At 43.8% G+C, this 249,798-nt stretch overlaps 3 protein-coding genes and 1 pseudogene across 3 annotated transcripts; 2 read left to right on the forward strand and 2 right to left on the reverse strand.

Annotated features, from left to right (window-relative positions):
- Nucleotides 1-117,615: 117,615 nt before the first annotated feature.
- Nucleotides 117,616-128,176, reverse strand: Mis18a (MIS18 kinetochore protein A). The gene is made up of 5 exons (XM_047564498.1): nt 127,813-128,176; nt 125,349-125,415; nt 121,281-121,403; nt 119,059-119,155; nt 117,616-118,482 (listed from the first exon to the last, which is right to left on the reverse strand). Exons 1-5 carry the CDS (start codon nt 128,159-128,161, stop codon nt 118,402-118,404), a joined length of 717 nt encoding a protein of 238 aa, XP_047420454.1. The 5' UTR covers nt 128,162-128,176; the 3' UTR covers nt 117,616-118,401.
- Nucleotides 128,177-146,329: 18,153 nt separating this feature from the next.
- Mrap (melanocortin 2 receptor accessory protein) lies at nt 146,330-162,364 on the forward strand. Its single transcript, XM_053743444.1, is given in 4 exon segments — nt 146,330-146,635; nt 159,729-159,828; nt 161,827-161,981; nt 161,984-162,364. Coding segments are annotated over 4 exon segments (588 nt in total). The 5' UTR covers nt 146,330-146,427; the 3' UTR covers nt 162,109-162,364.
- Nucleotides 162,365-164,241: 1,877 nt separating this feature from the next.
- Nucleotides 164,242-230,671, reverse strand: Urb1 (URB1 ribosome biogenesis homolog). The gene is given in 40 exon segments (XM_047564933.1): nt 164,242-165,055; nt 166,003-166,605; nt 167,267-167,508; nt 168,381-168,578; nt 169,425-169,534; nt 170,649-170,792; nt 171,311-171,417; nt 173,003-173,114; nt 173,670-173,830; nt 180,875-180,980; nt 181,342-181,513; nt 183,253-183,316; nt 183,399-183,509; nt 184,904-185,097; nt 187,088-187,146; nt 190,575-190,761; nt 191,353-191,554; nt 192,498-193,353; nt 194,076-194,255; nt 194,906-195,124; nt 196,736-196,929; nt 198,048-198,218; nt 198,972-199,110; nt 199,590-199,706; nt 201,152-201,271; nt 203,183-203,295; nt 204,404-204,520; nt 205,159-205,288; nt 206,055-206,228; nt 208,454-208,591; nt 210,148-210,343; nt 214,395-214,519; nt 215,612-215,671; nt 215,673-215,747; nt 217,005-217,090; nt 219,117-219,213; nt 224,235-224,367; nt 225,684-225,835; nt 226,518-226,657; nt 230,441-230,671. Coding segments are annotated over 40 exon segments (6,819 nt in total). The 5' UTR covers nt 230,583-230,671; the 3' UTR covers nt 164,242-164,882.
- Nucleotides 230,581-236,232, forward strand: LOC124993759 (adaptin ear-binding coat-associated protein 1-like; annotated as a pseudogene).
- The last annotated feature ends 13,566 nt before the right edge of the window (nt 236,233-249,798 follow it).

Raw genomic sequence — 249,798 nt, forward strand, 5'->3', positions numbered from 1 at the left:
GGCCTCTTTAAAGTTCCGCCTCCAATACCGTTACAACGGAGTAAGTTTCAGCACTAGCTTTTGCAGGGGCCATTCAAAACATACCAGAATATTTGTCTCCGTGGAGGAGAAATTCAGTGGGGGTAGGAGGAGATCAGAGGACTGCTGTTTTGATAGAAGCATTTTCCATTCGGTCCACATATTTCTTTAATAGACTAAGAATTTTTGGACTGCATTATGGTAACGACGTGGCCTGCTGAGCCAGCTCCTAGAAACCACCCAGTGGCTCCTGATGGCCTTCCTTTCCATAAGAAAGGCTGCTTGCTGTCAAGTCCCATTTCTCAAAGATGTGACCTTTTCTTCAACCCTGAGGAAATGGAGCCACTAAATACAAGTCAAATCCAGTCACAGTCAAAATCCAAGTGATGTGTAACCAAAATATTTGTGAGCCCCAGGTAATGGCCTAGTTATCCCAGCATTATTTGTTGTAGCAGCATCTTGGAACACTAAGAGATTTATAGTCCTTGCTCCCACCCTGGGCTCCTCCGTCATCCTGCTGTCCTCATCTAAGGGCAGTTTGTCACCGGTTTATTGTACTTTCTTGTTGGGGTTTTTAAAGCATTTGTTTAATGGTCTGTTTTTGTGAAGACAAAAACATAACTTATTGATTTTCTCATTTCTCGTCACTAACAGTGACTAATAGAGAGACGGCATGAAGGAGATGTTTGAATGAATAAAAATAGAAGGAGGGATTGAACAAATGTTCCACAGTAATAATAATAATAATCACGGCACCAAAGTGAACTGCACTGGCGTCTTAGAGTGCGGAGGACCAACGCGACAGGCTGTCACATGGCAGGGGGACTCAGTCCTGGGGTGTCCAGGATGCTCGGTACTGCTCCAGGAGAAACCCGTATATTGGTTCAATCACTCCTCACAATACCCCTGAGGCAGGTTATTATTTTTCCCATTTTACAAAGAAGTAAGTAACTGGCCCCAAGTCACCCAGTTAGTCAGTGAGAGAGGAGCCATGTTTAGGGGCCAGGTCACCAAGCTCCAGAGTCTGGTCATACACGTCCATGGCCATGGAAGGAAACCCTTAGAGACACATGCACAAGGGATATGTCCCCAGGTGGGGACATTCGGCCAGCTTGGACTTGTTACTAAAGCTCAAGGGCAGAGGGGTCTTCCGTAAAGAAGAGAGTCTGTAAGATGGAGAGTACCTGGAACCTCGCCCGGCCCCGGGGCTCTCCGCTGCCCAGGAGGAGGGCTACCCGTGTCCTCTCAGATGTCGGGGTGTGTAGGGAAAGGGCCGGGTGAGGAGAGAACCCCCAGGCACAGATGGGCGTGGACCAGAGGGCAGGACTGCGCTGGGTGCTCTTGGGGGAACACGGGGACTGCCCAAGGTCCTGGGCCCTCTCCTCTGGGGAGAGAGGCAGGGACACCGAGCAAGTGGACATCAAAGCTGGTTCATGAGAATTCTGCAGAAAGGAGAGGACTTGAGGAAGCTCTAGCCAGAGGAAAGTCTAGGACCAGTGCTGTGGATGCGTGTGTCCTCCCCAAATTCACGAGCTGACACCTAACACCCCGCGTGATGGTCTTGGAGGGCCTTGGGGGTTAGTGAGGTTAGGAGGACAGAAGCCTTATGGAAAGGACTAGTGCCCCCTAAGGAGACCCCGCAGGGATTCCTTGCCTCTTCCTCACGATGAGAGGACAGCTGTCTGTGAACCGGGAAGCGGGTCCTCACCAGGCACTGGATCTGCGACACCTGGATCTTGGACATCCCATCCTGTAGAGGCGAAAGATATAAATTTCTGTTGTTTATCAACCATCCATTCTCTGTTGTTTTGTTATAGCAACTCAAATGGACAAGAGAGCCAGGAAGTGCAATTCACAAGGAGACATTTTCCACGGGGTTGTGAGGCCCTAGGGTGACAAGACAGAATCTCCTGGGTACCCCCGTGGCCTCCTTCAGACTGGGAGAGAGGCTGGGGTAGATTGATTTTTTAAAGGTCTGCAATTCTTCACTTTTCTTTGTTTCTGGTTCTTTCAATATCTCTTTATAGCTCTGATCTCCAGATACATGAGAGATCCCAGCAAAGGTCGGCAGAACCGTGTCCCTGTCCCCCAAATGACCTCAGATAGACAGGTAAGCCCGGGTAAGACTATAGGTGGTTTCTGACTTACCTGTGGACGGGGGAGCAGCCAAAGTGCTTGACTGGGTCACGGTCTCCAGTGCGGGTGCAGAATGAAGTCAAACAAGAGCTCGGTTCTCTGAGTCATGCTCAGAGAACACTTCCTCACCCTAATAACAAACCGTGGCCCTCCCTACACTCCAAACCCCGGCTGCCATTTAAGTCTTCCAGTCAAGATGTTCCCTTTATACCTGAGCCTCAAAACGCTTTGCACCCCTGGGGCTATGTTTGCATGTGTACCCCAAAGTTCATGTGTTACAAATTTAATTCCAGCACAAATGTTGAGAAGTAGGACCTTAAGAATGATTAACGGATGAATGTCAGTATCGTAAGAGAAGGCTTTTATAAAAGTAAATTTGTCCCTCTATTGCACGTGCTCACACAGGCCCCCTCTCTTTAACACATGTGCTGTTGTGCCCTTCGCCTTCCACAATGGCACAGCAACAAGAAGGCCCTCACTATACACAGTCCATGATTTTGGGCTTCCCAGCCTCCAGAACTAAATAAATGTCTTTTCTTTATAAACCACCAATCCTCAGGTATTCTGTTATAGCAACACAAAATGTACTATCTACCTGGATTGGTATTCCCAGTACCACAATGTACACCTTATTCTAATCCCTGGCACCCAACACTCTTCAAGATGACCCCGAGGTGTGCATGTTGGATGGAATATCCTTCCAAAAAGGATCCCTGCCTAACCATCTATGTAACTTGCACCTCCTGCAATGCTAGTGGCTTTAGGCAGATACTGGGGCCACTGAGAGTCTGGCAGTGGACCTAGCTTCGCCCAGGGCACCTCAGTTCATCCTGTGGGGCTTCTCGTCTTTCAGCAGGTGAGACCAGCTTCCTTACATGGCGTCAAGACCGTGTCCTGGTTTGGGAAGTCGGACAGTGTCACCGTCACCACACCCAACTATTTAAAGAAAGTCACAAGTCCAGCACAGCTTCAAAGGGTGCAGAAAAAGACTCCCACCGTTTGAGCTTCAAAGAGCTCAGGGTCTTATTTCATCTGCCATGGGCCTATTTGGAGTTAATCTTTGTTGCTGACTGTTATTTACATGAAGAGTACGTCTAGTCACTTCAAGAGAGACGCCGCGTCAATCACTCCATGAGACCCAACGGAAGATACCAAGGTCTGTGCAGGCACAGATTTGGGGTGAGTCTCAGAGGGACATTGAGGCTGCTTGGGGGGCAGGTATCCACCAGCTGATTGACATGTGTCATGCCAGCCCCCCTAACCCGTTCCATCACACTGCGCCAGGAACAGTGCTCATCACTGCATGCGGAATAACTCAGGATCAGTGACAACCCCAAGATAGGGACCATGGTTTACCCCATTTCACAGATAAGAGACAACTAAGAGCCAGAGAGATTAAGTAACTCGCCCAGGATAGATGTGGTGCCACAGGCCTGTAACCCAGCAACTGGGGAGGCTGAGGCAGGAGGATCACAAGTTTGAGGCTAGCCTCAGCAACTTAGAGAGGCCCTGTCTCAAAATTTAAAAAAATTAAATAAAGGGCTGGGGATGTAGCTTGGTGGTAAAGTTTCAATCCTTTGTAAACTTGCCCAAGGTCACGCAGCTAGTAACCTGTGAAATTAGTTTCAAGCATTATACAGATAAGAGAACAGAGGCTATCAAGAGGAGGAGGATTCGAGACTCTTCCAGGAAGAGAGGACTGGTTGCCAAGGGGAGACAGAGCAAGGCACTCAGACCTTCTTACTGAAGCCATTAACATGAAGCTAACAGCGGGCATTTGTTTAAAAAAAGCTAAGAACAGGCTGTGTGAGCGGCTGGGCTAATAACACGAGCGGAGACATGAGCCGTGGGCCCGGGACTTATATCTGTATTCTTTTCTTTCCATTTGGGTGTTTAATTTCTTGTCAGTGAAGGCAATGAACCGCTTCCTGTCTTAAACAAACGTGGACGTCTTTATGGGAGCTGTGTAAACACAGGTGGGTTTCCCGGGCAGGGGGTGGAGGCTTTGCAGCCAGCTGGGCAGTCTGGTCTGAAAACAGGCAGAGGAGAGGGCCAGGCCCAGCCACCCACCCAGGGCTGCAGCCAGGGGGCTTCCCCTGATCCTGGATCCCTTCGACGAGGTTTCCAGAAAGCAGGGGAGGAGGAATCTCACCGGGGAGCGTCCACTCTGGCAGGTGCCATTGGGAAGGCGGCCAGAACCTTCTCAGCCCCGGGCTCTGCCCGAGGAGAAAAGGAAGGCAGACTGGCCCCAGATCTTCTGGTCTGCTCCGCGTGGAACACCTGGGCTTTGTCCATCTACCCTGGAACATTCTGGAAAACACTATATGAGCCTGAGGAACGAAACCATTCTGGGACAGAACTGAACATCACAAAGTGACCCTGGGGATAAGGGGCGGGGCATCTCACGGGTGCAGAGCCAGCCTCCCTGGAAGGCTAGCTGGTGTCCCCTCTCGGACTGGTCCTCTGACTTACCCGTGTCAAAGGTGGAAGCTCCGGCTGGGAACTCTTCTCCATGAGACTTTTTTTTTTTTTCCTTGTCTTTTTCAGTGAGCGTGGGTGCTCCTGGAGATGGCAGAGGAGACCAGGGTGGAGGAGAACCGGGCTGCGGAGCCGCGTCAGGCCTGGGGGACCCCCCGTGGCAGGAGGGCTCCTTCGGAACAGTATCAGATGGCGATTGGGGGGGATGGGGTTTCCCTGAGCGACTCCCTGTGACCCCCTTCCCACCTGCCTCGGGGCCCCCAGTACAGGCCCCGGCACTGAGCCCCAGCCCCCCGCAGGTCCTCCTCCTCCCACCCCAGCCCCCTTGAGCGGGCATTTCTGTATGGTGCCGGGTTCCGTCTGCACGGGCCCTTCTGCTCTCCCCAGCCTCCCTCTCCTCTTTGCCCCTCTCACTTTTTTCAACCCTTTCTTGTCACCCTGTCCTCCCTTGTGGGACTGAATAGGCTGCGGGCCACATCTTCCCCTCCCTCCCCCAAGCACAACCCTGCAAGTGTCAAAGGTTCCAGCCCAGAGGGAGGGAGGAGGCCAGGACATGCCCCCAGAGGCCCCGCCCTCCCTCCCGGCTCCGTTCAGCCGGCTCACTTGTTTCCTTTTCCCAGTGTCCAGGGGTTCCCCACCCTCACAAATTCTCTGGACTGCTCTAGCAGATGGGAGCTTTGTCACCACTGCGACCTCAAGGACACCAAACACTCCCAGAGTCACCCCCAGGGGATGGAGTGGCTTTGAGCTCAAACTTGAAGGGTCCCTGGAGGAAAGGGGGTCAGCTTAACTAACTCAGATCAATCTAACTTCTCCAGAATCGCTCCAAACACCCCAGAAAGGGCCACCCAGAGGGAGCGAGGGACCCTGGTGTCCCCGATGGCCGACATCACTGCTCTGTTTGAACCTGATGCTCAGTAACCAGTTTGCTGCTGGATTTGTGATTTTCCAAACAGCTGGGAGTGACTCGTCACTGGAAGCAAGCTCGTGCCATGTGCACCATCGCACGCGGGTCTCTGCAGGACCCTGGTGTTTGCCCGAGTCCACCAGCGTTCCCGGCACAGCAGGGGCTCACAAGAAGGCCTCTCAGGAGGCTACCGCCATCCCGCAGCCCACAGGATCGGGATCTGGAAACTTCCCACCGAGGAAAAGCTGTCTGATGGTCATCTTCGGTTTGCTTTCCCTAAATCCTTACAGTGGATACTGACTGTGTTCACTGTTATATTTTACTGAGAAAAATGTCCGTCACCTCCCTCCCAGAAAATCAAACGCTGCTTTCCAGGCTGGAAGGAGGAACAGCCGCATCTAAAATCCCCACGGAGAAGAGCCAGGCTGAGTGTGCACACTGAATTCACAGGCAGGACTGACATAGGCTACGCTCATGTGCCCAGGGTCGGCCGCGTGGCCCAGCTGGATCCAGAGAGCCGCCCACTCAGAAGAAAAGTTCTTGTTTTTGCTCTTTGTCAAAAACAGAAACTCACACCAATTCTCCCTCCTAAACAGCACAGCCGGCAGGCCTTGCATTTGGGAAGGCTGCTCAGAGGCGCAAGATGCTCAGTTGAAGTTAGACCACAGGACACCTGGGGTTTATAGAAATGGAATCGGACTCATTACCTAAAACTAAAGGAAGCCAGCTTCTAAAACTACAGTAGCATCTTTTTCTGGTCAGGCCTCTGTGTTTGCATACTTCTTCTTTTTTTTTTTTTTTCCTTTTCCTTTCTTTTTTTTAAGAAACTTGATCTGTTTAAAAGGTGTGCTACAGCCCCACAAAGGACTGATTTCCAAGTGTCACTCAGGATAGCTGATGTCCTCTGGAACAGTCCAAGGGAAAGCTGGAGCAGGATGCCACTTGAGGGTCACAGACACAGGTGCACCCGGATGGGGGGGTGGGCTATTAGGTTGAAAGGCGGCTGCACACGGGCAACCACAGGAAGGGGTCTTGAGATAAGAGCCTCGCAAGGCGCTTACCTGGCAAATACGATGATGCTTTAAAGCCACGCTGTTGTCCCAAGGCACATGGAAAATGACAAGAAAAGCATTGTGATTACTTCCGTGGAAAGAGAGAACTCTGTTGCATCTCTCTCTCTCTCTCTCTCTTTCTCTCTCTCTCTCTCTCTCTCTCTCTCTCTCTCTCTCTCTCTCTCTCGATTTTTATTTGGGGAAGCTGAGGCTAACTTAATGAAGCTTTTTGCCCAACACTGGGGCAAATGTGAGTTCTGGTTCTGGCTCTTTCCCCTGACTTGTCAGGCACAGGTTGCATAGTTGGGTAGGAACTGGCTGTCACCCGTGCCCTGCCGGGGAGAGATCTCTGTGTGTGAGCCGAGGGCCAGAGTCGGAGGGGCAGCAATGGCTTCTGGTCAGATCCCCACAGAAGTTTCCCAGGGCTGTGCCTCCCTCACGATCACTCCCTGCCGAGCTGGACTCTGTTCTCTCTCATCGTGCAGAAGTCCTCATCCTGAATTTCTCCAAACAGACCTTTCTCCAGTGGGGGCCTAGTCTCGTAGGTTCCAATGACCACCTCCCACCCCCAGAGATGTGTCCACAGCCGAATCCCTGCATGCTGTGAATGAGCTCTTACTTGGAAACGGGCTCTCTGCAGATGTTCAGGCTAAGGATTTGGAGATGAGATGATTCAGCGGTAGGCCCTACATGTCCTTGCCAGTGTCCTCCCATGGCAAGGGAGATTTGACACCAAAGAGGAGGAGGAGGTGAGAGGAAGGTGGAGGTAGAGATGGGCCGGTGCAGCCAGGGCCGAGGCAAGCCAGCAGCCACCGGAAGCCGAAAGAGGCAGGAACCCGGGTCCTCCCTGGAGTCCGCAGGCAGCGCCGACACTGTGACTTCAGATGTCTGGCCTCCAGGACTCTGAGATAATCAATTTCTGTTGCGTAAGCTCCCCAATAGATGGCAACTGTTACAGCAGCCGTAGGAGACTATTGCAGTTCCTGTCCTGTCTGGAATTCTCTGACACTTTCCTAAGGGCTATAACCCCTCAAAATCAGTGAACAGGGTCCACTAGCCACCTCCCTGGTCAACCCTACAGAAAGGAAGGGTCAGACTCTCAGTTCAACTGTGTTTCCAGTTGGGTCTCTCTGTGTGGATGATCTGCTGTCTCAGAGGCAACCTGAGACACAGCATGGCCCTGTGACTGTGGCCTGCAGCTACCCTGCCTCCTGCTGTTGGCTGTGAGGCTTGGAATGTTGGTGGGGTGAATGGAGGCTGGGGAGTGCAGTAGGGACAAGATGCAGTCAGGGGCAAGGCCTTGAAGTCCTTGGAGACTGCAGGAAGGAGGTGGGAGCTAAGCTGGCTCTCACGTCTGTATGGCTTCAGAAGCCCGTCCTCAGAAGCCCACCAGCAGAAGATGGTTCATTTACCCAGTTCTTGGTTATTGACCATTGAAGCTCATTTCCAAGTTTCTCCAGTTTAAAAAAAAAAAAAAGTTACAAAGAACATCCTTCTAGCTAGTTCTGGGAGCACATCCTTACTAATTACCCCAGTGCTACACTGTTGTTGTTGTTATTAGAAAATAAAGACTTTCAAAGAAGAAGAAGGAAAAAAATCACATTTATCCCACTCAGAGATAATTATTTATTAAGAGTTCGGCATATATCTTTCCAGACACAAAAGTGAGGTCATAAGGTCCATGCTGTTTTGGAGCCTACTTTTGGCATTTAAAAGATAACGAATATCCTTCCGGTTACTTACTTCTTTATAAAATGGGAAAAATAATAACCTGCCTCAGAGGTATTGTGAGGAGTAATTGAACCAATATATGGGTTTCTCCTGGAGGGGTACCAGGCATCCGGTACACCCCGGGACTGAGTCCCACTGCCGTGTGACACCCTCTCTCGTTGGTCCTCTGCACTCTAAGATGCCAGAGCAGTTCACTTACCCTTCTTGGTGCCATAATCATTATTATTACTGTGGAACATTCATTCAATCCCTCCTTCTATTTTTATTTATTCAAACATCTTGATTCCTTCTCTCTATTAGTCACTGCTAGCTACAAGGAATAGCCTTCCTTGTTCCAGAGCATAACATACATGGTGACTTTTATTAGTGACATGGTTCATTTACCCAGTTCTTGGTTATCGGCCATTGAAGCTCATTTCCAAGTTTCACCAGTTTAAAAAAAAAAAAAAAAAGTTACAAAGAACATCCTTCTAGCTAGTTCTGGGAGCACATCCTTAGTTATTTACTTAAGCTGAATTCCAGCAAGACAAGCGTGACTATGGAAGACTAGAAAAAGATCACACATTCACATCCTCACATCCTCCGAAGGGCGCTTGATCTGAGCAGGGCAGGTGTGGGTGTGTGCTTAGACGTTCAGTCCCAGCAATCTCAAGACAGTGGCCCTTGGCCGTCGGAAGAATCCGCTCTGTCCCAAGAGATCACAACAGCGATCCCTTCCCACACCCCACCGCCCATCTCCCCTGGGAGAAGGGGGCCCCTCAGCATTCAGTGGAGATGCTGACAGAGTGGAGAGGTGGAGACCAGCTGAGTCCTAGCTATTTGGAAGAGATGAGCAGAGAACACCCAAGTACTGACTCCCCCCTGCATTGAGAGTAGTGGTGTATCTCCAGATTCCCTCCACTTTTCCTGTGTATTTTAAACTCAGCCCTTAGAACTTGTTGGGGTTTCTTAGGGGCTGGAAAGGACTGTTTTGAATGTCCTCTCAGCTATTCAGAATTCATAGGAGCAGGGGACAGTGGAGAGGGATGGAAACCTGGCTCTCGGCTTAAACAGGAGGAGTGGGACCGAGGGTTTCCTTCTAGACTGCCCAGCCTAATTTGGCAGGTCAGGAAAGGGCTAGACTCAGGCAGAAGCCATCATGGGAAGGAGGACTGTGCCTTTCCTTCTGTCAACCTTATTCTGTCAGAATCCAGGGGAGCCGTGGGTGGCCCAGCCCTCAGAGCAGAGCAGAGGGCTCCTGGGAAAGGACCAGCTCTGCACTCTCACCCCAGGGTCCTGCCCCATCCGAGCTGTGTCTTCAGAGGTTCTCAGCCCCACTGTGTATTGAAGACAGATGATTAAACCCCAGAGGTTCCGACTTCACAGGCCGAGGGTACAGCCCCAGTCTTGGTAAGATTTTAACAGGGTCCAAAAACACTGAGTAATCTCTTCAGAGGGTGAGGCGTGGTGTCACGGGAAGACGGCGGGCTTTGGAATTGACTGATTGATGCAAAGGGCTGCATACTGAGAGCAAAAATGGACAACCGCGTCTACCTCTACCAGGCAGCTCCACACAGTAGGTACCCAACGATTGGCACGCAGCAGGTTGAGGATGAATTATTTGCATGACTGTAGGAGGAAAATATAAAAGGGGATGGAAGAACAGGCAGCAGGGACAGGTCAGTTCACATGGCTTGTCAAGACTGACCTAAGTCTTAACATCCAACAAGAACGGAAGTACAGGGGTCCTTCACTACTGGCCAGGATGGGTTCCAGAACATACTACGGACCCCAGAATCCATGAATGGTCAAGCCTCTTATACAAAATGGTGTGGTATTTGTACATAATGTACACACATCTTCCAGGGTTCTTTAAATCAACTCTAGATCACTTACGACACCTCATGCAATGTGAACACTACATGAATAGTTGTCACGCTGTATTGTTCAGGAATAATGACAGAACATAGAAGACTGTACAGTATAGAGGCAATTTTTAGAAACATTTTCCATCCAAGGCTGGTGGCATCCACAGTTGGGGAAACCACAGACAAGGGGGGAGGTGGGGTGGGTGACAGTGTGAGTTTTCCAGTGGACAAAAGATAAGGGGCTAGTCTTAAATTGCGGCTCTGGGATCCAAAATTCCTGTTGGCATCCAGTGCTGTGCAAACTCTGATGGCTGAGTGGCCGTTTAGCTTTATCTCTCCTTCCTGGCCTGCTGTTCGACTGGGGCCCAGGATCTGCTTTGTGTTAAAGATTATCTCCCCGGAGGGAATGTAATCTGCTATTATTATGTCTTGTTGGTGGAGGTCAACTGCTTTCCCACAGTCTAAATCCGCCTTCCCCACCATTCCATTGTGATTGGCCAAGGGGAAGAAGGAAGGATCCTCCAGGTTTAGAGCTGCCAGTCTAAACTGAATAGGTGTACCCTCCTTCAGGGTTAGAATGATTTGTTTAACTTACCAAGGAGGCTGATCCCATTCCAAGCAAGGCTGCACACCATGGCTTTCAGGGTCTCCTGAAAAGCGGAGTTTGTACCACGAAATCCCGGGTCCTTCAAGCATTCTTTCTCCCTAAGATACTTTATGCTTCCAGATTCTGGTCTCTTGACTTTTTAATTGATCTTCACTTGGCACTTCACTCTTGGAACGCTTCTTTGTCCCCTTCCTCAGAAATTAATGATGTGTGGGGAAACTTTTAGGTGCACCAAGGGAACTCCAATTAAAAGGCCTGCTCTGAGACCTTCTGCAAAACAAACATCCCTTGACTACGTGGCTGCTCACCCCGCCCAAATCTGTCTGCTTTGTAAGTTTAAGTTTCATGTATTAGAGTTTCTTAAAATAGGACTAACCGCTGAAGCTCATTGCGCTCTGAGATAAAGCCTTTAGCCAGGTCTGCAGGGAGCAGCGTGATCCAGCCAGCTGCGGTGGTGACGGCCACAGCCTCACGCTGGGCTCTAAATCACGGCTAAAACCCCAGAGCTAAAAGCATCACCCCTCTCTAGCACTTTCAATTTAAAAGCCACGCTATATTTTTGTTTCCAATTATAGAAGGAGAAAAATAAAAGCATCTGGAACTCATTACTGTCCCTTTCTTCCACGCCGTAACTTTCAGAAAGCAAAATAAGCTGTCTCTAAATGCACAGCAAAAAAGAGAGGAAGCAGTGACTCTGGAGCTAAGCCCTCACACCCCAGCCCTGCTCCCATGTGCATCTCGGTGGCCATATTGCAAACACATGGAGCGTGGGGTTTGTGACGGAAAGCTTGACAGCTCGTCAGCTCCTGCAGGGAGGTCGCCCCAGGGAGTCTACGCGTCACTGGCGGCTCGGGCCACTGGCTTCCTCCGTCTGGCCATTCCTAATGTGCAGGATTTGACCCCCAGCCCAAGAACCCCAGTCCATCATGGTCAGGCCTGCTCCCCAAACATCTGCATGAATGGCACGGATCCTGGTTGCAGAAACCCAAGATGCCAGTGCGTGTGATGAAGAAACCAGCCTGCCGGGAAGGCAAGAGGGTATCGCCTTTCACGCCACACAGAAGGAGGTTGATGTGTGACTCCCTGTGGCCTCAGGACCCAAACCCCAACTCCTTGGCAGGCCACACAGGCCCTTTCTGGTCTGCTCTCTGTCACTGCCTTGGATTCATTACTGTAAATCCTCCCGAGCACGCAGTCTTCTGCCAGATGATAGTGTGTTTCTCTAAACACACCGTGAACATTCGTGTCCCTGCGCTGGCCTCTCCTTCCATCTTCAAAGCCTCTTTGTGACCCATTTCTGTGCAGAGCTCTACCCACGCTTGACGATGCAGTGCATATGGTGCCTTCATTCAAAATGCACTCAGAATGCGCCACGCCAAGTGGGACGGTCGCGTGGGGCCCAGAACTCACCGCCCTAAAATTCGGCACCTGGGAAATTGAGAAGACAGCAGAGAATGCCATTCTCTGACACTCCCCCACGTTTCAGTGTGAGACTGGCCATGAAGGAGTTCTCTGGCCACCTCCCCTGAAAGCAGGTCCTAGGACCCTCCTGGGCTCCATGTCTTGCTGTGTACCCAGAGGGAAGGAATGCGACACAGAGGACGCTGACCGGTCGGGCCGTGCTGTACCCCCTCAGCACACAATCATGATTAGCTCAGTCTCTCCTTTTTGTCCAATTGTACTTCTACCCAGCTGCTCATTCTTCATAGATCCTAAGCACAAAAATGCCCTTTTCCCTGGCTCTCTGGGTCTTCATGTCCGAAGACTTCCATGTCGCATAAAAGTTCAGTTAAATAAATTTGTTATGCTTTTCTCTTGTTCGTCTGCAGTTAACCTGTGAGGAAAAGATCACTTTTTCTATTCTGCAGTAAATACCAGGTCTACCACAGAGGAAATGTTGAGGTCCTTGTCCACATTCAGTTGGATTCATTCTCAGCCAGTCTACGATATACCTGGCACCATAAACATTTATTAATTTCCTGTGACTGCTGTGACAAGTTATCACAAAGCTAGTGGTTTAGAACCACAATAATTTATTATTATTATTAATAGTAGTAGTGGTACTATTAGTAGTAGTGGCAGTATTTTTGCTGTGCTGGGAATGGAACCCAGGACCCTGAGCATGCTAGGCAGGCACTCAAACACTGAGTGAAACCCTGGCCCAACCACACCGATCACCTTATAGTCCTGTAGTCTCACACAAGTCCAACTGGGCTAACATCAAGGTGTCAGCAGTTCTGCGTGGTTTCCTGGAAGTTCTGGGAGAATCCAGCTTCCGGAAGCCAAGGCCCCGACTTGGGTCCTCATCCTACGTCTTAAAGCCAGCAACAGTGTTCACATCCTCACACCATTCATACCATTACTCTGTTCTACTTTTAAGGACCCTTGTGATTACAGTGAGTCCACCCAGATAACCCAGCAAAATCTTGTCTTAAAGCCAGCTGATTGGCAACTTTAATTCCACCTGCAGCCTTAACTCCTCTTTGCCTTGTCATATGACATAGTCCTTCAGGAAGTGAACCTCTTTGAGGGAGGAGGACATCATCCTAACTATCATGCAGGGCTCAGTGGTAAAGGAAACCCTGTCACTCCCATCAAAGAGACATTTCTGCAGAGCCTTTCTTATAAACACAGGCAGGATTAATAACTCCTTTCATATTTCCATTGTTTCTCTTGCTCTTTATAAAATGCCTCTTTTGCAACATTTAAGATGCTTAAAACTGTTTGTCAGAGTGTGGGACATGTAATACTTGATATTTTGCCTTTTAATAATTATGCATTTATTTTCATGTGAATTTGAAAAATTATGTAGCAAATCCAATCTGTGATATAAACTCTTTTTTTAAAATTAAATGGATTTCAGCTTTTGGAGAGTGAGACTTGAGTTAAATATGAACCAGCAGCACGTGTTATATAGACTGAAGCAAAAAGAAAAGAAAAACGAGAGGGTGATTCTTGAATGATTGTGACGTAGACCAGGCTCTCCTGGAACTAATGTTTTGCAGAGAAACTCTGTGCTTCCTAAGGGCAGGGATTTGTCCTTCTTATTACTGTGTCCCTGGGTCCCAGCAAAGTTCCCAACACAAAATCACTGTTCAATAAATATTTGTTAAATCTACAAATAAGTGTTTACATGACTAACGTCTCCATTTTCCTCCTTCCTTGAGGGCAGGAATTTTGCTGATTAAGCTGTACATTTCTGGAATCTAGAACTTGCGACAGCAGAGGTGCTCAAATGTATAGTGAGTGAGTGATGGAGTCGGCTTGTGCTTTGGACTTGAACTGTGATTCAGATTTAGGCCTTTTGAATTAATTCCACATTATGGGAATTCGGTTAAAGTAACAGACAATCACTATCTGCTATTTAATCTCTTTCATTATAATGGAATTTTGCCATAATGGATACTCTGTAGAAAATAATATATGAAGGAAAAAATATTAAAGATGAAGCGTAGCTGAGGCCCAGATGTCTGGTAGTGGATTAACAAGTGAAAATTATTCTAAAGCATAGGAATACAGAAGTTGACAAATATACAGGACTCCCATATTTTCCCTCCTGGATGATTGTAGTAAAAGAGTTCTGGTTGAGTGGATGTTTTCTGAATTACCTGGTCCTGAATTGCAGCTCATTCATGCCTTCAGCACTGTGACAGGTCTACTGTGTGCCAGTACTCAGCTATACATAGAGACCTAGCTACTACTTTGAGAAGCTTACGGTTCAGTGGGGGAAGGACCCCACTTAAGTCTCTTACTACCATGCAATTTTTTTAAAAGAGATATTCCAGGAATGAAAATAGACCTTGGGAGTGTTCAAGCTGAGTTTATAATTTGAATGAAACCAAATTAGTTAGATGAGAAACAAATAATATAGAACATTTCTCTGTGAAAGCAAATAACAGAATCCAAAATTCCACAACATAAACTTCATAATATTGAGGATACAGCAAAAACAAACAAAACACTACTCAATATAAGAAGAGTCAATGAAATGTCACCCAGTCTCAAAAGAAGAGACAATCAATGGAGAGCAAACCTAGATGGTAAAATTAGCAGATTTGTATTCTAAAGCAGCTCTTGTACTACATTCATTGACTTAAAGGAAAATATGTTTGCAATGAATGAAAGCATAGGAAATCTCAGCAGAGAAATGGAAATTATAAAAAAGAGCCAAATAGAAATTCTGAATCTAAAAACACAATACATGAAATTAAAAATTCACTGAATATGCTTAAGAGCAGAATGGAAATGATGCAGAAAAGAGTTAATGAACTTAAGACAGATTCACAGCAGTTATTCAATTGAAAAAAACACAAAGAGACAGAGAGATAAAAGAATTGAATAATTATCAGTCTCAGAATCAGTTTAAAATGGTTTAAGATACATAAAATTGGAGTCTCGGACGGTGAGATGAGAGAAATTAGGATATAAATAATATTTTAATAAATAATGGGTGAAACTTTCTCAAATTTTGTGAAAAATGTAAATTTAAAAAATTGATTAAAACACCAGGCACAGTGGCACAAGCCTGTGATCCCAGCTCTCAGGAGGCTGAGGCAGGAGAATTGCAAGTTCAAAGCCAAGTGTCAGCAACAGTAAGGTGCTCAGCAACTCAGTGAGATCCTGTCTCTGAATAAAATACAAAAAAGAGCTGAGGATATGGCTCAGTGGTTGAGTGCCTCTCAGTTCAATTCCCAGAACCAAAAACTAAAACAATAACAAAAACAAAAAACCAAACCAAAAAAAAATTGAAAAAACTCAGTATATCCTAAGCAGGATAAATATGGATAAAAAATTTAAAAATCATGTCTGAACACCTCATAGCTAAATGCTGACAATGAAAGCAAAGGGAAAATCTTAAAAACAGTCAGATTAAAATGATATATTACACACAAGGGAGAAAGATTGAATGATTCCTGATTTCTCATCAGTCACTCTGGAGGTAGACCAGAAAACAGTGGAACAACATCTTTAAAGTGCTAAGAAAAAAATTTGCCAACCTGAAATTCTCCATCCAGTGGACATATTCTTAAAAAATACAAATGAAAAAATAATATTTTCAGATAAAAGATAACAACAGAATGTTAGCAGAACTGCACTGCCAGAAATATTAACTGCAAGTCTTTAGGTTTGAGGGACAAGTAAAGATGGAAACTCAGATCCTTAAGAAAGAAGGAATGGTAAATGTCTTTGTTAATGTCATCAATTTGTTAAGCAGAGACTACATTCCTCCTTTGCTATAAGAGTCCATATATATGATGAAATATTACTCAGCTTTAAAGAAGAATGAAATTCTGGCATTTTCTGTTACAATTGATGGAGTTAGAGAATATCATGCTAAGTGAAATAAGCCAAACCCAAAAAATCAAAGGCCAGATGTTTTCTCTGATATGTGGAAAATAATTCACCATTGGCAGCAGTGGTGGAGGGGATAGGAAAGAATAGAGGGGAATGAAGGGAGAGGAAGGGGTGTGGGGGAAGGAATGATAGCAGAGTGAAGCAGACATTATTACCTCATGTACATGCATGACTGAATGACCGATGTGATCCTGCAACATGTATAATCAGAGAAATGAGAGACCACACTATTTGTGTATGATCTAACAAAATGTTTAAATGACTTCTACTGCCATGTACAACTAATTAGAACAAATAAAATTTTACAAAAAGAACAATGGAGAAAAAAATTAAATTCATACACACGCAAAAGTTAAGCAATAGTGGAAGATCAACAATATTTCTGACATAGAAGAAAAGCAGCAACCATTACCCTCTGAAGGGCTTTTTAGAGTCATCATGGTGATGGAGGAAGAAGAGTTTCAGGCTTGGTTACAGATGGCTCTGCATGGCATACTGTAATCACAAGAAGATAGCTATAGCATTACATTACCACTGAAGAACAAAGGCGAATGGAAATTCTCCGCCTGGCAAAAATTCAAGCAACAGACCTGACTGCTCCTCTTGCCTAGCAGAAGAAATGGCCAGAGATACTATCTATTCTGACTTATGGGCATTGGTGAATGATTTGGTCAAATGATCAGGGAGTTGAAAAAAAAACACACAATTGGAAAAAATTAGAAACCAAAAGGAGGACCTCTCTGAATGGACACAGAGGACACATATATTGTATGCAAGACAGGAAACTTAACTAAGAAGATATAAATAGGCAAGAGGGCTCATTTTGTGGGTGTCAGTCAGCCCCTTGACCACCCTCCCTAGTCCTGCCCAATGGACTTGTGAGCAAAGTGGACATTGACTCATCAGAATAGACATCTCATCTATATGCAGATTTGTCACTCTTGCCTGCAATGCTTCTGCTAAAACAACCATTTCTAGACTGACAGAGTGCTTTATTTAGTGCTATAGTATTCCACATAGCTGTGTGTGTGTGTGTGTGTGTGTGTGTGTGTGTGTGTGTTGCTGAACATGGAACCCAGGGCCTCATGCATGCTAGGCATAGGCTCTACACTGAGCTACATCCCTAGCCCACAGCCTGGCTTCTGACAGAAGAGCTCATTTTTAGCATATGAAGTGCAACAATGGACTATTTCTCACTGGACACCCTAGTCTAGCAATCATCAAAAAGCAGCTGACCTCATACAAGGACAACACAGCCTTTGAAGACTCAGTTGCAATGCCAGCTGATGGTAACATTAATGGGACTCCAGAGGGTGATACTGCTCTAACGCTCTCTATATTACCATTTCTCTCAGGACGCAGATGCAAAAACCCTCTCAGAACTCAGGACTCAGATGTAGAAACCCTTCTACTTTCCAATTCATTATATTAGCTTCGCCATAGTTGTGACAAATTCCAGACGCTGTTATAGGTACTTAATATATGTTGTCTTTAATACTCTCATTGATACTTCAAGGAATATACTATTATCCTATTTTCCTGACACTTGAAGCTACCTGGGGACTTCTCCATGGCAGCTCAGTGATCAAGAGTCCTCAGGTGGGATCAACTGCAACTTCCAGTGGTCATCTAGTGACCACTGTAGTGACTTCAGAGATGACCAAGTGATTCTCCGTGCTTATAACTCTCCAGAGCCTATCTTTGCACTGCTGGTGAGATTTTGCCTGCCTCATGCACCCTCACCTCCCCACCTTCCTACCTGCCTCTCATCTGTTATGCATGGTGAGTACCTGAAAGTCCTCCAGAAGGATTATGTGCTGTTGTCATGCTTATAACACCTCTCCTCTCCAAACTTTTCCCCTCTGTTAGACAGAGAAAATCTTATTTATATTTCATCTATTCATTTCAACTCCTAACTCTGTGACCCAAGCCTTCTCTGATCCATCCAAACAGACTTTATCCTCCCCATTCTGTAACCATTGTGCATAAGACATGCCTCCATGATCATGCCAGTCATACTACGATGATATTAATTTCTAGCTCCAGCTTTCTAACAAGACATGGACTCCTCTGGGTCAGGATCCTTTATCACTCATCTTTATATCTTCCATACCTAGTATAGGGCTTGCCACATCTCTAGTTCTCAATAATGAATGAATGAACATGGAAGAGTATATAATAATCTTCCACACAGAGACACAAAGTTCCTGAAAATAGCTGAACTCTATAGCCTCACTCCTTTCTCTAAAGTCAGAAAACATGGACCATCTCTTCAAGAGTTTTCTATCTTGCTATTAAATGCATCTTGTTAAATCCATGGACGAATAACGTCAGGGACCTGGGAGTGAAGGATTGGCTTAATCTCAGTGTCTAAGGGAGTTAATGGGCCAGAAATCTAGCTGAGCCTCTTCTGTCATTTTGCAAAGGAAATACAGGAAAAGTCTGATCATAAACTACCTTACAGGCCAAATACCTATTCCACAAAGATATTTTCATCAGCTCTGTTGAAAAGAATCAGATGCATGGTTTAATCCCCTTCCCTTTTACTGTCCCCAAGCAATTCAAAATGGAATGGAAACCTGGCCGTTAACCAATTAACTTGATTGGAATAAACAACCAAATTAGATAATTAATGATCATGTTTGCCAGATTTCCACTTCACTGTTTTGCTGGGTAGTTACAGCCCTGAGGCTACAGATACATTTACAAGCAAATTACCCAATTCTCCTGTTGAGTCCTCCTGTATCTTGAATCTCACATCTTCCATTACCCCTCCTGGTTTTTCCATCACTTTAGAAAACAAGTAGGGAAGGAGAATGCTCATGGTGCTGGGAGACTGACCCTCCCACCTGGTTCTAAGAGGGGTCTGGAGACTGTAGCTTGGCAGGTCCACCTAGTCCACAGTTAGGATTTTGCATGTGCTTTCTGTTTTGGCATCCAAAGAGTGACTGCTTTGTCTACTCTTTGTCACAGGAACCAAGAGGAGGAGAGGTTGCCTCCTTTAGGTCACATACTGAATGTGACTTGTTGAAGAATTGACATCCTTTCTCTCTGGATGTTTTCTTCCCCCCATTTTGCATGATCGGGAGAAGCTACGTCTATTGCCTGACCAAGGTTCCTTTTGGTCACTATAGAATATGTGGAAAGTTAGGTGGTAGAGAATTTCTAGATGAAAATACATGTCTAGATTAAATCCTGGAGGTTCAACAGACAGTAATTTTTAATGGTAATAACACAGTGGGCAAAAGACAGAGTATAAAGATTTTACACAGATTTTAATCAAATGTTGGGAGGCTGGAAGATGGGGACTAGAGAGAATTGCAGTACTGGTATTAGCACAGTCCACACTCAGCAGCCATTACTGGTGTTAGAATCACATTTTCAAAAGCACTGGGTCTTTGCCGGAACTTTCTGCATCAAAAAGACTCTCTTTTTAATAAGCACCTACTTCATGCTAAGTACTACTTTACAAGTACAATGATGAGCCAGACAAACAACTAACAATCTATTTAACAGTCATGATTACCTGCTCATTCCTGCAAAACTGACATTGAAACACCATCTCCATCATTGCTCAACACTCCAAGATCTGCAACCAGGTGGAGATGCCAGGGTTAGAACTAGATGCAGAAAACACATCTATGATATCCAGCAGTAAAGAGCAGGGTGGTCAACTCCAAAAGAGGTGCACCAGGCAATTTTTAGGTGATTTTGGTACTCTGTATGGTACTATGAAGATGGATATATGATTCTATGCATTTCTGAGACTCCATAGAACTGTCTTTCACAAAGAGTGAACATTAATGTATGCAAATTTTTAAAAAGTCAACCAGAAAATCAGGGAATCCAAGGAGGGAATGCAGACTATGATGAAAGACTCCAACTGTGTTGCAAGTCTATAACAACCTTTGCTGCAGTAAGCATGCCTGCATTCAGAGATTGGTTTCTAAATTATCTACCAAAGGAAACCAGAGCTTTGGAGAAATAGTAGATTCTAGAGCTGGGACAGGAAAAAAACAAGATGAACATGATGTGTGTAATAGTATCAAGAAAGTAAGAATATGCTAGAAAAACAAAAGGGTAGAGTTGTGTCCAAAGGATGTAGAAGTGAAACTGAAAGAGCTTCCATGACTGTAGATGGATCAATTTGAGCAACAAATAAATAAATAATATAATACTGAATTGTAATTAAAAGTAAAAATATTATACAAGAGTCCATCCTGGGAGTTTCAGGACAAGGCCCAAACCCCCCCAGGCCCCATGTGGACTCACACTGTAACTCCCCATCTACCTTGGCTTTTGGAAATCTCTGCCACCATCTTGGATTATTCCCAAAGTCTAAGCTGCCATCTTTAGGTGGAGCAGCTCCCATCCTGAGAGACCTGTTGGACAGTAGAAGCTCATTATCAGGTACCTCTCATGCATCAGGTTACTGAAGACTGAGAGGTTTGAATAGTATATCACAGTTAGATTATGGATTGTTTTAATTTTAATTTTTAATTTAAAAAATTTTTCTCACTATTTTTCTTTTACTTGTTTCTGTGGAGTCTCTTTCTCCCTTTTCTCATGCTAACAACCAACTTCTTTTGATTCCACTTTGACTCTTCCTATGATCTAGTGCCTCTACATACTCACTTCTTATCCCATTAACATTACATCCTACACCCCTCCCCATCCTTTTTGTCCATCATTAGAAATTGTACACCTCATTGCAAACCTATTGGTTATACTAATAATATTATCAGTATACTAATATACTGATAATAATTGAACTCATCCTCTCTGTTAACAATACCGTTAACGTCTTAATAGGGGCTACTTGGTTTAAGGCTGCATATTGTTTGTATTGGGTGCTGCTAATATTGATCCTGCCTTAAAGGTGAGGTGTTGGAGACCTGCAGGGACACTATAAACCTATGGGGGGAAATTATAATACCTCAGATCTGCACCACTAGAGGGGAAGATACATGAACGACATGACAAAACAAGGGAAGAAAGCACCACAAACAAATCAAGATGCTATGTTAATAGAATCCATTGACAGCATGGTAGAAAAAAATGTCAGAAAAGGAGTTCAGAATATACATAGTTAAAATGACCCATGAAGTAAAGGTTGATATAAGAAAGCAAATGCAGGCAATGAATGATCACTTCAATAAACAGTTAAAAGAGCAAATGCAGGAAGCAAAGGATCATTTCAATAAAGAGATAGAAATTTTGATTTAAAAAAACCACAGAAATCCTTGAAATGAAGAAAACAATAAACCAAATTAAAAACTCAATAGAAAGCATCACCAACAGACTAGATCACTTAGAAGACAGAACCACAGACAATGAAGACAAAATATTTAATCTTGAAAATAAAGTTGATCACACAGAGAAGATGTTAAGAAATCATGAACATAGCCTCCAGGAACTTATGGGATAACATGAAAAGACCAAATTTAAGAATTATTGGAACTGAGGAAGGCACAGAGAGACAAACCAAAGGAATGAACAATCCATTCAATGAAATAATATCAGAAAATTACCCAAACCTGAAGAATGAAATGGAAAACCAAATACAAGAGACATACAGGACACTGAATGTACAAAATTACAACAGAGCCATACCAAGGCACATTATAATGAAAATGCCCAACATATAAAATAAAGATAGAATTTTAAAGACTGTTAGAGAAAAGTATCAGATTACACATAGGGGGAAACCAATATGGATATCAGCAGATTTCTCAACCCAAATTCTAAAAGCTAGAAGGGCCTGTAACAACGTATTTCAAGCTCTGAAAGAACATGGATGCCAACCAAGAATCTTATACCCAGCAAAATTAACCTTCAGATTTGATGACAAAATAAAATCCTTCCATGATAAACAAAAGTTAGAAGAATTTACAAATAGAAAACCTACACTACAGAACATTCTCAGCAAAACATTCCATGAGGAGGAAATGAAAAACAACAATGTAAGTCAGCAAAGTGAGGAACTACTCTAAAGAAAAAGCCAATCAAAGGAGAAACCAAGTCAAGTTAAAAACCAAAAAATAAGCCAGAATGATCAGGAATTCAATCATATCTCAATAATGACCCTGAATGTTAATGGCCTAAACTCATTAATCAAAAGACATAGACTGGCAGATTGGATTTTAAAAAATACCCAACAATATGCTGCCTCCAAGAGACTCATCTCATAGAAAAAGACATCCATACACTAAAGGGGAAAGGATGGGAAAAAATATACCACACATACAGAATCAGTAAAAAAACAGGGATTTCCATCCTTATATCAGATAAAGTGAACTTTAAGCCAAAGTTAGTCAGAAGGGATAAGGAATGACATTTCATACTACTTAAGGGAAACAAATCAACAAGACATAGCAATCATAAATATTTATGCCCCAAACAATGGAGCATCCATGTATGCCAAACAAATCCTTCTCAATTTCAGGAATCAAATAGACCACAACACAATAATACTGGGTGACTTTAATATACCTCTCTCACCACTGAATAGAACTTCCAAACAAACCGAACAAAGAAACCATAGAACTCAATAATACAATCAATAATTTAGACTTAATAGACATATACAGAATAGTCCATCCATCAGTGAGCGAAAACACTTTTTTTCTCAATAGCACACGGATCCTTCTCTAAAACAGACCATATGTTATGCCACAAAGCAACTTTTAGTAAATACAAAAAATAGAGATACTATCTTGTATTCTATCGGAGTATAATGGAATGAAATTAGAAATCAATGATAAAATAAAAACAGAAACTACTCCAACACATGGAGACTAAATAATATGCTATTGAATGATGTATGGATAGTAGAAGACATCAGGGAGGAGATAAAAAAATTCTTAGAGGTAAACAAGAACAATTACACGACATATCAAAATCTCTGGGACACTGTGAAAGCAGTACTAAGAGGAAAATTCATTGTATGGAGCACATTCACTAAAAGAATACAAAGTCAACAAATAAATGACCTAACATTACATCTCAAAGTCCTAGAAAAAGAAGAACAGATCAAGACCAAAAGTAGTAGAAGACAGGAAATAATTAAAATCAGAGCTGAAATCGATAAAATTGAAACAAAAGAAACAATTCAAAAAATTGACAAAACAAAAAGTTGGTTCTTTGAAAAAATAAACAACATTGATAAACCCTTAGCAACACTAAAAATAAAGGAGAGAGAAAACTCAAATTACTGAATTTCATGATGAAAAAGAAAATATGACAGACACTATTGAAATACAAAATGTAATTAGAGGCCATTTTAAAAATCTATACTCCAAAAAAATAGAAAATCTCAAAGACATTAAAAAATTTGTAGAGACATATGATCCTCCCAAACTGAATCAGGAACATTCACTATTTAAATAGATCTATTTCAAGCACCAAAATAGAAGAAGTCATCAAAAGCCTACTAACCAAGAAAAGCCCAGGACCAGATGGATTCTCAGCTGAGTTCTACAAGACCTTCAAAGAAGTAATACCAATACTCCTCAAAGTATTCCATGAAATAGAAAAGGAGGAAACCCTTCCAAACTCATTCTATGAAGCTAGTATCACCCTGATACCAAAACCAGACAAAGACACATCAAGGAAAGAAAACTTCAGATCAATATCCCTAATGAAGATAGATACAAAAATTCTTAACAAAATTTTAACAAATCACATACAAAAACATATTAAAGCAATAGTGCACCATGCAAGTGGGGTGTATCTGAGGAATGCAAGGTTGGTTCAACATCTGGAAATCACATCAACAAAGTTCAGAATCATGATTATTTCAATAGATGCATAAAAAGCATTTGATAAAACACAGCACTCCTTCATACTCAAAACACTAGAAAAAATAGGGATAGTAGGAACATACCTCAACATTGTAAAGGCCATCTACGCTAAGCCCACAGCCAACATCATTCTAAATGGAGAAAAACTGAAAGCATTCCCTCTAAAAACTGGAACAAGACAGGGATGTCCTCTTTCACCACTTCTATTCAACATTGTCCTTGAAATACTGACCAGAGCAATTAAAGAGATCAAAGAAGTTAAAAGGATACAAAGAGGAAAAGAAGAACTCAAACTGTCACTATTTGTTGGTCACATGGTTCTATATTTAGAGGACCCAAAACACTCCACCAGAAAACTTCTAGAACTAATAAATGAGTTCAGCAAAGTAGCAGGATATAAAACCAACACTCATAAATCGAATGCATTTCTATTCATAAGTGATGCATCCTCTGAAAGAGAAATTAGGAAAACTACTCCATTCACAATAGCCTCAAAAAAATAAAATACTTGGGAATCAATCTAACAAAAGAGATGAAAGACTTCTACAATGAAAACTACAGAACACTAAGGAAAGAAATTAAGGAAAATTTTAGAAGATGGAAAGATCGCCCATGTTCTTGGATAGGCAGAATTAATATTGTCAAAATGACCATTCTACCAAAGGGGCTATACAGATTCGATGCAATTCCAATTAAAATCTCAGTGATGTACCTCATAGAAATAGAGAAAGCAATCATGAAATTCATTTTAAAGAATAAGAGATCCAAAATAGCCAAAACAATTCTTAGCAGGAAGAGTGATGCAGGAGGTATCACAATAGCAGACCTTAAGCTATACTACAGAGCAATAGTAACAAAAACAGCATGGTATTGGCACCAAAACAGACAGGTAGACCAATGGTACAGAATAAAGGACACAGAGACAAACCCACAAAAATACAATTATATCGTACTAGACAAAGTTGCCAAAAACATATAATGGAGAAAAGATAGCCTCTTCAACAAATGGTGCTGGGAAAACTGAAAATTCATATGCAGCAAAATGAAACTAAACCCCTATCTCTCACCCTGCACAAAACTCAACTCAAAATGGATCAAGGACCTTGAAATTAGATGAGAGATTCTGTGACTACTAGAAGAAAAAGTAGGCCCAAATCTTTATCATATTGACTTAGGACCAGATTTCCTTAACATGACTCCCAATACACAAGAAATGAAAGCAGGAATCAATAAATGGGATGAATTCCAACTAAAAAGATTTTTCTCAGCCAAGGAAACAATAATGTGAAAAGAGAGTCTGCAGAGTGGGAGAAAATCTTTTCCACATACACTTCAGATAGAGCACTAATCTCCAAAATTTATAAAGAACTTACAAAACCTTACACCAAAAATATAAAGAACCCAATCAATAAATGGACTAAGGAACAAAGCAGATACTTCACAGATGTACAAACGATCACCAAATATATGAAAAAAATGTTTAACATCTCTAGTCATTAGATAAATAAAAATCAAAACCACCCTAAGATTTCATCTCACTCCAATCAGAATGTCTATTGCCAAGAATACAAGCAACAATAGGTGTTGGTGAAGATGTGGGTTAAAAGGCACACTTATACATTGCTAATGGAATTGCAAATTGGTACAGACATTCTGGAAAGCAGTATGGAGATTCCTCAGAAAACTTAGAATGGAACCACCATTTGAGCCAATTATCCCACTCCTCAGTCTATACCCAAAAGACTTAAAATCAGCATACTACACTAATGCAGCCACATCAATGTTTATAGCAGCTCAATTCACAATAGCTAGATTGTGGAACCAAACTAGATGCCCTTCAACAGATGAATGGATAAAGAAACTGTGGTATATATACACAATGGAATATTACTCAACCATAAAGAAGAATAAAATTATGGCATTTGCAGGTAAATGGATGGAGTTAGAGAATATCAGGCTCAGTGAAATAAGCAAATTCCAAAAAACCAAAGACTGAATGTTTTCTCTGATAAATGGAAGCTGATACATAATGGGGGTGGGCAGGTAAGGGAAAAATGGAGAAACATTAGATTGTGTAGAGAGAAATGAGGGGAGGGGGAACAGGGGAAGGAAAGGTAGTGGACTGAGACAGACATTATTACCCTATGTACATGTATGATTACACAAATGGTGTGACTATATAGTGTACAACCATAGAAATAAAAGTTGTACCCCATTTGTGAACAATGAATCAAAATACATTTTGTAAAAATAAGAGTCCATCCTAATATAAATATGTGATTAAAAACATAATAGGAAAGAAGAGATAAATCTTTCTTAAAAAAGAATTCTAGGCTAAGGGTATAGCTCAGTGGTAGAGCACTTGCTGAGCAGGTGCAAGGTCCTGGGTTCCATCCTCAGCATCTCAAAAAAATCCAAATAACTGTATATATTTCTTTATTTTAGTACAAGGGGTACTTTACTACTGAGCCATATACCAAGCCCTTTTTTAATATTTTATTTAGAGAGAAGTTCTCACTGAGTTGTGCTAAGTTGCTGAGGGCTTTGAACTCTCCATCCTCTTGTCTCAGCCTCCTGAATTGCTAGGATTACATTGTGCCCAGCAATTATGCCAATTTATATGGATAAGCCCTTCCAAGAGGTGGAGCTTAGTTTCAGCTCCCTCTGCTTGAATATGGGTTGGACTTTATAACTTGTTTCCAAAAAAGAAAACATGGAAGCAGGGCAGAATAACTTAGCAGAGACTCCTTTCAAATACTACATTGGCTGAGAGATCACGGCTGATGTTGCCATTTGGAAGACATTGTGATAACATGTAGTCCCTGATACAACGTGATTAGAAAGCTGTTTTGCCTTTATGGTGCTTTTTTTAAAAAATAAAAATCCACAATCCAGTAGGACCACTTGAAAAACATCAGATAATACCAAATTGAAGGTCATTTCACAAAACAGCAATTTAATAATCCTCAAAACTCAGTATCCTGAAATAAAGGAAACTGATTCAGATCAAGGGAGCCAAATGAGACACAACAGCTAAATGCAATGTGGGATCCTGGACTGGATCCTAAAACAAATAAAGAACATTAATGACAAAAATCAGCGAAATCCAAATAAAGTCTGGGGTTCACTTAATAGTAACATGCCCATGTTGTTTCTTCCAGTTTTTCCAAATGGACCATGGTAACATGAGATGCTGACGTTCAGAGAGGCTGGATGGAGAGTAGACAGGAACTTTCGGGACTATCTGCAAATTTCACATCAGTCTAAATTTTTTCCAAAAGAAGTTTATTTTAAGATAAAGGCAATTTGTCAAAGGCCTTGGAATGCACAGCACTGAAAGTGAGCCCTGCTGTAAGCGGTGGGTTTGGGGTGATGACGTGTTAATGCAGATTCATCGATGGTCACAAATGCTCCCTGAGAGTGTGGCACAGGGCCTAACTGGGAACTCCTGTTTGTTTCTGCTCAGTTTTGCTGTGACCCTAAAACTTCTTAAAAATTAAAGTCCATTAAAAATAAACACATGCAGCCTTTTACTTCCAGTTATGATGGAGTCTCTTCTTAGCAGGTCAGTACTCCCATAACAACAACAGCAGCAGCAGCAGCAACAGCAACAAGAAGAGTTGAATTAAAAGGGGAAAACGCAATCTGCCTGAAGGTGTGAAAGAGTCTAAAGGTTGCCAGGACTTGAGAGAGCTGATCCCAGGGAGGAGGAGCGTGCACTGAAGAAGCTTAGTGTTTTTTTTTTGTTTGTTTGTTTGTTTTGTTTTGTTTTTAATTTATTTTTATTGTACACAAATGGGATACATATTGTTTCTCTGTACATGAAGTAGAGGCATACCATTTGTGTAGTCATACATTTACATAGGGTAATAGTGTTTGATTCATTCCGTTATTTTTTTGCCTTCCCCCCACCCCTCCCACCCCTCTTTTCCCTCTATACAGTCCCTCCTTCCTCCATTCTTGCCCCCCTCCCACCCCCACTGTGTATCATCATCCACTTATCAGTGAGATCATTTGTCCTTTGGTTTTTTGAGATTGACTTATCTCACTTAGCATGTTATTGTCCAATCTCATCCATTTGCCTGCAAATGCCATAATTTTATCATTCTTTATGGCTGAGTAATATTCTATTGTATATATATATATATATATACCACAGTTTCTTTATCCATTCATCAATTGAAGAGCATCTAGGCCCACTCCTCGGTTTATACCCAAAGGACTTAAAATCAACATACTGCAGAGATGCAGCCACATCGATGTTCATTGCTGCTCAATTCACAATAGCCAGATTGTGGAAGGAACCAACCTAGAAGCTCAGCTTTTTACATGAGGTTTTTCCCCTGGGAGTGTTGGCCAGTTTTGTATGGGGCTGAAAAAGCCAGCAGAGGTTTATAAAAATTCTCATGTGTGAGAGACAAAAACCAGAGCATGTGGATTGCAGAGCAGCCAGGTGTTGAGGGGAGAGGAAGAAAGCAGAGAGTTGACCCTGGCGTTCAGCACCAGGCTTTCTCTCTAGGTGCATTATCTTAGCAGGCAAGATGCTAGAAAGCCAAGAAGAAAGAGCTGGAAAATACAGCAATTTGTCAATGGTTCTAGTGCTGAGAAATTAAAAATTTGACTTCAAATCTCACCAAGAAGGAGACACAAGAAACATCCTTATTCTAGACTGAGCCGGTGTGAGACACGAGCTGGGCTTGAGTTTTCTCAGATCTTATTAGATTGCATGTTCTTCTCTTCTGTCGTCTGCAGAGTAGAGGGTGAGTCCTATCTGGAGTCAGACAATATCACCCAGAGCTTTATAATTTATTGGTACAATTCATAATAGACAACATCCATCTATAATTATCAAGCAAACCATAAAACAAAACAAAAAGAACAATTAATGAGTGAGTAATCCAGCAGGTACTCAAATATTAAAATGACCTGACACAGAATTTTGACATATTCCAAAACTAGATTACATGATGAAGCTTTCTCCCAAAGAATGGGAATATATTTTTTAAAGGACAAAATTATAAAATTAAAAATTATAATAACTGAAATTAAAAACATACTCTGAGTCAAATGGTAGATGGAACCCCACTAGAATAAGGATAGGTCAGCAGAACATAGCCTTATTATGGAACAAGAGCAAAAAGGGATGATAAGTCGAAATAAAATAAAAGACACATAACCTGAGGTGAACATTCTAACATACATATAATTTGAGCATCATATGTAGGGATGATGGCTAAAGATTTTTCAAGGTGAATTGAAGACCTCAAATCACAGATTCAAGGATGACAAACTCTAAACAGAACAAGCAAGAAGAAAATAATACCTTGGTACATTACAGTAAATTGCTAAAAGCCAAAGACAAGGGGAAAAATCTACTTTAAAGTGCCTGAGAATAAATATATTGCTTTGTAAGTAGCATATAAGACTGTCATCTCAACAAAAAGGCCAAACACAAGAGGATGTTGCTCTGAACTGAATTTTGAATCTTCCCATTTCATGGGTTAAACTCCAGTGCCCAGTGCTATGATATTGGGAGGTGGGGGATTTGGGAGGTAATTACATCACTACAATGGAGTCCTCACGGATAAGCTCAGTGACCTTTCGGGGTAAGAGAGATCAGCTCTGTTCTGCGATGTGAGGATGCAGCAAGAAGGTGGTTGCCTGGAAGCCAGAAAGCCGCATGGGATGATACTGTGCTCCTGGTCATGTTGACCTTCAGGATCGTGGGAATCAGTGATGGTTGTTAAAGTCCTCACCCACATCCGGCTTGTGATATTCTGCTATAGCAGCTGAGCAGACTAAGACATATGTCAACTTTATGGTGCTAACAGAAAATAAATGTCAACATAGAAATCTATACTCAGAAAAAAATATCCTGTAGAAGTGAGAATGAAATAAAAGAATTTTTTGAATGTCTGCTAGCATACTTACATGAAGAAAATACCAAAGGGATTTCTTCAGACAGATGGAAATGTACAAAGAAATGAAGGACCACAGAAATGATAAATATATAAAACTGAATGTAATATGTACTGATTGGATAAAACAATAAGAATGTGTCCAATGGTCTCCTATGCAGTAAAATATATATGCATTGTAAAAGGAGGGAAGGAGAGAAATTGAGTCAAAATGTTTTCAGGTCCTCGTGTTATCTGGGAAGTGAAAAACTAATTAGTAGTAGTTTTTTAAAATGACCATTGAAGTATTTGAAATTATTACTAAGAGAATTATTGTATATACATAAAATTATATATAAATTGCCTGGTGAGGTGATGCACGCCTGTAATTCCAGTGTCTCAGGAGGCTGAGGCAGGAGGATCATGAGTTCAAAGCCAGCCTCAGCAAAAGCAGGGTGTGAAGCAACTCAGTGAGACCCTGTCTCTAAATAAAATACAAAATAAGACTGGGGATGTGGCTCAGTGACCCAGTGTCCCTGAGTTCAATCCCTGATACCCTCCCAAAATTATATATAAATTAACAAATATATGTGGTTATAGTTGAAATATTAGGTATCCCCCAAAAGCTCATGGATGAGATAATGCAAAAAAAGTTTAGAAGTGAAATGCTTGAGTTATGAGAGTCTTAACCTAATCAGTGCATTAATCCCTGTTAGGGATTAACTGGGTGATAACTATAGGCAGGTAGGGTGTGGCTGAAGGAGGTGGGTCCCTGGGCAAGTGCATTTGGGGTATATGTTTTGTCCCTGGTCAGGAACTTTCTCTCTCTCTGCTTCCTGGTATGATGTCCTGTGCCACTTTCCTCCACCACATCCTGCCACCATAATGTTCTGCCTCACTTCAGGCCTCAAGGAATGAAGTCAGCGGTCTATGGACTGAGACCTCTGAATCCATGAGCTGCAAATAAACTTCTCCTCCTCTAAGATTGTTCTTGTCAGGTCTTTTGGTTACAGTTGCAAAAAAGTTGACTAAAATAATATGTATACGTGTGTGTGCACGCGCACGCATGTAGCTAGCAGAGGGGACATTAGCAAAACACAATCTTAAAATGTGTAAAGAGAGAGAAAATAAGATATATGCAACAAATAGAATATAAATAGTAGGATGGTGGATGTTTACCCAAATATATCGGTAATATGCCTAATGTAAATAACCTAAATATTCCCATTAAAAATCAGAGATTAGGCAGCATTTCTGGATTGATGGAGTAAAGTCCTCCAAAATTCCATTCCTTCATAAAAGCACAGAGAACAATAAGGGGAAAAAGCACAGGATACAAAAGAGGCAAAATTTGTCATGATCAGCTTTTGCAGAACTCTGGAAATTAACCAAGTATAATGAGCATCTATTTGAGAAAAGCAGTTGGAACAGGGTAAGGGTCATGAGTTTTGTGGTTTTCCACTGGCCCTAGCCCCACTCTTGCTTCTTTCCAGCTCCAAGGAAGCCGTAAGTCTAGCAGCTCCCAGCCACAGTAGCTGTGAGAACCAGTAGCCTCACTTTCACTGGGAGGCTACAGAACAGATCTGTAGCCTTCCACCTCTTCAGGAAAAAAAAATTTCCCAGAGAACCCTTGCTGTCTTTCCCTTCAGAAGCTCCTTGGAAGAGACCCAGGCATAAGTCTCCTCTTTATTTGACCTGACTCAGACCCAGCTCTAGTGCGCATTTATCAAAAACCATAAAGGCTAATTAATTAACATCAGAACTGCCTTTGGTAGTAAGACTAGTTGGGCCCCAACAAGAAGCTAGCAAAAAACTCATAAAGAAAATGTGGAGAACGAGTTGTCCATGGAAGACTTTGAACACCTCCGGTATATGCCTTGAATTTAGAAGGCCATGCTCATGGCTGGGGCTGATGTATTTCTAAGAAACAGCTGAGAAAGCCCTAATTTCTTGCCTCTGGATGCTCTTGTGCAAGCAGGAAATGAAGACAAAGGCAGAATTATAAACAACTGAACACTGAATATATAAAACACATACGGAGAGCCCTGCAGCAAAAGGGGAGAGAGTTACTGATTCAAGGCATTTTGGAAAACCTCTAATACTCAGATGAACATTAAACTAACTAAGCAGAAGTTTTGATGGCCACAAAAAGTTTTATATGCCACAGCTAAGTGGGATTTATTCCAGGAATGCAAGGTTGGTTTAACATCCCAAAATCAATCAACGTAATACAGAGTATTCTTGGAATAAAGAGAAGAATGTGTCATGGAGAAAACACACTTGACAAAACCCAACACTCTCTCATGTTAAAACATTTAAACAAACTTAGAAAGGAACTTCTTCAACCTGAAAAATGGCATCTAAAGTCAGTAGCTACATCATACTTAATGGAGAAAGATAAAGCACTTTCCCTTAAGATCAGAAACAAGACATATTAATCATGTCACTCTATCCAACCACTGTACTGGAAAGTTGAACCAGGACTACTTGGCAAGAAAATGAATTAAAATACATCCAGACTGGAAAATAAGAAATAAATCATCCTTATTGTGAGGTAACATGACCTTGTGTATGAAGAACCCTAATGAATTCACAAAGAGAAACTATAAACTAGTAAATGAATTCAGCAAAGTTATAAGTCACAAGATCAATACACAAAAAAAACTGTATTTCTCTACACTATCCAGTGAACAATTGGAAAATGATACTAAAAAAGCAATTCCTCTTAAAATAGCATCAAAGATAATAAAATACTTGGGGAAAAATTTTACAAAGTAAGTACAAGTTTCGTAAACTGAGAAATAACAAAACATTTTGATAGAAATAAAAGAAGACCTAAAAATATACAAAGACATGCGTGTCCGTGGATCAAAAGACTTCACGCTGTTAAAAGGGTCATGTTTCCCCAAACTACCATAGAACTCAACAGCCAAAACAAAAAATGAAAAACAACAACAAAAACAATCAAACAAACAAAAACAATTAAACATGAATAGATATTTCTCGAAGAACCTAAAAATAGCAAAGAGGTATAAAAGGCACTTGACATCACAAATCATCAGGGAAATACAAATTAAAACCACAATGAGATATCACCTCATACCTGTTAGGGTGACTGTTAACAAAAAGACAAGAGAGAAAGTGTTGGTGCTGGTGTGGAGAAAAGAGGACCCTTATGCGCTGGGACTGAGAGTGCGAGTAGGTACAGTCATCATGGAAACAGTATAGAGGTTCCTCCAAGACGTCAGAATGGACCTGTCTCATGACTAGCAATCCTTCTCCTGGGTATACACCCAAAGGAATGAAATTCAGCACTTCAGCTGTGCCCTGTGCAAACACTTGTAGTCTTAGCAACTCAAGAGGCAGAGGTGGAAGGATCACCACCTTACCACTTACCAGGCTGGTTCAAGACCAGCCTGGGCAATACAATGAGATCTGGTCTCAAATAGAACAAAGTAGCACCCCAGAGAGCTCTCCATACTCCGAGGATTATTCACACTATGGCATGTGGCCTTATTCACAATAGCCAAGATAGGGAAACAACATATGTTTGTTGATGGATGAATGGGTAAAGAAATTGTCATATCTAAACATGACGTAAGATCATCTAGCCCTTAAAAAGAAGCAGAGCTTGCCATTTGCAAAAACATGGATGATCCTGAAAGACATTTAGACATTAAGTGAAATAAGCCAGACACAGAAAGAAAAAAACTGCATGATCTCATTCATATGTGGAATCCAAAAGAATAAAATTGAATACATAGAAATAGAAACTAAAATAGTATTTTGTGGTGGGGAGGAAATGAGAGATGTAGATCAAAGGGTACAAAGTAGCAGATATGTAGCAGATAAGTAAATGACTACATTTAGAGACCTAATGCACAACATGAAGACTATAGTTGTTGTATACTAACAAATTGCTGAGAGTGTATTTTAGGTGCTGTTAACACAGATATGCACACAAAGGGTAACAATGTGAGATGATGGATATGTTATTAATTTACTTTACTATAGTAACCATTTCACTATGTTTAAGTATATTAAAACATCATGTTGTACACCTTAAATATATATAATAAAAATTGGTCTGTAGATTCAATGCAGTCTCTGTCAAAATACCAGCTGCCTTATTGTCTTCTTCATTTAACAGAAACTGACAAATGATACTAAAATCCACAGGAAAATAGAAAGGACTGAGAATAGGCAAAATAATCTTGAAAAGAACAAAGTTGGGAGACCCACCCTTCCCAGCTTCAAAACTTACAACAGAACCATGTGGCACTGGTGTGTGGATAGACAAATGTATCCATGGAATGGAACTAAGAGTTCAAAATAAAACACGCACATCTAGGATCGATTTATTTTTAACAAGAGTCCAAGACAATTGAATGGGAAAATTAAAAATTGTCCTTTCATCCAATGGTTCTGGGACAACAGGATACCCCTGGAAGACTGGACACCCAGTGAAGTTAGCCTCTGACTCACATCAAAGCCAAATTTGACTCAAAAGGATAAGCCACTGAGATGTAGTAGCTAAAACTGTAAAAGTGCTAAGAGAAAACAATGGGGCAAGTCTTCATGACCTTGATGTACACAGTGCTTCCTTAGATTTGACATCGAAAGGATAACAAAAGGGAGAAATAGATACATGGGACTTGACCAAAATTAAAACTCTGTGCTTCAAAGAGCACAGCTCACAGAACGAATGCTTGCCATTGTTAGTCATTAGGGAAACGCAAATCAAAACCTCAATAAAAGGCCACGTCACACCCATGAGGTGGCTAGACTCAAGCTAGGCCATGACAAGGGTGGGCCAGGAGGTGGAGGAACCAGAATTCTCATGCACTGCCGACAGGATCATCAGATGGTAACATCACTTTGGAAAACCATTTGGCGGTTCCTTAAATGTGAAACACAGTGTTGCCATATGACCCAGCAGTTCTACTCCTACCTGTCTCCCGAGAGAAATGAAAACATGTGTTCACAAAAACTTGTATGTGAGTGTTCCCAGCAGCATTTTTCATAATCACCCAAAATTAGAAAACAACCCAAATGTCTCCCAATGGATGAGTGAATAAGCATAAGGTGGAGTATCCATACTCTGGAATATTATTTGGCAATAAATAAATATGAAGTACTGATGATGAACCTTGAAAATGTAAAAAGAAAGTCACAGAAGACCACATATTATATGGTTCCATTTATATGAAATATCCAGAATAGGCAAATCCATAGAGATAGGTAGATTCGCCTTTGCTGGGGGTGAGGGGAATAAAGAGTAAACTCAAATAGATATGAGATTTCTTTGGGGAGCAAGGGATATTATCAAAAATATGGTATCTTTGATGGTGGTAAAACTGGATAAGTCACTGAATTTTATATTTTAAAGTGTTATTTAAAATAGCAAAGATTGTCAGACAAAATTTTAAAAATCTACAGGCTGCTTATAAGATACCCTAAATGTAAGAGAGCAGAAGGTAACTGGATGGAAGACACACCACACAAACACCCTGGAGAGCTATCCAAGAGACAGAGGGACATCTCCCAGTGAATGATAACACAAAACGAAAATGACAGGCTCTTAATGACAAAGCTTCGAATATCTAAAACAAATATTGAAAGGGCTAAAAGAAGGCATGGACAAATCCACAATCATAGTAAGAGTCATTAACATGCCGATCTTAGTACCTAAGAAGACAGGCAGAGAGAGTTACCATATTGGACCAACATCATTAACCAACTTGATCTAGGTGACATGTAGAGAGCATGACAATGAGACAATTTTGCATCCTGTTGTCAAGGGCATGAAAACATTGATTAAAATAGACCACACTGTGAGCATAATTCTCAACAAGTGTAATAGGACTGAAATTATTCAGAGTAAATTCATAAATCCTCTGAACATGGTGAGGTTAAGCTAGAAATATATAGGTAGAAATAACCAGGAAATCTTCAAATGCTTGCAAACTAAGGAGTTTGTTTTAAAAATCCATTTTGAAAGGAATGATAATGCTCATATTCTATATCATAGCTTGTGGTTTGCAACTATGTTAGTCAGCTGTTCATCACAGGGAACAATAAATACCTGACAAGAACAACTTAGAAGTGGAAAAGTTTATTTGGGTTCACAGTCTCAGAGGTTCAGTTTGTGGTCAGCTGATTCCATTGCTTCTGGGTCTTATGTGAGGCAGAACCACATGGTGGAAGGACCCAGTGGACGAAAGCTAGTCAGCTCATGGTCGCTGAGAATCAGAGAGGGCCCATGCCAGGGACAAAATATAATCCCCAAAGGCATGCCCACAGGGACCTCCTTCCTCCAGCCACACTCTACCTGCTGACAGCCGTCACCTAATACACTAGTCCTTTCAAATTATTTTCCCACCAAATGGATTAATCCACTGATTAGGTTACAGCTCTCCTAACCTAATCATAAGCTCTCAGGAGACACCTCATCTCCAAAACAGGCCAACAACTAAGGAGTAAAGTTTATAGCCTTGCATTTGTAAGAAAGACTGAAAAATCAATTATTGAAATATCCAGCTTAAGAAGTTAGAAAATGACAAGAAAATAAAATCAAAGAAAGTCAAAGTAAAAAAAAAAAAAAAGAAAAGAAAAGAACAAAAAATTTGGACACAGAAAACAAATATATAACAATTGAATATGAAGGCAAAACTCCATTCTTTGAAAATGCCAATAAGATTAAAAGAAGAAATAGCACCGATCTTACACAAAACTTTCCCAGAGACTAGAAAAAGAGGGGACCTGTGCAAAATCATTTCATGAGCATGAAATGATGTAGAATCCAAAACTCAATAAGGAAATTTGAAGAAGAGAAAATTACCGGCATATCTCTCCCATGAAGACAGATGCAGGATCTGCAACAAAACATTATCAAGTCAGACCCAGGGTTAAACCCTCATGATGGAGTGGGTTTATTCCAGCTATGCTGGTTTAACATTTAAAATTCAATTAATGAATTCACTATATAAACAGAATGAACAAGGTAAATTACATGACCATCTTAATAGATGCAGAAAGTTTCTAATAAAAGTCCACTTCAATTTATAATACAAAATTAAGCAAACTAGGAATAGAAGACAACTTTCTTAATCCAATAAAAATGCTTTTAAAAAAATCCTACATCACATACAAGATTGATGATGAATTATTGAAAACTTTCCATCTGATATCAGGAATAAAACAAAAATTCCTGCTTTCATTCTGACTGTTTATAATGTACTAGAGACCATAGCTATTGCCAAATGGCAAGAAAAAACTGTAAAAATTTGAAAAGAAGGAATGTAACTATCATTCCCACAACTGATCACAACATGAATGCAAGTGTAAACTCCAAAAACCTTGCAGACTATTGAATAACTTTAACAATATCATTTGTCTTAAGATCAATGTAGAAAAATTAATAGTATTCCTTATTAATAATTAGAAAATGAAAACATTTAAACAGCATTTACCAAAAAAAAAGTGTAAGAATAATCCCAAAGAAGAATTTCTACACAGAAACATTGTTGCTAATATTGTATTCTTAATCTGGAATTATTAATAAGTAAGGAAAGAGATCATGCTCATGGATGGAAAAAAATCAATGTTATAAAGATGTCAATTATCTCCAAACTGATCTATACATTTAATCTAATACCAATAAAAATCCTAGTAACATTTTTATTTCTAGAAATCAAAGAATCATTCTAAAATTTATATAGAAATACAGTGGGAAAAAAAGTCGTGACTGTTTTGTAAAAGAAATTAGACAATTATTATTGTTTTTATATAGTCATTCTTTCCTTAGGTTTATTTACATGTTTAAATTTTTGCTTTATTCTAAGTTCATTTCTTCTCTTCCTGAATTACCATCTTTAAAATAACTGGTAAATGTCTACCTAGTAAACTATCTGAAGCTAGTTCTATAATTCTACGTTGACGATTCTTTCAGTATTTTGAAGCTATCTTAATGTTGTCTTTCTTTGGTTTTGAAAAATCAGCTGAAAATCTCACTTTATTCCCATAAAGGTAAACTATTGTTTTTCAGATCTTCTTTTTGTCTTGGTGTTATGGTTTAGATATGAGATGTCCCCCAAAAGCACATATGTGAGACAATACAAGAATCTTTCAATGGTGACAAGATTTGATTACGAGAGCTTTAACCTAATGGGTGGACTAATCCATTGACATGGATTAACTGGGTGGTAACTGTAGTCAGGTCGGGGGTGGCTAGTGGAGGTAGGTCACCAGAGGTGAGCCTTTGGGGTTTATATAATGTCCCTGGTGAGCAGAGCACTCTCTCTGCTTCCAGAGCTGCTTCCCTCCGCCTCACCCTTCTGCCATGACATTCTACATCACCTAAGACTCTCAGCAATGAAGTCAGTCGTCTATGGACTGAGACCTCTGAAACTCTGAGCCAAAAATAAACCCTTCCTCTTCTACATTGTTCTCCTTGGGTCTTTTGGTCACAGCTATGAAAATGCTGACTAAAACACTTGGAGTCCAAATATAAGATATTTTTTTCTTCATCCTGCCTGGAATACATTGAGCTTGCTGAATCTGATAAGTCGCATCTTTCATGGTTTGCAGAAAATAATTGCCTCTGTCAATCTCTCTAGTCTCTCCTTTTGATTAAACCCATGTAAAGCCTTCTCAACCTTTCCTCTGAATCTTTTAATTCATCCTTCTTTTTTATTTCATCCTTTTTTCCTTCTGCAATGCTCTCGGTAATTTTTCATTATCTGTTCCTGCTGCCTATTTAACCCAACCATTTGAGTTCCTAATTCCAATTCTTACATTTTTTATATCCAGATTTATTCTTTCTGGTCCTTTGTGATAGAGTCTTTTTCCTTAGTTTTATTTTCTATTCTCTTTCTTATTTCATTAAATATCTAAAATACATATTTTATTTTCCTCCTTACTGAATCCAGCATCTGGAATATATATATCCCAGTGTGGTCACACTGGATCCCGATTCCAGACCCATATTAAGAGCAGACTTGAAATTAGAAATTGAGAGTTTCTTTTCCTCTCTAGTCAGAGTTGAGGTTAAGACAGCTAAGACTTTCTGCAGGCTGCAGTCAGAGTCAAAGTTGAGTCAGCTAATTCTTCATGTGTTACCTCTCTCCGTGAGACAGGCTTTCTTCTTGGTTGTCTGCTGCTGGAGATCTTGACTTTCTTTGGGGAAGGTCCCAGGTTTAGAGGGGGTAGGTTACCTCTGATCGTCCTCACACCTCAGGACACCGTTGACTGCAGCACCGATCTGCCCTTCCAGATCCACATCTGACCCTGAAGAGTTCCCATCATTTCCTGCCAGGTCACCCGTCCATTTGTTTCTCTCCAATTTTTTCATTGTTTTAAAGGAAAGATTTTCTCTAGACAACAAGATCATCAATTTTCTGAATAAAGATGTCGAGGCTCATGGGTTTCTACTTGATAAACAAGGATGTGCCATTGTTGAGTTGAATGAATTTCTTAAGGTCAGACAATGTGACTTGCCAAGAAGTGGGTAATAAATAAATCCAAGGGGGCACGTAAGTGGGTGGGGGCCTTCCTGTGAAACTGGGTTTACACAGTCCTGGTCATGGAGTTAGGAATGAAATCCTGATGTCTAAGGATGTTCCTTAGTCTAGGCTTCCTGACAGTCCTGTCTTCAGAGACCGGAAGTAGAATACTGTCACGAGAGAAATCAACAATAGAGCCATCACAACCAGTAGCCTGTTGAACAGGGAGGTGCTCAGAAAGACCCAGAACCGGGTTAGGTAAAGAATTCTCAAATCTCTGCATTCAGCAGAACAGTAAAATGTATGTAGAAGAGTAATCAGACGCATATCCTCTTCCAGGGATTGCATTGCCAGACTCACTTACGTTGATTCTTTGCTTCCAGACAGGTGGACCTACAGTGAAGCACTGTGTGGACTTCTTTGGTTCAATTTCAGAAATAAAGCCAGGTGGCACTCAGCTTCTACGAGGCCTGAGCTCTCCCGACATGCAGAGCAAGGCAGAAGCCAGCTCCTGCGGCCTCTGCTGCCAGACCCCGACTTGCCACCCTGACTTCCCAGCGTTTCCCTCTGCCTCACCGGCTGCTCTCCATCCAGAGCTGGCCTCCCGTTCTTCCCTTTCTCCCCCTCAAACCATCCCTCAGAGATTCCCTCTCATAGCCCTCCTCTCCATGGTCTTGTGAATGCACTGCTTGTGTCTAATTTTTCCCTGTTGTAAATTGCCGTGAACGTTCCTATGCACAAGTGCAAGTTTCTCCAGGAAACGAGCCGGATCATAGTGGAACTGGCGGATCATAGGTTTGCATAGTGTTGATTTTCCTAGATGTCTCCAAAGTAGCTTAGCAACGGACCACCAACTGCAAGGTGTGAGGGATTCCTGGTGTTCCACCTCCTTGCCAAAACGTGGTATCATCAGATTTTAATTCTTAAAGACCTCTGTACAAGCCAATCCAGTGAACTCCTCCCTCTGACCTGCTGATTTGTTTGTTCTGGGTTCTTCTGGATATTGGAGTTTAGAGCATTCTTGGAGAATGAGTTGAGATCCATTAATTTCTCCCAGCTGCTGATTGGTAGAAAAGAACATGGTGACTAATTTTATGTGCCCACTTGACTGTAGCCTGAGATGCCGAGATAGCTGGCTAATGATTATTTTTGAGTATGTCTATGAGGATCTTTTCAGTAGTAATTTAGTATTTAAGTTGGTAGATCAAGTAAAGTAGATGGCCCTCCCCAATTTGAATGGACATCATCCAACCTTATGATGGCCTGGTTAGAAGAAAAGGACAGAAATGTTGAGTTAACCCTTCTTGATTGTTTGAGCTGAAATGTCAATCATCTGCCCTCTGTGCCCCTGATTCTCATGCCTTTAGACTCAGGCTGGAATCTATACCTTTGTCCAGTCCTTAGGCTTTTGAGCTGCACTACCAGCTTTTCTGTGTCTCCAACTTGCAGATAGCTGCTCAACCTCCATTAAAATGTGAGTCAATGCTTTATAATAAATGTATTTCTAGATACAGAATAGATAAGTGACAGAAATTGATGATTGATACAAGAAGATATAGATAAATGACAGAGATGATAGATATAGATGATAGAGAAAAATGATGATGATGATGATGATAGATAGATAGATAGATAGATAGACAGACAGTAGAGATATATACACCCTGTTGGTTCCGTTTCTCTGAAGAACCCTAACACAGGGGGTTTAACTCTATCTTACTTTGAGTAAAAGTCAGGGGGTCAGTAACCAGCCACCCACACTGCCCACCTGTGTGAGTCTTAGAGGAGAGGTTGCCCATGGCCCTGACCCTTGAGCCAGTGAAACCAGCCTCTTGCTGCCACTAGTATGTGTTCTAAAAAACTAATGCCAGGATAAGGGGAATCCAAAGTCCTGGGGTCAAACACGGAGAGTCATCTAACCTCTTGATGACAGCTGTCAGTCCTGAGGGGGCATGGAGGCAGGACCGATGGCAGAGAATGTCCCGGGAGAACTCTGTGTCTAAAGGTGGCCCAGGCGGCAAAGTGACCAATGTGACCCCAGAAGGTAGCTAAGCTGGGTTCACAGTCCATGATCTTAGGCAGACTACTTAACCTCTCTGTGCCTCAGTTTCTTAATCTGCAAAGTGAAAATATTCATATACATTTGAAAAGTTGTCATGAAAATGAGATGATACCAGTCAAGGGTCTGATGAATAGTGAGGCCTCAGTAAACTGTAGTTGTTGTTCTTCTAACTATTGCTAGTGCAATTTCAAATCATAGCTTCTGACCAGCTCCATTGGCACCCTGCACATCCATTGTGATTGATTGATTAGCTGATTGATTGATAGTGGCTGCTCATTCAGAAGAATTCCAAGATCAACCTTGTGCTCATCCGAGGGAGCAGTGAACTGTGCTCATTTGGCAATGTCTACCCTGGCTCCAGAGGGGAAGGGGTAGCAGACACACCACACACTTCTCTGCCTGTGGTCTGCATTTCACAACTTATCCAGTAGGAAATGCCGATTGGGAGATCTTCCCACTTCAAGTTTCTGTGAAAGCACCTATAAACAGACCCCCTCAAAGGTCTGTTTTTAAAATGAGGCCAGCTGCACATGACTCCTTTTAAAATATATTGAAAGCAGGTACTGCTTCCTTTTTTGTTGTGAGAATTTCCATTTCCTCATTCCTCGCTGCTCCAATGCATGGATGCTTGCAATGGCAGCCAGTCCTCAGATGAATTCCTCATAAGCAGAGCCTTTCCATGACTGGCAATGCTAGAGCAAGGGTCCTGTGGTGCAAAGAGATTCACACATTTGCATGGAAAAAGCCCGGGAATCCACTGACTTGGACTCCCAAAGCAGGGGAGTAGATGGGAAGGTGACTTCTCAGAGACTTAGTTTTCCTCTCTTTAAAGAATAGGCATATGGAAAAATGTTCAACATCTCTAGTAATAAGAGAAATGCAAATCAAAACCACCCTAAGATTCCATCTCACCCCAATTAGAATGGCGATTATCAAGAATACAAGCAACAACATGTGTTGGCGAGGATGTGGGGAGAAAGGTACACTCTTACATTGCTGGTGGGGCTGCAAATTAGTGCAGCCACTCTGGAAAGCAGTGTGGAGATTCCTTAGAAAACTTGGAATGGAACCACCATTTGACCCAGCTATCCCACTCCTTGGCCTACACCCAAAGGACTTAAAATCAGCATATTACAGAGATACAGCCACATCAATGTTCATAGCTGCTCAATTCACAATAGCCAGATTGTGGAACCAACCTAGATGTCCTTCAATTGATGAATGGATAAAGAAAATGGGGTATATATACACAATGGAATATTACTCAGCCATAAAGAATGATAAAATTATGGCATTTGCAGGCAAATGGATGAAACTGGAGAATATCATGCTAAGTGAGATAAGCCAATCTCAAAAAACCAAAGGAAGAATGATATCGCTAATAAGTGGATGATGACACATAATGGGGGGTGGGAAGGGTTAGTGTTGGGGTTGGAGTTGGGTTTAGGGAGGGGGGCAGGAATGGAGGAAGGAAGGACTGTATAGATGGAGGGGAGGGGTGGGAGGGGTGGGGGAGAAGGGAAAAAATGGCAGAATGAATCAAACAACATTACCCTATGTAAATTTATGATTACACAAATGGTATGCCTTTACGCCATGTACAGACAGAGAAACAACATGTATCCCATTTGTTTACAATTAAAAAAAATAAATTAATTAATTAATTAATTTAAAAAAAAATAAAGAATAGGCAACTTATCTGCTAGATCCCACCCAGTTTTACTATTTTATTCTAGGAAAGGGAAAGCATCTCTTATCATTACTGTATTTTTGAAGGAGGGAGAAATTTGCAAAGATGTACATTTTAGTTGGCCCTTGACCTTCTCAAAGGATTTGCTGGCAAACTTTCCTAGATTTTCAAATGGTGAAATCACACTCCATTAGGATTTCTCCTGGGGGTGAGTTTTTCACAATGGGAATAAAAATGGTTTATTAGTACAAAAGATGATATTGTGTGAAAGTAATGATTAGGGAACAAGTTTATCTTGAAAAGTGGATTTGGTGGGGAGGATCTGCTTCAGCCACTAAGACCCTGTCCCCTCCCACCCTGCCACACATGCATAAGCTCACGTGTGCCAGCTTCTCGGCTCACTGAACCAAAGTCAGACTTCAGCATCATTATAAATTAATACATGCTGTGGGCCTCTGATAATGAAACTACAGCTGTTAAATTCACCTCCGTGAAGGGTCACCAAATACAATATATGAAGTACCCAGACAACTACTGCTAGTGTGTTTGAGTAATATGGCACCAAGAAAAATTAAATAATACAATGTGCAGATTCTTTTGCCAACAGCAAAATAGTGAAAGCATCAACATGATAATTCCCCAAGACTACAATTAATTTTACACCTGTTTTTTTCTCATATGCAATAACTATGGTATATAATAACGTGTTAGTAGAAACTCATGAAAGTGACTTTTAAAAATTTTTTATTTATTCTTTTTAGTTATACATGACAGTAGAATGTATTTGGATATATCATACATACATGGAGTATAACTTCCCATTTTGTGGTTGTACATGATATGGAGTTATACTGGTTGTGGTTCCTATATTCATATAGGAACATAGGAATGTTATGTCCCATTCATTCTACTGTCTTTCCTATTCCCATTTCCCCTCCCTTCCCCTTACTCACTACTGTCTGATGTGGTGAACCTCCACTCCTCCCTCTCCACACCCCTACCTGTTGTAGGTTAGCATCCACATATCAGAGAGAACATTCAACTTTTGGTATTGTGGGATTGAATTACTTTGCTTAGCATGATAGTCTCCAGCTCCATTCATTTACCAGCAAATGCCATAATTTTGTTCTTCTTTATGGCTGAGTAATGTTCCATCATATATATGTATCACATTTTCTTTATCCATTCATCTGTTGAAGGGCACCTACGTTGGTTCCATAGCTTAGCTATTGTGAATTGAGCTGCTATAAACACTGATGTGGCCACATCACTATAGTATGCTGATTTTAATTCTTTTAGATATCTGTCAAGGAGTGGGATAACTGGGCCAAATGGTGGTTCCATTCCAAGTTTTCTGGGGAATCTCCATATTGCTTTTTATTGTGGTCACACCAATTTGCAGTCCCACCAGCAATGTATGGGTGTACCTTTTTCCCCAAATCCTTGCCAACATTTATCATTACTTATATTCTTAATAATTGCCATTTTGAATGGAGTGAGAAGAAATCTCAATGTAGTTTCAATTCGCATTTTTCTAGTTACTAGTGATATTAAACATTTTTTCATATATGGTTGACCAGTTGTATTTTTTCATCTGTGAAGTGTCTGTTCAGTTCCTTTGCCCATTTGTTGATTGGGTTATTTGTGGGGTTCTTTTTGGTGTTAAGTGTTTCGAGTTCTTTATATATCCTGGAGATTAATGCTCTATCTGAGGTGCAAGTGGCAAAGATTTTCTCCCATTCTGTAGGCTCTCTTCATGTTCTTGACTTTTTAGTTTGATACCATCCCTTTTATTGATTCTTGATTTTACTTCTTGTGCTTTAGGAGTCTTGTTCAGGAATTCAATTCCTAAACCAACTGTTGGAGAGTTGGGCCTACTTTTTCTTTAGTAGGCACAGGGTCTCGGGTCCAATGACCGGGTCCTTAATCCACATTGAGCTGAGTTTTATGCAGGGTGAGAAATAGGGATCTAATTTCATTTTGTTACATATGGGTTTCCAGTTTTCACAGCATCATATGTTGAAGAACCTATCTTTTCTCCGACGTATGTTTATGGAAACTCTGTCTAGTATGAGATATCTGTATTTATGTGGGTTTGTCTTTGTGTCTTCTATTCTGTACCATTGGTCTCTGTAGGGGTTCTTCCACGTCCAGCATGGGTGAGGGAGAGGGTTTCTGTCGGAGGAAGGTGCCAGCTGTAGATTAATCACTAAGAAACTTATTTAATAATATAAACACAGGAGACAATTATCTTTTTAAATCAAAGGGGGCATGATGGATTAAGCCATGCTAAGATCTGGCCTCTAATAATATGAAGGAGCCCACCTTCCCTTTATTTATAGTCGTACAGGTAAAGGGCGACCAGGAGGAGCTGCTTCAGTGAGGAACAGGTTGGGGTGGAGTTAAGGAAGCCACTTGCTTTAGCGGGTCATCCCAGTAGCATTAGCATTTCCTCAGGTGGTGAGACTCTCTGCACAGATGTCACCTGTCCCAGGTTCTCTTTAACAGTCTGTCACGACTGCCAGTTCCTGGAGGTCAGACTTCCGAGTCCCATGGCTCAGCCAAGCCTGATTCTGCTAGTCATGGATGGCTTCCCATACCTCCTCCCTTTTTCTTCTAAATGTAAATGCTGAGCAGCTACTTTGAGGTACTGGATCTTGGTTCTGAGGGTATGACCACCTATTATCATGACATAAAAAAGAATTAGTAGCAAATATGTCATTCCAATAATATACCATTCAATTTAAGAAGTATTTGATCAGCTAAAGATGCAGGGTCCATGAGATCAATTTGCTTTTTGAATACCCTGGATGTGGTGATGTAATTTCATAAGATCCAGGCTATTATCATTGCTATGTCAAATGTCCATTAGATAATTCTGAATGATCTCCTGGTCCCACTGGGAAGTATGATATTTAGTTACAGTAACACAGGCATGCTTACAGTCATTATGGCATTTAAGCCTTTGTTTAAATTGGAGAGCAAAAAGCTCATTACTGACATTTGTAATAGTAGCTGTTAAAGCATTAATTTGTTCTCAATCATTTTATTAATACTTAACTTTCAGAGGCCATAGCATCTTGGCAGAATGAATTATTCCCCTAGATATAGCGAATGTGGGAACAGATAGAAACCTAAAAGAATACATTAAAATATATAGGACCCAAGTGATCATCGAATAAGAAAAGATCATTAGAACGTAAATGTGAATTACTCATCTTTCTAGTGTACTATCAATCAGTTTGTTGGACTCTAATTTGGCTTTCATTACATGGTTACTAGTAGTGAAAGATAATATCCAAAAAATAGGGAATAGTCTAGATGACATAGAATTTCAAAAAAATCAGAATGATTGGATATCTAATCTGATTTTATATTCTGAAAATAGTTTTAAATAACTCAAATATTTGTCTAGTTTCTTAGATCTTCCACTGTGGCTCATATAATTAAATCCAGTCTCATGGGTGGGTGTAATGTGAGTATTGTAAAACCTCTAATCATATGAATATTATCATTAAATACTGGGACTGATTCTCCAGTCCACAAGGTGGATCTGGAAAGTGGGCCTAATAAGTTTCCCCATGGACTCTGTTTACCTGACAGCTCAACAGAGCTGGCATGGCTGCAAACACTGTGGTTGGAGATTCAATATCTCCTTGTCGAACTCTCCCTTCAACCTATTGCATCAGATTCTTCAGTTGTCTCCACCATGGCAGTTGGGTGTTTGGTTCCTTTGGTTCTTCCTCTTCCTCTTCCTCTTTGTTAGCTTCCGGTTCTCCCTGGGGGTTAGGACTGACATCTCTGGCTCGATCTTCAATCGTTTGAACTTTGGCTCCAGGTTCTCCATATTTGATGGCACATTCAGGTATCCAAACAGGGCGAGATGCACCTTCTGGTAAAACAGAAGCATGGCCCCTACCCCACATTGTTACAGGATCTGCTCCTTTCCACTGTCCTGTTTGTAAATCTTTCCACTGAACTAGACCCAACAGACCTGTTAGAGTGAAAGGTATATGTCTCTCGGCTGCAGTGTGATCTTCAGAATCACAATTGAAAAATTTTAAACAGACGAAGCATGATTAAGGTTATTTTGCATGCCAAAATGTAGGGGTTCTTCCACGTTCAGTGTGGGAGAGGGAGAGGGTTTCTGTCGGAGGAAGGTGCCAGCTGTAGATTAATCACTAAGAAACTTATTTAATAAAATAAACACAGGGGACAATTATCTTTTTAAATCGAAAGGAGCTTGATGGCTTAAGCCATGCTAAGATCTGGCCTCTAATAATATGAAGGAGCCCACCTTCCCTTTATTTATAGTCGTACAGGTAAAGGGCGACCAGGAGGAGCTGCTTCAGTGAGGAACAGGATGGGGTGGAGTTAAGGAAGCCACTTGCTTTAGCAGGTCATCCCAGTAGCATTAGCATTTCCTCAGGTGGTGAGACTCTCTGCACAGATGTCACCTGTCCCAGGTTCTCTTTAACAGTCTGTCACGACTGCCAGTTCCTGGAAGTCAGACTTCCGAGTCCCAGGGCTCAGCCAAGCCTGATTCTGCTAGTCATGGATGGCTTCACACAGGTCTCCACGTCTATTTTTGTGTCAATACCATGCTGAGTTTGTTACTACGCTCCGATGTATAATTTAAAGTCCGGTATTGTGATGCCCCCCGCTTCACTTTTCTCACTAAGGATTGCTTTGGCTATTGTGGGTCTCTTATTTATGAAAGCGACTTTTATCAACTGCCTAGATCCTCTAATGTGAGTGAGCTGTCCCTCTCCAAATGTCCTCATTGGGCGTGGCTGTCCTTCCTGTGGTAGGGCAGTCCCTTTGGGCCCTTCTCCTTAGAACCTGCTTTTCAGAGCCAGTTGGGGAATCTGAAGGAAAGCAGGTCCCAACTGCTGGCATATCATGTTTTAATGCAAAACAGTATTTTCAGATCCCTAACAGTTACACAAGTTTCAAAACCAGTTATGGAGTCTCTGAATTGCTTTTGGCTGGTTTTCCAAAGCCCTATCGACCACCTATGGCAGGAAACTAACCACTCTGAAAGTTCTTGGAAAGAGAACATCCCAGGAGCTGAAGGCAGCCCCTGACCAACAACATCAAGATGTGTTGTTCTGGGGGAACGGACACCAAATAAGCCTGTAACATCCATGAAAGGACTTGATTAAGGGGAAGACTCTCATTTGGAGTTGCAAAACCACCAAGCCCTGTGAGCATCAGACTTGATCTCTGAATCCCCTCTCTATCTACATCCATTTAACCTCACTTTCTCCTGTGCTCCTATCAAAACGGCTGAGTCAAAATAGCCAGTTCAGGAAAGGCCCAGTTTCATCTGCCACAGGGGACTACCTGGGATTCCACCAGCTCTTATCCTCCTGGCTAAAGAAATTCTGCAGATTCGGAGATTGTCTCCAGACAGGATCTGCTTGTTTAAACGCCTGCTCACGGAATGAAACTGTGAGGCAGGATACTTTCAGAGCCATCATCAGGGGAAGCTAACAAACTGGAATTTATTTCCATGCTGAGAGGATAAAAGAGGAAATGACAAATAAAATACCCAAATGTCATCTTCTTACTCACTTATAATTCTGAAACCATGCTGAATAGAATCTGCCAAATCTAGGTTACATGGGTTCCTCTTTAGGAAATAGGACATTTGGAATCTTTTCTCAAGCTCTGTTGTTCATACATTGACTGTGAAAAGATCACCAAAGGCATCCCAGTGACCACACTAAAGGGTTTCCAATCTGTCTTCTTCCAACCTGATATCCACTGCAGGAGATGCCCGCCAATCCCCTTTGGTAACTATGTCCTCTCTGGTCTACATGACCCTTTCTTTTACCTCCTAGCCCCAGGACCACGGGATATCCCACTTGGAGAGCAAACTCAATGAGTATGACTATAAGCTTATCCTGGTCCCCGGATGGGGGGTGGCCTCAACTCACCCTTCATTCGCGATTCCTGCAGCATCATTTTCTCAGTCCTCTGGGCACAAAAGGCTCCTCTTTGTTTCTCCCTCTCTTGTCTCTGACAAGCAGCCACAACTCCCCTGCCAAATTCCACCTCTTCCCGTGGTTCACAGGCACCCCCAGCTGAATTCCAAGTTAGGGCCCCTACTGCCTAAACTTGGGACCAGCACCTGACACCTTTTCTCCTAGGGCCTCCTCTCCTGGAAAATCCATCCTGCACTTCCATCACAGACTCATCTCCCCAAGGAGCTGCTCAAATCATTTTCCAAAATTTTCAGTAACTCCCATTGCCTATGAAAGAAGCCTCAGTCCTCCTCTTTCAGTACAGGGATCCTTCATTTGGTCCCCCTTGAACCTGGCCATTTCAGATGGGCCTATTTGATATCCCTGGACTCCTTTTTGGAAGGGATCCTGTCTCCCCTACAACTGGTTTCCCATGGGGCAGTTTCTGTAAGCATCCTGTCCCCTCTGCCCTCACTCACTCTCCCAAGGGGATTACCTTATCTGTCTGGTCAGCTAGGGAGAAGGTCAGGCACGCAAGGGCAGCATCTTTCTCTTCACAGTTCATCTTGGGGCCAGGTTGTCCCTGGGGATCCTGCAGGGGGGGATCCTACAGGTTTGTATTCAGAGGCAGCTGTACCCGGAGGGAGCCTGTGGTGGCCGTGGGCAGTCTGTCAAGGCATTAGGAAGCTCCTTACCCACATTCTCCAATAACAGTAACAAAAGTGATCTTTTGCAGGGGGAAGTGGGCTCCCATCTGCCCAATTCTTTTTGTTACTTCTCAGTGCAGAACTCCAAGGAAAAAGGGAGGTCTTGACTGGGTCCATTTTTATACCCCCAACATACTAAAACTTTGCTGCCTCTGGGTCTTTCTCATATCATACTCCCTTCTGTGGAACACCTGCCCCTCTTCCTCTTTCTGTTTAGTTCTTACCCACCTTCAAGACCCTCTTAAGGTCTCCCATTATCATGAAGCCTCTGAACTCTTCAAACCCCCCCCCCCATCTTTCTGAACTCACTATTCCATTTGTCTCTGTTGGGTGGCCATGATATATTGCCACTTCAGATTCCTGGTAACCTCATCGTGCATGCTGGTTGAAATTCTCAGCTGTTTATGTTTGGCCTTTGGTAAATCATACCTGAAGGCTGATCCATTCCCTTCAACCTCTTCATCCTCCACGCACCCACCCCGGGTCTTGCTCAAGGTTAGCCCCGGGGACTGGGGTGTCTCACTCAGCCTGACAGTGCACAGGCAGCTTCCCATCTTGTCTCCACTCCCAGGTCTGTGGCCATCCAAGCCATGGCTTCAAGGCAGCCCAGGCTGGGTTCTTTTACTTCAGACACTGACTGTAGTCTTGGACAGTCACCACACCTGAAGGAGGAAAAGGTTACAAAAACAGGAAATTTTCAGAGACTCTTTTCTCTGACATCATGTCTACTCTGTACCAAATAACTGCCTTGAATAATGAGGAAAATATAAGATACTATGCACATAACACAGGCATCTTGCTTCACACCCCAGAACATATAGATTCCTTAAGGACAGGCCTGAGGTTATTTGGGTCTGCCCAGTAGTACCGGTCCTGTGTCAAAGGGAGGTGCTCAAGGAAACCTTGTTAGCTCAATTTCTGTTTCAACAATAAGAACAATTTGCAAAAACTGACTTTAGGGTTAGGTTTGCTTTTTGATTCTGTATACAGGTGTTCCTCAATTTATGATGGGGATACTTCCTAACAAACCCACCAGAGTTGAAAATGCTTTTAGTGCACCTCACCTACCCGACATCATAGCTGAGCAACATGGTACTCAACATGTAGAGAGTCATTTACCATTGTGATCTCATGGCTACCTGGGAGCAGTGGCTCACTGCACGTTGTTAGCCCCAGATGAGATGAAAGTTCAAAATTGGAGGTACACTTTCTGTGGAAAACATATTGCTTTCATACCATTGAAGCATCCAAAAATTTTAGGTCAAACCATCGTAAGCCAGCTGGGGAGTCCAAATAGTATATTATCACTTGAGATTGAACTTTATCTTTATTTGCTGATAAAGAATGTGATGCATATAAAACTAACTTGGGGAATGTATATATGGGTGGGAAAGAGACAGAGAGAGAAAGAGAAATGATTAAGGGCAATAAGGCCAGTCTTCAAACAAAATACCATTCACACGAGCAAATCAGTTCTCATTAGAGCCCTTTTGTAGCTCTCTAAGTCCCCAGGAGCACTGAATGGATAGAAATACCTCTTTGATTCAAGGCAATGGTTGATGAAACAAACCATTCGTTCCTGCGTGGTGTTGGGGTTCAGAGAGAGCCCATTCTAACCAAGATCAAAGGTTTTGAGGAAAGCAGTTCATGCACAATGCAGTAGAATGATTGACAGGCTGATTATCAGGCTGAGTTAGCCTCGTCTGGCCTTTTTTAAGTGCAATATGGTATGCATAACATGACATATGAATTCTAAACCCCTGGCAGGTCCTGAGAAGGAGACAATGAAGCTGGCAGCCTGACACCACAGCAGCTGGGAGGGGAAGGCTTGGTTTCTGCACATTAACACATTTGACATTTGGTATCTAAAGGCAAGAGCTAATAAATAACCCACCAATGATGACATTCTGTAATGACAGCTTTTATTACCAGCCAGTTAATCCTCCACTCCAGTTTTGTCCTTTCAGGCCATCTGGTGTTGAATTTTTATTTACTTATTTTTATTTTCCTGGGACTTGAACTTGGAACATTTGCCTCCTGCAGTGTCATGTTTTGAAGTTGATTCAAGGGCTAGGACAGTGGCAGGATGGTTGTAGGTGATTCATCACTAAGGTCTGTAGAAAATGGGAGCGAGCAGAAATTTTAGTAGGTGACCTTTGGTTCGGGGTTCTTCTGCATGAAGTCAGTCTCCTTGGGTCTAGAGGGGTGGGGAAATCTGCTGCCTATGATGATTATCTCCTTTCAGAACCAATATGCACAGTTTCTGCTCAACTGGATCCAACACACATTTATTGAACATCATCCACTAAATGCCCCATAATATAACATGATCTTGGAACATAAATATAAGACTATTTAAATGTTCCTTTAAGGTCAAAATTGACAGGTCAGAAGAGGAGGCCTTCATATACTAAACCTCAATAATGAGAGATGAGCTATAATACAAATAAGCATAAAGTACTATGGAATCAGAGGTGAGGAGGTAATTCCTTCTTGCCCTAAGAATTTCTATAACTTATCCCAAACTACAAAGGATCTGAGTTTTAATGCTATTTGTAGACTAACAGGTTAGACAGCATTGTGGACTAAATGTTTGTTTCTTCCAGAATTCACATGTTGAAGACCTAACCCCAATGTGATGGTACTTGAAAGTTGTGTCTTGGGGTGGTAATAAGGTTTAGAATAGATCATGAAGATGGGGCCTCTATGATGGGATTAGTGTCTTTATAATAAATACCAGAGCGTTTACTCTCCCTGTTCCCCAACTACGTGAGGACAAATCAAGAATGTGCCTGTCTGCAAGCCAGGAAGAGAGCCCTTACCGGAATCCAACCATGCTAGAACCTTGATATTGAACTTCTCAGCCTCCAAAACTGACAAATAAATGTCTGTTCTTTAAGCCACGTGGTCTATTGCATTGTGTTGTAGCAGCCCAGACTGATTAATAAAGCTGGCCACAGTTTGATGGATATTGGCAGATGAAACAAGATACTTGGATCAAAGACAAAGTACCTTATTACTCACAGCAACAGCAGTAGGCAGTGTGTGAGCTTTTGTGTAGCTTCTCCAAGTTTAATTCCCAGATTGAGACATAGGTCATATGACGCCTATATACAGAGTTAAATTACAAGAGTGGAATCCTGAGAATGGGGAAACCAAGACTTTTATAGTAGGCAGTAAACATGCCTGTCCTTTCTTCTGGAGGAAGACACTAACTCTATCTTCCAAAGTTGTTCTTTGGGAAAAAGAAAACAGCCTTGAAAATGAGTTGGTAAAAGGAATTAAGTGTCTCTATTCAGAGTTGTATACAAATGCAAGAGACCCCTGTAGAATTCCCTCTCAACAAAGGCCACTAACCAATAGATACAAAGTCCCCATCAAAGAAACATAGAAAACACAACACACATTCAGAGAAGGAAGCAGAAATTTCTAGAGGTCATGTTTCTCTCTGGTTGGACTATCTATTCCCTTCAAATACAATCCATGGTGATGCTTCCTGGACACCCCTCAGCTGTAGCCTCATGGCAGAGTAGAAAGAAGGCTGTGCAGAAGCAGAGTCTGTGCAGAAAGCCTGCACACAGGTGCACCAGCAGTGAAGTGGATGAGGATCCAAGGTCCTTGATGACTGGCCCTTGCCCAGCTCCCAGCTTTGTGTCCGACAACTCCCTGCATCATCCTTTGTACTCCAATGTGGGATTTTCCATACCTTGCTATTGACTCATCCCTTTACCTTTTACCATTCAGTTCTCTGTCTTTCATACCCCAAAACTCAGTTCACTGGACTTCCCCCTCATCTTGTAAGACCTGGTTTAAATAGTGGGACCGACAGGCATCCCTCCTAGATCATCTCAGGCTGAGCGAGGTGCCTGTCTCTGTGCTTCCTGGAATCCTCTCTGCCCATCTCTGGCTCTGCCCTTCTGTACATTCTTAGTTACCTGCATGTATTTTTCTCCCCACTGGTCTCTGGAATGGCCGGAGCAATGTCTTTCCCTCATTGTGCTCCCATGAGAGCACCCAGTACTGAAGTCATCCAGCAAACACTCGGTAGATGAATGACTCACTTTCTCTTCCACTTTGCCCTGGGTACCACACGTCTGAGTCTACAAAGATTTAAAGACCCATTGACAAAAATGAAAATTATAAGAAAACTCAGATGTGTGCCCCTGAAAACTCTGATATTTTCAAATAGCTCTCAAGGGATTAGGAGGTAGTAAAATTTAGTTTTTTTCTCCACTATTATTCTTTTGTTATTTCTGCCTTCTCCCTTTCCTGGGATGCCATGAGCAGCTGCAGCATCACCTCGCACTCTCCCTCTCTCTCTTTTCTTTTTCCTGTTTCCCTGCTGGGGTGTGATCATGCTGGTTGCATGCAACAGTGTTGTATAATCCTCCCAGTGCCTCAAACACCCACCTCTGTTCTACAGAGAAAAATGAGAAATGGAAGATGTCCAGTTATCAGAGGGTTCCAAACCTTTGTTTTCATTTTGAGAGGTGGCGATAAGCATCCCTGATTGACACTCCTGAGAAGCTGATGAAATACATAGATCTCCTCCCCAACTTTATATATCCACTTGCAAATTGTGCATACAGTTGCTAGGGGTTGATAGAAGCCTCTAATCCCCAGCTATACATGTAAATTTAAAAATTACTAAATAAGGAACCCACACTGTGTCCCTTTACTGCCTTAATTTCCTGGAACCTAAGCTTCCATAGTGACAGTGCACACTCTCTCAGAAGTCAGCTCAGCTCCCGCAGCTCTTTGTCAAGTGAGCCAACCATAAGATATGACAAAGGGGACCAAGGAGCAGATGGTGTGTGACTGTTTGACCACTTTGGCCTCACTGCATGTGGGCGATAAATAGAGAAGCTGTGAAAATAGTTTTCAACAATCTTTAGACCTGTAAAAGTTCAACATGACCTAGAAAGTCTGCATCCGTTAATTGTAAGTTCTCTGGCTCCTGGACACCTCAATGTCTATCTCCTACTGCCAGTCTTATTAAACCTGCAAATTAAGTCATATGTGCCATAAATCTATTGCCTATCTATTACATAAATCTACTGTACTATCATCTGAGACCCATAGATTCCCTGAAAACAAAACAAAAGTCTTAAAGAAAGAAAGAAAGAGGAGGATTATATTTTGGATTCAGAGTCTGGGTTCAACCACAGGTACCTATTAATCTCTTTAAGTTAGATACTCTTTGAGAGTAGGAACCATATCTTGCTCCTGATTGGCCTTCACATCTAGCATATAATAAGTGCTCAATGAACAAATGTGTGGATGGACATTTAGAACCTGAAGTTTACTATAAATATCTGGTGCCCCCACAACATCTTTACAAAAGTGCTGAAGTTGACTGTGTCTCAGAGCCTAAAATCCACCTAAAATTTTCAGCATGAAATTCATGCTCACCCTTTCTCCTTTTCCCAAGCCCCTCTTTCCTCTGTCTAAGGTAACACAAATGTTTAGAGACAAGAGCAAAATAAAGCTTATCAAAGGAAGTATAGCTCCTCCACAAAATGCTGATGCCTTGGGTCATGGTGTTAATGGAACAGAGTTTCTGTCCTGCTCTCTGGGCTTGGGGGACTCCTGAACTCAGACCTAACCCACTCATTGCCCCGTGGAACCCCTCTGTTCCTGGATAGTGCCATGATGGAATGGGCAACCTTGAACTCCTTACCCCACAGGTGTCTTATGCAAATGCAGTCATAGTGATCCTTATTCCAAACCCCAGAACCCGACGGCAGGACAGTATCTCCCACCCAGCCTCACTCTAGAGTCCCCCAAGGTGACTATCCCCTCTGCTCAGGAACATGTCTTTACCCTAGTCTCCACATTGGACCTCCCTTTTATCTGTCCCTCCCAACCACAGGAACTTGGCCAGTTCTGCTGAGGGTCTTGGACCCCCAGGACACAACAGCAACACTGAAGATGTAGGGGGAGGACAGAGAACAGCCTTTCCACCAACTCTGTCACCTCCTGTTCCACACTCAAGTGATCTTCCATGTGTTCACCTCCCTTAGCCTCTTGCCCGGCCGCACCCTCTGGAGGTGTCCTATCACCCGTTAGCGGGCACGGAGGGTGCATCTGCAATACTCCGTTCCTCCCTGCCTCGGGCACCTCCAGACATGCAGCCCCCACTGGATTAGCCCCTGGAAGGTAGCAGCAGTCACCCACTCCACCCACTAAGGGCTCAGGGGTCATTACTAGGGTACTTCTAGGAGCTGTAAGAGCCACAGAGCAGAAAACTGCATCCTAGCTTCCAGATGAACCTTGTCCTCATCCCTTGTCTGCCTGATTAAGATTAATATCCACAACAAAGGAGGGAGGCCTCTGGGCATATGAGGAAATAAAAAGGGTCACATTTTCCTTTCATGACAATGAAAAATTAGGGAAGACAGCACAGCTTCCATGTCCAAAATCTGCCTCTGGGCTGTGCTTTGTTTTATTTTGCTTTATTTTTGGATGAGCTGGAGCAATCTGCCCCTCGAACCACTACCCGAGGTAGCCAACGCACAGGGACAACAGGCAGGAGAGGGCCAGTCCTGTGGCTCCGTGTGCTAGCCCCCAGGAACAATCCTGTCCTTAAGAGTAAGGAGGGAAGGTTCCCCGAGTCCTGAGGAGTCTGTGGGCAAAGGCCTGTGTTCATGGATACTTCCGACCACAGAAAATTAGAAGTGTAAATCCTCAGCTGGATGCTCCACCAGTAACGTACATAGGAACGTAAATAGGGAACTGCAGTCCGGCATGAACGGGCTACCGCAGGCACAGGGGCATCCGGAATGTTTGAGGTAGAGGGACGTTTTGAAGGTAGATAGGGGACATGCACATAAGTTGTTTAGGGGGACTTACCACAGGGCTTATCATGGAAGTCGACGCGAGTTCATTAGTGAAGACAATATGTCCAACACGTGCCTCCTGTAGCAGCTGGCTGTCCTGGGGTGACTCATGTCACAAGTGGCAGTTTGGAGAACATCCTTTGAGCGTTCCTGATCAGGCGAACCATGCCTGAGAGCCCTCCCTGCCTGGCCTCCCGCTTTCTCACTCCCTGCCAGCTCCTTTTTGTCAGAGTGTGACATGAGTGGCTCCATTTTGATTCTGACAACTCGTGATAGATAAGTCAGATTGGGAGAGATCCAGTCGAGCGGACGCCCCGACAAACCTGGAATGTCCTGCACTGCCTCAAGAACACAAATCAGTAGAAAAAAGCGGTCTCCGGTTCACGTTTGTCCACCAGTCATTGTTCTCCTTCTCTAAGAAATGTATTTAAGAGACCACGAACTTCAACCATCACCTCCTAATCTACTCCCTTCTCGAGAGAGCAGATTCATCACTGCTTGGATTTTGTTTGGTTTTTCCGATGTTTTTAGCATGTGCCTATGCAAATGGCAGGAAACGAACTGAGAATCAGTGACAATTTTGACACTGAACTCTGAAACGGCTGCTCAACATCATCTCTATTGATATTTGGCGACTGTCGTGGGGGCTGTCCTGCTCACCGCAGGTGACTTAGCAACATCCCTCACTCTACTCCTCGATGCCACTTGTGACAACCAGAAATGTCTCTAGACCTGTCTAATGTTGTTTGAGAGGCAAAATCACTGGAGTGAAGAACCATTATTCTGAAATGATAAGGCTGTGGCAAAAGGGAATCTCAGTTACCCACACTTGAAGTTGGACATAAGTATTTTTAAACCGTGTTAGTCATCTTTTCATTGCTATGACCGAAATACCTGACACAAACAACTTGAAGGAAGAATGATTTGTTCGAGCTCACTATTTCAGAGGTTTCAGTCCATGGTTGGCTGGCTCCATGGCTCTGTGCCTAAGATGAGGCAAAACATCATGGCGGAAGGGTGTGGTAGAGGAAAGCTGCTCACCTTATGGTGGCCAGGAAGGAGAGAGAATGTGATCTGCCTTCAGTTTCCACCACCTCCCAGAGATCTAAGCCCTCATGATCCAATCATTTCCCCAAAGTCCACCTCTAAACCTTGGGGACCACACCTTCAACACATGAGACTTGGTTGAGCATACCGGAACCAAACCACAACAATATTCAAACCAGATATTGGAGGAAGACACCTGTGCCTGTTCAGTTCAAGGCCCTATACCTGTGTCGGAATGGGGAAACAACCATTTGTTTGTGAACAGATTCAGAATAAAGGAATCAAGAAGGGGAACCTTTTGGGAAAATAAGAAATCAAAATGTTTGAACTTAGACTTGCAGGATGTAGAAGTCAGTGAGGAACCAACTGTAATCTTGAGTCATTTAAGGTCTACAGGCGAAGAGGGAACCCATCCTCCCCCATTTCTGCTGTTTCCCTCCCCCAAGCAGCATCAGTTCTTTAGAGGCACTTACATGTCTTCAGGTAAGTCCTCCTCTGTTGAAAGTATTTGATTCTTCTGTCCACACCCAGAGTTCGAGGGGAGCACATCCATTCAACAACTATGGGGATCTACCTCCAGACAGGTAGGTATAAATCAGTGAAAAAGTATTTGAGCCCTGGCAGCAGGTACAGAGGTATCTCCTTTCCTGTGTGTCCACAAGTCCTCCTTGTAAGAGTTGAATTCACCTCCATCCTGCATGACTTGGTCTCTGACAGGGAGCCCTCAGGTGGTATGGCAAGATCTAAGGACGCTTCCTCAGTACAGTGTCTTAAAGTTCACATTATAAAACACATAAGGTTACAAACTGCACCAATTATGTTGAAAGAGTTTAATCTGTGGTATAGTTATATCCTTATTTCTTTGTTGAAGTATTAATTCACAAGGTCTGGGGGCAGGTGACACAATTATGTATTTCAAAGGGGTGATAAGCACAAGTGAGGTTTTGAGCTGTTCGGCTTATCCATGATGTGATACAAAACATGCCTTTGATTTCTATTAGTTTCAGAGTCACAGTCACTATTAACACTACTGAAGTTTGTGGTCTATGTGTCATTAAAGAAAATACTCAATTTCCGTTAGAAGATAGTTGAAATATCAATGCAAGTTCTTGGACTAAGTTCACCGACTCTTGAATTCAGAAGTCTATGGATTGTACTGGATTCCATATCCCAATGCAGGAACTCTGCCTCCCTCACCACAGGATCTGGCTGGGGTCCCAAGCTGGCCACTCACAAGTCCCCTTCGTAAAGACTTAGTGAGCTTTTCAGGGCTGGTCACTTGACCCATACCAGACCAATCACTATCCTTTCTGGAACTTTCTAACAAAGGACTCATGGTTGATTTTGTCTTTAACAGAATATATGTGAGAGTATTTATTTTTAGTTGTGAACTCTGTGCTCCAGAGAAGGTTGGAGGAACACAGGGGAGTGGGTATTTCAAAATTCTAGTCTATCTGTGATGTTACTTTCATGGGTCAACTTGAGTGGAACGCACACAGGTTGCTCAGATGTTCTGGGATTGTCCGTGAGGGTGTTTTAGAGTGTGATTCACATTTGAATCATGGACTGAGAAAAGCCAGTTGCCCTCCCTGGTGCTGGTAGGCCTCATCCAAATCCCTAAAGGACTGAATGGAAAAAGGCTGAGTAAGGCAGAATTCACTCTCTCTGCCCTACTGTCTTATTACAGGCATCAGTCTTCTCCTGTCCGTGGACTTGGACTTGGACTGGAATCTATACCATTGGCTCTCCTGCCTCTCACTTCTTTAGACGTGAGTTGAAACTCAGCTCTCCTGGGACTCCAGTCTGACAACTGCAGATCTTGGGGCTTCACAGCCTCCATCATTGTGAGCCAATACCTTCATACCTTATGATAGATAGATGGTAGATAGATAGATAATAGAGAGATAGATAGATGATAGAGAGATAATAGAGAGATAGATGATAGTTAGATAATAGATGATAGATAGATAATAGATGATAGATGATAGATAGATAGATAATAGAGAGATAGATAGATGATAGGGAGATAATAGAGAGATAGATGATAGATAGATAATAGATGATAGATAGATAATAGATGATAGATAGATAATAGATGATAGATGATAGATAGATAGATAATAGAGAGATAGATAGATGATAGGGAGATAATAGAGAGATAGATAGATGATAGGGAGACAATAGAGAGATAGATAGATGATAGGGAGACAATAGAGAGATAGATGATAGATAGATAATAGATGATAGATAGATAATAGATGATAGATGATAGATAGATAATAGAGAGATAGATAGATGATAGGGAGATAATAGAGAGATAGATGATAGATAGATAATAGATGATAGATAGATGATAGATAATAGATAGATGATAGATGATAGATAGATAATAGAGAGATAGATGATAGATAATAGATAGATAGATGATAGATGGATAGATAGATAATAGATAGATGACAGATAGATAGATAATAGATGATAGATGATAGATGATAGAGAGATAGATGATAGATAAATGGATAGATAGATAGATAATAGATAGATAGATGATAGAAAGATAGATGATAGAGAGATAGATAGATAGATGATAGATAGATAGATATAGATGATAGATAAGCATAGATAGGCCTTCTGGTAGTTTCTCTGGAGAACACTAATTCAGCATCTAAGCCCAAAGTTCAAGGTACACCTGTGTTTGTGTAAGTGCAGCGCACACGGAGTCTGAAGTTTCCACTTCCAAATGTAGAGGTCTGTCATTAACCCCAGGACAATAGGATTTTTTAAAATGACCCACTGAGAACCATCAAACCCACCCCGTGGAATGGGCTTATTACTCTGCGGCACATACATAATCCGGCAAACTGAGAAAAACCTAACAAGTGGTTCTAGGATACAGTTCTGCTCCTTCAGGATTGCTTTTGGAAGGAAACATTTTGAAGCTAAGCAATCTCTTCAAAATGTCTGTTCTTTTTAGTCCAAAAAGACTTTACCCTCTGGTCATTCCTTCTGTCCCACTATCAAATTGATCCTCCTAGCTACGGCTCTCTGAGGTTTGCTACCTCTTCCCAACCCTCCCTGTATGGCCGACATTTAGGCACTCACCGCCCATCTACAGGTCTCGCATGATTCATGGATTTGAATTTCCACATCTGTCTATCAATTCCAGTTACTGCCAAACAGATAATAAGCCCAAGGACCCAAGAAAAAAGATTTTTAAATGGATTCAATACTTCGGGTTCACTTGAAGCATCTGGGAAAAGTTCTCAGGATCCCTAAGGCTAAAAACTGAATATTTGGAGCAACTTTGCACTAATAAAATAATCAAATCAAAATTAGAAATATGTAGATGATTTCTGTAGAGACTGTGTGCCTGCTCTCTGATTAAAGCACAGCAGACGGAAAGTTTCTTGTAACTTCCTCCCTCTTCATTCTGAGGGTGGGAAACACATTTCGCTGGAACCGTACGGGAGTCAAGGAGAGGCATACAGCCCATGGCTGAACTCCGGGAGGCGAGTTCCAGACGCCGGGCTGTCCTCCCCACCAGCACCTCGTGCCTGGCCCACACCAGCCTTCAGTTGTTTTTAGTCCCTGTTGTGCTTCTAATTCCAAAGAAACGACTATTTTATTTGGCTTTCAGTCTATTACTCATGCAGTGCAACATGTCTGTGCTGCCTCGTGGCCAAGAAAGTGAAATAGAAGAGATTAAAAACAGAGCTGTCTAGTGAACAGGTGTCGCGCATTATCTAATAGCAAACTAAATATAAAAAGGGAGACTAATTAGAGTTCTGGCATCTTTCCTGCTCTTGGCCTCACAGCTCTTTAACTCTTGAAGTTGCTTGTCGGATAGAAAACCAGAGCTCCTTGAAAAGCGGAGGCTGTGAGAGCGCAACATGGAGGCGTGCAATGGAATCCCAGCCGCCCAGGAGGCTGAGGCAGGAGGATCACAAGTTTGAGACCAGCTTCAGCAACTTAGCGAGATCCTCAATAACTTAGCAAGCTTGACTCTAAATAAAAAAATAAAAGGGGCTGGGGATGTAGGCCAGCGGTAAAGCACCCCTGGGTCCCATCCTCAGTACCAAAGTAGAGGCTGTGATTCCAGCCTCTGTGTTTAGGGGTGTGTGTGTGTGTGTGTGTGTGTGTGCGCGCGCGTGTGTGTGTGTAAGGGAGGGCAGGGCCCAGAAGGGGCAGTTTTACCTGGCCATGTCAAAAATGAGCAACATTGGTGAGAGGTTTCTTACGCTCATGACAAAATCTAGCCTTCTCGAATTATGTTCCTCAAAGTAGTTCTCAGACTGGCTGCCTCTGCACACCCTGGCAGCTCATTAAAAATATAGTTTTGGGCCCATTGTGAAGGAAATTAATCAGAACCTGCATTTCCAACAATGGATTGCCAGTTAATTCCTAGACACAGCAAAGTCTCAGAATTGCCACTCAGGAATTGGGTGGAAGGGATTGGAATTTGAGGTGGAGATGAAATAGGGCTGAGGAAATATTTCCTGAAGGGCAAATACATATTACATATTCGCACCAGGGATTAAACCCAGGGGCACTGAACCACTGAACCACATCCCCAGTGTGGTTATATTTCATTTAGAGACAGGGCATCATTGAGTTGCTCAGGGTCTCACTCAATTGCTGAGGCTGGTTTGGAACTTGCAATCCTCCTGTCTCAGCCTCCAGAGACACTGAGATTATAGGTGTGCACCACACACCCAGCCTTAGGTGGGATATTTGGTGATTGCCTTAAGCAGAGGTCAGCAAACTTTTCCAATAAAGGTCTAGACCATGATATTTAAGTCTTACAGCTCATCCAATCTGTCATAACTAGCCAACTCTGTCACTGCAGTACAAAAGCAGTCATAGACATCATGTAAACCAATGGGCATGGCTGTGTTCCAGTAAAACTTCATTTATAAAAGCAGGTGTTGGGCCCAACATGACTCATGAGCAATAGTTTGCTGACCACTCATCTGAGGGAATAAGCGTATCTTCAAACACCTTGGACTATCCCAGATCACCTGTGATTTGATTCCATCTGATTCCAAGATTCAAGGTCTCATGAGCTTCTGAATCCAGTTCTGTCAATGGGGCAGAATACTTTAAATCAAATTTTTTTTCTTAAAAATTAGGCGCTTGTGACTCAGCTGTATTCCTGAAACAGGATTCTTATTCTGAAAAATGTTAAAAACTCAGGTTGTTGCATATTTAAATTACTCCTATTATTTACTACTTGAAACATTCTTAACTATGTCCTGATAACCCTCAGAAGATAGGAGAACCAGAGGGTGAAGAAATCAACCCACCCACCATGAAGCACACACAGCTCAGAACCAGGCTTTGCATCCCCCGCCTCCGGTTTTCATTTTGGCTTCTGTAACAACCCCCACTGGCCTATCCACCAATCCGGGCCTTACGCCAATGCCTCTTCCTCAGTCTGATACGTGGGGGACCAAGATCACAGAAAAGTTGTTGGGGAGTGTCGCCAGCGGCAAGAAGGAGTCAATGAGAATAAATTTGGTCCAAATCAATTGACTTTTATTTGATGCTAATTACGTAAGTATTATAATTATCTTAACTCCAATCACACCAATATCACACATTACTTCATCACTAAATTAGAATACTGTAAACCCTGAGTAAGCTAGACTCACTCCTTACTAAGACCCATTCCTAAGGTCCACTCCTACGCGACGTGTCTTGAGTCGAAGGGCAGCGACGTCCAGAGATCAGTCAAGGAGACAGCTCAGGAGATTTTGCTGGGAACTCCACTCGGCCGGAGTCCTGATCAGCGAGGACGGTTGGAAGGCAAAGGAGGACAGCAAGGTCATGCCAGCAGGCTGGGCAGATGCACACTGGGCAGCTCCGCTGTCATGGAAGATGAGGGCGAGGTAGCTCTGAGGTCACCTCCACGGGAACGTCTGGGTCACGGTTGGAACAACGGATGATCCAGCATCTGGATCACGGTCGGAACGACGGACGTTCCAGCATCTGGGTCATGGTCGGAATGACGGACGTTCCAGCATCTGGGTCATGGTCGGAATGACGGACGTTCCAGCATCTGGGTCATGGTCGGAATGACGGACGTTCCAGCATCTGGGTCATGGTCGGAATGACGGACGTTCCAGCATCTGGGTCATGGTCGGAATGACGGACGTTCCAGCAGGCCAACATGAGCAAGTCTGAGCCTCCTCCAGGTTGGTTCAGGACTGGCATTCTGGAGACTGGACAAGGCTCGGTCATCAGCCCTTATAAATCCTTCTTATTGAGCTCTGCCAGCCGGTCTTGGTTAGCAGGAGTCAGTCATCTTACTCGGGGTCAGTCACATGTCTATCTTACTTGGGGCAATGTCAGTCTTATCTTGGGGTAACGTTACGTCATTACATCATCACAGCACACAGCACTCAAGTTAATATTGCAAGTTATGTTTTGTAGAATACACAGCACACAAAATGTCACACATTTAATTTGCTCCTTACAGGGAGTAAAAGAATCACACACACACACACACACACACACACACACACACACACAAACAGATTGACAGTCAGAAATCCTGCCATGCTAATTTGGCAGGAACCATTGCCCAGGATTACACTGCAAAGACTGGTCCAGCATGTGCAAAGCTTTTGTGACCCCATGACAATGCCTAGTAACATTTCACTATCTTTGTTCAGGTGCCCCAGAAGCAAACCCTGCAACAGAGATGACCCCATAGCTCTGGTAAAATCATGGGGGCTCGAGACAGAGAAAGAAAGAAACTCAGTAAAGGATCAGTAAAGTACTATCAAGACAGAGAGTTACTGGCAAGTGAAACTCCAGACTATTAGGAGAAGCCAGTGTGAAACCTGCCTCAGAACCATGTCACCTGAGAGGCAAGGGAGTTGGGGTACATATATACCAACTCCGTCAATCACGGGTTGAGGGATGTTCCCAGCTGGTGGAAGAGAGGGACATGAACTCCCTGGAACTTCTTTCTAGCTTGTCCCATCTATATAATGGAGCAGAAGCCAGTGGCTGAAGGACGCCCTCCAGCAAAGTCATAGGTGTTGGCAGATGGAAATCAGGCTGGTACCAGAGTCGTGGCGAACACCAGTGGATGCCGGTCAAGGAACCAGCAGCATCTGCCATGTCCTTAAAGACAGAAGCCTCTATAACCACCCCCTCTGAACATGGAACTGAGCAGACTCCCAACAGGCAGAGGAAATCTGTGTCAGCGTGGGTTGCATTCAGTTGCAAGAAACTGAAAATGTGACTAAATCGTGCTTTAAATATATTAAAGGTTTTGTTTTCTCATAGAACAAAAAAAAAAAAAAAAAAAAAAAAAAAAGAGAGAGAGAGAAGCAGACAAGGTCTGCATGGTGGCCCCACAGTGCAGTACAGACCCAGCCTCCTCTGTCACAGCCATCTCTCTCCTGTGCCTTTGGTCCTCATGCTGATCCACTAATGGTTATGTCACGGCTACTCCAGCCCCCATGCCTCATCCACGGGCTAGGGGAGAAAACAGAAAAGGGCGAAGTTCGGATGATTTGTGCCTGTGGAGTGAACCCGACCAAAACACAGTGTTGTGAGGTCACAAAAGCTCCGTGGCGCCCGATGGATTCGTGTGCCCTTTGCGCATGCTGAGCCAGTCTCTGCAGTGCGATCTCCGCCCAGGTTGCCGCTACACCAACTTTCCAAGAAGTCCCACCCAGAACCTCTGCCCCCATGTCATTGCTCAGGGCTCTCTCACAGGGCTTATCTATACAGAAGACTGGGAAATGGAGATTTAATTTTAAATTTGGGCACATGGCTGCTCTAAACAAAATTACGTTTCTGTGGGTGAAAAAAGAAATGGAGGTCAGATGTTGGTAGGACATTAATGGTTTCCGCTGCATCTTGTTTCCCAGACACACACTGTGATATTGACAAACTATCAACTTGGGCAAAAAGTAGAGCTAACTGTATCCTAGAAAACACTGGAGAACTACAGAAGGTGTGGCCTAAGGATAAAGAGAAGGGAACTTGATCTAAGCAAGACAACATTTCTTTAGGGCTGACCAGAAACTAGGGTGGGAGGAAGCTGGGGAAACAGGGTTGAAAATGAAAATCTATTTGAAATGGTGGAGCCCTTGCGCTCTGTCCGGACTCATTCTCAGAACCCTGGAAGGCAGTTTAGTAGGTTATTCTCTTGAGATCGGGAGAGCTACACAATCAAGTCCTCCAGATGTGGACATTTTGGAATTCCCTGTAGAAAAGACTGCCTCACTGTCTCTCAACTCTGCAGTGACATCTACCTATCAAGAAGTCCCTCCCAACACAGAGAATTCCTATGCAACTTTGCATCATCTTGCTCAACTATGAATAGAAAGCTGAGTAGCATCTGATACTTGAGGATAGCCCTTAGTTAAAGACAAATACCAAAATAAACAAACCAGGGTTAAAGAAACCCTAAATTCTAGATATACTATTGGAAACAGAAGAATGCTTTTTTAAAAATAAACTTTAAAGGAAAAAAATCATTCTTCCAAAAACAGTAAGAAGATTAAAAATTCATTAAATAGGCACAAGAGGTTAAGAAAATGGAGAATAGGAAAGAGCTCTTAGGAATTTTTTTAAATGCATTTAAAAATTGCATTACATATAAAAAAAAAAAAAAACTTAACACCTTAACCATTTCAAGCCATAGTTGAGTGGTGTTGACTGCATTCACAGGGCTGTATGACCATCGCTGCCTTCCATCTCCAGAACTCTTCATACCTATTAAGTGACAATGCTATATTCCCCTCCCCCAGCAACCCCACTCAACTCTCTGTGTCTATGAACTTCACTCTTCTAGGTGCCTCATGTAAGTGGAATCAGAGAGCATTTGTCTTTTTGTGACTGATTTATTGCACTTAGCACAGGGTCCTTGAGGTTTATCCATGTTGTAGTACCTGTTGGAACTTTCTTCCTTGTATCTATATGTCGCATTTTGTTTACCCATTCATCCGCGGATGGACATTTGGGTTGCTTCCATCTCTCAGCTCTTATGAAAATGCTGCTGTGAACATGAGGTACACACATCTTTGAGTTCTCGGTTTTATTTCTCTGGGGTATATACCCAGAAGTGGATTGCTGGATAATATGGTAGTCCTATTTTCAACACTTTGAGATATTGCTGTACTGTTTTCTTAGGGGGAAAAATGTATGTAATAGAAAGTTTTAAAAGTATCCTCAAAATAAAGTGGAAGACAACATTAAGAATCCCACTCCTTCCAGAAAGTAGCAGAGACTGCAACTAGAAAACATAAAAGAGAGAAAAAAAAATTGAAGACTACTCCCTGAGATGAAAAATCTTGATAAGAAGTGCTACAGAAAAAAGACATAGAGAAAATAAAGAAAAAATATTATTCAAGAAAAATGCAAGACATTGTTCTCCAAACTTAAGGATCTTAGTTTCCAAATTGAAAGGGCCACTGAGAGCTTAGTACATGTCATCATGAAACTTCAGAACCCCAGAGATAGAGATATTAAAGTTTTTAAAGAATAAGGGAGAAATCACTTTATATAATAAGTGATAGAATTTAGACTGGCACTCTACTTCACAACAGCATCCTACGAATCTAAAAAATAAGATTGTGTAATCTTTAAATTTCTGCATAAAAAATACACTTTGACATGGAAATTTATACCCAGCTAAATTATCAGTTAAGTGTGAAGATAGAATAAAAACATTTTTAAAAATGCAAGCACTATAAAAATTTGCATTTTTTTTTTTGAAGAAGGGGTGAACTTAGAAATAGAAAGACATGGGACCAATCCATGGAACTTATGGATTCAATCCAGTGTGAGCGAGGCACAAAACAGCCTCAGAAAGCAAGTGAAGGAGAGACCAGGATCACTCCGTCCTGCTAAAGGTTCAGAGAGGCCCTCAGAGGGAGATCAGCAGGGGGAGGAAATGAGTCTAATGAATTACAAGACACGTTTGCACATTTAAAAAATAATAAGTACTGCCAATGGGGCAATTTGAGGAATTCATAAAAAGCCAAGCTAACACAAAAATGAATCAACGATTAACTCTGTGGAAAGAAACAAAAGTTGTACAAGAAAGAGATATAAATGTATTTAATTCCTATACTTAAAAGTCATAACTAAGACGCAATTCAAAACAATAGCCCTAGAGTACCACTCTCAACTACAGAAAACTGGAGTTGACAAATAATGACAGTCTCCTTGTCACTGGAAGGTCAATACTAGGAAGCATTCCATGTACTCCTCCAAAGTAGTGGCACAATCACACTCTCCTTGCACACCAGAGAGACTTGATTAATACATCCTTGTAAAAGTTTATCCTTCCCTGTCTCCTCCCCTGCCCTCTGCCACTCCATTGTCCTGGTTTCTAAGACCACATCACAAATACACCACCTGCAGTGGAAACAAACCCTACTTTAATTCTTGCCCCACCACCTACTTCAGTCCATTTTTCAAAACCCCATAATATAAATTAGAATTTAGGGCAAACTTTGTTTCATATGTGTGTGTGGAGATGGGGGCTCTTTATTAAATAATTTTAAAACTCTCTAGTGATCTAAAATCAGAAAAGTCTCCATTTTGGTAATTGAAACCTCTTCGGTCATTAAAATTAAACAACAGACTCCAGCTTGGCTTGTTTTCTACTGGTATGAATTTTACTTAAATGTAAAGGAAGCCCCTCTGACTATTGGGACCTTAGGTCCATGGGCTGCCTGCAGGGTCAGAACCTCAGCTTTGTGTTTCTGGTCTCTATTCTCAGTTTATTAAACAAAGGTTCATCCCTTCAGGATAGAAGGAGAGGGGAGAAATAGGGGCAGAAGAGGGAGGCAAGAAAGACAGTGTGTGCAGACTGTCATGAGATGGCCGAGCTGTTTCTGGGATGAGTGGGATGGAGATAACCTCATCCTTACCATTCTTGGGGTTTTCTCATCTCCAGTCCTCTTGGCATAGGTCCTCTTGGCATAGGTGAATATCCTCTGGCTGTCCACCAACTATTTTCCCCTCAGCTCCTGGGAATCCAGTGATCTATCCCCCTATTGGTATAAGCATTTCCTCCAGGTCAGCCTCGTGTGTTCCCACCTGACTCGGGTCTCACCTTTAGATTTTTCAAGAATGATCCAGATACCACCGGGTAGGTCCCTTCCAGCTCCCATAGACTATCAGGCTCCAAGGAAACCCACTGGAGCCCACTCTTTAGGTTGGAGGTGAGGGGAATGTACGTCCCCTAAGTCCATGTGTGTTGTTCAGAGGCGTGTTGGTGGGGGACAGGAGAGTGCTGGTATTGGGACTCCTGGCACTCTGACAGCCCTCTCCAAAAGTACTCACCGAATCTCCAAGCCCTTTGGCTTCTATAGCCTCTTTTTATAGACCAGGTAGTAGCAATGGTAAGATGCAGTTTTTAGATTTCAAGTCCTACCCAGAAACCTCATGCCTCACCTTGGAAGGTGGAACCCATCAGCATCTGTCTTAGAGTTTCAGCCTAAATTGAGAAATAAAAATCCTATTTTAACATCCTATTACATGCAATACACAATTTGGCTTAGCACTAAACAGTTATATAGTCATAATTTTGTGAACTCTGGAGGCTTATTTAATCAAAACTCATTATGGCACCTTAATGGGAGATGGGATGAAGGACGAGAGAGCCATAGCTTCATTAACCAAATATGAAGGGCAAGGTTCAAGTCACAAACAACAGACTCCATCTTGGTTTGTAAAAGCAGGAAGTGAAATTGCTGAAGTATACCATGTAGCTCTCCAGAATCTCAGGGAGCAGTGTGGGGTGGCACTGGTGAAGGTCCCACCATCTCTGGTGCCTACACTGCAGCTGACACATCACACTACTGACATCCGGTATCAGAGGCTCCGCCTCTTCATCCTCACAAAGCCAGACCTCCTCCAGCAATGTCACCAAGACTCCTTCCCCCACATGCCCCTTTACTCATGAGCTCACTTTGGGATCAAAATCTCCAACAGGTGCTTCTGATTGGTGAGGCCTAAATCACATTCCTGTACCTCAGGTGCCAGGGAGACTGAGAAGACAAATGTCATGACTTCTGTCTTGGGAACTACACAGGAAATGACCAAAATGGGAGGCACATTCAAAAAATATTGAATGTCTACAAATATCAAAATGTCCACTTGAAGGAAGTCAACAGTAATGAAAATTCACAAATCCAAAAGTTGTAGATTAGCATCTCATTTAGAAAGACGATGGCAAGACCACAGAGACTGCTGGAGACTTGAAAGAGCTGGAGGGAAGCACAGGATTGAGGGCGGTAGATAAGGCAGCGGCTTTTCATTAGAAGTGGCTGGGAAATGTTCCTCTTTAACCTCTCAACATGAAGGGGTACTTCTTTCTATGCCATCCTATCTTGCTGGCACATAAATCATGACCACATCAAGTGTCCGTGCTGCAGGCAGAGCCATGAGCTTGCACTCCTCAACACCTGGAATCCCTTGTAATGGAGGAGACCATACCAAGCAATTGGCAAATATCTTTCATCTAAAAATGGTTGGAAATGGCCCAGATGCTAGTCGAATTCTCTTCTTAGACCAGAAACTAGGTGTGGTTGGTCTCCATCTTGAAGGAGTCATGTTATTTATGTAGGGAAGTGCATCTAAAGAAAACTGATTGAATATAGTATGGTTTTAAGGATTAGTACTCAATAGAATCCTCTAGATAATAATAAATTCTGAAAAATTAGACTTGCAGCATGTTAAAACCAAATGCGTTCTTAGAAATGGATGGGATTGGCACTCAAAAAAACCTTAGTGTATGTTAAAGCATTTTGGGAATGATTTGCCAAAGTTTATTTAGTCTGATGGTTTTGACAGGTTAAATGGACCCTTTGAGATCTTTTTGCTTCAAACACACAGGCTCACTTGCTTAAGGAACAGTCCCAGAAAAGCAAGGGACTGAGTCTTGGCTTCAGCATTGTGCTTAGGACTCTAGTGTTAGTAATGGGTTTCCATAAGCCCAAATTATGATATTTAATCTTTTCAGTTCTCTTTGAAGTAACATCATCCCCTTTGTTCAGGTAAAAAACTATAATAAAATTTCAGAGTAGTTGCATGACATGCCCAAGGCCATAGAATGGGGATGGTGGACACAGGGCTGTTGGACTCCAAATCTAATGCTCCTGTCACTACGGGAGGAAGGGACACCTTCCCCAAATGGGTTTTCTACAAAGACTCAGCTGGGTGGCCCCAAGGGCTCTCGTAAAAATCACTGGCATCCACTCCTAAGCCATGTGACAGTGGACAAGTCACCTTACCTCTCCACACCTGTTTCTTCATGCTGTAGGAACGATAATGGCCACCCTTGTGGAATTATCAAGAGAATTAAATGAATTGTTATTTGTAAGAATAACAAGCTTTTACTCCTTAGAAAACTTGGAATGGAACCACCATTTGACCCAGCTATCCCACTCCTTGGCCTACACCCAAAGGACTTAAAATCAGCATATTACAGAGATACAGCCACATCAATGTTCATAGCTGCTCAGTTCACAATAGCCAGATTGTGGAACCAACCTAGATGTCCTTCAATTGATGAATGGATAAAGAAACTGTGGTATATATATATATATATATATACAATGGAATATTACTCAGCCATAAAGAATGATAAAATTATGGCATTTGCAGGCAAATGGATGAAATTGGAGAATATCATGCTAAGTGAGATAAGCCAATCTTAAAAAAACCAAAGGACGAATGATATCGCTAATAAGTGGATGATGACACATAATGGGGGGTGGGAGGGGTTAGTGTTAGGGTTAGAGTTAGGGTTAGGGAGGGGGGCAAGAATGGAGGAAGGAAGGACTGTGTAGAGGGAAAAGAGGGGTGGGAGGGGTGGGGAAAGGGAAAAAATAACAGAATGAATCAAACAACATTACCCTATGTAAATTTATGATTACACAAATGGTATGCCTTTACGCCATGTACAGAGAAACAACACGTATCCCATTTGTTTACAATAAAAAAAAAATAACAAGCTTTTTTAAAAAGTCATAGCTCATAGTAAGCACAGTGGTTTTCACTGTTTTTATATTATTATTATCTTCATATCTCATCCATATTGGAAATTATTTGGCTTCCAATATATCCGAGACATCTTGCTGGTGTTTGATTTGCATGCTCCAATACCTAAAGAGGCTGAACTCTTCTTCTTTTCAGCCACATGTATTTATTGTGTCGGCTGCCTCACTGTGTCCTCATGAATTTTCCACCTAGAGTCAGGTAGGGCTTCAGCCTGGCATTGCCCTCAGATGGAATCCATATAGTTTAAAGGGCCTCATCCACTTCCTGTCTACACAGCTCAAAGCCCCCTTGAAAATTAAACTCGCTGCTCACTGGAGCAATGTGCAGGGAGCAGAGATGTTCGGGCTGATAACTCAGAGAATTAAGTTTCATGGCAGTCCTGAAGAACAATATGACCCACTCATTTTTAATAGAAGCATTAAAAGGTAGATCAACTATTATTCTTTTTTTATTCTTTTAAATTTTGTTTTAAGTAGTTGTACACGGCAGTAGAAAGCATTTATACATTTTCATCATACTCTTAAGTTTGACTTTTCAATTCATAGGCAATCTGCTACCATCTTGTCAATTCTTCCTCCCTTCTGACCAAACCTTGAGTGTGGAATATAGTCTTACCTCCTACTTATCCTTCTTCCCTTCCAAGAATCAAATGAATCAAGGAGGAAAAATCTTTCCTAAGTCTTCCTCCCAAATTTCTCTCAGGTCATCTTGATACCTCTTTGTCCAGTCAGTCAGGAGCCTATGCAAGCCAACAAGTGGGAGGTATTTTTACCTGGAGAAATGGGGGAAAGGAAATATATAACTCCCCCCAAGTCACACATCTCTTCTCAGTGTCAGTCCGGAAATCATACGCACTCCCCCCAGCTGTCTTCTTTAACTGACATCTGAGACACCACCTTCTAATGGCAGGATCTGTTCCTGGAAATGGCTAGCACTTCCTTATGATCCAGTTTGCATGGTGCCCCAAGAGACAGGTAAGCTCAGCATCCTCCCCACCACCTTTGAGTTACAAGCTGTGAGAAATCCTAGGCAGGCAACCCCTGATGGAAGTCTGAGGACAGGATCTGTTTTGAACTGGAGATTGCAAACGTCTCATTGCTAGTTTACAGTTCCTCTTGCTAACCATTAGACCAGACATCTCTGGTCTAATGCAAGCTGCCACGGCAAAAAATAGAAGGAAAGAAAATAACCAGAATGCTACGTACAAAGGACATCGCCCAATTATATGATTTCATTCCCCATATGCATTGAGGGAATCGCTTTAAAATCTCTGGGGTCTAAATGTCTGATGAGACCCAACACTCCTGTTTCCCTCTCTGAGGCCTCTTTACCTCAACCCCACAAAGAGACTCCCTAGACTCAAATTCCTTCTCTCCCCCTATATGCTTATTTTAGCATAATGATTCCATTGGAGGAATTACAGATCCTCCTGACTCAATATGGGGTTATGTCCCAACAAATCAATCACAAATTGAAAACACAGTTAATACACCTAACCTGCTGAACATCATTACTAGGCAGCGCAGCACACTAGCAGCTGTGAAGAGTCGGTTGTCATACGACTGGAGGCCCGGTAGGGTTTCCACTGAATAAGTGTTGCCTTGCACCATCATAGAGTTGAAAAATCACTAAGTCAGATTAGCATAAGTTAGGGACCATCTGCCCAGACTGATTGGATCAGTGTTTGTGAAATAAACCTGCTGGAAAGAGGCCGGACAGTGCAAGTCAAGTCAGAGAGCACAGGCTAACGTCGCAACAACCTAGTACATTTTTCATTTGAGTAACTGGATGACTTCCCCTTACATAAAGTTGTTATTCAGATTACCAGGAAAGATTTGATGAGTGTCAAATGCAGAGCAATCAGATGGCGTGACTGTAATGTGTCCTGAAAATGCATTCATGCCTTCTTCCTTCTGCTTCTCGGGGTAGGCAGGAACCTTTAGCAGCTCACGGCTGCTGTCCTCTCCTTGGATGCCCCAGACCTTGCCTTCCCACTGCCAGGCCCTGCATGGCATCCAGTCATGATGAGACTGTTAGAGAAGGAGCTAGAGAAGTTACCACAGCTGCACCTCCAGGAGGGTCGAGGGCCCAGTGGAAAAGTGAGTGTGCTGGTCTCAGCTGCACAGTGGCCACGGACACAGGACAGGAGGCCTCCTGGGCTTGAACACTGATGGCTCATCTCCAGCCTGTGCTTTGAGAGCTGAGGTCGAGGAGATCAAGTCTCATAACACACTACGTAGCCAGAGACTGGGGAGCAGACGCTGCCAAACGTTGCTGGTGGAGTGTGAATTGGCACAACCTCTAAGAGGGCAACTCAGTCATCTTAAAGGTCATAAAAAGACACACATGCCCTTCTGCAGAGCCATCTCCCTTCTAGGGTTTCATCCTGTAGATATGCTTAGATGTCTGAATAAAATGTACATATTACTAGGATATTAACTGAAATATTGTGTGAACTAGAAAGAGAATGGAAACAACCCAAATATCCATCGCGAAGTGAATGATTATACAAATGACAGATGGATACAAAGGAAATCAGCTTTGCTATTCAAAAACAGAATTAGCATTGTATGTTCTGACATAAAATCTAGTTCCATGAGAATATGAAGTTAAGAGAGGAAGTCCACAATACGGTGTATACTGTGCTACTTTTTTGCACAAAGTATACGTTCATGTAATATATGCTTATCTATACATGGAATATCTCTTGGGAATACCACAGGAGACTGGTTAACCACAGTTTCTTCCAGAAAAAAAAAGATTGTGGCTGGGAGATGGGAGAGGAGATTCTTTGAATTACATGCCCTTTTGGGGTTAGTTATCTTTCTGTCACTGTGACAAAATACCTGAGATAAATCAACATCAAGAAGGAAATGTTTTTGCCTTACTGTTTCATGGTTGTTTGACCATGTTGCCTTTGGGCCTGAGGTCAGGCAGTGAGTTCATGGCAGAGGAAGGCTGTTCACCTCATGATGGCCAGGAAACAGAAAGGAAGGGGCCAGGGTCCTAACATCCCCCTTTAAAGGTGCAGTCCCAGCGACCTAACTTCCTTCCACTAAACCCACCTTCTAAAGATTCTACCACCTCCCAATGGTACCACAGGCTGGTGACCAAGACCTCAACACATTGCTTTGGGTAACATTTAAGATTTAAACCATAGCACTTTTCTATCTTTCAATGTGTGGACCATATTTGAGAGTTACTCTTTTAAAAATGGGGGGAAAGCTAGAAATGGCTTCCTGAAGACAATTCCCACGATCTCTTCTAATGTTCTCTGGATCAGGAACCCAAAATCAGTCTCACTGGGTGAATGACAAGCTGTGGACAGGCTGGTTCCTTCTGGAATCTCCAGAGAAGAATTTATTCCCGTGTTTTCTCCCAACTTTGAGTGACCACCTGCATTCCTCAGCTGGGAACCACAGTGCTCTGACCTCTGCTTTCATGGACACCAGTTTCTCTCCGATTCTAACCACCCTGACTCCTTATCAGAATGCTGGTGATAATATTGAACCCACATCATAATCCAAGATAATTAACAGATTCTGGGTGCTGGGACATGGACAACTTTAGGGGATCACGGTTCGACCTACCGCAGGAAGTATGAAAGGAAACCCTCCTATTCTCTTTGCTCCTTTTCCCTGTTCCCCCGCTGAGCCTGACCTTTACCAGCTATAACTGACCAATTGGGGTATCACTGGGGTGCAGTTGCACTCCCTTGGGTACCTGTGCCCTTGACCCCGCACTCCACCTCTCCTCTCCTAGGAGAATAGCACTCAGGTCCACCTGGAAGCCCTGGAAGGCTACATTCTGAGGATGTCAGAGGCTCTACCACATTCCCCAGGGATTGCTCAGAACTCTGCATCTTGGCGCTTGGTGACACCTTGCCCAGACTGGGCATTGGATCCAGTCTGCTGGTCACTTACTTCACCAGACACTTGGAGGGTCAGAGAGTAAGACAAGAGTCCCCATCAGGAAGGTTTATGCTGCAATTTCAACATTTATTATTATTATTATTATTATTTATTATTATCATTATCATTATTATTTTATAGAAGGTTGACCAGTGACCCTTTTATTATTTTTCTTTCATGGGCTCTTAGATGTTAAAAACTTTCTGCCTTCCAAACCATTTATATTTGCTAAGCAGTAGTCTGTGTGTTTTAATAACAGATGAAGGCAAAATTTCCATTAAACTTTTTAAAATATTAGAAACACCCAAATCCCTGTTACCATATTTAGGAATAAACTCTTGATGTAAGGAATTTAGTTTGGGAAACTTGGAAATAAAAGTAATGACAGCAGCAGCATTGTTGGCCCTCCATATCTGTGGGTTCCACATCCTTGGATTCAGCCAAACGTGGATTGAAAATATTCAGGGGAAAGCAATCACATCTGTACTGCACACATACAGACTTTTTTTCTCATCATTATTTGCTAAACAACACAGCATAACAACTATTTACATAAAATTTACAGTGTATTAGGTATTATAAGTAATCTAGAGATGATTTAAAGTATACAGGAGAATTTATGTGGGTTATATGCAAATATTATGCCATTTTACATAAAGGACATAAGCATCTGTGTGTTTTGCTATCCCTGGTGGTTCTAGAACCAATCCCCCAAGATATGTAGGGAACAGTGTGTTAGCAATAGTGCAGGAAGCACTAGCCTGCAGTCTAGTCCCTTCTAGTCCCTGTTCTGCCATTCATGGGCTATGCTGAGCTAGGAAGCCACACACCTGACCAGGGGCCTTGGTTCCTTCTCAGTAACCCACCACCCTCCCAAAGCCTCTGGTTTAACTGCCCAGAGTAAGATTCAGAACCACAGTATTTTTTAAAGTTTTCCAGGTGACTCTTATGTGAATTCAAGGTTGAAGCCACTGCTGGACAGGGTCCAGCTCTCCCAGGGAACACCCAGACCATGTCTGGTAGCTGAGTCCAGGGAGCCAAGGGGACATACCTGGGACTCTTGAGAAGGAGGTCAGCTGGGGATGGCAGGTGGAGCAGAGGATGGGGAGGGCTAAGAGCTGTATAAACATTGACTCCCCAGGGGCTGGGCAGGCCAAGCAGAAGAGTTCTTGGCCCTTCTGACATTGCTCATCAAGTCAGTGACAGCAGAGCCTAATGTGACTTGAAAGAGACATTGCAAATCAGGGTCACAGCAGGGGCCTGTCAACAGTCTGTCGCCCAAGCTGGCCACCACGTCCCTCCCACCCTTTCTTACCCCTGCACTCACCTTGCATGAGCCAAAACATTTTTTGCATGAAAACTTCCAGGAGCAGCATTGTGGAACAATACTCAGGAGAAGGTAAAGAGACCTTCATATTCTGCTAGTAAGAGGGTTGAAATTACTATGGGTTTTTGTAGTCTCCATCAGAATTGAAATGTTGCATCTACTTATTCTACCAATGGAAATCTATCCTTTACAGACAGTCATATGTAAGTGACACAAAGACATGTATTTTATTGTAGTATTACTTACAATAAATACCAACTTAAACCAATCAACCAAGCCCCCCCGCCAGGAGAAACAACCTAAATATCCACATATAGGTAAATGAATAAACAATTTATAACTCATTCTTATTACTCAGTATCATGTAGTCTCTAAAGAAATAAAATGGCTAATGTCAGTCAATATTTATTAACATTCAATATATTCCACACACTGAGTTAGGTGCTTTGCACATCTTTTATCATTTTGTTTTCCTCAAATCCTAAGAAATAGGCCCTATTATCATTCCACAATTACAGATGAAAAATTAGAGGTTAGCAAAGCTAACTAATTTTCCAGATCCCACAGTTAGTAAGTGGTAGAGCCAGAGTTTGAATCCAGCAGTCTGATGGCAACGCTGAAGCTATGGCTTGCTAAGCGGTTATCACTATTATAGTACCGTCGGTAGTATTTTGTGAAGCGAGTTGCAGAACAATGTACGTACAGTAATCCTGTTTAGTGAAGAAGACATGTTTTTCTATGTGTGTTTGTCGTGGTGGTGTGTGTTTTATGTGTATGTTTTTGCCTTATCTTAACATTACTTTTACGTATGAATGGAGGTCAGTGTGCTATTTCAATGCATGAATACTGCATACACTGATCAAATGTGACTCAGAGCCTTTCCTGGGCAAATGGCCTTTTCTTCAGAGGACATTTGTCAAAAACAATCAGAGACTGTGGTTTAACATCGTGATGGCCTGAGGCAGTGGATAGCAGTGGAAGCAAACAATAGGCCAACCAAATGTTTAAAAGAAGCTGAGGATGAGATGTTCATGGGGAGCTTTGGAAAGCTCTGACATTTTCCTGGGAACCCCAAAACCACACATGTATAGGACTGTGGGTGTGCCCCAAGCATGTCCTGGTCAGGGAAGACCTGGTAGGTTCTTAACCCTCACCTTGACTGATTTTGAGCTTTTGGAGCAAGAAGCGTAGGCAAAGGAAAGCTGTTAACTGCTGGGCTGCGTGTAGAAGCTATGTCCCAATACACATATGGAACACCTCAGCACAGATTGAAGACTCATTGGTTCCAGATACTTAAGAAATCTCTTCCTAATCACTAGCATACCTCTAAACTAAGTGAGCGGAGATTTTATTGAACACCAAAAAGTACAGACGTTGCAGAACTAATTCAGAAAAGTCACTAGTCCAACAACAAAAAACAAACAGCAGCCACAAAAAAATCCTGAATAGAGATAAAAATATGATTTAAAGGGTGGCCAAATTCTATTATTTTAAAAATTCAATTTTTAATAACAAGTATATAGTTACTTTAGATTAGGCATAGGGGAGTCAAGTGAGGGGAAGGGGTATGGGGGAAGGAAAGAAAATAGAGTGAAACAGATATTATTATCTCCTGTCCATATATGACTACATGATCGATGTGATCTTATAACATGTACAATCATAAGAATGAGAAATTATTGTCCATTTATATATGATTTATCAAAATGGATAAATGCATTCTACTATCATGTGTAACTAATTAGGACAAACTTTAAAAATAATTTAAAAATTATGAGATGTGAAGAAATAAATTATGATAAAGTTCTCATTGAATCAATCAACAAAAAATGTCCCTAAGGAATACCAGATATTGGACTTACTAGACAAGGAGTTTTTTTAAATAGCTATTTAAAGATGTTCTAAAAACAAAAGAAACATCTCAAGAAGTACAGGAAAGTATGAAAATGATATCTCATCATAAAGATGATATTAACAAAGAAATAAAATGTATAAAAAAAAAGAACCAAAGAGAAATTCTGGAACTGAAAAGAACAAAACTGAGATTTTAAAAAATTCACTCAACAGCAGATTTGAGTTGGCAGAAGAAAGAAAGAACATAGCTGAAAATAGGCCAATTGAGATTACTCAGTCTGACAGAAAGAAAATGTAATGAAGAAAAATAAATAGAACATAGAGCCAACATATACACAATGGAAATTCCAGAACTGAGGAGAGAGAATGAATTAAAAATAATAGTTGAAAAAAATAATGACTAAAAACTTCCCAAATCTGATAAAAGACATTAATCCACTCATCTAAGAAGCTCAACAAACTTCAAGTAGGATAAATTCAAAGAGATCCACATGTAGACTTATCACAATCAAACTGTCTAGAGAACTAAGATGTTAAATGTAATTCCCAGCTAAGAAAAAAGATGAAAATATATAGCAAAATAAACAATAAGGGAACACATCTGTTAAACATAAAAGGCAGTAATGGAAGAACAGAAAAACAAAAAAGACATGACATACACAAAACAAGTATCGAAATGGCAGCCATAAATCTTACGCAATCCATAATTACATTAAATGTAAATGAATTAGCACTCCAATTAAAAGAAACAGATTTGCAGAGTGGATTTTTTTAAAACTATATGCTGTCTAAAAAGACACACCTTAGGCTCAAAGACATAGCTACTTTGAAAATAAAAGGATGGAGAAAGATATACTAGTCACATGAAAGACAGATAGTATACCTAGAATATATCAGATGAAAAAGTATGCAAAAATTGTTTATAGAGACAAGCACTTTTTGTAAAGTCCTTATCTTTATTAAAGATGTGTCGATCCATCAAAAGACATAATGGCTACACATATAAATGTACCTAAAAACAAGGCTCCAAAACACATGAAGCAGAAACTGATAAAATGAAAAGATGAAAGGAAAAACTATACAAGTCACCAGTAACAATTGAAGACTTCAAACTCAACTTTCAATAATACATAGAAGTAAACCAAAGGTCAACAAGGAAATAGAATACTTGAACAGCACTATAAACCAACTAGACCTAATAAACATCTGTAGAACATTCCACAATACACATTCTTCTCAAGCACACATGAAACATTCTCTAGGATAGACCATGTGTTAAGTCATAAGACAAATCTCAATAAGTTTAAATTGATAGAAACCATATGAATATGTTCTCCAACTACAATGAAATGAAATTAGAAATCAATAACAGAAGGAAATTCATAAAACAGAAATATGTAGAAATCAGACAACATAGGCCTAAAAAACTTAATGGATAAAAGCTGAAATTATAAGTGAATTTGAAATGAGGTGAATGAAAACAAAACCACAAACCATATAAGCGTTGCTTATATGGAAATTTATGGTTATAAGTGCCTATATTTGAAAAGAAGAGAAATAAAACAGCGCAGGTAAAGTTCATGGAAGAGAATCTGACTAACATAGGAAGTATTAATGCCTACTGGATGTGCAATAAATGTCTGCTGAAGAAATGAAATTTTTAAAATCTCAAAAAATAACCATTTTCTACCTAAAGAAACTAGGAAAATAAAAGTAAGCTGAATCCAAAGCAAGAGGAGGAAAGAAATAATATATTAACAATGAAATAAGTGAAATAAAAAATAGACAGACAATAGAGAAAAACTAGTGAAACCAAAAGGTCATATTTGAGAACAAAATGGGGAATAAAACAGGAGACATTGCTACTTTCTTTACAGAAACAAACAGGATTAAAAAGGGAAACAATGGACTGTTTTAGATAACCCAGATGAAATGAGCACCTTTGAAAGACAATGCTATTCAAACTGACTCAAGAAGAAGCAGAAAATGTGAACAGACATATCAGTAATACAGAGATTAAATGAGTAAGCAAAAACCTTACCCCACAGAAAAGGACAAGACCAGATCATTTTACTGGTGAATTCTGCGAAAAGTTTAAAGAAGGTTTAACATCAACCCTGAACAAACTCCTAAAAAAGGAAGAATACTTCCTAAAGCTTCAATGAGGTCAATATTACTCCCATACCAAAATCAAAGTCATCACAAGAAAATGATTTATCAATACCTGTTATGCATACAAATGCTAACTTCTCAAAAGGTTACTGGTAAAATAAATTCACAGCATAAAAGAGGTGTATCATGATCCAATGAGATTTATCCCAGGCATGCAATATGAATTCAACATACAAAATTGATTGGTTCAATGCAACTTATTAATAGAATAAAGGACAAAATAATTTCATATCTAAACAAAATATGAGGCCAGTGTGTCAGTCTGAGAAAACATGGATCCAGGGGAGAATATCACCATTGCTTAAGAGGCTAAGATTAGGGATGAAGCTGGGGAAGCCTGGTAAGGATATCTCTAGAACAAAATCGAAATTGATAGAATACTAATGTCTTTCATCATGTGAAAAAGTGTTATTTGTATGGATTTCATAGGTTCCTTGTTAAATTTAGGAAGGATATAGAAAACAATAACAAACAAAATGGTAATTGTTAATGCAAAAAAAAGTACTATATGAAATGGAATGCAATCTTTGAATATATATTTGTGCACATGAATGGAAGTATATTTATTTAAGGGTTAATTTTTGCAAATAGAGGTTGGATCAAAGATATTTTTAATTTTATAACTATTTCCTGATTTTCAGAAACATTATACAAATTTATATTCCCATCAGCAGTGTATAAGAGAGCCTGTTTCTCTATACTTTAGCCAAAAATGTGATTATCAATTTTTGTCTTTTCCATTTTAAGCTAAATAGAATGTCATTATTGTATTAATCTCCATTTTAAATTGAGGTAAAGAATCTTTTCTAATGCATATGTTATTGTGTTTCTTTTTATATTTAATGTATTCCTTTACTTTGTATGTGTTTTTCTATTTTTTTATGAAATTATGAGTTCTCCAAATGTAACAAAATCAGTACCTTTTGTAAAAATAAAATAAAGGGCAAAAAACATGTGGTCATCTCAATAGACAAAGAAAGAAAGCAGTTAACAAAATTGACACCCTTTCATTATAAAAACGCAATAGAAATAATCTAAGGGAACTTCTTCAACCCAATAAAGGGCAACCACAGAAATAGTTAGCATCATCTGTAATAGTGAAAGACAAACCATCTTCCCCTCATTTTCAGGAATAAGTCAAGGATGTACACCTTGCCCATTTGTATTCAACATTTTATTAGGAGTTCTTGGCGGGGGGCAATTAGGCAAGAAAAAGAAGCTAAAGACATCCAGATTGGAAAGGAAGAAATAGAACTATATTAACAAATGGCATGATTTTGTATATAGAAAATCCTAGGAATTTACATATAACGACAAGTTATTAACACTAATAAATGACATCAGTAAGGTTGCAAAACAATATCAATAAACAAAAATCAATTATTCTAATGCACTTTAATGTTCAACCTGAAAATGAAATAAAATATAATTCCATTTATAACAATTTCATAAAGAACAAAATAATTAAGGGTACATTTAACAATATAAGTGTGAAATTTGTACCCATATGAGAATTTTAAAATATTTGAAGAAATTAAAGAAGGCATAAATTAATGGAAAGACATCATGTGTTCATGAACTGGAAGACTTAATATTAAGATGGTAATATTTTTCAAATTGATCCACAGTTTCAGCAAAATCCTCATTAAAATTTCAACTTCCTTTTTTGCAGAAATCACTATGCTGATCCAAATTTATTTGGAAATGCAAGAGACTCAGAAGAGCCAAAATAGTCTTGAAAAATGATGAACAGAGTTGGAAAGCTAACCCTTTCGATTTCAAACCTACTACAAGCCACAGTAAACAAGGGAGCATGGTACTGGCATAAGACTAGACGTATAAATGAGTGGAGTAGAATTAAGAGTACAGACAAAAATCCTCATGCTTATCCTTAATTGGTCTTCAGTAAGGATACCAGAACAGTTCAGTGGGGAAAGAATATTCCTTTCAACAACTTGTGCTGGAACAACTAGAGAGTCATATGTGAAGGGAATCAATTTGAACCCCTATCTTGTAACATAAGAAAATAAGCTTAAAGTGAATCCAAGACCTCAATGTAAGACAAATCCACAAGAAAACACAAGTGTAGGTCCACAGCAGGATGGCTGAACAGAGGCACTGGCACTAACCTGCGGCACTCCTCCACAATGAAGAACTAAACAACAGGTGTATAGCTGCATATCAAGGTGAGTGGGAGTGCACTGGAAAGCAGCAGAAGGAAAACAGAATCCTTGAAAGATCCAAAGACCTGGAGCAACAGCACAGTCAGAGAAGCAAGATGCACTAGCACCTACCTCCCACTCCACATCTGGGAGAGGGCTGGTCTCCCCTCTGAGGGGTAGGGTAAAAGACAGTGTTAAGCAAACTCAATCAGTACAGATACTAGCACTCCTAGGTATTGGAAAGGTTCACACGCCTTACAGGTTTGCACCCTAACTAGATAAGTAACCTGAAATCTAAACAGTAGCCTGGCTTCCAGAGAACAAACCTCCAGGGCGCCATAGTCAGAAGCCATCTTGAGAAGGGGTTAATCTATGGGTCACAACTCTCTGCATATTCCCATGTGTGGGACCACACAGGCGTTTATTCCACTGCACTGGTTCAGTGAGTAGCTGCTTCTCAAAGCAAACGTTCTTCCTTAGAGACTCACAACTCTCTGAATGTGCTGCACTGCAGGGAATTGTCATAGCACCAAAGGGAACGGAGGGCACTGCCCTCAAGAACCAGGAGATGAGGAACTTGACCTCCAAGATGAGGGTGTGGTCAGCTGCAAGTGAAGTCACAGCAGGTGTCAGGGCAGAAGGCAGTTACCCACATTGTTCCCACTACTGCGCCCCCAAGCACCATGCATAGGGGTCTTTAACAATGTGGGGAAAGAACTCTGTGGTTTCACTACTCCAAATCCACAAGGGCATACTTTGGTGTCTTGAGTGATGCAGTTACTGGCGGTCACACCACTCCTGGGGTGCACAGCTTAAGAGGGTCCACAGAGAAACTTTGCCCAGCATTCTGCTATCATTCCCATGAGTACTTCAGTGAAGAGGAATTTTGCCCAGTTCCAGCCATGACTCACTCCTGCTCGATCCCTAGCAGGCACTACAGCTGAAAACCTGGCATTAGGAGAAAAGCCCTGGCTGTTGCTCCATCCCTGGGCAAGGCTAGGGTAATCTGATGCCCCACTTCTGGGTGGGAACAGCCACAGTAGCAGCAGAGAGGAACACCAAAATTCCTCCTGCCACCACACAAGGTGTTGGTGGTTCCTACACCTTGTTCGATCACACACTGCTGATAGGAGTAGGCGTGAGCACCACGGAAGGGGTGCTGGGACTCCTTCCCCTGCCTCTGCCAGTGAGGTACCTGATTCTGCACCACGATCTAATCAGAGGACAAGTGCTTCAGGCCCCTCACCACAACCAATGCTAATCCAGAAACACAAATAACAGAACTAATATCACAATGCCTGAGGAAACCCCCATCACTCAACAGTGCCACCACTCCCATTGTAGGAGCAACCACACAGGGTGCACTCCACCCACTCTGCTGTCTACACCACACCTGCCTGAGTTGCTAGAGTGCTCCTAGTCCTGCAGAGTCTGGAAAGACAGTGGTTCTCTCTGATTCTGATATGACATGCACTGTGCCCAAACTCACTAATCACAGTCAAAGAAGCCACAGGGAGTTTACACTCTGGTGCCCAAGTAGAAATAAATTCAACATTGCAGAACAAACTGACACGTCTTCAGGAGAAAGGTACTTATTAAGAAGGTCACCTCATAAAAGTGGTACAGATATTCACTCCACCAGATGTGCAAACCTCAATACAGGAACACAAGAAAAAAAAACAAGGTCATATGATACCTCCTAAAGATCATAACTCTCTAGTAACAGATTTCAATGATATCAAAATAGATGAAAAGCCTGAATTACTTTTTAAAAACTTAATGAGGTCCAAGACAATACAGGTAAATAAAATTAGGAAAATAATGCAAATATGAATGGGACATTCAGCAAAAATAAGGGAATTTTTGAAAAATAACCAAACAGAAATCTTGGAAATGAAGAGCTTAATAAGTCAAATAAAAAATTCAAATGAAAACTTGACCACAGACTACATCTAGTGGAATAAAAAATATTGGAGCATGAAGACAGATCTTTTGATATATTACATTCAGAATGAAAAGAAAAAAATAAGAAGGAATGAAAAGAACATTCAAGATCTTTGGCACAGCATTAAACAATAAAACATCTGCATCACTGCCATACCTGAAGGGGAGGAAATAGAGGTTAAGGGCATAGAAAACCTATTTAATTAAATAATAGCAGAAATCCTCCCTAATCCTGGAAAAGATTTGAATCTCCAGGGAGTTTGTAGAATCTCAAACAGACATAATCAGGAAATATTTTCCCCATGAAAAACTGTCAAACTGTCAAAAGCATAGGATAAAAAAAGAATTTTTAAATCAATAAGAGAAAAGCACCAAGTCACATTTAAGAGCAACCACATTGGTCTTCACAGTAGATTTCACAGCAAAAACTCTACAGGTCAGGAGAGATGATACATTTCAAGTCTTGAAGGAAAATAACTGCCAAACCAGACTTCTATAACCATCAAGATTATCCTTCAGAAATAAAATTGAAATAAAAACCTTAAAAGATAAGCACAAAATAAGGAACTTTTACCACCAGACCAGCTTTACAAAAAATACTTAAAGGAGTCCTATATTCAGAGGTGAAAGAAAGATAAATACCATCATGATAGGTTGTAAAAGTGTAAATCCCACTAGAAAATACTCAAATGAGAAATAGAAAAAAAAATCGAACATTATCAATAAGTAAGTCACCAAACCAAAAAAAAAAGAGAAAGAAATGAATAATATTCAAAACAACTAGAATAAAATCAACAAAATTACAGGCATAAATACACACTTTTCTATGGTAACTCTAAATGAAAATGGACTTAGTTCTCCAATTAAAAATAAATACTGACTGGATAAATAGATTAAAAACAAGACCCAACATTATGCTGCCTACAGGAAACTCACCTCAATAAATAAAAAAAAAAAAAAAAAAAAAAAAAAAAAAACGCACACAGATGGGATTGGAAGGATGGAAAATGATATTCCAAGCAAATGGAATCCTAAAGCAAAAAAGAGTAGCTATAATTGATCTGACAAAATAAACTTTAAGACAAAAAAGCAGTAAGAAGAGACAAATAAGGTCAATATATAATGATCAGGGGATCAATTCATCAAGAAGATAAAATGACAGTAAATCTATGTACCCAACATCAAAGTACATAATTTCATTAAAAAAAAAAAAACAAAAAAACAAAAAAAAAACACCTAAAGAGAGAGACCTAAAGGGAGAGACAGTCTCCAATACAATAATGGTACTTGGTTTCAAAACCCCACTCTTGCCAATGGAGAGATCATTCAGAGTATTTTTAAAAAATCAAAAATGAAACACAAGAGGCAAACTATACTACAGATCAAATGAACCTAAAAGACATTTACAAAACATTCCATACAACAGCTACGGAATACAAATTCTTTTTTTTCATCACCTGATGGAACTTTCTCTAGTTTTGACTATATATTAGACCACAAAACAAGTTTTAAAGAGTTCAAAGAATTGATATCATCTTTTGAATTTTTTTCTGATCACAATGGAATAAAACTAGACATCAATAACAAGAGAAAGTTTAGAAATTATAAATACATAAAGATGGAATGCCATTCTTTTGAACAAGGGGTCACTGAGAAAATCAGAAAGAAAATATTTAAATTCCTTGAAACAAATGAAAATGGAAACATACCAAAATCCTTGGAATTCAGCAAATGATGTACTAAGGGAAAGTTTATAGCAATGAGTACCTATATAAAAAATAGAAAAAGAAAAATAAAGAGAGACAAAAATGGAAAGAAAAAAACAAAAAGTAAAGAAAGAAAAGTAAAATAAACAAAAATTCAGATAACCTAATGATGCTTTTAAAGGCCCTATAAAAGCAAGAACAAAGCAAACCCAAAATAAGTAGAGGGAAAGAATTAATAAATATCAAAGCTGAAATAGAATCTAGAAAATTATGAAAATTACTGAAACAAAGATAGGTTCTTTGAAAAGATAAAAAAAATTGACAAATATTAGCTAAATTAATGTGAGAAAGAAGACAAATAAATAAATTAGAGGTGAAAAGGGAGACATTACAACTGATACCACAGAAACTTGAGGTATCATTAGAAATCATTTTGAAAACCTATATGCTAATAAATTATAAAATGTAGAAGAAATGGACAAATTTGTAGACACATATAAACTACCAAAACTGAACCAAGAGGATATAGAAAACTTGACCAATAGCAAGTAATGAGACTGAGTGAGTAATAAAGTCTCCAACAAAGCCCCACTACCAAAGCCTTCACTGCTGAATTTTACCAAACTTCTAAAGAACTAACACTGATGCTTCTCAAACTATTCCATAGAAATGAAAGGGAAGGAATCCTTCCAAAATCATTCTTCGAGTCCAGCATTACTGGTACCAAAACCTGACATAGACACACACACACAAGCAAAGAAAACTGTAGACCAAAATCCCTGGTGAATATAGATGCAAAATTGCTTAATAAAATGCTAGCAAATTGAATCCAACAGCACATTGAACAGATCACATACCATTATTAAGATGGTTTCATTCCAGGGATAAAAGAATGGCTTGATATATACAAATCAATCGATGTAATAATGTATCACAGAAATGGAACACAGGAAAAAAATCATTATTATCTCCAATATATGCAGGCAAACCATTTAATACACTTCAACATCCCTTCATGATAAAATTTCTAAATAAGCTATATTCAGAAGGATCATATCTCAACATAATGAAGGTTATATAGGACAAATCTATAGCCAACATCATACTGAACCAGGAAAGGTTGAAATAATTTCCTCGAAGACAAAGGGGTCTACTCTCACTACTGTTATTTAATACAATATTAGAAATCTTATCCAGAATGATTAGGGAGGGAAAGAAATAAAGGGGATATAAAAGGAAAGGAGTAAGTCAATCTCTGTTTGCAGATGGCATGATTCTATACATAGAAAAACCTGAAGACTCCATCAAAGACTATTAGAACTGATAAATTCAATAAAGTAGCAGGATGCAAAATTAACATACAAAACTGCAGCTTTCTTATACACCAGTAATGAATTTTCAGAGAAAGAGATCAGGAAATGACCTTATTCACAACAGCTACAGAAAAACTAGGAATAAATTTAACTAAGGAAGTTAAAGACCTCTACAATGAAAATTACAAAATACTAGTAAAAGAAACTGAAAAATGCACTAAAAGGTGTAAACATCTCCATGTTCAAAGATTGGAAGAATTAATATTTTTAAAACATCCATGCTACCCAAAGCAATCTGTGGATTCAATGTAAAACCCAAAAAAATTCCAATGACATTCTTCATGGAGCTAGAAAACAACAACCCTAAAATTTATGTGGAAGTAAAAAAGACCCCAAGTAGTCAAAGCAATCCCTAGGTAAAGACAGCAGAGCTGGAGGCACCACAATACCTTATTTCAAGACCTATGGCAGAGTCGTAGTAACCAAAATAGCATGGTACTGGCAGAAGAACAGACCAAGGAGACTGAATAGAGAATTCAGATAAACCCACACATCCACAGCCAACTGATTTTCAAAGAAGGTGCCAGAAATATACATTGGAGAAAGGACAGCCTCTTCAACAAATGATGCTGGGAAAACTGGATATGCACATGCAGAAGATTGAAACATGACCCCAAATCTCACCCTAAGCAAACATTAACTCAAAACAGATCCAAGTCTTCATTGTAATTACCTGGAGCACTTCAAGATATTGGTACAAGAAACAGTATTTGGGGTAGGACTCCAAAAGCACAAGAAACAAAAGCAAAAATTGATGAACAAGATTATATCAAACTAAAAAGATTTTACACAGCAAAGGAAGCAATCAACAGAGTGAAGAGACAATCTACAGAAAAGGAGAAAGTATCTGCCAACAATTAATCTGACAGAGAATATAGAAAGAACTCAGAAAACCTAACAACATGAAACAAGTAATCCAGTTTTAAAATGGGCACATGATCTGAATAAACACCTATCAAAATAAAAAATACGAGAAGCCAATATACATACAAAAAAGCTCAATATTATTAACCATCAGGGAAATGCAAATCAAAACTACAATGATGGACCATCTCACCCCAGTCAGAACAGTTTTTATCAAAAAACAAAATGTAACAAATGAAGAAAAAGGAACTCTCATACATTGTTGATAGGAAGGTAAATTAGTACAGCCACTATGGAAACATACACAGATAACTCAAAAAACTACAAATAGAACCACCATAAATCCAGCTATCCCACTCCTAAATACATGTCCAAAGGAACTGAAGTCAGCATATGAAAAAAGACCTGTGAGCTTCAAGTTTTTTGAGCTTCACAATAGCTAAGATACAGAATTGATGTAGGCACCCATCAACAGATAGATGGACAAAGAAAATATGGTATACATATAGCCAATGAAGTATTATTCAGCCATGAAGAAGAAGAAAACCATATCATTTGCAGCAAAATGGATGGAACTGGAGGACATAATGTTAAGTAAAATAAGTCAGACATAGAAAGATAAGCTTCATGTGTTTTCTCTCACATGTGGGAAAAAACAGACCAAAATAAAAGCCCCTTTGAAAGAACTGGAAAGAGTGCGGACAGTCAGGGCAAAGGTGAATGAAGGTGGATGAATATGATGAATGCACACTATGCATGTATGGACACTTCATGGTGAATCCCACTAATATGTACCACTCACACATGCTAATACAATAGACATGAAGAAAACAGGGGTAAGGCTTTGTGGCTTTGAATCAGCAATGTTTCCTAGATGTAACATCAAGCACAAGCAACAAGATAAAAACACATAAATATGAAATACTTTGAGCTTTAAAAGACTCCACTGAGAGTGAAGCAATAACCCATAAAGCGGAGTAAAGGTTTTTGCCAATCATCTCTCTCATAAGAGACTTGTATGTCGAATGTACAAAGAATTCTTACAACTCAGTAACAAAAAGACAAGCGGGGCAAAGGATCTAAACAAATACACCAAGAAGATACACAAATGGCTATTAAGGACTTGAAAAGAGGCCCATCCCAAGCCATCTAGGAGCTGCAGATCAAAACCACAGAGAGACCACGTCAACCTGCTGCGTGGCTAGAATCCAAACGGCAGGTAACAAGTGTTGGCAAGGATGGGAAGAGGTTAGAACCCTCGACGTTGCCGGTGGGGATGCAAACTGGCCCAGTCGCTTTGGAAAAGTCCACAAGTTCCTCAAAATGGTGGACACAGAGTTGCCATATGACTCAGAAACCCTCTGGTGGGGGTGCACCCGGAGGAACTGAAGCCAGTGCCTCAGAGAGATCCTGGACCCCCTGTTCACAGAGCCAAGGTACGACAACGATTCGCCCGCCTGCAGATGAATGGAGAAAGAAATTGTGAACTACGTATGTGTAAGTCAGATTTTCATCACTGTGACCAAATCCCAGTCGAGACCAACCTCATGGAGGAAAAGTCTATGTTTTGGCTCAAAAGGTTCAGCCCAGGGTTGACAGAGTCCATCGCACTGGGCCAAGATGAAGCGTCTGGAGAAGCGCTGCTCCATTGGTGGCGGCCAGGAAGCAGGGTGGCGGGAGGGAAGGGGCCAAGGCAGATGCTCCCGTCCAGGGCACACCCCCAGGGACCACCTCCTCCAGCCACGCCCACCTGCCCTCAGTTACCACCCCTCCATTCAAACAGGGGTGGACCGATCACGCTACAGCCCTCACAGTCCTGTGGCTTCACCTTTGAACATTCCTGCACTAACACAGGAGCTCTGGGGGGGACACCTCATGTCCACACCATAGTTTAAAAAAAATACATATTTATATATATAATATAAATATAAACTTTCAAAAAAGAAGAGGATCTTGCCATTTGCAGCAACATGGATTAACCTGGAAGATATTTTGCTCTGTAAAATAAATTAAACATAGGAAAAAAACACTGCATGATCTTATTTATACGTGAGACTTTTTTAAAAAGGTCAAATATATACAAATGGTGAATTTAAAGTGGTTTCAAAGTAAGGAGGTAAGGGAGAAAATGAGGAGAGGTCGGTAAAGGGTAGAAAGCTGTAGAAATGTAGCATGAATAATTCTAGAGATCTAATGAGCAACATGACAATTATAATTATTATGTTGTATACTGGAAATCAGCTAAGAGTTAGATTTCAGGGGCTTTTACTAACACACAAAATAAGGGTTACGAAGTGAAATGATGGATATGTTAGTAACCATTTTACTTCGCATATCAAAACATGTCGTACACCTTCGATACATACCATTTAAAAAATCATGCTCAAAGAAAAAAAATATGCTCACACAAAAACACAAACATGAATATCCCTAACAGCATTATTCACCATAGCCCAAAAAATGGGGGAAAAAAGCCAAATGTCCATCACTGATGAAAGGATAAATAAAATGTGGTACCAGCCATACCCCCTCATTCATGGGGAATATATTTCTTTTTTATTTGTTCTTTTTAGATATATGTGTCAGTACAGTATATTTTCACATATTTATACAAGCATGGAGTACAACTTATTCTAATAGGGATCCCAGCCTTGTGGTTGTATATGAGGTAGAGATTCACTGTGGTGTATTCAATTATGTACACAGAAAAGTTATGTCAGATTCATTCCACTGACTTTCCTATTCCTATCCCCCCTCCCTTCACTTCATTTCCTTTTGTCTAATACACTGAATGTCTATTCTTCCCCTCCCACACCCTTGTTGTGTGTTAGCACCCATATATGAGAGAGAACATTCAATCTTTGGTTTTGGGGGATTCGCTTATTTCACTTAGCATGATAATCTCCACTTTCATCCATTTACCAGCAAATGTCATAAAGTCATTTTTTGTGACTGAGTAATATTCCATTGTGTATATATACCACATTTGCTTTATCCATTCATCTGTTGAAGGGCACCTAGGTTGGTTCCATAGCTTAGCTATTGTGAATTGAGCTGCTATAAACATTGATGTGGACCTGTCACTGTAGTATGCTGATTTTAACTCCTTTGGATATTTACTGAGGAGTGGTATAACTGGATCAGATGGTGGTTCCATTCCTAGTTTTCTGAGGAATCTCCATGCTGCTTTCCATAGTGGTTGCACCAATTTGCAGTCCCACCAGCAATGTATGAGTGAACCTTTTCCCCACATCCTCACAAACATTTATTGTTACTTGTATTCTTGATTCTTACCATTCTGACTGGAGTGAGATGAAATCACGTTGTAGTTGTAATTTGCATTTCTCTAATTGCTAGAGATATTGAACATTTTTTCATATATTTGTTGACCATTTGCATTTCTTCTTCTGTGAAGTCCTGGGGGATAGAGTTCAAGACTCCAACGTGTGCCTAAAACAGCAAATAATATCAAACCCTACGTATATCATGCTTTTTCTTGTTTGTTCTTATTATAAATATTATCAACCTCAGTGATTCTTTTCCTTACAAAGTCAAGAACTTTCATCTTTTCACCTCAAGGAAGCACTTTTTAGCTTCTCTTTGGCGTATCTGAACTGCTGGAATCACTACTCTTCTGCTTTGGGGTCATTTTTAAATGAAACAGGAGAGACTTGAACACAGGTCTCTAAATGACTACTGGGTGGGCAACAAATTCAGTATGGATACCCCGAACACAGAGATGACCGCCATCAGAGCAGGACAGAGCAGGGTGGCGTGAGATCTCATCACGCTGCACAGAACCATTCGCCATCTAAAATTTACAAATTCTTATTTCTGGAATTTTTCACTTAAATTTTTGGAGTGCGGTTGACCTCAAATAAGTAAAACTGGGAAAGTGGAACCTCAGCTGAGGGAGATCTGCCAAGTTTGCATGCCATGACACAGTATTTGGCAATAAGAATGAGGCACCGAAACATGTTTAACACAGATGAACCTCAAAAATGTTGTGCTGAGTGAAAGAAGCCAGCAATAGACCACATACTGTGCAGTTGCATTTGCATAAAGTGTCCAGAATAGGTAAATCTGCAGACAGCAGATTGGTGGGACGCGGGTTGGGTTGAGGGGGACGTGGGGAAGTGAAGAGTGAACGGTGACAAGAATGATTTAACATCGATTGTGGCAACAGTTCCGCAACTCTGCCAGTGAAGTCAGAACCATCCAGTGAGCGAATTCTGAGGTTTCCGAATTGTATTTCAGTAACTCTGTGACCAAAACAAAAATGGTGGCCTTAAATTTTTGCCTGTCTCCCTCCTCTATACAGGGTCTTACGCAGAGAGAGCAGAGAGGTGAGGAATCACTGGGAACCTGAATTGTTTTGTTTTTTTTTTTATCTTGCCCAGTGTTGTCGCATATAGTGAAATTGTTTCTGTTTGAAAATATGATAGGACCACAAAGAGGCAGCAGTATAAGCTCACTTAACCTTTCTCCCCTGTGCAATCGTCCAGTTTACAGAAGAGCAACAGGCTGCAGCAGTAGGCCAGAGTTTAATTGCTTTCCTGGATGAAGTCTTTGTTTTCTAAATAAAGGCACAAGGCAGTGAGCTCACCGAGTTGGCTCAGTGCAGTGAGCTCTCTACTTCTCTGCTGTGCAAACGACCTATTTAGAAATGAATCAGATTTCTGAATTTTCCTCAGCTCTTGCTCTTCACCAAGGATCTTGCACATTAATTGTTCTGTAATCTTCAGGGTGGGGGTGGGGGCGAGATACAAAAGAAATTAATCATATCTTACAATGGGTAGGAAACCATAATTTGAGGCTTTGCCACTTTGTTAATGGGGGAAAAAATTGCTACGTGCAGTGATACTGCAATCAAAATGCCTAGGAATAGGTAGAGAAGGAGTTTCAGGCACATGGGTTTATTTCAAGATTTGGCACAGAAAATAACGTCCACAGCAGTGGCTTCTGTGACTCTGGCCAGAGCCACTCAGGCGTCCTCTCTGTTCTTGCTGAACCTCAACCTTCAGTTCTCTGCAGCTTCTTGCTTTACCTTTTTTGTCATATGGAATTATTCTCCCGGTATTTGTCACACAAGTCACCTAATTTTGCAGGGAGGGGACCCTTATTTGATCTCCAAGGTTGCAGATGCTAAATGGGATGACTCGAGTTCCCAGTGGTTCCTGGTGGCTTGGTTCTGTCTGGACTCTATCCCTGGCCAGGGCCAACTGACCCCAGGGAAGGAACCCACCAACCTCAAACTGGGCCAAAAGGAAAAGGGGACACAAAGGGAGGGACATTCTGCAAATGTCTACGACAACACTCCTCAAAACCATCGAGGTCATTAAAAACAAAGGCAGCCCGAATCTTCAGGCTAGAGAAGCTTAAGGACTCACAATGACAAAATGCTTCGCAGTGACGGGGTGGAATCCTGGGGCAGAAAAAGGACAGTAAGTTAAAAACTAAGGAAATCTGAATTAACCCATAATAATGCATCGAGATAGGCTTATTAGTTATGATAAACACACCACAGTAGTGTTAACAAGGAGAGATGCTCATATGGGACTCTTTCCAATATCCTTGCACCTTTTCAGTAATTCTGAAACTACTCTAATATAAACATTGATTCAAAAGAGAGGGAGGGACAGGAACACAAGGACCACAAGAACAGTTGGGGCCAAGTCAGTTCTGCTGCTGAGATTGCTGCTGTAGCCCCAGTGATCTTCCTTTGATTTTGTGGGCTTTCCTGATTTGCTTCCCATAACAATAATGTGCTGAAGTCATTCAGGGGTGGATTCTGTTGTTGGCAACCGAGGGCTCTTACCACCAAATCCAGCTTCCGAGTCCTTAGGAAAGAGGTAGAGCTGACTCTCAACTTCTAAGGCAATGGTTGGACCATCGACAGATCTCATTCTATAAATTTTAAACTCTTCCTAAGCAAACTTTTCACTAGTGCCAGCGACATGGAGCAGAACCTCCTCTGACCTTCTCTTCTTCTCACATCTTGAGTCTCCAGAGATGCCACTCATGCCCAGGGCAGGCCTCCCCAGCAGATCACGGCACTTATACCCTGAGCATGGATGCGGAGGAGGAGATTGCAAGCTCAGGCTTGCCTGCCCCAGCTTCTCAACACGGCGGCCCCTGCAGCCAATACCAATATCTAAGAGTTGACACATGAGGCGAAACCTCTTTGACATCTGTCCTGGAAAATTACTAACAAACAGGAGACATCCTGTCAGCTCAGAAGGAAACATCATCCAAGAAGCTAGAAGCCTCAATGGCTGGCCAATCTAACCACGGGCCTCTGCAAAGACCAAAGGGTCTGTCCAGCTTGGAGGGTGAGCAGCCTGCGACTTCCCTGTTGAGACACAGGGTTCAGCCTTCCTGCACCCACCACTGGGCCACCCAGCCCCCATCACCGTTCCGAACACACTCTTCTGTGGAATCACGAAAACAGGACCAAACTGGAGACGGTGAAGCGAAAGGAGTGTAGCCCTGACTTCCAGAGGCCAGCGTGTGAGACGGTGGAAGGCACTTCTCGTCTCCTGCTGAACGTGCTGCTGAAGGAGCAGGCACCCTTGTTGAGAGCAGCCCGGGAGGGACCTCGGGAACAATCCCACAGCTGGGCATCTCCATTACTAAAGACCACCTGGCTCTGTTTCCCCTGCTCTTGTTCAATGCCACCTGAGTTTCTTATTTTTGTTTTTTGAAAGGGTGTGTTTCAACAGGAATGGTGCAGGATTGATGAACTAGAAACCCAAAATAGCAGTGGTCCAAAAAATAAATAAATAAACCCAAATCTGATTTTCAATTTATCTTGCAGTAGCGGGTGAGGCGGGCGGAGGGTCACACGCTGGCTCTCCCCTTCTCCAGTCGGGAAGGAACTTGCATTCCTTCCACCCACTTTAATTATGATTTGCCCCACGACCCTGCCTTGCTCCTAGCAAGTTAGAAGAGGTGCAGGGTCAGGAGAAACCCGGAAATGCCTCTGTCACTCAGGCCTTCCCCTGAACCGCCATGTCCCCAGTCAGTCCCCGAGACCAGCCTGCTACAGTTTGGGTCTGAAATGTCCCCTACAAACCTCCATGTTAAACACTTGGTCCTCAGCAAGCCCTTAAAGGGAATTGTGAGACCCTTGAGGAGTCTCTCTCTCTCTCTCTCTCTCTCTCTCTCTCTCTCTCTCTCTCTCTCTCTTTCTCTCTTCCTAGCAGCCGTGAGGTGAACAAGCCTCATCTGCCAGGTGCCACAAACTCACACCATGCTGTACAGCCTCACCACAGGCCCAAAGCAACTTGCCCAAACAACCATGGACCGAAACCTCTAAAACTTTGAGCCAAAATAAACCTTCCACCTTTAAGTTCTTTGTCTCAGGTATTTTGTCACAGTGATGGAAAGCTGACTTTGTTTTTCAAGCTCACATCACCTGCCTGAGTCCCAAGCCCTTCTTACATCTCAGAGACTGCACCACAGGGACTTCTGTGAGTCAAAGCATCCTTTCCTCTGCACGCGGAGAAGAGGGAGGGTTGCCCAGAGAACAGGAGGGTTGAGTTTGGGGAAACATGCATAGAGGGAAAACATGAGGGGCCCCTCATTTCAAGGTTCAATTAGACTATTCCCATTATGTCCACGCGATCATTCCGGCCTCACCATGTGAAGGAGGCACATGAGCCAGTAGATTCCTCCTGTTAGGGGAACACTGACTTATAAGGGGAAAGATCACATACATGCACCAGAAAGAAACCTTAGCAAAATATTAACAGTGCTTATACCTGAGCAATGAGAGCATGAGTCGTTTCCATTTTCTTCATCCTGCCCAAACATAATCCTTCAGTAAGAGAAGAAAGGGGATGTTTCAAAGAAGTCAAACTTTTCCATCCCAAAGAATCTCTTCTCTACACTCCCTTTCAGACGAACTTTGAGAATGTAACTTCCAGCACAAACATCAAGTATCATTATTACTAGGGGTTTGTTTTCTGATCAGGACGTAGGATCCTGGGACCAGGGGAGGGACACTTTACCTGAACCTAAAAGTCGAAACCATTTTTGTGATTTTCGATTCCTAGAAACAATCTTCTAGTTGGGCTAAGAATTCTTCAGAGGCTAGCCGATACTGATAAATTTGGACAGAAAATAAAATCCCAATCATTTCCACCCAGCGATGTCGAGAAGAAAGTTGAGGAGTCAGGTGCACACCTGACCAGGATTTAGTCCCAGCTCCTGGGGAGGCTGAGATGGGAGGATCCCGAGGGTCCAAGGAGCTGGAGACCAGCCTGAGCAGCATGACCAGAACCCTTCTCAAACAACAAAACAAAACAAAAAATCTGCTGAAGGAAAAGAATCCCCTTCCCGGGAGGCCTTCTTGAGCCTCTCTCTCTGTTATTCATGAGGCACTGAGAATGAAGAGGTTCCCCAGGACGGGACTGTCACAGCTAGATCCGGAGTGAGCCACCTCCACAGAGAAACGTTTGACTGACTGAGCCAGGGCAGGATTTTAGAATGTTCTGGCCCCAGAGGAGTCGCAACAAAGAAAACAGAATGGAAGAAGGACTCAGCTTGAGTCCTGCCCTCAGGTTTGGTATTTGCTGTGGCTGCTTTTCAACAAAGAAGGCTGGAACGCCATCCAGCCCTCTGTGGAGGGAAAGGCTGTAGGATTGGCACGTTAATTACAGGCCGAGGGCGCTTTCCGAGGAGAAAATCCTCAATGGTTTCAAAGAGAAATACAGTGATTTAACCAAAAGGGCCTCTTGGATTATTCCCGGTCATATTTTCTGAACCGCAGACTTTTTTTTTTTTTTATTCAGGGTACTGTGGAAACAAAAAGAGGTTATAACTAAAGCACTAGAAGTCTTTTATGTTAAGATTGTAATTTAGTTGCTGGGAATCGCGTAGGAATGATGGGTCTCTGTCCGTGGGAAACACGCAGTGGTATCAATGTCATCAGGCTGCAGCAACATGGGTCAATGACGTGACACTGTCGGACTGAATGTCTGTGTCCCCTAAAATTCATAGACTGAAAATTAAATCCCCCCCAGTGTGATGGCATCAGGAGGTTTGGCTCTGGGGAGTCACTGGGTCATGAAGGCAGAGCCCTCGGGAACGCATTAGTGCCCAGGAGGGACGGAAGGGACCAGAGTTCATCCCCTCCACCATGTGGGGACACAGGAATGAGGCACCTTCAGTGAACCAGGAAGTGAGCTCTCCCAGACACCAAATCCACCAGCACCTTCATCTTGGACTTCTCAACCTCCAGTACTATGATAAGTTTCCATCATGTAAAAGCCACTTAGTTTGTGGCTTTTTTTTATAGGAGTCCAAATGGATGAACACAGTGACTTTGGGCAAAATCAAAGGATAGAGTCAGCCTTGGTTTCTCCATCTGTAAGATGAGGATCATAACTGACCACATCATGGTCAAATTAAGTAAGACTCGAGTGTCCAATCCCTGGTGGCTCCTGTCCCATCTACTCCTATCTGTAGATGGCACCCAATCTGTGCACACACTCCACACACAAACATGAGTGTAGGGAACCACCTGCCACAAACATCTGGGTCTTGTTTCTTTTTTAATTCCTTGCTCAAGAAAATGTGTCCTGCAGTCACTCCTCAGTGAGCTGTTCCTACGGAGTATATTTACATCCCTCCCCCTGGATTCATTTATTTGTAGTTTATTTTTCTAGCATCCACTATGATCCCCATAAAATGGAAAGCCTCATTCATGGCTCACTTCTGGGAGACTTGACAGCTGCTGGTGAAATATTTAGTTTTTATTTAAAGAGAAGAGCAGAAACTGAGGTCTGCCATGCTACTAAAATATGGATCTATTCCTTAAAATCACACTTCAGTGCTATAGTCTTATTTGGTTTTTGGTGTTTTCAAAAAAGACTAGAGCGACCGTATTGTTTTTCAGAGTTAATGTAGGTGGCCCTTTTCTTTTCATAAATTTCCTACACAATCTTATGGTTCTGAAAATCAACCCTATAACTATTTGCTCTTGGGGTTAAATAATTCGTTTGGTGTGGTTGTTTTGAAAGCAGACGTTCAAATTCTTCACCTTTCAGAGAAAAAACAATGAAAATGCAGGCAAGATTCCAGGACAGTCAGGATTCCCTTGAAGAAGTAAAGTGTCTTGTTGACAGTCACAGACTCTCAAGGAGGTGGGAGGGCCAAGTGTCACCAATAGGCCACCAACTAGCAGCTCCATTGCTTGCGATTCTCTGTCCATGAAGATGGTGTTATAGGATGTGAGCTGTGTCCTGGGTACAGCCAGGCACCACCTAATGACATTCCCATCAAAGATGGCATGCATGCGTGACGCTGGGCCCGGGAGAGACGACACCACCCAGTGACAGCGCGGCCATCTTGTTTGTAGGTACACGCCATGATGAACTTGCCTGTCCCACATTTCTCAGAACACGTCCTGGTTGTTGAGAGACACAGCACTCTATTTTCCTTTCTTCGAGGCACTGAGCCTAAATGCCCGATCCTTGTTGCCTGCCCACTCAACTAGACCATCTGAAAAAGAGATGCGAGAAACCGAACATCAGAGAAGGAGCTGGGGATTCTCAAGCTGGCTTTCTGACACTTCTTCCCCTGGCAGGGGTGTAAGAGACACACCTGTCAACCCTCAACAGCTCAGTGGCACCACAGGTAAAATTTCATCATGGGGCTGAGGACATAGCTCGGCAGTTGAGTGCCTGCCTACCACGTGTGAGGCCCTGGTTTCATTTCCCAGAACCACGAAGAAAACCAAATTCACTATAAAAAGCACTCTTACCAAAAACTGCCTTATCAAGCTATGTCTAGGTTCTACAGAAGGCTCAATGAAATCCTGCAGGACTGATCTCTTGACAAGTAATTCCTCTCCAGAAAGACTCTTTACTGCAGCAAGAACAGCCTAAGTTCATGGAGTTTCCCAGCACAAGTCAGAATCTACCTCCGGATGGGGGAGAAAAAGGCTTCAGTGATCCATCACCTCTCAGAGATGCCTGGATATGGAAGCAATGCCCGTCTTGTCCTTCACACTCTTTTATTGAATAAAATAGGCAATCTCAAGTATAAAAATATTTCATGTTTTCCCATGGGACTTAACATAATTATTTCATTTTGATTGAGTGGGACAAGTCATAACCCAAAAGTATATTTGATTATCCCATACTAAAAGAAAAGAAAATCTTCCCGCCCCTGCAGTATAGCAAAATGTCACTGCTTCTCATTTGTGGACTAGTCACTGTGAACAAAGAGCCTCCATCTTATTGTCTATTCTCTTGAATTTAGGCAGCATTCAGCCAGTGGACTATTGGTTATTTTGGCCCACAAATATTGAGCACCAATTGTGTGGTGGGCCACATCCTGGGATCACAAGAAGGAATGTCTCCATCCCTGTGCTGTTGGACTAGGACAGAGGCAAAGATCCAAAAAATGGGGGGGCCAACGTGACCTGGTGATGATTTAAAACACTTTTTTTCAATACAAGTGTGTGCTGAGGCCCAATAAGTGAACTCTGTCTATTTATATCTCCCAGACAGAAAGGTATTAGCAGAGAAAAATGGGGAACCCAGAAATAGACCCTCATGAGTATGATCAACTGATTTTTAACAAAGGTACAAAAGCAATTCAGTGGAAGAACGGTCTTTTCAACAAATGGTGCAGAGCGACTGAATGTCCAGAGGTGCTATTACAACTCATGCATTCAGCATAAACCTCGAAACTTCTACTAAGAAAAACTAAAGTAGATCATAAAGCTAGATGTAAATCTTTAAACTTTTTAGAAGAAAACAAGGAAGAAGATCTTTGTGATCTGGGGTTAGGCAAGAGTTCTTAGATACAACACCAAAAGAAATAAAATTTCTTAAACTGGACTTCATCAACATCAAAAAGTTTTACTCTGTGAAAGTTAAGAAAATGAAGAGACAAGCTACAGAATGGGAGAAAATAAAGGGTGAGCATCCTAATTCCAACTACAAAGGCTAAAGGATTCCAAAATCTGAAAACTCCTTAATGCCAATGTGACACCACAAGTAAAATATTCCACACATGCCCTCACATGATAGGTTACAGTTAAACACAGGAGAACTAAAAATGTGGTCAAAACACTTGAACAGACACTTTCTCAAAGGTATATATAGGTAACAAGTCCATGAAAAGATGCTGTCATTAGTCACTAAGCAAATGCAGATTAAAACACCATGAGGTACCCACATAGCTATTAGAATAGCTAAAAGTAAAAGTCTGACAATAACAAGTGTTGGTGAGGATGCAGAGAAAATGGAACATCTAAACATTTTTATAAAGGTAAACATAAACTTACCTATGTGCTGATAATCCTATTCCCCAAAACAAATGTAAGCTTATGTCCTTGTAAAAATTTATAAGCTAATGTTCATTAGAAGTTTGAATGATGATGGTCAAAAACTGGAAACCACCCAAATGTCCATCATTGGGTGAATAGATAAACTATAGTCTATTCACACAATGGACCACCACCACCAGCAATAAAAAGGAACAATGTTTACTCCTATAATAGCATGAATGACTTCAAAAACACTAGGCTAAGAAAAGTCAGACACAAAGGACTACACACTCTGTGAGTCCCTTCATATAAAATATTCTAGAAAAGGAAAAACCACAGCCACAGAAGAAAGAACTGGTTTCCTGGGGCCAGGGTTAGAAACTGGGTTAACTACAAGACAGCAAGAAGGAATTTGGGGGGTGTGATGGATATGCGCTATATTGTAATTATAAGGGTGGTTACATAACCACATTCTTATGTCAAACCCAAAATTGTATACTAGTTACTTTCTTCACTAATTTTACTGTATATAGATTATGCCTCAAAAAGTTGACTTCTTTTTAAAAAAATTGGTGGGAAAATTCCACATACAAAACTAAGAATGTTTTAAAATGGACACAATAATAGAAGTTTTTACTTTAGGAGCTATCAAAATATACCATAGAGTAACCATAATTTTAAAGGCATGCCATTGGTACAGCAATAGACAAATAGATCCATTGACATAAAACAGAGTCCCAAACCAGAGCAATGTACATATTTAGTAAATAGTTCAGGTAGCAATTTAAATGAGTGGAGAAAGAATGGACTATTCAATAAGCAGACTTGAAATCTGGATTCCATTTAGAAAAAGAACCAAGTTAGTTCTATGATGCACTTTGTTCTCAAAAGTAAAGTCTTAATAGATTAATTGACCTGCGAAGGCTCACACTACTAATTTCGTGACCCTATTCACTGTCTAGGAGACCACTTTTTGACCTATGGCAGAGTCTTACTATAGATGAGAATGCTACTGAACCCACAGATTGTAGCTATTTCTACCTTCTATTGGAAAATGACATCATTTATCACAGTGGGAAGTTCCCTCCATCTATCCAGAAGAGAGAGACTGGGAACACTGAAGTGTCCACATCCTTACTGGTTCTTCTGAGCTGCCAGGGGATGAAACCCAAAGTAAAAGGATGACGGTGTGTTGAGAAAAGTCCTCTAACCTTTCCTAGTCATCTAAGAGCCTCCTAAGAGAAGGGCAGGGTTGACATGTCTCTGTAACCTAAAAGGACTTGTTCAGGAGAAATCCATGCAAGAAGGGGAGCTCCGTCAGTACGAGAGGAAGCTGCAGCCTGGGAAGGAGTAGGCCAGGGAAGAATTTCTGGTGGCAGGTGGCTAACCAGAGGACTTCCAAAGCCAAGGACTGATGATGGTTCACCATAAGTCATTGGTGTCCTGCTGTGTGAACTTCCCCTTCCTCAGACCACACCTTCAGAAAAGACTTCTCACAACAAGTATCTTGATGGGTGGTTTTGTGGAAAACAGCAGTGCAAAGGGGAAGCTTTCCTTCCCTATTCCTGACCTTTCCTTAAAGGGGCAGGACATCCATAAGCCTAACACTCAGGACTCTATCGCCCCTCAGCCACTGTATTTTTCTGTCTCCCACATCTATAACAAAACACCTGAGGACGGGAAAGTTATTTTTTGAAAAAGAGGCTTATCTACCTTACCGTTCTAGAAGTTCAAGAGCATAATACCAGCTTCTGCTTGGCTCTGGTGAGGTCCTCCTGATGGGCAGGGTCACAATGGTGGGATCAGGTACAGAAGAGAACCCAAGCAAGAAAGATTCAGGAATTATGCTCACTCTTCTTAAAACAGCCATTCTCATGGAAACTAACTCATTCCACGAGACCAGCATTAAAGTCTTCTGAGGTGTATGAGCCAGGGTTCTCTAGAAGACCAGAACCAACAAGAGGTATAATTATAAAAAGGGGATTTATTAGATTGGCTTACACAACAGAAGCTGGATAGTCCACAATGGCCATCTGCAGCTGGAGAGCTGGAAAAACCAAAAGCTGCGCAGTCCAAGAGGCTAAAGCCTCAGAACAAGAGGGATCAATGGTGCTACCCTAGTCTGAGACCGAAGGCTTCTGGAAACTCCCTGGAGAATCCCTGGTGGAGTCCACTTTGGAAGAGTGAAGAAGCCAGAGTCCAATATCCTCAGGCAATTGCAGCAGCAATCAAGAACCCGTTCAAGAAGAATGGAGCTTGCATCAGCTGCTGCTTCCTTGTTCTTCCAACTTCCATTCCATCCAAGCCTCCACCCTGTTGGACGGTCTGCCCACACTTAAGGAGGGTCTCCACTTCAGTTCACCATCCTACATTCCAAGCCTTCCTAGACACGCCCTCATGGACACACCCAGAAGCCCTTGATCTCTGGCATCTCTTAATCCAATCAAGTTGACAATTCAAATTAACCCTCACAGAGGGGGATGTGCCCGATGACGGAATGACTTCCCACCAGCCCCACCTCTTACAGGCTCCACCAGCTCTTCACGCCACCCTACTGGGGACCAAGCCTCCACCACATGAACTTCCAGGGGACAAAAACCACATTCCAGCCATAGCGGCCATCCCTCTCTCATTTGTTGGGAAGAGCAAAAGAGCCAACTTAGCTTGGCCCCCTGTCCCCACGCTTGCCTTTAAAACTAACCAGATCAAAACTTGAGGCCAAACCCTTTGGATTGTTCCTTCTTACCACCAGTTTTACAAGCCTCTGTGGTTTCCATTAGGACATTCATGACTGGGTCCCTGAGGCAGTCTCCTTCTCTTGGGCTTATCTTTCAGCTGGCCAGGAGGAGAGGATGTCATTTACTGTGTCCCTCATACCACAATAAGAAGTTCCATACATGAAATATGAGTCTCAAGATTCATCCACATAAACAGTAAGTGAAGGGCAATGTGCTGTGGCTACTCCCCGAGAAACATTCATGCCAGAACTTGGAACTGAAGAGAACTTCCTTCTCTGATTTTCTTTGCTCTTGTTCTAACTCCTTCACTTCATTACCAGAGTTCTCATGGACCCTTTCCAGTTCCTTCTATCCCAGAAACTGGCCTTCAGAATGTCACGGGCAGCAGTGGGGGTCTGTGCATAGACCCCTGCAGCATCTTCCAAGGCTGGAACCAGGACAGACAAGGGTATGTTGCAGAGGAAGAAGCAGGAAGTGCTTTCTCTGAGACTTCCCACCAGACACATGTGCTACTCTGGCTCTGAAGGGCAGAATTTTCTTTTTTTCTCCCCAAAAGAAAAAGAGACCAAAAAAAGCCAGTCAGTCATAGATGATGACTGGCTCCAGCCCAAATAAGAGATTATGGAAACACAAAACCTTTCCCGGTGACTCTAGCCACTGCTAATTGCTTGCCCCTCACCTTGGTGCCCTTAACCAATGCAGGCTTGCAATCCCAGATACCAGGGCCCACTCACCTCTCCCTGCACACCCCACTTCACGCATGAGAAATGCCTCAAGAGGTGGCATCTCTTACTCCTTGGGAAGCCATGGTGACTCAGGCCAGAACCCCAAACTCCTAAGTTTCAAGTCTGCACCCTTCTCATGGCTCAGGACTTGGTCCATGGCCCTGGGCATCTTCTCTCTTGTAGGAGGATGAGTTCCTCCATGCAGAGAGCGAGAGTTCTGCAAATGAAGAAGAGAAGAGGACCAACATTTGTAAAAAGTCCACTGTGTTTCTGTCACTGGGTTAAGGACATTACTGGAGTGGACACCTTTGGGAATGCCCTCCCAACAAGAGTCTTTGGAGGGTATTGCTACAGGCTGAGTTGTGGGCTATGAGAAATTCGTATGTGAAAGTCCTAGCCTCTGGTGTCTCAGAAGGCAACCATATTGGGAGATAGGGCCTTGAAAAGGAAAGTAAGTTAAAACCCGGTCTTTAAGGTAGGCCCTACTCTTATAAGAAGAAAAGATAAGGACACACCTGTACATAGAAGGAAGAAATGTGAGGACACCTGGAGAAGCTGCCATCCACAAACCAAGAAGAGAGGCCTCAGGAGAAACCAGCCCTGCTGACACCATGATATTGGACTTCCAGTCTCCAGGGCTGTGAGGAAAGGGGCTGCTGATGTTTGGGCTGCCCAGTCCGTGGCATCTGTTATGGTGGCCATAGGAATGACTATGGGCCTCAGTTCCCCAGCCTGTCCATGCTTCCAGAGTGGGAGCCTGGCCTGTGGCCACAGTGCACTGACTCCCCCACAGAGACCAGCACTGAGAGTGGTCTTGTTACTGAGACTTTGAGGCGAAGACACTCCTGGATCCCCAGAATACCTCAGTCCCTGCTCTCCATGTTCCCAGGGTACGCATTTTAGTGAATCCCAGGAAAGATCCCCACATTCTTCCAAGAAATTCTCTGTCCTGGTTAATCTTGTTCAAAGTGGGTTTTGTGACCTTTAGCCCAAAGGACTTTCACCCCAACATTTGTGTGTTATCTCATGCTATTTAATTTTTCCCTAGGATATTACTGCTCCATTTTATAGACCAGAGAACTGAGAATCAACAGCAGTGTGGAACTGGCCAAAGGTCGCAGGGTGGTAGAACTATGCATACACATACCGTTTCCTCTTTCCATACTGTCGTTGATGCTGCACCTTTTGGTGTTCCCCTGCAATGCTCGGCTAGAATTCAGGCATATAGTAGGTGCTCCATAAAAGCTTATTAAATCAAACTTAGCTCATGGACATATGCTCCATTTATAAACCAAAACATAGACAAATATGCTGCAAGTTCAAACCATTGAAGCCAAAAGGGAATAAACACTGTACTAGGAATCTCTTCATCTTGCTACCCTTCTCCCATTCAGCCCTAATGAGGCCAGAGACGGTGACCCAGGCTTTCTATGGAACTCTAGTTCACTCAGTGGCCCCAAGACACAGTTCTGAACCCACTGGTTTCCCAAGATCTCTAACTCTTCCCATCTGTGTGATGTTTGTTTAACCTACAACCAGGGCAGCTAACTTGCCCCCAGAACTTCATGTTCTCCAAAAAGGAAGGTCTGAACCCTGCACCACTCTTCCTTCCTCCCCTCCCCCATCAGCCTTCTAGTGCAAGAACATAAGCCACCCTTTGTCAGGAACAGGAAATTTGCCTTTTCCCACTGAGGAAGTTACAGGAATCAAGACGAAGGGCTCAGCTGGCAATGTGTTTCTGGGCATTTTTCTCTTCTTTGTAAAAATAAAATTACTTTTTCCTCCTTGCTTTGGAAAGACCCCAAAGTAAACCCAAGATCACTTGTATAGCCGTCATTAAGCCTCCCAGACTGACCAAGGCTCCAAATTTCGCTGGCGGGGAGAATGGCGGCTGCTACGCGTGCCATCTTGTATTTCAGCATGGATGCCTCCAGCGAGCGAGCAGACCCTCGTCTCGGCACAGCTGCAGAGCCCTGAGGGAGCAGCTCATTATTCTCTGACATTTTACAGATGAGGAGGGAGGTCCGATGAGGGACCAAGCCACGCCGTCCTCTATCCAGGGAGCTCAATATGGAGACATGGCCTCCACCCTCTGACCTGGGATTTCGGAGGAGGAAAGACCATGTGGGTGCAGTAGACATGCCAGTCGAGCACCATGGGCAGTACTTCTTTCTGTTTTTCGCAAGTTGCAATTAACTTGTTTTAGGGGTGAAGACGAGAGGAAGGAACCATAGATATTCCATCCACAGTAAGCGGGAATCACACCAATTTTCTGCACAGTTCTCCAAACTGCTAACCACTAACCTTCAGTTGTCAATTTCCAAAGCATTTTTTTGTGGAGGATTTTCATGGAAGCCTTTTAACCCGAGGAGGGTATTCTTAGCACCCAATTTCACAGAGAAGAAAAGCTGAGAGTCAGGAGACAGCTGCACGTAGGAGCAGGGCAGAGACAGAAGCCCCTTCTTTGGACTGGAGACGCCACCTCTCCTCCCTTGCACTGTGACTGCCCGGGCGCCAACCAGCAGCACACTTCTCTCCAGCCCCCAACTCTCAGACCTAGTGAACCTCGAATCTGGCCCCAATTTTTTTTCCAAAATAGAAATATCTGTATTGCATTTTTTCAAATTATAAAACATGCTTGTAAAAGAAAGTTTTTAATACAGAAATCCTATACCAATGAACCTTTTCTGTCCCCATAACAAAGCCCCAAAGATCACCTGTTACGTTTGTAACAAGCACTCTCTGCTTTCCCTTTTGACCAGTTGGGATCAAGCAAGGGCACCTTACATACAGATTCAGGTGGTCAGCATCCTGAGCCCCTTTCCTCTTGACTACAGGACTTGTGGCTCTCATCCATCCTCCAGTCATGCTCAGAGTCCCCAGATCGCTCACACGGGCTGCCCGCTGTGACCCAAGGGCAGCTCTTCTTTCTCCTCTGGTTCCCTCAGAGCGTCCAGAGGAGCCTCACGTCTCCTTCTCCTAGGCTGATGGGACCGACCCATGGATGCCAATCCTGCCACTCTCCTCCCTTGGCCTTGGACAGCCTCCCTCTGGTCTCCTCTTTGTCATATGAGAAATCCCAACAGAACTATGAGCCTTGGGGGTGACCAAGAAAGGGACAGAAGGGTTTTGAAGAGACTCCTTGAAGCCTGTCAAAGTCTTCTGCCTGCATGAAAAAACGCCTTTAGAAAATGGTGTTTCTCGAAGATATTTGAGGCTCTAAAATATGCCAATTTGACTCACTCCTTCCGTTTTCTATTCCTCCCTTTCTTTTCTCTTTCTCTCTCCCCCTCTGGCCCCCTGTCTCCCCAACTTCCTCCCCTAATGCTGGCTAACCCCAAATCCCCTTCAGAAACTAGTGTGGCCCCTTGCACCCTCCCCACTCAAAGCCCCTAATGCCAAAGTTTAGGAGCTCAAGCGGAGGTACAGTCTTCCTCAGCCACCAAATTGAGCTGTTGCGTATCTGTCCTTGAATTTGTCATGAAAGAGAATAAACTCAAATTACACCTGTCCCTCCCTTTGCACGGTCAACTACTGAAAAGACAAAATCATCCAACAGAAGTAGAAACTTGATATTTGAAGATGACCCAAGAAGTTATCTACTTACTCCAAACTAGTCTCTTTCAGACTAAGGTGGAAGACTGTTTCTGAGACCACGAGGGATTAATTACTCTCAGAAATGTTCGTGTTTTTCCATTTATGGTCCATAATATGATACTGTCTCTTATATTGATCAGATCCTATGGACCTTGTTTCAAAATAGCAACTGAAATAAAAATCCGTTTCACTAGAGGACTCCCCTTTAGGACCTGGATCAGTGTGGTTTTAAGAAGTGGTGGAAATGCATTGGTACATTCACTTGGTCAGCATTATGTATCATACTTAAAATAGTCTAAGAACTTTAAATAACCGCCAGGGGTGGGTAGCTTCGGCAAAGTAAAGAAAGATCTTTTGTAAAGCTTAGCATTTGTCCATCTCCGCTGTAGCAAAATGAGTGTATTTTGCCCCTTCACTGTGAAATACCGCTGCCAAAAATACCCTTTTCTTTCTCCCTTTCTTAACTAAATGGATCTCCTATCACACTGAGCTCAAGTTTTGAGGCCTATCTGGGAAAGAAAAATAAGTTAGTTGTCTAATGCTTCAAAGGTGTTGTCTCCATACATTAGGACTTACCTGCTTTTTCCCTAACCCAAGATATCTTTCTACCTGGATGGGAATAAAAATTAGTTTATTTAGGGACCCTGAGGGATGACTGTGAAATTCCCCCAAGCGACTTGGTTGGCAGACTGGTGGCCTCCCCTCCTTGCTAGTCACCCATGTCAGTCACTCTTACCTTTAGTAGAACAATGAGCATGTACCTTGTGCCTAGCTCTCCCCTGGGCTTATGGGAACTAAAGGAGGGGAGTCCTCAGAGCCCTCGGCTGGCAGGAAGGTGGCCTGCTGCATAGGCCATTCTCACAGAACTTCTCCTAGTGCCCCATCGCAGGACACGGCCCCACCATGGCCACCAGCACCCAAGTCATGCGTTGGTGGCCAGTAACGAGCTCTCGACCCCTTGGTGTGTGGCCCTGGGCTTTCCTGTCCTGCTGCGGATGGACAGGTACATGGGAGACGTGCCCTGTTTCCAGTTAGAGGAGCGACTGTTAACACAGGCGGCGAACTCTTCATTCACATCCTCTCCTCACCCCTCAGGCCCTCTCCCAAGTGTGGCTGGAATTCCCAGGATTCTTGATTAAAATATTTTCCCAGACTCCCCTTCCAACAGCCATTTTTATCTCTGACAGCAGACTGGCCTCTGTCTCTGGAGCTGAACAGCATCAGACCCAAATCACACTCCAGTTTCAAAGCAGCCTTCGCACAGACTCCTGGAGCCCCGGGGAGGAGAGGGACTGAGGGAGGGACTCAGGGAACCACCAGCCTCCCACAGCAAGGGTCACTGCCACCTCCAAGAGGGGTGCCCTTGGCAAGCTGGCTGCTCCACTGCATTTGGCTCATGACAATTCAGAGGGCAAGCAGGCAGTCTGGCCCCAAACGCTGCTAGTAGCTTCTCCCTGGATGTGCCCATTCAAGCGTCACGGCTTCCAAATCACCCAACACCTACTGGTGGGTTCCTAAAACTCAGTTTCCCTGGAAAATGTCAAAAAAAAAAAGGAAATAGTTTTGATTTTTAAGAGAAATTTTCAAAAGCATTTTGAGGGCTGGGGTTGTGGCTTAGTGCTAGAGCACTCGCCTAGCATGTGTGAGGCAGTGGGTTTGCTTCTTAGTAGAGCATATACATAAATGAATAAAAAGTAAAAGTCTATCAACATCTAAAAAAAGTTTAAAAAAAAAAGCATTTTGAAAAAGAAAATAATAAATCCCTATAGAAGTAAATTGCTTTATAACTTTAAAGGGTTTTTCATACTCTTACCTTCTCTAATCCTTTCAGTAATCCAGTTTAAGGGGTAGGGTTCATAAATGTTCTCTAATTTTTGTAATGTTATTACAAGTAAGAAAACTAGCACCAAGAGTTTAAGTGACATGCTCAAGGCTATAGGTCAGGGTGGAAACAAGAACCCATTTGCTCCTTTATCCTTATTATGTGTTACTTCCTCTAGATCTCAGATATCCTGCCAAACTCACACAATCCACATTCATTCATTATGTGTGCACAAGGACTTCACTAGAAGATGTTCACCGCCACATTGTTTATATAGTACCAAAAGTCTGGAAACAACCACATACCTAACCAGGAGTTGGATTAAATGAACTATTCAGTACAGTGAAATAACACATAGTCGTGAAAACAGTTTTGAAAATGTATTTACTGATTGGAAAACTGTTCATATTTTAGAATAGGTACAGTCAGCTGTCATTTTTATAATTATGTATATTAATAAAAAGCATAGGAAAAGGTGTGGAAGGATATATACCAAAATAGTTAATAGTGGTTGTTTATAGCTACCTGGGTTACAGGTGATTTTATTGTTTTCCTTAGCTGTATCTTCCAGCTTTTCTATAGCAAAAGTACATTTCTTAGGTACTTTTTAAAGTTTGAAGAATATTTCATCAGGAAACCTCATTTAGTCAGAGGACAAACATTGTGGCTGAGTATATTTAATAGTGTGAAAAGACAGTTCTTTCCATTTATTTTATCCTACCATTAACTAGTTATGCATGGTAAACTCAGTTTACTATCTAGAGGACAACAATAAACATTTCTCACAAGCTTACTGGTGTTTAATTTCAATGAATTTTTTAAGGAAATACAAAGTGAATCATAAACAACGGATGTTTTTTCATATTTATCGTATCAGGATTGCTTTTGTAGCAGTGCTAGCAAAATTACTGTATTCTTTACCCAAGGATCATATTCTTTAGATGAGGAGGTCACAAAACCCCTGACCGGGCCACCTCAGATGGCTGTCCCTCAGAGGCAACGTGGCAAAGTCCTTCTTGCTCATGTCTGTTGGACTCCCTGGGCCCGGCCGGCATGCCTCTGCAGCCCTCTGTTGCTAATCCGCCTGCGTGGGCAAGTCGGACTCTTCCTGGCCCTGAGTGTCCAGGGGTTTTCAAACTGATTGCTGAGGAAGGTTTGCTGGAGAGACTTCTTTCGGCTGGATGGCGCAGGACAGTTCACGTCTGACATCCTGGCTTCATTATTAAGAGCTCCCTCTTCCACTCATGCCCTGATTTGGACAATAAACTTTATAGTCCTGCTAACGATGATGAGCGCATTAAAGATGGGAGCTGTTCTGGTTGGGGACTCCTCTGCCTGCATCTTGGCTCATGTTAATCTTTCTCATATTGAGTGACAAATTTTTAATGTTTCTGTGAGAAACCTGACTTTGTAACTTTTTTTTCGTTCCTTTTTCTACTGGGGATTGAACCCAGGAGCATTCTCTCTCTGCGTTATATCCTCAGCTTTTTATTTTGAGACAGAGTCTCACTAAGTGACCCAGGCTGGCCTCCAACCTGCCATCCTCTGGAGTAGCTGAGATATCAGGCATGCACCGTGACGCCCAAACTGACTCTGTTATTTCTTAATCAGAACAATCATCCAGGGCTTTTCAGACTGGTGGTCTGTGTATATTTTGAATATGCTTTTAACTGTCTATCACAAATAGCTTAATCCAAATGCTCATTTCAGAGCAAAAGACAAAATAGATGTGAATGAGAGTTATCCTTAACCAAGAACAAAACAAAACCAGGCTAGAAGCAAAGTCTCCTCATTCACAGATGGTTTCCCCCACACTGGCTCTCTTAAGAGACACATCAGGACTGGATTCTCCTAGGTTTTCCTTCAGAGAGAAAGACGGCAGCCGTTGCCTTGGAAACCCTGCCCAGCAGGCTGGCATCACGGGACTTCTGCTGGTCCTGCTCCATGGCTGACATCCAACGCTGACTAATTCAAGTTGGTTTGGTGGTGGCTTTGCTCAGGGGATACAGTGAGGGGAGAGAGAACAGAACTCGAGCAAGTGAAATGAGTACAGCAGGCCAGCTTTCTCACTGAGAGCAAGGCGAGCCGTGACAAAAGAAATTACCCGTGCACGTTGACAATTAAGATGCTTGTGAATTAAGATGCTGTGACCAGAGATGCTGTTAAATAAAGTGCTCACGTGCCCACGTTTTCATTCTATTCAGAATTCCATGAGCCAATGCAAGTACTGTCTTCAAGACATGCCACCTGCCAGCCACCTACGACTGTTAATCAGGCGGCAGCGGCAAGTGTGGGTGGTACTTCTATTCTAAACCTCTTTTGTGGTCTCCATGCTCTCAAGAGCAAGATGCTGCCACTGTCCATCAGGTCACACATGCTCTGTGGAATCAGCTCCATTTCGAACCAGCATGGGTCGAGTGTGCTTAGGACTAGGAGTGTTTCAGATTTCAGATGTTTTCAGGTTTGGAGATGTTTGCATATGCATAATGAGATGTCTTAAAGATGGGACCCAAGTCTATACGTGAAAGTCATTGATGTCCCATATACGGGTCAGACACCCAGCCTGGTGGTGATTTTATGCAATATGTTGAGTGACCGGCATCTTGACTGTGGCCCCTCACATGAAGTTGGGTGTGGAATATTCCATTTGTGATGTCACGTCATTACTCGCAGTTTCAGATTTTGGAGCATTTCAGATTTGGGGTTTTCAGATTAGAGACACCCAACATTTACTTAATTAAAATGAACAAAATACTTCAGATTTCCTCCACAGATTGATTTGCAAAGGAAAGTTACAGGTGGTTCTTGTCTGACCTCCTTAATATACAGATGAGGGGACTGAGACTGGGAAATGGGAACCCAAAGACTCAAAATTCTCTAGTAGTGAGGGGCACAGCAGGCCCCAGCCAAGTTCCCGACTTCCCAGTCTGGTAGGACTTCACAGAACCACCCCTCAGCCTGTGCCACATTCTAGTGGATAAAATAATTTAATGCACGAGTATAATCTAATACAGGAGTATAAGAAGTCTAATTCAGCAAATCAAAGTCTGACAAAATGTACAGTCATTCCCCCGTATCCACAGGGGATTGGCTTCAGTACCAACAGGGATATAAAAATTTGTTCAAGTACTCTGAATAAAATGACATTGTTTGCATATAATTTATACACATTACCTCATCTTTGGATTACTTATCTTACCTAATATAAGGTAAATGCTACGCAAAGTTCTTATACAGAGAATGATGGCAAAGAAAAAAAGATGTTCATTCAGAGGCAATTTTTTAAATATATTTGATTCCTGATTGGATAAATCTGTTAATGTGGGACCCACGGATAGGGAGGGCCAACAGTAATTTTTTTAATTTGCTAAGTTTTATAAAATGTTCTAAACTGCATACTTTGGATGCCTTGTTCCATAAGGAGATAAAGCTGCCCCTTGATCTTTCTAGAGGAATTGATGGCATTGGAACAAGACAGGGAAGATTCCTGGGAAGCCTCTCGAGTCAGGCACATCAGCAAGGCGATCAGAAGTGCATGTATTCCGAAGTCTGACACTTCACAGTTGGCAATTTCAAACCAAACCGGCAAACACGGCATTAAGGATTCAGAAAGCATGGGGCTGCGAGGACGGGTTCGGTAATGAACCCGAGTGATGGAAACACAAGAAGAGACTGAAAGAGAAACCGTAATTAACTTCCCGTGTAAAATCTGAGTCTCTTGGGGAAAATGCTGCAGGAGTGTAGGTGTAAACGATCTTAGGAATGAATAACGAATAACCTAAACTCTTGGCAATTTGTGGGGGGCTGGCTATTAATATAATTAAGGAGCGTGGTTACAAGAGTGGATGGATAAGCTCCGGACTGTGATGAGGCACCTACTCCCTGGAAGGGGCCCTTGCAGCCCTCGGTGTGGCTCTGGACAGGCTGGACAGGATGAATATTTATGTGGTGAAATGCGGCCCCTTGTGGTCTGAGTCAGGAAAAACAAATCTGTCTTGGTCTGAGTAGCACAAACCTAGGGTACTAGTTGTCAGATACGGTGCTAAAAAAGTGACTATGGTACTTGGGCAAGTTAACAGTGGTGCTAGGGAGGATGAGCCTGAGGAAGGACCATCTTACTCATGAAATTTGGGCAGAACTGCCCTGCACCCCACTCTTGAATGCGATGGGGACACCTGGAGTCTGAACTCCCAAGTGCCAGTCCAGCAGCCTGGATGAGGCCCGAGGGTCTGCAGGCCACCTCCAACACCTTCCTGGCCACCCACAACCTCCCTATTAGAGAAGCAGCTGTTTCGGGTTGGTATCTGACTGCGCTCATGAGTTCCACATTAATACAAGCCATGCTTTTCTTTCCTTGGTGTTCTTGGTCCCTGAAGGTGGTACACTTCTAGGACAACCTACTTCCAAATCTCTTGTGATCTGCGTTTTGCAAGGGGTCCAGGGGGTCTGTGTATTTATCTGCTGGGCTTCTCGCCCACTCAGCACACGCAGAGACCCATTGTCAGCATCTTGCTGCAAATGGGAGTCCAATTTGCACCTCAATTCCAAGAATTCATTGTATTTAGTTAGAAAAAAAACTTTTAATACATAGTATTTTTATCTTGGTGTGGGAGTAGAAAGACCGAATAGACAGAAGACAGTCAAATGATCACAGGTGGGCAATTACACATGCAAATGGGTTTAATGTGGTAATCTTCCCTTGAATTCATGTTTATGAGGTTATTTCATGCTAACCCCACACAACCACTGAATTTAGCTGTGGGGTTTTTCTTATTTATTATTCTTATATGTCAATACTGGAGCATTTTGATGTAAACATTTTTCTCAGCTTCGAGTTTTTTCAGGTTGTTCTGTTCATCATCATGGCCGATCTAGCAGGGGGATAAACGGGATCAAAATTTAGTCTCTTAATTTAAAAACTATTAATTACCTCCACCCAGCATACGAAAGACCACACACTGGGTCTCTGGGTACAAAAAAAAAAAAAAAAAAAAATTACCCTCATCTTGAAGAAACAGTTCCCACAAAAATAGAATACCAAACCACAGTCATAAGGCAAGAAGGACATCCTGAAGTGAAGTGGGAGTGGTGAAGTGGGAGGGGCTCACTCTGGCAGGGGAACGCACAAGGACTTCCTGGAGAGCGGCACCCAAACAGGGCCTTGAAGGATGAGCAAGAACCACACAGAAAAGGGGCAGGGGTGAGACACAGGGTGTGTCAGATGGGCAAAAGATCAGAGAGCCAGCAGGACTGGGGAGCCACGGAACCACCTGGGGCCAGATGGGGGGCTTGGCGATCCACACTGAGAAGAGCATTTTGTGAGCAGTGGAGCAAGGCAGAATGTGGGAAGACAGGGTGTTCACTGGGTTTGGGGGTAGGAGATTAGTTAAGTAATGATTTAGGCAGGAGATAATGAGCCTAAAGGGAAAATGGACAGGGAGAGAAGGGAACGAGAAACTTCAGGAGAGAAGACAGCATCCCTGACAATTGACTGGAGGTAGAGGCAAGGAATGGTGAAGTGGATGTCACTCTAGGGTTTCAGGTCTAGGGCAGGGACACTCATAGAGTTTCAGAAAAAGCAGGAAGGGGACAGGCTACTGAGAGGAAAGGATGCACTCTGAGAAGAGCAAGCAGGCTCCATGTGCATGGAGTGCATTTGGTGGGCAGGGGTGTCTGCAGATCACTGGAAATTGAGATCTAGGATCCAGAAACAGGATAGGGCTGTGGGAATCATAGACACAGGGATGATAAATAAAATCTGAAGTATTCAAGAGAAACTGGAAAGGCAGAAACAGGACAGGGGCAGAAGCCAGGGGAACAGGAGGAAGACAGGAGAGCCCCAGCAAGCAATTGCTTTTGCATTTTCTCTGCTTATTTACAGGCAAGCCACTGCCCAGTTCCTTATTCAGGGAGAACACTAAAGATGGACATAATGCCGATTATTTATATAAAATTCTAAGCCATTTGCTTTCGACTCCTTTGCTTTTCCTCCAGGAGAGGTGAAGATCGTGACTGTAATCCCTCAAGTGTTAAGAAACAGAACTCATTTAGACATACAGCATTAGATGTTAGGAACTGGTCCTTGGGGTGTTTAAAGATAAGTCTTTATATAAGTATGGAAGGAACCTGAAAATATAAAGGACAGTGTGGGAAAACAGCCCCAGAGATCTGGGGGAAGTCTTGATTTTTGTTTTTAATGTTGCCGATTTCTCTGGTGTCAGTACCCTCGCTGTACCAGTTTCAAACTACCAGTGGTTGAACGGCCAGTTCATGCTACTCCTAACACTAAACAACTGGCTCTCAAAAGCTTGCTCCTGGGTATCATGGGAGCATTACATGTGCCAACGTACTTGATGATTAAACTCAGCTGCTAACCTAACCACTAAAAATGTGAATGTCATACCAGATGCAATACTTTGGATCTGAAATGTCCCTGAAAGGCCCATGTTGAAGGGTTGGTTCCCAGAATGGCCCTATTGGGAGGTGATGGGAACTTTTAAGAGGTGGGGCCAATGGGAGTTCAGGTCAGTGGGGTGTGCCCTTGAAGGGGACTGTGCGGCTTGTCTCTGCCTTGTCTCCTGGCCATGAGGTGAGTGGCTTGCTCTGCCACACCATCCCACCACGACTGTTAAGGCCCATAAATAACAAGCCAATGGACCACTACGACTGTAAGTCAAAATAAACCTTTTCATTTTGTGAGCTGGTTATCTCAGGTGTTTGTGGTAGTCAAGAAGAAACTGACGCCCCACATGACCACATGTAAACAAGTTTTTAAATATGGTATCTCATCATGGGTGGTCAAGACTCAGGTGTAAGGGATTACAGGTTGAGTGTTCCTTATCCAAAGTGTTTAGGACTTAGAAGTGTTTCAGATTTAAGATATTTTTGAATTCTCAAGCATTTCAGACTTTGGATTTTTGTATTAGGGCCATTCAACCTGTATTTGACAATATAGAAATAGATAAAGAAATATTTTAAGCAAAAACAGTTATGTCCAATATGATCCCAAGTTCACATATTAAAATGACCAGGGCCACACTCAAAAGTGTGAATCATAATTATCTTTGTCAGACTTGTGGTTTTTATTTTCTTCTTTGTGCTATTTTCCTATTTTTTACATTTCTTCAATGTTAAATCAGATCAAGTTTCCTGAAGGCCAAATGTTATCATTTGTTTTTGTGATGCCTCACTGTTTTCAAAGTACTATCACATGGGTCATCAATTTGATCACCCTTGATGCAAGAAAGGTAGATTGTTATTTACAGATGAGGAAAAGAGGCCCAAAATGAGTGGCCCCGGGCCACAGGGCTAATAAAGCAGTTGTATTAGGACTTTGAATGATGAAGCCAATTTGACTTGGGACATTGGCACGATAATTCTGTTATTCTCAGGAATACTGGAGAACTTCTAAAGAGAAGTTAAGAGAACTGCTCATTTATATTATTGTGCAACTTTATTTGTATCCAGAAGTAGAAAGAGACCTAGGGAAATATGGGGCAACCTTTACATTCCAAGAGGCCTGCCACAGTGCCATGCTCAGCGAATATCTGGATTCCACGGCACCAGGATTTCTGACCTCAAACAGCACAATTCAGTTTGTAAAAATCAACCTTAGAGCACTCTGTTTTAATCTTTATTCTCTTCCTGATCATAAATACAATACATGCTTACTATTAACAAATGTCTCACATTACAGAAAACTGAAAAACCCCAAATCCCTCAGAATCCTACCCCCCGAGATGCTTACTGCTCTGGTAAGCTTTTTTAGCATACAGTAGTAAATAAATAGCATAAAGAGGAATCCTAATATACATAGGTGATACTCTGTTCTTCTACAAGTTTCCAAATGGTTCTGACAAATAATTCAATAGACAGGTTCTCCAGAGAGCTGTAACATTAATTTTTAAAGATTCAACCACACAGCAGGTAGAAAAAACTCTGAAGATTTTACCATTCACTATTTAATATTGTCCAAAGTATTAAAAGTGAGATCATTCTTTAAAAAATAAAAAATCAAGAATAATGTATCTGACTCAGAAAATTCAGAAAAATCATCCCAGTTTCATATCAAAATACAAACTCCTAAATTCCAATTCCAGCAAGTATCATAAAATAGCTTAAAATTTCGAATATGGGAAACAATCACCTCTTTACCATAAAAATATAGCTGCAGAAATAATTCTACAATTCCTCTCATTTAAGAAATAAGGGATGGGAAAGGAGAGACACGGAATGAAGTTCAGCTACTGCAACTCCTAAAGGACAATTTTGATTCAACCTCCCACAGCTTCGTTTGCAATGCTTTCAAGACATCTTCCATCTACAGAGTTGAAAAAATATAATAAACACATGCATGAATATGGTTAAAATTATACATAGTTAAATGCATTAAAATATACATTGTTAATGCAATTTGATTACATTATTTATTATATAAAATAGCTATTCAGTATTTAACAAAAACTAGGGTTATGACTTTATTTAAATAAAAGATAATTCTAAGAACAGCAACTCAGCCTGTAATCTACAGCTATTCACTAGCCACCACCTTGCCTGTCTGACCCAGGAAGACATTAACATTCAAATAAGTGTTTATACCAAGGAAACTGACTCAAATAAAACACTGATTTGATTCAAAGCTATATTTCTAGTTTAACTGTTTTAGAATATATACTGATTTGATTTTGGTATAAAATGTCCTCACTAGTTGATAAAGCCTTAGCTTAATTTACAGATCAGTTCCCCCAAAATTCAACTTTGCCAACAAGTGAAATAAGCCCTCTCTTACCATGAAAGTGCTAAGATCAAAACAGACAGCATTCTGAGACTATGTAGAGAACTTGCTCACTGACAGGAAATTGTTTGTACGGATATAAAACATTCAGAATAAAATTACCTGTTTTAGAGACTTTTCTATTTCAACTCGGCTTTCAAGACTAAAAAGCTCTTTATCTTCAGGCATAATTTGTTTTTCAGAGGACCCTAAAGTATAACTGAAGTATAACAGTACAAAGTTAAAATCTGTAAAAGGAACAAATACTAAATTTATATCAGTTAATACTAAAACTCTAAGTACATTACATTATATACCAAGTACACAAATAAAACAACTACTTTTGGTAAGAGCAACTTACCTAGGGAGCTGTACTACATAAAATCATGTCTTTCTCTGGAGCAGCCTGTCCAGATTAAATTCCCATAAGCATTTCATTGTTGGAATAAACCTGCTCTTTATTAAACGGGGTGGCAAAAATATTAGAGTTCGAAATTCTAAGGACAAGTTTAAAGACCCTGAAGAGGACAGTGGTTCTGAAGAAGCCACTGCTTTCTTGCTTTTTGTAACTTTTGGAAACATGTTTTCAAAGTTGACTTTTAATAAATAATAATTTGTGGGATCAACTCATGATTACCAAAATTTGGGCAATTTCAACAGTTATCCTCCAAATCATGTGTTGCTCAACTCTCTAGGGTTATGAGATGCTATGGCTTGGAAAAGTATCTACAGCAGGAAGAGTGACCTGGTAACAGCGGGAAACAGGCTGTGTTGGCAACCAGATAAATCTAAACATGGAAGAAAATTGGATTCTTTCAGATTTCTTTAATAGCAGTCTTTTATTACATGTAACAATTTTGATATGTCACTTCTTTTGTCAAATAAGAAGCCTTCCCTTGGAAAGCCTATAGATTATATTCCTGAAAAAACAGCACATGGGCAAAACTGCAGAAGGCAATTAACATGCCATTTACAAAAACAAATAAAGAAGGGAAGGTGAGATGGAAAAATTAAATGGCATTTAAGTGACTTACAAAACCATAAATAAACATTACAGAAGGCATCTACTTCTCAAAAAAAACCAGATTCCTTGGTGTTAAAATCCTGCCCCCAAAAGGTAACTTGGATCCTAAATCCAACTGTTCAGGAAAAACAGCTTCAATATTATGATCTTCTGGGATAAAACCTCCTACACGTCTTCTTTTACACAGATAATATCATTTTTTAAAGTTCTGTACCAACTCTGCTGGATTCAAATTTCATGTCTTTTATACTTGTACTTTCCCAGACTGGTAAAATTCTCATGGATATTAAGGTAGCATTTGTCTGGGCCCACGCCTTCTATTCACATATTAAAACCAAAACAGACATCTCGCCAGACACTCCAGCAGGCTTTGTAGCAAGAAACAGAACTTGTTATATTATCCTTTTGTGTAAGGCCATGAAAATTTGTGGATTATAAAATTGTGATCTAAAACTGTCTAACTTCAAATAAAAAAAAGTGTCAAAACTGCAGTGATTTAACAAGGAGTAACTGGATTAGAAAATCATAAACACTGTTCTAAATTTTTTAAAGAGATAAATCTAAGAAATTCAACAGAAGTGATAAAATACCTCAAATAATGAAAGTACAGGCACTTTTCTTTCTTCTTAAATTGTTTTTCTTTCCTAACATACACAAAGATTTTTAGGCATTCTTAAAGTCTCAAGGGTGACATCTTTACCAGGATTAGTGAAAATGTACTGGTGTCAAAAGATTAATTTTTGCTTCCCATTAAAAAAGGACAATGAATTGGAAGATCATTTAGATACCTGAAACTCCCTGATTCTGCCACTAGACCCAAACTCATGTTGCTTCCTAACGATTACTTTAAAGAAATCTCAGAGTGAAGACATTTCTTTGTATATCTAAAAGAAAAGTAGACAATTCTTTATTATTGGAAATAGGTGGACTTTGTACCTCTACCTTTTCAGGACAACAAAGACTTCTTTCTTAACCAATTTTGAAATCCCTATTTTTTCATAATAGTCTAGGAAGTTAAAAACTGAAGGAGGGAGGGGAATGGAAAATATACATTGATCCACCCAATTGTTTAAAAAAAATCTTACAAAGCTACGTTTAATTTTTTTAAGTAATAGTTAAATAAGTAATAATAATTAAATGCTTGACTTTTCCAGTGCCAAAGCAATCAGGTCAAAGCAAAACAAAGTCAGTGATTTTATTGTCAGAAATTACCAGATTTTATTGTCAGAAATTAAATAAATTTTAACAATGTTGATTTAGTTCTGATGTTTTCATACCATCTTCTCTGCAAACTTAACTGAGAAATCAGTCAGAAACTTACCTTTCGATGGCTTCAACACTGAGGCAAAACAAGTCCCTCTTGTAATCTAGATTCTTGGGAGTGCACCTGTATACGTAGCCAAGCTTGAGGGAGCAGCCCGTACAGTACAAAGTCTCAAGAATGCTGCCATAAAGAAATGCCATCACTTTAACAAAGAAGCAATTCATTAATGACAAAACCCCACTGTTAAAATTCATAAATGCTTAAATACTTGCACTGTGTTATTCTGACCACACTGATTCATATATATGGAAGCAAAAAATGATAGTAATGTGCTTACAATACATACTACATTGTATTCATCTCCAGGCACACTGCCTTGGGCATCTAATGACAAGGATGTATACAAAGTGACCAGAAGAGAGGATACTGATACTTTCTAGAACATCAACTCCTCTGCGGTATTAAGAAAATTTAACTGAACTTTGGAAGTTAAGACTAAAAAAGATTCTACATGCCCTTTTAATGTCATTTTAAACCAAGAAGCCCACCAAGGGTCATTACTGCTCTAGGGCAAGGATAGAAGGCAATTCTTTTCTGGAAGAAACCAGAGAATATATAGTTAAGGCTTTCAGACCATCTGGCGTCTGTGGTAACTATCAACTTTGCCACTGTACCATGGAAGCGCCAGAGGTAACACATAGCTGAATGATCCAAGTTCCAACTAAAGTGTATTCACAAAGGGGCCCAGCTCAGGGGCCACAATTGGTCAACTCTGCTCTAGAAGTAGTAAGCAACCCTGTTTGCTTACTTAAAAAAGGCTCTCTAGAGTTAATGATGAATCACAGAAAGAAGACTGATAAACTGCAAATAATTTAAGTCTGGAAGAGATGCAAATGATTTCTGCTAGTAGAAAAGATCATTTCAAAGTGACCTTGTACTGTAGGACATTAAGTAGATTTGACCTACGGAGCAGTACCCTCCCTCCAGCTTTGCTATGTTCTAGTTCCTTCGTTAATTGGTTAAATGACTATTTGATATGTGTTCATTACAAATTTGTTAGAAGTGCCTTTCTTAAAAAATTACACTTTCACATAGTATTTTTCTATCAACTACAGATATCCTACATAGGTGGTTCACAAGTATTTTGCTTAATGATCCATCATTACTTCTCCACGTAACTGTTCAATCCAGACACTTCTCAGTTGTTTCCACACATGTGAACGTGCTCCCCCTCTGTGCCAATACCTGTCTTCTTTAAATATAGCTTACAATCCACTGTCTCCCCAAAGCCTGCCACACCGGTCACTTCAAATGTACGATTCTATAAACACCTATACTAAAATTATAGTCCCAACACATAGCAAATTGCTAAGTAGCGATTCAGATCTAGTATTGATCACAGCAGTGAAATACATACCATAAAAGATTATTACTTCATAAGCATTTTAAGTCCTTCTCAGTACGTGAGCCGGTCGTCATCCCTAAATACCTCTGCCCGCTATCAAGCAAAAGGGAGCTCCCTAAGATCCAGACAGCGTATTAGAGAGGGCACGCGTGTTTACCTACAGACACTGGTGTTTTTAATTCCTGCAGCAATATATGGGAAACGATCAAAACGGATCAACACCTGATAAATTATGAGTTCTCACTGGTGATATGATTAGCTAGATAATATACCACTGAGGTATTACATAAGAGGTTTTACATAAGAAATATAAAAGCATCTTATTAAACTCCACATAGGGAACTACCTATAGTGAACAGGCAAATCTCATGCTACATACCAACCTCAGATTAGGAGGCTGCCACACACAATTATCAAGACTGGGAACAAACATCTAATACAAGTGTCATCATCCAAGAAAGACACTTTGGAGAAATCTGGGGCTTGACCTTAAAACACACTGATCAAACAGAAAGGACTGTTTTAACTTGAATCACCAAAACCAGTCTAGGTACCACCAAAGAGTATGCACAAACCCAATCACATTTCAGTATGGTGCGAATGTGATGTGTCCAAGCATGCGCTCAAATTTAATCCTCTTTATGAGTTATTAAGAGGATGGAAATGGAGACTTTCTATGGTGTTCAGAAGTGGGGCCTTTGGGAGGTGATTAGGATTAGATTAGATCACTAGGGGGTAGCCCCCGTGACCAAATCCTGGTGGCTTTATAATAAGGGGTGCAAACAAAGAGACACATACACATGCAAGCTCCCTGTCTGCTGCCATATGGTGCTCTGTACCACCTGTGGACTCTGCCAATAAGAAAACCATCACCAAATGTAGCCCCTAGATCTTGTATCTCCAGAGTCAAAATAAACCTCTTTTCTTTATAAAGTAGTCTGCCTCAGGTATTTCATTATAGTTAAAAAACAAAAACAGACTAATCCACACCTGTAGAACAATCCTGGGGAACAATGAAGGGTTGAGAGCCACTATCACTGCAGCGTCTGCCTGCTTGCATGACTGGTAAGTTTTGGTCAGAATTCACCCTTATTGTTGAACAACAATACTGAGAAAGCACTGTAGAAATCATGAGGTAATTTTAGACAAGTTTGGTTGAAAGATCCTTAACAAGGGGCAGACTCAGAAGGAACAGAGGAAACAGCATTGTTTCCTTCACAACACCCTTCTAGAGCCAACAAGAGCTTTTGTTTACCATCAGCACATTGGTTCACATAGGTAGCATGGCTCTATCAAAAAATGCACAAGCATCCTGAAGCCACACGGTATTTCCAAAGTGTGGAACACATGGCCTCAGTGAAAGTCAAGGCAACTTAAGGCAGTAGGAACAATGGATTTAGGTGACACAAGTAAACAACATTAAATAACTCTGGATCACAGAGTGAGAAAATCAATTCCTTTTCAATGATCTACCAATCCTGATTATCAAAGAGAAGAAAGTCTGTTTGATATTAGATTGTTTTTAACACTTATCTTATACTTGCCCATCTTTTTAACAGTAAGAGAACAGACCTCAGGAATCAGTTACCAATAATATTTTGGCCAGATCTAAAAAATATTCATATCATTGTCATTACCTTCAGATTTACTTTCAAGTTATGATCAATGATATATTTATATAAGTAATATAAAAATCCCTTTAAAAATAAATTTAAATTCAAAGTTTTGAGTCGATTTAATAAAACCACACTAAGAATATAATTGTGCAGCTAGTACATAGATGTGGCAAAAACAGAGAAGGTGACATCAAAGTTACCAAATTTGCGAAGTAGAGAGGAGAGAACACTTCAGAGACCCAAGCATCATCCAAGCTCTTATTGCTAACCAGCCCCAGGCTTAATGAAGTTCCAACCTCCCTGCCTGTTTTCTTCATCCACAAAATGAAAAATGATCTAAGTTGGGTTTTCAAAGTCTTAATCACCTGCTTGCCAACAGCATGATTTCTGACTCATCTACATATTACCTATACAATTATCAACTTAAGTTTCCTTAAATAGAGTAAATTTTTTAAAATTAAAATACATTACTTGAATAGGGCACTCTAGCATTACTAAAAATGAAGTCAATATTTTAAAAATGTGTTTGCACATTAAAATATAATTATCAAAAACAAATTTTAAAAAATTTTAAAAATATATAATTATCAATGTATGCTTCTTTGTGTATTACCACCTAAAATTATTTTGTAAACCTCAGTAAGATACAGTTCTCATTTTGGGTAACAATTATATGAGACAGAGCTTTCCATTTAGCCACTTGCAGCTGAGGGGTGACAGGTGTAACAAGGTATCTGTCCCCTCAACCCTTGCAGTAGCCACACAGGGCCTGGGATTGCTGCAGCCCCAGCATTGGTTACTTCTGGCCATGGGTAGCCTTGTCTGTTTACCCCAATAGGCTGTGTGTGTGTGTGTGTGTGTGTGTGTGTACACAGGTACATTTTCTATGTGTTTCCTGACATGTAGGTAGCACTGGTCTTGACTTTGAGATTTTATTATAGAGAGATTTTTATTCTATGCTTATTTTCAATTTTCTTCAGCACCAAGCCCAAAGAGGCAGTGCCAGAATATCCCAAGTAAGCATATTGGTAATGATGGAAGAGTTTCAAATAAAAATAAGCATTTTCTCTGAAGTAATATTTACAAACACACAACCTTACTCACCAACCATTTTCATCTTTACATTTGGAAAGCTTTTGCTCCTTATCCACAGAAACATTACAGGAAACACCTGGAGAGACAGAAAGTAAAAATGTTTCATTAATGGGGTTTGTTGTACTACATACACAGACTTTAGAGGACTTCCGGAAAAAATAAGAGCCCAAAGTCACATACACACAAGGATGGTTCAACACTCAATGTACAGGGGTCTTCTGGAAAATATGAAGGGATAAGGGTTATTTTATTCCATTCTCTGGAAACCACTAACATTAACAAACTAAATAAAATCAAGGGGAGGGATTTCAATCAATAGTGGAACTTGGAACAATGAGAACCTAAAATCACAGACTACAAAGAACATCTGCCAGACAGAGTGAAATTGGGAGCAAAACCAAGGAAGATGATAAAAGCCAACACACACACCTCCAGGCTGCAAATACAGAGCTCGTTTTTCTAAAAATAACCGAGAGGGTCCTTAGTATCCCAACCAAGTATCTTTTACTTGGACCATGACTTGGACAGGGCTCAGATAGACCACAGAAGCAGCAGAAAACATTCCCATAGAAGCGGAGAAAAGACATCAAACATAAATGGACAAAAGAGATTTTTAATTTGACCTTCTCTAGAGTCTACCTTAACTCGGTAAATCTCACTTCCACCTGCCCAACGGATCAACTCAGAAGCTGTGTCATCCTTAGATGCTGCAGTCTGGGAATTACACTCTACCCACTGATTACACCCAGCCCTGGTCCTCCGTTCTTCACCTCCTATCTTGCTCCCTGTGTCCATCCACTGCACTGCTATGTCATGCCAGCTCTGCCTCACAAATCTTGCTCCAACCCCCAAACCACCAGCACCACCTACTGCACTAGTAGTACAGACCTCCATTTCCACGCTTGCTTGTTCCTCCTTCAATGCTTCCCCACCCCCAAAAGGCTCATAGCACTTCCTACCCAAACTCCTCTCCTCCTAGAATAGATCCCTACTCTTTAGAATAGCCTGAAAGTCCCTGAGTTTTCTGACCCTTCCTTCCTTCCTAAATCTTGTCTTTATTCAATATTGGCCACACTAGCCTTAGGGCCTTTGCTTTATCCCTGGAAAAGCAAATAATAGAATCCAAGAACTGGGCATGTAGCCAAGTTGGCATTTGTGCATAAAGACAACAGAAAGGCATCTTCAGGAACCCCAAAGTGTTTCTGGAAGATGGGGGAGACAACTGATGATGATTAACCAAACTCAGGGAGGGGAGGCTAATGAGAAGTTTTATAATAATAAAAGCAATAGAGTTGATCCAAGTGTTTTCTTTGTTGTTGTTCTGTTTTTTTTTTTGGTCTTTCACTGGGGTGGGGAGGTGGGCATAAATCAAATAATCTAAAGCTAATAAACCAAGATATTTGTATATAGTTTTTAAAATTTAAAAACTACTAATATAAAAAACTAAACTATGAAAATAAATAGCACCTTATATATAAAACAAAACAAAGAGCCCATATGGCAAAAGGTAGAAAAGCTATAAAAACAAAGGGCAAATAAAATAGATTTCACATATTATTTCTTTAAAGGCCATATACAAGATAAACCCACATACCAAAAGTAAGAGGTCCTAGTCTATCAAAAATCTCAACCTGAATATATGCTGTTCTAGTGGTATAATACTGAAAACAACCTAGACCTCTATCAATAAGTAGACAGATTGGATGGATTGACAGCACCCTCATTACAGAAATCACTGAAATAGCACTTGAGACTTATTCAAAGCATAAGGCACGCCTTAACTCACTCACTTCTCACCAATACCTCATGTGAGAATTACCCCAGTGGTAAAGAAAAGGAAAGGAAATTGAGGCACTGATAAGTTAACTAGCCTGCTCAAGGGCACACAGCTAATCAAAGGCAGGCCAGAACTCAAGCACAATCTAGAGCCTTCACCACCAAGCCACACAGCCCCTCAGTCAGGGTACACCAAGCAGCTGCTCAAAGTGAAGCACATCCATGTTCAATAACATAGAAAAATATTCGGAATACACGTATGCAGCAAAAAAACAAAACAAAAAAAAAAGAACTCTGGCCATTTAGTCTTAAATCTCAAGTGTGTTTTCGAAAACTAACATCCGACCAAATGCATACGTGTATCTGGAAGTTTAAGTGAGAAATAACGGCCCGCAATCCCGTGGGGAGCAACAGGTACTGGTCAGGCTACACCTCAAATGCTTGGTCCCTCGGGGACCATTCTGAATAATGCTCATTCAACCGCTGCTCTTCTGGGTTGGAGACCCCAAAGAAGACCGTCAACCGCGAAGCCAACTGCTGGGCTGAGCCTCCTTCCCTTTCCTGGGAGCTCACTCAGGCTTTTCTGCCTTTGAAGCCCCGGCGCCGCCCCACCGAACCCCTCCCCTCCCTTGGGTCCGCCCAGGTGTGGCACACCTGGGATGCAGGCCCCAAGACCCCCGGCCCGGCCCGAACTGACAGCGCAGCAGGATGCAGTTGGTGTCCTCCTGGCCGCTGACCCAGCTCAGCGAGTCGCCCAGCGGCCGCCGGCAGCCGGAGCACAGGAACACCAGCGGGTTCTCCGCCGCCGCCGCCGCCGCCGCCGCCGCCGCCTCCCCCGGCCGCGCCTTCTCCGCGCCGGCCTCGGTCGCGTCCGCGCTCGCGGAGCTCCACATGCTCGCCCACTGCTGCAGCAGCTGGTGGCGGCTCGAGCCTTCGGAGATCCGCCTGCCCAACAGCGAGGAGTCGTTCCACTTGTCCTTGCGGTCACACGCGCAGCAAGGGAAGGTGCACCCTGGGCGACAATCCGGTGACCAAGAGCCCGCCATAACCTACAAATCGCCCGCGCCCCAGAGCGCCAAGGGAAAAATGCGGCTGCGCCTGCGCGGGGCGGGGTCGAAAGGCGGTGTCGGGAGGGGCCGAGCCCCGGGGGCGGGGCCTGAGGAAGGCGGCGCGCGGCCTCTAGTGCGCATGCTCGCCGGCGGTCCGGGCGCGCCCGGTAGCCACGGCGCTTTCGTCACATCTTCCGTCCTAAAGAAATTGAAGCTGCTGAAATAGGTCGGATTATGAGCTTAAGAAGGGTTACTCATCCCTTTACGTGGGAAAGACGGCGACATTGAGAAAGCCACGAGCCCCAGTTAAACTCCCAACCCCTCACGGCACCTTCACACTATGTAGTGACCACGGATTCGCAGTCGCACGCCGCCCAGGCGGAGGGTTGGAGGGGCTTGCTATGGCCTCGCCCCTCCGCGAGAGGCTGTGGTCCCCTAAACTTCAGCGTGCCAGAGGAACACCAAAGAAAGGGCCAAACGAAGGTTCCTGGGTCTCACTCTCAGCTTCCGGCGGAGGCCGAGGATTTGCATCTCCCAGCTCCTAGGCACTCCGCGGTGCTCTCGATTATCTGCACTTGGGCCCACTTCCCTCGAGGCAGACAACGCAGGGGCTGCTGGGGAGCCACCTCATCACACGTTTGTGTGTGTGTGTGTGCATTGTTATTTCGGAAACAAGACCCTGCAAGGGCCCTGGATCACTCGAACTAGGGCTGCAAGAAAAAAGTTGGAGAGGCAGGCGTGGGGCGCGGGGTGTGCAGGAGCCAAGCTGCTGGAAAACAAGGAAGGGCTGTTCTGTCCGGATCGGGAAGCCAGACGCCCTTGAAAGGGGCACAGACTTCCTCAGCTGCCCCAGAAAGCCGGCCTCTGACTTGAGAATGTCGCAGGTCTGGAGGGAAAGCTGGTGGGGAACCGAAGAGCCGCACCACGTTAGCGCTTCTAGGAGGAAAGCCGCCCCCAAGGACTCGCATCTGCTCCCACTGAGCTTTGGGTGCCCCCCCCCCACCAAGTCCTCGCTCACTTTGCTCGATTAGATAAAAGGACTTACATAAAATTTACTTCCAGTTTTAGTGGCCATTAGCAAAAAGCAAATGCTTTGGGGTCAGAAGTCCTGGGTTGCCCTACCGTTGCCTCCACAAGGTAGGCAGTAACCATGTAGGAAACTGGAAAGGCTACGGGCTACGGGCTATGGGCTTTCTCCGGTCTGATCCTTCATGCATTAATGGGTCAGTACTGCACAGAGCTGTCAATGCGGAACAAGTGATAGAACACGTGTCAGTAGGTTAGCCCTAGCACACCAGGCCAGTGTTAACTAGCCTCCAACTAAAAGAAAATGCTTGAAATAATTTAGGGTTTTTTTCCACCGTGGGATTCTCTTCCCTCCTGCTTCCTTAATGGAACAACCAAGCCTGCTGTCCTCAAGCACAACGTTGCTGGTACAATGTTCACACACCCACATGAATTCTTTAAGTAAATGGATAGTAACTTGAGAATTCAAGGGATGATCTCTTTGGTTTCCTATTGTCCACAGTTAAAACTTTATGGTGGCATATCCCAGTAAAGCAGCCCTCCCCTTTATCCTCAGGGGATACTTTAAGATCCCCAGTGGATGCCTGAGACCACAGGTAGTACCAAACCCTATAGAAACCATGTTCTTTCCTTCACATGCATACCTATGATGAAGCGTAATTTATAAATGAAGCACAGTAAGAAATTATCAATAATAACCAAAAATAGAACAATATGGTGTATGAGTATATAAAAATACACTGATAAAATTTATTTAAAATTTATGAATTGTTTGAAACTAGAATTTTCCACTTGATTTTGGACCAGGGACATAAGGTGTCGCCCCAAAACTCCTGTGTTGATGCAGGAATATTCAAAGATGAAATGATTAGATTGTGAGAGCTGTAACCTAATCGGTTTGCCCTAGTTTAAATGGACTGACTGGGTGGCAACTGGAGGCAGGTGGGGTGTGGCTGGCAGAGGTGGGTCACGAGGAGCATGTCCTGGAGGGTTCATCTTTTCTGTGGCCGTTTCATCTCTCTCCCTCCTTCTCTCTGCTTTCTAACCACCATGAGCAGAGCTGTGCTCCTACACCACACCCTTCTGCCATGTTGTTCTGCCTCATCTTGATCCCAGAGCAATGAAGTCAACCAACCTTGGACTGAAACTCTGAAACCATGAGCCAAAATAAACTTCTCTACCTTGATCTTGTCAGGCATTTTGATCCCAGTGGTGAAAAAACTGACAAACACAAGGGATAATTGAAGCCAATAAAAACAAAACTGCATATAAGGGGGACTGACAAATGCAAAACAGGGCTGCATGATGACTTTCAGGGACCCAAGACATTTCTGCCTTGATGGGCCCTTTCCTCCATAAAAATGTTTAAATAAAAATTACACAATTTTGTAGTTGTATTACTCTAAATATGTACATATTAAAATTATGTAGGAAAACATTTTCCTTAACATAGAAGTTCATTTTTTATGGTTTTAAATGAAATTAAAACTTTTCACATACCTTTAAAAGTATCATGGATCCTGGGACCTATGCCTCTTGTGCCTAATGGAAAACTCAGTCCCAATACAAAATAAATTCCTCTGTAGGTACATGTGTGTTGTATTGTGAATATAAAATAATTAAGTAGCCACGAAATCACTGGGGACAAAATGAAGTGTTTGAGGAAGATGACCTTGGATTGGTTGGCGGTAGCTGATTTCTAAACAATCTTTCCCACCCTTCCTTTTAGTTATATAAGTGAGGGATTTAGAGAAGGTTGAGCCCAACTTCACCACAATCACCACCAATCCCAGGAATGGATTTCCAGATATTTAAACCAATCAGTATAACCCACCTCTCTTCCATGTGATTGGTCAGTGATGGCACCTATCCCAGGCTTCAGCCAATCAGTACAGGGTTAACAACTTAACCTAAGATGTTTAATCTTGTCCAATCAGAAAAAGTTCCAGGACCCTGGTTCAGAGGTTAGGGAAGAGATGCCCTCTTTGTTCTCTGGACTTGGACATGGACGTTGATGCCCAGGTTGCTGCAGGCAGCCATTTTGTACACTTGGGGAAAGGCAGATCTAAGAGAATCACAGAGAAACTGAGCACCAGCCTCTGACTTTGAGTTATGTGAACCAACCAACTCTCTTTATGGCAGAAGCCAGTTTGAACTGTTGTCTGTCTCCTGAGAGGGTCTTGCTACTTGCCTATGCTAGCTTTTGACACTCGCTGTCAAGCTATCCTCCTGCCTCAGCCTCCTGAGTACCTGGCTCTACAGGTGTGGGCCACTGTGACCATTGGCACTTTTATTTTTACTTTTGTTGTTGTTGTCTGGTCATTCTGGAGAGCAAGCCTAGGGCCTTGCACATGCTAGGCACTCAATCTACTACTGAGCCACACCTCCAGCCCCTGATTTCTTTTTACTAGCAATTAAAAACATAAACAACAACCTGTTAGAGTATGTTAAAATTAGAATTTTGAGACTCCAATGTGAGGTGAAAATTTGATATCGAAATCTGTGTGAGACAGATTGCCATCCTCCCCTGGAAAAATCTTTAGAGTAGATATTAGAGAGTGAATTCCCTCCTGCTCATAAATCTCCCACACTTTGAGAATGTGGGAGACTGGGGAGAATGGTGACCAAGGGAACTTGTAGGAAGGATTCCTGTGGAGAGGGACAAGGCTGTAAGCTCCACTCCTGCTCCCTAGTCGAGAGTGTGCAGCATGCCTGCCTCTTGCCTCGGTTTGGCTGAGAGGAGACTCAGGAAGTGTGTACCGTCTGTGGCACCTGGGGATACACTGGCCATGGAGACTCAGGATATTGAGCTGTTTGGGTGGCACAATAAAGGTTATCCACATAACCTGTCAACTTCGCTGGCAAGAGGTTCACCCGGAATCTGAAATTATGCCCGAGGAGATAACCTGGAAAGATGAAGGCCCTTGTCTTAACTTTTCAGCACTATGACAAAAGTTTCTGCCATGAGCAACCTAAAGGAGGAGAGATGTATCTTGGCTCATAGTCTCAGAGGTTTCAGTCCATGGCCAGGTGACTTCATTGCTTTGGGTCTGAGGTGAAGCAGGTCATGGTAACAGAGGAAAGCAACTCAGCTCATGTCAGCTGGGAAGCAGAGACAGACAGACAGACAGACACCAGGGGCAAGATACAGTCCCTAACGGCATGCTCTCGATGACCTACTTCCCCTGACCATGCCCCACCTACTTACAATTTCTACCACCTTCCAGTAGTTCATTCAAACTCTTAATCCATCCACTAACGAGATTAGAACCTATTAGTCAACTTTTTGTCTCTACGACCAAAATACCTGACAAAAATAACTTAGTGGAGGAAAAGTTTATTTGGGGCTTACAGTTTCAAGGTCGACTGACTCCATCACTCTGCTCTGAGGGTGAGGTAGAACGTCATGGCAGAAGGGCATGGCAGAGAAAGCTGCACCACTGGTGACAGCAAGCAGAGAGAGAGAGAGAGTATAGGTGCCAGGGACAAAATATGCAATCCCTAAAGGACACTGTAATGTACAAAGCTGCTCCCCCACCCATTCCGTTGCAGTCATTTTCCTGCCTCCCAACCACTGGTCAGTCTGTGAACATCCTGGCTAGCTATTGGTTCATCAGTCAGCTTGCAAGTACCCTTCTCCGATATTGGTCCCCTGTTAGCCTGCAGAATTCAACTGTTTACTGTAGCTTCCCTGCCATCTTTCCCATCCTTCTGTCTGTCCTCCTCACTTTTCTCTATCTTCCTGGCTTTCCACTCTCTCTAGCACGTGCCCTTTCTCGTTCCCTTTCTTTTCCTCTCATTTTCTCTCTCACCCTGCAGGGAGACACTGTTTGCTTAATAAACTCCCTTATGTGATTTCCCGTGTCAGGTGTGGTTCCGTGGGATCCCTTACATTGGTGCTGTGACTCGGGATGGGTCCTTCCACTGTCGTGAGTGGAACCCCATCTAAGCCCCAGTGCCCCGGACAGGGCTTCACCTTCCATTCTGCCCGGACGCTCTGCTCTGCATCCATCGCCGGACTTCAGGTTGGTGAGTCCTCTAGGCGGGTTCCCTAGACTGGTCTATCTGGGACCCTCGAGGCGGTTGAGGGGTGGGGTACCCCCAGCCACAACTTTTATATTTACGTCTGTCCCCTATAGTCGGTCTTATCTGCCAGGTGGATTCCTGATTTTATGGTGGAGATTCTCTCAGGGTTGAGGCTCATCTCGTGCTCGCATTTGCACTCGAAAACCCTGATATCAGGTCCTCAAACCCTTCTCGGCTTTTGCCCGGCACACATTGGTGCTTGTGTGACAACACAATCAATGTGCTGTCCCTCATCTCTAGCCCAGTACTCTGGCCTCGGGACACCCTGGCCACAGACTCGGCTGTATCTGTCCCCACCATGGAATCTGGGTCCTCCAATCTGGCAGATTCCACCCTGGGAACCCTTCGCCCGACCCCCGGTACTTAAAGCCATCAAAATCCGTTTGTGTAATGGCACACAGCATCCGTGAGCGAGCAGGCAGATGGAAAGGGATTCCTTATCTTCGAGTCTCTTCTTTCTTGCTTCTTGGCTCTTCCTGCAGGCTCAAGCGCCTCCAGACCCTGCTTCTCCATCTTCCCCTGCTTCCCCATGTAATATAAGCAGCCCCATTTCCCACAAGTAGTGGGAGACAATTGTTTGACAATTTTCTGCGTCCAAACCTAAATTAATTACTAACCAGGAAAAAGGGTTAAAAGGACCTAAGCATCAAGTTTCTGCTAGAACATTTTAGCCCCTTTCAGATTCAGATCTCAGTCAAGGCTTACATTGAAATGTAAATTGAGGAAGGCGCAGTGGGATACCAGTCTCAAACCCAAAGGAAAAAAAAAAGGGTCCATTTTAAATTTCTCCTGGGCTACAACTCAAAATACTTTTCTCCCTTTCACCTTTTCTCTTCTTCTCATTTTCTCATGCTATAATTAATGACCATTATCATTTTTCTACTAGGACTTTTGTTTTTCTTAAATGCTATATTTTTGAGCTCACAATTTTGATCCTACATACTAGGTTAATGATTTTCGATCAGTTCTTTTTATCGAACTCTAGAGTTATTTTTGAACATCCGTTACATTGCAATGGAGATAAGCATTACAGGGCCTTTGCTTTTGTGTTAAATATAAGCGCACATAAAAATTAAAATTTTAAAAAATGGATCCAAATATTTTTAATTCACGTGATTTAAAAAGGTTCAATTTAAATTGGGTAAACTAATAGAAGTAAAATGTCTTTAAAATTAACTCACAAGTCTCTAGGTGGTCAAACTAATAAAGTGTTGATGTTTATAAAATGTCTAAGATCAATTTTTCTAGGACTTTTCTTCAACAGGAAATACTATTGGTACACTTGTCTGATATCTTGGTTTTTCTACAATAAGATGAGTGAATTAGAATCGACATGTTTGGGATTACTCAAATGTGTTTGTTAGAGACATCTAATTAATTTACAAAGTTATTCCATGGAGTAACATACTTAAAAAGATTATTCTTTGTATATTAAATGTGTTCATATTTTCCAGGTATACAAGCCTTTAAAGCAGAAAATTTATCAAGCTGCTATTCTCCAAATTAAACTTGTCTGTAATGGTAAACCTATCATTTAATGTTCTATTATAGGACCTGTCATCAATAGGTTATATGTAAAATTTGTTAAATGTATTTCTAAAAGTTATTGAGAGCCTGATTTGTTTAAAGGTTAAGCATGAAAGCATTTTACCACTTTGCCACACAAAAGGAAACTTAAAAGCTTTCTCAGGCTTTCTTTAATTCATGTTTTAGATATAATGTTAAATTGTGTTAACTAATGTTCATATAGACTCAGGAGTCAATATATGTAAACTTCTTAAAGATTGCTAACATAACTCTTTAGATCTGCATTTCCATCAGAAAATAGAGCTAAAAGCCCCGCCTAACCTGAGTTAAGGCTCTGCCTCACAACCCTGCTGCACGTCAGAATGGCTCCAAAGTAAGCCAGACTTTAACTCATTTAAAGTTGTGTTCAAAATGTTTGTTGTAAAGATTACTGTGATCTCAAATAGGAACTCAGCCAAAATTCAAGATCGCTATTGCACAAACTGAATGTTTTACTGTTGGTGATTCCATTTTGTATTTTCCTTGTAAACTCTAATTGTTGCCTGATCAATATTTTGCAGAAGTACTGCTTCAAGAGCAAACACCGTATAATGTAAACCCCAATTAGATAAAAGGGGGTAAATAACTGTAAAGTTATAGACATTGAAGCTAAAGCCCAGGACTCTTACTTTATGACTGGTGAGACTGACTTGCTTGATGGTTAAGATCAAACTTAGAGATTGAGATTAAATACAGAGGTCAAGAAAAGTCCACATTTGGGTCTGGCCCTCAAAGTCAGCCTGAACTCAGGGAACAAGAGGACTTCTCCAAGGAGCTTTGCAACTCTAGGTCACACAACCTCCTGACCAAGGAGATTGATGAGGCCACTAGAGGAAAAGCCACTCAGTGCACCTGCTGCAGAGGAGGGTCATGGAAAAAGGGAGACACCCCTAATGCTTCCAAGGGGAGCCACCTCATTGAGAAGACCCTGCCTAACCAATGGCACTAGTGGAGCTAAGAAGCTGCTCTTAAGTTCTCTATGAGTGACCCCTGTGGGAACTCAGCTGACTCTTTAACAGACAGGAACAGGTCCCTTTGACCAACTTGATCTTAAACACCTAGCAAAACAGTTAAAACCAAAATATAGCCATTCTTGGGCATTGAAAAGAAATAATACTTAAATGTAACTTAAGATGTACACTTGTGTTAGCCCACTAGAATAAAGGCTAAAAGCTACAAAAGAGAGATTCTTAGGCAAATGTGCCTGATAACTATCAAGAGAAACTGCCAGAGTCAGAAGTTTTAGTCAGTTTAAACCTACAGATACAGGTAGGCTTAATCTATGTTTGCTAATAACAGAAGTATAGCGAACTCTACTAAATGTTGTGTTTACATTCCTGATAACCTGGACAATGTTAAAGTTCCCAAATAAAGGCCTTCTCCTCTCCGGCCTTTGCTAGGCCTTGTTATGGGAACAACTTCTCAGTTCTTCCACCCCCTGGTGAGGAATTATTGACTTCTGTCATCTTTATGATATGCATTGGCATGTTCCAGATTCTGCAACATTTATATTGTATCAATCTCATTTCAGTACTTATGTCTTTTTGTTCTTCTCTCATAGAAGCACCCATCCCCAGATGCCTTTGCAACCTGCTCTTCCCCAACCGGACTTCTACCTTGGACCCCTCAATTGACCTGATTTCTAAAAAGGGAACTCCAAACTGCTTGCCCCATGCTGCCCCTTTCCAGCTCGAAGAAGACAGATGGGTCATCACCCCCTCCCTACAGCAGTGAAGGAGTTCCTAGAATTAGAGGGGTAAATGAAGTCAGAATTGGGGACAGGCAGTTAGTGTAGAAATAGGGGATCAGTCAAATCGAGGAAATGAAGTCCATGAAAACCATCTGCCTTTGGAAGTCTGGAAGGAGAATGGACTTTTTACATCTCACCTGTAAAACCAGCCCCAGTCACTTAGGTAGGAAGGAGAGAGAAGGCTTCGGAAAGAACTGGAGAGCAAAAGATTTTCTTATAAAAAAAGAAATGGGGGAATGTAATGTACAAAGCTCCTCCCCCTGACCTTTCCATTGCAGCCATTTCCCTGCCTCCCAACCACTTGTCAATCTGTGAACATCCTGGCTAGCTATTGGTTCATCAGTCAGCTTGCAAGCACCCTTCTCCGATATTGGTCCCCTGTTAGCCCAACGGAATTCAACTGTTTACTGTAGCTTCCCTGCCATCTTTTCCCATCCTTCTGTCTGTCCTCCTCACTTTTCTCTATCCTCCTGGCTTTCCACTCTCTCTAGCACGCGCCCTTTCTCTTTTCCTCTCATTTTCTCTCTTACCCTGCAGGGAGACACTCTGTTTGCTTAATAAACTCCCTTATGTGATTTCCCATGGCCAGTGTGGTTCCGTGGGATTTCCCTTACAGACACCCCCAGTGACCTCTTCCTTCAGACACACCCCACCTACCTACAGTCACCACCTAGTTTGTTCATTCAAATTATTAACCCATCAAATGCATTACAGCTCTCATAATCTATTCAATTCACTTCTAAACATTCCTGTATCAACATGGGAACTTTGCAGGAGTGTAGTTTGTGCCAGGCTAGCTCAGATGCAGGTAAGAACGCAGAGTCAGGACCCCAGACTCCAGGAATTGGGTGGAAGCAGGCTTGTGGTGAGCAGCCTGCAAACTCGTTTATTGCGGGAACAGCCATACATCTTATAGGTTTCTTGCCCAATCACAATGTGCCATGGGGGATCAGACCACCAGGCTCCTGTACAGGTTCCCTTGGTAACACTGAGTCAACTTGGGGCAGTCATTTACTTTCCTAGGTAGGAGAAATGGAACGCACCTCCCTACAAGTTTACACACTTGAGACATTCACTGCTGCCAGCCAAGAACTAGGATTTCTCCCAACATTTCCCCCACTTTTATTAATTTGGGCAAGGGATTCCTTCAGGAAGACCTGATTAACCCGAACCCTCATGAGTCTCTTGTTGAAAATGGACCACAAACATTTAAGAACTGCAAGTATTGAGTAAGGAAGAGTATGCCGGATAATCCTAACATTACAAAAGAATTTAGCATATTAAGCAGGTTCTATTTAAAGGTAATAACACAGATCTCTCCTGGGAGGGAGAAGGAGGCCACAGGAGGGAGAAGGGGGCACTGCTGATGTTCTAAAGTCCCCAGAAGTGAGCTTTGCACCCTACATCTTTTATAGATTAAGGTCTCTTTTGTTCTCCAGTTCTTTCCCCCCTTATCTCTCTTTCCTGCCTATGTGACTAGGCCTGGTTTTGCAGGTGAGATGCATAAAGTGAGAAGTGAATGGGCAGGGGAAGGGCCAACGTGATTCAGCCAGGTAAGGGCCCAGGGGGCATTAATTAGCAGCTCTTTGTCTGCAGTCCTTGATAAGGGCAGGTAAATCTGGTAATCAATGGGCTCTGCAGATCCTTGACATTCCATTCTCCCAGGGGCAGTCTCCAACTTCCAGAGGCAGATGGCTTTCATGGCCTCCATTTCCTCCTTTTGACTTGATCCCCTATTTCTACACTAACTGCGTGTTCCCAATTTTGGCTTCACACGGGCAGGCAACTGGGGGTGGGAGACCGGGAGAGAGGGTTGGCTCTAATCATGCCAGGCCACAGGCATGAAACCAAGATATGATTAAACAGGTTCAAGTGAAAACTTCCTGCCTCTTTCTTCCCCCATTGTAGTCTAGACAGGCGTGGAAAAGCAGGGAGCAGGTGTGGTGAGAGACAGTAGAGTCGACTGTGCCCCCTTCCCCACCTAGGGCAAGGGAAAATGAGTCTAATCCTGGGATGTAGCTTGCCATGGTGATTAGCATCTTGGTCTGGATACTATCATTTCTTCATTGAGATTCTGTTTGCAGCTAAAGTGGCTACAGAATTATCCACTTCCTCAGAGACTCTGGCAGAACACGGACTCCAATTCCAAAAATATGGTGAGTGTTTCTTTACAAAGTACCAAATGACAGTGGTGTGGACCACATGCAAGAGAAAACCATGAGGGATGGTGCAGGAATCTGGGTGTTCAGGAATTTAGGTTAGCAGCCAAAAACACCTCTCACTGGACCCACAGGGAGGCCAGAAGAGAGATGTCTAGAAACCTGAAGGAAAGAGAGTTGTGAGAAGCAGGTCTCTTTGAGAGGATTGCTTTTCAGTTAAGGAACACAGCCAGTTGAAGTGACCACACAGGAAGAAAGGTAAGAGAATGAATTCCCTCACCCCACTCTTCCTCCAGCTTCCTGCTGGAGCTTCCCATTGCCCAAATCCAGCCAGAGTCCAGTGGACATGCAGCATGTGAGTGTCAGCCATCTGGTCAACCTCCCACATTAGAGAGCAGGGGGCAGCGGTGAAGGGGGGAACGGTTACTGGCCTAACTAGCTCCATTTTGCCTCTAACTTCCTTCTGAATTCCTTTCCTTCTGAATTCTCCTGAGTCATTCTCTCCCGCTTGGGTTCCAGGAACAACAGCTCTGATCTATAAACGTCTTTATGACAAGGAATGGAAGCTACTCTCGAGCAACAGTGAGCCTCAGAGACAGATTCCCCCATGATGAGATTGCACCCCTAAGCAGGGGCAGTTAACCATGACAGGAACTGAGACGTGCCCCCTGAGCAGGACCTGTCATCTCCTAATGAGAACAGAATCACCCTCTCAAGTGATGACAACTTCCCTGGAACTTTGCAGAACCAATTCTGAGATAATAATCGACCAGACCACAGCCTGACCAAGACTACCCTCTTTGCCAGCTATTCAAAACTCCCAGTTAGGTAAACACCGGACCCTCGCCTTTGGTCTCCTTTCTATGAAACGTCAGTTTTTGTGTTAGCCCTTGAAGACAGATTCTCAGTCACTAAACCTCTGCTGCCCTTCCCGGCACAGCCACACTGATTAAAGCTCCTTTCCTGCTTGACACTGCTCTTTGATTGGCATCTTGGGTGAGGTGGCCAAATCAAGTCCTTTGGAACCCCCAAAGCCAGGACCTTGGCCTAAAATCCTGGTAACAGGGGATATCTAAAAGACATACCTAGGGACTGTCCTTGATTTAGTCCAGGGGCACATAGAAGACCATCGCCATGAAATAAGTTCTCAATACACAGAGGGAAGCAGAAGTTCCATTTTTATTCCATCCTGAAGTCTTTCCTGTTCATCACGTCGTCACTCAGACTACCTGACTCAGACCTCATTTTCTGGCTTAATTCAGAAACCTTGGTGTAAATAACAAACAAATACTAGTCCAACTCCATATCAAGTGCTAGCATTGGAGTGGGGAGTACACAAAACTAGGGAAGAGAAGGAATAGGAAAAATGGGAGACAAACCAGATGAGATCTCGATGATTTTGCCAGAAGAGCTAGGGATTCTTAAAAGTGCTCTGACGATTGAGGAAAATTAGAAATTAATGGCTACTGATTACAGTCCCAGGCTACATTTCAGTTGCGTGAACTTCCTTACACTTACACACGAGAATGACAATAAGGTGGGATTGCAGGCAGCTGGCTCCTTAGCACATGGAGAATCGTGTGATTCAACTGCATTGGAGGATCATGTGATCCAACTCTTACTACTAGAAGTATGTCTAGAGACAAATGGCAACAGAGGCTGCCTTTCCCAACTAGCTGGCACCAAGAGAAGGCCATACTGTGTACTCCATCCCCAGGGACCTTCTTCCACCATGATAGCCCTCTTTAGCAGGATAAAATGCACTGCGGGAAAAGTGTGGTTAGATACTTATATCTGTGTTCCAGGAGCGAAACAATAACTACAGGAATATGCTTCACCTTCCTAAAAATCCTTGGAGGCAGGATATTCTTTAAATAATTCTTTTTCCCTCTATTTAATGTGTGGAATCACAGTCTTACATAGTTGATTCTCATGCAAATGAAAAACAAAATAAGGAGAAAAATGTGATTTTTGGCAAAATCACATACTTGAGCTGGGATAGACACATCTCATGGTAGAAAAGTCGAGGTCCGGGGGATTCAGGCCTCACAGATCTAGTTAGAGGCAGAGATTTGTGGACGTCTGGGCTGATGTATGTCGAGCACACTCTTCCTCTTCTAAGAAAGCTGCTGCTTCTCCCCACAACTCTGACAGCGTGGGGCTTGCGTCTCCAAAGTCTTACCTTATTCACACCCCGTTCTAGAGACAGGCTGTGCCCTCACCCTGAGGGTCAGTCGTAGCCACCAACTCGAACACCGCCACCGTGACTGGTTCAAGGTGAACAGGTCACCAAAATAGCACCAACTCTGTGTCCCCCATGGAATGTGTCATGTCCAAGCTTGGAGGGAAGGTCCTCTGCTCACTCTTTCCTCTTGATTCATGATCCCAGAGCTGTCATTAGATGTGTCCCTAGTCAAGTGAAACAGCCTGGCAAGACACTGACATTCAGAGAGACGCAAGATGCAAGGTGGAGACCCAGAGTCCTTGCAGCATCCATTTCCCACTGCTCACCCTCCAACTTCCCAGGCCCCCTTCACAGCCTGTGTTTAGCTAGTTAAAATTGGGGTTCTCTCAGTAAACACAGAGTGCAGTGTAGAATCTCCAGACCACAAGTGCAGTGATCTCACCCCTAGACCAAAGTGTTGAAATTCAGTATCAAACATTTAAGGGTGCCTTGTCATTTTTCAAAACAGCCTTTCGAGGGCATTAACTTTGAGGGATTGCAATGCTGTAAGAGAACAGTACATTTCCAACAGAATTCTTAAGTCAGAGACCTTCACTTTCTTTCCAAGCACTCCCAAGTTTTCTCCTAGTTCCTTTCATTTTGCTGGATATCCGAGGAACGTCTCAGTTAGGGAATGATGGGTTTTGACACCTGTCAAAACACAAATATTCCTGTAAACTAAAAGGGCGTTCTCCAAATGAACTAACGAAAAGTGGGCATCGTGACTTCTTTTGGAAAGCCAAGATTGTTATCAGACTAACAAATTCACCTCAACAATCAGTATTTTATTAGAAATGAAAATTCCAACTCATCGGACTAAATTATGCTCAATTGGAAAATAAAGGAAGGACAGAGGAAGGGAGGGAAAAGGTAAATTTATCTATAATTCCTCAATTTAAAAAAATGTAACATAAAGATGTGAAACTCTTCCCCTACACCCACCAAATTTCCTAATTTCAATCCAAAGATTGACTTACTTAAACTTTTAGGATGACTCACAGGAGAGTCCAGGAATTCCTGGGACCTCCGCCTGGGCCAGCCACCCATCCCCCATCTTGATGTTAAGCTTAGGAGTCAGGGTTTTGTCCTGAGTCTTGGCCTCACCTCTCTGCAGGTGATCACCAGAAAGACACAAGGTTTGGACTCATGCACAGGTGGCACTCTGTGATGCCCCGGGCGTTGTTAGGAAGATCTGTCATTCCTTAAAGACACAGTTACCAAAAAAATTCCTCGAAAATATAAATCCCCAAAATTTGCGAGTGCAGTTCCTTTAGAAAGAGACATTGAATAAAGTTTCTTTATGTTTTAGGGTTTTCTTTTTTTTTTTTTGAAAATGGTCCTTTTAAAACAGTTTTTATTTTGCTTGTATACAATTTTTTTAAGGTAAAACACAGTGGAAAGCATGAATTTTAAATGTACAATTCTGTGAGACTTAAAAAAATGCATATACCCATGTAACTCATATCTATCTATATTGAAATAGGTAACATTTCTATCACCTCCAGAAAGTTCCTTTTGGCTCCTTCCTGGTCTCTGTCCAATTGCCACACCCAGAGGCAACCACTTTAAACATGTTTTTTCCACATAGTTCTGTCATTTCAAATACGTGGAATCATACTGTTTGAGGCTCTATCTGTCTTCTCTTTTTGAAAGTGTTTATAGCATTTTGTATTCCATGAGGGATCTTTGAGATTTCCAATTGTTCAATATACTCACCAACATTTATCATCATCAGTCTTTTTAACTTCACCCTGTCTGTTAGATATAGGGATATTTCCCAGTTTTATTTGCCTTTCCCTGATGAGTAATGATGTTATGCATGTTTTCATGTGTTTATTGGCTAGTCACATGTCTTTGTGAAGTAGTTGTTCAAGTCTATAGTCAATTTTTCAATTAGGTTGTTTACCCTTTACACACACACACACACACACACACACACACACACACACACAAATTTTTTGTACCAGGAATTGAACCCAGGGGTGCTAAACCACTGAGCCACATCCCCAGTTCTCTCTCTCTCTCTCTCTCTCTCTGTCTATATATATATATATATATATATATATAAATTCTTTAGCAGATATATGTACAATTTTTAAATATTTCCTTTTAGTATGTGGCTTGCCTAATTCATTTTCTTAATGATAAACAGACTTAATATTTCAGCAAAATGTAATTCATCATGTCAATTCTTTAAAAAAAACAACACTACCAAGATTATAGATTGCATTGAATCTATAGATCTATTTAACATTTTAACAATAATGAAGCTTTAAATCCACAAGCCTGCTCTCTCCCTATGTATTTTAGGTCTTACTTAATTTTCCTTAGTAACATTTTGTAGTTTTTAGTCTTGCACATCTTTTGCTAATTTTATTGTACATTGTTTATTGTAATTTATAATATTGTACATTTTTGACACTAGGAAAATACATTTATAATAGTATCAAAAAGAAGACATTATACTTGAAAAGATGTTCTGTAGCCATTGGGTACAGTGTTCTACACAAGCAGCATCTCCAGATGATTGAGAGTTGTATTAGTCTACTTGGGCTGCCAGTGTAGCCCAAAGTACCACAGCCTGCTTATCGTCAGGAGATGAAGACTGTGTGAGACCTGGTAAGACCCTGGCCTGGAACTTACATGACTCCTTCCCCTCTCCCCCTGTTCTGTGAATCAAACTGAGGAATTGTGCATGTTGGCTCAGTGCTGTCCCACTGAGCCATATCCCAGCCAACCCGACTTCATAATATGAAGTATGAGTCAAAGCCAAAACAAGTCCAGGTCCAACCCAAGTGCAAGAGGTGCAGATATACTCTCCATTTTTGTCTATGAGGATATGGAAAGTCAGAATGAGAGGGGCATACATGTGGTGGAAGGTTGGAACCTTCTTTGCAAAACACCATGCAGAGTACTTTAATTTGGACATTAAGTTTCCCCCAAAGGCCCATGTGCTAAAGACTTGGTCCTCAGGGTGGTGCTATTGAGGGGTGGGGAACCTTTAAGAGGTGGAGCCTATGGGAGGTCTTTAGGTCATTGGGGGTGTGCCCTTGAAGGGGATCACAGATCCCGGTCCCTTCCTCGTTCTGTGTTTCATTTCCTGGCCGTGAGGACAGGGCTTTGCTCTGCCATGTGTTCCCACCATGATGTGCAGGTACAGGTCTTAACCAACCATGGACTGAAACCTCTAAAATAAACATTTTCTCTGTATAGGTTGATTGTATCAGGTGTTTGTGGTAGTGACTGTCATGGCCTGGGTTTGGAATGCTCATCAAGAGCTCATGTGTTGAAGCCTGGTCCCCAACACAGCAATATACAGAGGCGGTCTTGGGGGAAGTGGTTGTACCATGAGGGTTCTATCCCCATCTGTGGTTAATCCATTTGATAGGTTGACAATGTGAAAGTACTACTGAGAGGAGATGGAAACCACAGGCAGGTGGGCTGTGGTTGGAGGAAGTAGCCTTCTGTCTCCCTCTCTCTCCCTCTCCCTCTCTCTCTCTCTCTCTTTCTCACCCCCTCTGCTTCCCAGCTGCCAGAAGCTGAGCAGCTCTCCTCCACCACACCCTTCTGCCATGATGGTCTCCTCACCCAGGTCCAAAGCAATGGAGCCAGCTGACCCTGGACTGAAAACCTCTGAAACCATGAGCCCAACAAGTCTACCCTCCTTGAAGTCCCTTGTGTCAGGTATGTTGGTGTCAGCAATGGAGAGCTGACTAACAGGGACAGCAAGCTGACTTACAAAAATATGTGGCCTGTAAGTAAGCTGCAGTTGTTAGCCAATCAGTTATTTTTCTCAAATATTCTCACATTCTACATCTACCCTGTCATCAATTTCCAAATCTGGTCCAAAGACAATGTCGACACTTTTGCACAAAGACCTTAATTGCCTTTATTTGTAACTCTAGAATTAAGTGACACTCATCCCATGAAGTGAGCGTTCTGACGAACTGAGCGAGGGGCCTGGCTTTACAGACAGAGCAGGGCCGAAGGAAACGGAAAGAACCAAGAGTGGATTTGTTATTTCAAAGTGACTTTCTTGTAAGGTGGAAGACAGGGAGTAAGAACAACAGAAAATCTCCTCCATCTAGCTGTTCCTTAGAGTCTAGTATTCGTTTATGATAAACAGGTAATCTTGTAAGTAACCTGTTTTTCAGAGTTTTCTGAGCCGGAGCAAATGATCACCGTGGAGGAGGGGACTCTGGGAATCACTGATGTGTATCGGTGGCTCGGAAGGACAGTGACAACCTGGGACTGGTGACTGGCATTTCATGGGGCCGGGCTCTTACCCTGGGCGATCTCCGACAGCTCTGGGCAGTTAACGTCAGAATTGAACCCAACTGCAGGATGCACCGTGTCTACTGAAAATTGGGAATTACTTGGTGTGAAAGGAACTCATCCGCAAAAACCAACCAGACATCAGAAGTAGAGACAGCAGAGAAGCAGGAGTTTTCTTTGCCTTTTCCAGGGAATTTCTGAAGCCAGGAGCTCATACCCTGCTTCTTGTCAGCCGAGGGATGCCTCAGACACAGCAGCCTGATCAAACACGCAGGGCTGCAGTTGACTGGATGAACTGTCTACACTCTCAAGCTTATGTCTGGCAGTGTAGATCTGAATCAATAACCCTGGCAAGTGGGGAGATCACAGGAGGGATCCCATAAAATTGCACTTTGAGCTCCTAATTCTCCAAAGCAAAATTCTAGGACCCCTCTCAGGTTTAGTCCTTCTCATCCAACACTCAGAATGCTCCTCTTGGTACCGTTTGAGGATCTGGAAGAGCGAGTGTCTAACTTTAGAGGCCAGCCCTCCAGAAACTCAGAACTCATCACCCTGTGTTAGCTAAGAGCTGGACAGACCCTGGTGCCCTGGTTCTCAAGAGCTGTATCCTGGGCCATTTTTGTCCACACAAACAGCCTCTTCACTCTGGACAAATACAGCTGCCTGGTTGGTTCCTGGGGGTTTAGGGAGAAGCAAATAGCTATACTCAGCTGGGGCAGCGGGCTGTTTGGTTTTAATGGATTGGGTATGTGTACATGAGCGAGGGAACAGGTTCGAGCTGGATTCTGAGATACTGAATCCAAGCCAGGGACTTGCTGATTGCTTCATAGCACCGAGAACTGCCTCCACGTAAGTCAAGGGCACCGTTGGGCTTTTGTTAACCGTTTTATTAACTTTTCAATTGCTGAAGACAAAAAGTGATTGTCCTCTCCAGCCCTTTGCACATCTTCTCTTTCCAGAGGCCCCAGCCTCTGTCTTCCTGCCCAGCTCCCCTCCTTGTGCTGGGGGGTGATCTAGAGCGGCACTGGAGTCTGACCTCTGGCTGTTTTGCTCTGCTTGTTTTGGAACTGGATCAAGAGGAAGCAGCGGGGTGCCTGAACATGTTGACCTTTCATCCAGCAGAGCTGCTCTGATAAGTGGGCAGGCCTTATGCCTGGAGACCCACAGGCACACTTGGATGAGTCCTACAGAATCAGTTAAGCAATCTCCTTCCAGAGGCCCAGAGCCTCATTCTGAATGTGAGCTGCGGGCCAGACGCTGGCTCCCCAGTGCCGCAATCATGGCCAACCAGACAAACACATCCGCCCCATACTATAGCTATGAGTATTATCTGGACTACCTGGACCTCATCCCTGTGGACGAGAAGAAGCTGAAAGCCAACAAACGTAAGTTTAAACGGGGAGGGTGGCCAGGCAGAGGCTGGGTGTCCACTGGGAACGCCTGCCTTTTTTCTTCTTCACTTATTTACTCTAGAAGATGTCAGGGTAAGCAACAGGGGGACCAGAGCACAAATAGAATTGGAGTCAAATCGTGTCTGTAATCTTCTGTAGCAAGTTTGTGTGTTAATCTGCCATAAAGTAAGTAGATTTTTTTTTTTTTTTTTTTTTGGTACCAGGGATTGAACTCAGGGGTGCTATACCCCTGAGTCACATCCCCAGCCCTATTTCATATTTTATTTAGAGACAGGGTCTCACTGAGTTGCTTAGTATCTCACTTTTGCTGAGGCTGGCTTTGAACTCTCAATCCTCCTACTCAGCATCCTGAGAGGCTGGGATTACAAGCATGCACACCTGCTCCCGGCTAGAATATCTTTTAAGACAAATTTTTGGATCAAATTTCATTTGTCTGGGGTTCTGTTAATCAAAGTGAGTTTCTTCAAATTGCAGTTTGCTTTTTCAATTGTCAAGATTTAGATTTGGGCGAGGTCTTCTCTCTACCTATAAAATACATGATATAATTTCTGAGGAAATGCAAACGGGTATGTAATCTTCCTGGTCTCAGGGAGGATTAACATGAGTTTCTCTTGGGTAACTTGGCACTTTGTGGACAATCTCTCTGATCTGTCCAGCTACTCAATCAAGATAACAAGTCAGCCAAGGAAATGAGAATAAAAACCAAAACCCAGGAATAGTGAGTGGGCCCAGCAAATAGAAACCTGCCCTCTGCCTATCCAATCAGAAGTCTCGGGTTCCTTGGCTATTTCCTGTAGAATAATCACATAATATCTGTCTCACAAAGTAAATTAAGTCACTAAGTTTATCAGAAACCCAAACAAATTCAACTCTAAAGAAATTTATCTTAGGAAAGCAGTTTTTTTCAGAAGTCCTAGTTTCTCAGACCAGTTCCAACTTTATTAGAGGATCGCGAGGCCTTCTACCTGCACGCCCCTTAGATGGAGGAGATCTTTGAACTCACAGTGAGAGAAGCTCCTCCAGGAATTTTTGATTCCTGGATTTGTCTCAGGTGCCTCAGTCTTTGTGACTTATCTGAACTTAATTTCTAATTTTTCTAGAAAAGGAGTTTGGGTTAGACAAAAATATCTCCCACAAGAACGCTTCAACCCTGAATAGGTAATTGTTGAATTTTTTTCCAAAGCCCAGGCCAGGAGACAGGACTCCCGTAGATGTGGGGCACATGGTCTCCAGCCAGTTTGCTGGAATTTGCATCTCAGCTCTGCTCCTTGCCAGCAGGGTAGCCTTGGGCGCGTATGTGACTAAGGCTGGCCAGAGTCAAGAGAAGAGAACTAGATTCCATCTGTCAAAGGAAGAAGTGTTGACATTTTGAGACAGTCTTTAATTCCCCTGGGATGGGGAGACAACAGGAGGGCAGGATTCCAACTCTCTCCGTAATATTTTAATTCTGCTTTTCCTAAGGCATCTGGATCAAATGTGGCAACATGTTTGATGGAGACATGGGTCTTGTCATTTTTCTCTGTATTTTTATGTATATCTGAAATATTGTATAATTCAGATTTTTAGAAATATTTTTAAAGGTTAATATGCTCTTAATAAAAGATTCATACAATAAAATACTTCACCCCATCATTCAGGAGGAAAACAAAAACAATGTCAACATTTCAATGCCTAGCCAGCTGGGGTGTTTCTGTGTCCACGTCCCACGTGCACACGGATGTGCATGTCCACACATGTAGTCACACACTCACTCACATGGACTCTTGCTGTGCTCACTGTTAATATTACCTTCCTGCCGACACTCCCGAGGGGAAGCCCAGAACTTCCCACAGTCGCCCCTCTCCTCCCAGAGCCCATCTGTGACCGGTCAGGCAGGGCCCCATGGGTGGGCAAGGGCGGTCCTTGCAATGGACAGAAGTGCTGAGCTGGAGCCGGGGAGGACGAGGACCTTGAGTTTGTAGACAGCTGCACTGTCTGCTAGTGACGATAGCTTTATGCTCTGGGTGGTTCGAAAGAGTTTTAAATATTTCGATAGAGTCCATTTTGACCAAGACCCCCTTTCTGACTGAGAGGAAATACGCATAATGTGAGACTTGTCCTCTCAGCTACTCAGGAGGCCAGCTCAGCAGCAGCGGGGACAGTCACGCTGGTGCGCACCGTCAGTGCCAACCATCTCCAGAAGGTCATCATTTTCCCAAATTGAAACTTGGTACCTGTTAAACAATAACCCTCCCCCACCCTCCCCCACCCCTGGCCACCGTCACCCTACTTTTGTCCCTGTGGATTTGGCCATGACAGGGACCTGCTGTGCTCAGTGTTTGTGACCCCCCGCCAATTTGTACTGAGGCCCAGCTCCCCAGTGGGGTGGGATTTGGAGATGGTGTCCTTGGAGTGATTAGGTCGTGAAGGCAGAGGCTTCAAGGTGGACTAGTGTCCTCGTAAGAGACCTGGGAGCCATCTCTCTCATCCCCCATACCAGGGGAGAACATAACCAGGAGAAAAGCCCTTAGCAGGACTGTCCACATTGATCTCAGGCTTCCTCCCTTCCAGAACCGGGAGAAGTAAATATCTATTAGTTAAGCCACCTGGACTGTGACCTTTCAGTCATAGCAGCCCAAACTGACTGAGACAGCACCTTACGAGTGGCATCACATACTCTCCGTCCTCCTGTGACTGGCGTATTTCACCTGGCATATTTCCTGGTAACAAGGACCTCCCGAGGCAGGTCATTTTCCCAGTCTCCAGAGGCATATATCAGAAAGAAATGCATTTTTGAAAATAAATCATCCGTAGCCGTCACGACTGCGGATGTCGCCTTGAGCTCAGCAGTCGCTTGACACCAGATACAAACGCCTGCAGCAGGGCGTTGTGAATCGAGCTGACTGGTGATGGGTGGAGGGCCACCCGTGGTGGCAGAGGGGATGGGGAGGCCCAAGTCACGGGAACGTAGCCACAGAAGGACGTTCAGAGACTTGGTCACAGAAGGGATGAATAGGGGCACAGATGAACTGGCACGGGATCTCGGGGAGGGACGTCTCTGGCCCTCTGTCCAGCTGTTGTCCTCCCCCAGTTCATCTGCTCCTCCAGCGCCTCTCCTCCTCCTCAGGATCCAGCCCCCACTGCCCTCTTGGCGGCCCGTCCCTCCCACCCTGGGCCGCCTGCCCCTCCCCCACCCTCCCTCCTCTGGGCCCCGCAGTCAGGCTGTGCCTCGTCCTCCTGGGGAACTGTCCCCTCAGCACACTTCCACTGCAGCTCTGGCGGGGTCATGTCCTTCTCCCCACCCTGGCCTCGGTGACTCTCCATCTTCATGTCCAACTCCATCTTCTCTCCTGGGGTGCATTCCCTGCAGGGTGACTGCGGTGGCCCAAATGCTCGGGTCCTCCCCAGGTCCACGTGTTCAGACCCAACACACCGGGATGGCGTCAGGAGTGGGGCCTTGGGAAGGTGATTAGGTCAGGAGGGTGGGGCCCTCCCGAGCGGATCCGTGCCTGTAAACGGGGTGGAGAGACAGGAGACGGGGTTCTGCCTTCCACCAACGGCTCGCCCGGCCTCTGTGACCACCTCCGGCTGCACCCTGCCCGCCCTCAGTGACCACTCACTGAAGCCCCCGAGGGGAGCAATTCACTGATTGGGTCGAGGCGCTCAGAACTCAATCATGTCACCTCTAAACCTTCTCACCTTGTCTCACACATGCGCTTCCAGGAGTCCCCTCGCATCCAAACCACAGCAGCCACCCAGTTTGTGCATTTTGGCCTCGTGGCCCAAACAGACTCCACCAGCCGACTGACCCTCTCCTTTACTCTGCATGGCTCCAGTGTTACATCGGCAAGTTCCTCATCCTGGAAAACCTGGGCACGGGGAAATTCTCTCCCTACTTCTCCTCTTCCTCCTCAAGCCTCACACGCATGATGCGCAGGGCTGCCTCTAACCTGTATCTCAGAGAAGGTTAGAAAATGTCCTTCTCTGGGCTCACAGCTAATCACAAGCCACCAGCTGGTGGCCCTTGGGGACCCAAGTCTTCAGTGTCACTGTGTGCCCCTGGCCTTTTGCCTGTCTCTGCCTTACCCAGTAAGCCTCAGCTTCCCTCTTCTTTTTGGCATTCCCTCTGAAACTTGGTCTTATCAATTTAGTTTGCCATTCTCTCCAGTGAAACCCACTTCCTCCCCGTACCAGAAACACACTATAGTTTTTCTTACCTTCTTACTTTTGTTCACATTTAATGCAACCATAAAAAATATCTGGGTAGACATCACACCGGGAGCTGGTGATACAAGAGAAAAATAAATTCATGCCCTGGAGTTTTTCATTAGCTTAATTTTGTTACTTTTATTTGCTTTTTGATTATGTATTTCCATGTAGACCGTCAGAACATTCCTCCTCCAAATGCTTCATTAGCAAACCATAGAACATAATGTTAGTACAGCTGCAACGTTTCAGTGATTATTTCTTAGTGGCGTTTACTACTCAGTTGTTACAGTTTGGATATTGAATGTCACCCAGAGGCCCATGTGTTAAAGGCTTGGTTTCCAGTCTGGGCAGTAGTGGAAGGCAGTAGAATTGTTAGGAATTGGAGCCCAGTGGAAGAAAGTTCGGTTATTGGGGACATACCCTTGAAAAGGATGCTGGGAGCCTGGCCCTTTCCTTTCTCTATCTTTGCTTCCCAACTGCTGCCATGCTGCACTGTGCTGCCACAGGCCTAAAGCAACAGGGCCAACCAACCAAAGACTAACACTACTGAAACTGTCAGCTAATATAAACCTTCCCTCCTTTTAAGTTGATTATCTCAGGTATTTTGTCACAGTGATGGAAAGCTGATTAACACATCAGTTTAGATTCAACTTTCCCCAAATGTGCTTATGAGCCATGTTTGACCCATTCATATGGATGAATTGCATCTGGTGGTTATTTCCCCCAAGTCTTTTTTTCATTCTTAGAGGAGACCTTTTTTGGTAGAGGTCACTGATTTAATGGAGGTATCAAAAAGGCTACTTTGTATTTATCCTCATTTTTGCAGTCAGGTGGGAAATGCTGTTAATAAGCTGCTGTTCCATTAATGGTGTTGCACTGGAAATTTGTAAAGGCCACGTGGTGGGCACAGAGAAATGTGTCTACAGGGGGAAGTCAGAGGTCTGGGGAGAGGTAGTCCCAGGGGCAAAAGTCATCTTCCTAGAGATGATGAGTCCCAAAGGATCAATAAGGATGTGCCTGATAGATAAAGGGCTTTCCCAGGGTTGAGAACAGTTAACCTCCCAGGGACAAAGCAGATGTATCCAGGAGGATGACACGTGAGCTCTTTTTGTGTGACAGGTTGAGAGCTATAGATCACAGTGTGGTTGGATCGTCACAGACCAGCCTCAAAGGACTTCCCATCAGCCAGAGGTGTCATCTAACACTGCAGGCAGGGAAGGGACAAGATCCAGTTTTCTTGCTATACATATTCCTCTGGTGAAAATACAAAGTTTGATGGTGGGTAACACCTGGGCAGGTGATGCACTGGGATTGGAAATTTAAAGTTGATACTGTTCCTGCTCTTAGGAGTTGACAGTCTAGGAAGCAGAGGTCAACTAGGTAAGTATGCAATGATGTTCTGAATTGGAAATAAATGTAGGGGTCCCAGGGTCCAGAGAAGCACAGTCAGGCACTCACAGAGCTAGAACTTAAAGCCCAGGTTCCATAGCTTCCAGGATTCTTCCCATGATACTTATCATGATGAGTGGGCAAATCCCTACCAGAATATATGATCCAGGGGACAGGAACCTGGCTACATCGTGAGTGATGCCTGACAATAGAAAGCAGGCACCGAATCTTTGTTGGATGGATGATTAGAACCTCATGTGAAACCGGCAGCTCCTTTATACGTTCTTAACTTTCATAATGAATGTCTGTGTCAATTATCAATTTACTGCTCCTCAGCATTCAGAGCTGAGGAGTCGAGGAACAATAAATTGATAATTGACACAGACATTGTGCCCTGTGACACATGATAGGATTCCTTTAAGCACTTCTTAAAGGAAACACACTGCGCTGTTTCACATGGTCAGGATCTGGAGGAGCAGTACAGAGGGCAGGATTGGGGTGGGGTCCGCAGGGGGATATGCATACATCTGGTGAAACCAGCCCAGTCACTGGCTGGACCATGGTCCCCTGAGACCTTACAGCCTCAGTGTGGCAATAACCATCCCAATGTGGAAACCACAGCCCCTGGTGGATGCTACAGAGCCACCCGTGGCCTGTCATACACTGTCAGACTCCCACTGAGCCCCCTCTTCAATGGCTGGTGAAGGCTTCCCCCACGCTGGCATTCCAGAAGGTTGTCTGTTCTTGGTCCCTCAGCTCCCGACCAGCTCAGGCCTGGCAAAGCTAACCAACGTCTCTGCTAACCACCTTCTCTGAAAGGTCTGAAGCCCTCCCAGGTTTGTCTCACAAAGAACCTCATTATGGACGTGTTTTGTATTTTTTTTTTTTTAACCTATGTCTCAGTCATCTTCATGTAACTATAACAAAATACCTGAAGCAATTAACTTATAAAGAGAAAAAAATTCATTGAGCTCTTGATTTTGGATGGCTCCATCCAAAATCAGGTGGCCCCACTGCTTTGGGCCTCTGGTGAGGGCATCAGATGGCAATGACTGGGAGCAAGCATGGGGTGTGGCAACCACTTACAGACCATGAACCAGGAAACAGAGAGGAAGGGGCCAGAGTCCCACTGTCCCTTGGAGGGAATGACTCCAATGACCTAAGGACCTCCTCTAGGCCCCACCTCCTACAGGCCCACAGCAGCTCCTAAAAGCACCACCCTGGGGACCAATATTTTAATGGACGGGCCTTTGGGAGACACTACCCCTATTCAAACCATAACAACCTACCAATATCATGTTTTCCAAGTCATTCAATTCTCTCTCACAAAAACTTTGTAAATGACTTCTTGGTGTTCTAGAAGTTTGCACCTACAGATATATAGGATATTTTTAGTATTTTCCTATTTTAAACAGTGGCCTCGAGAAGGGAAAACCTGTACCATTGTTGTCCTATACACTTCTGTTTTTGGTATTTGAATTATAGTAAGTTTACTAAGAATACAAAACTGGACATCTTTATCAACCATCCTCTGTGGTACCTCCATTCTGTGTCACTTTTATTTTCTCAAATGATCAGGAAAAGCAACATCAAGCAGTCTCAGGAAGGGACCAGGATCCCACAGTCTCCTTTGATGCCCCGTTACATGACTTCAGAGGTGGGGTCAGGTGCACCCAGGTAGGTTGGACAGAGGTCACGTCATAGACAGCAGGTGACCATTCTTGCTGGCTTTTTTGCTCACGAATTCGACTTTCTCTCACTTGGGTCTTCCCCCCAACCAGCTCAACAACTCAGAAAGCACGGCACCCCAGTTCTGCAGGCTTCTCTGCAGCATACACATCAAAGACAGGAAGAAGCTGGGAAAGGAATCATAGGCCAGGAGTGCTTCAAGGTGGGGACAAAGAGGCAAAGCTCGGGCTTAGATCTTCTCCCGAGAGGCCACCTGGGTCAACTGGTTGACATATGGCAGACCAGACTGGTTTTGACTCTTGCACTGAACAGAGAAGGAAAAAAAATACAGGAAAAATACCCAGGGCTTATGTGTGAACCTAACAGGCGGGAAGGATTTCAAGATCTTTGTGGTCATGCCCATACACTGGAATATATTCCATCATGGTTGGGCAGGTATTTGGAAACACCTAGGACATATATAAAACATATATGGGTCAATCAGAACTCGGTCCAAGGTCATGGACTGCCCTTTCCCAGGGAAAGTTCAAAATCTCCTGTGATTCTGTTCACAGACACTTTCAGCCTTGTGATTTTCGACATGGCTTCTGTTGGTTTCACGGAGAGAGAAAGGGTCTCCTCAGCTGTTAACAAGGTAGAACATGAGATTTGATTTCTGAGGCCCTGCTTGAATTGACTGACTATATGTTTGACTGCCTGTCCCTTTTTTGGAGGCTAAGCTTAAAGGAAAACCAATCCCACATTCTAGGCTCACAGAGACAAAACAGATTATTCTAATAAGGTGGGTCTCCAGCTCCTGGTCTAAGGCTGCTTTACAGAGAGCAGCAAGATGGATTGGTTCCTCTTGAGGAGTGCTGGCTGTCATGCTGTGTTGTCGACCTCTTGGGTCCACGTGGCTGCCTCTCTTTAATTATGGGTTAGGAAGAATATGTCATAGTTCACATCAAGTTCTGCTGACGTGCTGCCTTTAGCAGCTCAATAATGTGGTCTGCTCATCTGCAACTCCAAGAGCTGGAACAGCAGAAGAAAACCACACCAGTAATCAGTCTCTTCTGAACACAGTACAGAGAATCCAGTGAGCGGACTGGACCAATTCCTGCATATGCCTTTCCTTGCATTCAGAGTAATGTTTCTGGGTCAATTTTACCATGGCTTCAATCTCTTCAGTCAATGGTGCAGCCCATGTGTGTGACACAGTAGTGATTTTCAACCCACTAAGACCCAAGTTTTTAGTTCTGCAAACATTTCCGTGAAATTAACACAAGTTCAGGAAAATAGGTTGGAAATCAAGCTAAAGCTTTTATATCCTTTATGTATTTTTCATATATAAGGAAATATATATTTTCAAACACTATAATCACTCACCTATTACTTTCCTCAAAAGAATAGAACTCTAAAAGCATAATATTTATTTCAAGGGGACTACAAGTGGTATATTTGTTGATCAATTTAAGATTTTTATGGGCATACTATATATAGGGCAGTGGGACATAATGGCTTAAAGAGATCTCAGCATGTTTACCTCTGAATAAATTTGTATTGAAGTAGCCTCTAGGATGAGGTGCTGCTCTTGACCGATTCTGTTATTACTCAAAATTTTCTCATAAACCCCTTTTTATGGAACTTCAAGTGGCAACGGCACATTCCATAAAATAAGTATGGTGGTAAATTCTGTATCTGTTTTGAGGATGGATTTGCTTCCTGGAAATAGTTAAGATGTGCTCAGAAATAAATCAGATAAAAGAAATGGGTGATCATGCTAATTGATGTTTCTAGGAGTCAAAATGAAAAAAAGATCTCATAATGTGGCAAAACTGTGTGTGTGTGTGTGTGTGTGTGTGTGCATGTGTGTGTGTGTGTGGGGGGGTGATCTATAAACTAGCCCTCAAAGGTAATCTCAAAAGAGGAGTCCTATAAATAAATGCTTGATCAATAGATGATTTTTAGGAAAATGTATGTCTCTGTGATAGAGGGAGGGTGCCTATTTTGAAGTCAGCTTTCACTTGGATTTTTCAGCCCTTTCTCACTGAGAAAGTCAGTTTCTCTACCAACTTGGCAAAGAACATTGATGATGGCTAACAGAATAGCAGATGAAACAACTTGATTTCTCTCTCGTGCAAAAGTTGGCCAGACTGGGTTGGTAAATGGACTCCATGAAATCCTTGGGAACCAGCTTCTTCCCAGCTCATTACTCTGCCATCCAAGGGATGTCCCTCATCCTTATGTCCCAAGCCAACCTCCTACCTCACATCCACGGATAAGCAGCAAAATGGTGCAGGGGAATAAGAAAGGATAGAAGGTATTAGAAGTCCTGCAGTCTCTGGAAGAAGACTCCTGTATGGTTTCTCTCCCATCTCCTTGGCCATAACCTTGTCAAGCTGAAAAGGAGGCTGCGAGATGTAGTCTCACCCAGGCGGCCAGGTGCCCAGAGGAGAGCAAGTCTCCATCACAAGGGTAGCACACAGGAGCAGACAGCAGGACCGACAGCTGGCAGTCTATGCCATAATGACAGCGACTCATACCTTACACTTCAGTGAGCTTGGAGGCAGCAGTAATATCCTCCGCAGCAAAACCCTCCTAACAGAAACAATAATTTAGTTGTATTTATAAATCATTTCACAATCGCTGAACAAGAAACTGTGCCATGTGCATTATACATACACATTATTGTTTAATCCTCCTAACACCTAATATAATAGGTACTTTCATCCCCTTCTTACAAGCAAACAGACAAGCAAATTCAGAGACGAAAAAATCTCAGATTGCCTGACAGCTAGGCAGAATTGGAACTCAAGGTCACACACCTCCAAATCTTGGGCTTTAAACACACTGTCATCCCTCAACAAGAGGAAACTCTTGGAGTGGATCTAGCAGGACTCTGGGACCCAAACGTTAGTAGCATTTGGAGGAATGCTGAACTGAGATCTAGTGGTTTTCACTCAACAGAGCTGAGTGCCCACCGAGGAGGGACCACTCTGATGGGTAATTTGTTAGCACCACGTTAGGACGAGAAATCCCTCAAGATGAAGTAAACTGAAGCCAGCCCATGCCGCCTGGGCCCTTTCTTGTCCCCCCACTGTTGATGTCTGATTCTTCTCATTCCAGTATTTACCAGGAGACCAAGGAGCAAAAGAAATGAGGGAAGAGAGGAGGGAGGAAAGGAGAAGAGGGATTAGGGAGAGAGGGAGAAGGAAAAGGAGAGAGGGAAGAAGAGGGGGCTGGGAGTAGAGAGGACAGGAGGGGAGGAGAGAGAGGAAGTTCTCCATCAGCGGGCCAGTTTCACTGTCACCCCAGCCTGGGACGCCTGGTGAAAACACGCCTTGGCTATTAAAGCATTTCCCAAATTGGGAAATGACAGTTCTTGCCCTTGGAACGAAATGTTCTCTCCCAGCACATGGAGTGAGCCTTCTGCAGAAGAGGAAGAAGAATTGCATTTTCTCGGTTGACTTTTTTCAAAAGAACGCGATGGAGACGAATTTAGCACAGGAAATAACGAATGGCCACTGGTCCTCTTTCTGTGTGGCAAAAGTTTAAATCGCACTTCTCGGAACGCACTGTGCTGTGTGCGGGGTGAAGTCTCCTTTCCTCTCAGTATCTGGGGATATTGACAAGACCTGAAGCAGGCATGGGCGAGCCAGAGGGAAGGAGCTCTGGCTGCCCAGGTTCAAAGCTGTTTCCTAAGAGTCCTGGCAGAGCTCCTCTGGGGGTTAACGACCCCAAATCCTGCCTTATTTTGATGGAGGAGGAAAAAAGCAGTAGTGTCTGCAGAAATCCAAAATATCCTGACTGAATAAAATCTTTAGCCAAATTTTCAGAAAGCACATGTACTTTTGAACTTGGAAAGTCATGAAGCAAATGGCGACTCTCTGGGAATGGAGAATGGCCCGGTGAGCCAGCAAGGAATGCTGAGAGAGTCGAGTCCTTGAGCTCTGGACACGTGGGGCAGCCTCATTTCCACTTTCCAGGAGTCCAGGGCCCCCCCGAGCAGCTTAATATTCTTGGGTGCCACCACGGGCTTCTCAGCTCCGGGAGAGAAAGGAAAGACGTGAGAGCCAGCCTGGGACTTTGCCAGCGCCCCTCCGGGGAGTGTAGGTGCCGAGCAGCTGATGCAGCACCACCAGCGGGTGCTCGTGATTCCATTGGCAAGTACGCCACCTTTTCGTTGGACTTTTTTTTTTTTTTTGGTACCAGGGATTAAAACCATGGGCACTTAACCACGGAGCCACATCCCCAGCCTTTTTTAGATTTTATTTGGAGACAGGGTCTCCCTGAGTTGCTTAGCGCCTCGCTTTTGCTGAGGCTGGCTTTGAACTCACTATTCTGTCTCAGCCTCAGGGAGTCGCTGGAATCAGGTGTGTGCCCACTAGACTGTTTTTGATGTTGGTGGTTAGGGTTCAAGATCACTCGTCATTTCATGTCCTCCGTTTCTCCCTCTGCCTTCTGAGTTGTGGAGGGCAGAGATGAGTCTACACCCAGGGGTGGCCAGCCCTCTCTGTATCTGTGGGTTCTGCACCCATAGAATCAACCAATCACAGACTGAAAATGCTTGAAAAAAAACTCTTCTCTATTAAAAATGTGCAGACCTTCCTCTTGCACTTATTCCCTACACGATACAACTATTTACTATATAAATTCTCTATATAATAATATATTATATTCACCATATAGTAATATATTTACTATGTAATTACTAAATGCTATTATAGCATTTATGTTGTACAGGGTATTGTAAATAATCTGGAGATGATTTAAAGTGTATAGGAGGACATGGTCAATTATATACAAATACTATGCTACTTTATCTAAAGGACTTGGGTGTCTGAGGACTTTAGTATCTACAGGGGTCCTGGAACCAGTCCCCCCTGCATTTCAAGGAACGGGTGATTCCATCATTCACACCCAGAGCTCCACCACCATGTCTGTTGACTGACTAACAAATCTCTAACACCCCATTCATTCTTTTGGTTGGTTGTTCTTTCTCCCATTCATTTGTTCACCCATTAGATAATCATACCAAGAAAAAAAAACAAAAAAAACCCACACCCTACTGGTAGCAAACAACTCCCCAGCAACTTACACAATGTTCTTGACCTGGAGCTCCAGAGACAGGCACCACCTGACCTGCCGTCCTACCCAGGATCCCGAAGAGGCTCGGCCTGTTTCCTGATTTCCTTCTACCGGCCACAACTACAGCCAGAGTATTAGCTCCAAAAGGGTTTCTTCCTCCCTATACTGCCCAGAGATGAGCTTTTCCACCTGATAATGAAGACTGCTTTCCTGAGCAGGTTGGCCTCAGCTGACCACCTCAGAGCAGTGAGGCCTTGGCCCTCCAAGGGCACCATGGCTCCGTGCACATCTTCCTCTGGGTCTCTACCTCATGGGCCTCTGGCACTGCTCCCCAAGGGGCTGGTCACCAAAGGCCATGGAACTGCCCACAGCCCTTTCTTCTCCCTTCTCAGGGAGAGAGGAAGGAGACGAAACCTATAAAGAATGTCTCCTCTGAGTAGCAATAGCCAAGAAGGCTATCTACAGGGTGCCACATGATTTTATTCAGTTTTCCTTCAGCACTCAGCCAATGACCCAGTGGCTAGTTGCCTTGGGCAAAAGCTACTTCCCTACTTTATTGTTCTTTCCCAAGGCCTTATTGGAATATCTTCCCTAGGCTAATGGCTGACAGGTGAGAAGAAAAGAGGATAAATTCACTCAGCCCTATCACACGGGGTCCGGATTCCCTATTTCCCCTCACCACTGGTTATTGTTGGTGGCAAACTGACCTGAGAACATTCTGTTTCTCTCACAGATGCTATCGTCATTGCCTTTTGGGTGAGCCTGGCTGCTTTTGTGATGCTCCTCTTCCTCATTCTGCTCTACATGTCCTGGTCGGGGGCCTCGCAGATGAGGTGAGTGGGGAGGGCGGAGGGCACTGTGGGAACTCAGGCGCTGAAGAGCAATGGCATAGAATGAAGGGTGGTTCACACCACGACATGACGACTGTCGTGTGCATGCAATGATGTGTTCTTCAACCGTTCTAAAATTAGATTATGGTGATAAATGCATAACCATCAATCACACACTTTAAGTGGGTGAACTTTCTAATTTGTAAAATATATCTCAATTCAGTTAAAGAAAGTAACAAAATGACCCCACGTGCCAGGTTAAGTGTTGCCAACCGGCTTACCTTAGATTAGGTATCCCTGTCACTATCTCCTACTGAATGCCATATGTGTGCCTCAGTGTTGGTTGTATTGGAGACAAAATCCAGGAGCTTCAAGTGGTAAAGCTCATTATGAACCTTGTCTCATGCTAGTCAACTCTCCTGCCAAATCCAACTTTCCTTCCCAGCTGCTGTTATCCTAATGACTGTTCTCACAAGGGCCCTAAATCCTGACAGCTGGACAGGATCAGGGTGGGCAATGGACCCAGTGCAAGCCCATCCAGAAGCTGGCCAATGGCTGTGTGGCCTGGCAGAAGAGCTGCTGGTCTAACGCCCACTTTTAAATTTGGAATGGGGAACCTGGGAGAGGGACTAGGTGGCTCTGGGAGTTGCACCATGTGGCCTGGGAGGACGAGAGGCTGTGCACCTCTAGGGACCACGACGTCCATATGGACGGAAGCTGTGGGGAGCGAAGCCACACAAAACTACAGGAAGCTGGTCCACAGGGAGGCGAAAGGAGGGCCCCACACAAACCAGAGGACAGCCCCTACACCTGGGGGGTCCCAGGTCAGCGCCTGTGAGGAACCTGGCAGCTGATGCACTGTGAGGGGGCCTCTGTTTCCCTCCCACCCCCATTTTACCTCCACCCTGCCTGTGGTCTCTGATTCACGCAGTCTACACCTCAGCAGGCCGTTTCTGGCTGCCGCTGGGGGAGGCAGGGACCAGCTTTTGAGCAGTGAAGAAATCCCTTCTCCTCTTTCAGATTTTAGAACTCATATTACATTTAAGCGTGTTTTACCTCGAGACGCTGGGGATAAACTAAGGAAGTCATGTTCTTTTCTGCTCCTCTGAGGAGTCCTGAGCAAGCCCACTCTAGGCCCAGGACACTTTGCAAGGATTCCCTGGAAGCCTCCTGGTGGAAAGTCCCCTGGGCGGGGGTGCACACGGGGGGCCTCTGCAGAGCCCAGCACCAGTGTCTCCGGGCTCTAGTTTTACAGGGGCGAATTCACGATGCCGTTCAGCCCACGACTCACTGTAGAAAATGCCCGCGAGGCACCGTGTAACAGACATGGGCTACCCGGGCAGCAAAGACAGTCCTTACTAAGATTAAGGAAGGCAAGTTGCTCCCCGAGGAGTCCTCTTTCCATGCGGAAGAAAGGCATAGAGGACGGGAGAAGGAAGAGGTGAAAAGCTCTTGCACTGGGGGTTTCTGACATGAGGGGCGCCAGTCTCCACAGGTTCCTATCCTGTGTTCTTCGTCCAAGTTAACATGATAGCCACATGACTGATCTCCAGCTCAGACGGCAGCCCTCCCGCGCCTCACTTCACCTGCTGTCCCATTTTGTGGATGAAAGCCAAGACAGGTGGAACTGGGCCAGGCAGCTGCGCCCACCACCCTCTGTGCAGAGGATGGACTTCTTAGCTGGGACCCAAGATGGCCTGGGTATGGATGTAAGCAGAGCTTATTCAGACCAGTGGCTGGATGGAGGTGACTCTGGCCCAGGTCCCTGGAAGTGGGTACAGGAGGAAGTAACCTTGAGGGACAGACCCGAGGCCTTCTTTCTGACAAAGCACTTCCTGTCTTCTCAGAAATCTCTAATGGACTCAGAGAGCTGGTGGACCCTCCCCTGCCCCCTGGGCTTCCCCATGGCCCTGGGCAGGCAGGAGGGGCACGGGGAGGCAGCACAGGTGAGGAATGCTTTCCAGTCAGCTCCTTGATGCCTCCTGTTTGCTCTGTCCACAGGACCGGCCCCCAGCATCACCCAATGTGCCCATGGAGCCACAGCCTCAACCTCCCCTCCTGCCTCAGGAGGGCCTCCCAGGGGGCAGTAGAGACGCCAGGAAGCAGCGCTGGGGCTGACTAGTGGCTACAGCATAGGAGTCCTCCTGCCCCACCCCTGTGCTTCCCACAGTTCCCCTCTGGGAACAGGACCTGGACGGGGGCCCCCGTGACATCAGGAGCAAGCACAGTGAGCCTGGAGACAGAACCTCTCAATTAACCACTCCTGGTCGGGTGGACAGGTAAAGCCAAACCAACCTGGACATACATGTTGCCTTTTCAAAGCCTGTTTCTGTAGCAGAAAGTGACCAGGTCAACAACTCTGTGAGGTGGCGCATCCCGAGCCATTGTTAAAGGCTTGCAGGCGGCCGCGCTTGCATAGAGAACTGCTTCCAGACATGGCTGATTTTATCTCGCACGTTTAACCTGCTCACTCACTTCTTACGCTGGCCTTGAGAAGAGTAGGAAAATAAAATATATATGAATTAAAAGTACTTACTGACCCACCCCCGTGCCAGTCTTCTGTGAACGCTGCCCGCGAGCTCTTGGTCCATCGGCACCTTTGATGGGACACGGGGGAGGTGTGCAGAGTGCTGGTGTCCTCGCTAAGATGTGGTGGCGTCCCCCTGCCAGCTAGCTGGCCTCCTCGGCTTTCCACACAGAGCCAAGGGGTCTCCCCTGGAGGGAGGCAGCGCCTGAGCCCAAGGGGAGCGAGGTGTGAAAAGCTGTGGAGGCTGCCAGGTGGAGTCCCACTCGAGATGCCACTCTGTGACTCTGGCTCCGGGAGCCCTGAGCTCCTAGTCCTCTAGGACCCAACAGCGCTGGCCTGGAGAAGAGGCAGCATCACGCAACGGGTGCCTGAAAACCCACCTGTACCACCCGGAACTTTCAGGCAGGGAGTTGGTGGGTCATTTTGTAAATAGTTTTTCCTTTTTCACAGCAGCATTTAAAATACAGCTGTCCTTTGAAATTGATGGGGTTGGTTCTAGAACCCCTGAGGATGCCGAAGTCTGCAGAGGCTCAGGTCGCTTCTGCAGGACGAATCTGCATGCAACCGACTTACACCCTCCACACTCACTGGGAACACAGCACCCATGTTGGGAGGCCTTGTTACCCTGTGCTGTTAGAGAATGACAGGAAGTCAGTACAGAGGCGATTCTCGGCAATTTACCATCTGTGGTTGGTTGAAGCCATGGCTGAGGAACTGCAGATCCAGAGAGCTGCTCTACTTATAGTTCAGCGTTAAGTTCCAAGTCCTGGTGAAGACCGTGTGCACTCTCTTCCCAAGGTGAGACTCTCCTCCACCCGAGTGACTGGGAAGTGGTTCCATGGGGAGGGCCAGGTATGGCCTTGCCAGGCTCGGGTGCAGTGAATTCAGGAAGGGAAGAAAAGCCCGGTGAGCTGCGGAGATGTGGAAAGGGCAACTCGCCAAAAAGGCGTCTTCAACTTACTGAACCAAAACCCGGCTCTGAAGTCCCTGACACCACCTAACACATCTGTTTCACTTGTTCTATTGCACATTAGCCACAGAAGACAAGATCCAGGGGACAGTTCCTCACAGAAAGCACAAGGAAGGGAGCCATGTTGCTGGCCGACACAGGGCATTCGGGAAAGCACAGGGTTGCCTGGCAACCTCTCCTTCCCCGGGCTCATGTCAGAGGCAGGCCAGGGTCACCAGGTGGCGGAGCCTGAGCCTGCCCCAGCCACACTGAGAAGGCACATCCCACCCACCCCGGGGACCTGAGAACCTGGAGACAGCCAGGGAAATCCACCCTGCGCGGCCCTCCCCGTCCCCTAGAGGCCTGGGCTGCAGGGACACCCCAGACCCTGCTCCTCCAGCTGTGCCCCTACAAATAGAGTCAGAGGAAACTCAATGAGCACCTGACAAAAGGGTAAGACAAAGGTACAGAGGGAACCATGAAGAGAAGGTGCAGAAAATGGGGCCTTTGCTGGAACAGTGCTTGCAGAGTCTAACTTGAATCCAAACAACCTCAGAATGTTCTCAAAGAATCCTGTTGTGGGCTCTTTTAAGGAAGGAGTGAACAGGAGAGATAAATGGCCTTTGCTTTGTAGAAGACAAACCCTATTTGTGGTAAAGGGACTAAACATAGTAAGCATTATTCTTACCTCAGTTAAAACATACAAAAGATTCTGAAGAATATCAGTAAGTGTAAATGTTTAAGGCAAAATCAAGCCGTTCTCAGTGCTGTGTATATTACACAGGACAAATTAAATAGCTGCTTCCCAAGTAACGTAACAGCCCTCCAGGGGCCAGCATGTGTGGAAGGGTCTGAAAGGACCAGGCTAGTATTTTAACTGTGAAATTCATGAAATTTCATATTGACTTTTGTTAGCTACAATACTCACTATCATGTGACCCTCAAGTCAAATTCTGACCTGTAAAATGCAGGTTTCTGGAATAGAATCATCAACATCAATCAAAGCAAAATACAAAAACATTACAAAAATAGATATTTACTATCAAGAGATTATAACACTCAAAATTCCCTTTGAAACATAACTTTAAAAACATAGGCTGTCATTCTTCAGGATTTAGTATAACATCTTTTGACTTCATAAAACAATCAACAAACACTGCAGGAACTTACTGATTTAGAGTATACAAAATCTTGTCATGACTTTTTATAGACAGAAAACTTTAAATATCTTTCTTCATGGTCATCAAAAAATATGACAGGGTTTTCAACATTTTAGCTTCAATGTCCATGAATCTGTTCTGCACTCGCGAGTATCCTCGACTTGAGCCATTCCTAGCGAGGGACAAGGCACTCCCCGAGAAGAGGAAGGACCTGCCCACCCAGCCTGATAAGCCTGGTGGCCCTGACGCACCTGCAGTCACACGGCTCTGCCCATCTGGTGCACATGGTCCCTTGAGCTTATTATTTATTGGTCAGTTAAATAAAGTCCTTCCAACATTTTCAGAAAACCGAGTCAACGTACTGAAGCTGTTGTTTCCTGCCTTCTGTGGAACTGCCCCAGCCAGACTTCTGAAGCTGGGTTCATGCCTCTAAGGTGCAGGCAGCGATGTCCTTGCAGAGCACAACCATGGCCGCCTCTTCACCACCCGCCGTGCCCTCCGCAGCGTCACCGACCATTCGAACATGGGCCAGAAGGGTGTCTGGCTGCCGGCTGCCCAGCCAGATGTCCTTGACATACAGAGACACCAGGAATGCTGTGGAGGCAGAAGAGGGGACAGGCCGTGAGGATGCGCCCACTCGGAGGGAAAGCCAGCGCCGCCACAGCCGCAGCCCCGGGCGGGCACTACTTTTCTGTTGGCTTAATTTTTGTGTTAATCTTTTTTACTTTAAAATGTACTTCCTTCTGATGAATATGAAAATATATTTATAATATAAGTAACATAAAGAAGAAGTCACTACAACCTAGTCCCCTCTGCCTCCGAGCACCAGGCCTGCAGCCAGCACTGCAGTGACAGGCACTTCCCAGAACTGTGTCCCATCACGTCCTCGACCGCCCGAGTCAGGACAGACAGGCGGCAGGCAGAAAGGCTCACTTTCCTGGCTGCAGCCAGATGAGAGGAAGAGGGTCACCCACCTCCAGGTCAGTTCGCCTGCCTGGCCAGCTGGCCCTTCCCCTCCCCGATGGAGGAGGCCACAGTCCTCAGGTCCTCCTACCGTTAGTTATTGAGGCTGCACGGTTCCCTCTTCACTCACTCCTGCTTTCCCATTTGTGGGCATCTGCTAAGTGCAAGCACAGACCACGGGCACGCCTTTGTACCCCTGTGCAGACGTCCACACGTGTGTGCACGCACACGTACAAGCCTGGCCGTGACACGCAGCGCAATCCTCCATTCGGGTGGTGGTCACACACCCTGTGCTCTGCAGCTCTGCAGCCTGGGAGGCCCTCGGTTCTGAGGGAGCTGCCTTCCCCACCCCAACCTGACTGTCGCTGGTGTTTCACCTGAAGCCAGGGCAAAGGCTTCCTCTCCCTTCACATGAGGGCCAAACGGCAAGGCCCAGAACTGTGGGAGGGGTCACCCAAATACTTCGTTGAAGCACCAAACTGAGGAAGTTTCTGGCTGAGACCTAATGGACTCTAAGGAGCACAAGCTTCTGCCCCTCCAGACACTCCTTCAGCTTCCAACCAAAGAGCCAGTATTACCTCGTGTGGCTTTGTCCTTCTCATCCAAAGAAGATGACGTCCACAGGGCTTCCACTGCCGTGTGGAAGGGGCTCTGTTCCTGGCTCTGGGCTGCCACCAAACGTAGCATGACCGAGGTGAACAGGAGGGCCACATCCTGTGCAGGACCCGCCAGCTCCTCAGCACTGCAAAGGCGGCTGTACAGCTTAAACATGCTGCTCCTCACAGCACTGTCCCCAAGAAGGTCAGCTACCACCTCTGTGTGTGGCAAAATGTGGCTCTTGAGCCAGCCAAGGAGTCCCAAAGCCTCTGCCCTGCTGAGCGGGCACTCGGCCACCGACCGTAGCACCCAGCTGACCACAAGGGAGGCGGTGGCAAACACAGGGCCTGGGGTTTCACTCTCCAGGGTGGTCCGGTCTGCAGGCTCCTGAGTGGGTTCAGATCCAGGGACCATAGGCCCCCAGTAGGTCAGTATGGACCTCAGGAGACCCTTGCAGGTCTCCAAACTAGATGTCGTCAGTTCAGAGCTGGCCGTCACCTCTGCCTCTCCAGGCCGCCTCTTTCGGCCCCGCAGGCCTTTGGTCCGGGCTGGTACAATGGGCCTGTTCTTATCCTTGAGCATTTCTATTAATCAAAGAGAAAAATGGCAGTGAGGCTGGGGCCCCTCCTGTCCACACAGATCCTGCCCTGAGGAGGAGGGGGAGGAGGGGGAGGGGCAGCTCAGGGTCCTGAGCACCTGGGCTGTTCTAGAGGACCCCTCCTGCGCGACATCCACTGTGACCGCCGTTAATGATAACGCTTTCATTAGTGTGTGAGAAAAGCCAGGTGCAGTGGTGCACCTATAGTCCCAGCTCCTTAGGAGGCTGAGGCAGGAGGATCACTGGTGTTTGAGGCCAGCCTGGGAAACTCAGTGAGACCACACCTCAAAAAAAGAAAAAGAAATCTACAGGAGGAAACAGAGACTTGTACATGGTAGCGTTACAGCTTGGATCCAGGAGCTCCAGCCCCCATTTGTTCTCTGGACCCCACATTACAGGGCGAGGTGGGGCAAGTAGCTCTTAGCTGCCTCCTATCTGCTCCACAGGTCAGCGTCCTCACTCTTGGGTAGGTTAAGTGACTTACTCAAAGGCAAAAGCCATTTAGAAGCAGGGTTAGATCTTCACCCAAGTCTCCCACCCCGCTCTAGGCCTTGAGGCTTTAGAAACGCTGCTCGGGATGGGAGGGACACTGGTTGCTCTGGTGGACCCAAAGCAGCTTGGGAGCCGCTGTGGGTGCTGACACTCACTCATGAGGTCCCTGACTTGGTGCTTCTCAATCGCTGCTCTCAGGTCTTCTTGCAGCTTAGTGTTTCTTTCGATGAGGCTCCACTTATGTAAGAGGACCAGGACATCTTTGGAGGAAAGTACCATCTCGTTCACAGTGAATCGGCCCATGTCCTTGAAGGCCTGCAGGACGGTGGCCCGGTACCTCAGCACGGAGTCGAGTGTCTTGAAGAAGCTGATCAGCTGGGTGGAAGCCAAGGTCGGCCTGTTTGGGAGCCGAAATTACAGACTGAGCAAAAGCTTCCTCCCTCTCCTGGGAGGACAGCACAGCCGAGTGGCCTGTCAATGTCCTATGGTTCACTCAGGAACCAGGGTCCCTTCACAATGGATACCTAGCACGGCCCCCAGCATGCAGAAAAAGTGAGCTTCTCCAGGGAAGGGGAAAAGGAGCCCCAGAGTCTAACCCTTACCCCAGAGGAAGAAAGATCTGTTTGGAAACCTGGGCTAAATGAATAGGAGGCAGAGAAAGCTCAGGGTCAGGTGCCAGGAGATGCCCAGGACTCCACACCAGGACGGTGCTGACTCCTCTCCATCTCAGGACATCAGACTCAAGGGAGGAAGGCCTGGGAAGGCCCCAGGATGGCATCTCTCCCGCGGCCAACACCTGACCTGTGGGGCACTGGGAGGAGACACATCTCTCTGAACTCCCAGAAATTTAAAACTAAGTATCATCTATTCCACACAATAATGAAAGTAAAACTGTTATTTCAAAGAGCAATTAGTCCTCAGCAACAGCTCCCGATGACCCCAAAATGAGAAGCGTGGTCGTCTAGCAGAGATGTCACTGAATTTGAAACATGACACACAATGTCCTGCTCCTTATCAGGTAATGCTTCATTCTGAGCCTCTTGTTTGCTACCAATCTTCTAGTTTGTTAGCAGAGAGAAGGAAAGTGCTAAAACAGATGTCCTGGCACCACCAACACCTGGTACCAGCACCCAGCCCGATTCACACCAGGACCCGGCCAGAGTCCACCTGGTGTCACGGTGTCCTCGGTAACAGGAAAGAGTAGTAAGTGGCACTGGCCACTGCAACCTCAAACAGGCATGGTAGGGGTCACCTGGTGGGGTGACTCACCTCAGGTGCTTCAGAAGTGCAACAAGGACATAAAGGAACTCAGTGACCAGGTGCAGGGCGAGCAGCTTGCGGGGTTCCTGGGAGCCAGGCTGGCAGGGTGGCTGGCTGTTCCCCTCCATTTCTTTGTCCCCCAGGTTGGTCACCCACAGTGTATGCAGCAAGGAGATCACATTAGAGAGCAGCTGAGTCTCCAGAAACCTGAAACAAACATGGCAGTGGTCTGGCCCTGCCACATCCTCTCCTCTCAGTGAGTCAGTCCGTGGGGGTTGGAGGGCAGGACTGTAGGACAGGATATATGGCGATGGTGGCAGTAATGCCTGGTGGCACCGCAGCCCCCCATTAAACATATCTGCTCATCTTCTCAAGAAGTACGTCCTCTAAATGAAAGCAGCGTGGTCCAGGCGCAAATGCAGCTCCCACACCAGCCAGGCCCCCGCACTGCTTTCTAACCACGGGACTGCCCAAGCCCCTCCAGGAGTTCCGGAGCTGTTGCTCGTGCTGCCCCATTTATGGCGACCACCTGATTTCTGAAGCATCACGGTGTGAGCCAGGAACCAGGCATGACTGGCTAATATGCCTCTTATAAATCTGAAGCCATCTTACAATTGATGTTCTAAGACATAAGATTTAGAATATTTCTTTCTTCTATGGAATTTTAGGAGATACTTTTAAAAAAATACACAAAGGGCCTCGAGACCCCTGGGCTTCTACCAGTGGTGAGTTCTTTGAGAGGCAAAGTCCGCCAGCCAAGCGCAGCCTGTGACAATCTCATCACTGAGCACCTGGACCTGCCCTGGCGATGGAGCACTAAATCGCTGTCACCCGGGACTTCCAATAACCTGTCCTGAAAGGAGGAGCTCCAGGGTGGGGAGGAAAGTCATTCGGGTATTACCAGGGGACTGCCAGGCATGCTGGCCTCAGAGACACTGTGTCAGAGAGCCTGGCACCTAGCAGACACGCCAGCTGCACAATGCCGGCAGCGGACACCGCGTCCCCATCCCAGCTTCCTCTGACCTGAGCGCCTCTCAGGCAGGAAGCACTTACTTGCTCTCGAGGATGTGCAAAATCCACGTTAAAAGGCTACAGTCGCGAATGATTTCATAGGCAGACCTGGGAACTTGGGCAGCATTCTGTAGAATCTCCAGGATCCAATTCTGAATATCCAAAGCAAAATGAGACTCCTTGGTGGGAAAACCAAACTTATTTATCAAAGGCATGATTTTAAGAATGCAGTGGTATGCTCCCATTACAGGGGGCTGCCCCAGACGAAGGCTGCTTTGCTCAGTCTGTTGGAGTGTGGCTGTGAAGGATAGCGCCCTTCCCCACAGTGACAGCCAGAGACAGGCTTCCAGCACCTGCAGGCTGGGGAGAGACCCGCTTCCATAAACCCGTCATAAGGAACCACCCCTCAAGCAAAGGTGGATCACAGAAAGCACACGGCCCAGACACGCAGCAGCCCGTGGGGAGAGAAGGCGGCCCCTCCCAGCCCAGCTCCGGGCCACTGGCAGCCCGCCCGTCCCTTCTGTTCCATCATCTGGAAAGGGGGCCGGTAAGATGGGACTGCCCCTGATTGGCACTGGTGCCTCAGAATTCTCACATGCCAAAAAATAAGAAGCCACTCTACTCAATCCTGCTTATCCCAACGTGCTTCTTAGTCCTGACTCACTCCTATTCCCCACATTTTACAAAATATCAGAAACAAAAGCCAACTAGGAATTAATTGAAAGACGAAAGTCTTTTTCTACTTCTTAAAAAACACAGAAGTCTAAGGTCGGATTCCTAATTAGCCAAGCGAGGCAGGCAGTTGAGACTCCCAACTCCCCTTTCCTTCCAAGTTTTGATGCTTCTGGGCACTAAGTGAAATCCTGGTGGTTCCAGGGCGCCTCTGTCACTTATGTGGGATAATGTGTTCCTAAGCTCTTGGCCAGCTCCACAGGCTCATGATTACTGATTGGTCCCTTTCTTGTGATAGCAAAGTAAGAGGCATTCCTACCAGCCAAGGGCACTATGAGAGGGAAGCAATGAAAAGCATGTCATCCGGGGACAAATGATACGTGGTGTCACAACACTGTCCATGAGTGAATCAGCCTGCACTGCATGCAGGCAGCAGGACGGGCGTCCATGGAACCACGTTTTCCTCACTTCAAAGCCAGGCTGGGGCGCTCAGGTTCAGGCTGGGGTTAGAATTCACAAGGACTTGGCTTCCAAATAAAACCACAAAACAGAGCAGATGTTTCAGTCTCATATAATGCTACAGCATCAACTCACCTGTGCCACTTCGTCACATAGCGGGCTGCTGAAGAAGGACAGGATAATGTGGAAGACCCCTCGCCGGGCACAAAGCTCATAGCAGTTTTTGTCACGAATCCCCTGTCGCAGAATCCCAAACACCCATTCCTGTTCGGCTTTTTGCTGCAACCCAGGCAAATAAGAAAGCATCGTTAACTAAATTCAAGCCCTTTTATCTGACAACCCTTCAAACACCACTACTTTCAAGTGGTGGCAAAGACGGACACAGCAGCCCTGGCCTCTGTTTCTGAGGGTTATTAAAACCCTCAGTCTCCTCCTCGATTCCACTTCTTCAGGTCGGGAATAAAGGACCAGCTCAGTTGAAACATCAAGCTGTTCTAGGTCAGGCAGGGGATCTATGTAAGGAGACTTAATTCCACACAGGCATTCACCAAGGAATCCCATGAGAATGGGATCAAGAGTCAGACTGGCAGAGAGTGTTCAGGGTTTGAGAAGCAAGGTGAAGATCAGTGCATAGGACAGGAGCCTGTCTATGTGGAAGCCCGTGTGACCGCTCCTTTTTGTGACCTTGCTTGATGCTGCTTGTGCAATCATGTCAGCTGAGTGTACATGGTATTAACAGGGAAAACATTAGAAAGATAACAGTGGCTGAGGAATCTCTGGGGCTCTGGCAGCATTACCTCAAAGTCGGAGCTGTAGAAGAACTGGTAGAAGCCTGGCACTTTGTCCATGTTCAAGTACTCGTGTGACAGCAGGAACTTGCTGATCTTCCAGTACATGTGTTCCTCTGAGAACAGGCAGACAGTCACTGACTGCAGGTGTCAACAGGACACCTGAGGCTGGCAGTGTGGGAGGCAGGTGCTCTGGCTATCAGCCATGAGGCCCGTCCCCAGGGAGCTTTCCCACCCTTGTCCAGAATACCGGTTCTTGAAAATGAGAACACAGCTGGACGCCTGAGGTGCAACTGCACATGGGCTTCTCCTGTGTTCAGAAGCCACTGCTGACCTGCCACACGACAGCAGCCCAGGGCGGACACCACCATCAGCCCACTCACCTCCACTTCCCATGGAGAAGACCTGTCCCAGGAAGGGAGGCTCAGGCAACTCCTGGGAGCCTCGGCTCAAGAACACAGCAGGGGTGAGACCTTTCTCCCACTATAGCGGAGTCAGCCCGGCACCTGCTGTCCCCATGTGTCCCACCACAACACAGGTGCTGCTGTGGGACAGCTACACCTGGGTGCCACACACTGGATGGGAGGTGAGGACCATGGATATCATGGTCTCTGCTGTATTTTCTCATAATAAGATCTTATCATTAGAGTCTTCAAATTATTTTAAATTATTTCCCTTCCTCAAATTTGTAAGGCAAGGAAAAACCATGTCATAAAAATTATACAGGAGATGAAAATCAGATCTGAATTCTAACAGCAGCTTGACTACAAGCTAACTGTGGCTCTTGGAATGTCATTTAACCTTGGGGGCTCAGCTGGTGTGAGGGCCGGGGACACTGACTGGGGGCTATTTCCTCACCTGAGATACAACCGTCTCTGCTAGAAGAGCCCTGCAGTTCCTGGTCATACCAACATTCCACCGTTTTTCTCTCAATAAAGGCAAAACAGGGACATGTGATGAACTAAGGTTTCCTACTTACACCCCCCCAGTGGAGGTGTCCCGCTTCCCTGTGGGTAACACGCTGGAGCTGTGTTCTCACAACCCAGTGACGCCTGCACAGTGACTCCATGCTTTCCAGTTAGGGACCCAAGATCCACTCTGCCTTCTCCCAAGCAGGGATCCATGAGTCCGTGAGTGAATCAGCCTGCACTGCATGCAGGCAGGACAACCTGATGCGACAAGAGCAGCAGCCAACCCGGTGGGAGTCGCTGTGCCAGGAAGCCTGTGAGGGTTCTGGGGTGTGTAACACGACACCGGCACAAGGATCCTGGAGGCATGGCAGTGGTGCTACTAGCACCCCCCGCTTCAGAGTGAAGACACGAGGCAGGGAGCAGCCCAAGGCATCCTGGCCCAGCTCAGTCCTTGATGTGGTCACGCCCAGGGACGCTGTGACAGGCCTGAGTCTGATACAATATGCAAACATGAGCTGATGTCCCTGCCCCATCACACACACTGTTGTGCTTCTTGCTTTTTCATTTAGTTTTCTCTGGATCTTGTCCTACAGAGCTCCATCACTTATATACTGTCTACTACTGATGGGCGTTAAGGTGGCTCCCAGTCTCTATTACGACTCTGAATGACCTTGAACATGTCATTTGTCACACATATGTGACCGATTACACCTGTGGGATAAATCCCAGATGCCAACTTGCTCAGTCTCAAATTTTCAATTTCTCCTCAACCACATTATATCAGGAGTACCTGGTTTCAAAATCTGCAGAGCTGCCTTGGCAATGAAGAGAGTCAGGGTAAAAGTGAGTCTCGCATTTGGGGCTCGAATACCATTCCGGACGACATCCAACAGGTAAAGCAGCTGGAAAACGGGGTGAATGGGGGGAGAGAGGCACTTTCAGAACTGTGACTCTGTAGCCAAACCACCACTGTGCAGGCGTGCCTGTCCTCCCACCCCGGGGACACGAAGGCTGCGGCGCGCAGCACGGGACACCAGCTGGCCACTATCTCGGGATACTCTTCACTTCTCACCTTCTTTCAGGAGGCAGGCCCATGCCCAATGGCAAAAAAAAAAAGTCAGGTGCTACACCCTGAAAGGCCAGTAAAGGGCACAGGAGTCTGAGGGCCAGAAATCTTTACCAGAGTTCAGACCAAAGGAACGCTCAACAAAAATCAAGCGTCTGTCTACCCACAGGAAGAGCCTTTGTAAGGCGAAAGCTTGCTCTTACTCCCCAGGGGATGAGCCTCGAAGGCAGCCTCCTGCATCACCTCCCAGAGGTAGAAGACTAGTTCCTCGGCAGGTCTCCCAGCAACACGCCAGCTCCAGTGAACTCCCACCAGACCCAGCGGACAGCCGGCTGGCTCTCTGCCTCCTCGTCCGCCCTCTCCCACAGGCTCGTCCCCACTGCCTGCTCACCTGGGACTGCTCCCGGAACCGAGCACCCTCCAGGTGTGAGTAGTAGGCCGCCAGGACCGAGTAGGCCGCAGCTCGCATCTGGGGGTCATAGCTACTCAGGGCAGCCACGGTTAGGCCCAGAGCATTTGAATCCAAAAATTTTCGACAATCCACCACAAATTCTACGGGAAAACAAAATACTGCACTAAACACATACATGACAGGGTTTCATGACTCCCGTGCGACCTAGAAAAGTCAATTTCTTTTCTGCATCTTACCAATCTCAGCTACATGTACTGGACATAAGAAAGTCTCTCTGGCTCCCTAACTGCTGAAAATATTTTCCCTTTTGTAGCAATAACTGCCATGTCTTCAGTTTCTAAGATCCTCGCTGGGAATATTTCACTGCTTCCCACAAACTCCAATGATATCCAGAAAGGAACAGAGAGCACTGAAGCCCAGGTCTGCATGCTCAGCCAAGAGCTGGGGCCATGACTGGGGTTCTGCAGCCAGCCCCCAGGTCTGCCTGTTCAGCACACAGCCTCATTACTACCTATATGCAGCACCTAGAAAAATACAGAAGGAAGGGGAAGCTGAGATATGCAGCCAGTAAAGCCATTCAGATCTGGCCCATCAATTTTACAAAGGACTAAGCTACATCCAGCCTGCAACCCTGTTCATTCTTCAAACAACAAAAATCTCTCAGAAGATTGGCTCACCGTGCTTGAACAACAGCTATGGCCAAAAGAGCCTGCTGGCTGGCATCTGTGGGGCCTGGAGATGCACCCGACTGCTGCAGACAAGGACAAGACTCAGGGAGACCAGATATGGGGGGCTTTACCACAATGCAGAGACTGATTTTCACTAATGAAATTCAGAGTACTTCAATTCTTCTCTAATAAGAACCCAGGCCTTTTCCTAAGACAAATTATGTCAAGAAGGACTTGGAATAGAGATAGGCCCATTCTGTTAAAAAATGATTCATTTAAGCTGGGAGCAGCGATGCCTGCCAGCAAACCCAGGGACTTGGGAGGCTGAGGCCGGAGGACTACAAGTTCAAGACCAGCCTGGGAAACTTAGCAAGAACCTGTCTCAAGATAAATAAAATTAATAGGACTGGGGATGTAGCTCAGTGGTACGGCATTTGCCTAGCATGCTTGAGACCCTGGGTTCAAACCCCAGTGACATATGTGCGCGCGCGCACACACACACACACACACACACACACAATTAATCTGGCCATGATAATTATCCATAATGATGTTATGATGTTCTTTACAGTGAGTAACCAATGGCCTAGTTTGGAAATATATGCAAGCCAAACAAAAAGACTGCTCTAAGTGGGGTACTTTTGTAATACACTACCAACAGAAGATATACCATCAACAGCATTTTTAAAAAGTTACAGGACAGATGGAGCATGTTAAATAAAGAAACACAAACCAAGTTTCTAGGGATGTAAACTATAAAGCTTGAGATGAAAATGTATTGGATGGGTCCATCGAATTAGATACTATGGAAAAAAAAAAAGGCTTGTGAATCAGAAGATAGTAATAGAACTATCCAAACTAAATCGCAGACAGAAGAGCATTTTAAAAACACCTGTGAGCTGTGGGGCGATGTAAGCAGCCCTAATTCCAAATTTGACAACAATCATAACCACACAGAGCCAAGAGGCTCAAGGAACCCCAAGCACAAGAAACGAACAAAAAATCATATCCAAGCACATCATAATCAAATTGCTTGAGACTAGTGATGAAAAAAGATCTTAAAAGCAGATACATAACAGACAGAACAAAGGGAAGAATAATGCCAGATGATGATTGTTAGCAAGACTGTGTGACCCAGAAATCACTGGAACAACATCTTTCAAGTACTGTACAAAAAGCCTATTAAACTAGAATTCTATTCCCTTTGAAGACCTTTCCAAAGTTTTTTTCAGATATAAAAAAGCTAAAAGACTGATCACTAGCAAACGAGAACTATAAGAATTCTTGACTGAAGTACTTACTAGTAGAATGATATCAGATAGAAAGGTGGATCTATATCAAGGGCTGCAGAGAACAAAAAATGGCACCTACGGGAAGGGAGACCATCAGAGAAGAGAAGGGCAGGGGGAGGAGGGGGGCAGGAAGACGACTGCAGCAGGTCTATGCAGTATGGATATGGCATAATGAAACCCTTCATTCTGTGTAATTAATATGCACTAGTAAAAGAACCGATGACCACAAGGTGAATATAAACAAGTAAATCTCTTTAAAAAATAATGAGGCAAAAATAATAACCTATTGTGAGGTTTTAGATTTTGAAGTAAAACATGTTGTAAGCATAGCACGAAAGCCAGAAAGGGAATAATGGGTCCATACCATTGTAAGGATCTCACACTATGCCTCAGGTGCAATCATCTCCACTGCAGGTAAATGGCAACAAATCAGAGACATGCAGTATGAACCCTAAAGCAATCACCACCCACAACACGTAGCTAAAAATCAACAAAGAAGATAAAACAGATCATAATCTCATTAAATATAAATGGGGAATATATTCCAATTAAAAGGCAGAGATGGACAGATTAGAAAAGACACAGAACTCAGGTGCACACTGCCTACCAGAAGCCCACTTTTAACATAAACACACAGATAAAAACTGGAAGAATGGAAAAAGAACAATCATATGACTTGTGGGCTTCAATAGGTTATGGACTCAATTTTCTAATTTCTAACAAGTGATTATTTTTCATGTGGAAGGAAAGTCCAAAAGCTTTAAAAGCATCAAAGTGGATAAAATTAAAATTGTTTTGGAAAAGAAGAGCTGTGTTTGAGAGACACCTACATAACAAATACTGTACATAGAATATATGTGGATGAGAGAGCAGTCTAAACATTTAATGTTACACTCACTAAAAAGAGCTGGTACTGAGCTGGCTGGGATATTTTTAGTAATTGCTGACATTCTGAGACAAATGAATTTTCCACATGTTCATAAGGAAAAAGCAATTTCATGTTTCAAAGTCATCTCTGCTATTCTATGGAAGCCTTGGCTTTGTAACACTTATGGAAAAGGGCTGTCCTTGGGATGCTGAAAATATAATAGGCTATTTAAAAACAGTTATAAATGTCACTCTGTTTGAAGAACCTCATGAATAGCAATTTGGCCTTCAGACCAACAGACCTTCAGAGAATGGCTTAATTGGGACTATTATCCAGGATTAAATTTGGAATGACCCCTGGGTCAGTGCCCCCATGCTCAGGAGCATCAGGAAGTCTTCCTCAAGCTTCTTACACAACTCCCTGCCACGTGCATAGTGGGGTAGAACTCAATACAAGAACAGTCTGTTGGTCGTCTGGTGATGAGGCTCAGAACAAGTGAGCTTTCCTGTGCAGGCTGCTTTGTGGCTTACGAGCTGAAGATTTCAGAACTGTTCTGTTGAGGACAAGTCTTCGTTGTGGAAAGTGTCTGTCACTGCCATTGCTAACAGCTTTGACTGGCTCTATTTCTTGGTCAGGGACTTAAAGAAAAGAAGCAGTAAAGTTATGAAAATAGGTTTCCACTTGCAGCAGAGGGTTGAAAATGGAGCTGTGAGTTGTGGTTTCTCTGAAGACTGAGACTAGCCATGTGCCCGTGTTGGGACCACAGGAGTTTAGCAACCCCTGGGCCAGGTGGAAGTGCAAACACACTGTTGGGACCTTCTACTCCCACAGCTTGGTGCATCTCATGGATGTAACATGGGATAAAGGAAGGCTGACACCAGGATGCACTGTGAATGGTGCCATGTATGTAAAGTCTGCCCAAAAATGGGCAAGAAGGGGCTTGTGGAGCTACCCACTATGCTTTACTGCTTGATCTGGCTGGTGGCTTCACCAAAACTCAGCCTGTGCAACATAATTCATGGACTTTTCTATATGTCGCAGTTTAACTCATTTTAGTGCTGGGGACTTTCCTCTCCCAAAGAACTGGTGGGTTTTTGTTGCTGTTGCTGTTGCTGTTATTTGTTTGGATTTTTTTATTAGAAGCCAACAAAATCTGTTTAAACCACCAGGCATCTGTTTTTTGCTGAGGAAAAGAAGTCCAAAGCAACACCTAATAAACCTACGCTTTGGAGGGTATTGGTGTTTGTTGTATCTATTTCCTTTTCCACCTCAATGCTTTTTTAAATGCTCTACTTCAATCTGAATTTTAATACCACCAGTATTTTGAGTTACTGAAAATCCTTTTCAAGATGAGGACTGATGTGCTTTGCAGTTTTTTTAAAAAACATATTATACCAGAGCAAATCAAATAGTCTATATTGGGAGATTTAAAGGTAAGGAGATTGGTGACTTTTATAATTCCCTCAAAAAAGGCTCCCAGGCTCCCAGGATCTGCCCCCTACCATGTAAAAATGGAAAAAAGTATTCAAGACTTAGGGAAAAATAACCACCTGATTTTACTGTTAAATATTTTCCTAAGAGTTAAATATTCTCTTAAGAGTTCTATTGTGAGACTGAGGAAGAGACCAAACGATTTGTTCTAATTTGTTCCAGTAACAATGGCCAGCAAACTCATATTTTTAGACTATGGAAAATTTACTTCCATGTTTGATGAAGAACAGACATGGCTGGCACCATGGGGCAAGGAGAGAGGAGTGGATCTGCCTGTTAGCCTACTGCCTGTGGCTACCAGGGTGATCAGAACACCCATCTGCTGTTACTTTTCTGACATTTGTACAAAATGCCCCCTTGTTCTCTTGCAAATAAAATCTAGTATTAGCAACTGAACTGTGTTCTTTAAGGGGAGTTAGTGCCAGCACCAAGGGCCACTGATAGGGAAATCTCAATGAAAAGTCAGCCTTCTTTGATCCCGTTAAAAGGGTTACAAAGCACAATGGTAGAGGTTTAGCACGTCTGTTCACAGGTAGGAGCTTTTGTATATAAAAAGAAAATTTCAAGTTTAAAAAAGTGGAAAGCAAGACAAAGAGTCCACCCCAATAGACACAGCTATGAGCCCCATCCAAGCAGGCCATGAAAGGACCACAGAAGTCAAACACATGTGCCAGGTGCTGAGGGTCCCTGGGTTGGCCTGCTCCATTCCAGGAGTAGAACTGAGAAAGCAGCAACCAGAAGTGCCAACAGGCATTGACCACAAAAGCCTACTCTCTGGAGCCAAGACTAGAAAGTGGGCAACCCAGAGAGACAGAAAACTCAGACAGCAGAGGACTCAACTTCTAGCCAAACACCTCACTGTGGTCCCCTGAACTTGCCAACCAAGGTGAAGTAGGCTGGCCAGAATTCAGCACTGCCAGGCTGTGAGGAGGAGCCGTTTCCCTGCGGAGGCAGCATCCCAGAAGGCCTCTCACCCCTACTGGGTGTCACGGAAGCCCAGTGGAGAGCGAGGACTTCCACCACTGCCCGATTCTGACAAGGCCCCTTGCTGGTGCTGGTAACAGCTACTTCTACCCTGCCTCCCAGGACAGTCCCCAGGAGGCCTGGTGGGTGGTGGGGGCTCCTACTCCAGCCCAGCAGGAAATGGAGAAAGGAGGACTTTTCAATAAATGGGGGCTGAACAACTGGACATCAGCAGCAAACGATCAAACCTGGACCTCAACTTCATGCCTCATGCAAATATGAACTCAAACAGACCCTGGACTTAAAAAGAGTAAATCTATCTAATTTAGTAGAAACTTCTGCTCTATTAAAGAACCTGTTTGAGGATGAAGAGATAAGCAGACAGCTAGATATGTGAACCACATGTCTTTCCATGGACTAACACTACATCTAAAATACATAAGTAAACTTCAAAACTCAATCAACAAACAATATCATTAGAAAATGGACAGAAGAAAAGGATGCACATTTCAAAGAGGAACTCTTGGTCTTCTTTACTTGGGAAGTTCAATTCATCTTTGCTAACAGGTGTATAGCATTCCCAAGTTATCCACAGTTTCAGTTATCTGTGGTCAACCATTGTCTGGAAATACTAAATGGAAAATTCCAGAAATAAGCAATTCACAAGTCTTAAATTGCAGGTTGCTCTGAGCAGCATGATGAAATCACACGTGTGTCAGGCCCAGGAAGTGAATCATCCCTTGGTTCACTGCCTCCTGCAAGTCACCTGGTAATTATTTCTACTATCAGATTCATTGTACCACAGTGCTTTTTTCTAATAACCTTTATTTCACTTAATGACCCCGAAGTGCAGGAGTGATGCTGGCAATTCAGACATGTTAGAGGTCATAAAGTGGCAAAGTTCTCAACTTAAGGCAAGAAAACAAACTATGCTGAGGTTGCTAAAATCTATGGTAAGCTATTGTTAATTGCTTACTGTGGGTGATCTATTACAAACTTTCTGTGTGCACAGGAAATAACAGAATATATAGGGTTTGGAACTACCTGCAGTTTCAGGCATCCACTGGGGGTCTTGGAAGGTATCTCTCCAGGTGAGGGGAGACTATTATACATGTACACGTTTTTACTCCCCACCACCCACATTCATCCATAAAGACTGCCCCCCTCAAGCTACTAGGCATAAAATAGACTTACACCAAAACCAAATCACCCTCAGCAGACTGACTCAAGCATAAAAACTGTAGTTTCTGTTGGCATTTGACCACTATCTAGTGAAAGTTCAGAAAATGCTCCTCATTAGGAATTAGGAAAACATTGAGGACAAAGAGATATTGAGATAAATATTCAAAACATGAATACTGTGACTGTTATGGTTTAGACATGAAGTGTCACCCCAAAAATGCATGTGAAAGAGCACAATTTTCAGGTGAAATAATTAGATCATGAGAATTATAAAGTAGTCAGCGGACTGATCCACCGATATACATTAACTAGGAGGTCACTGGGCAACTGTAGGCAGGCAGGGTGTGGCCAGAGGAAGTAGGTCACTGGGGTGCCTGCCTTTGGGGTTTACATTTTGCTCCTGATGAGCAGAGCTCTCTCTCTCTCTGCTTCCTGGTTGCCGGGTCCTGAGCTGATTTCCTCCACCCTGGCCTCCACCATGATGTTCTGTCCCACCTTGGGCCCAAAGCTATAGGGTTGGCCAATCGTGGACTGAGACCTCTGAAATTATGAGCCAAAATAAAATTTTCCTCCTCTAAGATATTTTGTCAGGTCTTTGGTCAGAGCAATAAAAAAAGAGTCAGACCTAAACCTGGAATTATGGCAACAATCGCCCACCATTGCCAGAGGACCCCAGGTCCCACACAGCAGCCAGGAACCCAGGAGAGAGGCTGCATTTACCTGGTCTGGTGAGTTCACTGAAGAGATGAAGGAGAAAGCAGGGGTCATAAAGGCCACTGAGATCCACCTTCACACTCTTGTCTTTAAAGATAGGTTCCTGTGAGTCCTGGAATAGCCAAAACCAATAAAAAATGCATGATTCAACCTCACAAATGTATCAGCATATCAATGTTAAACTACAGTTACATAACTCAAATTATTTTGAATATTTAAGAGCATAAGCAGAAGAGATTCTATAAAAAGCAATGCTTGCATATGAAACAATATGATCTTTGGGATTTGCTTCAAATAAGCTTTTGCGGGAGGGGAATGAATGATACAAGGTAGCCAGTCTGGGTGATGGGCACCTGGGGTCCCTCTGTTCTGTACACAGTTGGGCTTTTACTTAATAAAAAATTAACAAGAAAGACGATGCTGGGTGTAGACGGAGCCCTGGGAGAGGAAGGGGCAGAAGGCAGCAGCCGCACCTCAGGAGGCAGCAGCCTCCGGTTCAGGGGGAAGTGCAGGATGGTCTGCATCATCCGGTCCCGATCCAGCAGGCGGAGTATGTCCCCGACACTGGGCTGCTGCCACAGCGACTTGCCCAGGCTCCGGCACGTCTTGTGATGTTCCACAGCCGCTGGGCCCCACAGCAGCACCCTAGAGCCAGAGAGGAGAGGGCAGACCGGTCACAGGGACCCAACAGGAACAGCACTGATGACGACGACGACAAGCACACCAGGCAGCACCTGTGAAGCCACTGGTTCATGTAGGTGCCGTTCCAGGTGTGCTCCATGTGTTCTGTCACCTAATCTCCACCACCGCTCGGGAAGACGCTGGGGCAGTGGCAGGGCTGGTGATGATGACAGAAGCCAGCACCCACACAGCACCGAGGACGTGCCTGGCACCGTCCTAAGCACTTTATGTACATTAATTCACTTCATCTACATGATACCCCCACGGAAGGCAGTGTTATTACCCCCTTGGGAAAATAGGGAAAAGAAGCATAAAGTTTAGGAAAGATGCTTGGCTGGTACCTGCCCAGCTGGTAAGTGGCAGAGCCAGGATCCAAACTTGGGAGCCTAACTGCAGAGCCCAGGTTGCACCAGTGGCAGGCAGAATCCGGACCTCCCCCTGCCCACAGGCCACGCGAGAACCAGGTCAGCCTGCCCCACCTGAGCGTCCCTCACAGGTATGCCACATGCACTGTGCAGGCCACAAACCCCCACTGCAACTGCCCAGAGAAGCCCCCGCTTACCTTCTGCCTAGAAAATGACAGGCCTCCCTTTCCCCAACTCACCCCATTTTCCTTCTTACCCTACTTACCCCCCACTACGGCCAGGATGCTCCCCAAAGCCAGCCCTGAGGAGGGCCACTTCCCTGCTCTGAGGTGTCAATCAGCTCTGCCACCCCCAGACAGAGATGGTAATTTGGGGACCTGGAAGTGCTTCTGCATTCCTCAGCTACCAGTCCCATGAGCGCCCTTCCTTCCTTCACACTCTCCTCCTGGGAGCTGAAGGGAGCTCGCATAACCTAGGTTAGCTTTTACTTGCTGGGCAGCCTCACCTGGCCTTCTTTGCTCTGAGTTCAAGGGTGATCTGAGGCAAAACAGACAGTTGGAAGGGCTCTTTCTGCATAGTGATGAGACCTATGCCTGATTTGATCTCCTCTCTCACTCAGGTACACAGGGACTGTTCTATTCCAGGAGGGGTACAAATGACAGAGCACCAACCCCAAGGTGAGAGAGAGAGAGGTCACTGCATGAGGGGAAAGAATGGGAATATCTACACAAGATCTGGGTATTCTTGATAGAATGTTCCTCTTTCTTTTCTCTTTCTTTGGGGTGTTGGTAGCTTCTGAGCTAATATAGCTTTCAACTTTAAGCAAAGTGAAGCAGTTCCTGGGAGCCCAGAATAGACAGAGGAAGACCAACAGATGGGGGGCGGGGGAGAGACACTCACGTGACGGCAGCAGACAGGAGAGAGTAGACCTAATGCTCAATCAGCCCTCTTCACTCTTCTCCCCCAAACCCCAAAACCCCATCACACATCATTCTACTTAAAGTGAAGCGTGAAAAGAAAGGTTTTCAGAAAAATCAACCACAGGAGACCTCTTAGCCAGGAGTGTCGAGGGGCAGGTCCTGCGCCAACAGGCACCACCAGTCAGCAGGAGGCCCACCAGCAGAACCACCCTTCTGGTGTGAGCCAAGCCTTGCCTGAGCAGCCCACGCTGGAGCTGTGCATGAGCTAGAGGAGCTCTGTCCGTCACCCTGGCCCGAGAACTGAAAATCAACGAGGACACTCTCAAGCCTGGGGTTTGCTGTGAGGAGAGGCAGGGGTACCACATTGGCCAATGCCCTCAGCACTACTGGTCCCTGGGCACGCGGGCCCGGCACTCACCTGAAACTAATGAGGCTGAGCTTGTTCTGTTCATATGCCTGGAGGAGAAGTAAAATCTTCTGATCTGGAAGTCAATGAGGGTCCCTTTAGGAAGCTGAGCTCCTTAAACACACCATGGGGTACACCCCACCAGCCTCAGCCCTCACCCAGGATGCTGAGGGTGGCGCTGTAGGCCCCAAGGAGCACGGCAAAGTGGCTGCTCTCACAGACAGAAGGGCACATCCTCACCACGGTCAACATCAGGTCCACCAGCGCTTCTGGAGGAGAAATACCAAAGTTCAGTTCTGCAAGGACACACGTTCAAGACAGGAATAGGGGAGGGCACATTCCAGGGAACATCGAAATGCCTGAAACATCCTCTGAATGACTCTGGGCTTTGGGCCACCGCCTAGTCCCTTCCCTTTTTGTAAAATAAGCATATCTTCGTAGTCGTGGTATCCCTAGGTCTTTGACAAGGCTGCCTTTGACAGTCTCCGCTCATGACCCTGCACAATTTTAAGCCACCCAAGATTCGTAAACCCAAGCATTTCCCCCTATGGTTCTTGTTATGGTCTGGCTATGAGGTATATCCATACAGCTCCTGTTGATGCAGGAATATCTAGGGGTGATCTGACTAGATTATGGGAGCTGTGACCTAATCAGGCCACCGAGTGTGGATGAACCGGCTGAGTGATAACTGTGGACAGGTGGGGCGCTGCAGTTGGAGGTGGGTCACAGGGGTGTGCCCTAGAAAGCTGTATTTTCCCTATGGGCCTTCCCCTTCTTTTCCCCTTCTCTTCCTACTTCCTGGCTTCCAGGAATGAGCAGTGCTTCTCCGCATGTTCCTCCATGACGTGCCGCCTCACCTTGGGCTCCAAACAATGGAGTTGGCCCAGCATGGAATCAATCTCCAATGCGGTGAGCCAAAGGAAACTTCTCCTCCTCTAAGTTCTTGTTGGATACTTTGGTCACAGCAATGAAAGGCTAACACACACCATTATGCTACCACAATCTACATTATTTCTCTTCCTGCTTGAATAGAGGACACGGCCCTTTTTAATTCATCTATTACCTATTATTTGGGTGACAATTATCTTCCACCCAGCAGTTCATTACTGACTGACCCTGTGGAGATTTCCAGTGGTCTGAGGTGTTGATTTTGCTTCTTTTTCTTTGAAGGGGCAGGGACTTTCAGACATCTTGGACATCCTCCATAGTCTAAACCATACTTGGGACTCCTGGCCATAAAGTAGCTGTTTGGTGAATTTGGGAAGCCTAAGCCTGGCTTTAGAAGAGCTCACAGCCGTGAACTGCCAATGAGCAGATCCCACCCGCTTTCCCTCGGTACATTTCATCTTCCCATTGATAAAATTCGCATGCCTAATCAATTTCTCTCAGGTTAGATACCATACCCCGACCTCCCTTAACTCCCAGAGGCTAACGCTAGCGCATGATTCAGCAAGCGATCCCTTAAGCCAGAAGCCTTCAAAACAGGTCTCACTGTTGTTTAACCTTGTGGCAGGAGTATTTCTTTACTCTGAATGTGACAGAAACAAGACACTCTAATGCCATTTTGGTAATACTTGTTTAGCTCTGAAAACAGGCGGGAGAGAAGTTTTGATGACACAGGAAATAAAAGCTGCCCCTGAACCAGGAGGGCAGCTTGAGTCACCTTTTACTTGACTGTCTGGGTTTCCTTCTTCCTCAGACGTGAGCAGTGTTGGCAAAAACAGAGAATGCTGGGTGAGCATCATGTGGACCACCGGGAGCTGGATGAGCTGGGTGCACACGGAGCTCTCGGGGCTGTACAGGAGCTGCGTGGCAGCACACAGGGTGTGCAGGAAGGTGTGGTCCTGATAGCGAAACCTGAGGGGAGGGTCAACGGGAAAGAGCTCCATGATAGGGAAGTTTGTTCTATAGGAAACTTTTTTTTTTCTCAAAATTTTGTTACAATTTTCAAACACAGCACCAAGTTAAGAATGTTACAGTGGACGTCCATATACCGTCACCTGGATTCTACCTCTAACGTGACGTCATCCTTGCCGACCTTGTTTCTGTCCACCACCAGAGACACTTGTGAAAAGGTGGAACGCGGTGCACTTGCAGTCCGCGCCATTAACAAAGGGGGCACGTTCTGAGAACTATTACCATCAGACAGTTTAGTCACTGAACAAACATCGCAGAGTGTGCTTACTGAGACAGCTACCACCTCTCCAGGAGAAACCTTCTCATGTGGAACACCATTACATGTGGGGCCCACCAGTGACCACAGTGTCTTATGTGGCACAGGACCCCATTTTCTTCATGACACAAACACCAAACACACTTCCTGTTGAGATGAAACACCAGGATGCAGGGGAAGAGCTGGGCCTGAGTAGAGGAACTGAGCCTCCCAGCCCACCCTGCTAGCCAGGCCTCTCGCCGGCCTGCCTTCCTGTCGGCCACTCAGAATTAAATGGCCTGGAAGCTATGTCTTAAATCTTCTAAACCCCTACATACAGGGGATAGAAGAACCATGATCTAGAGAAAAGCTTTTGAGTTCTACACGAATTATGCTAAGAATCAACACTACCAGGCAAGGTGGTGCACGCCTGTGATCCCAGGGGCTTGGGAGGCTGAAGGAGGAAGATTACAGGTTCAAGGCCAGCCTCGGCAATAAGTAAGCAAGGCCCTAAGTAACAGTGAGACCCTGTCTCAAAATTAAAAAAAAAAAAGGACTGTGGATGTGGCTCCGGGCTTAAGCACCCTGGGTTCACTCTCTAGTACCAAAAAAACACCCCAAAACAAACAAAAATCCCAAAAAGAATCAACTAAGTTAAGGTAGGCACTCTAGACACATAAATTAACCAAAGACAGAGAGAAATGCCATCAAAACATAATGGTCATCCACAGTTCCTTCACTTCTTTCTCTCCTCTTGTGAGGGAGATTTTTCTCTGACTAAAGTTCCTAAATGATCAGGGAAATGGAAATGACAGGCATGGCACAGCACCATCTCATGACCATGTGACTGCCAAAACTAAGGAGCCTGACTATGTCAAGGGCCAACAAGAACACGAGGAAAAATGGATCTACACCACCCTGCTGAGTGCAAATCCACTCAACTGTGGAGAGCAGCCTGCACACCAGGGATGCTGGGGTGTGCCCACATTAGCAGCCAGTACGTCTCCCCTCACACCAGCACAGCCAGCTGTGCACCAAGTTACATGTGCTGGTCCAGTCAGGACTCTAAGGGGGAGACTTGGGGAAAAAGCCTAATGTCCATCGTAGAGGACGGCTACATTAATGCGACATCTGAAGACAGTATGCTGCACAGCAGTAAAGATGAATGACTTGGATCAACAGGCAGCAAATTCAATAAATTAGAAACATTTGGGTAAAAGAAAGGACATAAAAAGAAAGACACTTCTGTGTAAGATATTAAACACATTAAACATTACCGATGAAACACATACTGACACATAAAATGTGAAAATATAAAATATACATGAACAAGACAAAGCACAGTCTAGAAGAGTGGGAGAATGGGGGAAGAAAATTAATTAGGACAGATTTAGTACAAACCAAAAACTGTCATCATTGATCAAATTGGGATGCTATTACCCTCTGCACAATTCTGTATTTTAAAAATATTTCATTTTTCAAAAGGTTGCTTCTTTCCTCATCATTAGCATCACCCTGCATGTCAATAGGTAAATCATTTCATTTCCCAACAATCCTCATGTTCTAGCTCTAAAAATGAGGCAACTCCTGCTCTACCACTTGTATTACAACAAGCTGTGTAAGAGGTTTTCATGATTAACACCTTTATAAATTCACGCCTTTATAAATGATACTAAGTAAATAAAATCAACTTACTTGAGTCCCATTTTCACAAATTTCTGCCAAGTACTAGGATCAACTTCCTTAAGTGCATGCTATGAATAAAACAAACAAGAAGTACACATGAAACATCAATGTGTTTAAAAAAAAATACTGAGAGGTTCCAGCTGTACAAGTTTTGGGAAGGCAGCTGCCTCTCTGGGTCTGATTTCCCTTCTGTAAAATATTTGACCCAAGAGTTGAAAAAGGAGCCCCAATCACCCCTCCTGCTTTAGGTGTCTGATCTTTCCCAGCAGCGACTGTTCTAGCCACCTGAGGTCACTCTGTTTTTAGTAATTTAAAGCAGATTCAACATTTTTTATTTTTTATTTTTACAGACTGCATTTTGATTCATTGTACACAATTGGGGCTCAACTTTTCATTTCTATGGTTGTGGGAGATTCACAACATTCCTGTAATCATACATGTACATAGGGTAAAAATGTCTGTCTCAGTCCACTATCTTTCCTTCCCCCACCCTCTCCCACCCCATTTCCCTCTACACTATCCAAAGTTTGAGGCCACTCTTGACGAGCACCTGATAGCTCAAGCTTGGGAGGGCAGAGAGAAGAACCTAAAATGTAGACTGTGGGTTAAAGTTAGAGCTTTCCAGTCAGTATGAAACACAAGCTATCCAAATAACCCCACAGGTTTCTGGTGCCTGGTGGTGTTTTTTTTTTTTTTTTTTTTTAACTTTAAAAAAAAATAAATTGGTTATTTCTACTAGTAGTTCTGATTTTTTTTTTTTTTTTTTTTTTTAGCATATCTCTGCTTACTGAACAGGCAAAAAGACGTTTCCTGAGGCATCCTGTCAAGTGTTCCTTTGTCCACCATTTCAAACAGCACCAACAGATTTGCAGTTAGCCTGTTATTAAATAGCCAATGAGAAGCATCTGTGTGACCGGGTGCGTGCTGGCCAAAGGGAGGAGGGACATGGACCTGAAGGGCAGAGCTGGATCCACGGACCAGGCAACAGCAGCACATGCTTAGGTTGCTGCCTCCCTCCATCAAGCTGGCTGTGCAGTGGCCACCTCAGAACCAGACACTGAAGGAAACCCAGGGTCAGCTGGACCCCTTGGCCAACTCCTACTCATTCCTACAACAGAGGAGTCCATAAAGCATCGTTTAACTGAAAGAAGCCCTCCTACTCATCCCATTCTAAAATACATGTTCTCTCTGACCCAGCAGTTCCTCTTTCAGGTATTTACCTGGAGAAAACCAATCAAATGTGCAAAGACGGACCATGCAAGATTCAACACACATGCTTAACATACTGTACTCTCCTAACAGCAAAACTGGAAAGCCACTCACAGGAGCAGCACGACATGCCCCTGTTCATCTACCTGGGAAAGAGCACCGCACCACAGCCAAGGTCAGGGCAGTGCTCAGCCACTGGCCTGGGACACAAACTTTAAAATCTGGTATCGTGTAAAAAACCAGACCCAACCAACAGCTAAACTACCAGGCTACCTGCTGCATGTACAATATGATCCCATTAAAACACAGACCTACACAAGTTTTATCAGGTGTGCATGTACACACACGTAGATATATGTAGCAAGATCTCTGGAAGCATACACACCTAACCTACAGTAGGATGGCCTCCAGGTAACGGAAGACTAATGATTTTCTTCTCTGTATGTTTTGCAATACTTACTATTTGTAATGAGTATGTCTTTTAGTTTTATAATTACAAAACCAGTAATTCCAAATTTTCATGGAACTGGGGAAGGGGAGGTAGGCATACAAGGGAGAAGTACTCAGCAACAAAACATAATAGACTATTCATTCCCACAACAGATAATCCAGAAGGCATCATTTAATTGAAAGAAGTCAGACATACAAAAGGGCTGATATGACTACACTACATGATTTCAAGGCTATGAAGGTCTAAAACAGGCAAAATAATCTAATGGTGACAGAAGTCAAAAGTGGCTGCTTCCACCAGACATGGTGGTGCATGCCTGTAATCCCAGCTACTCAGGGGGACATGGCAAGAGGATCACAAGTTCAAGCCCAACCTTAGCAATTTAGAGAGATCCTATCTCAAAATAAAAAAAATAATAAAAAGGTTTAGGGATATAGCTCAGTGGAAGAGTGCCCCTGGGTTCAATCCCCAGTACTGGGGAAAAAAAGAGTGAGTGCTTCAGAGGGAAGCTAGTTTGGGGAAGAAGCACAGGAACTGAGATGAAAATCCTGGACAGGAGTGTGGGGTACAGGGGTACGTGGGCTATACTTAACAGTTCTGTATTTCATGACACATAAATCACACCAACTAAATAAGACGAAAGGAAGGCCCAACCCCTAAGAGCACTGCCTGTCACGTGGCTGGGTAGAGGGGAGGCCCATGGAGTTGGGCTGTACTCCCTGTGGCTCTGTGGCCAGCCGGCACTTCCTGCCTCCCTGGCTCAGCTCTCTCTGGGTCTCAGGCATACTCCTCCCTTCTCTTAGTTCTGCCATGTTTGGGTTCCTTAAATTCACAAACATGCGACATAAAAATTAAGCCTGAAACTATAGGTTATAGTTTCTTAAAATAAAAAAAAAGTGCACAGCTTGGTCTATGACTTAAAAATGTATTTACCACACACTTGTTCATTTTTATCTGTAGTTATTTTCCTACAATTACTTTTAAGTCTTGGGTTCAGGGTTTAATATAAGTCTAGGACTATTTATGCATTTTGATATCATGCATTGCAAATAACTCACATACTTATGCTAACCTTTGGGATGTTAATTATTTCTGTGCAAAATATAACATTTTTCAGAAAGGACATTTTAATAGAAGGGAACAATGATCAAATATTTCCTATTTTTATGAAAACTATCAACCCACAGACCAAGTAGTACACTGAACCCTAAGTACAAGAAACTTGAAGAAAACTGCACTAAGATGCATCAAAATAAAATAGATTTAAACCGCATTTCAAGAAAACAAAAAGTCCTAGGGGGTTGCAAGTATAGCTTAGACGTAGAGCACCTGACTAGCATGCATGAGGTCCTAGGTTCAATCCCCAGCACTGGGGGAAAAAATCAGCCAGAGGAAAAAAAGATACAACAGAATGGAAAGCAAAATTACAAACCAATATCCCTCAGGTACATGGAAGCAAAAATTCTTTGTAAAATATACAAAATATTAGCAAATCAAATCATATATATAAAAAAAGATAATACGTTATGATCAAGTATGTTCATCTCAGGAATGCCAGGTTGGTTTAACATTCAATACTCACTTAATATAAAAACTAAAACCAAGACCTTACTAAACATCTCAGCAGATGCAAAAAAGCACTTGACAATATACAGCATTTGCTCCTGATGAAAGACAGCTCATCAGTTCAAGGGCTGTCCCACCGGCCACTCTGCCCAGACATGGTCCCTCTTACTTCCCACCATGCCACAAGGCTGGAAATGTATCTGCAAAGCCTGGTTTATCTAGCTGACCATCCCTTAACGACGTGAACTGGATGTAAGAAAAGACACCTACCAATAACTCGCTTAATCTGAGCAGCATCTGCCGCTCTTGCTCCTGGGTATTGGCATCGTCTGGCTGGCCACCACTGAAGGACACCAGCAGCCACTGCACGCAGGACTCAAGCAGGGTCTTCCTCCAGGCATTCAGCTCTCCTGAGGACCCCTCCAGGGCTGCGGAGACTGCGTCTGCCACCAGCCAACTGCAGCAGGAGACCAGAGTTGCAGTTAGAGGATTCAATCCAACCTTGAAAAAATCCGCATGGGAATGATGCCCCGATTCCTGTTCCACACACTGCCCACTCCAGGAACCACAGACTCCCCCCGGCCTTCAACATCAAAGATGCACCAAACCGTTCAAAACCAACAGCGTCAGCACACAGAGAAAGGATATGGGTGTCTCGACTGCATCTAGATCAGGGTCTCTGAGTGAGCACTCAGACATTGGGGTCAGATAATTCTTTCCTATAAAGGGCTGTCATGTGCATTCCAGCATATTTAGCAGTAGCCTGGCACCTCTAACCTCTGGATGCCACACCCCTCGCCCCAGCTCTGACGATGAACAAAGTCAGACATTGCCAACCACCCCGGGGGCAATCACCACCAGTCCATAAGCTCTCGGAGACGTGCCCGCTCCAGCATGGACAGTCAGAAATTAGCGTTCCCGTCAGAACAGCCGTCTCCCCGACCAGCACAACAGAAGAGCAGCTGTGTGTCACTTACTTACTTCATAACTACTCAAGAAAAGTGAAGCTGAGAGGAAACCGGCCATCTGACGACCTATGCCCCCGTACCTCTTGTGACTGTCTGGAGTCTGAAGCAAGCTAGGCAAACGATCCATGAGCACACGGAGACCCTTGGCTCTTGCAAATGGGACCAGCTGGGCCAGAGTTTCCTGAAGCAGCCCAGACTCTGGGGACCCGCTGGTGTTGAGAAGCCTGTCCTGCAGCTGTTTCCACAGGGCCTTCCTCAAGACAGGAATGACAGCAGAGGACACTAGGGCAGAGACACCAAGCAGAGGTCACCATACACTGCTCAACTGAGTCAGTCTGGAAGGAGCTGTCTGCTGTTAGGTATCCTGTGATGTCACTGTGATAGCCTTAAATAGGCCACAGAGGAGTACTGACACCAAGGAAAGCAGCAAATGCTACACGTTTGCCTCCTCCCAGGGCCAATGTTAAATGTTTCCATCTCCTCAGTCCACATTCTTGACAAATGCTCTAGAGCCCAGTGTGCCCCGTATGCCCCAGACCTAAGTTCATAAGACCATGAGTATGGAAGTTCTGAACTCCCGCGGGACCCATTCTCCAAGGTGCAGGAGCAGAGTGGGTGCCGAAGGAGAGGTGAGTCAAGAACCACTGGCGGAAGGCTCATGCCTGAGGGGCTGTCTTTGATTTCAAAGCATCTCTGACCTCCAACGCAAAGTTATACAAAACAGGCAACACAGCAAGAGAAAATCATTTGAGCATTCAACAAAAAGGAATTAAGGGAATTCGAGGTAATCAGAAAGTACATCAGAACTGAAGCGCAGTAGGTAAAGAAAAAAGAATGCTGGACCCACACTGTCCCAAGTGACACCAACCCCCCTCTCCCCTGAAGGTGGGGAGAGTACAGTGGACAAGGCATGGCCGAGCCCTGCACGAGTCCTCAGCTTAGCAAGGCAGCCCCAGATGACCCCGACTACTGCCTACCCCCACCCCTTCACACAGGGTGACCAGGGGCACCAGGGCTACACCTCAATTCATTAGGTCAGGAGACCGTGAAGGGGTGTTGGGGATTTCTCAGACTTCCTCCATCTTCAGAGCTGGTCAGATGCTGGAAGAGCAAGGAGAACTAAAGCGCTCAGACCATGATGTTGTGTGGTTTTTAAATGGACACGCGATTCTCAATCTCCCTGACCTACAACATTCCAGTTGCCCAAAGCCAGCCTTTTCCATACCTCTTGCTGGGCGCATGAAGTGCCCGTGGGTCCTGCACTGGAGGTACACGTGGATGAGGGGAAGGAAGCTATCCAGATCCTCCTGCAGGCTGAGCCCCACACTGGCCTGCCCACACCACAGCTCAAACCTCAGCAGGTGGGTGCAACTCTGCTGAAGGAGCAGGGCAGCGATGCCAAGTGCCACTTGTGTGCGCCGGGTCAGGCAGTAGTCAAGAACGTCGGCTGCTACCACGGAGGCCAGCACAGGGTCTCTCTGCAGAGTGTGCAGGAACACAGTGTCTAGTTCATCCACAGCCAGGGTTGGAAGCAGAGCCCCCAGGCCTCTCATGTACTCAGAAGACCAGAGGAACTCAGGGCCCTGCAGCTGATCCTGAGGGCTACCAGTCAACAGCTGCACCAGGGTCTTTCCAAGAGCACTCAGGTGTCTCCCCTTCCCAGGGGACTTCGTGGGTCGCTGGGCCAGCAGGTGGGCCTCAGGTAGGCCCAGCAATGCCAGGGTGACCTCACGGAGCTGGGCACCTTCCATGTATGGATGCAGTTCCTGCAGGGCCTCCAGCTGTGGTAGGGTCTTGGGTAGCGAAGTGGCTGGGCCTGCTCTCCTGGCTCGCAGCTCCCTCAACACACTTTGGGTGATGGCCTCCGAGTACTTGGCCAGGAGGCCCAGCCGACCCATGTTACGAAGGATTGGGGCACTCGCCACCAGCAGTTGAAGGGCCCCTGCACTGAAGTGGGCCGCCAGGAGCTTCACAAGGACGGGACTGAGTGTGTGTTGGGGCAGCACCTGTTGCTCTAGGGCCAGAAACCAGGCCTCCAGTGTGGGGTGTCTGAGGATGGCCACCAGCACCTCCTCCAGTGTCTGAAAGACAGAGACAGTAACATACTTCCATGAGGCCCTGGGTCAAGGAGGAGGGGCAGCTGCCAGGGAGCACTCGCTGCCACGAGATAGTGAGGAGGAGGCAGCGGTGCGCCCCACTGCTAACCCACAAGGCTGGGCGGGAGCCAGACTGTGCCTCTCCTCCCAAGAAGTCAAGATGGAGATCAAAGAAGAAAGTCATCTATTTCAACTTCAACAAGACTATGGATGAGGAACACGCTTGCCTTCTGAACCAGCAGAGCAGTTACACGGCACACGCTGTAGAACACACACCTGACCCAACTAACCAGGCTGCTGCACAAGGAGAGAGGAGACAGGAGAGAGGCTGCGTTTCAGAGCACTGCACTTCCCATGCTCGCGTGCTGTGGAAGGAAGGGCTCCCACTGCCCATCCTGGTCAGCACAGGCCGCAGCTACTCAAGAGGAAAGTGATCACATGGGGTTTCCCAAGAGGCTCACAGCTTGTGGTGTGAAGGGAAGTGCAGAGGTGGGGGTGCCTATGCAGACGACTAAGGGGAAGGATGAGCTGCGCTAATCCTGGGTGGGGGTTAAGGTGTCAACAGCTCTGCTATAGTTTCCTGCATTTCACTACTGTATTCAGTAAACACATATTTGCAATCAGAAGTGCAGAGAAAGCCACTATCCATCACTCTCTGTGCCCTAGGGAGAAGGCTAACAGGATGCCTATGAAAGAGATGGCAGTACCTGGTCATCAGCCAACTCCAGCGAGGCCACAGACTCCATGTCCAGAAAAAGGTCAGACTCGGCCTGGACGGCCTCACACTTCCGTCGGTTCTGGGCATCCAGCTGCTCACAGTGGATAACCAAGTGCCTGAGGAGATCCAGGAAGAGCTGCAGCATGCGGGGCCCTGCACTGCGGCCCAGCTGTGAGGATGAGAACCGCACAGTTCAGAGATGGGCGGGCTGACGGTCACCTGAGCAGTGACTGCCAGGTCCCCAGGTAATCAGGGAAGGAGAGGAGACTCGAGGGGGCAGGCTGAGACGGCAAGGCCTTTACACACAGTGTTTGTGTTTGTGAATAATCATCCTGGGTTGTTTCTCAAATGAGAGACCTGTCTTCCTGACTGGGTGAAATACAAAGATCTATTTTGGCAAAGACAAGAACAAGTCAATTCAACCTAACCTGCACTCTATACACCACATCAGGGAAAAGCTCACCAGTGAGCTCTGAGTTAATCAGTTCAGGAAAGGAAGAGGCCTGGCCATGCCACTCGACTCTAAGAGGTGCAGGGTCACCCCATGACACACTGGCCACATCTGGCCATCTTGTGGGCTGCCAAGAGACATGCTGATCTGGAGAGAACAGTGCTCTGCCTCTACACATTTGCTCCAGGAGAGGTGGCCAGTATGGGGGAGGCAGAGCTGGGAGTCCAGGTTCCTGAGTCTCAGGCTTGCTCTATGGCCCTGGGCCATCAGAAATCCTGTCCTGCAGCGTGGACCAGCTCCAAGGCCATATTTCCTGCAGGTAGAGTATAGGTAGAACGTTGGGAGTGAGGGCTGGAAAGAGCACTGACCTGGCCAAAGTTCTCCACGGTGGTCCTGAGGTAGAGCAGCACCTGCTTGGCTGAGCGCAGCACCTGGTGCTGGGCCAGGTGTGGGATGGCGGCCTGCAGCTGCGTCTGGATGCCCCCATCCTGAAGCGTCTGGCTCTCATAGGCCGTCTGCAGCAGGGCAGAGAAGCAGGGGGCCTCTGGAGGTGCCTGGGGTACAGGGCTGCTTGAGGCCTGCAGCAGCTGGGAGACAGCAAGAGACAGAAGGACAAAAGACAAATCACCAGGACGCGACATGGCACACAGTGGTAATGAACTCGAGGCCACACATGTAACAAAGGTCGCCTCACGCTGATCATGCTAAAGACTGAGACTGCGTGGCATTTTACTCAAGCAGCTAGTCCCACTTATTTTCCTAGCGCATGGTCCTGCTGACAACACGATGACACCTAGAGAGAGGTACGAGGAGACCCTGCACAGACAGAGTTTAGTCACAGGACGGGACGGTCCCTGGAAACAGAAAAGCCCAGCCTGTGCAGGGGCCCCTCGAGCTACTTGCCTCCCCAGGAGCCTAGGGAACTGCACTTTGTCAGGACAGGAAAATGACAAACATAACAAAGAAAAATTTCTGGAGCCAATGTGCCTCAAACAGTAGCTTCTGACAAAATTGCCTACTGCCCTCTTTATTTACCCCATGTGCTTGTGTTGTTATAACTCCAAACACTCAACGTCTGCAGGCTAATAAACCCAATGTCATGCGTGCCCCCAAATTCAGCATTCTCTCAAAGTGCGGTTCCCAGACCAGCAGGGCAGCACCACCAGGACAGGCTGGGAAGCACCGATTCTCAGGCTCCACCCGGGACCTGTGGGCCATGCTGTGGGTGCCAGTGAAGTCTGAACGGCCCCCAGGGAATTCTAATGCACCCTGAAGGGTGAAAGCCACTGCTGTGACACATGTCAACAGAGCAGGGTCGCTGATGTGAGTGCCAGAAGGGGCAGCACTGAGCTCCCAGCCGTTCCACACTACAGAAGAAGGTGGCAGCAGCTGTTACGGGCACAGGCCTTGGGGCCAGACTGCCTGGACCAAGTCCTGACTCCACCGCTGGCTGGTGGTGGACTCACGGTCTCAGTTTCCCCATGTGTATAAGAGGTGCTAGGAGTCCTGACCTACTTCTCAGAGCTGTTGTTAGGATTAAAGGGCTTAAAATACATGTGGGACGCTTAGTGTGGGCTGGGCATGCACCAATAAGCCGAACATACCATCGGTGTGGCTACCATTCAGAAGAAAAGGGTCCTAACCCGTCTGCTCCCTCAAGTACAGTGAAATGCAACGAACCCACAAAAAACGCACACAGCGACGCTGACTCTGGCTCCACATGGCTTATATACACACTGCCCTGGAGCTAGACTCTCATCACAAGAATGAAGCCCCCACCAAAAGAACATCCCAGTTTGAGCAGAATGGAGCCTGCTGGGGACCTTGAGGGAGTAGGTCTGCCAGTAGGCATGAGAAATCCAGGAATATGCTAAGGTTCACAGAAGAGAGCGACAAGTGTCACAATCCACTCCATAAGCAAAAAGGAAAGACAACCTCCTGTCCTAAGCTAAAACACTGATTAGCAAACTGCCATCACTACGGAACCAGTGGGAAATTTCATCTTGTTGGTCACTGAGTCCTCTGTGTTTCAGTCACATCAGCTGAGCAGCAGTGACACCTCTTAGCTTCCTCCCGCATGCAGGGGAAACTTGAAGGTTAGCAATTTCTCCCTGCGGGTTGCATGGCAGTAGCCCAGGCAGATACGGGCTCACACAGAAAGACCCTCTGCAGGAGCAGCGATCACAGACGCAGCTCACCCAGGGCTCTCGGGCTTGCTCCGGGATCCAGAGGCTGTAGTATCTGCTAAACCTGGAGAGCTGAGGGCAGCAAGGTGGACCTGGAGGCTCAAACTTGTCATAAGCCTGGAGGAGCAGACACAGAGCCAGGGGGTCCCTCTGGCTGTGGAGGAGGTCAGTCAGCACTGCTGTCAGATACGTCACGATGCTTTCCCCTGCAGAGGAACAAGACGCGTGTGGGAAAGGCCTCCCATAAGGGCCCTTCTGAGGTGCACCACCACTACCTTCTCCCACAAATGTGCAAGACCCAGACAAATTCAGGCAATTCCACCAGGGGTCACTTGTCCACATAGGGAGGTAGGTGTTACAGCACAGACTATCATAGGCGCCACTTTATTAAACAGACAGCACATGGTCAGATCTCAGGCTCTGAGGCAGGGAAGTGACATGTAAGAGGCAAGGCCAAAGCCACCTAGACCTAGGACTTGCTACGGCTTGCCAGACCCTTCCCTCTGCCTCAGCACACGAGCCCCTCTGGTGGGCAGAATGGGGCTGGAAGGGTTTGTCCCTTCCAGGCCACAACATCTCTGACTTAACTGTCCACTCTCTTCCCTTCCTGAAAGTCACATGTTGAGACAGCACAGGTCTAAATCAGATGCAGCCTGGATTCCTGCATCACCTACTGGAAGACAACCCCTGGGAATAGCCTGTACAGGATTATGACATTAAACCGCTGCCGTGTAGGGTCTGCTCCATTACTGCCTAATTATACTAATGTGACCTGTGGGTGCTTCCTTGGGTCTGAGTTGCCTGGAAAACACAGCAAGTATGAAGGACTCATCCTCATCATCAGGATATCAAGAACCGTGAGCCAGGCACAGTGGCACATGCCCGAGTCCCAGCAATTCAGAGGGTTGAGGCAGGAAGATCACAAGTTCAAGGCCAGCCTCAGCAACTAAGTAAGATCCTCAGCAACTTAACAAAACCCCCTCTCAAAATAAAAAGGCTGAGAATACACTCAGTGATAAAGCACCCCTGGGTTCGATTCTTAGTACCAAAACAACAACAAAAAGAGTCCAAGAACAGTATGACAGCTGTTGTCCACACATCAATTCACACTTGTCTCATACATGAACACTTGCCCTACAGCCCAGCCAGCCTCGGGATCGACACGCTGCCCTTTGAGCTGCCAGGCAGGCAGGCAGTTGTTATGCTGGTGGGTCTGAACGCTTGCTGCCCAGGTTCTCAGTGACTGAGCTGGTGCAATCCTACTCCCCAAGACCCAGCTGGCCCAGAGCCACCAGGACAGCTGACTGTACACAGTTACAGGTACCTGCTTCATTTTCTGCCCCAAGGAGCAACTTATTCCTGGCTTCCAGAGCTGCAGGGACCACAGCACTGAACGGGAACGTGAGCAGGATCATGTCTTCATTTAGCAAGAATCCAACTTCCTCGTCCAAGCCTTCGTTGCCCTCCACCAGGACGTCTACCATGTCCAGCACATCTGAGACAGAAGAGAGTCCAAATGAGAGAAGAGCCACCACAAGTCCCCAGTGCAAACAGCCCCACGGGGAGGGAGAAGCATAAGGACAAACAAATCTCACCTTCTCTTGGGGGAAAGCACTTAATATAGTCAGATCCTAAACAGACAAAGACATTGCCTATGAAGTCTTAATAATCTCTGTCTGACAAAATGCAGAATATTCAGTCAAGCTGACAACAGGCTGAACTTTTCTCAAGTATCATGAGAAACCCAGGAATTTTAACCTGGGAAAATAGCCAAAGTTTGAGATGCAAGAGTCTGAGGGTTAAAGCACAGACCAGAGCCAGAGAGTCTGGGTTTAAATCCTGACTTAGCTCCATAGTACTTGCAAGAGCTTGAGCAAATTACTTAACTCTCTGCACCTCAGTTGCTTCATCTAAGGAGGACCATGATCCTTTCTTTTAGGTAAGGGTTACTGTGGTCTTACCCAAAAGTTACTTAAGAGGTTTATATGATGCAGATTTGTAAAAAGTTTACAAAAGCACCTGGTGCATAATAAACAATCCAGCAAGTAAACTCTGCACACACTGCTCATTATATAAACAAATTCGCCAAACTTCTGGAGTAGGCTGATTTTTGACACCAAGAAATAGGACACTAGCACTTTGCCGGAGGCATTAGTGCAGCCCTATTCTCTATGGCTAACACGCCACTATGCTGATCTTCAGAACACAAGCTGCACAGCACAGGAGGGAGAGGTACCTCAGAACCTACCATCAATGTGGGACACAGGAATGCTGGCATCATCAGTATCTTGCTTCGTCATAGTGGCCTGCAGTGTACTGGCCTCCTGGACAAAGTCAGATGCTTTGTCTGTGTATGAGTAAGGATTCGCCACCAATGTCAGTAAAATCTGGGCAGTAAAGAGCCAAGTGGAAAACATTCAGATGGTCACAAGTTAAAAACAAAACAACAACAACAACAACAAAAAAAACCCAACAAAACCGCCAAAAAACAATGGTCAAAATCAAGGACTAAAAATGTTAACAGTCCTTAGTGAATAGTTTTATGTAAAGTTCTTGCTTTTTAATTTTTTTGTTAGTTAAAAACAACCCCAAAACTCTATACTATTCTTCTAATACTGCATTTAGTCTCTTCCTATTCCCCTGTGCAAAAATAAATTCCTGAAAGGAAACGAAACAGCATGCAGTAACGTATCCCTTTTTCACAGATCCTACAACTGAGTGGATGCTGAGGCCCCAGCAGGATTGAGAAGCCAGCTGAGATAAGGAGCCTTCTGGTGCTGGCGCACCACAAACCCTGAGGGTGCTGAGACAAGGGCACACGTCACGTCCACCAGAACGCGCCCCTCCCGTGAGGAGCGGGGCTTACCCTTTCCAGAAACCGGACCACAGTTTCCCTGCTCTCCTCCGCAGTGCTATCCAGGTGCTCCAGCCAGAACTCCAGCTCCTTCCAGGTGTGCTCGAACACGCCTGTGTCCCGCAGGATCTGTGAGCAAGAGGATGCCACAGCATGGGTCAGAACAAAACCTTTCTGTGGTTTCATGCCTCCCCAGCATTAACTGGAAACAGGGGAGCATGAAGGAGCATGAACGTGTCATGTGTCATCTAAAGGTGTGGTCTAAAAGGTTCCTACAAAATAACATCCTCATTGTGGAAGGACACGAGGAAAAGGGATCATTCCGTGCTCTACCCAAGACAATGCGATTCCCCTCTCACTACTGCTTTTCCTGAATTTATAATAAGGGGAAAGAGTTGACTGCCACTTAGTCCACCTGGATTTTCACAAAGACCTAGGTAAGCACAGAGGACTCGATGCTCAAAGCAACTCAACCCTGGACCTATAAGAAACCCCCGAGGCCAGAGCCATGCACACCACAGCCTTTCAATGTGGCACCTTAAGACCCAGACCTGGGCAAGAAGCATCACCACCACCAGAACAGAATTGGGTACCAGGCAGGATCTGCATCTGTGGGGTTGAATAAATGACGGAGACTAGAGGAGTTAAACGGCCACATGGCACAGAGCCCTGTAACAGTGTGCACCTAACCCCACAATATGTGGATTCCACCACCTGTCACTAGTGATAATGAAATGCAATGTGTCTGCCGCAGGTTCACACCTGCGCTACCTGGATGGAAAGGGCGACCTGGAGGCAAAGACTCAGTCACGGTCTTCAGGCAGCACAGGTGAGATGCAGAAAGTAAAGTGAGATGACCAGCCCTTCAAATAAAGGTGAAAGGTCACATCTCTGTGCCCTACAAACTGTGGATGTGGTTGTTGTAGCACCCCCAACATATTTATTGCAGAGCATAAATGGGCAATAGATTCCCGGCTGCTTCAGCAAGACCCAAGGCAGTCATGGAAAAGTGAGACCCACGTGTGAGAAAGAGAAGTAAACAAAGCCCTCCTTCTCTCCCCCTGACCTTGGTGACACCTGTGCTGAGGTGTCACACAAGATCAAAAAGGCTAAAAGCCCCACAGAAGGCAGGGTCCAGGAACGAGAGAATAGGCACTGACTATTAAATGGCTCCCGAGAGGGCAGCACATGGCTTTTATTGCGTATACTGTGTGCTAGGCTACTACTTTACACATTTAATCTTCTCTGCCACCTATGGCTTATTATCTCCATTCACCATGGGAAAACTGAGACGTTAACTAGTTTGTCCAGGCAACGCAGGAAGATGTAGAACCAGGATTTGAATCCAGGAATCAAACTTCAAAGCCCATGTCTCATCTCCTGTCACCAGGCTGCTTCTCAGGAATGCAGCTAAGTTTAGACACACTAAATTAAAACTACTCTAAAACCCCCTATTTTAAAATCTATGACAGTTTCCATACATCCTGAGTTCCACAACTGTTCACTAAGCACCTACCATAAGGAAGATCTATGCAAATGCTTTCCAGAATTCAAAACTAGCAGAAGATGCTCACCTTCATGATCAGAAGTTTGGTGGATGACTTGAGTTGTAAATGGCTACTGGTCACAAACATTTTCATCAATAAGTAAAACACTGATCGTTCTCCACCAATAATTTCTGCATCTGGGCCTTCCTAGAAATTGAATAATACACTTTCAATATATGTAATTTCACATATATACATATACACATATATATTAAATTTTAGTATATAATTACATATCATAAAAATAACAAGGGTCATTACTTGCTGAGCAAACAGGCAACTACATGTCCAGTACACTGCCAGGTCCTCCACTCATCTCATTTTAACTACCACTCAGCAAGATTACTGTGATTCCACACATAAGGAACCACAGAAGGTGGGTGACTTATTCAAAACCCCCAAACAGCACCCTAGTAATACCGAGTAAACAGTAGGCACAGGTAGCCCTCTCCCTGTGCTGGCACAGTCCTAGGCTCTTAATGTACACTGGCTTAACACCTTCTCCAACCTGGGAGGTGGTGGCAGAGCTGCTACCCTACCTTACGATGTGGAAACTAAGGCACCAAAAGGTAACTGGCTGTCTCCTGGGAACCAAGCCCAGGGAGCCCTGGTGTAGACGCAAAACACTTGGTGGCTGGTGAGGAGGAATCCAGGTCGTCTGACCCTGTCTTAGGCTGTACAGGATGCACTTTATCAGATGCTGGTGCAAATATAATTGACTACTTATCCACAATTTTATCCTCCTAAAAGGCTTTTGGGTTTAGAACACATGCCTCAAAGAAGGGCACAGAGCTCTGAATCCCCAGCCCACACTCTGTTGAGTCTGCATAACTCACCACAGCCCTTGGCAATGAGGATGATGCTAAATGTGTAAAGTGCTGGGGTCACTTATCCTAGCAGACCATGCCAGCAGACGCATCTTACAAGCATAAGGTGGAGTACAGGATACAAACGAATGTCTTAACACCAGTTCTGCCACAGGAAGAGGCCTCTGGTCACTTTCCAACTAAATCATCAAGGTCCACCAGCCTAGTTCAGCACGAGTGAAAACCAATCATCTCACTTACTGCCTCTCCAGGGTGGGGTCCAGTGACCTCACAGCTCAGTGGAAAGATGGACAACAGGACTCTGGGCAGTACGCCTGGGCCCCTCCGGACCCACTACCACAGCTGGGCCACCACCACCCAGCAGCACCTTGTCTCTAGGTGATGTGAACAAAGCAGCCCTGCAAAGATTCACATGCAGCCCCGCACATGGCAAGCCCTCAGAAAGAGTGAACTCCAACTCTGAGGAAGGGAACCTTAGACGACTGTGAGGGGCATACACATACCCCAGCCACACAGCATTCTCAGACTTTCTGGAAACATCGCTTGTATAAAGTCCAAATACCTTCCCATGCTATCAGTTTCATGCAAAAACCTAACATAGGATCTAAGTCATTAAAAAATTGTGAGCTACTAGGACACATACTTTGACAATACTTAGTCTAGCTGGCCAGTTTTCCCTCACTGTGCAGGAGTAACACAACACCAGGGGTGTTATTTGTTTTTTTCTTCAGTACTGGGAATTGAACCCCATGGTGCTCCACTACAAGCTACATCCCCAGATCTTTTTACTTTTTAAATTTTGAAACAGGGTCTTATTATGTTGCCCAGGCTGGCCTTGAACTTGGATCCTTCTGCCTTAGTCTCCCAAATAGCTAGTGTGTGTCACTGCGCCCAGCTGAGCATCCTGAGCTTAAAGACACAGCAAAACACCTGCTGCATCCTGAGCTTCCCTCCAAGAGTCAACATCATGCTCTCAAAAGCTCCTAGATGTTACTGAGATACAAAGTGCTGCAAGCAGTGTTTGCTGACCTTCCCTTGGTCCTTTGCTTGGTGTCTATTCCCATCTCTGTCTTAATTTCTTCTAGGATGAGGACAAAGGAGAAGAAATAATTTCATTTACAAAAAAAAAAAAAATGTTTTAAAATGACAAGAAAAAGCATAAGCATCAAGCTAAAAGCTGACAGCCCAGCAGGTTAGCTAATGCAGAGGAGAGGAGATCCCCGCTTCCCACCTGTGCCTTCAGCCACAGAAACTTGTTGGCAGGCAGCTCCAGAGCCACCTTCAGCATGTGGTGCTGCAGGACAGGTGGCACCTCCTCTCGCAGGCCCTGCTCGGAGATGATGCCTGTGGACGGAAGTGAGGAACACGGACAAAGAGTCACCCAGGCAAGGGTGCCTGGCAACTGCTCCCCTGGCCAAAAGGACCAGATGAGGAACCCCATATCTAGAGAGAAAAAAGGATGTGGGTCTGTCCCCATGTCCTGTGCTCCCTCACACTGGATATGTGAGAAACGCCACCCCTGCCAAGCCTCACTACCAGGTCTATCCAAAGCCTTCAATAAAAGGCTCAAATTCCCCTTGCCCAAAACAGCCCCTCCCCGCCACTCAGCCCATGCTGTCCTCGGCCTACGGCTGGAACCACCCACCACACAGCCTCCAAGTGTGGGCCTCACTATGTCATTCCCTGCCTTACTGCCCATGGAGGTGTTCTGTGGCCACTGAGCCTGCGAACAGTGCCCTTTTCCTTCAGCCTGGTTTTTGGGTTTCTCCTTTGCTTGGGAAGGACACAGCTACTAAATTCTAAATGGCCACACTCTAGTAGATTACATATCCTCAAGGCAAAGAGAACCTTTCACCTTCAAATGATTTACAAAGCTAATTACAGCTCTTGAAAAGGACCATTTCAATAGCTTATATAAATTCCAAGAATGGTATTTTTGCAAGTCTTCCTCTGTAGGCCCAATAGCAAAGTCAACTTTATTAGGCAAACCTGACCATCAGGGAGCCATGACTAGGCAAGCATCATATTACTTTTATGAGATGTGGTTTGAACCTGACTCACTGAGGTAAAAATATGAGGTAGCTACTTTCAAGTACCTCTGCACGAATGGCAAGGGATGTCCCTCCCAGAGGGCTCTCTTTTCTGCAGCATGCTCGCTCCCTTGAAAGGCAGTTTTAGAGTAAACGTCACCTGATCTGGGCTGTGAACTCAGGGTGGCTGGCTTCTCCCCTCTCCACCCTCACTGCCTATGCTAAACGCTCACTTAATACTTACTGAAGCAAGTCCAGCTATTTAAAACATATTGGTCCAAATAAACAATCAGGCTAGTGGATCATGCCTGTCGGTAGACTGCCCACCCACTGACCTTCCCGAGCCTCAGTCGGAGGCTCTGCACAGGCCTGTCAGTGCCCACTTCACCCCATACAGCTTTTCTGCCATCCCTGATACCCACCCTTCAGGAGCTTGCTGAAGTCAAAGTTATACTGCATGACCATGTGGGGGACCACCTTCTGGTAGAGGCATATGACCTGGAGCAGAATGGCTTTCAAAAGAATGGTTTCCGCATCATCTGCACCAAAGAAGAGAGTCTGGATCAGAAATGTCCCTATTCTTTGATCTCGACTGGGAAGTGGTCAAGCGCATGCTCAGCACTGAGGTGCTGACACAGCCCCGGGACTAGATGTAAGGAAGGCATCGACACAGGGACAGGCAGACTGTTCAAAGGGCCTGAGTCTAAGACCCACGTGGCTGCTGGAGCCTTGGGCAAGTTAAGGCTGTGCTTTCCTGTCCTCAGCTGAGCACTGGGCCACCCTTGTGGGGTACTATAAGGATTCAGTAGGATCTAGAGAGAAGATACAAAGCTCACTAGCTGGCCAACAAGGTCGAGTTAATATATTTTAATATAAGGAGGACCTCCACCTACAGAGTAAAAGAGCCCCCTAATCCACACACCCACTCACTGAAAGGCCAGAGTAGATGGCACACAGCATTCAAGTCTTCAGACAGGCAGCACCTGCATAAAGCTAAGGCACATTTCTAATGGATATCAAAATTCAATCTACAATTTCATTCTAATTCTCCCCCATAAGCTAAAAAGGACAGGAGATACATTCCCCACCACCGGGGCTCCTCTAGGAAGGAGCCATCCCAGGCTACTGGCAGCTCTGTAAGCAAGAGACCCCTCCACCCCCTCGCAAGAGCCCTCACCACTCTGGTGAGCCGCATGGGCAGCTGGAGTCCTGTCCCCTCTTTTCTTCCCCTTCACATCTTCCTGCTCTGCCTCTTGCTTTTTAAGTGACTGCCAGACCCACACGATAGTGTTCAGGTCTGGCAAAATCTAAAGGGGAAAAAGCAAAAAAATCAGTCACACTGAACAAAGAAGAGAAATAAATGAACTGAGCATACTAACAGGAAGCAAAACACAGGAGGAGGTGAACGTCAGCACAAGAGCGTCAGCGTAAGAAAAAGGCGGGAGAGAGCAGGCCCGCGTTCTTTGAAGCTCTGGTCTGTGGTATAATTTCTGGAACTGTACACAGGCCTTGGTGAAACCAGAGAGCTGATGAGCACAGCCCCTGAAGACTCATTCAGCCGGCTAGACCACTGGCCTGAGAGATGGCTCCTGAGGACCAGCTCCAGCACCTGGTCCATACAGCCTGGTGGCTCTCAGAGCAGCTGACCAGCTTGCAGGAGTCTGGCCTTCCTCATTAGCAGAATCAGTCACGGTGGAGGCTTCCCCAGTTACCCAGCCCCTTCCCTCGTGGGTCACCGGACATCAGCATGTGTGTAGCAGTGGGCCAGTGAGAAAGGAAGGGACACAAAATGACCCTTGATGAGAGGCGAGGTCCCACCAGAACTGGAACCCCACAACCGTTTCTGTAGGACACCAAGTGCATCACTTGAATTCTTATTTCACCGAGCACTTGTGGACTGTGCTAACTGTGACACACATGTGGCAGTTCTATCAGCTACTCCTGAGCACTGGTGCCACTGGCTCAAGGATGTTGCTTGGCTCCCACCCTCTGCACTTCCATCATGGTCCCTTCTCCCTGCCCTGCCCAGTGGCAAGGTCTATAAGGAAAGGCCAAACCTGGGCCTGTGCTTACCTTGCTCAGGGCTTCTCTGAAGAGCTGCACAAACTCTCCCATTGTCACGGCTGTGTACACGCCTGATTCTTGCCATAAGTCTGTGTTCAGGCAGTGATTGATGGTTTTTAAAGCTCTTTTCAAGATGACAGAAACAAGGGATAAAGCTGTGTGTCTCACCGATGTGCTGTCCAACTGGGAAGAAAAAAGGCATTCAATCCACGATGTTTCTAGGTAAAGAGATTTGTAAGCCCACGGTTGGCTGGCTCTTGCCCCCTCCTGGGTCACCACTAGGAAAGCCACGTAAGATGGATGAACGCTACACTGTGGGACCTGGAGACCCTGGGCCCCCAGGACATCCTCTGCGTCTAGTCTCAGCAGCTACCAGGAAAGAGGCTACTGAGGGTTTCTGTGTCTGCTTTCAGGAAGCCTTCTCTGACAACTGCTCAGACAACACGATCACCTGCATTAAAAGCAGCAAGATTGCTCCAGAACTTATTAAAAGCATTCCACGTCAGGGAGAGATGGCAAGAAAACATGTTGGATTCTTCATGAAGAAAAATCACCGCCAGGCTCAGAGCAAATGTTGTGACTGAGAAGGTGGTTTGTTCCCCAGAGGTTCGCGTGCTGGAAGCTTAGCTCCAGCGCGACAGCACCAGGAGGAGCCTATGAGAGGTGCTCAGATCATGGGGTGCCATTCTCGGAGGGAAGCAGAGTCCTAGGCTCTGGTCCAGACCAACCCCAGGAAACTGTGCATTCTCACATGATCCCAGTGATGCCACACTTATTGGTATGGCAGCCTGGGTGGGACACTGGAGATCTGGAGCAAGGAAGAACAAACGGCTTTCTAACTAGATTTTAGTCTATTAGCCACATTCTAATGCTTGGTGTCCCCGCATTCCTACTAGCCGTGGCTTCACTCTAAGTGGACACTATTCGCTACACAGGCACACAGAATGAAGCCAGAAATGGCTGGAACCCGTAATTCGTCCAAAAGCAGGCCCCACGCAAGGACTCCCACGACACCAGAGGGCTGGGGATAAAGCCCAAGCCCCTTCTCACCAGCCCTTCTTGTTTCCCATTTCTAAAATCAACCTACTCTTCTCTTTCAAATTCAAAACGTATACTATCAGAAATTTTTGAGGCAACACTGTCAGGGAGGAAAGAAAAACAACTGGTAACTGCAGCCCCCAGATCCACTCGTACCAGTGAAAAAAGTCTCAGCTCCTGGGAAGGACACCTGTGGGGCTCAATGGCCCTGGGCCTGCATGGACAGGAGAGGGCTGTGTTCTCCCTCACTCCCTGAAGACTCCTGAGGGGACCTTGAGACAACACCAGGAGGGGGGCAGGGCGCAGCCTCTCACCTTTCAGAAAGCCCGGAGTGAGCAGGGAGCGCAGACGCAGCCCTCCGAGGAGCCGTACCTGATCTGTTCCTTTCAGTTCAATTTTCCTGCAAGCCCCTTGGGAAGTATTAGCACCTCCCACAAAATAGAGGGACAAACTAGGTGGGTCCCCGTTTTCTTATGCGAGCAGAACAAAAGACCTTTCTTCCTTGTCCCACACAGGCCTCCTCTCCATTCCTAAGTGACTGCCCATCCTCAGCACAAACCCTGGGTGGGAACCCAAAGATTCCACTGCACTGTCACAGAGTCTACACCACATTATGGTGACTGTGCCACCGTCACTGGGCCAACTCAGGTCTGTGTGACAAGGCTGACCACTGATGTCACACACCCCAGCTTGCTTGAAAGGACGGAGGGGCTCCCAGGCAGGACTTGGCCACTTGGGCTTAAGAGAGACCGGCAGGGCCAGAACCCAGGTGTGCCAACAACTCACAGACATTTACCTAAACTGATGACAGTGTGGTGAAACACACACAAGCCCCTTAGAACGTGGCTCCTGATGGGACCTGGGGACCTCTTTAATAAATAAATATGTGAAACTTAAGTATCTATTTTTTCCATGAACGTGTCCTTCAAAAATACCTAAAAATAAATGTCCCCATCAAATCTTAACACTAATCGCCTGAAACAAAAAAGAAAGAATCTGCTGACAAATTTCGGTCTCAGGCTGCCCAAAATTCTGCACTCATGATATTTTAATGAAGGAGTTTCCCTTTCTGATTCTCCCACCCCAGGCAGGGCTAGAGAGGCAAGGCGGTATCCAGAGATCCTGCCACGTGCTAGATAAAGGACAGATGTGGAACCATAGTCACACCTAGGAGTGGGCAGGTCCTTGCCCCAAGTGAGTGGTCACTCATGGGTCATTTCAAACTAAAGGCCCATCTTAGAAGCCTCAGGGGCATTCTGATGAAATACAATCTAATAGAGTCAGGTTGGTGTTCTCTGGATCCTCGGGCAGCACAGCCTGAGAGCTTAGCAGAAAAAAATTCCGGAAGCGAGGGCAGCCCACGACCTTACATTTAATGCCTGAGTGAACATGATCTTATTGCACACCAGGGGCACCGTGGTCACCATCACCATCGCCAGGAGCCGTGGCAAGGGGATAAACTCCCTGGTCCAAAATGCCCGAGAAACCTCTGGCTGGGCCTCATAGATCTGGAGAAAAAGAAAAGAGATTGGTTGGTGCCAGAAATAAATTCTAAATCTGAAGCAAATTTTAAGAACCCCACACTGAAGCCATTCCAATTAAATAGTGATGAAGGTCAGACTGGCCACAAGGAACAAGGATGCTATTAACCCGGAATCCACTTGCTAAAGACAAGTCAGGTCACCACCCTGGCATCATCACGGCAGTGACCTCCAAAGCAGAGCCTGGCCTGAGGTTTGGGGAGCCTCTTAACTCTGATGACAAATCCACCACTGCTGGAACTAACAGTGGTACCACTCACTAGCAACCACTGCACTTGACAGGCATCTGACAAATCATGCCGTCTTTTTAAAGCTTCATGACCCCTTTGGGCGAGGGACACCGGACATTAAAAATAAAATGTGTTTATGGATGGCAAAGCTGGGTCTCAATGAGGTTCAGTGACTTCCCTTGGACCACAAGGCTAATAAGCAGCAAATTAAGGATCCAACTCAGGCTGCAGAGACTATGCATTTGCCCCTTGGTGACGCTGGGAGAACAGTACCAGAAGCAGCTGACCAGTACCATCTTCCCCCAACAAGGGGCAAGGCTCATCCTTCTTACCTGGAGATACAGATGGGGACTGCACAGGTAGTCACCCAGGAAAATTTAGACAACACACAAATAATACAAGATAGATTTACAGACAATGCTGGATACGGACTGAGGCACAAGAAAATAATCCCAGATACTTCATTATTAGGCAGGTCATAAATCAGGCAAGAAGCTTAACTGAGCCAGACAATACTGAGCACTCCTAATCCGAAAATCTAAAATCCAAAGCTTTTTTTTTTTATTTGTTCTGATTCGTAGTACATGACAGTAGAATGCATTTATACATTTTGATAGATTATACATAAGTAGAGTGTAATCTCTCATTTTTCTGATTATACATATTATAGGATCATATCAGTCATGCAGTCATACATGTACATGAGGTAACAATGTCTGTTTCACTCTACTATCCTTCCTACCTCCATACCCCTTCCCCTCCCTTCACTCCCCTCTACCTAATAGTTTTTTAAATGTCAACGTGTATCTATGCAAATATTTCAAAATCCAAAAGTCTCTAGAATCTGAACACTTCTAACCCCAAGCATTTTGAGTAGGGACATATAACCTGTACCTCTACTGGTTGGTGAGGGGGATGCAGACCAACATCCAACGGCTCATTTCAAGGTATTCTAAGAAATTGAAACCAATCTTCAAAAACTGTCTTGCAATTCAGATATTTCACTAATTCTGGCCTAACTATGCTCAGACTCAACAAGATATCACCTAATGCAAAATCTTAATGAGGAAGATAAATTGGTTTAACAGATCCTCAAGAAAAAAAGTTCAAAATTCAGCTCAGTGAAAATCAACACGCTATACTCAGAGGACAAATTCACCCAAGTTACATCATCTAAAATAGCCCTTTATCCCTGAAGGGAGACCTCCCTGTGCACACCTGACCAGAGAAGGATGCCTGGCACTCTCCTGACTCACCATGCTCTGCCTGCCCCAGTCAACAGGCACTTTTTACCTTGTTTAGTAGTTTGATGTTATTTAGCCACGTGGACTTCACTCTTGGGAGAAAGGAGAACGTGACCTCCTTGAAGTATTTGTTCAGCAAGTCTGGGCACACCTTAAGGATGTTCACCACAAGCTCAGCCACCAGCTCGTCCTCCGCTGCCGTTTTCAAACCCAACAAGAAGTGCAAGAGTGTCAGGTTGCCTCCTCTGTTGGGGACAGAGACAAGAGTCAACAAGGTAAATTCAAAATGTGCTGAGAGCTGGAGCTGGGGGTTTCAGCACCACAGCAGAGGTCTTCGATTTCCACCCCATGCTCCTGAGTGGCTGCAAAGGCCCCGACTTTGTCCTGCTCCCGTCTCTGCTTTCCTCCTTCCTCCCTCAAGTTCAATTTGACTTCTAAAGGAGAGAAAGACAGCGACCTCTTTATGCTGCCAGCCAGCTACAGTCTGCCTAAAAGGCAAGGCCACTGTAAAAAAAGGCAAACCCAGCAAACAGGACTCCCTCCTCCTGCAATTTCTTCCTTCCTTCCTTTTTTTTTTTTTTTTTTGCATTCAGTTCAATGGATTATTGAATAATAATTATGTTCTTGTAATAACAACATTCCATGCCCCTTAATTTTTTAAAATTTATTTTTTAGACAACACATAAAAGCTTAAAAACTGTAAATACCATGTAATGTTCCGAGACATGTATGCACTGCATAATGTTTACATCAAGTTAAATATGTTTATCTCCTCAAACATTTTTCATTTCTTTATGGTGGAAACTTCAAAACCCATTTCTTCTGCCCTCCCCAAATTTCACTTTGAGATTTTACTGACTTCTTTCCCTAACCACATACAAAAAGCATTATATAAATATGTATATATTGTACATGTGTGTGAGCATAAAAATACAGACAGGTAAGGTGTTTTTTTTCTGAAAGGAAACAGTTTTTTTCATAGGCAGTCAGTGCTCATGAATTGCCACAAGGTTCATAATGACATCAAATTAGTTCTAAAATGCTATAAGACAGCACGAGGTCTTTGTGCACATCTTCTGCCTTCTGTTTCCAGCTTATTTCAAATTCCTGCACCTTTACTCAGCAGCTAAGTGAGAATCTAGTACAGGGAAAAATCCACTGTGGGAAAGTATTCAAAAATTTTCCCAAAGTGTGCAAACCATCTTTGAGAGTATGAAAAGATGACAAAAGTAAGAGAAAAGAAAACCTGCAGACCCTGCATCACATAAAGGGAGCAATAACCTGGGGACCTACACAGCCAAAGCACGGGACTCTAGGTTTTATCTGCCTGAAGTCTTTTAAGAAAAGATGCCTTTTGTATCTGATTGGCTCTGGGATTCTGCAACATCCAAAAGAACCTTAGAATCTGCCACTTTTCCATGCCATGTGGATGATTTCTAAGATGTCCCGTGTCTTGAATTCCTTCATAAATTGAGTAAAACTATAATGCTAAATGACAGCTGTATACATAGAAGTTTCTTTAAAACCAATTAGCATAAAATTTTATTCAAAAAGTATCCTTTTAAAAGAAAGGTGTAAAGAATTTTAAAAGATAAAATAATATAAAAATTTCATGAAAAGAAATATAGTTGCTACTATCAAATGAACAGAACATTAAGTCTACCAACAGTGCCAAAAATACCACACATACTTATTATTTTAATCAACAGTGTAATAGAATGAACAGCACTGACTGATCATGGTATGCAATGCACAGCCGGTGCTGCTCCTGGCAGACGCAGGCTCCACCCTCTGAGGCAGGCGCTACTTTTATTTCCATTTGATCAATGAGTTAAATGAGGCAGGGAGGACACGTAACCTCTAAGGTCTCAGGGCTGTTAGGATTAGAGCAGGTCTGCAGAGCTCAGCGAGCTAGGTTAACTGTTTAATCTGACCTGCACAGCAAGGCCCACCACCTATCTTTACGCATAAAAAGAGTTTTGGGGAACTCAGTTACATTCATTTATCTCTGTCTACGGCCACATCAGAGCTGTAATGGCCCTGCCAAGCAATCACAACGCAGTGTACAGCCTGTCAAGTCTAAAATACTATCCGGTTCTTTATAGAAAAAGCTTGCCAAGCCTTGCTCCACTCTCTAACACCCACTATGTGCCAAGCACCATCATAAACACTGGGAGTCAAAACAGATCAGCCCCTTTTCTCACTTCACACAATCAGATAATAAAGAGGCAAGAAGTCACTTTGCAGGGTGGTGAGAAATCACAATGAGAAGACTGAACCAGGCAAAAGGAGGCTGACAGTGGAGGGGTGGCAAGGGCAGGCCTCCCTGAAGAGGTGACATTTCTGCAGGGACCTGAATGAAAAGAGGGACGAGCCCACAACTGTCAGGTCTGAGTCTCCTCAAGGTCTCCCATCACTATCCACAAACACAGGCCCCCGCCCACCCTGCTCCCCTAAGCATGGCAATTGTTTTGTGCTAGTAGCTTCAAAAATTCATGAAAACCACAGCTTACTCCAAACAGATCCACACCCTCAATCTGACTCAACATGCTCACCAAGTGATCACCTACTTTAAGGGCCTAGTTATAGAGGTAAAATTGCTTTACAAGGGTTGGAGGGAAACGTGTTCTAAGCATGGTTGTTAGATTTTTATTAGATTATAAAAGTGCAGTTAGATTATAAAGTGCAGGGAATTAATTCATTCATACTGATGAGAGAAAAACTAACGCTTTCACTAAGTAAGAGAAAACTTAAAGAGGGAAAAAAATGATATTGCAAGCTAAATTCAAATGCAAATCAAAACTACCCTAAGATTTCATCTCACTCCAATTGGAATGGCTATTATCAAGAACACAGCAATAGTAAGTGTTGGTGTGGACAAGGCACACTCAATACATTGTTGGTGGAGTTGCAAATTGGTGCAGCCACTCTGGAAAGCAGTATGGAGATTCCTCAGAAAACCAGGAATGGACCCACCATTTGACCCACCTATCCCACTCCTCATTTTATACCCAAAGGACTTAAAATCAGCATACTACACAGTAACACAGCCACATCAATGTTGATAGCTGCTCAATTTACAATAGCTAGATCATAGAACCAACATGGATGCCCTTCAGTTGATGAATGGATAAAGAAACTGTGGTATAGATACACAATGGAATATTACTCAGCCATAAAGAAGAATAAATTTATGGCATTTGCTGGTAAATGAATGGAGTTGGAGAATATCATGCTAAGTGAAATAAGCCAAGCCCAAAAAACCAAAGGCCGAATGTTTCTCTGATAAGTGGATGATGACACATAATGAGGGGAGGAGGTGGTGGCAGGGGCAAGAGAAGAATGGAGGAACTTTGGATTGTGTAGAAGGAAATGGGGTGGGAATGGGTGGGGGAAGGAAAGATAGTGGACTGAGACAGACATTATTACCCTATGTACATGTATGATCACACAAATGGTGTGAATCTACATTGTGTACAACATAGAAATGAAAAGTTGTACCCCGATTGTGTATAATGAATCAAAATCAGTCTGTAAAAATAAGTAAATAATAATAATAATCTCAGAATTTGAAATGAGTGCAAAATCACAAGCGGGCAAAATAATTCCCACCATGTAATCCCATTCTGAAAGAATCAGGAATCTTCTGACTGCCTGAATTACAAGTACATCACACCATCCAAATCCTTAAAATAAAATGCTGTGCAGTCAAGGGGATGGGGGATAAGTCATTCACGATAACCAGAAAATACGTCCAAATTTTTATTGTCAAATGAGAAAAAATCAGTTTGATAATTTTAGTGATAAAGAAACAAAACACATATGTATTATAGTTATATGACTTAACAACTACTGAGTTGTTAAGACAGCTGTGGAATCAGATTTCCTGAGTTCAAATGCATACTTAAGTACCTTGACCTCTCTGTGACCATTTTTCTGCTCTAGAAAATTAAGATTAAATGGTATCCACGTTCACGAGGTTCATGTCAGGATTCCCCTCCTGGTAAAGCTGACTTAACAGACTCATTCTCAGATCCAGCTGACCACCCCACCATTTTTAAGTAAAGAACTGAACACTTCCCTCTGTGAAATATCTCATTACCCATGCTTCTAAAAAAACTGCTAGGCTGAGGCTTCTGCCCGAGGACACGCAATCAATAGAAGTTCTCTGGACCCCCAACTGCTCAGCCCTAAAGCGAGGTAGATAACGTCCACAACTTCAGTCCTAACTTACTAAAGACACAGTGACTTCTGAGAAACACACACAATGGGGTTCATAAGAGTGTTGTACTTTACCTGCCAAAGGTACCCAAAGATGCATCATAAAAATTGATGCCATGCTTGAGAGAACAGCAAAGATCCAACAGGAAGTTATGCACGAGCTCCCTCACCATGGTTTTCCCTGCTTCTTCAGCAGACACCTATGAGGGTTTAAAAAGATTCAGTGATTCCCAAGCTCATAAACCTTGGTAATAGCTACAGAATAAAAATGAGACAGTATTACCTGCCTGATTTAACAACTGAGAAAACATTTAAAATCAAACACCACTTGGTATCATTCCAGAAAAACAAAGAAAGAAACCAAAACCAAAAACAACAACAAAAAAACAAACAAACAAACAAAAAACCAAATATATCAATCAAGATAAAAGAATACTCTAAGGATGACAAGTTTAAACCTGTTTTGATTTAAACCTGTTTTGATAAAAGCTTAAAAATGACTAATTTCTCTTATACTTTGAATAAATTCCACATGTGGGAGTGTTTTTATTAAGCCTGTGGGACTTCCTGCTAAGGGAACATACAAAACCATGTTCAAAACAAGAGGACACCAGCAAGTCACTGGGATAAAAGGAAGCCAAACAGCAGACTCTGGAGAGGCAAAATTATCATACAGTTAACAGGAAGACTGCACCTCCAACTCTGTGGGCCAAGTCCACGTTCAGAAACACCCCAAGGAAAATGAAAACAAGGAAATGCAATATGCATGGGGGTCAAGACTGAGCCAACTGCTTTAACTCGTGAGTTAACTACCACAAATGACCCACGTCAGCAGGTGGGGAACTGTGAGTCTCCTAGACAGCATTCCCAAGTAAAAGAAATAAACACTGGAACTCCAAAAACTAGATATAAAAAAGGAGAAGAAAACCAGAAGAGTGCCAACTGAGAGAAGAGAGAGCCTGGAGGAGGCCTATAAATCTACAGCGTGGGCACTGCATGCAGAGTCTAAGATTCAGCCAGAGGGGGTCAGTTTTCCTCATTAAAAAAATAAATACAGTAAATTATCACAATGACCCCCAAGATTAGGAAAGAAACTAAATTGTAAAAAACTAAAACATTTAAAATCATATTGTATTTAACAAAGAAATAATCTAACCATATAGCCATAAGCCAAAAGAAAGAGATCAAATGAGGAGGATTAGTTTTGAGCCTGGAATAGTGTACAGATGCTCTGATCTCCTGAGGTTAACGCTCCAGCACTAGGATCAACCGAGATCCCACAGGGGCTGCACCTTGTCCGTCTCAGGGATTTCCAGGGCCACGTCGACAATCCCATTCCAGCTGTAGAGAGACCGCTATGTGGTTCAGCAACTGCCCAGTAAAGAAACGAACTTTCTGTGTTTTTGTGATACTCTTACTGTGAACTACCTGAAAATAATAATAAAACACATGAAGCTTAAAGAATGGGCTATCGTTTTCTTACTAAGGTTACATTTACATATGGTTTGGGGCTTTTTTACGTAAGCTTTTTCCACATCATTTAAAATTCCTGTAGAGCATCATTCTGGAGAGCTGAACACCACTCTGTGCCATGAGCAGATCACAACTTACTTCACCAATGCCCTGTGGTGACAATCAGGTTGCTTCCACATTCTGCCTATTCCCCGTAAAACCATGAAGTGTCCTCGTAGTCTTCACTACATGTGGGACCAGGAACCTGGCGTGGTTCTTACAATGGAACTGTGGCACAAGTCCTCAAAAACCCCCAGCATCTCTGGGGTGTGGTCCAGGTATATGTATTTCAACACTCCCTGTGTGGCTTGGGTGGATATTCCAGTTCAGAGTGACCTTACTCAGGGTCCATGAACACAAGACCTCTTACATATGGTGACAGATCTGTCTTCCACAGGACTGTAACACCTTCTCCAGTGAAGTGTCCCATCCAGAGCATCTTTGTTAGCACTATCGTTTATTTTTGTAGAATCAATGCTATTCTGGTAGGTGAAAAAACCTCTATGTCATTATGTGCATTACCTTACAAAAGCTGACAGGCGGGAGGGCTGTCTGGCGCACTGTAAGATGTTTAGCAGCAGCCTGATCTTTACCCACCAAGGGCCAGCTTTACCTCCCCAGTCCTAACAACAGACATGTTTCCAGACAGCACCAAATTCCCAGGGAGGAAAAAAATGTCCCCTGTTGAGAATCACTGTTTTAAATATGATGAGAAGCAAGCGTTTTCATGCTTATTAGCCATTTTTATGTGGGTTTTTGACAAACTTTCACATTGGGAGGGTCAGTTTTTCTAATTGATCACTTAAAGACATTGATCACTGTATTAAAGACAGTGATGTTTTAGCAAATATTAAAATTCCTGCAAGATGCCTGCAAAAGGCAGAATATACGCCCTAACACAAATGAGCACTTGGCAAGATTGTGAATGAAGAACTATGAGTAACACTTCTTCCCATCCTAACAGAAGGGCAGCCTCACCTGAACAGCATCGACTGCTTCAGCAGATCTTAACCTTGCAGCCTGAGGTGCTCACCACCAAGACCCTGCTCTCCTTAAGAAGCTGCTTTCCCCTAGCCTACGTAACTGCAGCCTCCAGAGCCCTGAACATGCCAGGAACTGTCCCTTCCATCACAAGGAGAAAACAAATGACACATACACCAGTCACAAACATACCTTTGTCTTCAGGGTGGATAACAAGATGTTGATGGTAGAAATCCTATCTTCCTTTATGCCTGAGCTAAAGATGCAAGGAATAAATTCTGAAAAGTAAAAGTTTCAAAACGTTAAACTCATTTTCAAAACACTAAACTCAGAAAACTCAGATGAGAGACTACTACTGTTTGAATGGTACAATAAACAATGCCATGTGCCTTTTTTAAAAAGTTTTATCTTTCTTAATTATACAAATTCATTGTAGGAAAATCCAGTTATGTGACACAAGAAATTAAGAGAACCTAAAGTTAAAGTATTAAAGAACTTTTACAAAGTTCAGTCATTTTTTAGCCTCATTTTACTTTCATTTTCTTACATTAAGTAAAATGAACTTAATACTGATTATTTGAAAGGGAGTATATAGTGTGATAAATCTAAAATTTATTTCTTGTTTAGACTTGCTCAGAAGTATGTTTAAAATGATGGTCATAATTTTATTGGCTAGTGGTGGGTAGTTTGAGGGGTATTTTGTTTGCTTTTTTGGTTTGTTTTGTTTTCATACTTCTTGATCACCAGGGAGACAGGCTAGGTCATTACTAATGCACTGGTTACACTGGACAGAAGCATTGAAGCAATTATGGTTTTACTCACTTCATGCAGCTTAATGGATACACATAATTTCTACAAAATTCATTATTCTTAAAAAAAATCAGAAAATACTAAGCAAACCAAAAGACTAAGATTCAAAATCAACCCATAACTCTGACACCCAAAGGTGATCACACTGACATCTGAGTTAATTATTAGCTTTCTGATGAAGACAGACTGCTTTATTTAACTATCAGTAAAATGGGATCATATTTTACGACTTTATGACTGAGTTTACACCTAATCATATATCACTGAAAAACTCTGATGTCAGTAAGCATTTTTATTAGCTTATGACTAGAACTCCCTTTGTTCAACTAGTCCTTCCTGGTGAATAGTAAGAGTCCATTTCCAGTTGATACAATAAAAGTGTTCCTTACCCAAACCTCTTCTCACATCCTTAACTACTTGGGACAATGACTACCCATGAAATGCTGCATCAAGCATCTTAAATGCTGGATACATAAGGCCAACTGCCCTGCAGAAACCCACCCCTTTGGCCCACTGTCTTTCAATTAAAGGCCAACTGGCTGGGAGGACACGGGATTGTAAGACATACCTCACCCAGCAGGACATCCTGAACCTAGTTCCTGGCAAAGAGCAAGGAAAAAACTGTCTATGGCATCATGTAGAGAGTGCACTTCCTCTCCCATGATGTCTCACCATGGTAGTGGTGGCGCCCTACACAGGCCAGGCTGACAACATGCAGGCTGACCTCTGCCCACCCCCATTCATGAGACCTGAGCTCCCCGCTGGGAAAGCAAAAGGGCTCCCTCAGGAGTCACTCAGCTAAGGCACCCTGGCCCTCCTCCAAGGATGACTCTCAGAGTTCCACCCATGGACAAGGCACGTGGTTCTGAGAACTAACTGAGCATGTGCTGAACTATGCCGTCGTTTACTATCACACCGAATCTCTTGACAAAACACAGCCCTAATAAATTATGCTAAGACTTGTTCTACAGAGACAGCCACCAGAAGATGGCCAAGTGGGAACTCTCTGGAGCCCTGTTACTAATATTCTGGTAATAATATTCTTGGGGTAGAGCCACTAAGATTTTATTTTTACTGCAGTTCTGGGGATCAAACCAGGGCCTTGCAAATGCTAATAAGCAAACACTCTACCACTGGGCTACACCCGCATCCCATAAACTTTATTTTTTTTTAATGGAATACTAAGAAAAGCCAGGTAGCGAGGGCTCAGAATTTATGTATGTTCTGAAGCCAAAAGTCATAAAGTCTCCTTGTCTGCCTCTCTGGTCTGCACTGATCCTTTGTTAGGGCAACCGCTCAGCATTCCAGACGGCCTAACAGGAATGTCCCAGTCATGCTGACCAGCCACATCAAGATGGCACTGCCCACAGATGTGCCCCCAGACCACTGTACCTGGTAGCTGCAAAGGCTGCAGACTTCTGGAAGAAATGGCTTGCGGCAAGTTTTTCAGAACCACGACAAGTGGCTTTCCTAAGGGACAAAGGGAACACCTACCTTTCAGCTCCAGCACTTGCCCTATAGTGCTGTCATCACCAGCAATTAAGAAAGAGAGCACAAACTGGATGTAGGCCAGCCGGACGTCAGGCACTCCCTGGAAGACAAAGAGACCCACGTGTCACACGCACCTCTCACAGTCGCCGGAGGAGGAACGCAGCTGGCATACACACATCTCTCAGCTCAGCATCGCCAGCCTCCCAGTCTTACCCCAGTAATCAGGAGAGATGGATGTCTAAGGCCAATTCCCACTCCTTATGGAAAGCACAGGGTTTGGCTTTGCTTTCTCCCTCTCCTTAGTCTTTTCTACTTTCCCTTTTCAAATCCTAGTCTCAAAAAGAAAAAAAAGAAAAAAGCCTGGGTAAAAAGTTATACCCCCTTGCCTGACTCAACATGTAACTTCTTGGTTCATGGGACACTCTGGTGTAGGGCAAAAGACACCCTGCCAAGATCCATGCTTTCTTGTCTGCCAATAAAAATAACCCACCCATGTTTTTAAAAATCTAGAGATAATGGAAAGACTGGTGCTGTTTTGATGAGAAGCCAAGGTGATGTCTGGTTTTATTAGATATTATAAATAAGGTATGAACTCACACCACAAATCAAAGCACAGATGCTTCACGTTACAAACCCTGCATGTGTTTCCCAGGATCACAGCCCAGACTGCCCCTCAGGTCTCAGCCACCACCAGGGCAGCAGAGTCCAAAGGCCATGACAGGCAGCCAGCATTTCCGGGGAAATCAGTAGGGTCAGCTAAGCAGTTTTCCCTCCCAGGGTCATAACGCAAAGCCATAGCTCATCATCCCTGTTCTATACTCAAGTAGGCCAGGACACATGGCCATGCAGGTCTCTCGGTAGAACTGGCAAGTGTGCTTAAACCAGAAATTTTTTCCCTTATCCGTTATTCCAAAGTACCTTAATTCACTAACAAGAAATAAGTTAAGATTACAGAGGATTATTGCTCTGAATGCCTGGAAAGATTAAGAAGTCCTCTCTGCCTTCCAAATAGTTCTGTTCCACCTGGTGGCAACAGAGGCACAGTGAGGATGGTGATGAGGACACTCACTGAATACTTATTATATGCCAGTCACCATGTCGGATACTGCATGTCATTATCTCAGTCGTTTCTCATAACAAGATGAGTAGAAATGTTAACATCCTCATTTTACAGAAGAGACCGAGGCTCTAAAAATTCTCTGAAGGTCAGACAGCTGAGTTGTTTGATATAAAGAAGTCTTCCCTTCTTCTCCGAGCTCTGTGGCATTTGCATTTTGCTTTTGCTCGGGGTTCAGGGGGCACACTTCATATCATTTCCGTGTCAACACAGGTATTTCATCAATTCCTTCTTGCTTTGCTGGGTGTACGCTTCTACTGAGAAAAGAAGGACACGCACCCTGGCTCTCCGACACCTGGACCAAGGCCTTGCACATCAGTTTTATTTACTGAATCTGCAGCATTAAGACCTCCTTACACCAATGCTGATTCATCCCAGAAGGCTTCAAATGATCCTTTCTGCTCTGGAGGCCTGTCTGGAGCCTCTCTGCCTCCTGGAGTCTGGGTACAATGATAACCAGGGCTGCACATGAGCTACATTTCCTGAGGGCATCAGCCATGCTCCTGTGCCTTCACTCACCAACCTCACGTTCAAACCCCCCAACCCCCAGTGTTCAAGATGCCTTATGTCAGGCTGAAAGGATGCAAAGACAACTAAGTGACAATACTGGGAAGCAGGGCCTTGGAATGCTGGTCCCAGTTTCAGCCATTCCAGATTTTTCTATCACAGCAGAATTGCCTTCCCGTGTGTTCCTCTGGCAATGAATTTCCAAAAGAAAAGTGTCACTGGCTCTTTGCAGTGCCAAATCCACAGGTATTTGTCACCGCCTGCAGCAACAATTTGCGTGGGTCTTTATCGGTGGTGGACTGGAAACGAACTGCTTCTATCTTTCTCTTAGTGGGCTGCTTTCTCGCTTATTCGCTTGTTCCCTGGGCTATTGAGGAAGAAAGGCTTTTCTTAGAGAGAGAGAGACTTTGCTTAAGAGAGAGAGACTACACTTTCAGAAATCTTATCTTCTTAGTTCTGCTGCTTCTTCTTAAAGGTGCGTCCTGCATCCTGTGAACTAAGGGTGCGCCTAGAGGTGTGTTCTCAATTCTCTGCTCTGTGATCTGCCTTCCCCCGCTGCCTGTTGCTTCTCTCTGCAAGCTGCTTCTATCTGCTTGCTGCCTTCTCTTCTTTCTTTCTGCTAGCTGCTGCTCTGCTTACTGCTGCTCCTTACTTAATTACTTACTCTTGCACCCCCGACTATGCCCGCCTATATTCCCTCCAGGAGGTGGAGGGCGGAGCCACGCCAGTTGCGATCAGGCGAGGAGCCAGCTGCCCCCACGGCAAGGGTTTAAAAATGAGCAGGCCGGAGCAGGCGCGCTCAGGAACACCTGTGCACGCGTTGTGTGCGTGGATTAACTGAATACGGTCAGTGATAAATCACCTAAGTGCGCTTATGTCAATTAACCTCCTCACTGCCGAAGTGATCAGGCGCCATTGCACAGCCCCCAACAGAAAAGGAACTTATTTTTGACCTAGGGCTCCCATTTTGTGTATCCCCAGACGACTTGAAATCTCAGAGGCCAACACTGTGGAGGAACTAGAGAGATAAAGATGCCTGACACATAGCACCTGCCCACTCCATACGGCCACCTGGGCCTGTCCCCATTCCATCACTCCTTCAAAGGCATTCCGCTCCCACCAAAAGAGAGCCATGTGCCTACTCCTCATTCCTACCCTGTGACCTCACAGGGCTGTTATCCCAGGAAGAAAATGTCCTGGAATCTTCAGGGCTTGTTCTGCAAAACACTGTCTAAAATAGACAAAACATATTTGGCAAAACTGCTCTGTGGCACAAGATTTTAACAATGCTTTTCTTGGCTGGAAGAATATACCCACGATCCTTTCTTCAGGAGACTTTAATAATTCCCTCCCAAATGTTCAAATATACTTGTTAAAAAATTGAAATTGCTACCAGCATCTCCAACAACTAAATGGCATGAAAAACAGGCAGGAGAAATGCAAAGATTCAAAAGATATTCACAAGGACCTGAGGAACACATCAACCAAATACGACATGCAAACCTTGTTGGATCTCAATTTGAACCACAAAGTATAAAATATTTTTGAGATGGTCAAGAAAATCCCAAGACTAATATGGGTTTCAGATGATATGAGAAATAATTAATGATGATAGGTGCAATAATAGTACTGTGGTTTCATTTTTTAAAAGGTCTTTTCTGTTAGAGTACATGCTGAAATATTCATGATGAACTATGATTCATGTCAGGATCTGCTATAACAGGCACTGCCAAGCAAACTGCAAAGCTGGGAGGAGCCCAAGTGGTGCAAGACGGGTGACACTGGCTGAAGCTGGCACACAGGGGTCCCTTGTTCCTTTAATACCCCTGAGATTCCCTATATTGAAAAAAAGAATCACATGTCTAGACACCATTTCCTACAACATTCAAAATATTTCAGATACCTGATACAAAAGATTACACCAGAGAGTAAAAACACTTTCACTTGACATTAACTCCCATTTTAGAGATCCTGGAGAGGTAAAATGACCTGCCCTGAGACCTGGGAAGAAACAGCTGGTGCACCTGGCCTTTGCTGGTTTTCCCATGTCATCTGGTCTTGGTGGGTGGCCTGGGTGCTTAATTCTTTTTCACTCAGATGGTTGAGATGGCTAAGGTCGAGAGAGAAGGGGGTAAAGGGAGGGGTACCTGATGGGTAATTACTGCCAGGCTTCCTGCCAGCCAAGACCAAAGAACTGTGATATTTGCCCTGGTGTGCAAATAGCACACACATTCTTTTTATGAGAATGCATTTAACTGTCAGGAGCCATTACTCACTGAATGGAATTTGTCAACATGTTAATAAAGCATAGTATCCAAGAGACTAAGACCTGGACCTTTTTTCCTCAGAGAATACCTTATTCTTAATTTCAGTAAAAGCCTCAACACCAGGCCAATCCCAAAGAGCCATAAAAGTACTTAATATTATTATTAATCCTTCAGTCTATTTCCCAGCAATGCAGAAACCTTTGTTTGCTTTGCTTTTTTGGTAACAGGATTGAACCCAGGGGTACTCAACCACTAAGCCACATGCCCAGCCCTTATAATATTTTATTTTGAGATGGGGGTCTCGCTAAGATGCTGAGGGCCTCCCTAAGTTGCTGAGACTACCTTTGAACTCATGATCCTCCTGCCTCAGCTTTCCAAGCCACTGGGATTATAGGTGCACACCACAGCACCCAGCTAGAATTCTCAGGAAAAGTGAGAGAACAAGCTAGCATGTGGTTACAGAGGAGAACTGTCCTAATGTGGTTCTCCACCTTGGTAGGCAGGGTTGATACCTGTCTGCCTGCTCAGGAAGTGGAGGAAAAGTCTGGTGGGGCTGTGGACAGCACTAAGCACCAGGCAGCCCACAGGGCAAAGGAAAGAGGCACTGCCACACTGCAGGGCACACACACTGGGATCACAGAAATCCCAGTGTGCTTTCTTCCCAGGAAGCTGTCCAACCCCAAGTGACACTGCTAGAGCTACCAGGGAGCTCCCACAGACAAGCATGCACACTCCCATTCTCTTGGGCACGTTCACCCCTACCCAGGACCAGATTAAAACTGGGAGGCACGGGTCACTTACTAAAGGGCCACAGAGCCCTCTTGAGAATGTCACTGGCTAGAGTTCTAAGGGTACTCTCCCAAGTGAACAGAATGGACTGAGGACTAAGGCATTCAGAAATGGGGACTTCGAGGTTATCTCATTTGCCCAGAAGAGAAGACACTTGAGAACTAAGTCATCCTCACAGGCCAGAGGCAATGTACCACCAAGCCAACTTCCCGCTCCCCGCAGCCCTGGAAGCTTCCTGAGACGTCCAGTTGTTCAAGCTCTGCTAAGCAGCTGGCCCCATCATCGGCTGGGGTGAGACCTGCCCTCCTCACAGACAGAGGCTGGTTGTTGCCAAAGGACACCCTTCTCTATGTGTTCCGGGACTGACACAGAAAAATAAACTACCGCAGCCCTCCAAAGGGAAGGAAGACACACAGGGGAGCACAACACTTGGGTTCTCACCTTTGAATCCCGCTTGGTCACAAGGGTATACAAGGTCTTTTTATTCAAATCAAAATGGCTACAGACATCCCTGGCAGCTTCGGGCCCCTGGCTCACCATGGCGGCCATCAGGTTCAGACAGGTTCGAGCCATCCTGCCCAGGGACAGAAAGCCAAACATGTTAGGACACAGAAGCACAAGACCATCTCCTGAGGAAGACAAGCACACATCTGGCTGTGTGATTTGCTACCCCAAATCCAGAAAAAGAAAGATGGGCTCTCTTGTTTTTTTCAAGTAAAACAAAAACTTGGAAAGCTAAAAAGCTGAGAATGAGGAAGATCAAGAAACAAGGATGAAAAGTTATTTCTGCAGTCAACTACCATATGACCAAGATACCACACCCCAATCCATGTCTGGCGCACAGGACCTCTCTCCAAAAGTGAGTGCCTGGCTGCCTTTCTGCTCAGTTACCCAGAACTGGCGGCTCACTGAACACCGCTGTGTGTGAGGCACTATTCTAGGGGGCGGAAAGGCAGCGACATTTTAAAAGACAGGTAAGGCCCTGCCCACATGCACCTTGCATTCCAGCGGTGGAAGACAGTCAACAGACAGATGTGGAGTATTATGGCAACTGCACGGGCATCTGTCATTATGCAAAACACCAAAGCAGGATGAAGGGGCAGGACAGTGGGCATGCTACTGGACACAGGAGGGTCAACAAAGACCACACTGAGGTGACACTTTCACAAAGTGCTGAAGGCAGAGGTTGCCCAAGACTACTGGGTGTCGGGGTTTCTAGGGCCCCCAGCCTTAGGCATGGTCAAGATGGCGCCTGGCGCTGAGCCAAAAGCGGCCAGCTATACAGTAACAACCAACGAATTCCAATGATTGGCTAGTTAACGATGTGACTAGAGCATGCCCCCCTCGTGTACCCATCCTATGCCTGCAGCTGTCCGCGTTTATCATCGTGTACTCTCCCCTGATTGGTTGAAGTGTATATAAGCCTGGTGGGTGGGAGAGCGAGGGGGCGGAAGAAGAGGAAGAAGCGGAAGAAGCGGCAAAGGCGGAGGCTGAAGCCAAGCTGGAAGCTGGGAGTACGCGGGAGCTGGAAGAAGCTGGGAGAAGGGAAGCTGGGAGTGCGCAGAAGCTAGGAATAAGAGAAGCGTAGGAGAGGGACTGTGCACAATAACTTCCAAAGCTTCAGACATTTGTCGTGTCTCTCTCTGCAGCCAGAGGGGACGCGATACTTGGGAAAAGAGCCAGTGAAGAAGGAATAGATTATGTAAGGCATGCTGGGCTATTCTTGGGGCGCAAGGAAAGCAGGGGGGCTGGAGGAGCAGGGGCATCATCACAACAGCTCAGATACAGCTCAGCTCTCCTTAATGAGGTGAAGGTCAAATGCACTCACTGGGAGCTGAACAGACCAAACCTAAAGGCTAGTCCTTCGCCACACATACACAGGCAAATTACCTGTAACCTGAAGCATACAGGGATTCACAGATGAGCTTCATATGGTTGTTTATTAGCTTTTTCACAATGTTGGTGCCCACAACGTGAAAATGTGAAAGATCACTTGCTGTCCGTAATAATATGACTTCAAAAACTTGAAATATTAACAGCATCTGCAAAGAAGAAATTCCAATACTTATGAATCATCTCATCTCTTTTCCTATTATACACTAGTTGGAATTACTTGCAGGCTTAAACCTTCAATGTGCAGGGCTCAGGCCTCCTCAGATCCTGAGCCAAAGATGGTGAAGGCAGCAGCTCAGCAAGTTCACCTGTGAGGACCCAGGTTCTGAACTTGAAATACAGAATGGCTTACTTACAATCACATGAAATGAAACAAAAGAGAAAACTCGAATAATGATTGGGCCTCACCACTTAGGAGACATTCTGTTCTATGTATTTATGACAATAATTTGAGACTTCAATAAGTTCATAAATATCTCACATTTTCAACCTCTTGGAACCAAGAGATAACACCAATTCCACATGTTCTGAGACACAGCGTTTAGCTGTTCTGCTTATGTTAAAATAAGTCAGGTACTTTCTGATTAAGAGTCTACGATTCTACCTCTGACAGTATTCACCAAATATTAATAAGAAGTTAGTGCTTCCCACCAAAATTTTTCAAAGGTCATGAAGGTACTAGTGAATGTATTCCTATAGCACCAGGACAAAGCATCATTTCTGTAGAAAGCTGCCACTGTCTGGGATGTTTATATCATCATTCATCAAATTTAACATCACAGCATCATTAACTTTTTTTTCCCTTCATCAAACCAGGTAAAAACAACGTACTTCACTTTCAGGTCGCTTCTCTCCACCCAGAAGCTGGAAAATTTCTGCACACTCAACAGATATCTTTATGTATCCTTCCACGACATCATACATGTCTTCTTGTGGTAGCTTCTTGGCAGCAGTGACAAATGCTTCCAAGGCTGAAATAAGAGTTATATTCAAAAGTCAGCAAGGGCAGTGTCCTCAGAAACAATCAGTCACTATTGCAACCTGCTTTCCCTGTCGTGATCCTCATGACTTACCTACACAGCCAGAGAAGCCACTGAAAATTTATGTTCTGAACTGTTCCCCCCAAAATTTACATAATGAAGTCCTAACTCCTACAAGACTATATTGGAGATAGGGCCATTCAGGAGGTAATTAAGTCATGAGACTGAGGCCTTAATCCCATACGACTGATGTCCTTGTAAGAAGAGGAAGAGACATGAGAGGGCTCTCTCTATATGTGATGACTCCAGAAGGGAGGACCCAGCAAGAAGGCAACTGACTACCATCCAGGAAGAACCATCAACAGAACCCAATCACACGGCACCTCGGTCTTGGACTTCCAGCCTCTTGACTGTGAGAAACTAAACAACTGTGTTTCAGCCATGTGCCTTGTTTCAGCTGCCCTAGTAAATGATCCATATGGACTAACACAAACACTTGATAAACAAAGGCAGTACAGGAATAAACCAGCTGTGAACCAACAAAACACACAAGTTTGAATCCTGGCTCCAGCCAGCACTCACCTGGGCCTCTTAATTTTCATTCCCTCACCTACAGATGGTGACAATTACCAAGAGCTCTACCTATGTCACACCACTTCATTCTCACCATGACCTTTCACCCCATGAACTGATATTTTTTGCACTTTAGGGATGAGAAAACTGAAGCCCTGGTCAAGGGTATTTAGCCAATAAGTGGCAGAACCAGGCCTCAAATTCAGGCAGTCTGGCTCCCAAGACCACAATCTCCCTTCAAAAGTTAGAGCTGACCTGTGCTGCTTTATATGAAATGGAGTATACAGTGTCTACGCAGAGCCTGGCCCACTGTTGGCACCAGGAACTGCAGCAGACCATGGAGCTCTTCAAAAGCTAAGAGGATGGCTCCTACATGCGTATTTTCCCATAATGTGACCCCCAAAATTCCCTCCAAGAGTCACATGAGCTCAATTCTCAGGGTACCTGTAATCGCTCACAAGACCCTATCCCTCTCCTTTAAGAAAACAATGCAAGAGACAGCAAGGGCTGCTACAACATTCAGAAAGAATAGTACTAATATTTATTCTTTTCAAAGGAATCATTTGCTAAACTCCAGGCAGTTCAGGCTATTGAAGGGCAGGAACTGCTGATCTATTATACCTGCCATCTCTGAGCTCACCTTTCCATTCACCAGCTACTGAGCACCCACCACTTGTACTAGGCATTGCAGTGCCTGGGAAGTGCTGGTGAACAACCTGGAAATGGCCTTTACCCACATGTACTGACGATGCAGTGGCATAGGCCAACTCTCATCCATGAATATTTATTAAATACCTACCACAATCACTTAAATAGACATGTTATTACAAACTGTAGTTAAGTGCTATGAAGCAAAAATCAAGAGTGTAAAGGGGTTATAACTGGGGAACGTGATTTAGAGTTGAGGGTTGTGAAGGCTTTCCCTGAAGAAATAATGCTGAACCCAATAATGGCAAGAATGAGTTGAGAGATGGGCTGAGTTAAGTGTTCCAGGATAAGGACGTGCAAAGGCCCCAAAGCTGGAGGGCACTGAGTGTGGTTGGAGCCAGGCAGGTGGGTTGGTAAGTAGGTAAGTGAGGCTGGCCTGAGATGAAGGCAGAGAAGCAGGCAAGGCTAGATGCTGTAACAGGAACAATTTGGATTTTATCCTAAGGACAGTGGGATACCATGGAAGGATGCCATGAGAGGAGTGAAAAAATCAGATTTGAAATTCTAAAACATCATTTGCCTGCTGCCTGTAGAAAGGGCTGTAGGGAAGCAAGAGTAGAAAAGAGAGGCCAAGCCTGGGCAGCTTTGGCCACAGTCCCAATAGGTACCAGGACTAGAATAATGGTGAAGAGAGAGGGGAGCTGAAAAATCCAGGGACACTCAGGGGATGGAATGAGGCACTAGGAGGGTTCAGGCAGGGATATTCAAGTGATCAGAACTACCCCTAATGCATGCAGCACACAGAAGCATGTGGGACTGGGGAGCTCAAAAGTTTAATCTTTGGTGTACTCATATTTCAATTTGATCTTTTCTATGAAAGACCAGTGAAGTATGGGGGCACAAACTTTCCAAGGAACTGGCTTGAAGCAGAACCTTTCTTGATCTAAGATCGTCCCTGATGCGGACACTGATCCACTGAGCACCCTTTACCAATCTAACCTCGCAGCTTTTCCCTCTTCTATGTGAAAGGAATATAAACAGAAATTGTCCCTTAGGCCTATAAGGAGAGAAAATCCTCCAACATCCATCCAACAATTCTACTTCCCTGATCTTCTAGAAATTCTATCACAGGAAGCTGAAAGCATATCAAAAGGGGAAAGAGAGAATCAAAGGAAGAGACTAGATTCAAACACAAATCTAAAGCAGTCTTGCACAAGGGATTCATGCTTTCATCCACTGACTTCAGCTTTGCAGTGTCTTTCAACTACCTCACTTACACCCATCACCTGTCAACCAAGTTGTCCTCTGACACTTACTCAATAGATGCAGCTCATGAATGACAAGGTACTCACTAAGCTGGACAATGAAATATGGATATAATAACTAAACACACTCTTTTGCCAGAAGGGCTCCTGTTTTTGTCCCCTTCTATAGCTCCTTTGAAAAGCCATGTCCTTGGAGGAAACTTCCTCCATCTCAAGAATTAGTTCCAAGGCTGTTAGGTACCGTCAGACACCATGCAAGGCTCCTTTGGAATTATATATATGGTTTTATTGATTATCTGCCTTTTCTATTAGACTGCAAGACCCACAATGGCAAGATCTGTGGCGGAGTTTTATTCACCACTTCATCTCAACCCTAATAAATACTAGCTCCTAGTAATAACTGAAAGGACAAATGAGTGAAATGTATTAGTCTGTGTTAATGTAGGCGTCTTCCTGGTACTGATTAGCATGTGCAGGCATCAAAAGTTCAAAAACAGAATCCACGGGAGAAAAATTAGAAGTTGAGGATATTCTGACCATAGATTTAGTAATTTCTTTAATGTGGAAGAAATACTGCCAGTGTTTCATGTTAGCAGAGTACCACTGTTTCCACCTGGCAACATGTTCAATTGTTTCTTTCTTCAAAACCTCCATACTCTCTAAAGGATTGCAAGTAGTTGTGAAGTTAACGGATTGTGCTCCATCTCTGTCATGAGATGGCCCATTCCTGGCGATTGACAAGTGGTTGTGGTGGCTTCTGGTATCTTGTATGTGTGTTATCAGGTCAGTGTGAGTGTGGGAGGACCAAACCACTGAAAATGGTGCTGTCAGCCCAAGGAAACACCAAACTGTCTCACTGAACCGCCCTGAGCTGAGTCACAGTACAGATTCTATACACACTTTTTTGTGTGAATGAGGATGCTTTAATTATTTTCTTGACAATTGCAACAAGGAGGTTTTGGAGTTTGCTGATGGTTCCTGCCCAGGCAAGGGAAATGGGCAGCAGCATGGAACTGTCAAAACCAAGCGAGGCAGCCCTGTTGTCGTCGCTGACAGCTCAGGGCAAGGAATGGCATCGCTCAGTCTTGGAGCTGGTTCTGGCCCAAGGGACCCTGGACGCCCAGTCACAGGAGCCTCAGCGTCTTTCTAAAGCAGAGGCTTGGCTCTGACCCTCAGTGACCCAGAAACTACAGAAACGGCAGGCCGTACCTGGCAGTGTCTAGACCCTGCCGGAGGGCCACCTCGCTAGCACGTGCTCGCCGCCCAGGGCCCGCCGCCCCGCACTCACCCGGCCCCGCGCCCTGCGGATCCCTCAGCTGAGTCTTGAACCGCACGCCCGTGAGCTCTTCAGTGCGGGCCCGCTTGGCTGCGCCCGCGGCGGAAGCCGCGCCGTCCTGGCCGCCTGAGGCTTTCCTCTTGGAGACCCCCATGGCCGAGATGGCACCGGTGCGACGGAAACCACGCACGTCGGGTTTCCTGGCTAGGGGACTCAAGCAGAAAACAGAAAACAGACACGCGCCGGGACCCACACGTGGGAGGGAAGGGGCGGGGCCGACGGAAGAGGCGGGGCCTGGAAGAGGAGGTCGGCGGAAGGGGCGTGGCACGGGAGCGGCCGGCAGGCAGGGGTTGGGTCGGGGCTTGTTGAGGGGCGGGGCTTCTGGGGGCGGGGCTGCTGGGGGCGGGGCTGCTGAGGGGCAGTGCAGGCCGGAAGCCGGAGGAGTCCGGATTTCGCCGGTACCAGACTGCGTGGTAGACTCGCAGGGGGCTGGAGGCGGGCTGGCGTTCCACGACTCGCGCGCCCGGCTGCGGCGGCGTAGGGCCCATGGGGCCCTCCTTTGACCCCGGGCGGCGCTTTCCAGTTCCCCTAATAGAAAGACCTCCCAGGCCCTTCGGGACCGCGACACCTGCCCCCGCGCGTCCTGGCAGCAAGAGTTCGGCTCTTGACTTGAGGGCGCCCTAACGGTGTCGCTCAAAGAACTTGCCTCGCACGTAGTGGGAGTCGATCCTTCGCCAGTTCGAGGTTCTGCGGGTTGGCCAGGGTGGATTTTTCCCTGGTTAAATGCTGGGAGAGACTCTCTTGAGAACCAGGACTCAGGGATGTGCAGGTGCCCCTAACGCCGACCCCCATCTTCTGTCCCAACTCGAACTAGACAGGCTTGTTTAGCAGGAAGTCGCCCTGGATTGACCTCCACCCCACTCTTCCCCAGACTGATGGGCGCGCTGTGTAAGATGCAAGGAGAGGATCAAATGAACTGTGAAAGCCCTCAGTGGACAGCACCGAGCACCTACATCTCAGTTCCCCTCATTTAAATGGAGATAGCAAAGCCAGCCATACCCAGTCCTCAGGGTTGCCGGCACAGCAAATGATGCAGTGTTTGTAAAACTGCTTTGACGGGAATAAAGTATAGTGTGTTTTTGTAACTGTTATTGACTTGTGGACTGCATTAAATGCGCTGAAATAAAATAAAGGTAAAACTGCGTAAGTAAAAACTGAAAGTGTGTTTTTTATAACAACCTCATCAATACTTGGGTACCATTTAAATAATCATGAACCAGCTTATTAGGTCAGTAATTTGGTGATTCCTGGAATTCTCTTGTCATGTCTTCTAGTCTGAAAAAATACATCTTGTTTTTTGTAAGCAAGTGTGTTTTAAGTACCTGAGGATGTGACCCTTTGTGACCTGCTATACAGAAAGCACATGGTATTAACTCTGACCCTAGGCCTAGCAAGACTAGGAAATGCACCTGGCAAGTGACAATGTCATAGGGAAGTCAGCCAGAGGGAGTCACCCCAGCACATTTGAAACAATGTAGCAATATTGAGAAGAGAACAGCTCCAAGTCAGACTATAAAGGGCAACATTCATTAATAAAGACAGACTAATAACTAATTGGTCACACTGGTCCTCCTGTCTGGTTAATTGACTGCCACAAAATTTTTTTCTGACAGCATGAGCCCACCCAAAGAGGCAGCAGGAAGGGGCAGGACACAGGCAAAAGCTGAGTTCAGTTTCCATCTCTGTGGGCTGGGGGCAAATTACTACCTCTTTGGGCTGGTTCAATTTGCAAAGAATTAGAGTGAGGAACTTGCAGGATTATTCATTTCCTAAGTGGAACCAGGACGCATGCAGCACCAAATTAAAGAAATGTAAGTTTGCAGTGCCTATTCCATCCTTAGCCAGAGGTGTACCTGATGTTAGATAATGGATCAGAAGCACAGACGGAGGCTCAGACTGATTCAGGTCAATACCCTAACTCACTAGTGCCAGGTCACTAACCCCTTGCTCAGATTTAGAGTTCACCAACCAACCTCCAGGTAGTGACTTCTCTTTCTAAACAAAAGACCTACACTGTTTGTCCCCAAGTATGTTCTGGTCTGTTGAACACTGAGCATTATAGTTATTTCCTAGGACATTCTAAGCTGACATCCGCCTCAGGGCCTTTGCACATGTTCCCTCCCTCTGAAACTCTTTGACAAAACCTCAAATGTCTCTTAGATTCTCATTTCATGTGGGTTCTTTTGTCCATCCCTCTCTCTAGCTTTTACTCTCCTCTATTTTCCTTTACTGCCCTTTTCGCCTACTTGTGATAATAGATATTCTTTGTCAAACTCCTTCACTAAAACGTTCCCTGTATAGTGGCACAAAGCATAGGCAAAGCTCCATTCCCACTGCTTAAAATGCACAACACAGGGCACATCACAGTGCTCAATAACTGTTGAATAAATAAACATCCATGTAGATATGAATGTGAATGAATGCACAGACCTGAGTATTGAGCTAGGTTAATGTCAGTCTATTCTAAAAGAGCAGGTTGATTATAGGAATGCTGTCAAAAGCCTCACAATGCAAGTTCGAGTCTGGAAGCTTTTGAACTGACCCCAGGACTATGGCGAATTAGCAAGGGAAGTGACCGACCTTCTTTAGCCACTAGTGAAGCTCATGAGATCATTCCAGTGACCTAGCTTCTCATTTACACCTATTAAGTGTGTGTGTTCATTTCTTAACCCATTTCAATCCGACAAGGTTAAATTCAAGCTCTGGAAAGGGACCAAAGAAGCAGTTCAATCAAAACCTACATCAAGTTCATAATACACTGTGCTCATCATAAATCCTCAGAATATGAGAATTATCATACACTAGAAGAAGTTATTTTATAGTTTTATCCTTCATTATTTCATCTGGATGAAAACTAATTAATGCAATCACATTTTAGAGAGCAAAAGTATGGAATTCCTTTCTCTATTCTGGTACAAATTCTAATCTCATTAGTGATAAATGTTTTAGTGTCACATTTTCTGAGTTCAAGACAGTTTAATTATCTGCTTGTTTAGCAAAGGGAAAAATAACGTATTGTTTCAAAGACAGTCACTGTAAGACTTCCTGGATCCCTATGCTAAGTCCTCTCTTCTTCCCGTCCACTCCATAACCTGTTCCCTTGCAAAAGTGCTCTCAAGTAGTCATCAGAAAGTAAGGAAACTTGATAAATGCACCAAGGTGTTGGGGGATAGTAACAATTTGCAGCCTATGCAAAAATATTTTTACACTTTATTTTGTCAATTCTGGATGGGTGCAAAATTATTTTTGTACTTTAAAAAGAGAACTCTTTGGAGATCACAACTCCCCAAAACGAATTTTTAGTAACTGTTTTAGTCAATGACTATGTAGTTTTATTTATTTATTCATTTAGGTATTTAGACTAGGGATTAAACTCAGGGGTGCTTTACCACTGAGTCACAGCCCCAGTCCTTTTTTATTTTAAGGGCCTCTCTAAGTTAGTAAGTTGTTGAGGATCTTGATGAGTCTGGCCCAAATTTGTGATCCTCCTGCCTTAGCCTCCCAAATAACTGGGATCACAGGCAAGCACTCCTGGGTCTGGCTCCTCATTGTGGCTTTATGGGAGTAGAAGAGGGAATGAAAAGGCAGGTCATGGACAAAGCAGAAAAAGAGCTTCTCAAGGTTGACATCAATCAGCCTGAATTCCTGCCATCATCCCACATGTTACAGTTTTAAATTTGGGGACATGTCTAATTTTTTTCAAAAATAGATTTTAAAATTGTTCCTGAAAATACACACAGATCCTTCTGGAACAAGGCCTGCCAGGGCCATCGCCTCAATAAATATGTATTATGTTGATGACCGTGAACTCAGACTGAACTGACTACTCAAGAACACCAGGTTGTTAGATGACAGCCTGATTCTTTGAACAGCAAACGGTAGCAATAGTTATAGCCAATTTAAAGTTTAAAATATCAAATGTTAAATTTGAACACTATTATGTAGACTAGACTGATATCTTAATCATTAGAAATACTGAAAATTTTTGAATACCAATATTTTTAAATTAATTTATCATAAGGGAATTTTTTTTACCCACAAGAGATAATACTTGTTTCTTTTAACCAACATGGAGCAGTCATACAAAACTGACCATTTTAGGTCACAAAGGAGGCCTTGATAAATTACAAAAAATCAGCATCACACAAACCATCAAATAATAAAGTTAGACCCTTGATAATAAGAGAATAGGTTGTCAAAAAATCCCATGAGTCTAAGATGAGGGATAGAATTTCTACTAACTAATCCTAGGAAAGCACAAGGGAAATTATGAGACTTGGAAGACAACAAGTGAACACTTCATATAGCAAATCTGTGTGAAGGTGCTTAGAGGAAATATTTTGTTGCTCGAAATGTACTTATAAGAAAGCAAAAAAGATTGAAAACAAATGAGCTAATAACGAATGTTCAAATGAAGACACTGGAAAAAGCACAATAGAACTAACCCAACAAAATAAGAAGGAAAGAGAAATAAAGAATAATAACAGAAATCAATCACAAAAAATGGGGAGAAATCCATCAAAGAATATCCACAAACTTTCACAAAGACTGGTTATTTCTATTTTTATATTGCATGCACAAATTGGTGGCAAAATCAATTAGGAAGATAAAAAAGAAAGAATGCAAAAGAAAGTACAGGGGTAACGAAGGGAATTACTATACAAAAAATATATATTTTTAAATAATAACAAATTATGAACAACTATTTATTCAAAGCCTTCAAAACGAAAATAAATGGACAGATTTCTGGAAAAGAGTAAAAATCCAAAATTTGGCACACACACACACACACACACCACACACATACACACTAACACACTAGAGAATTTGAATACACCACCAATTACTAAAGAAAATTGCATAATAATCAAACCTTTTCCCAAGGTGCCGATGATTTGGGGGGCAAGTTCTAAGACTATTTTAAGAAACAGGTAATCCTGTAGTGTGGCTGTGCTTAAAACAGCACAGCAGTGTCCACCAGATCCCACCTGGGCCTCCAACCACAGTTATGGGCATCTGACTGGAAATTAGATGAACTAATTGAGCTGATGGCCTCCAAATCACCTCAGAAGAGAAGATTGCCTATATCAAACCTGAAGATAAAATTCCAGGGGAGCTTTTGCTCAGGCAGCAGTAGACCAATATCCTGGTATTGCTTGGAGACAGTGACAAATTCCAGCCGAATCCAAGATGGTAGTTCATTAGCTTTGACCTCACAGATAGGGGAGATTCCTTTAACTTTAATATCTTCTTGCAAGATCACTTCAAGTAGGTAAAGCAGGAATTGGAGATTTCCAGAGAATCTCAGGAAATGGACATTCCTCCCAAGTTGGATCTAGGTTTCAAGGAAGCACTAAGTTGAGTATCAGGAACATTATAACCAAGAAAGGAGATGATTAGGGCCTGGGGGCCTCAGCTTCCTTCCACCTCTACCTGGAGGCAAAGTCACAGTTCCTCTACTGTCCTTCTCAGTAGCCATCAGCAATCAAGCCACCCTACCACGCATTCCAAAATCTAACCGTGGAGGTAGCAATTCAGATTTCTCTTTAGAATTAGATTCTCCTGCACCTGTCACAACATCAGCACCAGCTCGTTCTGCAAGCAGTGACTTGTGGGGAGATGTTAGCACTGCATTCGGCTCTGTTCCAAACCATGCACCACATCTACCCAACTGGATCCAGCATTGGCAAGACAATAGGACAGACTTGAAGAATAAAAATGACATTGAGAGCACCAAATTATGAAGGGTGTTAAGAACCCATTCTCTCCCCAAAAACAAAATTAATGGACAATCTTTTTCTTGGATTCTTTATTACATTCAAGCGGATTTATGTCATTATTTGCATGAGAGTATCTGTTATTTCCTGTTCATTATCAATGCAGGCGAATAGTAGGTCTTATCTATTATAGTTGACTATGCAAAGTTCAAAAGACCATTGTCTTTTTGAGGGGTTATGACCTGTAACATCTGTAAAATTTTCTCCAACTTTAAATTCTTGAACTCATTTCAGAATCATATGATGACACTTATTAGCAATCTGTGAAGCCCTAATTAAGAATTTCAGGGAAGACAAAAGCCTTGAAACTTTCTTTTTCATGACCTCAAGACTCTAAAAATGAACAGGCTGACCTCAGTATTTACAAACTCATAATTTTAGAGAAGGGTAGGTTGGAGAAAGATCTGTGTCCTGGGTCTCTTTTATATGGCCTGCTTTAGGAGTGTCCTGTTCAATGAACACCCAGTGCTAGGTGGGTGCAGCTCCACCACCCTCGTGTGGGTTTACAGGTCTTTTCCCATGATAAGAGGGTTGTGTTGTTGGCACCTCTATATTCTTTTGTGTTGACTGAATAATGCAACATCTCTGACCGTGGGTGTTCAGTGTTTCTTGAACGAAGGGAGTTCAAGAGGCTGAGCTTCCCAAGTTCCCTGCTATACACGTGCTGGATTTCTCACAGTTCCATCTTGTTGCTGTATCTGAAGCACAGCATTCGTTTACGTTTGCCCCTTTTTCTGACCTAAATTTGAAGAGCTTTTACCTGATCCACAGAGCAGAGGTTGAAAGCACTTAACTCTTATCTGACCCCTTTCCACAAACATTTCTTTTTTCAATCCATCTAGCTCGTCAGTAGAAAGCTGCTGTTTCATATATTGTCATTTATGAGGAAATCAGAGGGTCATAGCTTGACTTGTGATAGGTTTTGCCTCTGACTTTGCTACCTGCCAGCCAGGGGACCTTAAAAGTGAATTGCTCTTCCATCACTTCCCTCTGCCTTGTCATCCCTTTCACAGCGCTCCTCAGACGAATGGGTGCTACCCATTTTGTTTGTTAATGGCAATTTTGAGGATTAAATGGGTGGATACAATTTATTCCTTTAGCACCTATTTGGACATGTGGATTCTAGCCTTTGTTTAGTTTCAAAATATATTGTTTCTCCTGGATATCGCTCTTAACTTTTCTAACTTCAGGTCCATTTTTTTTCATTGCTTCCCCTTCCAGGCAACTCTAGTCTTGCAGAACCATGGTAGGACATTTTAAAATTCCATTAGAAAATACTAAAAGGAAATCCATAGAATCATTAGTGACTAGCTACTGGAAACCTTTTTTCTCTGTCTTCCTCCATGTTGTGTTCTCTGTATTCTCAAGAAGCTAACATATTATCTATTTGAATTGCTGAAAAATTGAAAATGAAGTTGAAGATATATGTATATAAAGGGTAAGCTATATTCGTGCAATAATGATAATTAAACATGTGGAAAATGAAAAAAGAAAGAAATGGGTAATGCCTACCTTATTTAGTTTGTTCACAAAGCAGAAAAGATGAAAAGTATCCTGACATCTTTTTATAAGGCTCTAGTGTAACCTTAAATATAAAACCAGCTAAGAGTAATGCAAAGTAAGAAAATTATGAACTTATTTCATTTTGAACATAGATGTGTGTAAATAAAATATTAGTTGAGTCCAAGACTTCATTTGAAAAAGAAATACAAGGATAGTTTAATATCTTGCCTATATAATTCACAACACTAATGAATTAAAGGGAAAAATCAATTATTATCTTAACAGATGAAGAAAGATACTTGAAAAATGCCTATTTATGATTTAAATTTACATAAAGCAACAAATAGAAGGGACTTCCTTAACTTGATAAAGACTATATATCCCCCAAACCTGCAGCAATCATGCATTATTGAAAAAGTTAGATACTTGAATTATGATTGGGGACAACAGGAAAGACAGAAATTCTCATCAACTATGCTATTATTTATTACTAGAGGCCTAACTAGTAAGATAAGTCAACACAAAGAAACAAAGGAGAGAAAAGAATTAGAAGAGTTAAACTTTTCTCTACTTCAAAAATTCAACAGAAGTATAAACTAAGTAAGAGTTTAGCAAGGTTTTCACATATAAGATTAAGTTACCAAAATCAGTAGCATTGTCTATACATCAAGAATAGCAATTTAAAAGTGTGATAGAAAATAAGATACTATTAACAAATCAAAAACTACAACCTGTGAATTATCTCAGAATGAAACTAGAAAAAGACTGCACAACACCTTTAAGAAGAAAATTTTAAAACAAAAACCTAACTAAAGAGGCATACAATGTTGACCTACAAATCTTCCTAACTTTGATAAACTTGATCTGTTTTCCACTGATATGATTATGTATTACTGTCTCTGTGGTTTTCAGAGACTGACTGAAATACTAATTGCTTTTATGCTAATTGTTTATAAAAAAAGTAATACTTCACACACACAAAAAAGAGGCATACTATGTTCATGAAAGAATGACCTCACATGGTGAATTTGTTAATTCTTCCTAAATTAGGCTATGAAACCATTGTTGTTACTATAAAAATTAAGAAAGAAAACATAATAATAATTTTTAATGGAAAAATAAAGGTCTGTGAATGGCTAAGTCAGATTTTAAAAGAGTAAAGGTGATCTTGCTTTATCATGCATGAAGACATATGTCAAATTATAATAATCAGATTGGAAAGATAATGGTAAAAGAATAAAGACATACCCAACTAGAACAGAATATGGATTCAAAAACAGATCTGTGTCATGAAGTTGTGGGTTAATAACCTGGAAATATGTCACGTGTTCTGGGATTGAACAATTAACAAATATTTGGAAAATGGTGTGATCTGGATTTCTCACTATTGGAGAAAGAAATAATATAGAAACAAGAGAGTGAGGAAATGAACCCTATTGCATTAGATTTGGAGACATAAATATGATATCATGTTTAGCTTAATACAGATAGAGGTGGATAAATACAGAAGAAAGTATAGATATGTACTCTACCTGGGTTTTATAATGTGCATATATTTCCTAGCTCTGCAGACTGACTGACTACTCCAGGGCATAGTAGCATTGACATCCCAGTAGCAATGAGCTCACCCAATGCCCAGACCTTGGTTTCTAATACTATTATTAAGAAAAAAGAAGAAGAAAAGGAAAGAAGGAAGGAAGACAAGGAAGGAAGAAAGAAACCCCAGTGTTTCTTAGAGAAATGACCGATTCCTTGGCTGGGTCAGGGAACACCTAAGATGATCCTAGAGTATCTTTTAGTACCATAAAGTAATAAATGCTTCAAAACCATAAGAATGAGAGTATGTAAAAGGGATACAGAAACTAATCTGAAAGAACTTCCAGTGGAATAGTTTGAGTGACAAAATAAATAGCATAGTTATTATAACCTGTAGTATAAAATAAATACACTTGTCTATACTGATATAAGAATTATTATTTAAGTTAACTGATGAGGGAGTTAATCTTTCTTATGAAATTAATCCAAACAATACATGTATCATATGAATTAATTTCCTCCTGTTCCTGCTCTGAGAGATTGAGCTTGATTCATACATTCCCTCTCCTCTTCTCCAGTGTGGTTTTAGTGACCTAATTTCCAAAGATTAGATTACAAATAAGAGAAAATAGTAATCTTATAATCAGTATGGCAAACACTACCTTAACCAAGTGATCGAGGTTAGCATCACCAGTTGTCAGTCCATTTTGTGTTGCTGAAATAAAATACCGCAGATGGGTAATTTATAAAGAATAAAGGTTTATTGGCTTACAGTTCTGGACTGGAGACAGGGAGGTCCAAGAGCATGGCACTGGCATTGGCTTGACATCTGGTGGGGGCCTTCTTGTTGCATCATAACGTGGCAACATTTGATGAGCTAGGGCAAGTGTGCCAGCTCAGGCCTCTTCCTCTTCTTATAAAGCCACTAATCCCCTCATGGAGTCCCACCCTCATGACCTCATCTAATGCTAATCACCTCCCAAAGGCCCCATCTCCAAACACCATTAACATTTGAATTTGAGAACTAAGTTTCCATCACATGAAATCTGGGAATGTTATGACTTGGATCTGAAATGTCTTCCAAAGGGCACATGTCAAAGTTTTGTTTGCCAGCCTGTAGTGCTATTTGGAGGTGGTGGAATGTTTAGGAAGTGAGGCCTACTGGAAGAAATTTAGATCATTGAGGGTGTGACCTTGCAGGGGATATTAGGCTCTGGGCCCTCATCTCTCTCTCTTTGCTTCCAAGCCACCACCAGATGAGCATCTTTGCGCCATTATTCACTCCCTGCCATGATATTCTGCTTCAAAAAGGCCCAAAGCAGTGGAGCTGGGTGACCATGAGCTAAAATCTCTGAAACTGTAAGCCACATAAATCTTTCCTCCTCAGGCAGTATACCTTATTAATTTTTTCACAGCAGTGGAAAGCTGATGAACACAGGGAGATTTGTTCAAATCAGAACATTAATGATGAGTCATATTGCTCTTGTGTATCTCTGATGTGTTGTAATGAGGATCCTTCATTTTACTGTATGTCCTTCCCCGAATCCACAACTCTAGCCTAATCATGTGAAAAACATCCCACAAACCTAAATTGAGGCACAATCTAAAAAAAGCCATGACCAGTACTCTTTTAAGATCATCAAGGTCAGCTAGGCATGGCAATGTACACCTGTAATCCCAGCGGGTTGGGAGGCTGAGGCAGGAGGATTGCAAGTTCAAAGCCAGCCTCAGCAACTAAGCAAGGCCCTAAGCAACTTAGTGAGACCCTGTCTCTAAATAAAAAAATAAAAAGGGCTGAGGATGTAACTCAGCGGTTAAGAGCCCCTGGGTTCAATTCCCAATAACCCCGTCCTGAAAAAAAATATTGTCAAGGTCATGATGAACAAGGGAGGACAGAAAAGTTAAAAGACCAGATGGGACTAGATACACATGACAAATGCACTGTGGTACTGAACTGGACACTGGAGCAGAAAGGACTGTAAGGGAAATGCAAGTTGAGTTTGGAGTTAAGAGTAATGTGGCAAGGCTGGTTTCTTAGTTTTGACAGATGTGCTACCTATTCATGAAAAATGTGAATACTAGATGAATCTGTATGAGAATATGCAGAATCACCCTTTTTTCAATTTTTCTGTAAATCTAGAATTATTCCAAAATAAAAAGTGTAGTCAAAACAAAGACTTGTGCCTGGATAGGAATTTTTATTTCTGAACACCTTTATCAAGGTATAGATGATGTGCAATAAGCTGCACATATTTACTGTACATGATTTGTGAGTTTCTACGGTGCATGCGCCCATGAAGGTCTCACCACAATCAAGGCAGTGGACACATCCATCAGCTCCCAGAGTCTCCATGTGTACCTTCAGGTGTGCTTTTTTAGGGGTGTATCCATATGGTAAAAATATTTAACATGAGATCTACCCTGTTAATAAATTATAAGCTCATAATTCAGAAAATCAGTCACATTTGAAGACATGGATGAAACTGGAGGATATTGTAGGACTTCAATCCATGATAAAGATGGTGACTAAAATCAATGAGAAAGTTATGATGTAGTAGATTGCAAAACATGGTCATAAATTCCACCCGCCCTGGGGTGAGCATCTCTCTGCAATTTGATTTTAATATTCTTCCCCACCAGGATGTGCAGATATGACTTCACACATGGGGGAGCAATTTGGATTTGAGGTCTGCAAGAGTATCAGTTCCACAACGTGGCCATCACCTCCCATTTAACTTCTCCCTTCTGTATTCCTGGCTTATTGAACGTATGACAATTTCATGCATTCAGATTATTTACTCTCTCAATCTTTATGATCCAGTTTGCTTCCTTTTTGTGCATGATTTTAATTACCTCAAACTGTCATTTTGCTTTGTTACTATTGAAGTAATCCTCAACTGCTAAATTCAACAGAAATTGTATTTTCAATTTTAGTATATGTGCTGCCGAAGCGAGCACAGTAATTGTATTTTCAGAGAGGTTTGTTTTGGGCAAATCACCCCCAAAGGGGCAGAAAGATTGACAGAATGTCAGGTCACCATGGACACTCTGAAGAAGAGCATAGAGTGTGAGGGTAACTGGGGTTGGGAGGCAGGGGATAGCAGACAAAGAGCTTCCAAGTAGAAGCTATAGCAAATGCTAAGGCACTGAGATGGGAACATGGTCAGAGTGGGCAAGGAACACAAAAAGGTTGATGTGTCTGTGTATTGTACATTTTTCCATTGCTGTCAGAAAATATTTGAAGCTGGGTAACTTATAAAGAAAAGAGGTTTATTTAGCTCCCAGCTTTGGAGACTGAAAGTTCAAACAGCATGGCACAGGCTCTTGCAAGAGCACCCTGACTTCATTCCATCATGGCAGATATCATGGTCGGGGAGTATATGTAAGAGAGAGTGCTAATGTGTTGAAACAGGAAGTCAGAGCACAAGAAGTGGCCACTCTTGCTCTTTAACAAAAACCTTCTCAAGAGAACTGCTATAGTGTGGATCTGGAATATTCCCCCAAAGTCCATGTTTTAAAGGCTAGTTCCCCAGATCATGATGTCATTGGGAAGTGGTGGAATCTTTGAGAAGCAGGGCCTAGTAGCAGATTTTAGGTCACTGGGGGCTCCCTTGAAAAGGATTGTGGAACCCTGGTGTCTTTCTCTTTCCCTCTTTGCTTCCTGGCTGCCATGAAGTGAAAGGGCTTCTTCTGTCATGTGCTCCTGCCATGGTGTACTGTGCTGCCACAGGCCCAAAGCAATGGGGCAAATTGGTCATGGACGGGAACCTCCAAAACTGTGAGTCAAGAAGCCTTTTCCTCTATGAAGAGCAAAGTTGATTCATCTCAGGTATTTGTTATAGTAACAGAAAGATGAGTAATATAAGAACTAACCAGGGTTCCATGAGAACTACATCAATTCCTTCTGAGGACACTGCCCCAAATAACCTAATCATGTACACCAGACCCTACTTTAAAACTCCATCACCTTCCACATCACCACACTGAGGACCGACCTTCCAACACATGAGACTTGGGAGGACACACTATAACCACATCCAAACTGTAGCCATGGAATAGAGGGAGAAGTTGGTTGGAGAGTCAGCCAAAGGATAATTTTCTTGTTGGACAAGGGAGGTCCTGGTAGCATTTGGATTATATAGATTTCCAGTTCCCCAAATAAGCACCCAGGGTGTCCAGAGTGCTGAAAGAAACTTACAGTTTGTCCTGAAATATTTGTATAAGTTGAGGAAAATGACCAATTCTTGACCAGGAAAATTACTAGTTCAAGTTCAAGGTGGTTCACAGTTTCAGTGTTAGATTGTACTACTTTCTGTTTGATAATGTCACAGCTTCAGGAAACTGAGTTTTCAGTGGTTACTGTGACAAAAACAAGGATTAAGCAAAAGTCAACATGGAACAGGAAACGAGGACGGCTGTACCTTGTCTGATTTCAAGGTTAGAGAAACAGGGACATGCCCCACCAGCACACACACACACCCCATCAGCAAATACTTGTGGTTACTTAAGAATGAAATAAAAGTATTTTTTTCTTTCAACTTATATGTACAGTAATTTTTTCAAACTACTACTTAGTCATTAGGACAAAATTGTTTATGGTTTGCATCTTGCCATTGAGTAAATGTAAGAGTCCAGCTCATTGCTGTTGGGTGTGTTTGTCTAGGTGCACCCTGAAGAACTATTGAGACATGAAGGGCACCAGGAACCCAGAAAGTTTGGGACCTCTGTTTTGTTCTTTTCACAGAGCTCACTGTTGTTTGATTCAGAATCCCCCTTGATGGACTAGGATCACCTTTCTCTTTGTTAGCTTTACTCTTACCTTTGAGAATGATCATTTACAGTTTGTAATATTTTGGACTCTCGGGTTCATCTGTGGCATTATTCATAATAGCCAAAATATGGAAGCAATCCCAGTGATAACTGAGGGATGATAGATACATGAAACACAGCATGTGCATATGGCAGACAATTTTTATCCTTGAAGAGGCAGGAGATTTGATGTATGTTAAACATGAATGAACTTTGAAGACATGATGTTAGTTGAAATAAGTGAGTCACAAAAGGACAAACATTGCATGATTCCACTTATACGAAGTCCTAAAGTAGTCAAATTCATAGAGGCAGAAAGTAGAATGACGTTACCAGGGATTGGGGATGGGGGAACCAGGAGTGACTGTTTAATGGGGACAGAGTTTCAGTTTGGGAAGATGAAGACCTCTGGAGACAGACATTGGTGCTGCTGGTGCAACAATGTGTATATGCTTCATATCGCTGACTTGTACACTTAATTTAGTTATGTTGCTAATTTTACATTATGAATATTTTGCCACAAAAATATTGCATTTTAAAATTCACTGTCACCATTTTTGAGACCGCAATTAAGATTCCCACCTACAGAGGGCACCATTGGCAGCTCCTCATGACATTCCCTGGTTGGGTCCAGGATTTACCTGAAGGGCTTCTCCTCCTCAGCCCCCCAGCCTGTGCCATAGGCCTGGGTCTCTCACCCTCTCCCTCACCTCTCAGAGATTTTACTGAGGTGTTTTTACCACTGCTCACCAAGGGGAAGCCGATTGGCATGTATAGTAGATGACTACCCTTCTCTTTTCTTCCTTCTGGGGACATTTCACTAGAGAGTTTAATGTGGTATATGCGTTCATACATACACATGTGAATGTTATGAATATTGCTTATAATTATTATTCATCCTTAGAAAGGAAGGAAATTCTGACACATGCTACAATGTGGATGACGCCTGAGGACATTATGCTAAGGGAAATGAGCCTGTCACACTTACTCCACTGACGTGAGATCCCTAGAGCTGTAAGTGTAGACACGGAGGATAGAATGGTGGTTGCCAGCGGCTGAGAGGTGGGCAGTGAGGAACTATTCAGAGGGTACAGAGTTTCAGTTTTGCAAGATGAAGAAAGGTCTCTGGATACATAGTGATGATGGTTGCTGAGCAGTGTGAATCTACTTAATTGCACTTGACTGTACACTAAAAATGTTTAAGATGTCCTCTGATTCCACCCATTTTCCTGCACAGGATGAGATTTCATTCTAATACTCCATGGTGTGTGTGTATGTGATATACATATATATATATCACATTTTCTTTGTTCATTTATCTTTTGACAGGTGCCTAGGCTAATTCCATATCTTAGTGAATATTGTGAATAGTGTCACAATAAACATGGTTATTGTGTTAACATAATAATTCAGGCATAGAAAGACAAAATCAAATGTTTTTTCTCATGTGTGGAAACTAACAAAAATAAAATAAAATAACTTGGAGATAGAAGAGGGATTATTAGAGACTGGAAAGGGAACAGAGGTGGAGGGAGAAGGGGGAACAAATACGTATGTGAGTATGGAAATATCATGGTGAGTCCCATTAATTTGCATAATTTACATGTGTTGATAATTATAATAAAAATGGTTAAATGGCAAATTATATGGTATGTGTATTTTACCACAATAAAAATGATTTTAAAAAAGAAAGGTTAAGTATCCCTTTTATACATACACACAGTTTTTTTCAGGCCTTTGAAGAGCCAAAAACTGAGGGCAGTATCAGCTGGCATCTCAGGAATGGCAGGTTCTAAAAACCCAGGTATGTCACAGAGGGGTAAGGGACAGGGACCCTGCTGAGCAGAAGAAGAGGGCAAGATGTGAGACGGGCTTGAGTGACTGACAGAGTGAGCCAGAAGTGGAACAAAAGCGGGTATTCAGAAATCAGGGTTGGGAAGATGTTGTAGCCGGTTTACAGGAAGAGGAAAACAAACCTCTGATGGAGAATTCCATCCCCGTATCCCACCGAGGACTGGCTGCTGCCATTCAGGGGAAACAATTGGCAGCTGTTTCCAACATTACCTAAGAGGTCAAAGTGTCCTTTGATGCAAAGACATTCCTAGGGGTTCAAGTTAAAACAAAATATCATCATCTTATGCTTAACAAATAATAATCTGCCAAGTCCATAAAAGGAATGCCAATGTAAAGTGTAACAGATTGTGTTTTTCATCTGGCTACCCCCTGTGAAGCTTCCACTCTGACCAGCGATGTTCACTTTGACTGACCACCAGTAACACAAGTACCAGTCTTGGCAGAGCTGGGATTTGAGCCTTCGGGCACTGACCACAGAACCTGCACCAGAAGTCACTGCCCTACGCTATGTGGGCTTGCAGGGTGGCCTGGTTGCTAGAACCAGGGCTGCTGCTTTCCAACAAGCTAGGTAGCTGCCTTCTGTCAACTCTCTTTCCTTTCTGACAGCAGAGAACTGGGTGGGAGGAGTGCTATTTGTCAGTTTTTTCGCTGCTGAGACCAAAAAACCTGATGAACAATTTTAGAGGAGGAAAATTTTATCTGGGACTCATGGGTCTCAATCCATAGACAGGTGATTCCATAGCTCTGGGTCCAAAGTGAGGGAGAACAGAGTGTGGTGGAGAAAAGTGGCTCAAGACATGGCCACCAGGAAGTGGAGACAGGCTGCTCTGCTCGACAAAGACAAAATATAAACCCCAGAACCCACCTCCTCCGGGTGCACCCCACCTGCCTATGGTTACTGCCCAATTAATCCCGTCTGTGGGTTAATGCACTGATTAGGTTAAGGCTCTCATAACCCGATTGTATCACCTTGAAACTTTCTTGCATTATCTCACTTAAGAGCTTTTGGAATATACCTCATACCTAATCCATAACGAGTGCCTGATCCCTAAGTGAAGGTAGGACAGAAGGGGGTGTGGGGTCTTCTGAAGATAAAAGATCCCTTGTTTTCAGGTGGGGCTCAGACTGGCCAGCTCTCTGGGGCATCCACTGGCAACATCATCAGGGCTTTCCTTGAGACATAGTACACTTCGGCCTTGGCCAGGAAGTGAGGGAGGTATCCACTCCCTCCAGGATGCAGACCCTGCTCTCCTCCAGAAAGAGAGGTTGCCAATGAATTCCCACACTGAAAAATCCCCAGGAATCAGAATCCAGTTGTTGACCATGAGCCACAACCCCCCAAAAGTTTGCTCATGGCACGTTCTTGTTTTACAAAAAGAAAATATGACTCATGTGTAAATACATAGACAGAATATACACAAATGAATGTAAAGTACATATTTAAGAAAACATTAGCCAGGCATGGTGACACATGCCTGTAATCCCAGTGACTTAGGAAGCTGAGGCAGGAAGATTACAAGTTTGAGGCCAGCCTCAGCAACTTCATGAGACCCTGTTTCAAAACAAGCAAAAAGAGCTGGGGATGTAACTCAGTGTTAAAATCTCAGAGAGAGACAGAGAGAGTCTGAGTATTGAACTAGATGCCTTTGACCTTGGTTGGGTTATCAGGACAGACATCAGTTGACTGTTGTGAATATATTCTTAAATATATTCTTACAGGCCTTCTTCAGTTGGCTTTTGGTCCAAACATTGCCCACACAAATTTTCTAGTGCACCCCAGCTTCTACAGAACTCACCAGGAAAGTGAGTTCAAGATCTGGACAACATTTGGTCTCCTTCTGAACCGAAGGAACCAACATTTGGTTGGTTGCTTCAAGGCGGACAAATGGTGGCTTATGTCTTCTCAGATTGCCTATTGCTCATCTTTGGTGGAAGGCAAAAGTCTCACCTTGATGGCTCAGGTGAAAGGACACGGTAAGAGATAAAGTTTGAGTGCAAGGTATATATTTTCGAAAACAGTCTGGGACATAAGCAGAGGGAAACAACCAGGACCTCAAGGAAGAAGGAAAATAAGAATGTAACTTGGAGCTGGAAAAATGGGACAAATTGCCTTTAAAAGACGGGGAGGGGAGGGAGGAAATAAGACATCTAATTTACAATGTCCTGTAAAGGTTCCTCTCACACACACAATGCATGTTGTAGATACAGAGGCATATCTTAAAACCATATAAGAAAAGGCAAGAGTGTTAATGGCACCATCACATAAAAAGGAACACCTACTCCCCCAACCCTCTCTCTCTCTGTGCTACTGAGGATTGAACCCAGAGCTGCACCTGTACTAGGGAGGCATCTCCCACTGATCTATACCCCAGTTCTTGGAACACTATTTAAGCATCCATTCCGATTGCTGTGCCCTTACAGAACAAGAGGGTTTCAAATCCTGACTGGGATGTCCGTGTGAGCATGTGTCCTTAGTTTCCCCATCTGAGAAATGGAGATACTGGTAACAGCAGGGCCAACTTCATGTGACCTAGGCAATCACTCAGGGTCCTATGCTCAAATAACCCAGGCTTGCTATGCTATTGCTATCTTGGAATTCTGAACATTTTTTTTTTAAATTGGCCTTGCGTTTTCATTTTGTAATAAGCCAGTAAATCATGTTGCTTACTGCTTAGCACCATCTCAAAGGGTTAGTGGGAGTATTAGTATTTTGTGAACAATTTGTTATTTGAACCCTTTATCAGACTGAATTCTCTCCAATTCCAGCTTCCATAATTGTGCTGAATAACCAAACAGCTATGATTGTTTTTTATTGATCAAATTCCAACATAGAAGAAAGAGCTTAGGGGAAAACTGCCTTGATGGGAAAGATTAGTCCCCTTTATAGATCAGATTGATTTTGCAAGGATTTTTGCAAGTTTTCCCCCCTCTTCAAAGCACACATTCCTTTCCCCACCTCCCTTTCCTACAAATTTTTATAGAGCTCCAAATTTGGGCTGTTTGATTCTATAATAGAGGAAGGGAAATAGGGCAGGGAGTGGAGTTTCCATTTGGTTGGGGAAACCCAGGTACTTGGAAGTGGGAGAGGCAGAGAGGAAGATGAATGTAGTTTTTTTTTTTTTTTTTTTTTTTTTTTTTTTCTTTGCGAGATTAGAACATTCTTAAAGGGAGTAAATTAGAAGTAAACTCTTTCAATTTAACAGCAAAGGACTGAAGGGCAATGCAGAGGGAAGCTGGGGAGGTATATCCTTCAGGATCCTCTCTCCCAAGTCCCACACCCACCTGGTTACACTGTGCTCTCTGCCCTCTTCCCATACTTCTTCCGACTGGCCAATTCTCCCTCTCTGGATGCTTTAACCAACTTCTGCTTGGCCAACTCTTGCCATCTTTCTCACCCACCTCGCCTTAGAATTTTCCTTGGCGTCTGCCCTCCTCCCTCTGCTTATCTCTCCTTGTCTCTCTCCTTTGCTCCAGTGGCCCCTGGTCCTCCACCAGTCACCTTTCACTGGGCTGTAACTGTTCAATGCAAGTCTTCCATGTTGTAATACAGCTAATATTGACTGAACACTTACTATGTTTCAGGCCCTGTTTATGCATATCACCGGTGTCCCCCTACTAAATCCTCACAACAAGCCTGAGGACTTTACAGATAAGTAAGTCTGGTATGCAGTCACAGTAACAATGCCCACCCTGGCATCTGGAAGCCACTGTAGACACAGAGAACAGTGCAGCCGGCCCTCGTCCCTAGGGAACGTGGTCCTCTCACACTGCCAGTAAGTCCAGCCCCTAGCCCAGACCCTAGCACACACTGTACCCAATTCATATCCAAAC

This window comes from Sciurus carolinensis, chromosome 9 (assembly GCF_902686445.1).
Source record: "Sciurus carolinensis chromosome 9, mSciCar1.2, whole genome shotgun sequence".
Taxonomy (NCBI): domain Eukaryota; kingdom Metazoa; phylum Chordata; class Mammalia; order Rodentia; family Sciuridae; genus Sciurus; species Sciurus carolinensis.

Bases quoted from the DNA above. Each gene is read 5' to 3' on its own strand.
- Mis18a (XM_047564498.1), bottom strand. From the start codon at position 128,161: ATGGCGGGCTCTTGGTCACCGGATTGTCGCCCAGGGTGCACCTTCCCT. The intron at 125,416-127,812 runs GTCAGTTCGGGC...CTGTCTCTCCAG, and splicing joins CAACTGCATCCTGCTGCGCT to GTGTTTCCTGTAATGTTTCT. The intron at 119,156-121,280 runs GTAAGTTTCTGA...GTTATACTTCAG, and splicing joins AGTGTTGAAGCCATCGAAAG to TTATACTTTAGGGTCCTCTG.